We start from the raw sequence: 288,358 nt of genomic DNA on the forward strand, positions 1-288,358 counted from the left end.
CTGAGAGATCTCTGTCTTTTGGTGCTACACCTCTGAAGATGCCAGTCACAGCTGCTGGCAAAACATCAGGAACTACAATGCCAAGACCATGGCTATACCGCCCGGAAAATCCACAACAACCAAAGGGAAGATTCTTCCCTTCATACCCTGGCCGAGGGCTTTCTGAAAGCATTCAGCTGGCCTGTGATAGAGACAGAAAACTGACCTGGATGAACGCTTGGCCTGAGCCAGTGGGGCCGTCTGTGTGTTTTTTACAGTCCATTGTCGCCATGTTATCCACTCTCCACGCATACAAATCCCTTTGAAAAAGTAGATAAAACCTTGACGAAGGTGAATGAACTGGAAACAAACTGTCATGGTGGCATCCTGCCCTCTCCCTTCTCTTTGCAATCCTTGTGGCTCGAAGATGATTTCCATCTTCTGTCAGGAGTTACTTATTGCTTTGAAAAATGCCTTTTATCCCTTTACCTGCACCGGGGGAAAAAGGAGACATTTACCCATCTTTGCTGACTCCAAGCTTCCTTGTTGTGTGTATGTATGGGGGCAGAGAGGTGTTATTCTGTATTTTCTATATCTGGGAAAATACTAATAGTCTGTTTTCCATCTTTCAGCGGGTGTTTTAAAGGTGACCTGTAAAGTGAAAAGCATTTGTATTTCTTTTGGTCTCTTTTTAGTTGGAAAAAAGAAAGAACTTAAAAGGTTTTGCGAGGGTTTTTGTTAAAAGTTAGAAATGTCAGGTTTTGACTAGGAATAGAGTGTTATTGTTGTCAGTGCAAGAGAATGAAAGAACAGAGAAACAGAGAAGGCCATAAGTCGGCCCCTAAATTCCATTGTTAAATGTTCTTCTTGCATTTGAGCTTCACTCAGTACCCCAGCCAGGGAAACAAAATGTCCCCTGTTTTTTATCTCTTCCTCTGTAGGCCAAGACTTGGCCACTAATATGGAACATTGGAAGGTCGGAGACTCTGGAAATGGGTGTCCAACAATTAGGGACACCAACCTCCAAGTGGTGGCTGGAGATCTCCAGGAATTACAACTGATCTCCAGGCAACAGAGATCAGTTCCCCTGGAGAAAATGGCTGCCTTGGAAGGTATAATCCCATAGAGTCCATCTTCCAAGGCAGCCATTTTCTCCAGTGGCACCTTAGAGACCAACAAAATTTTCAGGGTATATGCTTTCAAGACTTAAAGCTCCCTTCTTCAGATACAGGTAGATACTATATCTGAAGAAGGGAGCTTTGACTCTCAAAAGCTTATATGCCGAAAGTCTTGTTGATCTCTAAGGTGCCACTGGACTCAAATCCTACTTATAAGCAATTTAATAGAACTACGAATACAGAAATCTGAACCAAAGCATAAGAATTAAACATGATGTTTTAAATAAGAAATTATCGTTCTGCTTATGTAATACTCTTTGGTGGTGTGGGAAACTACCAAGGAAGTCCTGTACATTACTAAAGAAGTCCAGGGTTAGTGACTCAAAGGCAGGTAATGGCAAACTACTTCTGTTTTGTTTCTTGCCTTGAAAAATCTACGGGAACTCCTTAAGTCAGTTGTAACTTGACAGCGCTTTCCACCACCAAATGGTATTACAAAATACAAAGTACTGAGAACAAGACAATGCATACAGCAACAGATAACACACTCCGTATGCAGTAGTAAAGTCCATGTCCCTACCCCCTTCCTTGAAACATCTCCTCCTGAACCCTTCTGTTATGAAAGGTGAGCAAGTATAGCGAGCGAACTCTCTCAGTCCCAAATACCTTCCAGACACGTTCTTAGAATTCATAGCAAGTCAGAGAGGAACCAGCAATAATTTTTTACTTGCTAGTCAAATATTGTACTGTCAGAAACGTGAACGGCATTCAGAAGCATGTGTGCAACCGGGAGGTGAGCTTTGAACCAAGTTTTCTGTGACCTCCCCCCCAAGCTTTCCCTGACAACTGGATGAAAACTGCCCGCCAGCAGAGTTCAGAGCCAAGCAAAGGACATTTTGTGGGCCTGTCGGGACTGAATTACCCTTAGACACGTTGAGTTGAAAGGAATTACCATTCATGTGTCTCCCTATGGAGGGTGACAGGCTAAGCACCGGCTAAGGTGGACGGAATGTTTTTTTTAACAAGTCTCCTTTTTTTTCCAAGAGGTTGTGACCTTTGCATTTTCATACAAGACTGGAGGATATCATCCGCAGACCTTGGGAATCATTGCCTATACATTAGCCTGAATATGTAAGGCAATGTTCTAGGAAATGTTAGCAAAGAGCAAGGAACTGTCAGGAATTCTGACGAGCGGTTTCCTGACAGCCAAGCCTTAACCTTTGTCATTTGATCATATGGAGGTAGCAACTCTTGATGTAGCTGGCAAGCAAGCTCCAAAAATAGTGGGGACTAGTTTGTGCTTCATAGCTAAAATGAAAATTACTAAGTGGCAGGTACCTAGGTCCCAGTACCCGAAGAAATAGTGGAATTTGATAGGGGTTCACTGGTGTTAGGAGAGGCAAACTGAATTAATATCTCAAAGAAAGATAGATGACAACAGCATCTATTTAAAGAAGTCTTGATATTGTTAGTTATGATTGCTCATGTCTATTTTAAAATGGATCTTTCTTCTTATTATTGTTGTGCCATTAAAATATCTGCGTGTGTGAATTCTATGGGGCTAAATCAGGAACAGAACTTGCAAGAGAACATGTTAAATATTTTTTTTTTCAAAATCCTCCAACATACAGAACAACAACAACAACAACAATAAGTCAAGATCTTGTGGGATTTCAGAATTCAAACTGATTGACACCTTGAACATAATACACCAGACAACAGTCATGGAAAATCGAAAAGTCTGGATAATCAACATTGCAATTCCTGGGGATGCCAGAGTCGAAGAAAAAGAACAAGAAAAAATGATTAAATATAGAGATCTGGCAATAGAAACCACCCGACTATGGAAGAAGAATGCAACAGTAGTCCCCATTGTCATCGAGGCACTGGGAACCATCTTGAAAACCTTTGCAATTCATATGGAAAAACTGCAGCTTTCTGACATAATACCTACAGAACTGCAAAAGACGGCGCTACTTGGAAAAGCGTACATATTACGCTGATATCTGGTTGATACTTAGGTCTCCGGTGGAAACTTGTATCAGCTTAGCAAGGCCAATCAGTAATAACAGGTGACCTCTGCTTATTGTTGATTGTTTCGGATAATTCGAACAACAACAACAACAACTGTGCTTTTGTGCCACTCTTCCAGACAGATGTGCCCCACTCAGAGTGGTGAATACAGTGTTATTGTTATCCCCACAATTATTATTGTTATCCCCACAATACAGCTGAAGAGCTGGGGCTGAGAGGAGTGGCTTCCCCAAGGCCATCTGCTGAGCTCATGGCAGAAGTGGGATTTGAACCAACAGAGTGCTGATTCACAACCCAACCACTTAACCACTATGCTAAACTCATAGAGGTAAGAGAGGCCAGGAGCTTGCAGCAACAGATAATATTTTTGAATTCAGGTAAGCAACTGATTATTTCTTGATATATCTTGTCGGTAAGCAAAGTCCAACTTTTCTGGTTTACCAAGCACGAGAGTCTTCTAGTGCAGTCTTCTTGAAAAAAGGAACAAACTGGACATTGCAGAAATCAGACTTCCATCCTCAGCTTGAAAAATACAGCCTTTATACAAGTTGATAAGAGGCCAGAATTTTATCCAGCTTCCCAGAAAACAGACTCTCCTTCTGCTGACACCCGCCATTTACTGGCCCCACCCTTACTGGGCTAAACCAATTCATTCCATGGCATGACACCATCAATATGCATGATGCTTTACAGAGAGACAAGGTCCCTGCCCATAAAGAGCTTACAATATGAAATTTGTCATAAGAGAGACACCAAAGGAGTGTAAAGATGGGCATGAAATGGAAGAACATGTGTTCATTCTATGTATGCTGAAGCTTGTTTTCAGAGAACCTGAGGGCCAAGTTACACATGACGAATGACACTTGAACAGCAAGTGTATTTCTCCCTGTTCACTTGCCCTCCACTCAATCCACTTGCCGTTCAAGTGTCATTCGTCATGTGTAGCTTGGCCCTGAGAGTGCTGAACTAGGTACTGGAAAAAGCAGAATAAAGTCCCCGCTCTGCCATGGAAGCTTGCTGGGTGACCTTAGGATGCTCCTCACTCGGTACAGCCTACTGCATAGGGTTGTTGTTAGGGTTGCCAGTCCTCTACTGGTGGTGGGGGATCCCCTGCTTCCACTCTCCACCCCCCGCCCCTGCTTACCTGGCCAGCCTCCCGGGCCACACTCCCGGGGCACACTCCCGGGGCACACTCTCAGGCAATGTGGTCTGATCTGGGCCCAAATTGGTCCATATCAGGCTGCTGAAGAGGGCAGAACGCTCCCGCATTCCACAGCATCCCAATTCAGGCACAAATCTACCCTGATTCGGGCTCGCTTCAGCCCTCCCATGGAGCACAGGAGCACTTTCAGGGACAGCCACGGCCCACACGATGTCACTTCCCGGAAGTGACGTCCAGAAAATGGGACAGGTCCATGCCAGGTCCCCCACCTCCCACTGGGAGGACAGGGAAACCTGGCAACCCTAGTTGTTGTTGTGATGATAAAATGGAGAATGAGTGAACAATGTTGTAAGCTTCTTGTCCCACCCCCAGGGAGAAAAGCAGAGCTGAAATACATAAGTGATCAATATGGAAGGGGGTTGTGCCCAAGGCATCACAAGAAAATGAGTTTTAAGGAGAGATTTGATGATGTAATAGGAGGCTGAACCGGGCAAGTGTCCTGGGAGGTAGTTCCAGGTATAAAAGATCTTAGATTAAGCACGTTTGAAAGACGAGTGGTAACCCTGACCAGATCCGATGCAATCCACTACTGAAAACATCCTACAGTGATGGAATGACTCATTGAGAACACTGTTGCTCCAGAATCCCTTTCTTTGGGAAGGCAGCATGGGATAGCCCAGTCTCTAAGCAGGGTCAACCCTGGTCAGAACTTGAATGGGAGACTGCAAGGGAAGAGCGGGGTTGCTCTGCAGAGGAAGCCAATGGCAAACCACCTCTGCTCCTCACTTGCCTTGAAAGCCCCTTGCTGGGATCACTATAAGTTGGTTGCGTCTTGACAGCACTTGCGTAGGCTGGTATACAAAGCCTCTGGAACTCTGTCCATGTGGTTGGATTAACTTTGCAAGTGGTTAAAGCATATTCAACTTTCTATAGAAAGCAACAGATTAAAAATATGGCAAAGAGCAAGGCATGGCCAGAACCCTTATTCATGATTTTTTTATTCCCCTTTTAGCCCCCCCCCCCCCAAAAAAACTGCTCGGAGTTATTGCCCAGAATTCGAACGAACTTTGCATTGAGCTCTGCCTCTTGGCATTAAAAGAAGAAAAATTTCCTTTCTCTTCTCTTGAGGTTTTAGTTCCCTGCTAATTGGAGTCAACATCAATCAGGATAAGGATACAAATACCTCTAGTTTCAAGGTGCTTTTGCCAGTACTCTTCTTACTCCTTTGAATTACTTGGTTGTGCTTTGGGACGGCTGCAAAGGGAAGGGTCAATAAATGTCCCTCCCATCCCAAACCACACAAATCTCAGGGAGAGATAGAGAGAGTATATATGAGAGAGAGAGAGAGTGTATAAATACAGTGGTCAACGTTAAAGCTGAAACGAGAAATGTCGTTCTTTGGAATATTTGCTACCGCAAAATAAATAATATTGTTCCCCGAGTGGTAAGAAGCAGAGACAATCACAGGATTGTTGACTTCTGAAATTTTCAGAATATGTATTGCTTTACAATGTCCATGTTGGACAAAGGGGAGAAGGCAGGCAACCAGACTGACAAAATTAGCTTATAAAGCAGCATCTGTTCCGTCAAAAGCACCCCAAATACACAATTAGCTCTATTTACGAGGGTTGCCAACTCCATGGTGGGAAATTGCTGTAGACTTCAGGGGTGGAGCCTGGTGAGGATGAGGATGGGGGAGAGAAGGTACTGGGGATATTTGTTGTTGTGGCAAATTTGCACTGTCAGGAAAGTGTGGAATTGCACGTGGTGAAACATTCTACAAACCAATATACTGCAACAGCTTACTTTTACTGAAGTTGATTCACATTCTCTTGCATTCTTGTAGTAGCAGAAAAAACATAGAAACCTAGTCTAGAAAATACGATTCCCTATTACATGCGGCCAGCTAATCTGGCTGCATGTCAATGAGAGTATGAGTGTGCCTCTTGTGACTTGCACAGGATAGCTCTGCAGAATCATCTTCTTGTAAGATCAGCAGGAGAGAAAGAACAAAGAGCACAGAAAAGAGGAGGAGGAATCAGATAGAAACTTCTAGCTCAGACAAAGAGAGGCCTCACGCATCTACACAATCTGCTTCTGTAGAAAGGGGAAAACAGCGCCCCCAGTATCCAGGCATGCTAGGACACCTATTTCAACTGAAGGGACCTCAGCAGGGTATGGGGCCCTAAATCCCATCCTCCAACATAGCCATTTTCTCCAGGGGAACTAATCCCTGCTACCTGGAATCAACTGTAATTCCAGGACATCTTCAGGCCTGGGGGTTGGAAACTCTACTGTTTACCCTCACCCTTCCCCACCCTCCTATACAATTCAGGTTTTTTGTCTCTCTGTAAACAGCCACAATTTTTCTCTAGCTACAAGCTGGTGAGACGTGGACAGTAGCTAGTAGCCATTTAAAGCAAACATCTTCGAAGACCTCAAAATCCTCTGAGGATATATCTTATCTATGAACTAAAGATTTGGCATTCACAATGCTGTTAAGAAATTTCCTAATACAAGGGGCACACTGATGATTCAGGACTGCTGTCATTCATCGGCAGTTTTTGATTCCCAGGGCACAGAAGTTGAAGTTGAATATTCTCCTCCTGCCATGGGGGTCAATATCAGGTAGGGTTGCTGTTTCCCTAGTGGGGACAGGGGATCACCTGCTCCACCCTCTGCTCCTGCCACCATTCATCTGGCTGGCAGGGGGGAAGGGGGGGAAAAGGCCTCCAGGGTGCATTCACAGGGCAGCATGATAACATCACTGTCAGGAGTGACATTGTTGCGCTACCCCGAGAGCGCTCCCGTGCTTCTCACAGGGCCAGTTTGGGCCCCTAATGGACCAAATCAGGCCCATTTCAGGCCAAAATTGGCCCAGTGCAAAGCATGCACATGTGCTCCCAGGCCTGCATGATGATATCACTTCCTGGAAGTGATGCCATCGTGTAGGCCCAGGAGTGCACATGCACAGAAAAATTAAAGTGAGTCTTAGGTTTTTCCCCTCCTGCAGGGATGCTGAGGGAACCGGGCAATCCTATTATCAGGCGAATTGTATTGGGTGATTTTCTATCCCGTTCTTCTTCAAAAGAGCTCAAGGTAATTCACATAGTTCTCCTTTCTCAATTTTATAGTCTCAATAGCTCTGTAAGTAGGTGAGAATAACAGGCCAACGGTCGTCCAGGAATCTTCATGGCAGTGTGGGAAATTGCACTTATACCGTAATCACCCTCCACATCTTCTGAATTACCTTCCTCCAAGCTATCCATTAATTCAGGAGGCCCCAACCTTTTTGAGCCTGCAGGCACATTTGGAATTCGGACACAGTGTGGTGGGCGCAGCAACAAAATGGCTGCTGCAGGAGGTGGAGCCACCCACAAAATGGCTGCTGCAGCTTTCCTTCAGTCACACAGTGAAGATTCTTGTGCTGTGGAAGTAGCTTTTACCAAAGATTTTAAAAACCTGCTGTCAATTAAATCTCTAATGGCCAATCAGGAGCCCTGCTTGACAAAGCCTCACTGTCCCCTCCCATTTTCTAAAAACCATGAAAGGTATCAGCAGGCATAAGGGTGACCACCACGTTGGCAACCTCTGCACTAATCCCACCCACTTCTTACTTATGGCATCCCAGTGCTTTTCTCATAAAAAGAGCTCACCAGAATCTACCATCATCATCCTGTCAAATTTTAGACCTACCAATTGCGAGAAATCCGAAGCTGTTCTAACTGAAAGGTGTTTATTTTAAAAAATGTATAACCTGTCTCATCTGGCTATCTAGAGAGAAAGTTGATCTGTGCTCCTTCCTCCCTCACGCTCGCCTGTGAAGAGCTAAGATTCATTTACCAGTTGGAAGGCAAGCACACCGAAGCTTGAGGCAAATTCACGAATCGTTCCGTTTACTGCTAACAAAGCTAAGCTAAGCATCTTTAACAAAGGGGGAAAAAAATCTGTCCCCTCCATCGCTACAGTTTTTAAAAGTGCAAAAGTCGCTAAAAGGGCTGGTTTGTTCTTTTCTCTGACAAAAGAGGAAGATCAAACGTGTCTTGCATGCTCTCCAACAAAACAAAACAAAACCATAGACTTTCCAGCAAGATTTGAGTCCAGTAACACCTTAGAAACCGACAAGATTTTCAAGGTATAAGCTTTCGAAAGCTTACACCCTTAAAATCTTGTTGATCTCTTAAGGTGCTACTGGACTCAAATCCTACTGTTCTACTGCAGACTAACATCGCGACCTACCTGAAACTATTTTCATAGAGTTTCCAGTGATTCCTAGAGCTACTACTATTGAGTCCAGTAATTCCTAGAGCTAATGCTGGGTGTTCCCATCATGTTCCTCATCATACTATTGACATAAGTGAGTTTATTTTCTTCTCACCATCAGTCACAGCATTGGGTAGTTCAGGGCAGGGAGTTCCACACCATCGCCTGAACCTGCAAACTACCCACCATAGTGTAATGGGGCTGACGGACAACCTCCCTAAGTACATTGTGGCATAAAAACAAGGAAGTTAGGAATGGATATATTACTGCTCCAGGCTTTGAACCACAAGGGTGATGCTCGAAAGCTGGTGAATTTATTTGATACCTGTGATGATGAAACAGCAGCAGCAGCAGCAACAACAACGTTAGATTTATATACCACCCTTCAGGACAACGTAACACCCACTCAGAGTGGTTTACAAAGTATGTTATTATTATCTCCACAACAATCACCCTGTGAGGTGGGTGGGGCTGAGAGAGCTCTGGGAGAGCTGTGACTGACCCAAGGTCACCCATCTGGCTTCAAGCAGAGGAGTGGAGAATAACCCCTTCACTCAAGTACCTTTGGAAGAATTTTCCATGTTGCTTTGTGAAAATTGGGTTTACGCTCCACAAATGCTCAGAGGTTGAGCCTTGATGGTTGGTGGGTATATGAAGTTCTCTCTGGTGGGAAGAAGAAATTCTTTCTTGAGGTAGAACAGCCATGTTTGAGATAGACAGAGACATGCTAGAGACTTCATGAGAACTCTGAAGGAGAGACTCACCCAGACACCTGGTCTGAACAGAACGGACTGGCCAGATGGAGAAGGTAAACCAAAGAGGACCAGAGTTTGAACTATAAGAATACCCGCCCCTCCCCGGAACGGTAAATTCATTACTGTCTATCTCTTTAACACTGAGCCAAGCTACAAGCGACTCCTTACACAGGTTGGACACTTGTCAGCTTCTCTCAAGTTTTGATGGGAAATGTAGGCGTCCTGGTTTTACAGCTTGGCTCTCCATTACAGCTGCAAGACCAGGATGCCTACATCTCCCATCAAAACTTGAGGGAAGCTGACAAGTGTCCAACCTGTGTCAGGCATCACTTGTAGCTTGGCTCATTGTCGAGACAGCTTGTAGACTGGATGTGTGTATACCTATATATTTTCCTCATGCTCAAACGCTTGTAGATGTTTGCTGTTCTACTGCATGCTTTTACTTGCTGTGTTCGTTTTTTTTTCTCTTTAAGATGAAATTTTTTGCTTCTGACATTAGAGTTATGTGGTCTTTGCAGCCTGTTTTGGCTCACGCTTATCAAGATATGAGACATGGGTGGGAAGAACCTGCCTAGTTGAGAATATCTCTAATAAGAAAGATTTCAAGAATTTCTCTCCTGCCTCCATTAGTGCTATATATTTGGATATCGGTAATCTTAAAAGTCCTCTCACTTAACCAGCATCAGATGGGGTGGGCTATATCCGAGGGTATCAAACACTCCCCCAAACAACTGCCTAATGCGTAACTGAAATAATTTTCAGGAATTTAACAGAGCCGGCCTCCCTCCCCCCTTTCATGTTTCTTCCATTCCCTGAGAAGATAGTTGCAAATATCTGACTTAGGGAGATTTGACTCTCAAAAGCTCATACCTTGGGAAATCTAGTTGATCTTTAAGGTGCTATTGGACCTGGATCTTGCTCTCCGTTCCCTAGGAAACAAAATTTCTCACAGCCAGTCATAGCCCTAGGACTAATCAGGCAAGCTGCCTTGGCAAATCATTCAGTCTTTCTTGGAGGAGGGGGAAATTTTAAATTGAAGCTGTCTGCTATGTTGGCCATTTTATGCTGTGTGTGTGTGTTGCGCTTCTCTTGTCCTGGGAGAAACATCTTTTTTGGATTATGTTGCCTGAGTGCACTCCCATGCTATGCAGCGGGCTTTTTGGGCCCCGAATGGCCCAAATTGGGACCATTTGGGGCTCAAATCAGCCCACTGTGAAGCGCGCATGTGGCCCTGCACCAGCACAGGAAGTGACATCATTGCGCTGGTGTGGGGCCACTGCGCAGCTGTCTGTTATGTTGGCCATTTTATGCTCTGTATGTGTTGCACGTCTCTTGTCCTGGGAGAAACACCTTTTTTGAATTATGGTAGGTATCGTTGTGTTGCCCGAGTGCACTCCCATGCTGTGCAGTGGGGTGTTTTGGGCCCCAAATGGGCCGAATTGGGAGCATTTGGGGCTCAAATCAGCCCACTGTGAGGTGCGCACATGGCCCCACACCAGTGCAATGATGTCACTTCCTGGTGACATCATCTCACAGGTGTGGGGCCGCGTGTGTGAGGAGTTTGATGGGACCAAAGTAAAGGTAAGCGCCAAGAATGGTAAGGGGACCTGGAACCCTACATTGTGCACTGCTAAACTTGACTGAATTCTGATTTTAACAGAAAATCTGTCTGAATGCCATTAGACAATTCTATTGGTGGTCTGCTGGGGGCAGTGGAGAGTAAACCGTATTTGAGAAACAGAATGAATGGAATAAAGCTCAAGGGGTGAACTCCTCATTGTGGCCTAGTGACTAGATGTGGCCGCTCCATAAATCCCTCATTCTCCACAGTAAAAATATAGCCTGAGGATTTATTTTACCACAGTTCCCTCTTAGGGAACCTGCACTAATGAGAAGGAAAGTTAATAAGCTGCAGTTCAATTATTTAATAACTTTAATTTAACCCACCTTGTAGCCTGGAGTCTTCATCTGGGGTGTGTGGAATCCGTTAAAAGCACACTTTAACGATTTTATCTTAGCAATATGACTTGGATTTTACCTTTGGCATTGAAAAGGGGCCTCGGCTTCTCCAGTCCTGATCTATTAAACAGACAAATGGGGTGATGCGGCTGGTATTCGGGCCAATTGCCGATTATCTAATCCTGTGTGAAACCTATTACTTAGTATGCTACTGTGAATCCAAGCACTTAGTCCCCAATGAAAAGCATCTGCCAAGACCTGACTCTGTTTCCCGTCTAACAAATATAAATAACCTCCACGAGGCAAAACTGAGCTTTGATGCAATACCACATCAATAAATGAAGGCATCTTCGCTTCATGACACGAATTACCTTGTCCAGGATGCCACATGGTAATCAGAAATGTGCATTGCCGGTGGCAAGACTGGGGCAAAATTGACCTTCAGGTGTGGAACTGTGACGTGTTTGGAAACTGATGAGACCGTCAGGAATGTCAGGAGCTACACCGAGCACCAACAATATGCTTGTCATCTATGTGACGCATTGCCTCAGGGTAGCATACCTGGACGCAAAGCAGACTGCTTACAAGGCCAAGAAACCCATTTAGAATTTGAGCTGCAGAATGGCTGTTTAGGGAACGTGAGGAAATTGTTTCCTCCAGCTGCCTCTACTTGCTATAGAATCTCCTAGCTTTTGTTTTGAACTTGAATCTACTTTTCTTTCATTTTTTAAAGAAGCACAGTCTATCTGAAAACTCCGTGCAAGGCTGATGTATTGACAGGGCAATAAACACACGACCATTCCTCAGAAGTTCCTCTGCTTCGGGTTGGCTTACGTCTGTAGGAACGAGGCAACTCATAACCTGAGGCCTTACCTTGTGTGTTCTCATCTTGTAAAGTAATATGGGTGGTGACCACAAGAAAGGTCTTTTCTGTAGTTGCACCTGAGAGCCGAACCACACGATACGAATTGCACGTGAATGACACGAAAACACACACGTGTTCCAACGTTGTTTTCAATTACACGCGCCAGGAATGCAGGACCTCCATCGAACCCATATTCATGGTGGCACGGGTTTTCTCCGCATTCCTCCAAGATGCGGGAAGGATATCCCATCATGCATCTGCACTCTTCACATAGAACTGAGTGCCATCTACACACAGTTCTGAGAGCATGGTGGAGTGAGCTGCAGATAGGAAGCAGAAGATCCAGGAAAAAAGGACACTGCATTTTCGACTTACTGGTTGCGACCATGAACATGCGCCGTTGCGGCCACACCAGAGCATAGCATTAAGAATCCATGCCTGGACCAGAACACGTGCTCATCGACTCCTGACACTCGCTCAGTCTCATGTAATTCGTATTGTGTGGTTTGGCTCTGAGTTACAGAAGTGAACATTGGCGTCTGTAGGAGATCATATCACAGAGAGAATCCTCAAAATGCCCCCCCCCCTCGACAGGCCTCACCTTAATGATCACCTAGGCTCATGTAGAACAGTTAATCCTTGGCAGTTGACTACGGGAGTCTAGGGCTCCCCAGAATAGTTGGCTGTTCCTTTGACTGCCCTGCCTTCACCATGCCTCAGCCAGCATCAAGTTGTTCTCCACCCTCAAAGCTGGAGAACCTGAGAGTAAAGAAAGTGGTTGCCCTACATGAAAGTTCCTAGATGATTTTCAGTTTGTGCTTCCTGGACATAATCCCCTTTGCCCAGTCCTCTCTGACAACAGAAACAATTCTGAACAGGTATACTCAGAAGTAAGTTCCATGTTATTCAATAGGAATTATATCCAGGAAAGCATCTGTCAGACTATGGAATCCCAGTTATCTAGAGTTCGTCTCCCCCCTTCTGCAAGAAGCACAAAGTTTCTTGATTCCAAAAGGTTTATTGAAAGACAATGCTCAGGATACAAGTAGCCATATTCCAAGGACTAGGAAAGCCTTGGCTGAATGAAAGCTTTGTTGAGAATGACACACAAAACGAAAGTAACAACACTTCAAACACCCATTCCCAGCCTCCCCCCTTAGTCCTGTCTAGAAGGCCTGGGAAGGCGAGGACATCAAGGTCGGACAGAACGGATTGATAAGAGAATTCTTCGTTCCCATGGACATATGTGGCCTGTTCAGCACCTGGGCCTGGAGAGAGAGAACTAAACAGCTACAGATTATAACATGAGAACATGGCGTAGCTATGGCTTGAGAACTGACACTCTGACAGCATCCTTCTGGTGGAAGTCACGGAGGTTGGCTGCATCCCAGTTGACCTGCAGTCCTACGCCTGTCTCTGCTGTATGGAATAGGGGTGTGCACTTTGGGTTTCCAATTTGGGAAAAATGCCCGAATTGGACCCGATTTGTAAAGATTTGTGATTTCTGAATCAGGGCCAGCCCCAATACAGAAATCCTGAATCAAAGCTTCCCGAAGCAATTTGGGTCATTTCGGGAAGCTTCAGAGCCCTTCCCGGGCTTCAACTGTCCCATGGGGAGGATTTTCCCCTGCAGGCCAGCTGAAGTTCCCACCACCCCACTTACCCAACCAAGTTCCCAACGCCCCACCAAGTTCCACCCCACTTACCTGAGCCTTCCTGCTGGCTGCTGCAGCGGTGGAAGCAGCAACACGGTGGGGAAGGTGGCTGTGGCCTTCCCCACTGCCCAGTGGGCTGCTGCAGAGGTGCTGCACGGCCATGGAGGTGGCGGCGCAGAGGTGGAGGCAGCAGCTCAGGCCTTCCCCACCTCCCCGCTGGCCGCTGGTAGGGTTTCAGCAAAGCTTCCCCCCTCACTTCAGTATGCTCCTAATCTTTACGGAGCATACCGAAGCAATTTAAATTACCGAATCTGAAGCGGCTTGCAGCTTCGAGTTTCAGGTAATACCGGAGCACACTCCTAATACAGAATGCCCCTCCTGGTTTCTAGGGTTGCCAGCCTCCAGGTGGAGGTTGGAGATCTCCCAGAATTACAGCTGATCACCAGGCCATAGAGATTAGTTCCCCTGGAAAATATGGGTGCTTTGGAGAGTTAACTCTCTGGCATTATACTCTGCTGAGATCCATCCCTTCCTCCAACTTCACCATCTCCCAACTCCATCTCCCAAATCTCCAAGAATTTCCCAACCTCCTGGCAACTCTTGAGCTAAAGAAAGACTTTAATTGTGGATGAAGCAATGTCGCATGACATAAGCCTGTGTGTGCACAGACACATTGGTCTTTTAACATCTTGTAGATTTTCACACCCGTCCACTAATTTTTTGTTTGGGGGAAGTTCCCCCACTCTGCTTCTTATAATATTTGAAGCTCTTGCTCACGCTCTATGTTTATTTTATTGACTCTCACTGGGTGCCTATTTTCTTACGATTGATATTTTTTAATAGGGCTTGATTGATGTTATCTTTCAATCAGCTACTGTAAGTCGCCTGGGAAAAATTTTTTTGTAGGTGGAGACGGGGGATATAAATCCTTCAGATAAATAAATCATAAAGACCTCAGAGTGACTCCAATTAGAAACCACAGGCGAAAGGGGGGAAAAACCTGTCGGGATGATGGATGAAAGAGAGAAGAGGAAGAGCCATATATTTGCAAGAGCAGTTGGTGGGATGTCATGCACTGGGATAGACATTAAGCCTCCTGCAGGATTCCTGATGGAAAGAGCTGGATTGAATCAGCCTAGAGGGTTCCTGCCACTGCCACTTTACCCAAGAAAGAAAGAATCAGTAGTCTGAATTGGGCCATCCCCAAGATTGGCATTGGCAGTTGCCCAAGGTTTGCCAGCTCTATCCCAGCACCTGCCAGGAGGTCGGGAAGTTGGGGGGCGTGGCCATTTAGCAGGCACGCAAAGCACACATGTGCTTCTATGTCCCGCACAATGACGCCACTTCCAGAAACATTTGGGGCAGATTCCTAAAGAATTGGCCCTCATGTGATGCCGTCACTTCTGCAGTATGGTGCACAGGAGCATGCAAGCAGACATTTGCCTGGGCAGCCTGCCGCCTCCTGTTGATTTCCAGTGATTGGCGGGCAGGGGGGCAAACTGCCATGAATTTCAAACCACTGGCAGGCACCAGGCAAGCCTACGAATAGCACTGACCCCAATGGCTCAGGCTGCGAGACTGAACAGTGAGCCCAGTTCAAATCTTAGATCCCAAAAGCACCAAACTTTTGATCTAACACAAAACAGTTGCCAAGACAAAACAGTAGTTAGATCGATACCAAGTTATTCACACATTCATTCATTCATGATAAATAAATCATAGGTTGGCCCCAGAAACCTAATTAAAGGAATCCATGTTTGGGCCATTAAGAGAGTTTATTGTGTAGCCGCGGAAGCGTGATTATAGGTGGTTGTGAGCTGGTTCTGCTGGCTGGTGTGTGTGTGTGCAGGAGAGAAAATAAAAAAGCATACACTTGTTTATATTTAGAAAGGAAATAAGAGTTCTTTATTGTAGGAACTCCATACTCTGATAGGAAAGGAGAAGAGTCTAAGGATGTGTCAGGTCTTGCCAGGTGCTTCCCCAGACCCTTCACTGCATCACTCCAGTGTATGAGTTAAAGATGTTTTATTAAGGAAAGATACCAGTATCAAGATGCTGTAACCATGGATTTGACTGGAATGCTTAAAAGTAGTAAAACAGGATCAATTACAGCTCAGCGTCTTCACCCCCACTCCAGTGGGAAGGAGAGGCATTTAGAAGTTTTGGCACGCATTGCCTGGGAAGAAGGGAGGGAGAGGAAAGAGCTCAGCTCAGTCTCTGTGTTAAGTCCAAGATCAGGTTCTCAGGCTTCAACAAGAACTTGTAACCAAAACACCTTGCCTGGAAGAGAAGCAGTTAGTAATAAGGCAACAGACTTCTGGTTCCACTCTGCACAGACTCAGAGGCACTACAGCACAGTACTACATCACAATACAACTGAAGCATGGCAGATACGCTGAAGGCATATCTGACAGGATGCACATGGATGCTAGGACAAGTCCTGCAGCCATAGTCCCAAGATGGAGGGAGGGAGAGGGTGCCAGGAAGAGAAGATGTAGAGGAGGAAATCCCGAGAATAGCAATCTGCATATCAAAGGGATAGACAGAGCAGTAAACAGAGCGCCCTGACCTCTCGGTCTTTCTGTTTGGTTTGTCCCCCTCTGAAAACTGAGGAAAGGGACAGCGCTGACTCCTCCTCTCCCAACCATTCATTCATTCATTCGGTCAGTCGGTTGGAAAGTCATACCTTGCCTTTCACTCCAAACTAGACCTACAGAGTCACACAGTACAACTCAAACGAACAGAAGATGGGATGAAGGCTTCCAAGTAAAAACCAGATCTTTCTCTTTCCCTCCAGTCTCTGCCAGCTCTCCTACCCAGCTGTAAATTATGACCCTTAGGCTAAAAGCTGAAAGACACGAGCCCTTTGATTCATGCCTCTGGGCTCACCCAGGTCTTAAGTACCTCTGAGCAGAGGGGAACAAACTCTGGCTGATCTTATTCAGCTGCTGCTAGCCAATTAGCAGACTCTTCCCTGATTCCTCCCCTGCCAGTATCTTGGTGAAAAACCCAGCAATACAGTGAAAATCTCGAAAGAGATACAGTCAAACCCGTCAGCGGAGAAGCAATATCCCATAATGCCAAAGAGACTGATCCCAGGCACACATTTCACCTCTGCCATGAGCTTGCACAAGCCACTTTCAGAGATGCCACCAAGACCAGATTTTAGGATGGACGTCCACAGACCCAGGTCACACGAGCTTAGCTGCATTGGAAGTATGCAGTAGTATCAAAAGCTTGTGCCCCAAGAGCAAAAGTTGAGTGTCCACAGCCTGAATATGTGCTGGTGAATTTGTTGGTTGTGTCAAGAATAAGTTCGGGGGAAACACTGAAACAGAATGCCTGTGTAAAGTTCTGCCAGGTAGATCTCAATATACTACTTGAGTCCAGAACTGCATGAGTTAAAGTTTTATTGATAATCTAACAGTTCAATAATCCACTACAGAGTCACTACAGAGAGGAATGAAATTTTACGCCGAGTCCCAAGCTTATATTGTAGCCTAAGTACAGCCCAGTTCCTACCTTCCAGCTAGCAGTTTTGTCTAGGTTCCCCCCTTCTCCTCCCACAATAGCTACTGTGTATATGTAAAGTCAAAGCAACTAAAAGCAACTACAATCAAAAGCAGGATGTTTTAGAAAGTTCAGGAGTTCCAAGGTTAGGTATCCATGACAACGGGTCTTTTTCGCAGGCTGAAAGTTGATATGAGAGGGGGGGGCTCCTCCTCTGCACGCTTCCACAGAGACAGGTTTCTAACATAAGAGCGCAATGTCCATTAGAGTCCAGTCCTTTGCCCAGGCTCAGGTCAGAGGTTGTCAAGCCCCTGAAGTATGGCATGGGATGCCATGTGCGACATCTGGATTGTTCTTGATATTTAGATGGAAAACTCTGAACAGGGTATGGTACTGAAGAGGGAGTGAGGGATTAAAATGAATAAATCCATTACTCTACCAGTCCACTAGTGAACCAATGTAATTTCAGGAGTTGTTTGCGAGCTTGGAACATAAATTGTACAATTGCATTTGTTGACACTTGATGGCTATGAGGTGGACTTTGAGACATTATTTGGATTTCTTTTGTCAGTGACTTTGTGACCGTCTTTCATAATTTGGTATAATTCTAACCATTGTTTGTCTCACTTCAGCCTTGTACATTGGATGGCCTTTAGTAAGTAGACTGGAAGAGGCAGAGATTTATGTAAGTGATATTTCATGATGTTGTGATGTCACTTCTGGCTGCATAACTGGAAGTTTTGTCATTGCACTGCAGGATGCTCTAGGATTTCCCCAAAACTCTATGGTGAAAACCATAGAGTTTTCAAGGAATCCTAAAGCATCCTACAATGCCATCATATCACTTCTGGCAATGTGGCAGGAAGTACTATTGTAGCATCATGGGACACCATTTCATCATTCTCATCGCCCTCTCCTGGGCCGAATCCACATTACCTCCGCGCGTCCCGGTGTTGCACTAAATGTCCGCGAAACACCCGGAAGTATAGCGTCTTTCAAGCGCGATTTCTGAATCGTGCTTGAAAGACGCTATACTTCCAGGTGTTTCGCGGACATTTAGTGCAACACCGGGACGCGCGGAGGTAATGTGGATTCGGCCCTGGCATCTATTGAGCTATATCAGGGGACCAAGGCTGAGTGTGAGAGACTGCCCGATTGGCCTCTCTCTGGGCAATCAATTCTCTTTTGGCCTCAGGTCCGTATTTGCAATATTGACTAATCAATATTGCAGGGCTGTTCTAAGAATGCTGGTGAAATGCTTTGAAAACTTAGGAAATATACTATATAACAAAGTCCTATGATGAGATGCTGTCTTGAGCACATTGGCTCAAGCCAGACAGTTTTACTTATTTGCTACATTTCCATACACTTCCTTTCCTCCTTACTCACAGTGCTTTGCAATAAAACGAGCAAACTGGAACCAGCCAGAACCTTGGAATTTTAAAAACATCAACACAATAAACACTATTAAAATCAAGTGAGAAAAAGGCCCTCTTAAACAGCACAGCTTCCCACTGCCACTACCTCTCCCTCCCACATGCATTCCCAACATTGGTCCCCATTGCTGAGTGAATGTTTTAGCCCCTCCTCCCAGGATGAGAGGTCTTCCACGTCCCAAGAGTCAAACAGAGAGGAGCTAGGTGCTGCTTTTCTGGTAGAATGGCAGCTACTTATACGGTGAGCTCTCTAGTATGCAGAAGAACATAATGACCTATACTGCTATGGTTTATGGTGTTTAGAGATTGCCCTCTAGCTTCATGACTGTGCTGTCCACAAATCTACAAAGTCTAAGACCAGCGTATACGATGGATCATTTTATCCTCTCCAATCCTGCCCACCAGTTAAAGTGATCATCAAACTTCCACCATGCTCAGCCCTTCAATGGGACAACCTGAGATGGTCCCTTGAGGTGGTAGATTGGAGGTGGACTCAGTAAAACCCTACCCATCTCCTCTTCCACCTCTCTCCATAATGTTATGAGAGAGATTGATATGTCTCCCCTAGAAGCCTTTTTACTGGACCAGTCAACCATCCCCATCTGCTTTCATCTTTCCGCACCCCATTCAGCTATCCTGGTAACAAACTCACCTTCTGTAAAATAGAAAAGAGTCCAGTAGCACCTTTAAGTTGGTTAGTCTTAAAGGAGCTACTGGACTCTTCTATTTTGCTACTACAGACTAACATGGCTAACTCCTCCGGATCTATCACCTTCTGTACCTTCCCCAGCTCTCTAAATGTAGGAAAATATAGCAGAGATTGTGCAAAGATTGTACATTGGAAGTAATGAGAATAGATTCACACACATACTCCAGTGTAGCTCTGTAAAAATACTTTACTAAAGGATAAAAAAAAATTAGGCTACATTTGGAGAAAATAATAAATTGCTAAGCTGACTACATCTTGCTAGATAAGTGACTTAGAGCAGAGACAAGAAGAAGTGAAGTAGTGGAAGAAGAAGTGAACAAAGAGCAATAAAACTTCCGTACAGAGCATCAATTAATTGCCCCCAATAAACTAACTGCCCAATAGAAAATCCTAATCCTACTTCATTATGCTTAGTGACTCCCCTTTCTATGGCGGGAATCTTATTCGAAGCTCTAATGGTTACATTCAAAGTATGTTTACTAATTAAGTAGGTAACACAAACAGTTTAACTCTTTCATGACTGAAATGAAAACACTTGCTAAATTCCCACACTAAAGCTAACAGCCAACCTGGTTTCCATATAACCTGATTAATTATAGGAAAGAATTCTGTTGGTTTTGGTAGCTCTGTAATTCTCACCTAAAGGATTCATGTTGGCTCGGCGGTAATATGAAACTATGAGAAACGCCAGGAGACTTACAGAGCAATCCTATGAAGAGTTACACCGGTCTAAGCCCATTGAAAACAAAGGACTTAGACCGGTGTAACTCTGCTTAGGATTGCACCGTAACTCCACGGGTCTTAAAATGATCCCTGAGTGTGACTTCAGCAGATAATAAATGCTGTAGTCCTTTGGGCAATGAGTTCTGGAGGGAACCTATTAACACGAAAAGTAATAGAGCTATTTTGGGTTGACTGGATGAGATTTGGGGCTGTCAAAAAGCCGATATCAAATACATAGTCAAAGGAATTCTGACAGCTGCCACACACAATGTACATACAAGGACAATGAAAAGAAATCCAGATTTATGGAGTTGTTTTTCACCCCTCAAGATGGGTTTGTGAAAACACCTCAGCTTTCTCTTCCTTGGGCCCATTGTGCAATTTTTTAAAAATCTGCATTTAGGGCCAAATTTATTCATTTATACATCACCTTTCTCCCCGAGTATGTCCAAAATGGCTTGCATCATTCTCCTTATCCCCACAGCAAACCTGTGTGGAAGGTTAGGTTGAAAGTGGCTCAGCGTCACCCACCAAGCTTCCAAGGCAGTGTGGGGATTCTAACCCGGATCTCCCAGAAACACAGAGCCGGAAGGGACTCCAAGGGTCATCTAGTCTAGCCCCCTGCACAATGCAGGAAATTCATCACTATCCCCCCCCACACACACACCTCCCTCAGTGACCCCTCCACTATGCCCGGAGGAAGGCAAAAGATCCTAGTCCAACGTGATGTAAGAACAGTCTTTGAATGTGCCTTTCATTTAGGGTTGTCCACTGAGCCTGGCAACTGGTGGAAAGGTTAGGGGCAGGCCCACGGTGGGGAAGGCATTATCATGAATATGATGATGTCACTTCCTGGAAATCCTAGAACCAACGGAGATAGCTCTAGGAATCGCCTATGATTTAACGATAGAGTTTCCAGTAATCTCACTGTTGCTTCCATGTTTTCTGGCATCATCACATTTGCTACACGGCTGGGTTTTTTAATCCCCCCCCCACCTCCACCCTTTGACAGCCCTACTTTCACCCCTGTATTTGCCCTCATGACGTGATTTCTGCAGAATTCAGAACCGTGAGCCCAAGTGAAAGAAAGTCGCATTGATCATGACATCTGAAATATCCCCTTCGGGAACAGGAATAGGACATTTGTGTACACTGCTAAGGAAGGCCAATGCTGAAAGAATCTCTCACAGAGAATTATGTTATGCATTTATGCGCTGGCCTGAGGGTAACCTTACCATTTGTATTATGGAACTGCTTATAAAACAGTCCAGATTTGCGCTGTCAGGTTTTGAAGTCCAGCTAAGCCGCTTTATCCCAGGCGAACAGTGAATACGAGACATCCTTTTAATAGAAACGCAGGCACAAGGGTACCATTTAGGCCTTTGTTCCAATGCACCAACCTAAGAAGAATGAACAAACAAAACAAAGGAAAAGTTTACTAGGAGATGAATAATTGAATGGTGTGTCTTTTTTTCCCCCTTAGAGAAACCTTTTAATGGAACTGTCCAAGGCCCTGTTAAGACTTCAAGGTTTGCTGTTAAGAACAAAATGGCACCAAGTAAAAATACATTAAGACGAGCAGGGAAGGGTAATCAAGATTCCTTTAAATGAACGCTTTTTGACAATTTCATCATGTCTCTATGTCTGGGGATTTCAGGCTTCTACTCATGCTGAAAAATCCCCTGGAATCAACTGGCTGATAGTGAGACGTTAGTGCATGTTGCAGGCCTGGGGGAGGCAAACAGGTGCCGGATCTTTGCATATAAAGAGGCAGGACAGCCTGAAAACCAGTGCTGGGAGGCTCCATCACAGGAAGGCCTTGGCCTTCATGCCCTTTGTTGGTGCTCTGGGGCAACTGGTTGGCTGCTGTTGTAGGTAGGGTCGCCAGGTCCCCCTACCCGCCCCCCCCAGGTGGAGATTGGAGGTCTGGCACTCACCCTTTGCTGCCTCCTCATGTGTGCACAGAGGGCGTGCGTTCGCTCCTGGCCCGTGCGATGATGTCACTTCCAGAAGTGATGTCATCGTGCAGGCTACGAGCCGCCCTGGGAGTGCTCCCGCGCTCCGCAGGGGGCCAAATCGAGCCCGATCCGGGCTGAATAAGGCCTGATTTGGCCCTGTTTGGTCCACCGCGGAGTGTGGGAGCACTGCTCTGTTCTGTAGTGGCTCGATTTGGGCCCGGTCTGGGCCAATTTGGCCCCAAATCAGGCCCGAATTGGGCTGTGGCACGATGGAGGACTCTGTGCCGCCCAAGAGCACCCCTTGGGAGTGTGTGTGTGGTGTGCATTCCTGGGGTGCCTGCGGGTGGTGGGTAACCTCCGGGAGCTTGCCACCTCCTGCTGTCCACTGGTGGGTCACGAGCAAGGTAGCAAAACCTCGGGAGTTTGCCCACTGCTGGCGGGAATCTGGGAACCCTAGTTGTAGGGTTGGCAAACTCCTACCACTGGTCCACAGCAGTAAGGTTGCCAACTCTGGGAGAAATATAATTCTTGGAGATCTCTATGCCCCACCTGGAGTTGTCATCCTTAGAGTTAAACTATTGGTATATCAATGTCAGCATTACTTTCAAATGATTGGGTTTGGGAAGAATGTTGTGAGGCTCCTCCCTCACTGGCGCCCCCACCTGACAGCCTGCCATCTTACCAGCTCTCCAGGCAGGTGTCCTCCGGCCTCAGATGGGCAGGGAAGGGGGTTGCACCACCTTGTTCCTTCTCCTGCCCTGGGAGTAGCAGCACGCTCCAGCTGCCTCTCCCTGCAAAATCCTCCTTGGCCTTCACGGGAACCTGAATTTAAAGGCCTCCCCTGGCTCCACCTCCCTGGCTCTGGCCCCAATCGTCACCCCGCCTCCCTGACTGGCCCTGCTCCCAGCCTATCTGATAGGAGGGCTGGGTTGACTCTGCAGTCTCCTGGCCCCACCCACTCCATCCCCACCTAGGGTGGGGCATTTGGTCTGCTCTCTGCCTGGCTCGCCCCTCCTGCTTCTGAACCCTCCCCAGTGGCTCCCTTGGCATCTTGGGGCCTGGGCCTGCCTGGCTTGTTCTGATGGCAACCTCCTGTGAGCCTGGATGAAGTGGAGCCATCTGGGCAACTGCAGGAGACAGGTGAGTCTGCCGAGTGGCTAAGTGAGGAGACCCTTCTCCTCACCCTGGGCTGTTCCCCAGCATTGTGCCTGGGCGTCGGCCTAAGGGTGAGGGAGGCCTGGGGGCCTGCAGAGGCTCCTGCAGCTGAGGTACTGCCAGAGGCTGCGCTGCAGGGACGGAAGATGGTGTCTGCTGCTGCAGGGCCAGTGGGGTGGGTGGACAGAAGGGCGGCATCGCTGGACAAATGTAAGGACACTGCTTCTCTGGATATTTTTGCCTCAGCTCCTGTTAAATTCTTAGCCAGCAGTTCTGAGTGGTTGCAGAGGTAAGCTAATGCATATTCAGTTCCAGAGGCTAATTGTGTGAACATGAGTTCTGTTCAAGGAGTAGCCCATGATGAAACTTGTCACACGGAAGGAAGGAAGGAAGGAAGGAAGGAAGGAAGGAAGGAAGGAAGGAAGGAAGGAAGGAAGGAAGGAAGGAAGGAAGGAGACTGCTGTTTAGTCTGGCCAATGCATAAACCATCTGCACATCTCGGTTGAAAATCCTTAACTACCTTATTATTCAAAAATAGAAAAGGTGAAAAGCAGAAGGAATATACTCATAGTGTCATCTGAGTTTGACAACTGTGAGAAAAAAAACCCCACACAGGTGCCGCAAGTGAGTCATCTTGCAATGACATTTCAAAGGTGGAGCCAGAGAAACTCATGTCTGAATATTCAGCATGTCACTTTTGACAAAAAAAAAAAATTCTTGTCAACTTTATTATGTAATCATTATCTCCGAGGGACAGATGGCTGGAAGACGGCGATTTTAATAGAGCGCGGACTGGAGCTTGCTGTTTCCTGTTCAGGGCCATGGATCCCATCTAAACCAAAACAGAATTGTGTCTTGAAGGATGTTCTAAACCTCAACCTATCTCACACTGGGACACTGTCATGCCAATGCATGCACCATACAGGTTTAGTAAATCTTCCAGGTAACTTGAAAGTATTAATTTGGAATGATCTTCAATGGGTATGTTTGATAATTTTGCTACTCATATCATTTACACAAGAAACTTCAAAGATCCTGCAACTCAGGTTGGGAGGTACACATTATGCAGTCCACACACCTGTCTTTCCCTTTGTTTCCTGGGTAGCACAAGCCGCTCTCCCAGGTTACAGAGAATTCTACTATATAAAAGGGTAAGTGTGTTCTGGATAACTGAGGGCCAAGCTACAGGTGATGAATGACACAGGTTGGACACTTGTCAGCTTCCCTCAAGTTTTGATGGGAAATGTAGGCATCCTGGTCTTGCAGCTTGGCTCTCCGACTGCTGTCCAATGGACTTTTCAACTGTCACTTGTCCAACATTCCGCCAAGCTGCCTACATTCCCCATCAAAACTGGAGGGAAGCTGACAAGTGTCCAACCTGTGTCACTTGTAGTTTGGCCCTCAGAACACCCTCTGTGCCTCCAGAGGGTGCTGCTGCAGTGGGAAACCCAGGCTGAGATCAGGAGCGGAGGAGGTGGTAATGCCCGCTCCTTCCCCTTCATCCAGCCAGGATCAGGCGTGGAGGAGGGGACAATGCCCTCCTCCCCACCTCCCCTTTCTAGAACCTGTTGCATTTCCCCCACAACTGGCTTTGTTGCTAGTACAAGTATAATCAGCGTACAGTGTATGCTTGATGTTTTTCTTAATATATGCACGGAGTAATTTTCATGTTACAATCAATGCGCGTACAGCTGAATGTGTGATTGAAGCCCCACATTTATACAGGTAATGGCACTGGTTTCATTTGTAAAATGATTGCATGCTGGCTCTTCCTTACAAACTGATGTATACTCATACATGTACAGTGCATGTGCGTTCACGGCAACTTATGAACAGCGAACCACTGAACTGTGCCCCCTACCCATGTACCGCTAGTGTTTCCCCCAGAAATCATAATGCCTACTGCTGTCTGAATATCCTTCAAACTTCAGTTCTGTGCCAACATATTTGTTGCGTTTGCTTCTATTTAAATGCAAATAGACACTCCTGCTCTCCCTTCCAGCCATTGTTTGTTTGAACTGCCATGACTTTAGTTGCTGTCTTTCAATGCGTTAGTTCCCATTTGGGAACCGAGTAGCTTTTTAAAGAACAATACAAAGCCGGGACCTCAGAAGTGAACCTTTGTAACAGAATTCCGTAGGTCTTAAAAATGAATTTCCTCGAGGCGGATAACTTTGTGGTGTGACACACAGCCGTGGGATCCTCGGTTTCAGATGGAGCTGTGAACACCATGTAGTGCGAATGTGACGACCTCCAGAATATTAAGCGCCTTTGCCCCTACAAAAGCCTTTCTCCAAAGTTTTGAATAAATGGTAAATATTAACAGTTCAACGGCGAACGCAGACGCCTCTATTCATTCCCATGAAGTCATTCTGTGCAAACATCCAGAACGCAATACAATTATGCTGACCTTTTCTAGGGTTCAGGCATAGCCTCTGTTGCACTAAAATTTATTGGCATTTTATGACTGCTCTTTAGAATATGTTTGATTTGCAAAGTGCCGGACGGTCTTCTGTGGGCTCATATCAACCCTGAGAAGTAGGTCACGATTATTGTGGTTTTGCAGGGGGGTGATTGAGGCTGAGGTGCAGCATATCTTGCAGAAGGACACAGAATGAATGCGAGGAAAAGGTGGGATCTGAACACGGATTCAGTGTCATGGTGTCAACAGTTGGGTCATACTGGCTTGGATATGGACTTTTGCCAGTGGGATGTGATTTCACTCCTTCCTTTCTTCTGCACCAGCCTGAAATATTCCGCCCCCCCCTCCCCGCCGCCACCAATCCTGATCTTAGGAACAGGATTGGGGGAGGCATTTGGGGACGGGTGAGGAAGACTAAACTAGAGATGGGCATGAACAGCAAAACGAACTTAAAAAAGCTATGAACAGCCCAGTCTGCTGTTCGCGAACAAGCTGTTCGTGAGGACCCATTCTAAACCTACAGGTGGTTGTCGCATGCCTCGTTCATGTCTGTTCGTCAAGCCATGCAGTCTGGCACCTGCAATCAATTCCCTTGGCAACTTAGGCAGGGATTGTCTGAACTCTGTCTCAACTCCTGCTGTTGCCCTGGAAACCCCAATCTAAACCCAATTTAGCTTGATAGGCAGGTCTTCCTTTCAAGTGTGGAGCTCCAAATTTGTTACAACGAGGGAGCAAAGAGCAGGGGCGAGGCGGGGCTCCCAGCTCTGACTTTGCAGACAGTGGAGAGGGAGGGAGAAAGTTGCTGTTGGCATTTTGATTGAGAGAGTGCATTGAAGCTTGAATTTCCTTTGTGTGTGGTGGGATAAGGATCTGCCCCTTCAAATTCCAGGGCTGCTGCCAGGCTTTGGGGCCAAGCTATTATTTATTATTGGTATTTTTCCTGCTGCCTGCTCAGGTAAGGTTTCTGGGAGTGGTGCGGTAGGGATCTACCCCTTCAAGTTCCAGGGCTGCTGCCAGGCTCTGGGCCAAGCTATTATTTATTATTGGTACCTTTCCTGCTGCCTGCTCAGGTAAGGTTTCTGGGAGTGATGTGGTAGGGATCTACCTCTTCAAGTTCCAGAGCTGCTGCCAGGCTCTGGAACCAAGCTATTATTTATTATTGGTACCTTTCCTGGTGCCTGCTCAGGTCAGGTTTCTGGGAGTGGTGCAGTAGGGATCTTGACTTGGATGATGGCTGGAGGAGAGCCTGCTGGTCCCCACGAACAGCCAACCACGAACATGGATGGCAATGAACAATGAACATCATGTTCGGGGTTTTTTCTGTTCATGCCCATCTCTAGACCATACTCTGGTGGCAGAAATGCTTGCAGCTGCAGAAATTCTGATCTTGATCTGAACCTTTCAGATTATTAAAGGAAGGGCTGTAACAGAGTATTATCTCTACTGTGGAAGGAAGATTACTTTTCAAATAGAAAAGAGCAAAACTCCAGTAGCACCTGTAAGACTAACAAAATTTGTGGTAAGGTAGGAGCTTTCGTGAGTCACAGCTCCCTTCTTCAGACAGTGACCTATTTGTTCTTCAAATTGTAAAGTTTTATTCTGGGCAACGATCCCACCATAGAAGCTTATTCGTTCAAGAATGCACAGCAAGAACTTAACTGAATAAACGACCTGCCTTGCAAATGTGAAAATGAAGCAACTGCCAAATCTGCTTCCCTTTTTGTTCAACCAATAATTTGAGCCAGCTCAGCATAGTGCTTAAGAGCAGCGGGACTCTTAATTTGGAGAACTGGGTTTCATTCCTCAGTCCTCCACTTGAATCCAGCTGGGTGACCTTGGGTCAGTCACAGCTTCACAGGTTGATTGTTGTGAGGATAATATAACACACTTTGTAAACCATCCTGAGTGGGTTTTAAGTTGTTCTGAAGGGAGATAGATAAATTGAATGTTGTTGTTGTTGCTAGACAAGAGTCTGCAACAGGGCTCTTCTGTCATTACAAATGGCCACAACAGGAGTGGATGTAGACAGGATGTGATCATATATGGGGATGGTGCAAGACTCTGCAGTTGTGTAAAACAGAACTTTAACATTTCTCTCCATTTATTTACTTCTTTTATATCCCATCTTTCTCCCCAATGGTGACCCAAAGTGGGTTAACATTGGCCTTTTCCACACGTCCTAAAAGGGACGGCCCACTCACCGAACACTGCTGGCTTTTCCCCTTGACTCCAGACATCTCTCTTTTCAAAACGGTTCCAGTCTGTTTGGCTTTAGTTTTTTTGGTGCCTTTTCTGGGGCTGCAAAAAAGTGCTGAAAGTATGGGACTGGCTCAAGATCAACGAGCAAGCTTCCACAAAAGTGTGAGGATTCAAACCTGGGTCTCCCCAGAGCCTCGTTGAACACTCTAACCAGTATACCACACAGGCCATCAGTGGTGAGATACACAAGCTTCCTAATATAGGGACAGCACACACATACATATCATAGCAGGCTTCCCACAGGGATCCCCAACATAGTGCCCATGGATGCCCTGGTGACTACCAACACCTTTCCTGGTGCCTATCGTGTTTTTAGACAATGGGTGGGGCTAGGTGGGGCTTTTGCTTAACAAGCTTTCTGATTGGCCACTGGAGATTTGATTGACTGCAGATTTTTATAAATATTGCTTTATTATTTATTTATTTATTTAATTCAATGTATACCCCGCCCTCCCCACAAATGGGCTCAGGGCCGCTTTGGTGGCAGTTGCCACCACAGCACAAGATTTTAATTTTTCTGATGGATTGGTTAGTATTATAAGTCCCCTTGAGCCTCTGTTGTATGATGAAAAGGGTGGGGTGAACAATATATAAATATTTTGGACATTGCTTTTATTTATATATTATAATACATTTATTGTCCACCTTTCTCACTGAGACTCAAGGCGGATTACAAAATTAGAGAACGCTATAATGAAGATCACTATAATATACAATAATTGATGCAGTAATTATTGCATTATATAAGTGGGGAACAATGAAATAAAAACAGTAAAACATTCTGTAAAGTGGATTGTAAAATGAACGAACAATGAAATAAAGACATTATAGCCGGCCGCCCCCTGTCCTGCAGGGCAGGCGAATGGTGCGGGTGGCCTCACTGCCTTTTGCCTGCCCTGCAGGGCAGGGGGTGCGCGGCAAGCCAGCTGCCCCCTATCCTGTGGGGCAGGCGAAAGGCAGCGTGGGGGGCTGTGAGGCCGCCTGCACCATTCGCCTGCGGGGAGGCGAATGGCGCGGGTGGCTTGCCAGCCCCGCACGCTGCCTCCACTGTTCCACCCTGCCTGATGACATCACCAAAGTGATGTCATCACGCAGCGTGGGCAACCCTAGATCCGCCGCTGCGTTGTACCTGCTTCACTAGGGGAAAACTGCAATTGGGAAAATGGAATAAGTAGGAGTTTCCCCTCATGGTTGGGGCCACAGTTGAGCCTTGCCCTGGTCTCATAGAGGCAGGAGGGACCCTCTTGAATTGGCTTGGTAAGTGCCGTCACATCACAGAGTTTTCAAGTGTTTTTTCTTGTTCTAATTCCATAGGTGGGTTGAATGAGAATTTTTTTGAAGGCACCCTTAATCCAACTTGAAAGATTTTGTCTCCTTTTTTCATGTTCCTCTTGGTCTTTCTTTTCTTTTTGTTTCTTAGCTCCTGATTTGTGAGAATACATTTCCAGTGGATGATTTATAATTTCTTCTTCTATATCTAAAAAGCGAACATTTAATTCCCAATCAGCTCTGATCATTGCCACGTTGCTTCAAAAAATCCTGAGCCCAAACGTACGAAGTTTTAAAATGAATAAATCAATTAAAATGTAACCTGGCCCTAATGTCATTACAGTAATTAAGGAAAAGAATTAGAACATACCTTCAACTTATCTATCCAGAGTTGCTCTTTAAAGATGGATTTAGAATGCCACCAACAGGCCCGCTACAACAAGGGCCACCAGCCTAAACTGTCTGTCTGTCTGCCTGGCTGGAGAGGGGAAGAGTCTTCTGATTGTCTAACTGGAATGTGCTGCCCCTAGTGGAAGATCTTGAGAACGCAATGTAACAACAATGTAAAGGATAAAACTATGGCAGTTTCCACACGGCTTACCTTTGCTCATAACGACCCGTAAGATCGTGCGAAAAGCGCGTAAGATCGTGCTTTCTCCCGCGAGATTTAAAGAGAAGCATAGTTAAACACACACACATATCATTTTATGAACCCTGAACTGCACATCAGGGAATCTGACCACAGCAAGCCCTATACGGGGAGGGGTCAGCAGGTGCATTGCACCAGGGCCCATGGGCCCAGAGGGGGCCCAAAGAGGCCCAAAGGGGGCCCAAGAGTTTCCTGCAGCCCCATAAAATGTTTGCATAAGAAATATCTTATGTTGTTGGCCTACATAGCATAGGCCGTTTCCACATGGCTTACCTTTGCTCGTAACGACCCGTAAGATCACGCAAAAAACGCAGAAGATCGCATTTTCTTGGGCGAGATTTGCGCGCCTCACCCAAATATCCTGTTGTCTGAAGGAAATAGCCATCTGTATATAACCAGGAAGACTGGCTCTGAGGGAAGGAGAGAGAGAAGATGAATGCTGGGAGTTATGGACATACTGATGTCTTCCTCTCCATTTCTGCACAATTGTAGTTTGAGCTGACATTTCAAGCGCTTGCGGTGCAAATGAGCGTGTACTTCACACAGATTCCTTAAGGAGATTAGCAATGAATAAAAGCTCTCAACTAAATTAGCTCTGTCCAGTTTACTGAATAGGTTTCTTAAATAAAAACAGGATGGCGAGAGAGAGAGAGAGAGAGAGAGAGAGCTGCCACATTAACCACAAGCTCCTATCTCTTTTCTACTAAGGAGCAGGCAATCTTCCAATTTGCTAATAAACTCCTTGCTTTGGCTTGGAGTGGCTGTGCTGAACGTTCTTTATACGTTTGTATCTCAAGCATTCTCTCTCTCTCTCTCTCTCCCCGACTCCTTGCCGGATTAGCAGAAATATCAGATACAGATCATTAATCATAGCGCCTGTACTGTCCTTGAATTATTTAATGCAATATTTGAGGAGCTGTGAATTATTTAAGGCTCTATGCGAAAGGTCCTCTCCGATAGACATGCAGCGATTATTAAGAGACGTTGCTAAATCTGATTTATTTTGCCACAACCCCATACCGGGGGTGGAATGCTTCATAAACAAGAATCTGCTCTTTTAAGTTCCTAAGCCAAAAGGAGAGGAGCTTGGGGGGTCAGGAGAGGGAAGCTCATGTTGGATATCATGGGGAGTTTGTACTTTTTGGATGTCAACCATACATTTTTCTCCACTGGATTGGTGACAAATATTCTCAGCAAGGTCGAGTTTATTTTGCAGCACCGGAAATGTTTGGGAGGCTAATGAATGGATTTGCATGCCTTCTCCTAGATACATTAAGAACAATTCATACAATGCATGTCAAAGGAGATCTGACCACAGCGTTATCCAAATAGGCAGTCTCCTAATTAGTTGGGGGAATTAGCTTAAAGGAGACAAAGCGAGAGGGGGTAACTGGGATTCTCCATCAATGTTTACAGGGGGTTTTCCCTTTAGAGAACTCTCAAAATAAATCAGCCAGATGTTCAACTGGAAAGGTTTTTTATTGAAAGAGAATTAAAAGTGCAAATATGCAAACATTCACAGCACACGTACAAGGCCAACTAAGACAAAATCAGGGAGGAAAAGGGGGAAAGCCATTTCAGGGAAGGCTATCATTACTAGTCTCGAAGATGGAAGTCAACAGCATTTCACAGAGAGAAGAAGAGAAGGCCCAAACGTATTTAGATGTGTATGTATGGATCCAAGACACACACTCCAGTGGCTAGGAATGCCAGATAAAAGGCAAAACTTTCCCTGGGGCAAGCTGACACATTTGCCCACAAAATTGCCCAACAACTCAATGTTTTTTCCAGAGGTGGATAATGAGTTAGGAGAGGCTTAATAGGTAATAATAATAATAATAACAACATTTGATTTATATACCGCCCTTCAGGACAACTTAATGTCCACTCAGAGCGGTTTACAAAGTATGTCATTATTATCCCCACAACAAAACACCCTGTGAGGTGGGTGGGGCTGAGAGAGCTCCAGAGAGCTGTGACTAGCCCAAGGTCACCTAGCTGGCTTCAAGGGGATGAGTGGGGAATCAAACCCGGGTCTCCAGATTAGAGTCCCGCGCTCTTAACCACTACACCAAACTGGCTCTCAGGTCCACCTGAGGTGGAATATAGGTGTAAATGGTGTTTGATAACTCTTTAAGTACCAGATGGGAGAGGCTACCAGGCATGGTGAACAGCTTAATTGGGATGGATGGGTGAGAGGAAGTGAGGTTGGGTGCAGACAAGATTAGCCAGGAGTTTATTGAGAGACCCATAGTCCTATAGTATGCTTCTCTCTGGGCCGTGGAGGGGTCCTTTCATCAGTCAGCCATTCTGACTCTCCTTCTAAAATATTATCCCAGTCTGTTGCCTGGCTGACAGCCATTTTGTTTCACTTTATGCCAGGCAATGCCTTGTGCTTCTGACATATGAGGAAGGCAGCTTATGATTTTATATTTATAAACTGCCCCTCAGTGAGAGGAGGTGTCTGACTGCTAACAGAAAGCTGAAACCCCGTCTTCATTCTTCAACCTTACCAAACAGCCCTAGAAACTTTCTGTGTCATGTCCAAAACAGACCTGATGCTGGGATTTTCTGAGAGACCCCCAAAGCAGCTTTTCTTTTAAGAAGTGGGAAGAAAGGGCGATGGGGTTTAAGCCGTCCCCCAAACAATTTTTCTGACCGGAAATGGCTGCTATTGGACCCACTGAGATAGCCATAAATGTCTTTATATAAGTCTTCATTAGGGTCTGACACACCTGCTTTTAAAACAACCAACGGCTTAGGGGCTCATTCATGGAACTCCCAACATCATGTCTGATTTGTATCTCAATTCGTCAGTAATGTGGTCTGAAGAGCCAGTGAGTTCTAGATTCTTCTTGGCTTTACCAGATCTGTTTGTGTTCTGTGCTGACCTCTAAGGCAAGCAGACGGTGCAAATTCTGTATCCCCAAAAGTGAAGTCTCTGGCTTTTTACTAAATTAGTCATGCCCCCAAAATGTTCTTTCTTTCTTATTGATTGATTTGATTTGATTTCTGACCCACCTTTAAGTCCAGAAGGATCCCAATGGCAGGTAATGCAGAAAGAAAAGTGAACAGCAGCCAATTAGTTACCGTTCCAGTTTATGATCCAAGGTGTTAATGTCCCAAAGATAAAGGTAACAAAAGAGCTGTCCCAAGGGCACCAAACAAGCAGAAAATACAAAGAGCCCTTAGGAAATTGCAATCAACTATTATCCCAAATTCATATATTTAAGGTGCTAAAAGTGCTCAGTGCGAATAAGTCCATCATATGAATTGTTCCATCATACAAATTGTCATATAACAAATATCAGCGATGGTATGAAATCACAAATTTCCTTTAGACATCAACAGTGGTATACAAGTCACAAAATTTCTACAAGCAGTACATGTAAACAATACATAAGGTGCTTGGAAGCCCTAATAGTCCAATATAAAGCCAGAATTTCCACAAGAATGTGGCATCCAGGTTATAGAAGTCTTCTCTTGAGTAATGTGTGCTGCCTCTTGAGTAATGTGCACTGCCTACGGGGTTCGCCGGCATGCCAAAAGTCCAGTCCCGTTTCTCCCCGAAGGTTTCTTCATAAGCAAGATATCAAGTACCAGTCAATCTCATTCCACCATTGCAATTCCTTCTAGATTGACTGGAGCACATATTTAAGACAACAGGTACTGGAATCTTCATTATGGGACATGAGAGAATCTCAAAAACACTTGTTTGGGTAGTCTGTCCATCTAGTTCTCAGTAAGCAAGGAGCCCTTCGCTGAGGAAGGGGTTAGCACCGAAAAACTTCAGCGAACAAGTGCTTTGTGCTCCATGCAAGTTCACAACAATCGACGAGAGTTTGATTGCGAATAAATGGATAACGTTAAAGAATGTCTGTGCACACGTCACTTACCTTCTCTGCTGGGCACAGAATTGTGATCAACATCGTGAGCCAGAGAACAAAATCTAGAGAAAACGGATCACTTCATAGAAAAGATCAAGAGTCCAGTAGCACCTATAAGACTTACAAAATGCTTTCTTGAATCACTCACGAAAGCTGATACCCTACCTACAACTTTTGTTAGTCTTATAGGTGCTACTGGACCTACTGCTACAGACAAACACGGCTACCTATCTTGATCTATCTCCATGGAAGGCACAACATTTAGCCGTACGGAATGGAAAACCATTGGTATTAGAAGAAGTGATCTGTGACATACGAAAACTCATACCCTACCCCAAATTTTGTTAGTCTTATAGGTGCCACCGGACTCTCGATCTTTTCTACTGCTACAGACAAACACAGCTACCCATCTTGATCTGCCCGATTCATAATACATCTAAGTGTTGCCAGCTTGCGCAAGGAACCAGGCATTTTCGAATTTCAGCAAAATTGCTGTCTTGCTGAACCTTGCAGAATGCTGTGCTGAACAAGCGGGGAACCCAGAGTGATGTTTGCACAAACAAACCTCAAAAGTGTAAAGCTGGCCTACAGCTGTGAACAATGGGATCTGAAGCTGCAATCCAAACTCTAGCGGCAGGAGCAAAGAGCTTCTGGCATGCACAGAATGCACAATTTGTAATGGGAGCGGAGATGGGTGTGTGCATTTTTTGAAGCATCTATTGAACAGTGCCTCTGAGTTTACGGAGAAAGTTTTCTTGTTGGTCAAAGGAGCCACGGCCTGTTTCCAAACAATACATCTAAGCTTAAAGATAGGCATAAAATAAAAAGTCTTGGCAGCTTCTCTATCCATGATATTGATTCCTCCCAGCTTTGCAGTTTGCATGAGAGAAATGGAGAAACAATCAACATTCAAAATAAACTAATCAAAAATACATATAAATTCCTGGACCCACAAGTCATTGAAAAGTAGGTGCACAATGAGCAATCAATCAAAAATTATAGGCAATGCCATAAATCAATATCTATTCCTCAGTTTTTGTAGTCCTTGCAAGTGGTGTGCTGAAGAAGGAAACACCCAGTGTACGAAGTCCTGACATTCAGGGCTGGCAAGGTTCCTGGTGTTTCGTGGAAACCTCCTCAGGTGGGGTGGAACATAAACCACAAATTTGCTCTACAAATTAACGCAGCACCAGATAATCAAAAGGTCCATAGTGGCGGCCGAGTGCTCGGCCGTTTCCTTCTTCAGCACACCACTTGCAAGGACTACAAGGACTGAGGACTAGATAGTGACTTATGGCATTGCCTATATTTTTTGATTGATTTACTTTCTGATGGACGGTTTCCTAATGTTGTCTTTTCCTGTATTCAGTGCTCCTACTTTTCAATGGCTTGTGAATCCAGGAATTTACATGTATTCTTGATTAGTTTATTTTGAATGTTGATTGTTTGCTCATTGTGACGATTATTGTAGTTTGCTTATACAGGAGACATAATATATTACATTTGACTTTATTGTTTGCCTTCGTTTGCGGTTTTCCACCCTTGCTTTAATCGAAGGTGCCTCTTTTGCTTTTGGATTTGAGAGTTGCCATTATCCATGGAGTTGCTGGGCGCCAAGCTGGCCTTCCAGCAGCCAGCACACGCTAGGCTTTTCGTCCCGGATCGCAGGAATGAATAACATCTAGTACGGAGAACCACTTTTAAGCCCCCGAGGAAGTACGCGTGACGAAATCTGTGTGCGTGATAGCCGGTCCCAATTTGGGCTCCATGTTCAGATCTTCACTGGTCCGTCGAGTCAACTGCAACAAGAAAAAAAAGAAGATACTTGTTAATGACAGAAATTGATCATGCTTACCTCTTGGATGTCGTCCCGGAGTTTTCTCCCTGCGGGGAGTTGTCTTTTATAGAACTGGGTATAAGAGGTTATTCACATGAATCGTTAATAAATGTATTGAATCCGCTTGTAATGATTTTGACTGTGTTTTGATTGTTGTGTGAGCATTTGTCTCTGGAGTATAAGCCATTTTGTTAAGTATACTAGTTCATGTGTTATTATTCCCGGGTGGGACTGCCCCACTTTGGAGTTGAGCTGGCGGCTCAAGCAGAGCTGGCTGCAGTGGTGTGGGCAGCTGTGGCAGAGGGGGGCGGCTGCACCCTGCATGATGATGTTACTTCCCGGAAGTGACATCATCATGTGGCCCAAGAAGAGCGCATGCATGAGAGAGAGCATGAAACATAGGTGCGATACTTGCCTTGCCCGGGGCGCTCTCAATACATGCTACACCATTGCGATGAAGGAAACTTTGACTCTCGAAAGCTAACACTCTGAAAGATTTGTTGGTCTTAAAGATGCCACTGGACTCAAATCCTGCTATAGAGAATCCGGATGACATTGCTGTTAAGCTGTTGCAGTTGTGTTCTCCATGCTTCTCTCCCATCATTTTTCAGAGATGGTTAGGGGTGGTTTTGAGGGTTGTATCCCTTGTCTGTCCTGGGCAGACTGTGAAAACATTGGTGATGTACCCAGCTGGCAGGAAGAATTAGTGATGCAATCTGCACTGCTAAAATGGGAATGGCTGCATTCCCATTTCAAAATATCTTGTAATGCAGCCCCTTCCCCCATTATTCTGTTAAAAGCTGTTATTCAAAAGAGAACATATCAGACAATGTTTAATTAAAAGGCCTATTAGAGTTTGGGGAGAGGGAAGGGAGAAGAAGAAGCCTGAATTTGTGAGTTTTCTTTTGTTTTTTTGTATTCAGTTTCACTAACGCACAACAATGACATATTGCTACTTTTTTTTTAAATAAAAGAGCAAATGATGGGATTGCATTGAGGAATCAGTTCTGGAAATGATTAATTAAAGCATAAAATTTACAAGGGGAAAGTGTGGGGGGGGAGATACTATCTTTGTGGAGCGGGGAGGCTGTAGAACTGGGAAGCTTCAGTTGCTTTTTGATGGGGAACTGAACAGAGCAAAGCCCAGACAGCTCCAGCCACAGAGAAGTAAACCTGTTGGGGTGGGGTGTGCCCAGCTGCATGCAGAGACAAGGGTCTGGAGCTTGCCCTGTTGCAAGGAGGGAGGGATCAAGGAAAGTAGGTGGGTGTGGGGGAAACTTTCTTTGAATCTGTGTGGGAGCAATAATAAAAGCGATCAATAGAAAAATGGTAACTAGCAAATATAATCAGGATATGGTTACTTAAAAGATACATTGCAATATTACCGGTGGCCAAGAGAAACTCATTCAGTCCCATTACACCACATCTGGATGAAAATAACAGCAGCCTGTACACGGGCTTTTTCCGTGGTGGCCCCTACCCTATGGAACTGCCTGCCTGAGGAGGTCAGGAGAGCCCCCACCCTCCTGGCTCTCTGCAAATGATGCAAAACTGAATTATTTAAAAAGGCCTTTTTCTCATCTAAAAGGGTGGTATTGTAGGAAAGGGATCCCAGACGTTTCACTAATGAGTTAGAGAGACCATAGATTTCACCATTATGTTACCTTGCATATTATCTGTTGCTTTAAATATGCCCTTCTGTATACTGCCTGTGCTTCATGTTGTTTAATGTCAGTCCTAGAATTGATTATGTTATATTTCAGCAATTCTTCAGCCTCATATTGGATCCTTGCTAATTCTATGTCTTTGTAAACTTGTATTCATTTACCCTATGACATTGTGTATGGAAATGTCGTAGACACTGTATGGAAATGCCTGCCCTTTTCCTTGCCACTGATTGTACTAATCTCACAATATGTAATCCGCCTTGAGTCTCAGTGAGAAGGATGGAATACAAACAAACAGACAGACAGACAGACAGACAGACAGACAGACAGACAGACAAACAAAATGCTTAGGATCTCACAGGACCCTGTGGGATTTTAATAGGATATAATGGCATAAGGGCCCTGACTTGGATAGTGCAGGCAAACTCAAGCTAAGCAGGGTTGGCCTTGGTTCATAATTAGATAGGAGACCTCCAGAGAAGACCAGGATAGCAGAAGCAGGCATTGGCAAATAACCTAGTCTTTTGCCATGAAAACCCTACCAGGGGTCACCGTAAGTCAGCTATGACTTGATGGCACTCTCCACCATCACCAATACCATAAAGCAAAATGAGAGCCATAATTCTGCTTGGAAGTAAGTGGTGTATCAGAAATATTAGAACAGTCAATGTATTAGAACATATGCATGCAATAAAATATGATGCATTGATATATACAAAATCATAGCACAACAGCACACATATCAAAGAACAATATATATTGTAGGACATGTGAACAAAATGTGACAGGAATTCAGTATTGCATTCTGGTTCAGAGTGTCTTCATTAAATGCGTACAAAACTGAAATGAAATTTCTGTGCTAAGTCACCAGTCTGTATGATCAGTTCAATTCATGAGGGTTTTAGCTCACTCCTTTCAAATGTAAACTCTCAACATTTGAAGACACTGTATCATTCTTAGAGCCAGTCTGGTGTAGTGGTTAAGAGCAACGGGGCTCCAATCTGGAGAACTGGGTTTTATTCCCCACTTCTCCACTTGAAGCCAGCTGAGTGACCTTGGGTTGGTCACACCTCTCTCAGAGCTCTCTCAGCCCCACCCACCTCACAGGGTGATTGTTGTGAGGATGATAATAACACATTTTGTAAACCGCTTTGAGTGGGCATTAAGTTGTTCAGAAGGGTGGTATATAAATTGAATGTTGTTGTTGTTGTTGTTGTTGTTGTTAATGCAACAGAAAGTCATTACTTGCTACAGTTGACTTGCATTTTGGATGGAAAATGCAAGCAGCCAGAACTGTGAAAGATCATGCAGTTCCTGAAAAACAGCCTGCTGCCGTGCAAATGCATGGAATCCTAAATTTTCCCAAGCTGGATTTTCTGGAGCCACATTGTCCATTGTCCCTCAGTCCAGAAATGATATGAGGGGTTTTGTGACACTTTTCCCAAAGTTCATTTTTTTAAACCTTTAATGTGCATCAAAGATTTGGCTGATACAGGCTTTAAAAACGTTAAATTACAAAGCAGTAGTACAGTCTAAAACAGCTAAAAAAACACAGTTCAGAGAGAGAGAAATCATCAAAAGAACGTGAAATTCCACTGGAAGAAAAACTTCTGAGCGACAGGAGCACCAGTGACAGAATTTCCCAAACTCTGTGCATTGAATTAGGCAATGAGATCCCAAGGTTCATTTTATTGCCCCTCTCCACCAGACAAAACCAGGAAACAGGACAATATAAGTGCCATCTGTAAAATGGGAAACAGACTGAGTAAGAGAATAGATCTTTCTCATATCCAAAGGAGTTAGCTGTGTTAGTCTGTAATGGCAAAATAGTAAAGAGTAGAGATGGGCATGAACCGGAAAAAACCTGAATCATGCGGTTTGTGGTTCGTCAAATTTCACAAGCCACGAACTTTCACGAATCTGCCCCTGGTTCGCGAACCGGCTCATTTGGTTCGTGAAAACATCACATCTGGGTCAGAAAATCATCACTTCCAGGTCAGCAGAAGGTCACTTCCGGGCCAGAAGAAGATCACTTCCGGGTCAGCAGAAGGTCTGCAGGAAGTCCGTCCCCTGTTGCCTAGGAAACTGATTGATTGGCACCAGGCTGTCTGCAGTCACAAACCAAAAAATGAACCAAATGAACCAGTCTAAAGTTCGTGGTGGTTTATCAGAAATGGGATCTGACGAACCACGGTTCGCAAAACATGAACCGGCTTGGTTCGTGCTTAATTCTGGTTTGTATTTCGCTTTGTGCCCATCTCTAGTAAAGAGTCCAGTAGTCTCTTAAAAGTAACTATATTGTTGCATAAGCTTTTGAGAACCACAGCTCTCTTCATCAGATGCATAAGGCAAAACATCTGACAAAGAGAGCTGTGGTTCTCAAAAGCTTATGCTACAATAAAGTTGGTCAGTCTTAAAGGTGCTACTGGACTCTTTGCTATTTTCTAAATCCATTGATTGATTCTGAGTTACTTTTTAAACTTATTTTATTTGCTTCATTTATACCCCACCTTTCTCTCCAAGGGAGGACCCAAAACTGGTTACATCATTTCCCTCTCCTCCATTTTCCCCTCACAACAGCCCAGTGAAGTAGGTTAGGCTGAGAGGGTGTGACATGCCCAAGGTTACACAGCAAGTTTTTAACAGCAGAGCAGCAATCCCAATCTGAGTCTCCCCAGAACCTAGTCTGATGTTCTAACCATTATGCAATGCTGTTTCAGCAGGGCCAGGATACACAAAGGGCTATAAGCAAATTTACCAAAAGCAAGTCAATGAACTGCCAAGAAATGTTCAGCAGTTAGTTCAATAATCACATAATAATGATAATAATGACATTCAATTTATATACTGCCCTTCAGGACAACTTAACACCCACTCAGAGCAGTTTACAAAGTGTGTTATAATTATCCTCACGACAATCATCCTGTGAGGTGAGTGGGGCTGGAAGAGCTCCGAGAGAGCTGTGACTGACCCAAGGTCACGCAGCTGGCTTCAAGCAGAGGAGTGGGGAATTAAACCCGGCTCTCCAGATTAGAGTCCTACCACTTTTAACCACTACTCCAAACTGGCTCCAAGGCAGATCACTGCAAGAAACTTGAAGCCATGGTCATTTTCAGAATATACCTAAAGATGGTAAATGACCACAGGTGAAATTGAGCCTGACCTAATTTGAAATGCAGAATGCGGGTCCAGTAACAACTCAAAGACCATCAAGATCAATAAGGTTTCCAGGGCATAAGCTTTTGAGAGTCAAAGCTCCCTTCCTCAGACATAGATATCTGACAAAGGGAGCTCTGACTCTTGAAAGCTTACACCCTGAGAATCTTGTAGGTCTCTAAGGTGCCACTGGACTCGAAGTTTGCTTTTCTATTGCAGACGAACATGGCTACTCTCCTGAAACTAATTTCAAATGAATCCATCTCACTTCCCCCCCCCCCCTGCCCACTTTGAGTAACAGCTATGCCTGGGTCAAAGAATTTCCCTTTGCTGTAGACCACCCTCCCCAAGTTGCCATTAGCTGACATCATCTCTGACTTTTACAATGAACTAAGCATGCTCAACTTTAATGTAAACATGCTCATTCAAGGTAGAAAGGCATATATGAGTTAGGGTGGGGGGCGAGAGAATGGCCACAAATGTTGAGCCTCTACAGGAGGCTCAACAGGGCTTCAGCATTTGTGCAGCTTCCTCCTCAAGGGCTCCAGCAAGTACATTTTTATCCTGCTCCACTTCCAAAGAGCTTAGGGCAGCGTACACAGTTCTCCCTTCCCAATTGCACCTTCACAACAGTCCTATAAGGTAGGTTAGGCTGGGTTAGCCTGACTGGCCTGCAAGGTTCGTGGCACAGTTGGGACTGGAACTCAGGTCTTCTGCACCTTTATCTGACACTGTAACCACTACACCACGCTGCCTCTACAGAAGTGGTGAAGAATGGATATCTTTGTGAAGAATGGATTGAAGGGGTTCCTTTCCAACAGCTCTAGTTGGTGAGCAGGGGACATTTCGTAGAAAAAGAGCTGGAGGAACTCATTAGTATAACTCATTAGCATAACTCATTAGTATATGCCATGCCCCTTGTCATCACCGGAAGTGTGTCATTAGCATAACTGATTTGCATATGCCATACCCCCTGACATCACCTATCCTGGCTGCTCTGGACTCAATCCTGGCCATTCAGGGCCGAAATTGGGCCCAAAATGGCAAAAAGGGGCTGAAAATGGCCGAAAAGTGGCCCAAAATGGTCAGGACCGGGCCACTGCTGAGTGGGCTGAAATGGGCCCAAAATAGCTGAGAGTCAGGTGGGCGGGGCCACCTGACATGTGACCTCTTTGGGGAACTGCCAGAACTGTGTTCCTGCGTGTCCCCCCTCGAAATGAGCCTTGTTGGTGAGAAATAACTGGTATGAGTTAGTGCGTATATGAGAGAGGAAGAGGAAACTAATTGACTCTTGTATCACACTGTTGTCTCCCCCCTCCCTCAACAAACCTCAGTAACTTGGAAGAGGGAAAGAGTTCATTTTCAATTTAATTTAAAACCAAACAACAGGTTAAAACCTTTTCTTAAGCTTATTTCTTCTGAATTCTGCTGAAAACATGCGATCCTTTGACATCTTTTCTCATCTTTGCATTTCTTTGAAACTGTTGATCAGGATTTTTAAGTTTAAGCCCAAAGCTTTCAAGTTCAGAAAATATATAAAAAGGGAATGGTTTCAATCAGTCATGTATATTAATCCAGAGTCTGCAATATCCACCGTAAAATTATCTTTTGGATGTTACAGACATTCAAAGCAAATCAAAGTGATGAGAATTTTCTTAATGAAAAAGCAAGGTTTTTTTTCTCCAGGTTCTAGCTAATTTTCTTGATTATATTATTTGAAGAAAGTGATTTATTTTTATAACTCATGTTTTTTGTTCCATTCTTCAACATCCTTTGAGGTACACAATATATTAAGATATGGGAATAACAATCTGAATTATCATTATGGCTTTTAAAAAAAACAATTGTGCATGGTGCTGAAAATATAATCTCTCTGTTCCTGCCATCTTTTCTGAAGCTGTCAGTTCAACAAACAAAATATCCACTTCCTGTTAGAGGGTCATGTCTTTCCTCACATCTCTGTGGCATTTTAGCCTTCCAGATTCTCCTGAAGGAGCAAAGCCAATAATAAACAAATAACCTAGTCCTGCAGCATAGTCAGACATGAGGATCCAGAATCCAGAAGGGCACCCTAAAAACTACTTGGAGATTGGATCCACATATTATTGGATATTGGTACTGTTGGTAATTCATTGACTGTCTGGATTTTCCTGTCCGAATAAGAAAATTCAAAAGATGAATGATTTCATTACCACAGTATCCAGCAACATGGACCAAATCAATGTGCTTAAAGCAACATGCCTCGAATATCACCCCCAAATTATGGGCTTCTGGCAAAAAGCTTCACCCGTACCTATTGCTGAGCTTGCAGTGAGGCTTATAATGTGCCGAGAGTTGCCGAAAAGACACAATCCTCTTTCATAGCTTGCGGCAATGTGATACTACAATGGTACGGTTGAGAGTCAAATTAAGGCAGGTGTTATGAGCCTGGGCTGTTATGTATTGGGCTAACTTCAGGTAAAGCAAGGCTCCTCAAGTCTGAAATCCTATTGGGTAGTAAATTAGCAGCAGCCAATCAATCCTCCAGAATGTGGGCCAATTGCTGCTTTGGTAAATGTGATGTGTTGTATTCAGTGCATGCAAATGAAGGATCCCAGTTGCCGTGTGATTATTGGTGGGTTACAGAAAGGGGGTGTATTTTGGGTGCATATATCTGGCTCCTTCGGGAGCGCGAGCTAGTTATTGTATTTGGCAATAAAGATGTTCTAATGAGCTGAAATCACTGGCTGAAATCACTATGGGCCAAGTCCCAGGACTTAATATGGGCCAAGTGAGGCCTAGTTGCTCTGGGGAAGCCTGTACTAAAGTGAGTACAGGGCCTACATATTCCCGGTTCCCTTTGGCCCCTGTGATTGGATAAGAGGGGATTCTGAGGGAAAATTGCACCAATAGGAAAGTAGGAGGATAGTGCCTGAGAGAAGGGATAAAAGGCCTCGCCACAGTGGGAGGGTGTTCACTCTTGGGGAGCAGAGCTGAGGAGAGGCTGTTGCAGACGGAGGGATCCCTCATCCAGAAGGGGTGAGACAGATGGAATCCAGTCACCAGGAGACAGTTAAGAACAGTCTAGTTAGACGCATTAGGGTGTAATAGTTTTGTTGGTTCACCAACCTTTACCATTCTCTTTACAAAGTTTTGAACCCCAGTTGCTAATAAACCTTTTCAATAAAAGTTCTTTATTATTCTGCTTGGGTCCTCACACCTCATTCGGCCACATAATAAATCAACCCTACTGGGAAAAAATAAACAGAAGGGGTCGGTTGGGTGCTCTGGGCCCTTCCGAGGAAACTGGTACCAGAGAGATGGCAGCCTATAGAGAGCTTCTCTGGGCCCCAGCAGCTGTGACAGCAGGTCATGGAGCCGGGGTGGGGGGCTGTGGCTCAGTGGTAAATCATTCAGAAAACCCAAAGTTCAGTCTCCTGTGTCTCCTCTTAAAAGGAACGGGTAAGAGGTGATGTGAAAGACCTTAAGCTAAGACCACGGAGAGCCGTTTCTAGATAATACTGAGCCTAATGGATCACGGTTCTGATTCGGTATATGGCAGCTTCATGTGTTCAATACTTAAAACTATGGAAGAATGGACCGTACAGTAAAGTAAATTGTTAGCAGAGCAAATAAAGCACGATGGAATAAACAACTAGCTTGTGCGTGTTTAGGTTCTAATAAAAAGTTTACTTCTAGAATAAAGGGAAAGGATTTCATGGAAAAGAAAACAACAGCAGCCTAACTAAACTCCATCTTGTATCTTTGTTCTCTTTGTCTCATTCTTTCATCTCTGTAACTGTAGAAAAAAGCAAGAGACCAGTAGCACCTGTAAGGCTAACAAAATTTATTGTAGAGTATGAGCTTTCATGAGAATGAAGAAGCGAGCTGTGTCTCACAAAAGCTCATATCCTACATTAAATTTTGTAAGTCTTATAGGTGCTACTGGTCTCTTGCTCTTTTCTACTGCTACAAACAGACTCACATGGCTACCCATCTTAATCTATCTCTGTAACTGAAACTGATCCTTTGCATACGTGCAGGATAGCTTAATTGTCCCCCAATATATTGATCAATCAATTTTAGGGTCACCTTATTGCGAATAAAACCTCCCCTTTTCTGGCGGAAAGACTCTACTCTACATCTAATTGGCCCTATGCAAAACTTGCTATCATTAGCTAACACAAGAATCAGCTTAACTTTCACTTGTAAAACCCAACAAGAAGTCTTATTGAAAATGAGAAAATTCAAATTCCATGCTGAACAATAAATGCTCCAGGGTGATGGCTGGATTGTCAGAGAATCCTAAACAGAATTACTCCTGTCTAAGCCCATTGATGTCAATGAGCTTAGACAGGAGTAACTCTTCTTAGGATTGCTCTATGGGCCAAGCTACAAGTGACGAATGACCCTTGAACGGCAAGTGAACAGATGTATTCCTCCCTGTTCACTTGTGCTCTACTTGCACTGATCGAGTGGAGTGCAAGTAGAGCGCAAGTGAACAGGGAGGAGTCTGTTCACTTGCCGTTCAATTTGTCACTTGTAGCTTGGCCCTGTGAGTCTTATTACATATGTACCATCGGCATTACAGCTTGCAATGTCTTTTGTGCTTGTGCAGTCAGCCAACTCACACTTCAGTCCTAAAAAGAGTTACTCCAGTCTAAGCCCATTGAAAGATTCTACTTGTAACCTTAGGACTGTACTTCTAACCTCCTCAGTTATCAGAGAAGAGGGACGTTTTCCTTGGGATTATGGTCGGACCATTCATGTGATCTACTTGCCGTGCCCAGAATCCTGTGCAGTCCCCCCTCCTTTGTGCCTGTACAGTCAGAGGCATTGCATAAGCCATCTACAATGTATTTACAGGGCTGGATCTAACTAGCTTTGCCACTTGTGTAAATTGGAGGAGGACCAAATTTGACCACCCAAAAAAGCTATGCTGGGGATCATGGGACCTGCATGGACAAAAGACATGTGAGTTGTGGGCTGTAGTAAGGAGGAGAATTAGGTAAGACTGAGTGAAAAGGTTTGCAGGATCCAACCTATTTTTTTTTTAATATCTGCCTATCTTATGATTGCAAGGTTCCTCACAAGATTCATGAGTGAGAAATGCAATTATGTTTAAAGTCTCAAGTTTGGCTCAAAATGCTAAGTTTTTTTTTCTTTACAAATGTGCCTTTTAGCTGGATGTAGCGGTGGCGGTTCCTGCATGCATTGCCATTGTTTCCACACCATTGTTCATGTACAAGTGTCTGGATACTGCCCAACTGTATTGAACATTCATCTCCTATGCCCGCTTCCTGTGTGCAGGACTTGAGTTGTTAATTGGCTATCCCTTCTCCTGGTCCATCAATGACCTATCACAAAACCTTAGCTTTTCCGTAAGCGTACTACAGACCACAAGTTTCTAGATCCAATCCAGCACCCTCATAGTCTATGACTCAAAACAGACGTGATGAAATACCTAGATTCAACTCGTGTTCTCTTATCTAAAGGTTTGTTTGGAAGTGCAGGTGTCCTTGCAGCTTAAAGTTTAGCATTTACAGTGCAGGCGTCCTCGCAGCTTAAAGTTTAGCATTTACAGAGCAGCAGGGAGGGAAGTGCAGGCGTGGGGCGCCTTTCCTCCCACTCTCAAGGTGCATCATGGCATTTTCCCTTCCCCTCACCCGGCCTGGCCCTGCAGAGCGATGCCTGGCTGCACCGGGAGACTTTAAGCTGCAAGGACCCCCACACTTCCCTCTCTGCTGCTCTGTAAATGCTAAACTTTAAGCTGCAAGGACACCTGCACTTCACTTCCTGCTGCTCTGTAAATGCTAAACTTTAAGCTGCAAGGACGCCTACACTTCCCGACAAACCTTGAGGTAAGAGAACACGAGTTGAATCTAGGTATTTCATTACGTTTGTTTCGGCTCTATAGCCCATCTTGTATAAACTGTGAACTAGAAGCTTTTCTGCTGCTAGCTCTATCCATAATTTCTTCAAAAAACAATTGAAAATAATTATACCCCACCATTCTTTTTGGCTCAAGTTTGAAATCTTTTTCCAGTCGCAGGTGCCTTACTCCATCTTAAGTGGATCTTCTGTTGGAAGAAAAGCCACTTAGGAGGAAGGCTGCTTCCATCACCAACAATCTCCGCCTACATTAAACTCTTAACAGTTCCTTGCTATTGCTGAGCATTTATGCTCGCGTGTCTGAATGCTGCTCCTTCAGCAGTTTTATATGGGAGATACCTTAATATACCTTACTCGGATTGACTTTGTCAATGTGACTCGGAAAAGGTCGACTATTTGTCTCATATGATATTAGAATGCCTTCATTGCAATTTTTATCATGAACTGTGGATTGCTCCTGTTTTAACTAAACTACTTCCGACTGCATCAAAAGACAATATAGTTCCTTATTTGCTGGTGGTTAGAGACCGAAGGATCACGCTGGCTTTGGCCAAGTAGCTCTCCACCATATTTTCATTAAAGAAATAAAGACTCCTTGTCCGTTGCTCAAGATCATTGGATCAAAGGAAAGGAAAGGAAAGCTTCTTGCAGGATATTTGGCCCATTGAATGCAGCCTGCCAAAGAAATTTGCCACAATGCTTGCTAACACCCATCCCTTATAGCTGGAGTCTCAGGTAAGCATCTCAAATAGGTTTTTCCTCACGTGGTACGGGGGCCACATTTCGTGAATCGCAGAACATGCAGGCCAGTGCTAAAATAAGTCCCGTATTTCACAGATAAAAATAATGACAGGCTCATTCTCCCGGAGAATCGCTGCCTGAGATCACACCTCCACTGTTGCATGCCAGTGAAGGCTCTGCTTTGCTCGCTGCACTTGTTTACTCCTCTTCAGCATGTCCTCCACCAACTGAAAAACCAATTAAAGACACACTTGAAAATGCATAATTGACCCACAATAGGTTATTAACAGTTCAAAAATATACCTCAGCATCTGTGATTCGCAAAGTGGCAGCCTGTGCTCCGCATGGTGTCTTGGTGTTCAAAAGCTTCTATTTAAATATACAGACTAGTTGCATCCACTCCCGATGCAGAAATTTAACCTCTTGGACCCCAGAAAAGGAATGTAAACCACAAAGCATGATAGGGTAGGGAAATATCTGGAGATTTTGTTGGCAGAGCCTGGAGAGGGTGGAGTTTGAGAGGACTCCACTCCTGAGGCCACTCCCCTCGCAAACCCACAGAGTCCATGGTCCAAAGCAGCCATTTTCTCCGGGGAACTGATCTCTGTCACCTGAATCAGGTGTAATTCCGGGAGATCCCCAGCCAACCCCTGGAGGTTGGCAGCCCTAAAGAATGACAATGCTAGCAACTCACATTAACAATACTTCAACCATAGGTAACCCAGAAGGTGTCAGGTTCGATCCCTAGCATCTCCAGATCAGGTTAACAGGTGAGAAGTGGAAGACCTCTATCTGAGACACTGGAGAGCTGCTTCCAGTCAGAATAAACCTGTCCTTGATAGAGCAAAGGTCAGATTCAATATAAGGCAGCTTTGTGTATTCAAAATTAGGGGTGATGATTTGCTAAAAAGGATGTGTAAATACGTCCTTTGGGGCAAAACACAGATAATGACTGGGAATGGTGAGAACTTTTATGCAGACATTTCCACCAGACAAACTTTGCTTCCCTTCAACATTTCTTGTGAAAGTTTGCTTCAAGCACAGCACTGTGCCAGGCAGATTTGCTAAATAGTGTTCCTTGCTACAAAACCAGGTTGTGCCAATGAATAATCCTACTATATAAAAGGCTAAGCATGTTCAAGACAACTCACTTCCTACCCTGGTGCACCACCAGAGGGCACAGCTGTGGAGGGAAGAACAGATGAGGCAGCCAGACCTGTAGAGAGTGTGCTGTGGCGGGAAGCCCTGGCCAAAATCAGGCATGAAGCAGGTGGCAATGCCTGCCCCCCGCCTTCACCCAGCTGGGATCAGGAGCAGAGAGGGGGCAATGCCCACCGCCGGCTTCACACAACTGGGAACAGGAGCAGAGCAGGTGGCAATGCCTGACCCCCGCCTTAACCCAGCTGGGATCAGGAACAAAGCAGGTGGCAATGCCTGCTCTTTGGTTTCACCCAGCTGTGATCAGGAGCAGAGAGAGGGCAATGCCCGCCCCCTGGCCTCACACAATTCAGAACAGGAGCAGAGCAGGTGACAATGCCCGACCCCTGCCTTAACACAGCTGGGATCAGAAGCAAAGCAGGTGGCAATGCCCATCCCCTGCCATTTTGTGGTGTTGCTCAACACCCTCTCTCAACATTCCAAGGGGGCATTCATGCCCAAAAGGTTTTGGGACCCATAGGGTAGAAGTTCATATCATCACCCATCATGTGATCGTAAGGATATGTGATCTTGGGCTTAAAGTATATAAAGTCATAGTTGTAAAGAAGAACGTGACCTTGCCCAAGATGCATACTTACGTGTCCCTTCCTTCAGCTCATGAAACTGTGAAAGTCTAACCCTTCTGACTCCCCAAACACTCTTCTCCTCACTGCCACTCTCTACTGCTGCCAAAAAAACAAACAAAAGCAAACTTCAAAATAAGAACAAATTGGGGGCAGGGGATGTGGAGAGAAAAAAGAAGAGGGAAGCAAAGAACCAAACTGTGAAACTGCTCTGATGGCATCACTAATTTGATTATCAACAATCTCTGAAATTCACAGGAGGCAATTATTTTGTTGAAAAGCAAGAATTAGAATTTATATTACAATAATTTCCAATCTGCCTTTCAAAATAAAACGTCAGAACCAGGGAGAAAGAGAGAAAGTATAGCTTTTATGTGTGTATCCATTAAAGGAGAAAAAAAACACACCACATCCAGGAAAATACATATAAGTCTACTGAGGAAGAGAGGAAAAAGCTCACCCCGCACTCTAAATCTGTCCTCCTTGAAATTTCTCTATGGGCAACTGGAAAAGGAAGCTTGACAACTCACCGGCAGGCTGGGCTGGCACCGGGTGCTAGATGCAGTAGAGGCGGGACTATCCTGGTGGAGGTGGAGCGTCCATCCCTGCTCTGGACCAGCCTCGTGGTCAGAACCATTTTACCTCAGCATCTGCAGGAGCAACAAGTCACCCTCCCACCCACTGCTGATTCTGGACTGAGGGGGGGCACTGTCACAGCTTTATGGGTTAGGCGGTTTTGTGGCATTGGGCCGGATCCCAACAGGGTGAGCAGGGCCTGCGGGACTGCTCACCCTGATGGATCTGGAAGCGAGAGTCGCCAGGCGGGTCTGGCGACAGAACAACGTGAGCCATGTGTGCCAGAGGGAGGCTGGCGGGAGATGCATCGGTTGGCAGTGGGGCCCCTGATGCCAGTGGGGATCCGTGCCCAGATGCCAGGCCAGTGCTCCATCTAGCGGTAATCAATAAAGTTGTGGCCATTTCTAACCCGAACGAGTGTATGGTGTGATTCTTCAACCGGAACGCAAGCTGACATTGCACATAGGTGACAACAGACTCTGCAGTGCTTTGCTTCTTTGGATCTGGGTCCCCTATGGACTTTACTCTTCAGCATGGTGGGCCCATGGCTCAGTGGTAGAACTTCAGCTTAACATGCAAAAGGCCCCAGGTTCAATCCCCAACAGCTCCACTAGGTGATATAAAAGACCATCTGAGACCCTGGAGAGCCGCTGCCAGTCTAAGTAGACAATACTGACCTTGATGGCCTGATGGGCTGATTCAGTAGGTAGCTTCATGAGTGTTCATGTATGTGCGATCATTGCACATGTGTCAAGGAGTGAGATGGCTGACGCTTCTTGCCTCAGAGTGTAGATTAGTCACAGAGAAGCAAATCAGGGGCCCTAAGCACACATCACACTGTTTCTGGATCCAGCTTGTATGCGTCTTGGATCCTCTCAAGCAGATGCGCTCTGGGAATTGAAACTTGGGTTCTCAAGGGTGTGGGGAACAGATTCGGAACAAGACCATAGGATGTGGAGACAGGAAGTGGACTGTTTCCCTGACCCGAAACAGCTCAGGGAAGCCACATTTTGCCATAGTGAGGAAGCTTGTGTGTACTGATGTGCTATGCATAAATACCACGCTTCCTGGACTGGTCACGTAGGTGTTTGTAGCCAACGGATAATGTTTTGCCTCTCCTCCATGCTAGAGAATAAGCTGCTGGAAGTGGGGTTGGGATTGTGTGGCAGGAGCAGTTCACTAACTCTGTTTCTTGGTGAGCACCTTCCTACCTTTACCTGTTGAGACTATTCAGGAAAGATGGGAGTTTTGCAGTGGGAGCAGCATTTGGTCATTTCTCTTTATAGCAATCCCCAATGGGAAAGAGAGAGCCCCTCTACCCAGGCTCCAAAAGGGGGACTTTTTTTTGCATGGGAGAAAATGTTCATGGAAGTACCCCTTTCAATTTCAGGTCATTCCTCTATGGAAAGTTCAGATACATCAACCGGTGCAAGTATTTGATAGCAGATAGCACACCTGATACCAAAAATGGATCTTGTTTGAAGCAGCTCTCAGACTTCTGGTTCTTTCAGCCTCCCTTTCCTTTTGATTCAGGTCATTTTTTTTTGTTCCAACTCATCCGCTCAATACACTGGAACCCTAAAGAGTGCTGCATGCAAGCAATGGACAATTGATTGTGGCAGGAATAACATGTCAGAAAATATGTGAGCACGGTGAGCTACAGGGCTGGTAGGTGGATTGGACCTCTAGTTTTAAACAAACATATTATTTTCCAGGTGATGTTATTTAGTTCCATGCCATGAAAAGCTTCATCTGCCCATTTCCATGCTTTAAACCTCTATTAAAGGGACAAGACATTTTTTCCCTCCAAGTTGTTGACCACCTAAGCAACAGACTAACACCTCCCTCTGGAATTATTGTCTGAATCAATAGTCTGACCCAACAGTCTGATTCAGTAATAACAACAACAACATTCGATTTATGTACCGCCCTTCAGGACAACTTAATGCCCACTCAGAGTGGTTTATAAAGTATGTTATGATTATCCTCACGACAATCACCCTGTGAGGTGGGTGGGGCTGAGAGAGCTCTGAGAGAGCTGTGACTTGCCCAAGGTCACCCAGCTGGCTTCAAGTGGAAGAGTGGGGAATCAAACCCGGCTCTAGATTAGAGTCCCACGCTCATATAACCACTACACCAAACTGGCTCTCATAAGGATTCTAGAGAAATTCTCAAATTCAAGCAAAAAAGTTTGCTTATCAAGAGAGCCAGTTTGGTGTAGTGGTTAAGAGCAGCAGAACTGTAATCTGGAGAGCCAGGTTTGATTCCCCACTTCTTTGTTTGAAGCCAGCTGGGTGATCTTGGGTCAGTCACAGCTCTCTCAGAGCTCTCTCAGCCCCACCCACCTCACAGGGTGATTGTCGTGAGGATAACAGCACACTTTGTATACAGCTCTGACTGTGGCATTAAGTTGTCCTGAATGGTGGTATATAGATTGAATGTTATTGTTATTATTATTATAAGTTGGAAAGCCTGGCTCTGTGATGAACACCTGTTTGGAAAGCAGAAGGTTCCAGCTTCTGTCCTTGGCACCTCCTATTAAAAGGTAAATTGGGAAAGATCTTGTTTTGCTTGATAAATGGGCCAGCGTAAGAGTCGATACTGATAGTAGTTTCATAAAGCAAGACAAAAAAAATCTTGCTGTGGCTATTTAACATTAAAAATACAATTTTAAAAATATAAACAGAACCAACAGCTACAATGCATTTTGGGAACGAAATTTTCAAACAGAAGCGATGAGAGATAAATGTTAAAATTCACCCCTAAGAATAGCAAGATATAATCATTCCTAGCTTTCCAAAAATATTTCCCGAAAACAATGCTCTCGCACTGAAATATCACCCAGCCCGCATAATTAAAAAAAGATTAATCAATACTCAGCTAAAGCGATTAAGCTCAGGAGAAACAATTAATTGAAGTTAAGTGAACTTTGACAACTTCCATATTAAACTAAAGCACTAATTAAAAAAAAGCACAACATGTTCTCGATTAAATGAGAATATGTCCAAGCCACAGCATATGGAGAGACTGGTTCTTCCCTATATGTGTATAGGTAGTAGAAAGCCACTGGGGAGGATTTTTATGTCATTAGAAGTGCTAGGTAGGAAGCAGGATTCTTGCTTAATTTCATTGACAATAGGTCTATCAGTGCCCTGACCTGGGTAGCCCAGGTGAGCCTGATCTCATCAGATCTGAGAAGTTAAGCAGGGTTGGTCTTGGTTAGTAATTGTAGGGGAGACCTCCAACGAAGACCAGGGTTGCAGAGGCAGGCAATGGCAAACCACTTCTGTTAGTTTCTTGACTTGAAAACCCTATGGGGGGGGGTCACATAAGTTGGCTGCTACGTGATGGCACTTGACACACATTCACAGACATAGAATTACTATCAAACAAGTTACTCTAAAAGGAAACTCAACATGTTAATGCCATTAGGACAAAACCCAGAAAGATTCTACCAATGACAAAAGGGATAACCCCCCCCCCCCCCACACACACACACAAAGTAACCATTCATATGCCCTGAGTTGGATAGCCAAGGCAAGCCCATCTCATCAGATCACAGAAGCTAAGCAGTATCGGATGGGAGATCTCTAGTGAAAACCAGGATTGCAGAGGCAGGCGATGGCAAACTTCCTTGGTTCATCTCTTGCCATGAAAACTCCACCTGGAGTTGCCGTAAGTCAGCTAGGACTTGAGGGCACTCTCCACCACCACCAGGTCTATCAGTGTCTATGAGCCACAGTGAATAAAGGGAACCTCCACAGTCAGTAGCAGTAATCTTTAGTGCTAGGAGGCAACTTCAGAGGAAAGCCTTAGCCTCTATGCCCTGTTATTGGCCCACCATAGTAACTGGCCAGTGTGTGAGACACAATATCGGAGCAGATAATAATAATAATATTTGATTTATATACCATCCTTCAGGGCAATTTAATGCCCACTCTGAGTGGTTTACAAAGAATGTTATTATTATCTCCACAACATCAAACACGCTGTGAGGTGGATGGGGCTGAGAGAGGTCCAAGAAGCTGTGACAGACCCAAGGTCATGCAGCTGACTTCAAGTGGGGGAGTGGGGAATCAAACCCATGTTCTCCAGATTAGAGTCCTGCCGCTCTTAACCACTACACCAAACTGCACCGCCGGTCTGATTCACAAGGCTCTTATGAGATCCTTGGAGGAAGACCTGGATAAAAATGGATAAATGAATAAGAAGAGAGACCATTTCAGAGTTTAGTTAGGGAAGAAGAAATATTCAAATTCAAATGGGGAGCGGGGAGGCTGTAGCACAGTGGTTAAGTGATTTCACTGTGAATCACCACTCTACTGGTTCGAATCCCACTCTTGCCATGAGCTCAGTAGGTGGCCTTGGGGAAGCCATTCCTTTCAGCCCCAGCTCCCCAGATGTATTGTGGGGGTAATAATAAAATTAACTTGTTCACCACTCTGGGTGAGGTAGTGGTATATAAGCACAGTTATTATTATTAATTATTATTATTTCAGGTTGTGAAATTGGATTGGTGAGGGGTGATAACTTGGTGGGACTGTGATCTTGTGTGGTCTGTTTTATTAAAAGAGCAAACTGGCCCCAGAAACCTATTTAAAGGAATCCATAGTTGGGCCTTAGCCGAGTAATATCGATTGCACAGAAAATGTGATGGGTGGTTGGAGCTTGCTGGCCGGCATGAGTGTGTGAGAGAAAATAACAAACCTACACTTGGCTTATATTTTGAAAAGAAATGAGTTCTTTATTATAGGAACTCCATACTCTAATCAGAAAGGAGAAGATAGAGATTCTATCTGTCTCGTCAAAGGATGGGCATGGATTGCAGGACATGTCCTGCATCCATAGTGCAAGATGGAGAGAGAAGGGAAAGAAGTGAGTCAAAGGGAGGAAGAAAAGGTTGTCACAAGAAGGAAGTCCTGGGATTAGCAATCTACACATCAAAGGATAGTTTGAAGCAGTAAAGAGGAAACAGATGCCCTGACCTCTCTTATCTTTCTAACTCTTTGGTTTGTCCCCTGAGGAAAGGGACAGCGCAAACTATTTACCTGCAGCAACTTCTAACATGTCTACTTGAAGCAGCAACCTCAGTCGCTTGTGTTGTTAGCTGCCATTGCTGTATGCCTTTTTATTCAAAATTGTTAAATCATTCCGATGTCATTTCCTGATAAATGACTAAATGACTTTTCTCCACTGCGGGATGTATTTGCGGCAAGCAGCAAGCCTTAAATTCCAGGATCTCATTTTTGGAATTCAGTACGAACAACACAATAATGATGCTCGGTCGTGGCATTTTGGGACCAGCTTATGCCTTTATCAGCCTAACAAAAGCGCCTCTCCTTTTCACTGCCCAATTGAAGGGATTTGTCCACCATGCATCTATTAAACAGTGAGGGGTGGTATGGAAAGCTGGTGTGAAGCAGAATATTAACCCACTTTCTAGAGTTGCCAAAAGGCCCGGGGGAAAATGTCCAGTCCCTTTAATGGAGGCTTAATGAGATGTTATTTACCAGATAATGTTCTTTATATCCATGCCCTGAAAAACGTCAGCTACCTGTTTCCACATATCAAGGCTCAACTAAAAGGACAGGGCATTGTTCTCATTCCCACCTTAAACTTGAATAGCAAATTATTATTTTTAATCACAGAAATGGCAGCAATTGAGATTTTCTAATTTTCCTTTTGGACCTCTGGACCTTTGGAGTTGCTTATTTCTCAGATTCTTCACACGTCCACTCCCAAATACCAGTTTACCAATAGTAGATAATCCTACTATATAAAAGGCTAAGCATATTCAAGACAACTCACTTCCTACCCTGGTGCACCTCCAGAGGGCGCTGCTATGAAGGAAACCCCAGATGAAGATGCCAGACCTCCAGAGAGCAGGCCACAGTGGGGAACCCAGACTGGGATCAGGCACAGAGCAGGTGGCAATGCCCGCCCCCTGCCTTCACCCAGCTGGGTTCTAGAGCAGAACAGGTGGCAATGCCCGCCCCCTGCCCTCACCCAGCTGGGAGCAGGAGCAGAGCAGGTGGCAATGCCCATCCCTACTTTACCCGGCCAGGATCAAGCACAGTGGAGGTGGCCATATCCACCCCACCCCCACCTTCATCCAGCTGGGATCAGTGGCAGTGGGATCAGAGGGAATGCCCGCCTGCCCGCCCTCCCCTTTCTAGAGCCCGTTGTATTTCCCCCCACAATGGGCTTTGTTGCTAGTACAACTATATTTAGACATGGGACTGTGAATCAGTGGGAAAGTGCTTGCTTGGTAAGTAGGGCTACGTATCAGCATCTTACATTGTCGAAGGCTTTCACGGCCGGAGAATGTTAGTTGTTGTAGATTTTCCGGGCTGTATGGCTGTGGTCTTGCCAAGACAACAGACATACAGCCCGGAAAATCTACAACTATCAGCATCTTCAGCTATTGTCTCTTTAAATATGACCTTCTGTATACTACCTGTGCTTCGTGTTGTTTAATGTCAGTCCTAGAATTTGATTATGTTCTGCTTCAGCAATTCTTCAAACCCTTATTGGATCCTTGCTAATGCTATGCCTTTGAAAACTTGTATTCATTTACCCTGTGACATTGTTTATGGAAATGTCCTTGACACTGTATGGAAATGCCTGCCCTTGTCCTTGCTACTGATTGTATTAATCTCACACTATGTAATCCGTCTTGAGTCTCAGTAAGAAAGGCAGACTATAAATGACATATATATATATATATATATATATATATATATATATATATATATATATATATATATATATATATATATATAAAATTAAAATAAATGGACTCCTCTGTTAAGTGTTGGCTAAAACCCTTCTCTTCCTGAGACCCTGGACAGCTAGGCAGAGGAGTAGTCTTGAGCTACTTGGAATTAATTATTGAAATCAATTATTTGATTGATACAAAACAGCTTCCTATGTTCAGTGGAGGATTTCAGCATTTATTGATGAGTTCAGAAAGAATTTAAAAAAACATTCTGGGGAAATCAGATCACTTGGAATTCAAAATATAAAAGGAACATTTTGAGATAAATGTTTTATGTCATAGGAGCCACATGCATCCAGGGCTGGTGCCAGAGTTTCTCATGCCTGAGGCCGGGGGGGGGGCAGATTCAGGACTGCTCCTGCCCCATCTCACGTGCGCACCTGGATTGCAGGGCGATGGGTGGCTGGGTGGGAGAGCTGAGAGGCTGCAGCCATGGCAGACATGGCGGGTGGCTGGGGAGGCACGCGTGCGTCCTCTCAGCCCTCCTGCTCCGTTGCTCCGTGCACTGCCCTGGACACCTGCTGCACCTGGCCCGCAGCTGCTGCTCCTGGCCAAGGGCCCATGTTGGCGGCAGCAGCAGCGTGGGAGAGCTGGGAGGCTGCAGCAGCTGCAGGCCAGGCGTGGTAGGTGGCCGGTGCGGTGCGCGGGCAGCTTCCCATCCCTCCCGGTCAGCCGCCTGCACACTGCCACCGCCAGCTCCGTGGCACACGCCCCTGCCCCCAGCTCTGGCACCCCTTCAGGCGCCTCAGTGCTGGAGGTGATCGCCGAGGTTGCCTCAATGGAGGTGCCGGCAGTGCACGCATCCTTGCTTGATTTAAAACCCCTAAAGTTAAAGCTGTATCCAGAACCTAGAAGGCTGATGCCTTCACTGCTCACTGCATGCTGTCACAGAGCAAAGAGACCACAAAGGGGCCGGGTATTACCAGCAGAACCTCTTATTAGCAGTACGTTCCTAAAGAGAGTTACACGTATAGAAGCCCATTGACTTTAATAATAATAAGAATAACATTTGATTTATATACTCCCCTTCAGGACAACGGCCGCACTCACTTAATGCCACACTCAGAGCTGTTTACAAAGTATATTATTATTATCCCCCCAACAATCACTCTGTGAGGTGGGTGGGACTGAGAGAGCTCTGAGAGAGCTGTGACTGACCCATGGTCACCCAGCTGACTTCAAGCAGAGGGGTGGGGAATCAAACACATTAACCCCATAATGACTGAATGTCAGACCTTGCAGCCTATATTCTAACATTGTGTTCATATGTCTCTATATTGGACTGTATTGTTAAATAACTTATATATACATATAAAATGCTGCTTTAATGTTTTCAATATTTAATATGTTCATGCTCACCACCTTTGGGTGGAAAGATAGCATAGAAATCTTTATTGTATCCTAAGCTTACGAGAACTACAGCTCTCTTCGTCAGATGCATCAATAGTAAAGAGTCCAGTAGCACCTTTAAGACTAACCAACTTTATTGTAGCATAAGCTTTTGAGAACCACTGCTCTCTTCATCAGATGCATCTGGTGAAGAGAGCTGTGGTTCTTGAAATTTTATGCTACAATAAAGTTGGTTAGACTTAAAGGTGCTACTGGACTCTTGACTGTTTTGCAGCTACAGACTAACACGGCTAACTCCTCTGGATCTATGACCCTGGAAAAAATGGCAGTGTCAGAAAGTGATGTCAATGGCATTGCATCCCTGTTGAGCTTTCTTCCCCAAATTTCTCCCCCCACCCCCCCAAAAAAACTCCAGGAATTTCCCAACTCAGAGTTGGCAACTCTATCCACTATCTTTCTTGCAAGATACCGGTTGGATTTCATTTTATTTTATTTACAGTGCACAACTAGATTTAAGCTTATAAAACAGAACTTTTCATTATTAGGTATACAATATACAGGTTAAAAGAATCTTCGGTTAAAAATATACAAATATCTGGATATCTGGTTAAAATTACATCATAGAATGAAAATAGAGTATACAATATTAAATAGCATCCTAGATAGCCATTTTAAAATTTGCATCTACAGACCTAAAAACAACAAGAATGAAGTAGCCACCTAATGTGGATCGGAGCTCAAGGGCCTCTTCCAGAATAATATGACATTGGAAAGTACTGAGGGAAGATGAAGAACTATCAGCATGCCTGATGCAAACTATTTTGCCTAATATTTCATCTTGTCAAGATTGCGATTGCTGTCCTCCTGCAGACCCAAGATACAGGAGCAATGGCAAAAAGGAAGAATAAGTTGTGGAGCAGGGGTCTCATGACCTGATTGAGCTCCTTGCACCATCAAACCTAGGGTCAAAAGAAATGTCTGGTTCACTCCCCTTCCCCCATTGCCTTTTGAAATTTTGTCCTGGAATGTGGCCAGGTGGTCTCACTGCCTGTCCTTGTATACGGATGTACCTTTTTACAGCGTAATTTTGATATTATTTTATTGCAGGAAACATGGACAACAGAGACTCTTGAACTAGATGGGTTTTATTCATATACTCAGGGCCTTTTTTCTGGGAAAAGAGGTGGTGGAACTCAGTGGTGGAACTCAGGACCACACAATGACGTCACTTTGGGTCAGCTGGAACAATGGGGGAGTTTTTAAAAATTTAAATCACCCTAGGTGAAAATGGTCACATGGGTGGTGGCCCCACCCCCTGATCTCCAGACAGAGGGGGGTTTAGATTGCCCTCCACGCCACTCCCCCCTGTCTGGAGATCAGGGGGCGGGGACACCGCCCATGTGACCATTTTCAAGAGGGGCCAGAACTCCATTCCACCACGTTCCAGCTGAAAAAAAAGCCCTGCATATACTATAGGGGTGGTTCCTGAAAAACGTCCAGGAAAACTGATGGGGGGGGGGTATTCTTATTTCTACTTCTTGGAGGTGCAATGTGTACTGAAAGAACTCTTATCTTGCTTAGCCATGACATTATTGTTGCATTGGAAAGAAGGTTGTCTTATAATTACCAATTGGATCTCGCTGCTTTGCCTCTTCCCAGGACTGTGCTTTGAGCACTGCGACTTGACAGTAGCCATGTCAAGCAGGCCAACGTTCACACAGCTGGTTATTTCCAAAGGTGTACAACATTCAGTCACAACTTCTCTTTCATGTTGTAGTTTGCAGTTCACATTTGTTTTGAAACTTATTCCAGCCCCAGATCAAGGCCCTGTGCAACATTTAAAAGCCGCAAGGAGTTACGTTGGCTTCAAGCTGTGAGCGGGACTTCGGCTGGTGCTCGGAACGCAGAGTCAAATTAGCTCTCGGCCTCCACCGAGAACACCGATCTTTCAGGAACAATCTTTCCAGCTCTGAAACAGAGCACAGTCTGCTTTTAAGTCTTCCTCCCTTTCTCGAAGTGGTTTTTTTATTTTCTCTGGATGACAAACCTCTTTCCTTTTGATCCCTGTTACTTTGGGACAGGGGTATCTTCACCATAGCAGGAGCTAATTAAATCAGCTTGCTCTAATTTGAACGATCTGCATTTTAAAGCGTTATGGCACGCGTCAGAGGGGAGAAATGCATTCGCTTAGGAAAAAAGATGTCTTGTTATCGGTATCAAAGCCCAGCTTATAAAACAGCAGAGGAGGAGAGGAACTCATGCTGACGTAACTCCTGGTTAGAGAAAAGAAAAATTAGAAACGAAGCCACAACAACTGTTTCCATAGTAGATGGAAGACGGCCTGGCCAGAATGTGATCTGTGAGATGTACATACATATGTCCATTTTTTATCTTGCCCTTGCTCGTAGGTGGCATACATGGCTCTCTTCCATTCTGTTCTGACAAACATTCACTGCAAGGCTGGCAACTGCAGTTGCCAACCTCTAGGTATAGCCTGGAGATCTCGAGAACCACCGTTCTCTTCATCCATGCATCTGACGAAGAGAGCTGTGTTTCTCACAAGCTTCTGCTACAGCAAAGTTGGTGAGTCTTAAAGGCATCTAGACGTTTCGTATCCCTTCAGATGCAATGCTTTTCAATGGAACCCATTCACACATTCCATTGCACATCACTGAATGATCTAGCAGCAAACATGTTGTGCTACAAGTTATAACATCCGTTTCTCAGAGATTTTGTTATATCAGATGATCAGACAACAGAAGGTCACTTTCATCGTTAAACCAAGTCTACAGGGAGAACAATCAAGATTGTAAGATTGCTGAATCGTACCACGGCTAGATGCATGTCGAAAAGGAGGAATCACATGTTTAAATGTCCCTCCCTCTTTTAACTTCATGTGCCAGGTTTGGTTGCCCTGACCTGGATAGCCCAGGTGAGCCTGATCTCCTCAGATCTCAGAAGCTAAGCAGGGTTGGCTTTGGTTGGTAATTGGATGGGAGACCTCCAACGAAGACCAGGGCTGCAGAGGCAGACAATGGCAAACCACCTCTGTAAGTCTCTTGCCATGAAAATCCCATCGGGGTCACCTTAAGTCAGCTATGACTTGAGGGCACTCCCCACAACCACCAGGTTGGGCCACGCCAGAAACTTGCTCCCATAAATCTAGCTCACTGTACATATGCACTTCTTTTTTTTTTTTTTGCACAGAGGAATATGTGATTCTCCTCCACATTCCCACAGTTTGAAGTTGCACCATCTAGGCATATGATCTACAGTCTTTTCAGTTTGTTTAGCCAAGTCTTCAGTACAAATTCAGAATACCATCAGAATAGCAGAGAAATAGATACTATAATAATAATAACATTCAATGTATATACCGCCCTTCAGGACAACTTAATCCCCACTCAGAGTGGTTTACAAAGTATGTTATTATTACCCCACAACAAAGCACCCTGTGAGGTGAGTGGGGCTGAGAGAGCTCCAGAGAGCTGTGACTAGCCCAAGGTTACCCAGCTGGCTTCAAGTGGAGGAGTGGGGAATCAAACCCAGTTCTCCAGATTAGAGTCTCGCGCTCTTAACCACTACACCAAACTGCACCTAGAGTAAGCAGCACTGCATGACATGGAACTGCCCCAAGCCCTTTTTAGGCTGTGAATCTATTTCCTGCATCTTGTAGTTTGGCACAAGGGGATAAGGATTGGACATCATTTTACACTTTCTTTTGTGTTTTAGAGAACTTTTCTTCTTCTTCTTTAGCAAAAAAACTTTGGGATTATTTGATAAAAGAGGAAAACAGTGTGGGACAAAGGGAGTGGGGCATCTTTAACTGATGCTATTTTTTCACTGGAAAAACCCCCCTTCCCAACCTGCAGGGGGAAACTTACCCAGAAGTGGTAAAAGCAACTCAGCAATAGTTTTTTCCAGTGAAAAAAAACAGCAGGGAAGAAATTATCTCCTCTTTTCTCACAATGTTCTCCTCCTTGATAAAGCAATCCAGGTGGCTGCATGTGCGAAAAGGTAGGGACAGAGGAATTATTTAAAATACAGAAGGTTTGTTAATTTCCTCTTTGCCTCCCAAAGACTCTGTCAGTTTCACCTCCCCTTCTAGGAGGCAAAAAGGAAATAAAGAAACCCTCTGAGCAGTGATCTCCCTGGCTCTGTAGGGAGGGGAAATTAACAAAGCCTCCTGATCTCTTTTAAAACTCAGCTTTCCAGCTAACATTGCGACTCCCTTCACGTGCTCCTCCTTGTGTAATTCATCTCTTGTAGTTTGGCTCTTAGAGATCAACAAGATTTTCCGAGTGCTGAGAGTCAAATCTCCTTTCTTTGGTATCTGAAAAAGGGAGGTTTGACTCTCAAAAGTGCATCCCCTGAAAATCTTGTTGGTCTCTAAAGTGCCACTGGACTTAAAAATTCAGATGTCTCTCCTTTGGATGAACAGTAAGCGATGAATGAGACGTGATTAACTCCTCTCCCAGCACATCCCCGAGGAAAATGTAACGTGTGATTAGGTTCTGAGAGAGGGTTAGCTGGAAGTAGGCTAACAGGCAACTGCTTCTAAACCTATTGCAGAGAAAATGTTTCCTTACAGTCTTTCTGGCTGTACCATGATTGATTTTGCACTACAAATCTGTAAGATGACATAGCTACAGCGAGGGGCTCTCCGGCATTTTCATTACCTCACATAAAATGGGCAAGGTTTCTTGACATATTTTTGTCTGCTTAGATAGCCATCTCTTATCTGGATGGGGTAGCTATTAAAGCATTTATTCACATGCCAATAAATCTATCGAGCAATAAATATTTAGTCACCTTTTGCTTTGGTCATAAAATACTAATTCAACATGACTGCACGTGGCTAATGCATAATTTGGAAATGTGTAATTATTCACTTTTGCTTATTCTATGACAACAGAATTGATTTCCTTTTTTCTGCCCCCAAATCTCCATTTCCATTTTGCAGGCGACCACATCAGTTGACGATGACTGCCTCCATTAAAGCTAAATGAAATGCTTATCTGCGATTCTTAATTTTTATGGGTTACCAGACAGGAGGTGGTTACACTGTAGCCCAAAGCGGTCCAGTGATGTCCTCAGAGACTCATTGCTAACGTTTCAATTTAAAGGCTTGCTGCCAGACTGCTTCTTTAGAAAGATGCTGGAAAGAAATGTTAGATGTTCCCTTTTAATGGCAAAAATAAGTCTTACTGCGAGGAAGTAGGTGGAACGAACATGGTTTATTTTGCAAAGAAGCATTTGAAATGGGCTTGCCAAGTTCACTTTTTCCTGGTTACGGTTGGTTTGGCACCTTTTCTCCTGACTCCCCGATAGACAGAAATAAAAAAAAGTGTAATAGAAGTAAAAAAAAACAAACAGGTTTCACTCCAGCTTGGAGGTGGAGAGACAGAAAGTAAAGCTTCTGTTCCCCTTTCTGTATGACCAGTGTTGTGTAGTGATTACAGTGTTGGACTAGCTGTCACTCTACATGTTACTTCTTTTGCGAGTTCGCAATGGAGCCAACTTGTGTTCCTTGCAGACACCTATCACCTCGGGGATTGGCTTCTATTAAAAAGAACAAGCATGTAAAAGGGCACAGAAAGCTCCTACCTTTCTCCCAAGCTCTTTTCCCCGTGCAAAAACATTGCAGAGGGGAAACATTTCCCCATTTCTGCTGCTCCACATGGAGGTATTTTGTGCATATGCAGCAGCAGAAAGGGGGAAACTCTCCTTCCCCCGCAGTGTTTTTTAACAGGGTAAAGATCTTGGGAGAAAGGCGGGAGCTCATCCTCACAAAGTGGCAGCTTTCCGAGCCTATTTGCACACTCATTTTTTTTTAAATAGAAGTCAGTTCCCAAGCTGACGAGTGTCTGCACAGAGCACAGGTTGGCTCTGTGGAGAACTCCTAAAGGAAGTAACGTGTAGAGTGACTGCAGGACTTGAAAGACCCGAGTTCAAATCTCCACTCTGCCATGGAAGCTTCTGAGGTGACCAAATCTCCCTCAGCCTATCTTACTTTGCATGGACAGGGCCAGTGCCACTGTTGAGGCAGTGAAGAGGGCGCTGCGGGTGCCACGGGACCGGAGGGGGTGCCAGAGGGGGTGCTGGGGACAGAGGCGCGTGCCATGGAGCTGGCGTGCTTGGCCCGCAGCTGCTGCTGCAGCTGGCCAGCCCCGCTCCGCTGCCACATGCCCCCGGCCGGGTACAGCAGCCATGGGCCAGGCACGGTAGGTGGCCAGGGCAGCGTGCGGAGCACGGGCAGCCTCCTCGCGCCACCCCAGCCACCCGCCGGCCAATGGGCCCAGCTTTGCTGCGTGGTGACATCATCATGTGATAACATCATCACGCAGTCCGGGTATGCGTGCATGCGCTGTGCGTGCACATACTGAGGGCTGCCACAGGCACCAGAAACCCTGGCTCCGGTGGTGTGCATGGATATAGTGATGTCTCAATGGAGGAAGGGAAACGCATGTATACAAGCTCCTTGGAAGATGGAAAATAAATGAAAATGTTTAGATAGTGAAAGAGAGAAGCCTAAAGTTACCCAGCGAGCTTCTTAGCTGAGGGAGGATCTCTCCTAGTCCAACCCTCTAACAGCACAAATGCTGATGGTCTGAAAATACCTGTGAGAGCAGTCTTATACATTCTAAGCCAGTCTGGATTAGGCCAGTGCCTACAAGGAGGATTTGCATGGAATTGTTTTGATTCCCCAGTGAAAGAAAGCTGGACAGTCAATATTCTTGAAACCTACTTTTTGTTTAGTTGTCACAGGGAACAAAAAAAAACCTTGTTTATTTCAGAAATATTCATAGAGTCATAGAATTAAAAGGTTGCAAGGCACCTCCAGGGTCATCTAGTCCACCCCCCTGGACAATGCAGGAAATTCACAGCGACCTCCCCCTCTACACAACCAGGGACCCCTGCTCCATGCCCAGAAGATTGACTATAAGAGAGGGCTACACGGGAACCAGACCTACCAAAAAGGAACCCCAAATCCCCTGCATCCATTTCCTGGGGCACGCGTGGATGCGTGGATGCGTGGATGCGGGAGCCATTGAAACTGCATGAATGACTACGTTATGGTTTAAATTATTCCATGAGAAAGTGTAAATGAAACAGGAATCAGCTAGCATCCTGTCAGAACGACCTATAATCAGAACGGCCCACAGTCAGTTTCATTGACCCACAAATTCTGGGTCTAGTGAATAGCATCTCCTGACATTCGTTGACCTGGAGAAAGGATTTCTTCTTCTTCTGAATTTCCTGTAAGGTGACAAGGAAAGATTTACAATCTTTTGGGAGAGTGCTAAGCACCTACTAGGACTTAAACGAGAGCTTGGACTTCTTTTTCGTTGAATAGAGACTTTAACAACTTCTGATAATATTTATTATGATATTTATGGAATGATGAATTGACTATTTATTGCTATTTATGACTATTCACTCGTGGTCTATGGTGTTCAGTGTATATTTATATGTGTGTGAATAGGAATTACTGGATCTTGGTAATCTATTTGGTATTAGTAGATTAGTTTTATATTGAGCACTTTGCGCTTTATTGGGTATATAAATATTTAAAAATTTAAAAATCTAAAATTCATAAGGTTTCATATTTGTGTACACGGGGGATTTTGGGTTCCTTTTTGGTAGGCCGTGCCCAGAAGATGGCAAAACACCATCAGGATCCCTAGTCAAACTGGCCTGGAGAAAATTGCTACCTGACCTCAAAGTGGCAATCAGCATTACCCTGGGCTTGTAAGAAGGAACCACGAGAGTGAAGCACTCTCCGGGCTAGCAGAAGGTCTGCAGGAAGTCCATCCCCTGTTGCCTAGGAAACTGATTGATTGGCACCAGGCTGTCTGCAGTCAAGAACCAAAAAAGTGGCAATCCCTCCCTCCCTCTCATGATCTGCCTAGGTTCACAGAATCAGGGGAAAAGGAGGCTGCTCCCGTACAAAACTGTATAGAAAGGAGAGAAAAAAACTCACAGGAACCACAGTATATGTAAGCAATATGAATATATAATCATAATCAGTTATTTTCAAGTGCTTATGCTACTTAATATTATAAATCATATAAGAACAGTTCAATAAAGAAGAAGCAGGAGAAGATACAACTGCCGCTGTCCAGGTGCTGTGAATATACGCGTATTTGCCTTTTGATATTGAAGTGTAGTGAATGGAACAGTTATAAACCACGCCCCTGAAGAAGGGGACGAAATCTGTGTTTAGCCGGCCCCAGATTGGGCGTGGCTATATATCAATACTTTTGTTGGGACCAGTACCTTGTCCGTTATTTTTTCACACAAGAAGTCTTTGCGAAGATTCTTCTGAACGCCGTGGCAAAAGAACACACACACACAGTTGAAGTCCTGGACTATCTTTATTGAACTGTTCTTATATGATTTATAATATTAAGTAGCATAAGCACTTGAAAATAACTGATTATGATTATATATTCATATTGCTTACATATACTGTGGCTCCTGTGAGTTTTTTCTCTCCTTTCTATATAGGTTCACAGAATCAGCATTATCGTCAGATAGCCATCTAGCCTCCCCTTAAGAACCTCCAAAGATGGAGAGCCCACCACCATTCATGGACAAGAAGAGATGTACCAAAACAGACACTTTAATACATTATAAAGGATGTTATGATTTGAGTCCAGTGGCACCTTAGAGACCAACAAGATTTTCAGAGCGTAAGTTTTCAAGAGTCAGAGCTCCCTTCTTTAGACAATGATGTATTAATGAGTAAATTGAATCTTCTGACCCATATAAGATGCTATTTTCTCATGTTGTCCCAATTTGTCCCCTATTTCAGAACTCTTCGGATGGCCGTCCTAGGTGGCATAACCCATGTCTTTTGGCGAACTCTGAAATCAGGAAAGGATTTCTGTCTGTTCTGGAACATAGAAACACTCTCAATAAAGCTAACTAGGGCCTGATCTCCACCTGCCAAACAATGGCAAGCCATAGACTTTTGCATAACACATAAGGTCGGATTCTCCTAGGTAGCATCCAATACAAGTCTTTCAGTACAGACAGATGTCCGCTTGCAAATTTCCCACTGAGAATTCAATTCCCAGATACGTAGGTTACGACGACATCAATGTGCGGAGAGATGACCTTTCCCCCTGTACCATTTTCCAAATTGATAATTCCCCAGGGGGCTGCTATTTGCCCTGCTGGACACTCAGTATATGATGACAGAGTATGTGATGGCTTCTCTGAGGGCGCAAGTGGCACCATTGGGGGCTGTTTCAGTTTAGGAAACTGACACAAGTCATAATCACTCTCTCCCCATGCTCTGTTATCCCACATGCCGGTAGGGAACTTGTGAGCATTCTTAGCTAAGCACGGAAGGGTCTTATATTGTTGTGCCATTCTGATTAATGCAATAAAAACATCATTTCTACCCTCTAGCAATCCAAATTCCAATCGCCAAGCTCAGTTTTTTTAGGCTACTTGGCACCTGGATTTCTACACTCGTGGTGGACGCAATTTTTTAAAAAGCAACCACAATGCAAGGGTCTGCCTCCAGGCTCCATCACAATGGCTGATAATATTCACAGCAAGAGGTTGATGTCGACTCCCAAGCCAAACAGGAAAGCGACAGTCTCTTCTCTTTTGTTGAGGAAGTTGTTGAAAGTGCTGCTTAAGCCTCCCCTCTGTTTACTAAAACGACTTCGGAAATCTCTAAATCCTTTCATCCTCAGGATTATCGCCTTCTGGTTTCCAGACAACATTCTCATTTCTCCCAGTGAGGGCTTCCCCCTCCCCCTTGATACCTTAGGCTATTAGCTGCAGCATTGATCTTGGCCTAATACGTGAGACTTCTAACGGCAAAGGCAGCAATGTTTAATTGGAATGGCTACAATAGCATTATGAGAGAGAGCACATGTGACATTTTGTGATTACCTGCTCCTTCTTGCTTATTTTCCCTAAGAAGCTTTGTAGCGGTGGGTGCAGTAGCTGCAGATCTCTTGGAATTACAACTGATCTCCAGACTACAGAGATAGGTTCCTCTGGAGGAAATGGCTGCTTTGGAGGGTGAACTCAATGGCATTATAACTAGAGATGGGCACGAACCGGAAAAAAACCGAACTATGCAGTTTGTGGTTCATCAAATTTCACAAACCATGAACCATGAACTTTCATGAACCTGGCCCTGGTTCATGAACCGGTACGTTTGGTTCGTGAAAACGTCACATCCAGGTCAGAAAACCATCACTTCTGGGCCAGCAGGAAGTCACTTCCGGGCTAGCAGAAGGTCTGCAGGAAGTCCATCCCCTGTTGCCTAGAAAACTGATTGATTGGCACCAGGCTGTCTACAGTCATGAACCAAATGAACCAGCCTAAAGTTCATGGCGGTTCATCAGAAATGGGATCTGACGAACTGCGGTTCGAGAACCATGAACCGGCCTTGTTCGTGCTTAATTTTAGTTCGTATTTCAGTTCATGCCCATCTCTAATTATAACCTATTGAGGTCCCCCCTTCCACAAACCACACCCTCTCCAGTCTCCCCCCCCCCAAAAAAAATCGCCAAGAATTTCCCAATCTGAAGCTGGCAACGCGATCTTCCGCGTTTTTTGCACGATGTTCTGGGTCGTTCCAAGCAAAAGTAAGCCATATGGAAACAGCCAAGGTGTGTGTTCTCATATGTTAGAGCGTACCTAAATTCCAACTGGAAGCTGTAACTAGTGAATAGACTTGGCCAGTCTACTCCTTGACTGAGTTAGAAAACCCATGCCTGCTGAAGTGTTCTTTTAAAAAACCTGTAACACAAACAAACTATCTTTGTGTCAGAGAGCTTAGTGTTCTACTATCACACAACAAAACTTACCTCTATTTTTCACAGGCTACCACCTTCTCCACACCTCTTCCCATCAGTTAAGAGATGGGGGGAAAGACATTAAAATAAGATTGATCCCCCAAAATCTTAGGAGGCTGTGTACCCTTCCCCCTTGTTTTTTTTATAACAGCCAAGGAACTTATTGGGTAACCTCAGGCCATTCAATGTGGTCTGCCTCATCTATTTGTTTCAAAAAATGGAGGAAACCATGTATGCCCCTTCTAGTTTCAAAGATGAAGGTTCGGATTAAAAACACAAGCAATATGAAATGGCAGAAGTGAGAGAATGCGACCGGAAATTAGTTCCACGTTCATCTTTGCAACACTTGCAAAGCACATGAAAAGATCTGTGTACTTGTGACCATAGTCTGTTTTTTTAAAAAAGGTGCCTCAGTATTTTTAGAAACCACCTAAATTCCAATATAAGAAAGATCAGTCTCTTCTGTTATTTTGAGCAAGCATGCTCAATGGAGATGGAGAAAGAGGTCTTCATCTTGCCGTCACAAAGCTGCACTCGAAAATTCTTTCAAAGGAGCGTTCTCAGGTCTCTGCATGGAACTTGGGTGAGTCACAGGGTCCCATTGGAGTCAATGGGTTGCATGAGCAAACGTCTGTCTATGAAGCCAAGCCTGTGACCTTCCACAGAGAGGCCGAACACATCCTGGGGACAATATGAATGTCACAATGCTTCTGAAAGGGCATTAAAGCAAGCTTCAGCCAGCGGTGCACATTGAAAGATTAATGGTGGGCCTATGGAATTCAGACCTGAGAATCAATCTGTGTGGTTTTTTTTAACTTTTGGATTTCAAAGAGCATTATTAAAAATATCCAGAAAGGACAGTGTTTAAGAGATCTTTATTTAGACACCACATTACAATTTATTTTGCCTTTTGCGTCTCCCCTCTTCCCCACCAAAAAAGAACAAACAAGCACATATTCAAACGTTTAAAATGCACGAGAGCCATAATGAATTGTATTGGGTTAGAGTCCAACCAGCTTTTCTGCTGTGAAGAAAAGGAAGGTTTTGAACACGCCAAAAGCTGTGCTGGGACTGTAGTAAGGAGGGGAATTAGGTGAGATTGAATGAAAATGTTGGCTGGATCCAACTCCTCAGGTTGCGCTCCCTCCTCAGGTTGTCACATATCCTGTTTTCTCCTGGACAGTCAGGGAGGTTTTTTTTACTGCCTAGTGAAAATGTAATTAAAAAAACACTTTGCCAATCCAACCCACCTGCCAGCATGCCTCCTGTGCACCAGTGTGTGCCACAGCCACTGGGAGAATTTGCAGCCAGCTCAGCTCAGCCTCCTGCGTGCCACCACCGTGAAGGGGGATGGGTGTGAGTGGCCAGCCAGCTTGCCCAGCCTCCTGCACACCGGCAGAGGAGCGATTGGCCAGCTCAGCCGCATGCAAAGAACATGAACAAGGTGAGTGCTGCCCATCCCTCTCCCCAGGGTCTGGTATTTTTTCAGACCCTGTCTGGCAGCTCTATCCCACCCAGATAGGCACAAGGTACCAAGCTGGGTGTGTGTGTGTCAAACTGGAAATAGTACCTTGAATACACTCTCAGCTCCAATATTTCAGGCATCAAGGCTGATGTTGCATGACAACAGCTTTTGCATTTCCTTCCTTAGTTCGAATAGCAAAAAGAAGACTGCCCCCACCTCCGGCTGCATACCTCTGGTTCATCTCACTGCTTCGCAAGTCTGATCTTTGGCCTGTTGGATGGCCACCATCCTCAGGCACTGGCCAATGGAATTGCTCTCTCCTGAATTCGAATACCTGGTTTGGTTAGTATGTGGGATGCTGACCTCCTCTCCAACATTCTAGGGCATGTGTTGTCAAAGTTCAGTAGCCTAATGCATGCAAAGCTGGGAAAGCAAGCCAAAATGCCTTTTCTTTCAGCCGTTTTGACTCTGTCCCCTGCCCACTATCAGCCTTTATTGTCACCACCAGGCAGAAGTCTCAAGCAACTCACAGCTACCAAATTCAGTGCAATGGCTTTAGATGTCATTTGGGAAACAAATGGTCACAGAAAATCCATCCAGCTACAGGTAACACAGCTGCCTACACTAGCCCAACCTTATCAGAACTTAGAAGCTAAGCAGGGTCAGCCACGGTTGGTTCTTGAATAAGGGACCACCAAGGAAACCCATGTTTGCTATGCAGAGGAAGAAAATAATAAACCACTTCTGCATATCTCTTGTCTTGAAAACCCTGGGATCCTGGCATCACCAAGAGATGGTTGTGACTTGAAGGCACACAATTATTATTATTAAACATAACAAGAGTGCCTCGTACCCCGGCAGGTTCTAAAACAATGTTATTTCCTTTAATGCACCCTTGATCATTTGGCAGGTCACCTTCTTGTCCCTCCCACAGCAGCCAAGTTGTCTGGCAAAGATTTATACCGTTGAGGCAATTTATTAACCCAGGAACCTGAAAACAGTGATCTGTGAAAGACTTCTTTATTTCACAGCAGGCGCAAGCTCAGAATAAACCAAATTCACAAAGAGACAGAGATACACAGAGTGATTCATTCACAGAATATACACATATCCAAGGTTTCACAGCTGTAGATCCACAACTCTGTCAGCCTAAGAAGCTGACAAGATGTCAAGCGGCATAGACATTTTCAGCACATATGAAATACCTTTTATAAACAAATGACATAAGGACAGTGATAACTCACACAGTTACTTGATCTCTTGAGCAGAGATCAAAACTATCTATTCACTGTTCCTGGTTTTACCTAACCACACTATTTGCTTGATTTGAATTCTGTGTCTCTTGTTTAGGACAGAACATGAAATCTGAAATCTCAGGGGTCATTTGTGACAAGCATTTCACAGGACAAAACAACATGATATAGAAATTAAGATATTACTCTAAGGCTGGCCACAGCAATACTTCACTCTTTTATTTGATGCCCTGAGTTGCCCTTATTTGAGCTTTTCATCTTCCTCACTATTTGATCAGTAGTCCCTCTTGTTTGTGTACCTTACCTGTGGTACTCCATCCCAGATCCATGACCATTCAGTGAGAATAGCAAGAAGTTTCAGTTCTCAAAAACTCTGAGTTTCATTGCTCCAGATCTTTTGGAATCCTCCCTTTTGATTTACATTTCTTAGGCTGACCTTTTGAACTGTCTGCCTGAAACTGATCAAAACACACACAACACAATCATTTAAAATGTTAAGCACAACACCAACCAAATACAAAATTGTGGAAAGTGCTCCATTCCTTCTATGGTTCCCAGGACAGCACCCACAAAGAGGAGAAGCTTTCCCTGGGCAGAAAAAACAGTGTCACGTGTGCCACAGCATCACCACCAGAGAAAACTCAGAAGTGACATCATCGCCACCCATGTTGCTCTAGGAATGCTCAGTGGAGTTCTCCCAATTAGAAAAAGGTGTATTTCGCTTGATATCAGAGTTAGTTAGACAGAAGCGTTTCCTCCAATGTGCAGTAATTAACCCTCACAAAATCAAAAGTATATTGAGGTAGATTCCCTTTATGGCAATATCTTGGAGTAGAAAGAAAGAGTCCTAGGCTAAAGAGTCACTTTCCCTATAAATACCACGGCCAGATAGTCTGGCAGCGAGGCTGCAGGTGGGTTTGTGGATGAAGCCTTCATGGCAGGAGCTCTGAGAAATACATCCTTCTCCTTTGGAAGGCCATGAGGCAAGAAGAAGTAATCGCCCAAGAGACACAGAGACAGAGGAGGAGTCCTGCCTCAGACAAAGAGAACCACCTTACTATCAAGAGAGTTACCACATACACAGCACGTCCCCCCCGCCATGTCCAAGGCATGCTGAGAGCCAAACTACAAGTGACGTCTTACACAGGTTGGACACTAGTCGGCTTCCCTCAAGTTTTGATGGGAAATGTAGGCATCCTGGTCTTGCAGCTGTAATGGAGAGCCAAGCTGTAAAACCAGGATGCCTACATTTCCCATCAAAACTTGAGGGAAGCTGACAAGTGTCCAACCTGTGTAAGGCGTCACCTGTAGTTTGGCTCTGAGTCACCTGTGCCATCATTCCCAAAATCACAAGTGATGTCCATACTACAGAGATCAGTTCCCCTGGAGAGAAAATGGCAGCTTTAGAGGGTGAACTCTATGGCATCATACCACTGCTGAGCTCCTCCCCTTTCCAAACTCTGCCCTCCCCAGGCACCGCCTCCAAATCTCAGGAATCTCCCAAGCTAATTGTAGTGAATGCTCCCCCCCTCCCCTTCAAGTTTCTGAACTGGGCTAAAAAGCCAAACTTTTAACTGCTTAGATGAGAAAGAAAAGAAATTTAAAAGCACAAACAGAGACACGCTACTTGGGGCTGCTCAGCCAAAGGAGGCAAACTTGGATTTTGGCGGGAAAATCTGCCTCAGAGTAGAGGAGTGAAGGAGGGGATCCATCATACCTGCCAACACCAAATAAGAGGGAAGCCTAATTCCTTCACAGAGGCCTCCAGATAAATATGCCTCGTTGGCATTTTCATTCCTACAGATGGTGCCAGAGTCACAGCAGTTGAGGAGGGTGGGGGATGAAGACGACATGCAAAATCCTGATCAGCCATATTGGGGACAGCCAAGACCAGTGAAGTGTCTAAATGCTTACCATTCTTCAGTTGTACAAAATATTGACAAACACATTTTACAAAAAAAATTCACTGCAAGGTATTGCAGAAAATGGTGATCTTTTTTAAAAAATCACAGGTTTATTTTATTTACATTATTTACACCACACCTTTCTCCCCATTGGTGACTCAAGGTGGCCAATATCATTCTCCTCTCTTCCCTTTTATCCCCACAACAACCCTGTGAGGAAAGGTTAGGCTGAGAGTGTTCGATGGGCCCGAGGTCACCCAGCAAGCATCCATGGCAGAGTAGGATTCGAACTTGGTTCTCCCAGATTCTAGTTGGACACTTTAACCACTACACCACACTGTGGGTCACACAAGAGAGAAGCAAATTCAAAACAGGGATTTGGGGGCTGAAGCAGGAATGAGACATTCAAAATCGTCCCTACTAATAGGGGATTGCCCTTGGGATAATGGATCTTAGCGCTGTAGGTCAGAGGGAAAGCCCCTACAAGTGGGACGGGGCCTTCAGTCTGCAGTTGCCTATCATAATTTATTTCCGACCAAGTCACAAATCTGGTTTAAGATGGCTGGCCAGATGGGCTATTTAGAAAGAGGTGCTTCCCCTCACACTCTTTGTTGCTATGAGAGATCTTCACAAGTAATTTGTATGCAGCTGAAATGATGGATTATCCCAAAAAACAAGATGTGGTGTAGGCGGAGGAGGGGTGCCGCACTGGCACCTCCTTTGGGAAGAGGGGGTGAGAAGTAAGGAAAAGGATGGGAAATTGGGACATTTTAAATGAGTCGCTGGTGTCTGGGAAAGTAGAACAAGACCCTAGACAGAAGAAAGTATGGAGAGAAATAGAGGAAATTGCTCTTCTCTGGAGAGCAGTGGGATCATATCTATCCATATGCAGCAGTGGATGAAAAATTGCTTGTGGGATTCATGTAGAGTAGACGAGCACGGCAGCTTTTTCTTTGTGTTGTTGTTTATTTTGATTTGTCTCTCACTGATCTTAATTTGTTTCCTGCTTTTTTGTTTTACTATTTGAGCTTTTATTAGGGGCACAAGGAGACAAGGCACTGGGCACAGGAAAAGGGGGCTTGGGTTTTGCAAATGGCAGATAAGGAGCTAAACCTTTGAACTGACTGTACCACTCCAGTCTGGGTGTAGGAGCTTACACAACTGAATGGCCTTCGGCATAAACAAAAGTCTTCGCTCTGGGAGGAGGATGGTCCCATCATGCGACCACCCCTTGGAAGCGTTATGCTTAGGGCTGCCAGTCCCCCGCGGGGTGGGGGGTGGGGGATCCCCCTCTCCCACCCTCCACCCCCTGCCCCCACTTACCTGGCCAGCAGGGGAAAAGGCGGGGTATGCGCCTCCTGTGGAGTGCTCCTGGGCGGTGTGGCGCTCTCCGCAGTGAATCAACTTGGGACCCAAATGGGCCAGATTCAGCCCCAAATGGGCTAAAATTGACCCATGGTGGAGGGCAGGAGCGCTCCCAGCGGCAGCACAAGGTCATGCATGATGACGTTACTTCCCAGAAGTAACGTCATCACGCCACTCGGGAGCACACGTGTGCTACCAAGGTGAGTGCCAGGTCTTGTCATGTATGTCTGCCTGCAGTACATGCCATGAGTATGTTATATGCAACCTATTGGTCCGCTGACACTATGCAGAGTTCGGAGTACCACTCAATGCCTGTTATTTGGAAGTTCAGTGTGTTATCTCTGCTTTGAAGTTAAACACTTTCATTTCTGCAGCCTACAGCCTTGAGACCAGATTCAGCCAGTCTGAAATGTATCTTCCCTGAGAACAAGGATGATTTCATTCCCAATTTGCTATGGTTGCTTAACATAGTCTAAACTCTGATACTTTTTGTCTCCAGTGTTCGCGCCAGAATTTCAACGGGCTTCTAACCTGGGGGTGGGACCTTAACCTATAACTAACCATGCTATCCCTCAATACGTCACTTCTGCCAATTCCACTGTCTGAGCACCTTGAACCTGATAGATCTCTAACAAAAGTTACTTCAACCAATGCACCTGTGTGATTGCTGTGGAAAACTGGGGGATTTACTTGCAAAGGACTGACAGGTCTCCTACCTCCTAACCCACAAGGTGAGGGGACCTGGTAATCCTATTTCTGCTAGATTTGCCAGGCCAAGGTTAGCAATCATCAGGGAAAGGAGGATAGCAGGAGAAAAATAAATAAAAATAAGGCTCTGGCCTAATCACTGGAACATCACTTCCGGGGTACAACCTCTAAGTGACAACGAGTAGTTCTAGGATTTGAAGAACTCTGTAGTAAAAGTAGTTCCTAGAACTGCAATTGTCACTTTTGGGTTGTAACCTGGCAATGACTAGGTAAAACCCTTATTTTTATTTATTTTTCTCCACTGCAGGACCTTCTGGCTTGCATGACAATATTGTTTATGAAGATGAGCCACTAAATAGGGAACATTTAGTGTGCCTGCTGATGGCGGACAAACCCCCCTCCACCCGCTGATCACTAGTGATTGGCAGGAGGAGGCAGGCCACCCAGTGGTCACCCGCCACAGGCAGGCATCTTGGGGAAATTGCTGCATGCACTCCTGGCTCCAAGCCCTATGATATCACCTCCAGAAGTGACGTTATCACACGGAGCATGGGAGCGCACTCATGCTTCATGCCATGCTATGTCTTGGTCTGATTCGGCCCTGATGCAAAACGTGCACACACGCCAACGCTCCACGCTGTAACTTCACTTCCGGAAGTGACATCATTGTCCTTGGGGTTGGAAGTGCATGCACGCAAAGTGCGCATGTGAGGGAAGTCCAGGTGAGGACCGCCTCCCACCTATTGCCAGAAGGACCTGGCAATCCTAGGAACATTGCACTTCCATGTTCCAGCCTATGTCATCTCAGTGCTACAACTGCCCACTGGGGCCTTCTTGGCCTCTCTATAAATGCTTCCAGGGGCCAAACTACAAGTGACGAATGACACAGGTTGGATATTTGTCAGCTTCCCTCAAGTTTTGATGGGAAATGTAGGCAGCTTGGCGGAATGTTGGACAAGTGACAGTTGAAAAGTCCATTGGACAGCAGTCGGAGAGCCAAGCTGCAAGACCAGGATGCCTACATCTCCCATCAAAACTTGAGGGAAGCTGACAAGTGTCCAACCTGTGTCATTCCTCACTTGTAGCTTGGCCCTAGGTCAGACTGGCTCTCTGCCTGAGTAGAGACAGGCTCTGGCTGCTTAGCTGTCTGCTTAATGACTGCCTAGCCCCCTCCTCCAGCCCTCCTCCCCTCTACTTCTGGCTTCTGCTTCCTTCTTGATCTTGTTCCATTCCCTCCAGTTAAACAGTTTGTCTCAAGCAATAGCCTACAAGTAGGATTACCAGACAGCCCCTGGCATAGGGTTGACAGATTCAGGTTGGGAAATTCCTGGAGATTTTGGGGGCAGACACTGGAGAGTGTGGGGTTTGGAGAAGGGAGGGACTTCAGCAGGGTATAATGCCATAGAGTTCACCCTCCAAAGCAAGCATTTTCTCCAGCAGAACTGATCTCTGGCTTAGAGATTGGTTGTAATTCCTGAAGATCTCCAGCTACCACCTGGAGGCAATATCGGATGCATGTGGGTCGTATTTTCTTCTGCACAAGGATTGAAGTCTGAAGACTGATATTGTGGAGAGAATATTTTCTGTATATTTTGCATTATTTTGGTTTGTGGTCATATATATGCCTGTACAACTACATTTATGTATTAGACATACAAGCACTGCTTCAAGTTAATTTGGTGTTGTGTTTCATAAATCCATAGCATGGTGTTTGTTTTCTACTTCTAACCACCTTGATGCTGGCAACCCTAGCCTGGCAAATGGTGAGAGGAGTGTGGGATTGGGCCACAATGAACCCACTGAGTTTCAGCAATAGAGTTTCCAGTGATGCCTAGAGCTTCACCAAACTGAGAGCCAGTTTGGTATATATTTTTTTTTATTATTAACTGCATTAACTAACAATACAAAGGAAAGAAAGGGGAACAAGGGAAGGAAAGAAAAAAAAACCCAACAACAACATATAACAACTACACTACACAGAATGCTTTCCCTTCATACTGCCATTATTAAAAAAAATTAAAGCTTTGTATAGTATTGATGGAGTGGTTGACCTTACAAAATGCAAATTACAATTCAAATTCAAATTAAGTTTTCCTCCCCCTCCTGGGTCCCGGACGCAGTTCTCTCTGAGCAACTGCAGCCGCAGTGCTCGTTTCCTCCCCCCCCACCTCAGACTTCTCCTTTTCTTCTTGCTTGGTGCGCTGAAATTCCGGATTTTTGTCCTCAAAATCCCTTAGTTGATCTTCTGATAATATCTTGTAAGCTTGATCTTTGTAACTGAACCAGATTCCTTCTGGAAATAGCCATTTGTACTTTATTCCACGTTCCCTCAGAAGAGCTGCGAGCTTTTTATACTTAAAACGTCTTTTCTGAACTAAAAATGGGACATCTTTCAGTATCTTAACTTTGTTACCCAAAAAGTCCAGATCCGCGTTATATGAATTGTATAGGATAGTGTCTCGGATCCTTTTAGATGAAAAATCGATGATGATCTCGCGAGGCAGCTGATGTTTCGTTGCATATTTTGAAGAAGCCCGGCGGACTTCCAAAATGGCGCTTTTGACCTCTTCTTTAGTTGCCTTCGCGGGTGTCGCCACTAGGGATGTGCGTTTCGGCATTCAGAATGCCGAAAGAATGCCGAAACAAAAGTGTTTCGGCTTCTTTCGGGGAATGCCGAAACGTTTCGGGGAATGCCGAAACGTTTCGGGTAGCTGAAAGAAAAAAGCCGAAACGTTTCGGGATTCTTTCGGCTTTCTTTCGGCTTTTCAATGGGAAAATGCCTCCGTCTTCCCGGACGTCTGGGGGAGGCATTTTCCCACCGAATAAGCCCAAAATTGGTGGGGACCTTCCCCTAACCCTTCTCTAACAACCACCCAAGTTTCAGACAGATTGGACTTTGGGGGGCCATGTTATGGCCCCCCAAAGCAGGTCCCCCCATCCTCCCATAAGAAAGCGAAGGAGCAGCATATTGTTAGCATGCTGCTACTCATCTTCTTCATTATTTCCTATGGGGAAAAAATGAAGAAGCAGGCTTCCTTTGCCAGGGGTGGCATTTTGCATGCAAAATGCCCCCTCACCCTCAGGGGCCCTTCTCCCACCCCTCCTCCCACCCCCCACCAAGGCTCAGCCTGCTCCCACTTGGGGGGGCCATTTCATGGCCTCCCCAAGTAGGTGCTCTAATCTCTACCACTGACAGCTGGGGGAGGCTTGTGTTGCCAGGGGTGGCATTTTGCATGCAAAATGCCCCCTAGCCCTCAGGGACCCTTCTCCCACCCTTCCCCCCACCCCCCACCCAGGCTCAGACTGCTCCCACTTGGGGGGGGGCATTTCATGGCCTCCCCAAGTAGGTGCTCTTTTCTCTACCACTGACAGCTGGGGAAGGCTTGTCTTGCCAGGGGTGGCATTTTGCATGCAAAATGCCCCCCAGCCCTCTGGGGCCCTTCTCCCACCCTTCCTCCCACCCCCCACCAAGGCTCAGACTGCTCCCACTTGGGGGGGGGCATTTCATGGCCTCCCCAAGTAGGTCCTCTCAGCCCCTAAAGTCCACCCCTTACAGCCCCACACAAACCCAATTCCCCCCCAGCTGCCACACACAGACCCAAATCCCCACATTAGCCCCTCACAGACCCAAATCCACCCCCACCTGCCCCACACCCATAACCCCAGGAACAGGCTGGCAAAGGCCAGCCCTCTCCCTTTGTTCCCTATGCTGGGAACTTCTAAACTCTCTTTCCCTGGGCAATTCTGCACAGCCCAGGGGTGCCACAATGGTGGGCACACTTCTGAGTGCCAGCTGGTCCCTGTGAAAGAGCACCTGAACCACAGACACCCTCCCTCAAATTCCCCCACCACCTACAGAGATGGCTGGCCAGCCAGCCCCATTGTTCCCTATGATGGGAACCAACTGCACAACAAAGAATAAAACAAGAACAACACAAAATAAAGTTTTAAAAAAATTATTTTCTCCCTTCCAAAGTACAAGTAGGCAAAGCATTATGACACATTACACCAGCAGTCCCCCACACAGAAAAATTAAAACAAAACTCACTTAACATCAGAGAATCACAAAGCATGATTCCTGTCAAAAACACTTTATTTCTTGAACAGCTTTAGGTTACACAGTAGGAGGGCACAACAGGGCATGATAGCAATGTACTACAAAAAATAATACAACCCACTTCACCGTTTTTGACAGCAATTGTGTTTGTGTGATTCTCTGATGTGAAGTGAGTTGTGTTATTTTTGTGTAGTACACTGCTTTCCTGCTCTGTGGTGCCTTCCTACTGTGTAACCTAAAGCAGTTACAGAAATAAAGTGCTTTTGACAGCAATTTTTGGGGTGATTCTTTAATGTGAAGTGAGTTGTGTTATTTTTGTGTAAGATACTGCTTCCATGCCCTTTGGTGTTCCCTCCCTGCTGTGTAGCCTAAAGCTGTTCAAGAAATAAAGTGTTTTTGACAGGAATTGTGCTTTGTGATTCTCTGATGTTAAGTGAGTTGTGTTAGTTTTGTGTAAGATAGTGCTGCCATGCCCTTTGGTGTTCCCCCCTGCTGTGTAACCTAAAGCTGTTCAAGGAATAAAGTGTTTTTGACAGGAACCATGCTTTGTGATTCTCTGATGTTAAGTGAGTTTTGTTTTAATTTTTCTGTGTGGGGGACTGCTGGTGTAATGTGTCATAATGCTTTGCCTACTTGTACTTTGGAAGGGAGAAGATAATTTTTTTAAAACTTTATTTTGTGTTGTTCTTGTTTTATTCTTTGTTGTGCAGTTGGTTCCCATCATAGGGAACAATGGGGCTGGCTGGCCAGCCATCTCTGTAGGTGGTGGGGGAATTTGAGGGAGGGTGTCTGTGGTTCAGGTGCTCTTTCACAGGGACCAGCTGGCACTCAGAAGTGTGCCCACCATTGTGGCACCCCTGGGCTGTGCAGAATTGCCCAGGGAAAGAGAGTTTAGAAGTTCCCAGCATAGGGAACAAAGGGAGAGGGCTGGCCTTTGCCAGCCTGTTCCTGGGGTTATGGGTGTGGGGCAGGTGGGGGTGGATTTGGGTCTGAGAGGGGCTAATGTGGGGATTTGGGTCTGTGTGTGGCAGCTGGGGGGGGATTGGGTTTGTGTGGGGCTGTAAGGGGTGGACTTTAGGGGCTGAGAGGACCTACTTGGGGAGGCCATGAAATGGCCCCCCCAAGTGGGAGCAGTCTGAGCCTTGGTGGGGGGTGGGAGGAAGGGTGGGAGAAGGGCCCCAGAGGGCTGGGGGGCATTTTGCATGCAAAATGCCACCCCTGGCAAGACAAGCCTCCCCCAGCTGTCAGTGGTAGAGATGAGAGCAGAGCACCTACTTGGGGAGGCCATGAAATGGCCCCCCCAAGTGGGAGCAGGCTGAGCCTGGGTGGGGGGTGGGAGGAGGGGTGGGAGAAGGGCCCCAGAGGGTTGGGGGGCATTTTGCATGCAAAATGCCACCCCTGGCAACACAAGCCTCCCCCAGCTGTCAGTGGTAGAGATTAGAGCACCTACTTGGGGAGGCCATGAAATGGCCCCCCCAAGTGGGAGCAGGCTGAGCCTTGGTGGGGGGTGGGAGGAGGGGTGGGAGAAGGGCCCCTGAGGGTAAGGGGGCATTTTGCATGCAAAATGCCACCCCTGGCAAAGGAAGCCTGCCTCTTCATTTTTTCCCCATAGGAAATAATGAAGAAAGATGAGCAGCAGCATGCTAACAATATGCTGCTCCTTCGCTTTCTTATGGGAGGATGGGGGACCTGCTTTGGGGGGCCATAACATGGCCCCCCAAAGTCCAATCTGTCTGAAACTTGGGTGGTTGTTAGAGAAGGGTTAGAGGAAGGTCCCCACCAATTTTGGGCTTATTCGGTGGAAAAATGTTTCCTCCAGGCGTCCTGGAAGACGGAGGCATTTTCCCATAGAAAAAAGCCGAAAGAATGCCGAAAGAATGCCGAAAGAATCCCGAAAGCCGAAAGCCGAAAGAGATTCTTGTTTCGGCTTTCGGCTTTAACGATAGAGAATCTTCTTTCGGCTTTCTACTTTCGGCTATAGCCGAAATTTTTGGCTTGCACACCCCTAGTCGCCACTAGTTCCGAGACCAGACCCCATAAACCCTCATTTTTCTCCTCTTTCAGGTTCTGGAGGCGCAAAATTGTCTGTGTTCGTTCCACTTGTAGCCCGATCAGCTGGTTCTCCACCAGCTTTAACTCTTTATTCGTAGCCTTCACGAGTGACGCACTTTCCCGAGCAGACTTCTCTGCCCCCCCCGCTGCTTCCTTAATGGTTTTCACTTCGCTCTCAATTAAGCCCACCCTTTGATCTGTTTCATTCAGCTTGTCAACAAAGGGTTTTATGGCTTCGATAACCGCCCTCCGCACCAATTCCTCGAGCGACTCTCCCTTCCCCTGCAGGGCAGCCGAGATTGACTTGCCCAGAGCGGGACTTTGTTTTTTCGCTGCCATTTTAGGGGGGGGGGGACCGCCAGCCAGATTCTGAGACTCAGCGAAGGGGAAGAACGAGCCTTCTTAGCTTCAGATCCCACCACTCCTTCATGTGCGCTTGTAATAACAGAAGGGATTTGCTTACTTACAGGCTTCCGCCTAGTTCTGCTCTTTGCCGTTTTCCATGGCCCGGCAGCACTCGAGGCGCCGCGCACATCTGCCGGCCTCCATAGGGACAAACGGGCAATTTACCCCCCGCATTGGTTTTTAGGGGGCTCTTCCCGCAGCGTTCCGGACCCTGCCTCCCTCACTGGGAGTCCTGGGGGCTAATCTTCGCAGATCAGCCGCCCGGTCAGGGTGCTCGGGTGCTTCCTCCCGGACCTGCGGAGAGAAGCATCCGACATGGCCGAGAAAATGAAACTGAATCTGAGAGCCAGTTTGGTATAATGGTTAAGAGCACAGGACTCTAATCTGGAGAGCCAGGTTTGATTCCCCACTTCTCCACTTGAAGCCAGCTGGGTGAGCTTGGGCTAGTCACAGTTCTCTGGAGCTCTCTCAGCCCCACCCACCTCACAGGGTGTTTTCTTGTGGGGATGTTAAGTCATCCTGAAGGGTGGTATATAAATTGAATGTTGTTGTTGTTGTTGTTGTTGTTGTTCCATTTTGGAAGTGATGTGACATTACATGCAACACTGCAGTGTTTTTTTCCCTCCCGCCATTACTCAGAGTGGCAGCAAGCATTGAGAGCAGGGGGCAAAGAATCTTCTACCTCCACTATGGGAATGAGATCTCTGCCTTCAAGTGACTCTGTATCCTCCGGTGTATATGCCAAGATGCTATACATCAGATTTACATCCAGACCTGCTAGGATCCTTGCATTCTGCTCTCTGTGTTCTTATGGCCGTAACATGAGAAGCGTCAGAGAACCAACAGACTTGTTCAAGATGTCACTTGGGATGTCCTGTTGGAAGTAAAAATTATTCCATTCCACACTAACAACAACAACATTTGATTTATATACCACCCTTCAGGACAACTTAACACCCACTCAGAGTGGTTTACAAAGTGTGTTATTATTATCCCCACAACAAAACACCCTGTGAGGTGGGTGGGGCTGAGAGAGCTCTGAGAGAGCTGTGACTGACCCAAGGTCACCCAGCTGGCTTCAAGTGGAGGAGTGGGGAATCAAACCCAGTTCTCCAGATTAGAGTCCTGCTGCTCTTAACCACTACGCCAAATGAGGCACTTCAGCTTGCCAGTTCAGTCTTAATGAGATTTAATTAGAAACCAGAAGGATTATTGTGGGAATCAAACCCAGTTCTCCAGTCCTGCTGCTCTTAACCACTACACCAAACTGGCCCTTCAAGAAGCAGCCAAAGGTTTCTTGGGTGCGTGTTTGAACATTAACTCTCAGCTAGAGTTCCCGGCACTGGCTCAACAAATGCCTGGAGGTTTCTAATGTTGTCAACATCTGGATTATTTATGTATGCTGTGAATATATTTCTACGGTGAGGTAAATGCATCCGCATCTGCGTCCGCATCTGCCCGCAACTGACGAAGAGAACTGTGATTCTTGAAAGCTTATGCTACAGTAAAGTTGGTTAGTCTCTTAAAGGTGCTACTGGACTCTTTTCGATTTTGTTCCTAGCAGTGTTTTTTTTTTTTATAGGAATAGAACTGTAAACGATAAGTGGCTGAACTTTTGGGAATAGATCAAGATGGGAAGCCATGTTAGTTTGTTGGTAGCAGTAGAAAAGAGCAAGAGTCCAGCAAAACCTATAAGACTAACAATTTTTGTGGTAGGGTTTGAGTTTTCATGAGTCACAGCTCACTTCTTCAGCTCTCTGTAGTTTTGGGGATAGCGTTTTCTGATGTTCAGGCCACAAAGTTCTAAAAGGATGTCTTAGAGCCATCTCTGCAGGCATTCTGCCCCCCCCCCCAAAAATAGCAACTGGGGTGGAAGTTTGCTTCCAATGTCAATATTAATTAAAGCCTTCCGTGTTAATGGCCATTACTGCAGCCACTGGCAGCAAATTCCACCATTTAATTGCTAATTGAGTGAAGTACTTCCTTTTGTCCATTCTGAATCCATTGTCCATCAAGTTCATCAGGTGTCTGTGAATGCTAATGTGGTTGGAGTGGGAGAAAAAGCTCTCTCTGTCCATTTTCTCCACTCCATCCAGAATTGTATAAACCTCTATTATGTTCCCCTTTATCGGCAGGAAGAAATTCTCTTGATGTCACAGCCTGGCGTGTCCTGGGGGTTAGCCAATTAAGAGTACTCTCAAGCCATTTTCTGTATTAGCAGGGTGAAAGGAGTAAGGCTTCAAAAGTATTATGGCTATTTAGTCATATTGTTTCAATCACCTTTTAATAAATACATAATTGGTGAATGGGTTATTCAGACCTAATGCTCATTATGTCCCTTATTATTCTACGTGACAAATTCTGAGTTTCAGAGTGTGAACGGCATGCAAAATAACAATATAGCTTCCCAAAACAAGGTACTTTAAAAAGAAGTCTGCCTGTTGTTCAAGAAGGCCTTCTATAAATGTATGTTAACACTGATGGTTTGTGTATACCAATTTGCCTTCACAAAAAACTATACAGCTAAACTCAGTATGGTGAAAGCTCCCTGAAATTGTATTAATTAATCCATAAACTTTATAGATAAGTTACTGTTCATTAACACTCTTCAACATCCCAAATGCCAGGGTCTATGCTCAACGCCAGAATGCCATAGTGCAAAACTACAATGATGCAGATTCTAACTTGCGGAAAAATTATAACAAGCTTATAATAAGTTATGAGTCCCAAGAGCCTGATCTCGTCAGATCTCAGAAGCTAAGCAGGGTCGGCCTTGGTTAGTAATTGGATGGGAGACCTCCAACAATGACCAGAGTTGCAAATCAGGCAGTGGTAAACCACCTCTGTTAGACTCTTACCATGAAAACCCCGCCAGCGGTCACCATAAGTCGGCTACTGCTTGAGGGCGCTCTCCACCACCACTATGATATTTAATAAAATGTTACAGATCAGAATGTATAATACATGCTCAGATCCATTCCTGACTACATCCTGGAACTTGTTTTTGGCAGCATAATTGCTATCTTCTGGGAGTGATGGTAAGAAATATTTTACCTAGGTGAATGTTCCCAAGCAATATTTAGTAAAATTAGCACTATTTATGTCTTGAGAAGAATCTCAGAAGCTAAGCATAGAATCATAGGGTTGGAAGGGATGTCCAGGTCATCTAGTCCAACCCCCTGAACAATGCAGGAAATTCACAGTGAATCCCTGCTCCATGCCCAGAAGGCAAAACACCATCAGGATCCCTAGCCAAACTGGCCGGGGAAAATTGCTTCCTGTTAGATAGGCTTTCAGCATATCTGCCATGCTTCATGCATCATATGTATTTTGGATGTCGGTATTACTTCAGTGCCTCTGCTTGCATGCAGAGTAGAGCCAAAGTTGTGTAGACCTGTTGCTAACTGCTTATCTTCCAGGCAAGGTGTTTTGGTTACGAGTTCCTGCCGGAGCCTGAGAATGTGACCTTGAAGTTACTACAGAGACTGAACTGAGCTTATCCTCTCCTCCCTTCCTTTTTCCCAGGCGATGCGCGCCAGAACTCCTAACTGTCTCTTCTTCCTACTGGGAGAGGGAGGAGGCATTGATCTATAACTGATCTGACCTTCTCACCTTTAGGTATTCCAGTCAATCCCCTTAGTACAGCATCTTGATACTGGTATTTACCTTAATAAAACATCTTTAACTCATACACTAGAGTGATGCAGTGAAGTGTTTGGGGTAGTACCTGGCAAGACCTGACACTTCCGGACTCCAAAGTAGTGATCGGCTTTACCCTCAGCATGTAAGAAGGGGCCATGTGAATTAAGCACTGATGTAATCCTCCCTGCCCTCCCTCTTATGATCTGCCTAAGTTCACAGAAGCAGCATTGCTGTAGGATGGCCATCCAGCCTCTGCTTAAAAACCTCCAAAGGAGACCCCACCCCCTCCTAAGGAAGTGACATCACATCCTCCCCAAACTCTGCCCTTCCCTGGCACTTCCCCCAAATATCCTGGGATTTGCTGAGGAACCCTAATTAGCATACTGATGCCTCCTGAGGAACTACACATTCCCTGCTTTTTTTTAAATCCACAATACAGAAAATATTCTGAGGCACCATGTCAGGCCTGCTACCCACAGTAACAGTATTGTTTTCAGATGCTTCTCATGCTGTAGTTTTCCAGTGTTTTCTGTCCACAGGTCCACAGCTGTGTTCCCAGGGAGGCAGGAAGGCCTTATCTACCGGGACTAGACATCGGCCTTGGAGGAGCATCCCTCGCCTTCCCAGGCATCGACTGTAGCCGGGCAATGGGGGGGACATAGAGGGAGGTTTTGATATATTGCTTTTTGTAACTAACATGTCATTCTCAACAAAGCTTCGCTGTCAGCCAGAAGCTTCCATGCCTTTGGATTACTTATGGACACCTGTACTTTGAATATAATCTTTCAATAAAAAACCTTTGAACCAAGAGACCTTGGATTTCTTGCAGCAAGGGGTGGGAGATGAAATCAGAGTAACTTGAATTCCATATACTGACACACCACCAACTTAAGCAGTAACCTCGACCCCGTGCAGAAAGCTTTGTACAAACACAGTGTCAGTTCCTGGCAGGTAGATCCCTCAGTCCCTCTCCAGTGAACACACCTTGGTTGCAATAGGAAAGGCTTTATTCAGAATTTTACAGTTCAGGTCTGATCTCCATCATAGAGCTTGGTAGAAGTGACAATTCAAAACAACAGGTCAATATTATACTTGAGTTTCGCCGCATTCCAGCAACGGTTACGTTTTGGCGCATAGGGTTACATTGGTTCTGTGAGGACACATTATAGTTACGGCTAAAGAGACAGTACACAATAATGAGTTCCCAGCATCTGGGCAAAGTAGCAAAGGCAAGCGTCTGGAATTTCCAAGGTCGTTCCTAGCTCGGAGATGCATAGTTCTGTAAGATAACATGAGGCCCATCCTGGCTAAAGAGATAACAGTTATAATATGAAAAGAACATGGCTACTGAGAATACAGCAGGTTAAACATCAGACATTCCATGTACTGTGGCATCAGTGACAGAACAAATAAACAAATATGGCATGGATATACAGAGACATGACACACAGGGAATGAAAAATGGAACATTGCAGGAGTCCTGGTGCATCTGTTGGAAACAAGGGTAGGCAATTTGGATAGCCCATCTTGGGAGAGAAATTCAGAGGAGGATTTTGTAAGCATTCCTACAGAAGACCTCTTATAGACCTATATGACATCAAACACACCAAGCTGAACCAGCTCAACAGCCATGTATTGTAGCCTGCCAGATGCTTGGCAATCCCCCAGTCACCCTTTTTCTGTTTTTTTGCACAATCATCTAGGCAGGACAGCCTGGAGGTTTATGAAACACCTGGTGGGTCACCATGCATGGTCAGTGGGCTGCGTCCAGCTTGGTGGGTCTCATCACATTCTTCTGGCTTGCCTATGAACAAGTACGAAGGACGTATTTAGAATAAAGTTGAGCTATTTTCTCTGCTGAAGGGCAGAGAGGGAAAAAAACCCCTTCCCTTCCTTTGGTGTTGAAGTAGAGTGGTGAGAGTTTAATTAAGGAAAGTTGGAGAAGATCCACCCACTCACTGTCTGTGCTTTGCAGATGGCTCAGTGGTGTTGATGGAGCCACATGCTGAGGAAGACAGAGGACACAGAAGAGACGACCAAGGCCTAGCTCAGCACCCTACAGAGAGCAGGTCTGCTTGCTCTTCTTGTAGAGTGTAAAAGGTTGTGTATTTAAAGCAGGGAAGTTTCCTCTACTAGTTGTTGCTGTTTACTACTAGACATGGGCACAATCCAAAAAAAAATACCAATCAAGCTAATTGTGGATCTGCACTGGTGACGACCCCAGATCTCCGATTCACTCCGATCAAGTCCCGTTTCCAATCTGGGGTCTGGGATCGAGGAGGCCAAAGCGGAGGGGTGCCCCCCCCACTTAGAGCAGAGGGGGGGGGAAAGTTTTTAACCCGGTGACGAGCCACCTCCCCTCAGGGAGGGCGTGTTTTCTCTCTCTCACACACACACATGCACTTAGAGCAGAAGGGGGGAAAGTTTTTAACCCGTCCCTGCCTCTCCAAATAGAGAGAGAGAGAGAGACACCCCGTCAACAAGTTTCAGCCAGCTTTTTTAAAAAAGCAGGGATAGAATCCTCCCCACCCAATTTTAAAAACAAGCAGCCAGTCTTCCAAAACGCACTGAATGAACTCAGTCAGGAGGAGAGATCTCTTCTCAGTGTTGTTAACTCTTTCAATGCACTGAATGAACTCAGGAGAGGAGCGCAAAACAGCTTCTGCTGATAGCTGCGCTCAAAGCGGCTCTCTTGTTTTCGCTCTCTCTTAAGTCTTAACCCCTTCCTCTCCAAATCACTTTGCTTATATTTTTCTCAGGAAGCCACCTTTTCACTCACAACTGTTTGCTTTTCCTCGCTAGGGGAAGTATTATCAAGTTTCAAACAGAGCTCAGGCATTCCCCTGCCTCCGTTGCCAGGGGAATAGATTGTTGGCGCCTGAATGTCTAGCTTCCCAATCCTATCACGATCACTCCGTCCAGCCCCCGTCCAGCCCCCTCCCGACCGCTGGATCGTTTGCCGTGGAAGACAAACGATCCACCAGGTCCCGATTGCGCGAACGCCATTATCGTGGTTTTTTTTTAATCGTAATGCAGATTGTGCCCATCTCTATTTACTACTCTTCTGTTGGCTGCTTGTCCTGCTTAATAACTGCTTAGTAATCAGGGCTGAGCAAAGTACTCCAGACAATTAAAATCCCTTTCTTTGAGAACTATGCCCTTTTTTAGTTGTAGATCCAGAGGAGTTAGCCGTGTTAGTCTGCAGTAGCAAAACAGAAAAGAGTCCAGTAGCACCTTTAAGACTAACCAAATTTACTGTAGCATAAGCTTTCAAGAATCATAGTTCTCTTCGTCAGATGCACCTGATGAAGAGAACTGTGATTCTCGAAAGCTTATGCTACAGTAAAGTTGGTTAGTCTTAAAGGTGCTACTGGACTCTTTCCTTTTTTTGGATGGTGTGTGTGTGTGGGGGGGCAGTAAACTCTTTGAAAATGAATGGGGGGGGGCGTTTACACTGCCAATGCTGTCCAATTTGTTGTCCATGGATGAAGGAGAGAAATCCCGTACCAGAATCTTCATAGCTAAAGATTGTTGAAACACAACAAAAACAACGGCAATGCATGGGCACTTAGAAGCTTACTCATTAAGTTCCAACATGAAAAACTCTGCCTTGACCTGGATAGCCCAGGTGAGCCTGATCTCATCAGATCTCACAAACTACCTGATCTTTTTAACTGGAGATGCTGGGATTGAACCTGGGTCCTTCCGCATGCCAAGCAGATGTTCTACCATTGAGCCCGTGGTCCCTAGAACTCAGTACACAGCAAATTCCCCAAACTGAGCCTCACCACCGGCTCCTTAATAGGAAAGCAAAATATTCAGCGTTTTTAAAGAAATCATCGATACAGTAGAACTGGGGGCTTAACAAACACTGGGAATGGCTGTCTATAGAAAGGAATCACAGTTACGCTTACTAATTAAAACATAAGACAAAGTTATTCATAAACAACAAAAAAATGCTCCCTGAAACAGATCAATTTTCCTGATAACCATCTCTGTTGCTCTGCTGTTGCCGTTCACCGTACCAAACGGGAGATCAAAGCATGCCATCTGAGCCCGGTGCAGAACCCTTTACTGCTTGCCGATAAACAAAATACAATTTGCAGATAACATCGTGGCATCGGTCAAAACAGCTGCCTTTCCAATTAGATTTAAAAGAATTCTTAATTGTTATAGATTTAATCTGGGCTTGAACAGACTCTCCCCCTCCTCCGTTTCCCAGCCTGGAGCCTGCTTTACAGGGCACTTATTTCCCCTGAGATTTTAAGACAGGGTTGAATACATAGGAACGGCAGCCTTCCTGACAAGTAGGTGCCAATAAAAGAGGGAATTGGTGTTTCAGGTAGGCTAAGGAAAATATCTGTGCAAGTTTAATTTAAAGCATTTACAGTCCCATCCTAAACCCTAGTCTGGAAAGGGTATACGATGCTGTTAAAGACTTGCACTGGCGTATCTTGGAGATTTGTTGATGTACCTAGGGTTACCAGTTCCCTGCTTGGGGTAGGGGATCTGACCCCCCTGAAGGCAGGTGCTCTCCAGGGCCAATCCAGCAGTATTCCCATGCTCTGTAGAGGGCTGACTCAGGCCTGTTTGGGGCTGAAATGGGCCCTCTGCGAAGCGTGGGAGCACTCCAGGGCTTGCACGATGATGTTGCTCTGCCCTGGCAGCACTCCCGTACTCCATAGTGGACTGATTTCAGCCCCTTTGTCCACATTTATACTTAACTGTACTTTACAGAAACTTACCTGTGGGACATTTTCCGGCTTGTTGCTTCTGTCCCTGTTGAACTGTGAAATTGGAATATTTTTTTAATATTGTTGTATTACAGTTGCGGCTGGAATTGTAGATATGTTTGCTTACTGTATTTATAACTCATATGAACCTATTTTGGCTTTGATATTTACGCTATTCAGAGGGTTTGCTAATTTCCTCTTTGCCTCTGGAAGGCTCTGTCAGTTTCACCTCCCCTTCTAGGAGGCAAAGAGGAAATAAACTCCCTGAGGAGCGATCTTCGCTGGCTCTGTAGAGAGGGGAAATTGACATATCCTTCCGATCTCTTTTAAAACTCAGCTTCCCGGCTAACGTTATGGCTCCCTTCACGTGCTCCTCCTCGTGTAATTCGTCTCTTGTAGCTTAGCTCTTATTCTGCAAGCAACAGGGGCAAATGTTGCCTTCTGTTGTACTTGAAAACAACCAAACCATAGTTCAATCGATAGATGAATTGACTAAAATATTGCTCAGCTTGCTCAGCGGTTTGCTGGAAGACTCCCAGCTTCTGCCACAGCACCATGCAGGTACATGCCTCTAGTGTGGGAAGCTTATGCTAGTTCTGGCTGCTGATACTGTAGAAAAGTAGCAGATCCCCTGTGTCTGGTCAGGGCATCAGCCGCTCTGTTCTAAGCAATGGAAAAAATGCAACTGTGAAAACTAGCTCGGCATACAATGACAATAAACAATAAAATAAGATTTCACTACAAGAATAATTTACAGAGACTTATTGTTTGGACTACTGTAATCTTTATATTGTCAAAGGCTTTCATGGCCGGAGAACGATGGTTGTTGTGGATTTTCCAGGCTGTATAGCCGTGGTCTTGGCATTGTGGTTCCTGACATTTCGCCAGCAGCTGTGGCTGGCATCTTCAGAGGTGTAGCACCAAAAGACAGAGATCTCTCAGTGTCACAATGTGGAAAAGATGTTGGCAGGTCATTTATATCTACTCAGGAGGGTGGGGTTGAGCTGAGTCATCCTGTAAGAGTTTCCCAGGGTGTGGAATGCTAATGGAGGGAGGCTTCACTGTATCCTGAGGAGGTTCTTTTGCATATGGATTGGTGCTTGATATGCTAATCTTCTCTGCAGGGCTATTGTCGGGTATAGAGTGTTTTGTTAGCCTGGTGTTTTTCAGGACTGGAAACCATGCTCTATTCATTCTTAAAATCTCTTCTTTCCTGTTGAAATTGTGCTTATGCTTATGAATTTCCATGGCTTCCCTGTACTATAATCTTGTTGTTATGAAGAGAATCCAGTTGGATCTACCGTTATATATGAATGTTTTCCCACTTTATTTATAGGTTTTTGATGTATAAATGATTCTTGTAACGAAATCCTGTTTTATTGTTTATTGTTTATTGCAGAGGTCCCCAACCTTTTTGGTACCAGGGACCGGTTTCGTGGAAGACAATTTTTCCACAGACCGGGGGGTGGGGGGAGGATGGCTTTGGGATGATACAATTGTGCACTTTATTTCTATTATTGTATTATAATATATAATGAAATAATTATACAACTCACCACAATGCAGAATCAGTGGAATCCTGAGCTTGTTTTCCTGCAACTAAACCGTCCCTACCTCGCCTGATCCCTGGAGCCGGCTCTGTGCTCTCCCGCCACTCACCTCCTGTGTGGCCCAGTTGCTAACAGGCCACGGACCGGTACTGGTCCATGGCCTGGGGGTTGGGGACACCTGGTTTATTATCATGGTATGCATAGTTAGTTTTCACGGTTGCGTTTTTTCCATTGCATTGGTCTTTCCCCGTGATTCTGTCTTTGTACATTGCTCTCTTCTAAGCAGCAGCGCTCTGTGGTGGAAGCTATTAGTCTGCTGACAAAACCCCACAGTAGCTGCCATTGTTTTTCGTCAATGGGGTCACTTGCAATTGATGGGGCTTACAGTCAAGGGCACTTAACATTTTAGAGGTTATTTTGGTCCTGATGGATTCCTCTTGGAAAAGGTGAAGAAGAAAGCATTCCTCTGTCAAGCTGGGACTGAATAGGGACTATGAATGGTTATCTCATTATCACAGGTAACTGATTTCCTTTACAGAGGCGGGGTCAGGGGGAGTCCAGTGGCACCTGGCGTGGGCTTTCGAGGACCACGGTTCTCTTTGTCAGATGCATCTGGCGGGGAGGACTGTGGTTATCGAGGGCTTGTGCTGCAGTGCTGCTGAACTCTTTTTGATTTTGCTACTACAGACCGACACGGCAAACTCCTTTGAACCTTTACACAAGCAAACTGATCCCCACACCAAAAGGAGCTGTCTGCATCTCCATATCAAAGGAGTTGTTAACATCCCCCCTCTCCTACTTCCCCCCTTCCCCCCTCTCCTCCTCTATATTTGCCCAGTTTCCTTCTGCCCTCCATGCATCTGACGAAGAGAACGTGATTCTCGAAAGCTTATGCTACAATAAAATTGGTTAGTCTTAAAGGTGCTACTGGACTCTTTTTGATTTTGCTACTACAGACTAACACGGCTAACTCCTCTGGATCTGGAACATGGATACTTCAGAAGAAATGTAACTACCATTAAGGGAGCAGGACAGGAGCATGTAGCCATGTGAGTAGCAGCTTTCATTCATGAGAGAGCATGATTCGGGTCCAGTAGCACCTTAAGGACCAACTAGATTTCCCAGTTATGAGCCTTTGACAGTCAGAGCTCTTTTCATCAGATGGATGGAAAGGTAAATTATCTGATACTCCTTTCAGTATGTCAGAAACATACACCAAGGATATGGACATTTATTTTACCTTGTTTAAAGATCAGGTGATTAAACCACTTACCAATGCTCTCTTTATATTTATCTTTCCCTCTCACCTTTGTGTTCAGTTTCTCTAAGCAAAGAAAAAAAAGTAAGGTATGGAAATTAAAAAAAAATAAAATCTTCTCCTTTGTCACTGTGGAAGTTTTGCAGAAAATTGGACTGCTAAGAAATGTGATGGCCTTTTAAAGTCAAGTCAACCAATACGTGAAAGAAAAATACAAAGACGCTTCCGGTCACAAGCAGATGACATTTTGGAAGGCAGTATCGGTGGATTGGTTCCTCCCGAAGGTGGCAGCCACAGGAGAAAGAACAAGGACACAGAAACACAAAGCATCCATTCAAGGGAAAGGAGTGAGGAAACATTTCTGCCTCTTCAGCAAGAGACAAGCTGGGCTGTTATCCTGTCAGGTGGCTGTGACAGTAAGAGGAAACTGCCTTCCAGGAAGATGCTAATTGGAAGCGGAGAATTCATCCGCTGCCCATTCCTAGAGCACTCTGTGATATTATTTCCTTGCATGGCTACCTGTCCATAGAGCACCTCTGACAGAGTAATATCCCGCCTTTTGTGCTGTGGGCTGCTTGAACCTATGATGCTGCTTTATACTGAAGCAGATTCTTGGTCCATTTCATTTAGCTCCGTCCCCTGTGACTGGCAGTGGCTCTTTAGGGTTTCAGAAAGATAACAACAACAACAACAACATTTGATTTATATACAGCCCTTCAGGACAATGTAACATCCAGTCAAAGCAGTTTATAAAGTGTGTTATTATTATACTCTCAATCACCCTGTGAGGTGGGTGGGTCACCGAGGTCACCGAGATGGCTTCAAGTAGAGGAGTGGGGAATCAAACCTGGCTCTCCATATTAGAGTCCTGCCACTCTTAACCACTACACCAAATTGGCTCCAGTGCAGATCACTTCAAGAAACTTGAAGCCATAGACATTTTCAGAATATCCCCTACCTGAGATCTTTTAAGTAGAGATGCAAGGGATCAAACACGAAACTTTCTGCAGATGCTCTACCACCGATGACCTCAAAGCAAGTGGACATATCATGACAGACCCTTGGCTCATCTAGCACCATCTACCTTGACCTGCAGTGGCTCTCCAGGGTCTTAGGTGAAGGTGTTTCATGTCACGTATTACACAATCCCTTTAACTGGAGATTCCGGGAATTAACCCTGGGCCTCTCTGCATGCCAAGTGGATGCTCTGCCAACTTGAGCCACAACCCCTCATCTGGCTGTCGTGATGCACAATTAGGCTACTAGAGCCAGAGGGGAAGCCTTTGTCAGCTGTATTAGTCACTCTTCTTTAGATGGAAATGAAATGTGCTCTTATCACCTTGAATAAGGTAATCAGAAATGCTGTATGTGAACAATAGTGACTTCAAGGGGTGCATGTGTATTGTGTTTGGATGGTTTTATTACTGGGATTATATTGTTCTTGTAGGGCTGTAATTCCCCAAGAAGAGGACAGAAGCCTGGGTTCCAGTTGCATCAGATTGGAAGGATTGTGGCAAAGGACTCTATCGCTGGGCGGAATCTGACAAGTTGAACTGTTTACCTTGAGTGGTTTTCAAAGACATTGTTGGCTGAAAGTTCCTGTATGAGTTTGTTTAAAAAATAGTTGTTGTCAGGTTCTGCCAAGGACACTGCCCGATGAGATGCCAGCCTGCCTGACCTCTGCCTTAAAGGACCTTCCGGGAATCTGTGGGATCCCACTCTCTGGAAGGTGGGGGGGTATATCTCACCCTCACACCCTCTCAGTCCACTCGCAGGTCCCCTCAACCTGACCTTGGCCCTGCTGCCTTCTATGACAGCTGCCCCCATCCAGCTGTCACTCCTCCTCGTCCTCGTCCTTGTCCTCGTCCTCTCTCCTCCACCTGCTCTCCACTGCTCACTCGTGCTCTCTCTCACTCTCTCTCTGGCTGATTCCTTCTAGCCTGCCTGCAGGCTGGGGCGTGGCCCTGTGCTGCCCTTCCTCTACTGCAGATAAGGCTGCTGACTGTCTTGCTGCTGGCTGGCTGTCTCTGCTTCCTGAACTTTCTCGCTCTGGTCTGATCCCCTCCTGGTTGCCCTCACTCTTCGTGCCTTGGCTCCCAGCCTCCCAGCGGAGGGTGGGGCTAGCCGGCTTCCACCCACTCCTTCTAGCCCTCTGAGGCTTGGGTGCTTCTTTACCTCCCTCTGATGCTGGCAAGTTTGGGACCTGGTCTGTCGGGGCAGCAGAGTAGCTGCCTCTTGGCTGTGCCCCACCTGTTCATCTTGGCAAGTCGGTGGGCTGAGCCTCAGACCCCGGACTGTTGTATTGTACTAATTGTTAAAAGGTTTGGATGGCATAGGGCTCAGAGTAATATACAGAGACAGAGAATACATACTATGTTGATAAAAAAAAAGATGGTTGTCTAGATTATTGTGCTGCTGTGTCTCTATATATATATATATATATATATGTATTTTAATCTAGGATATTTAAATGTTTTATGGTTTTAAATCGTATAAATTGTGACGTGATTTTAAATTCTGGTTGTGATCCGCCCTGAGCCTGCTGATGTGGGGAGGGTGGAATATCAATCAATCAATCAATCAATCAATCAATCAATCAATCAATCAATCAATCAATCAATCAATCAATCAATCAATCAATCAATCAATCAATCAATCAATCAATCAATCAATCAATCAATCAATCAATCAAGAGATACAAAATACCGTGTACAGTTGTTCTTGCTAGGTTCACATGGGAAATGCAGATACATTCCTTACCAGAAAAGAAATGACCAGTAAAATTCATTCCCACTGAAGCTAGTAACTTTATAGACTCTGCAGTTGGACTAAAGCAACAACGGCCCATACACAGGCCTTCTCTGTGGTGGCCCCCACCTTGTGGAATGGCCTGCCTGAGGAGGTCAGGAAAGCTCCCACTCTCCTGGCTTTCCACAAACGATGCAAGACTGAATTTTTCAGGAGGGTTTTCCTGAAGAGCTCAAATAGAAATAGCTCAAATAGATACCTTATTAAGGGACAGGAACTGGAGATGAGACTACTGGGTACTGTCTACTGTATTGATATTGAGTACTGTCTACTGATGTGCATATGCTCCTACTGGGTAATTTGATGTTGCTAAAGAAGTCATATATTGTATTCACTTGCGGTATATAATATGCCTTGGATCTCAGTGAGAAAGGCGAACTATAAATAAATAACAACAGCAACAATAACAACCACATATTATGGTTCCTTCCGTGGTGGAGAGTGCTCCCAAGTAATAGCTGACTTATGGCAACCCCTGGTGGGGTTTTCATGGCAGACTAACAGAGGTGGTTTGCCATTGCCTGCCTCTGCAACCCTGGTCTTCCTTGGAGGTCTCCCATCCAATTCCTAACCAAGGTTGGACTCTGCTTAGCTTCTCTAATGAGATCAGGCTCGCCTGGGCTACCCAAGTCAGGCCATATTTCTTTCCATGCTTATTTTAAATGACATTTTTGCATTGGTGAATTTAGCTGCCCCAAATACTTTATCAAGGACAGGAATGGGTGTGGGGAGGAGGGAAACTTTAACCCTTTCATCTGTTTTTAGGGAAAACACCAGAATGTTCTCATGGGCCCTTCTTACTTTCCCAGGGTAAGGCTGATTGCCACCTTGGGGTCAGGTAGCAATTTTCCCCAGGCCAGTTTGGCTAGGGATCCTGATGGTGTTTTGCCTTCTTCTGAGCATGGAGTCAGGGTCATTGGGTGTGTGGGTGTGGGGAAGTATTTGTGAATTTCCTGCATTGTGCAGGGGGGTGGACTAGATGACTCTAGAGATCCCTTCCAAAGATATGATTCTATGAGTCTATGTTTCCTCATCAGGAGTGAAAGTGACTCTGGGGTCATAATAAATAGTTGAACAAGCACAGCATTTGTTTTTATAAATCAGAAAAAACATTAATGGAAAAAGAGTAACTTTTTCCTCCACTCTGACCTAGTGCCACAGCCCTAGACTCCTCACCCCAGCATGGACATTTTGATCAAAAAGGGGGGGGGGTAACTGTGGGAGACCCGAATCACAGATCTTCTGCACTATGTTTAGCGTGGCTTGAGAGTAGGAGAAATCTCATCACAAGTTTTCACACTTGAAAAAAGTCTGACATGTAGAAAGTGTACAGAAATAGGACTAGGGTAAAGGAAGCCCAAGACCGTGATATTTCACAGAGGAAAATGATTGAGAACATTCTGATCCCAGAGAGAGAAAGGAACATCATTTAATTGGATTTGCTGGATGGATTTCTTAAAAAGTTGGATAATTCAAAGAAGACCTCGCACTTTGCAGGATTTATCCTCTTGCAGTCAATGTTCTTGGGAGATTTCCCCATCATCAGCCATGATCTTGCCAAAGGAACTCTTAATATTAGTCTGAAACTGATGGTGTCCCTGGTGACCTCCTTATGTTTGTTTGAAATCCAGATGTCCTTGGCAAGGAATTATCTTGTAAGGCCAAAAAGAAAAAAGCCCCCATATCTCTTAGAAATAAATCAATTGAGAGTTGTCAGAGAAGAGCTTTATTTTCGAGAGATGCAGGTCCATGGATCACTTTAAAAATCCCAGACTGACAGTGCAATCCTAAACAGAGTTACACACTTCTAAGTCTAGTGAACTCAGTGGGTTTAGATGGTTGTAACTTAGAGATGGGTACGAACTTGGAAAATGGCAGTTAATTGCTGTTCGTGATTCATCACGTTTCACGAACTGCAAACCACAAACTGGCATGAAATTGCCTGGTTCGCAAACCAGTTTGTTTTGTCGTGAATATGTCACTTCAGGGGCAGCAGAAGGTCTGCAGAAAGCTCGTCCCTCCCCATGCCTCAGAAATTGATTGATCGGTGCCAGGCTGTCTGGAGTGATGAACTGAAAAATGAACCAAACAAACCGACCTAAAAATTGTTGAGGTTCATCATGGTTCGTCAGAAACACCCTCTGACGAACTGTCAGTTTGTGAACCAAAAAATGGCCCGGTTGGTGACAAAATTTGGTTCGTATTTCGGTTTGTGCCCACCTCTTGTTGTAACTCTTGCCCTGTCTCTGATGGTCAACAAAAATGAACTTTCTGCATCCTTAATGTAGCTAAAAGACTTATACTACAACATTGGAGAGACAAATACCCATCTTCTGTAATTCATTGAATTGAGGACCTTAGAAGCTTATCAACTTTTGAATGTATGGCATATAGACAACATGTGTGTATGGACTCATTTTTAGATATTTGGAATCCTTCTATAGAGGCTTAGTGTAGGCCAACTACCTTTGTTTTCATATTTTTATCTATTCTATATGAGGCTTGTAAAAAAAATAGCAGAGTGTAACTCTGCTAAGCAATGCACCGTTAATATGTTGTGCAATCACATTATTGCAGGAGTCTTTGTCTTCTTGAGCCTGTGGAACTTTTGGAAGTGATAAATTAGGATTCATCAAGAGATTCAGCTCTATCTCTTTCTTAAGATTGGGATTTTCTTACTCACTTCAGGTGCTAATAGCTTAGCACAACACATGCTTTATGGGTGTTAATTAGTTCTGCTTATCACATCTCATTTTATGTTTATCACATTGTATTCATCTTTTAGTTAGGAGAGATCGTAGATCCAGAGAAGTTAGCCATGTTAGTCTGTAGTAGCAAAATAGTAAAGAGTCCAGTAGCTCCTTTAAGACTAACCAATTTTATTGTAGCATAAGCTTTCGAGAGCCACAGCTCTCTTCATCAGGTGCATGGAGGGTATGAAGAAACTGGCTAGAGATATAATGGTGATGAGGAGAGGGGGGAGAGGGTGCCTAGAGGAGTTATCCGTGTTAGTCTGTAGTAGCAAAATAGTAACGAGTCCAGGGCACCCTCCCTCCCCTCTGCTAACTACCTATATATCTCTGGGCAGTTTCTTCATATCCTCCATGCACCTGATGAAGAGAGCTGTGGCTCTTGAAAGCAATAAATGCAATAAATAAATAAATGCTACAATAAAGTTGGTAAGTCTTAAAGGTGTTACTGGACTCTTTACTGTTTTAGGAGAGGTCCACACCCACTGTGAATGGATTGAATTCTCTTTGACTGGTTATTGTTTGTAATGGCCTGTCTTTGTAACCTGTCCACATTTCCACTTTTCAGTGACTTGTAATAGGTCTAAATCATCATTATCAGACATGCATCTGAGGAAGTGAGCACAAATGCGTCTACTGATCCATTTTATGAGTCTTTTTTCACAGGAAGCGTGAAAAAATCCTCTCCATTACAAAACAAAGACAGGTTAAGAACATCCTCGATCTATCAGAGGCAGTGTGGTGTAGCAGTTAGAATGTCTGACTAAGATCGAGATTCAAATCTGCAATGGAAGCTCACCGGGTGACCTTACCTATGTCTTGACTTGCAAAGGAATGGATAGGACACTGGTTGGAGCCAACATTGCTGGTACTTTATCTCTTCAGTGAAAAAATATGGCCTCTGTTAAGAACTAGTTGACTACTAGGAGTTGGGCATATATGAGATGGTAACTGTGTGCTACTAAAAGTTACAAGAAATACTTGATGATTTCTGAAAACAGCCACTCTGTCTTCTGTCTTTCTGGGAGGAAGCACTGGGGAACACCGTGGCCTCTATGTCCAGTTTGTTGGCCCTCCAGGTTGGCTGCTGTATGAAACAGGATGCTGGACTAGATAGACCATTGGTTTGATCGAGCAGAGCCCTTCTTATGTTCTTAAGGAGGAGATGCAAGACTGTAGTTCCCAAGGTCCATTGGATCAAGCAGTATTTGCAGTAGATCTCTCACCACAATCTTCTTTAAGGCAGCAAGGACATGTCTTCCAACTGTGATTGTATTGCCGAAACCAGCCAAGAAGACTGGTTTGGGCAATACAATCAATAGAAACTCATCCGGACAACGGTAACTAGCAGAAGTGGAGGGTGCACTAGTTCAAAACTTGCAGTCAACATTGCACTCAGGTCATGGTGCAATTAACACAGGAAGCTGCCTTCTATGGAATCACTATGCAGGTCCAGCACAGTCAGTATTGTGCTGACCTGGATAGGCCAGGTGAGCCTGATCTCGTCAGATCTCAGAAGCTTAAGTGGGGTTAGTCTTGGTTAGTAATTGGATGGGAGACCTCCAACGAAGACCAGGGTTGCAGAGGCAGGCTATGGCAAACCATCTCTGTTAGCCTCTTGCCTTAAAAGCCCTAGCAAGCATGGCCTAAGTTAGCTATGACTTGAGGGCAGGAGTTCATAGTCACCCTGACTTGAGGGCAGAATTTCATATTTGCCCTGACCTGGATAGCCCAGGAGAGCCTGATCTCATCAGATCTCAGAAGCTAAGCAGGGTCAGCCTTGGTTAGTAATTGGATGGGAGACCTCCAATGAAGACCAAAGTTGCAGAGGCAGGCAATGGCAAACCACCTCTGTTAATCTTTTGCCATGAAAACCCCACCAGGGGTTGCCATAAATCCTCTATGACTTGAGGGCACTCTCCACCAGCAAAGTCAGCATTTTCTACTCAGACAGGTAGTTCTCAGACAGGCAGTTCTCCAGGGTCTGCGGTAGGGGTCTTTCACATCACTTCATCCTTTCAACTGGAGATGGTGGGGATTGAACCTGGGACCTTCTGTATGCCATGCAGATGCTCTAACACTGAGCCATGACCCCTACGCTCCCAAGTTCCCTCACTATTACTATAAAAACAAATAGGTTTTACAGCTACTTGTCTGTCCTGTCACATCTCATTTGGCCTGTAGAGCAGCAATTTAAACCTTTGAAACAAAGCAACTGTTTGTAGCGATGCATGCCTACAGTTATCATGGGATCTCCTCTGTCTACCTCATGCACGTGGCCTCCTGCTCCCTCTTTTAGAGAAATGTATCATAATTTCAGTAATGAAATGCTCGAAATAATACGGTCTCCCTTTTGTACTTCACCTGCCTTCCCTCTGAATGAAAGCCCTTGTCTGCTTTTGACAGCTGTATACTTTAAACAAATATATCTTTGCCTGAAGGACATCGGGAGTCGAAATAAATGGCCACTGCGTTCAAGAGATTCTTGCAGATTCTGTTGGCGGTAGAATGGGGCTTTAATGAGATTAACACTCCCATTTTGACTCCTGCTGTGCCATGGATTGGCTCTCCAGTGGGATATAAACCCTCCAGACTGCAAATGGACTTGCCTTCAGGGGCCTCCAGCATGTATCGATGGCCCCTCGAGGTTCATATCCGCTGACAACTCATTTCTTTGTAGGATTAGTGATTGAAATGAAAGATATGTGGAGATGGGAATTAAATGGCCCAGTTAATGTGCGTCCTCTTTAATTTTGCTTCGAATGTTTCTTTGACTCACTATGTAATGTTTCCCTTTCTTTGCTGATTAAGGGTGGGATTTTGTAGTCACAAAACAAACCTCGGTTTGTCCTAAACGATGAGGACATGCATTGCTACGTAGCGGGCTAGGTTTTTCATACATACTGAGCCCTGCAAGAATACAGGCAGTAGGGCATTATGAGCAGAAGATAAAATCTGGCACCCTCTGGAAGGCAGACAGCAGTAGTAGATGAGCAAAGATTGACATGAGGCACCAGAGCCACTGAAATAATAATGCCGGAGGAGTTAGCCGTGTTAGTCTATAGTAGCAAAATAGAAAAGAGACCAGTAGCACCTTTAAGACTAACCAACTTTATTGTAGCATAAGCTTTCGAGAACCACAGTTCTCTTCATCAGATGCATGGAGGGTATGAAGAAACTGGTCAGATATATATAGGTGGTGAGGGGAGGGGGGAGTCGATGCAATCAGTAGCTTCTGGTAATGAAATCAGTTACTTCTGATAATGAGATAACCACTCATAGTCCCTATTTAATCCAAGTCTGACTGAGTCAAATTTACATATGAATTCACCATAGTTCAACAGAAACCTTTCAAAAATAAAATCCAACGGGAAGCTGCTGAATTGGAATTTATTCTACTCTAGCCAAGTAAGCTGTTACTCCTTTGTCTAAGGTGGGAAGGCCGAGTCCTGACTCCTCCTCTGGTTTCTGTGCCTCTTGGGAGATTTCTCTCTCTGGACTCATGGTCTTCTAGGGGGAGGATATGATCCCTCTGTGCTCCCGCCATGAAGGCCTTACTCACTGACCCACACCTCAGCCTCGCTGCCTATCTCAGGCCGTGATTTCTTTATAGGGAAAGTGACTCTTTTAGATTAGGACTCTTTCTTTCTTCTCCAAGATATTGCTATGGATGGAATCTACCTCAATAAAACTATGTTATATCTTTCTATGATTTGTCTGAAGACTAATTAATGCACGTTTTGGGTTAAATGCTTCTGACTAAGTAACTCTGTTTTTACCATAAAAAAATCCTAATAATTTTTGCATTCATTGCACATAAATGATACTGGGAAAAAGATGAATAGGGAAAAATTGAATGCGGAGCACCAGACATGAAAATAAGCGGAACAAAAAAGTTCACAGGATGAGAAAAAGTAATGAAAATTGACAGAAAGAAACTTTTGTTCTTCACCCATGATACTAGAACTCAGGTTCAGCCTATGAAACTGATCAGAAAAAGATTCAAGACAGCCAAAAGGTAGCATTACTTCATATGATGTGTGCTGACCTATGGAATTCACTGCCACGTGATGTAATGATGGCTACTTAGATGAATCTAAAAGCAGTTGAACACATTTATAGAGTATAGGCCTGGAGGTGCCTTCAAGTCATAGCTGACTTACGGCGACCCCTGGTGGGGTTTTCATGGCAAGAGACTAAAAGAGGCGGTTTACCATTGCCTGCCTCTGCAACCTGGTCTTCGCTGGAAGTCTCCCATCCAATTACTAACCAAGGTCGACCTTCCTTAGCTTTGGAGATGTGAAGAAATCAGACCTCACCTGGAATAACTAGGTCAGAGAAGCGTATAAGCCTATTGCAGGCTATTAACCATTATAGACAAATGGGATCTCCAGGTTCAGAGGAAAAATGCCACTGGGTGTCAAACGCTGAGAAGCAGTCAATGGTAGTATTGCCAATTTTGACATGGGAAATCCCTGGAGATTTGGGGTTGGTGCTGTCAGGGCTTGCCGCCGCCGCTGCCGCTGGGCGTGGCACTGGGCGGTCTGCTCCTGATGTCATAGGGGGGCCAGGGATTCTGCAGGACCCTGCTCTGTGGAAGGAGGGGCGGTATACCTCACCCAGACTCCCTCTCAGTCCACTCACTGGCCTGCTCAACCTGGCCTGCTTACCCTCTGCGTCCTCTTTCACTTCTTCCTCCCAGAGCTCTCCTCCAAACCTCCACGCTTGCATCGCACCGCTCTCACTCCACATCATCACTCCCTACTCACACCCACCACCACAGGGATCTTCCCAGCCAGCTTTTATAGGGCTTCCTTCTACTGTCCCACCCCTCTTCCAGCCTGGTCTTGGGCTGCACCAAGCAGTTGCAGCTGGGGTAGCTGATCTGGCCCCACTGACCAGCACCAGCTGTGCCTTGTTCCCTGGCTGCCCAGCCTCCCTGCCTTGGCTGATTGCTGCAGGCCTGTCCAGCTGCAGTCCCCTGGCTAGCAGCCCGGCCTGCCTGGCTGAGCTGATGGCTGAAGGTGGGTCCAGCTGCGGCTCCTTGGCTGGTTGCCCAGGGCTTCCTGCAGAGTGTCTCCAATAGCCCCACCTGGAGTGGCTTGGCTTTTGGCAACTCCTGGGCCAGGCTACTATTTTCTAGCTGGGGCATGGCTTTGGGTTGTTGGGGCTGCTGCTGCTTCTCCTCCTCAGGTAAGGTCTTTGGGTGGGTGACTGCTGGGCCCCCAATCCCTCTGCCCTTGCCCCCTTCTGCCTTGCTTAGTCCCCTTTCCTTCCCCAGGGGAGTGGGACTCGCTGGCCTCCTTCTGTCTCCCCCTGACTCCTGAGGCCCTGGGCCTTTGCCCCTTGCCCCTGGCACAGGCAGGTTCTGGCTCCATTTGCCCATGGGAGGGGTTGACCTGCTGTCCCCCGGCTGCCCCCTCTGCTTGCCAGTCAGACCGGTTGACCTACTGTCTGCTGGCTGACCAGTTGACCTGCTGGCTGCTGGCTGCCCCCTCTGTTTGCCCGTCAGCCCGGCTGACCTGCTGTTCCCTTTTGTCAAGTCTGGGGGCTGGGGCTCAGACCCCGGACAGGTGCCTGGGAATTGCATGGTTTGAGTAGAGAGGGAGCTCAGCAAGGATGTCATGCCACTCTAGGACTTTCAGTTCTCCTAGGCTCTATGGCATACCATAGAATCCGCTCTCCAAAGCTGCCATTTCCTTTAGGGAAGCCAGTCTCTGAAGTCTGGAGATGTTGTAATTGCAGAACTTCAGCCTCCACCTGGATGTTAGCAACTCTAGTAAGAAGGGGAGGCCATGCCTGTGTGCTTCCCTGAGGCGTCCCTGGCCACTGAGTCTGGTCTCCCTGGGTCTGACCCAACATGGCTGCTCTTATGTTCTTGGGAGAAAGGACACTTTTGCACATGCCGGCATTGAACCGGGATCTCTCACAGGAAAAGCAAATTCCCTAACGTCTTTGCGCCCCAGAAGCGTGCCCTTGCATTCATTCGATGAATCCACCTCTACATCTAATTGCCCGCTCTCCGTCCTGGTTTGTGTCATCTTTAAGGCTCTCCCCGATGCTTGCTACAAGATTTCCCTTCTGCAGCTTAAAGCAAAATTATTCTTCTCTCCATCATTGCTGACTAATGGCAATAATCTCCTCTGTCCTCTGGTGCGGCATCCGTTTACATGCATGCAGACAGCTCTTGCGTCTCCCCTCAGAGTTCTCTCATCTTGGAGGCTGAAAGAGCCGAGACATCCATTCTGATCTTCGGCTCTCTGCATAGCAGGGGAGGCAAAGCCAGTGAGGGCTGGATGGCTCAGAGAAGAAGCACAACGGGCTGCATTTTGGCCGCAAAGTGTCAGAAAAGCTCAAATTCGACTGCAGTCTAGCTCTGGTCCACATGAAAAGTACTGCACTCATCACCAGCTAATAATCATTCTAAAGCATCCACAGCTTAGTCAATAGATTGCATTGATGTAAAGGATAAGCGAGGCCTTCCCCATAGGGTTAATATCTACATTAAAACACACACAAAAAGAAAAAGAGAAGATTAAAAACCCAAACAAAACAGTTCTCTTAGCTTTGTTCAGCAAGCGCAAAGACGGAACCAACTACGGATGGCAGTTGGATTTGATTATACTCCTCCTTTGCGTAAATCAAACCCATGGGGCGTTGTTTTTATATTTCTTGTTTCCTTGAGCCACATTTTTTGGTATAATGCACACATTTACCAACATGATTCAAATGTCATTCATTCTGTGTTGTATTTATTCTGACAAGAGAGCCAGTTTTGTATAGTGGTTAAGAGCAGTGGGACTCTAATCTGGAGAACCAGGTTTGATTCCCCACTCCTCCACTTGAGGTCAGCTGGGTGAGCTTGGGTCAGTCACAGCTGACCTCTCTCAGCCCCACCCACCTCACAGGGTGATTGTTGTGAGGATAATAATATACTTTGTAAACCACTCTGAGGGGGTGTTAAGTTGTCCTGAAGGGCGGTATATAAAATGAATGTTAGTATTATGTTATTGTTATTATGAGTTTAGCAGGTGGCCTTGGGTACCTCTCAGGCTTAGCTCCCCAGCTGTATTATGGAGATTAATAATAATACAGATTACATGGACTTTAATAATAACATTCAATTTATATACTGCCTTTCAGGACAACTTAATGCCTACTCGGAATGGTTTATAAAGTGTGTTATTATTATCCTTACAGCAATCATCCTGTGAGGTGGGTGGGGATGAGAAAGCTCTGAGAAGCTGTGACTGACCCAAGGTCACCCAGCTGGCTTCAAGCAGAGGAATGTGGAATCAAATCTGGTTCTCCAAATTAGAGTCCTGCCACTCTTAACCACTTCAGCATGTGTGGAGCACTAATCTGTCTAGAAGAGTGGTACATAAACAGTTATTATTGTTATTGTTATTATTAAAAGATAAAACAACAGAGTGGAAAACTTCTAAATGCTAAGCCAGTCTCCTCCTCTCCCGCCTCTTTCACTGATTGTCTTTCTGCCTCTCTATGCAAGCAGATTTTTCTGTCAGCTGTAGAGTAACTGCTACAGGCCAAGCCGTTTTTCTCTTGCACTTACCCACACCTAGGACTGAAGTACCTGTAGGTGGAGGAGACACAAAGTCAACCAGACCTTTCTTAGCCACTGCTAGCAAGCTATTAGAGTCTTGCCACTTCCTTCCCTTGCCAGCAGATCCTGTTTTCACATCTTCAAAGTCTTCTTCTCACTCATAAGGCAGGCCAGCCACCAAGAAGGAGAGTGGAAGGGACCCCATGGAAGTGGGTTAAAACATAATTTCCTTTCATATGATGCTTAAGTTGCACCGGGGTGGGGTGAGGGGAACCAGAGAAAATCTTTGGGAGCTCACGTGGGGTTAGTCCTGACAGGCCTCATCATAACAGGTTTAGAAATTCTTTTCAAAAATAAGTGCTGGGCTTCTCTGCCAATATCTGACAGTTCTCTTGCAAAATTCCATGCATGTGGGCGCACGTAACTGCTAACCTTGGCTTAGCCAGTCACAAAGGGGAAATGTGACAAAATGTGCCACTTTCCATGCTAGGGGATGTAAGGAAACAGCTGCTTATTCTGTGTAGCTAAACCTTCCCGTGTCACTTCTTTGGGGAGGGAAGAGTCTCTTTGGCAGGTGCTTTTTGTCAGGACAAAAGTAAGAAGTGGGGGGAAAATGCATAGCTTTAAAGTCCAGAGAGGCTGTGCTGAGTTAACAAAATGACATATTCAAGCCAAGGTGAAAAAAGGGAACTCTTTAGGGGAATGTCAAACAGAAAACTTCAACTCATCTTTCCCTCCTTTTAATAGCAAAAAAGTGACCTTGAAAAAGTCTGAGAGACTTTTGCTAAGGCGCTCAGTTTGCAAAGCAGCACAAATGTGATGTCCAGGTGTAAAAGAAGCAAGTAAAATACAAAATAGGGTAGGGATTGGCAGTGGGATCTGCCAAAGTTTTCGTTAACACCCCAAAACTTTCCTACGTAGCTAGTAGCAGAGCTGTCAATGCCGGAGTCACTCCCGTTGACCACATTTATTCATTTGAGTGGCCACGGAGAGAGTGGCTTATTCATTTCAGTGGCCATGGTTCAGAGGGAAACTACACGAGACGCCCGACACGTATTCTTCCCGTGTCAGTTTCCTGCAAGTTTCCGTGGGAAGTGTAGTTAGAAAGAACAGCCGCTCAATGCAATTCTCCACTGGGGAGAAGATGGAGAAAATCCCTCTCAGCACTCTGCTGGTACCATTGAAGCTGAGGACCATATTGAGGAGAGCAACCCAGAAAGCCAACAGCCAGCCCCCCGCATGCCCATCTCGCCATGCAGCGGTGGTGCCAAGCGATCCTTCCTCCTCCTGCCCCTTCCTGGAGCGTTTGTGGCAGCCCCAGCCACCAGCTCCCACTTGGGAGGGAGCGTGCCACTGGAGGCCAAAGGGTGCAGGGTTGTACCTGCAGAAGACCTTGTTTAGATGAGTAAAGCTGCTGTGGAGGAGCATAGGGAGGGAGGCGGTCCCGTAGGACCAAAGCCATGAAGAGCTTTGTATGGGATAACCAATGTGGGACAAATAGGTTGCTAAACTTCTCATCCACCAAATTTAAGGGTGAAAACCCACATGAACAGTGCAATCCAATCACAACTATGGAAATATCATATCGTTACAACTGCAAGGTTTGAGTCCAGTAGCACCTTAAATTCTGACCAGATTTCCAGGGCTATAAGCTTAAGAGTTGAAGCTTCCTTAGTCAAAAACTTACACCCTGGAAATCTTGGGAGCCAGTTTGGTATAGTGGTTAAGAGCGTGGGACTCTAATCTGGAGAGCCGGGTTTGATTCCCCACTCCTCCGCTTGAAGCCAGCGGGGTGACCTTGGGCTAGTCACAGCTCTCTCAAAGCTCTCAGCCCCACTCACCTCACAGGGTGTTTTGTTGTGGGGATAAAAATGACATACTTTGTAAACCACTCTAAGAGCCAAAACACACGTTAAAAAAAACCTAGGTTCAGCACGTGTTCTCTTACCTCAAGGTTTGCTGGGATCTGTAGGCGTCCTGGAAGCTTAAAGTTTAGCATTTACAGAGCAGCAAAAAGGGAAAGGGAAATACAGGCGCCTGTATTTTAAGCTTTAAGCTTCCAGGACGCCTTTAAGCTTCCAGGACGCTTACAGATCCTTTAAGCTTCCAGGACTTTAAGCTTCCAGGACCCCTACAGATCTTTAAGCTTCCAGGACGCCTACTTTAAGCTTCCAGGACTCCTACAGATCCCGGCAAACCTTGAGGTAAGAGAACACGTGCTGAACCTAGGTTTTTCTTAACGTGTGTTTTGGCTCTGAGTAGGCATTAAGTTGTCCTGGATATATAAAATGAATGCTATTATTATTATTATATTGTTGGTCTTTAAGGTACTGCTGGACTCAGATCTTGCTGTTCTACTGCAGACCAACATGACTACCTACCAGAAACTATATTGTTAAAACCAGTCACGAAGTCGTAGGTGATGTGACACCTTTGCCTGACCCCCTGGAGAGCTGCTGCTGTGGTAGAGTAGACAGCAACAACATCGCTAGACCACCTGTCCGGGTCAGTGTAAGGCAACTTTGTGTTCAGTTCCTTACCCATAAACTTTCAAAGATTGGCACGTTTCATCCTTGGCATCTCGTGACTGGCTTGGATGCCGTCGAACAGGTGGTTTCTCTCCAGTGACACCAGTTGGGGATTTTCAAATTAGAGTTCCTCTTTTAAAAAAAAAAACATTCAAGTTTTATCACCACCAAATGCAATCAGTTCATCCAGGCATGCACGGTCTGTAGCATTTCCTTGATGCTTTGAGAACGCTCCCATGGCGCCTTCCCAAAGGAAGCGTGTGATGTCATTTCAAATATTTTGTCAATGGCTTGCATTTAATGAGTCTAAGATTGCTTTCCCTCTTTTTTCAAGAGAAATTCCTTCCCAGCTGCTCAAGTGTTTCAAAAACACTCCGGCGCATGACTGCGAATGGAGCAAAGCTTGCTACGCATCTGGATGGTGGAGTACTCTTTTTGCTTGGATGATTGCTCTTATACTAAGAATGATTTCCAACATGTGACTTTAGCGATGCCAAATCTTTTGGTCAGCCCAAATGGCTGGAAAGAACACGTCCCCCGAAAACTCTGAATCAAAGATTCACAGCTCACCTTGTGCTACATATGGAAGCCAAGCCGATCCACCGGTACCGCCTGGCCTCTCCAGCTGTCATGCAAATTGTATGCAAATAATGTTAATGATGCATTCATAAAAATGCACACTTTTGCTCATTTCATCCGGCTTGTCTCCACAGTGGCCCTCTTGGTGATTGGAGTGTAATTGGATTCAATCCCATGCTATGTAAAGCAACGGCTGTAAAACCAGTGAATGGATGTGGAATCTTTGCCTTGTGCGGCGCTGATAAGCGATACTAAAAGTGGTGAGGGAGGCACATAACCTGATGAGGAGAACCCTGGGTGCCTTGCAAAGAACAACGATGCTCTTTTCAGCCATCTGTCACCACCCTGAGATTCCTGTCTGTTCTGCTCCTTGGAAGGGTAGATTTTGCAATTTTCTGAATGCCGGCACCGTGTGAGATTGCAGCCACTTCATGAGTTCTGAAGGTGCCCCTGATTTCATTCACTCCAATTTTTGGCGGGTATTGCATCTTTCACACACCATGTAGCCAACAGGAAATCCCTTCCAAAGATTCCATTAAGGGGACTTTAATGCCAGACTGAGCAGACGATGGCCGATTCCGCACGGCTTACCCAAAGCTGGGACGTTGCGGAACATGCCGGAAAAAACACGGAAGATCACATTTTCTCACGTGAGTTTTGCGTGACATCGCGCAAAACTCATGCGAGAAAACGCCATCTTCCGCATTTTTTCCAGCATGTTCTGCAACGTCCCAGCTTCGGGTAAGCCGTGCGGAATCGGCCAAAACTGACTTTGATGCAAGAATGACTTATTATAAGGCAGCTTTGTCGGTGATCTGTGATAGGTTTTCTAATGCTCTAGATTTTATTTTATTATTTATTTTGATTTGTAGTCCGCCCTCCCTGCAAGCGGGTTCAGAGCAGATAGACAACAAAATAAAATACATACAATAGAAAAACTTGGTAGCAATCAATAGATACATTATTTAAAACATCCTGATGCAGTGTACATATTGCATCCCATTTCTCAAAAACAAGGTCCAGCAGCAAGGTGGCCAATGGTCTAATAAATACAGAGGCAGGGAACATATCCCCCCACCTTTCTGTGAAAATATCCAGAAATTGTATTGTATTATATTTTAAATTTAATCTTGATGGACATTTAATTTTTCTTGTATTTTTGCTATGGCTTTTTGATAACGCAATGAATATTGATAATGATTCTATATCTATCTATCTATCTATCTATCTATCTATCTATCTATCTATCTATCTATCTATCTATCTATCTATCTATCTATCTATCTATCTATCTATCTATCTATCTATCTATCTATCTATCTATCTATCTATCTATCTATCTATCTATCTATCTATCTATCTATCTATCTATCTAATGTGTGTGTGTATAACAACAACAATAACATTTGATTTATATACCACCCTTCAGTACAGCTTAATGCCCACTCAGAGTGGTTTACGTAGAATGTTAGTATTATCCCCACAACAAACACCCTGTGAGGTGGGTGGAGCTGAGAGAGCTCTGGAAAAGCTGTGACTGATCCAAGGTCACCAAGCTGGCTTCAAGCAGAGGACTGGGGAATCACATCTGGTTCTCTAGATTAGAGTTCGAACACTCTTAACAACTACACTAAACTGGCTCTCTCTCTCTATGTGTGTGTGTGTGTAAACTGATCAAGATGGTTAGCCATGTAAGCCTGTCTGTAGCAGTAGAAAAGAGCAAGAGTCCAGTAGCACTTATAAGATGAACAGAAGTTGTGGTAGGGTATGAGCTTTCATGAGCCACAGCTTCAGAAGAAGTGAACTGTGGCTTATGAAAGCTCTTACTCTACCACAAATTTTGGTTTGTCTTATAGGTGCTACTGGACTCTTGCTCTTATCTATCACAATATATTTTATTTATTTTATTTAGTTATGTCATTTATAGTCTGCCTTTCTCTCTGAGACCCAAGAGGGTTTAGATAGTGTGAGATTCGTACAATGTAAACCCCTGTTATATTGTCCAGCACACTCTTGAGGAGTGTGCCCAGAGCATTAGAAAGCCTAACACATACATAGATATAGGTATGGAGGACAATATGACAGTGGTTTCCAATCAAAGCAATTTACATTGTGAGGGTGAAATAAGTTGCAGAAGTTTTACTGCTTCTGGAGCACCTAGGAATACCTCAAAAAGCAACATTTGGAGGGGCCCATCTATACAGATTTATTGGGTGGGGGAGAGATGTTACAAATGAATAAGATGCGGAAAAGAAATTACATAGCCAGTTCACTAATTTTTTTCAGGCCAGCAGAGGCCCAGCCTCAGCCATATGCTCCGGCAGAACAACTCTGTCTTGCAGGCCCTGTGACAGGATAGTAGGTCCTGCCGGGCCCTGATTTCAGCAGACAGAGCGTTCCACCAGGTGGGAGCCAGGACTGAAAGGGCCCTGGCTCTAGTTGAGGCTAGGTGGGCCTCCTTGGGGCCAGGGACCACCAACAGCTGTTTGTCCCCTGATCGGAGTGTCCTCTGGGGAATATATGGGGAGAGACGGTCCCATAGATTCGCTGGTCCCAGTCCGCACAGGGCCTTATAAGTCAATACCAGAACCTTGAATCTGATCCGGTACTCCACTGGCAACCAATGCAGCTCACGTAAGAACGGTATTAAATGCTTTCTTCATGGCAAAGGTGCTCTGACCTGTTTTTGTTTGCTCCTCTCCCTGCTTTTCCCAGCCAGATGATCTCCTCTTCGAGATGAGATCGAGAAAGATACAGGAATGAAAATGAAAACGAGGTCTCTGTCAGGAATGATACTGAATTGCACATGCTTGCTGGTTCAAGTCAAATATCTCCAGTGTCAATTTTGATGCTGCTGTGTGAAAACAGATCCTGGGAGCCCTCATTTTTGTGCCGTCTTTGCCTTCTCCAAATGGGTTGGAGCTCTGTCAATCTCACCTCTGCAGTCGAAAACTGCATGGGATCGCAACGAGAGGGCAGCGAGGAATGGAAATGGGCTGGAGCTGCCTTCCAGAGCTGGGCTTGAATCTAGAGAGGTTCTAATGGGCTGAAGTTTCCCTTCTGGCATTTCACAGCCCCTTCACACAGCTCCAGTGTATAGCAAAGCCTTTGCCCTGGTGCTGGCTCTGTCTTTTTAAACTACCCTTCCTGGCTACCAGGGCATCTCTCGACATGTGTTCTTCACATGTCAGATGGTAGAGAGACTCTTAGCTCTCTTCTTTTGTTCATCAGTAAAGTGCCACGAGAATTGAAGGAACAATATGAATAAGGACAGATGGGGCCTGGGTCACCGGCAAGCCAATGCCAGACCCCTTTGGAACAGAATGTGTTAAGCATTTCAGTAGCCAGCAGTCCACTCAGACTCACCACCATCAGGCTGTTTTCCAGTGTTAATAAATATTGCATTTTCTTCATCAAGTACTGTGACATTAATTGCAGTGTGTCACAAGGAGAAGCTGGTGTTAATTGGAAAGAGGCTGTAAATGCTTTGTCACTTCTGACTTGGAGAAAGAAGAGCAAAAAGCAAACTGCTCCCCAGCATCACACAAAAGAGCTTTCAGAATGGAAACATTAGTTAATGATATACAGGGCTTTTTTTCTGGGAAAAGAGGGGGTGGAACTCTCAAGCAGCAAGTGGTAAGCCGCTCTGGGATTCGAGAATTTAAACACTTCGGTATGCTCCTCAATGATTCAGAAATCTTTACGGAGCACACTGAAGCTCAAAGCAGCACTTTCCTTGCCATTTGCGAACAGAAACAAACGTGTTGCTTTAAAAAAAACAGCCACTTTTCAGCTGATGGGAGGGGAATCCCCCTCCCATCAGCTGGGGAAAAAGCTGCAGGCTTTGAAAGCAGCAACAGTTTTCTTCTTCGGCAAGAAAAATGTTGCTGCTTTCAAATGCCCCTACTTTTTTCAGCTGAAGGGAGGGGGGTCCCTCCCCCCTTTCTCCTCAGCTGAAAAAGCTGCTGGCAATTAAAACAGATTTTTTTCAGCTGAAGGGAGGGGAATACCCCTCCTGTCAGTGGAAAAAAACTGCTGTCTTTGTAAGCAGCAACAGTTTTCTTGCAAGAAAATATTGCTGCTTTCAAATGCCCCACTGCTTTTTTCAGCTGAGTGGAGGAGGAGGGGGTCCCTCCTTCCTCTTCCCTCTGCTGAAAAGCTGCTGGCATTTTAAAACAGCTTTTTTCAGCTGATGAAAGGGGAGTCTGCCTCCTGTCAGTGGGAAAAAACTGCCGGCTTTGAAAGCTGCACCTCTTGGGCTGATTGGGGAGGAAAAGGGTGGGGGCCACTGTACATGTGACTTTTTTCAAGAGGTCCTGGAATGCCGTTCCACAGCATTCCAGCTAGAAAAAAGCCCTGATGCTATGTGTAATAGCATTGCCCCACATCATGTGCTGTTAAGGAGGTGCAGAACATTCTTCCATCCCCAGTCTTGGAAAAAAAATATTTGCTTTTCTGGAAAGCGTTCCAGTATTTTGAGCCAACAGAAAGGTCTATGCCATTGAATCAACATTTCATTTTAAGTGTAACAGTGGCTTTTGTCTCCCATTGTGTCCATGGCTGCTACAATAGGGCTCTGTGAAGATACATGAAAAGAGCCTATATTTTTGTGCCTTCTTGCATCAAGCAATCTCTGCCCAGATATGGATCCAATGCATTTGGGGGTAGGAGCAACAATGAGGCTCTTCTCCTAGTGATTCAGAAATTCTGATGTCTTCTGTTGTGGGTCAGTCAGAACTTGGTGCTAGCAAGGACACCTTGGGAGAACAGGAGCCTAATGTAGCTCAGCAGGAGGAGAGCCTGGGGTAGATCTGGACTTCTCAGGAGGGGAGAAGCCTCAGGCAGCCAGCCCCAATGCACTAGGCCAGAAATCAGGAAAAACAGCTGCTGGCCGATCAGAGATCACAGCCAGCAGATGAGGCAGGAACACCAACACCCTCCAGCCCCAGCACCACAGGTGAAGTCCATCCAGGAACTTCTAACTGTCCAGATTCACCCTCTCTCAGTGAACACTGCCGGCAGAAGCACAGAATGGAGCTGCAGGAGAGGCAGTAAAGTGCTCACCTCCTGAGCCGATGCCAGCTGCTAGTGGATAGCGATGATGAGTAATGCCAGGACAGCTCCCCTGCAGTTGGCTGTAATCAACACATAGCTATAAAGACCAGCCCAGGAGAACTGTGGGGCATGGAAGCAACAAGTCAGCATCCCTGATGCCATGTCCGCTACCTTGAGCCTTGCCGACTTCTGGACCGTGTTGACCTTGCCTTCATCATATCTTTGGACTCACTAGTAACTGACATCTAGATCTCCTGACCTTGTTTTACAGACTTCCCTTGGACCACGTTACTGACTGTTTAGACTCTGTGCCTTGACCTCAGACTGGACCTTGTCTACTCTTCCATAGCTAAGCGTGTTTGCCCACCATGCCCCATGCCCAGCAGCACTACTGGTGCCGTCATCATCTTTGGAGACCAAGGAGGACTTATTTGCAGTGGCTCCTATATCACTAACTTAAAATTGTTGCTGTTGTTCTTTAATAATAATAATAATAATAATAATAATAATAATAATAATAATAATAATAATAATAATAATAATTATATTCTACCTTTCTCACTGAGATCCAAGGTGGATTGCACACTGCAAGTGAATACTCTATAATCAATAGCTAGGACATTCATTGAGCAAAATACAATATGACCAACACTTACGATATTCAATAAGTGTAATGGATAATCTCAAGAAATTTGACTTATCTTTTTTTTAAAAACCTGTTTCTTTTGAAATTGGTCAGATCTTTGTTCAAGTTGTCGAGGTGGCAAAACCCACATTTCAAGTGCAGAAAGGTGTACTGAAAATCTGGACCGTGAGAAATCAGAAAAAAATGCTTGAGAAGGCTAATTCCAGCAGCTGTTCTGGAGAATTAGTCCAAATAAACATACAGTAATAATACTAAATACAAGAGTCCACATTAAGAACAAAATATTCCAAGCATGGCCACACATTGTTCAACAAGTTCCATTCCAGAAGGAGAAGCAAGAGACCACAGAGGTAGGACAAGAGGCCGAAGCAGAACTGGCTACAGCTAGCTACCTGTTCATGCTTCCAAACACCCACCTCTGTGTTCTTGGAATAGCTGCTGGTAAGCAAGCATACTGGGACACGGCCATCACACTCCTGCCTTGAAAGATGCCAACACTGATCTTCCCATCTGGTGGGGGAAAGGATTGACACAGACTGGCAGCCAGAGGATGATTGGAGAGTTAAAAAGGCCCTGGAACTAAGCGGACATCTCTCATCGATGCCAATGATGGGGTGGTTTGCCTGTTGCCTTCTGGCAGGTCTGAGACAAGCGGCCTGCATCTCAGCCAGAATTTCTGTGGTGACAGCTCTACACAGCCCTGGGCAGAGCTTGTCAAGTGGTTTCCTTTCCACTTCTTGTCAAATGCCATCCATGCCTCTCATGTGAGCATATTTTGACTTCATGCTTGAATCTGCCTTATCCTGAATCAGATTATTGGTCTATCAGTAAGGTTTGCATGGACTACCCTGGCAGCAACTCTCCAGGTCTCAAGCTGAGGTTCTTCACATCACCTCCTACCTTTTTTTTTAAATATATTTTTTTTATTTTTTAATTACTAACCACAAAAACTACAAAAAAGGGAAAAAGGGAACAGGGGGAAAGGGAAGAAACAACTTATAAAAAACACACACTACATCTACAAATATTGCCTTCCCTTCATAATATAATTATTTAAAGTTAAACTTTCTAATATGCTATTAGATTGGTAGATCTTATAGAATACGAACTACAGTCAGGATCAGGTCTTCTCCCCCCCCCCCCCCCTGCATCTCGGTCGCAGCTCTCTCTGAACAGCTACAGTAGCTGCGCTCACTCCCTCACATCACCTCCTACCTGATGCTATAACCGGAGGATGCCAAGGATTGAACCTGGGGCCTCCTGTGTGCAAAACAAGCACTCTACAACTGCAGAAAACCCTTAACTAATGAACAGATGAAGCAGTCTTATCCTGGGTGAAACCATATGTTTATAAAGCTCATTTTTGTCTAATCTGCCTAGCAGTGGCTCTCCAGGGTCTCAAGCTAAGGTCTTTCACATCACCTCTTACATGAGCCTTTTAACTGGAAATGGTGGAGATTGAACCTGTGACTTCCTGCTCAGAAAGCAGGTGCACTACCACTGAGCCATGGCCTACAATGGAAAGCTGCTGTCTGTCCAAGTAGCTGACCTAGTAGCCTGAGTCACATTGGCTACTCACATGCCAATGAAAGTACTGAACCGAATGAACCTAAGTACCAACCGAATGAAATGGCAAGTGAAGGCAACTGATGTTATGGCCAGTGAAGGTAAAGATAGAAAATGGTGCTGAAAAGCCACAGCAGCGAGGTAGGTAGAGAAAAGGGAACAAAACAACATCCAAATAACAAGAAGGATCAGTGCAGGATATGACCATTTGTTCAGCTGCATCCAATGCCCTATTTCTGACAGCTTCAGAATGAGAGAATACTTGGAGCAGCCTGAAGGTAGGTTTACCTACTAATGAGATGCAGCACATACTTCTGCATTTTGCCTTGCTTCGGCTCCAGAGATCCATTGGCCAGCCAGAATCACAACAACATTGCTGGCCATTGTATAATCTCGCCCTGCATGTCCATTTGATCAGAGAAGCTCTAATTGGTATGTTTGCCCCTCGTCCACAGCCTGCATCTCTCGTGTCCTCTTGTTTTCCCATTGCTTCTACGCTGCTGTCTTTCGCCTCTGTATCTTATCATTCCACACTCCTGCTCGCCCACTGAATTATTAATATTGTTTTTATGCTAAATGTCTTTGGTTTGCACATAATTTGACCTTACTTACTGTGCAGTTAACTGTGCTGGCCCCTCAAGACATATTACCCACGCTGTTCCTGAGAAACGTACTTCTTTGTGTGACTTGGCTTAGCAGGCTGCCAGAAGTCTTTGAACAGCGTGGTGTGTACGCTTAGCGATTAGTTGGAAGCAATGATTTATTCCTCATTTATTAAGCTATAGGAAATTAAAAATGAAATACGAAGAGGAGCTTGAATTCTAATGGAGTAGAAGATGGGCACTGGAGGAGTTCACCTGTATTTTCCAACTGCCCTCTTTCCCCTCAAATTGATTTTGACATAACGTCTTCTTCCAAGGAAGTGCACGTCAAAAGTCCTCCAGTAACAGAGACCCCGTGGATAGCAATGCATTGTTGAAATTAGAACTGAAAATCTGCAATTTTTTTTTACCATGGCACAGTGGTGGTGGAGAGTGCCTTTAAGTCATAGCTGACTTATGGCGACCCCTGGTGGGGTTTTCATGGCAAGAGATTAACAGAGGTGGTTTGACATTGCCTGTCTCTTCAACCCTGACATTCGTTGGAGGTCTCCCATCCAATGAATAACCAAGTCCAACTCTATTTAGCTTCTGAGATGTGATGAGATCAGGCTCACCTGGGCTATCCAGGTCAAGGTACCATGACACATGGACGACGACATAGATCATGTCTGTGGATCTCTCTCTGTTTGAAAATTCCCAGCAGTTTTCAATCCCAGAGGAAATGTTATCCAAATTCTCTCTGTGGTCCAGTTCACGCACACTTGCACTAGTACGGCAGCTGCTTTTCCATTGCTCTGGCAGCACACATATGTGAAGGAACCATGTGGTGGATTGAACACTGCAGGGTAAATGCCCATGCCGATAATTCTTTAATAGGTATGACACAGAAGCAAATTCCGCACTACAGCAGATATGCAGGAATTAATCCTATATTCTCCTAATTAAAGTTGCCACCCAGGAGGGGCCAGCTAAGGTGAGGGCTTCTTTGGAAACCTTGTAAGACAAAGGCCATTTTCACATGTCCTTAAAGAGGACAGTTGGAAAATACAGGTGAACTCCTCCAGTGTCCACCTTCTCCTCCATTAGAATTCAAGCTCCTCTTCGTATTTCATTTTTAATTTCCTATAGCCTAATAAATGAGGAATAAATCATTACTTCCAACTAATCGCTAAGCGTACACACCATGGTTTACTTTCAAGAAAACATACTTGGGATTCAGCTACAAGAATGGCCAGATATACATATTGTCCCTTTTCACACTGCTTACCTTGACTCGCAATGATGCGGAACATCGCGCTAAAAACGCGGAACATCGCATTTTCTCGCTCGAGATTTGCGCAACGTCATGCAAATCTCGCGCGAGAAAACGCGATGTTCTGTGTTTTTAGCGCGATGTTCTGCGTCGTTGCGAGTCAAGGTAAGCAGTGTGAAAAGGGCCATAGTGTGAAGTAAGTATGATTGAGTCCAGCGGCACCTTAGAGATCAACAAGATTTTCAGGGTGTAAGCTTTTGAGAGTTACTGCTTCCTGCTTCAGATACAGGGAGTAGTGGAGATCCCTAGACCTTTATATCCCAGTTGGGAGGTTGATGGGGTGAAGCAAAGAAGGGAGTCAGGATGCAAAGGTACAATTCAGCTTGATTAGTGCAGAAATTAGCATCTGGAGGATGCTAATTTGTAATATGTAGATATAGGATCCTTATCATATCTTCTATATTGTTCTCTAGAACTACAGGTGAGGTCAAAGGGGAAAACAACCCCTCTTCTCAGCACTGGTATGGCATTGCAAAATGCGTTTTTGTGCAGATAAAAAGGATAGAACCTGATTTTTTAAAAAAACCCTCATTATCCCCCCAAAACTGGCACATTAATAGGAAAAATGCTCCCACCTCAACACCTTTACCTTAAAATCTCCAATTGAACCAAGAGTGTGGCAGATGGCTTTTCCTGCTGGAATATTTATTTAGCCGTATTACTTGCAGTAAAGAGATGGATTCCTAGTTGCTACAGAGCAAATTGTCGGGAGCCAGTTTGGTTAGGGTAGACAGTTTGGTATAGCAGTTAAGAACGGCAGGACTCTAATCTGGAGAGCCAGGTTTGATTCCCTACTTGTCCACTTGAAGACAGCTGGTGAACTTGGGTCAGTCACAGCTTCTCGGAGCTCTCTCAGCCCCCCCTCCTCACAGGATGATTGTTGTGGTGATAATAACACACTTTGTAAACCATTCAGGCATTAAGTTGTCCTGAAGGGTGGTATATAAATAGAACGTTGTTGTTGTTACTGATGCATCTAATGAAGAGAACTGTGGTTCTCGAAAGCTTATGCTACAGTAAAGTTTGTTTGTCTTAAAGGTGCTACTGGACTCTTTTCTATGTTGTTGTTGTTATAGGATGTGGGGATGAACAGGAGGCAAACCCCACAACTATCTCTATTATTATTGTTATTTATTTACAATCCACCTTTGCCACTGTGGTCCAAGGCAGATTACATACTGAAGGTGAATACAGTATAATCAATTGCTAGGACATTCACAGAGCAAAAATATGATATGATCAACAGATAGGACATTCAATGAAAACAGATACAAAAGGGTATGGTAGCTGCCAATTTGAAAATTAGCAGAAAGCCAAACACATAGATGAAACCAGGGGTCATTTTGTAGAAAAAGAGAGGGAGGAACTCATTAGCATAACTCATTAGCATAGCTCATCAGCATATGCCATGCCCCTTGCCATCACCAGAAGTGTGTCATTAGCATAACTGATTTGCATATGCCACACCCCCTGACATCACCTATCCTGGCTCTTTTGGACCCAATCCTGGCCATTCAGGGCCAAAATTGGACCCAAAATGGCAAAAAGGGGCTGAAAATGGCCGAAAAGGGGCCCAAAATGGTCAGGATCAGGCCGCAGCTGAGTGGGAGAGTGATCCACCACCCATCAGAGGCCTGATCCGGGCCGTTTCGGCCCCAATCCAGGCTGAAACGGGCCCCAAATGGCTGAGAGTCAGGTGGGCGGGGCCACCTGACATGTGACCTCTTTGGGGAACTGCCAGAACTGCGTTCCGGCTCGTTCCCCCTCGAAACAAGCCCTGGATGAAACCTTTCTGAATTAAGGCGTAAGTAATTAACATGCCATCTTTTGCAATGATAAACTACAGTACCCAGTAGGAAGCTGGCAACTATTTCTAGGAGGATTAAAAACCTCAGGAATTGGGCAGAGTTTTAGGTGTGGAGCCTGGAGAAATGAATGGCTTTGGCTTGTGAAAGATCCAGGGACAGAGAGCATGGCTCCCTTAACTGTAGTGGCAGGCACTGAGAGGGTCCTCCTGAGCCCACCATGAAATAGCCCAAAACAGACACTTGCGTAGGTTAGGTGCTGCTTTCCCTTGGCTTCCAATAACATGGAAGTCTACACATTGTTTTGCAAGTTCCCACTTGTACAGAACGAAACAGAATCTCTGTCCCCCGTCATCCACTTTAGACAACCTGAGCTAGACGTCTTTCCAGCCGCTTTCTAAAGCAATCAGAATTTGTTTAAGTGGCGTTATCTAGTCCCAGCACTCATTTTACACTGCTTTGACATGCGGACTGCATGCGGTGGTCTTATCAGAACCAATTCATTGCAGGGAACATAATAGACTTTTTCTTAATAGCCACCTTTGGAGCAGTTCTGAATGTCTTAAATCTCAGCAAATTAAATTACCCCTCCCTCCCAAACCACACACAGAGCTCACTCCAATGGCTTCGTCAAGGAGGAAAGCTAAGGTGAACGATTGCCATCACAAACCGGAAAAAAAAATCCAAACAAAGATATTCCACTCAATTAATTTTAAATATCAGCTATCTATCGACTAAGTACCAGACTAGACGTTTTGTTCCTCTCCAACCTTTCTCCCAAATGTCAAGTGTGTATATTTGAGTGAACATTTTTTTTAAAGAATCTGAACTTGCTGAAATGTTCCAAAACATTTTTTTACAACTTTATGCCAGTACTACTTCTCAAAATTCTGAGCAAATTACTTCTACACGACATACTTAAATAGCCATTTCTTCTCACTCTCCTTTTCAAGTACAGCTCTAGAAGAGGCAAGAGATGTCTTTAAACCCTCACCATCTCACCAAATCACATTTCCCAGAGTTTTCCAGTGGGGATATTACAGCTAAACAGGTAAAAGGAAGCTTGTCGAATCACCGGCAGGCTGGGTTGGCACCGAGTGCAAGATGCAGTGGAGGCGGGACCAACCTGGTGGAGGTGGAGCGTCCATCCCTGCTCTGGGCCAGCCTCGTGGTCAGAGCCATTTTACCTCAGCATCCGCAGGAGCAACAAGTTACTCTCCCACCCGCCACTGATTCTGGACTGAGGGGGGGCACTATCACAACTTTATGGGTTTGGCGGTTTTGTGGCATTGGGCCGGATCCCAACAGGGTGAGCGGGGCCTGCGGGACTGCTCACCTCGACGGATCTGAAGCAAGAGTTGCTAGGCAAAGCCGGCAATGGAACAATGTGTGCCAGCAGGAGGCTGGCGGGAGATGCATCGGTCGGCAGTGCACTTTCAATGCACTTTATCAGTCGTTTGAGGTGGATTTTTTGTTCCGCACACAAAAAATATCCGTTCCAAATGATCTATAAAGAGGATTGGAAGTGCATTATCCAATGCGTGCGGAATGGCCCAGAGTTGTTGTTGTTGTTGTTTTTAATGACCGGTGCTGAGTCCGGTGCAGCCTTTGCTCGACTCAGCACCGGATGTTATGTTACTGAAGGCTTAAGTGCAAGTCAAAAGTGGATGACGGATACATTGGAGTGCACATATACCATCTTTGAGAAAGAGATTCCAGAAATGGGACTCTGCACTGGTTTCCCGTCAGATGGATAATTCTACATGATTTATGACCTATAGTGCCTTCCTGGCCAGCTATATAGTTGCATTGAATTGCATTGGACTGAGTTATTCTGTTTATGGATTCATGTATTTAGCTATATAGCTGTGGTTATGGACTACTTATTATACCAGCACTGAGCACTTTGGGGTCTTGTCACAAAGACTGTATGTATTAATATAACTTTGCATTGTGAATGGATCTTGAATATTGTATGAATTGCATGTAATCTGGCAAATTGCAATTGCATTGAATATATGAGTGTTCACTTTTGAAGTGAGTGTCGTTAGGTGGTCCTGAATTCTTTTGTTAACAGACTCCAGGTGATATCTGGAGATCTCCCAGAATACAACTGATCTCCAGGCAACAGAGATTAGTTCCCCTGGAGAAAATGGCTGCTTTGAAGGGTGAACTCTATGGAATTATACCCAACTGAGGCCCCTCCCTTCCTCAAACCCTACCCTCTTCAGGTTCCACCCCCAAAATCTCCAGGAATTTCCCAACCTGGACTTGGCAACCCTATTCATTAGGCATCTCAGGAGTAGTCAGAAATGAGATCCCATCAACTCCCCCAAGTCCTCAGATTCACAAAGACTTCTGTAGGAGGGAGTCTTCTACAATGGGAACAAATTCAACGATGGATGGTGTGGAGAAACACCATCTTATGTGTGTAACTTTCTATGGGCTGGATGAGACGAGATGATCAAACTTTACGTAGGCCGTGGCCTAATCTCCTCCTCACCTCCCTCCTGTTCCTAACCAGTAATCTGAGGGCAATTTCCTAGAGAGGACAGGAAATCCATCAAGGTGATGAGGAAATCTGCCCCAGACGGCTGCAGGAGGGAGGGGCTGGTTCCAGAGGGGAAACTGATATATGAGAAAGAGAGGTTTTGTCGGTTGTGGGGAGTTGGTTGGAGCTTGAGAGGGGGAGACCATTTGGAAGGGATATGATGATTCAGCTTAACCCTGAGGAATGAAGTAATGTGCCTGCCCTACCACCTAGATAGGGCATGACTTTAGAGGAGGCAGAGAGACGAGGCGTTTTGTCAATGTTATTTTTATTTCTTCCATTCACTTCTGAGGTGCCTATATATAGCTGGGAGTTTTAAATAAATCCTTTTGATTGTTGAAGGAGTGAAGTCCCTCTACACCACAGAGTTCCCCAACTGCCTGGAAATACTAGGAGAGGAGAGGGGTCCGGGAATCCCTAGGAAGGGGGGAAGTGGTGAACCGGACAGTTGCCGTCTCTCTAGGGGAGCCCCAAATATTCCTGGGAAGCCCAGAGACAGGATCCTAGTGACACCAGAGGGAGGTTAGGAGGCTGTCCCACCTAATCAGAGCCCGAGACAAGGGCAGCGGTGGCAGCGATACTCTGAGGCAGTGGAGTGAGACAGCCCCTCCAGATGCCAGGGCAGGCAATGGAGGGGCAGGCAGAGTGAGATCCGCCGGTTGATGGAGGCCTGATCTGCCACAGATGGGCATATGAATAGGAAGAGGCCTGTTTCGAACAGATACATTGAAGAAAAATGCATGGTATTCCTATTCTGCAAGCGCTTCAGCTCTTTGAGTGGGGATGAAACATAGATGGCAGAAATATGCTTTCCAGATGGAGGGTCTTTGGTTCAATGCCGGGCATCTTGCAGTGTAGGGATGCTGTGTACGTTGCCACTACTGTGTTCGACAGTCGAACCTACCATGTTCAAAGGGCGAAAGAAGTCAATAATTCTATCTATTCAGTATTAGAAACAGATGTTTCAATTAGTCTAGTTTAGTTCAGCAGAGTTAGCTTGTTAGGGGAAATTTGAACCCTATGTACAGATATCAATCTTCAAGCAATTAAATTGTATAAAAAATAGACCTTACGTTTTATTGAGTTAGATTTTAGACTAGAACATTTTCTTCGTGGCAGAAAGAAGAAATAATCCTAGTCTAAAATGAACTTTTCCTATTTAACATGGCCAACTAATTCGGTATCATGCTTGCAGGCAGGTATGTGGATTAGGCCTCCATGTCAAGAGTGCTGGAAAACTTCATCCTCCTCCTTGGAAGACCATGAAGCAAGAGAGAGGGAGAGAGTCTGACAATGAACACAGGAAGAGAACAAGGAGTCCGGGAGGTGTTCCTACCTTGGTATCTTGCTAATCAGTAAATAACACCTATACACAGAGAGGCATGTAGAGTCCCCCAATACCCATGCAAGCTGAGTCATCTATTACAACATTCAGATTATGCCAAATATCCACAAACACCTGATAAAGTGGTCTGAATTGAGTTTTCACAGAACTGCACATGCATAAATATGTTGCCAATTCAAAGTGATCAGTGGCTATTAAGGACTATCAAGGATGACTTAAATGAATACTGACGGTTAGAATTTGATTGAAACACTGCACTTATTTATGACTGATCTATTTCATTTGTGAGTGATCTGAAATGAAATCATGCCCTCAAGTCACAGTTGACTTATAGTGACCTCTGGATAGTGGTGGTTTGCCATTGCCTGCCTCTGCAACCCTGGTCTTCCTTGGAGGTCTCCCATCCAATTACTAACCTAGCAATTTATTTAAACAATTACAGGCTGATCGGAGCAGTTATGCAGCAAGAATGGGGGGGACAATAGTATTTGATGAGGCTATGTGAGAACGCACATGCGCAAAAGGTCAATTCTGTTTGTTTGGCATGGTTAGGAAAGAATACAGTGAAGGAATACAACGAAGCAACCTGCTGGACAAAGATGAACAGACTGGTGAACTATTGAACTGATCGCTGAAAAATCAGATCCCTGTTTGTGATCAAAGCAACGGGGATTCAAACATCCCTGTTACAGAGTGGAGTTTGGAAAGAGTGCTGCCTTTGGAAACTTTGGAAAATTGCTGTCAATTGGTGCAGAGAGTACTGAATCCACTAGTTCCATGGCTTGGTTCTGATGGAATAGGTGACTCAGCTTGCCTTGGACACTGGGGGGCGGGCGGGTGCTGGATGTCTCTCTCTGTGTATGTGTTACTCTTTTGATAAGTAAGTTGCTTCTTTTTGTCTAAGGTGGGAATGCCTCCGGACTCCTTCTCTTCTCTGTTTCTGTTGGGAGATTCTTCCTTCTTGCCTCATGGCCTTCTAAAGGGGGAGGATATATTTTTCCAGAGGTCCTGCCATGAAGACATCCACACATTCCCAGCCAGCCTCGATGCCGCGCAAGGTGGCTGTGGTAATAGGGAAAGTGATTCTTTAGACTAGGATTCTTTCTTTCTACTGGAAGATATTGCTGTGAATAAAATCTACCTCAACAAACTGTAAATTCTATCTTTCTACAATTTGATTGTCTGAGGATTAATTACTGTATGTTGAGGAAAACACTTCTGACTGGCTAATTCTGATTCCAAATGAAATGTAACTATTTCTAATAGGTTTTTAGTGTGACAACTTCAACTCTTGGGGGCATAGACAGAGGTGGAATTCAGGGAGGGTCAGCAGACCCAGATCTAGGTCTTTCCTAGCTATTAATCGATCAAAAATGGGTTGCCGTGTTAGTCTGTCTGTAGCAGTGGCAAAGAGCAAGAGTCCAGTAGCGCCTATAAGACTAAAAAAAATGTGGTAGGGTATGAACTTTTTTGAGTCACAGCTCACTTCTTGTCAGACTATGGAATCCCAGTTATCTAGAGTTTGTCTCCCCCCTTCTTCAAGAAGCACACAGTTTCTTGATTCCAAAAGGTTTATTGAAAGACAATGCTCAGGATACAAGTATCCATATTCCAAGGATTAGGAAAGCCTTGGCTGAACGAAAGCTTTGTTGAGAATGACACACAAAATGAAAGTAACAACACTTCAAACACCCATTCCCAGCCTCCCCGCTTAGTCCTGTTTAGAAGGCCTAGGAAGGCGAGGACGTCAAGGTCGGCCGGAATGGGTTGATAAGAATTCTTCGCTCCCATGGATATATGCGGCCTGGGCAGCACCTGGGCCTGGAGGGAGAGAACTAAACAACTACAGATTGTAACACGAGAACATGGCGTAGCTTTGGCTTGAGAACTGACAAGCAAACTGACACTCGGACACTTCTTCAGATACAGCTAGGTAGACTCACATTCTAGCTGTATCTGAAGAAGTGAGCTGTGACTCACAGAAGCTCATACCCTACCACGAATTTTGTTAGTCTTCTAGGTGCTACTAGCTGTTATTATTATTAACCCTTTTTCTTGTGTCATGTTCACAGAAAACAACAGAAATATTTAGGGCATTAAATTTCATTTTGTTTTGGTAAGAATATCACACACACACATTTAAATATACAGGATATGGGGGCCTACCTTCCTTTTCAGTTAGAACTGCACTTTTTGACAGAAACTCCACTCTGAGACTATGTATCCTGACTGGTCTTAAATGGTTGACATGCCCAACGAAAAGGATATATGGTAGAAGGACAAGGGAAATATTCTTAGCATACATCTAGCACTTTGGAGTGCTCCAAGCCCTTAATCTTGCTGGAACCCTTTTCACAGGTATGTCTCTATTGTTATTCATCATATATTGGGCAGAACCGAGTGAAACTTACTTGCTTTAGGACTCCATGGTCAAGGTTTTTTCCACTGCTCTCGATCACAGGTTCCCCCCAGTAGCTTACCACCATCCCAAACCAAACAGGCTTGTCCTTTAGTCAGCTGTTGGTGGGAAGCTCATGAGCCTCTGAGCATGTACAGCGTACTAACAATGGCCCAAGCAGAAAGCCAGTGAGTGAGAACACATTGGTAGAACGCAGGGCTTTTTTTCTGGAAAAAGAGGTGGTGGAACTCAAGACCGCACAATGATGTCACTTTGGGTCAGCTGGAACAAGGGGGGAGTTTTTTAAAGTTTAAATTGCCCCCGGCAAAAATAGTCACATGGCCAGAGGCCCTGCCCCCTGATCTCCAGACAAAGGGGAGTTTAGATTGCCCTCCGCGCCGCTCAGCGGCACGGAGGGCAATCTCAACTCTCCTCTGTCTGGAGATCAGGGGGCGGGGCCACCGGCCATGTGACCATTTGTAAGAGGTGCCAGAACTCCGTTCCATCACGTTCCCACTGAAAAAAAGCCCTGGTAGAACATAACCAACGAAAAGTCTTCATTGAACTACAGAGAATATAAAATATACAGAGCACACAGTATATAGGAAGTTTCCTTGCAGTGGGTTTGCAGCTAAGTAAAAGAAAGGAAAGAACAGAAAGGTAAGAACAGAAAGTTTTTAATGTCTAACAACCACGTTGTGAGTTACCAAATGGTACTTGAGACATCCTCTGCTGGGATGGGCATTCTGTGCTTGCGGAAAGAGAAGGCAAGCCTGTCCTTTCGGACCCTCCATTCTCCGTTCCCTTCTGAGCCACAAAGGACTGTAAAGCCCCTTAATATTCTTCCCCTCCACGGCTAAACTGTCCCCTGGTCATGTAGGCACACAAAGTCAGTTTTATGATGGTACCGAAAGGCTAAAGCAATGTACCTTTATTCAGGGCTCATTTTGAGGGGCAACGTGCAGGAACGCAGTTCCGGCAGTTCCCCAAAGAGGTCATGTCAGGTGGCCTCGCCCACCTGACTCTCAGCCATTTTGGACTAGTTTCAGCCTGGATTGGGGCTGAAACGGCCCAGATCGGGCCTCTGATGGGTGGTGCATCACTCTCCCAATCAGCAGTGGCCTGATCCTGACCATTTTGGGCCCCCTTTCAGCCATTTTAAGCCCCTTTTTGCCATTTTGGGCCCAATTTCAGCCCTAAATGGCCAGGATTGGGTCCAAAGCAGCCAGGATAGGTGACGTCAGGGGGTGTGGCATATGCAAATCAGTTATGCTGACGACACATTTCCAGTGATGTCAAGGGCGTGGCATATGCTAATATGTTATGCTAATGAGTTCCTCCAGCACTTTTTCTAGAAAATGACCCCTGCCTTTATTTACCCCAAAGGATGTCAGTTTCCCAGACATCTCAAGGAGAGATGCAACGTTGAGGAAATGCCTGGCTCTGCCGCCTTCCTGCATTTCCCCAGGCTGGACGTGAAAAGGTGAGTCACAGGCCAGTTTGATATTTAAAAAGGCCTGTGTTCCAATCCTGACAGCAGGTATCTCCTAAGTCAAAGCACCAGGAGTTAGCCACTGCTACGGTAACACTGATCTTTGAAGTCACCACCAGTCAGAAAAGATACTCCGGGCTAAAGGATCTGAACAGGTATAAAGCAGCTTTGGCTGCAGCTCTAACAACATTTTGCTGGGAGTAAACCCCATTGAATAAAATTGGGCTTACTTTTGAAGTGTAGACCTGGTTAGGTTTGCTCTCTTTCTGTCTTCCAGAGAGTCAGGTAGTTATGAAAGTATTGGAGAAAGCCAGTGTGTGGTGGTGGTGGTAACAACAACAACATTTAATTTATATACTGCCCTTCAGGACAACTTAATGCCCACTGAGAGCGGTTTACAAAGTGTGTTATCCCCGCAACAAAACACCCTGTGAGGTGGGTGGGGTTGAGAGAGCTCCAGAGAGCTGTGACTAGCCCAAGGTCACCCAGCTGGCTTCAAGTGGAGGAGGGGGGAATCAAACCCGGCTCTTCGAGCCCTGCACTCTTAACCAATACTACCAAACTGGTAGTGGTGGTTAGAGTTTTGGACTAGGATTTTGGAGACCCAGGTTTGATCTGCCATGGAAGCTTTTTAGGTAACGTTGGGCCAGTCATGAACTCTCAGCCTACCCTACCTCACAAGGTTGTTGTGAGGATGAAATAGAGGAGGAGAACAATGTAAGTTGCTTTGGATCCCTACTGGGGAGAAAAGTGGGTATAAATAAATAGGAGAGGACGAAGCAATGTGATGCTGTCTGTGTTTATTGTTTGAATGAACAAAATCCTGCTGTCAGGTCATAGCTGACTTATGGCAGCCCCTGGTGGAGTTTTCATAGCAAGAGACTAACAGAGGTGGTTTGCCATTGCCTGCCTCTGCAACCCTGGTCTTCCTTGGAGGTCTCCTATCCAATTACTAACCAAGGATGACCCTGTTTAGTTTCTGAGATGTGCCGAGATAGGGCTCAATGGGGCTATCCAGGTCAGAGCATGTTTATTGTTTATTGTTAAACAAATACGAGACATTCTAATTTTAGTGCCTCCATTGGTTATCTAGATACAGAGGCAGAGTTTGAGAAACAGCTTGTTTGCTTTGTAAGTAAATGCTCTATCTGTCCCCTGATTCCCAAATTCAACATCCTGTGCTTATTAAGATGGGATTTAAACCATGATCTGATATAATCCATTATCAGCCACTACCACCACCCAAAATTCAATATCAGCCCGTTTTCTGGGTCCCCCGTCTTGCAATACTGACGGCACGAAAGGCACAGTCCAAGTGAAATATTAAGAATCCTCCAGACACCAAAATAGCTCCAGAGACTAGAGCCAAGTAATCCAATTTTAATTTCCCCAGTTTCTAATGTGTCATGCGACATTCTCGGTCAAATCAATGGTTCAGTAAATTCGGCCTTCTGCACCGTAATAAGAGGAAAATTCAAAGCAGCCCCTTTAATCTTGGAAAAAAAAGGGTAGAAGAAACCCATTTACTTGATTTAACTGAGAAGCGGTAAGCATGTCAGTGTGTGCAGGGAGACAACCAGTGGTTATGATTTAGTAATTCCCGTTTGAAATATTGTTGGAGGGGAAGCATAAATCTTCCCCCCCCCCACAACATTGTCTAAAATGGAGATTGATAGGCTGGAGGGAAAGAAAAGTAGACCTGTCATGTCGAAAAAGCATTTTGACGACTGAAGGATGGTGAGGTTGGTGGGGGGAAGTGTAGATGGAAATTAATAAATAATATTCTTCGCTCGAAAATGGTTCAAGGGTTTAGGTTTTCTTTTTGTGGTTTGTTTCTTTTTTTGAAAAATGAAGTTGCTCCAGTTTATGGGAAAGTTCTATAACATCAAAGTCTACATTCAGTAGATGGTTGGTTTGCTTTTTTGAAAAAAGAATTGCCTTACGCTGAGTTAGACCATGGATAAATCTGAGTATTGTCTGCTTACATTAGCGACAGTTTTGTAGAGTCTTAGTGAGCTGTTGTCAATCAGAGCAGACCACACTGATCTAGATGGACCAAAGTTCTGCCTTGGCATAAGGCAACTGGCAGTGGTCAACGTTTCCATTGTCACCTGCCTCTGGCCTCAGATGCTAAAGAATTTTTCTTAATCTGTGCAACTTCCTTTACTTTAGAACAAATAAATCAAGATGGGTAGCCGTGATAGTCTGCCTGTAGCCATAGAAAAACTAACAAAATTTGTGGTAGGGCATGAGCTTTCGTGAGTCACAGCTCACTTCTTCAAGTATCTGAAGCTTTTGTAAGTCCCAGGTATGAGCTTTCGTGAGTCACAGTGAGCTGTGACTTCAGATACCTGAAGAAGTGAGCTGTGACTCATGAAAGCTCATGTCCTACCACAAATTTTATGAGTCATAGCTTTTGTGAGTCATAGTTCACTTCTTCAGGTATCTGAAACTTTTGTAAGTCACAAGTATGAGCTTTCGTGAGTCACAGCTCACTTCTTCAGGTATCTGAAGTTTTCCCAAGTCATAAGCATGAGCTTTCGTGAGTCACAGCTCACTTCTTCAAGTATCTGAAGCTTTTGTAAGTCACAAGCATGAGCTTTCGTGAGTCACAGCTCACTTCTTCAGGTATCTGAAGAAGTGAGCTGTGACTTCAGATAGCTGAAGAAGTGAGCTATGACTCACGAAAGCTCACAAAAGAAGTGAGCTATGACTCACAAGAACTAGCAAAGACGTCAGAGTCTCGGAGGAAGGCAGTAGTGAGTCCATAGAGGCTAGCTGTTTCCTGATCTTTCCTTTGTCCCTTTGTTACCCAGAATGCTATACTTAGGGTTTATTAGAAGAGGAGGTTTTAGAGGGGAATAAACTAGAAAATTAGAAAGAGAGGTCAGGGCATCTGTTTACTCCTTACTGCCCTGAAATATCCTTTGATGTTTAGATAGCAATAATCTCAGGACTTCCTCCTCATGACATCCTTCTCTTCCTCTCTTAGTCACACAACTGTCTCTTGCACCATGGATGCAGGACTTGTCCTGCAATCCATGCCTATCCTTAGACTAGATAGATAGATAGGAATCTATCTCTCCTCTTTCCTATCAGAGTACGGAGTTCCTATAATAAAGAACTCTTATTTCTTTTCTAAACTTAAGCTAAGTATAAGTTTGTTATTTTTCTTCTCATTCTCACACAAAGCTCCAAACGCCCATCATGTTCTCTTTGTGACTGATATCAGGTAACGGTAGTCCCCTGTGCAAGTGCTGAGTCATTAATGGGAGGATGTTGCATCATGACATTTTCTTGGCAGACTTTTTGTTACGGGGTGGTTTGCCATTGCCTTCCCCAGTCATCTACACTTTACCTTCAGGAAACTGGGTACTCTTTTTACCAGCCTTGGAAGGATTGAAGGCTGAGTCAACCTTGAGCTGGCTACCTGAACCCGGCTTCTGCTGGGATCAGACTCAGGTCGTGAGCAGAGCTTGAGCTGCAATACGGCAACTTTTTAAATAGGGTTTTACTTCTAGTCATTTCCAGTCATTTCTGTTTCTTTTCAACATAACAACCCACCCACAGTGTGAACTTATTCGTCAAGCAACAAGGCTATAGAATTCTGCCATACAGAGACTCAGCTTTGTTTTCTCCAAAGCCCATCTTAACCTCCCAAAGAGGCTCAACAGATTGAAGAACACTCCCTGCGCTGACTTTGATTGATCTTTGAATTGTCACAGCCTGGTGTAGCAAGTCATCTTGATTCCCATTTTGCAGATGGGAGACTAAGACTGACAAAGTATGACATGCCCAAAGCTACCCAGCAAACATACTGCAGAGAGGATATACAAATCAAGGGTCGTAAGAAAATGCCAGCAGTATAGGGAGGAAAAACTCTGCAGAAAGTAATTTGACAACCTTAAGCAGTCCTGAGTCTTATACATAGCTTCCAGGGATAAAGAAAGGTCTCAGTCTTAATTGTCAGAGAAGTACATTTCCAATTAAGTTTTTTTTAATAATAATAAAAAAATCTCGATAAGGATGGTCAATTTATTATCCTGCAAGCTAAATATAACTAGGAGCCATTAACCCCATGTAATTCCTCTGCACCTAATTATAATTGCGACGAAATCCCCCTTAACTTTATTTCATGTGCTATCTGGATTTAACATCCTTTCTATAATTGGGAAAAGATACGAATGCCCTCAGAGCCTTTCATTAGAGAGAACTTTGGCGTGGTGTTTTATTACTCCCCAGGCTGAGCAGACAATACAGCAATGTTGTGCCAATACAGCTTCACGAAAAGGTGAAGAAAGACACTTGAAGCCAAAGCTGAATATTCTTTTAACGACTGGTACCTTTAACATTATTTTAAAAAGGGTCACCCCCTGCATTTTGTTTTGAGTCAATGGGGAAACACAGAGTCTCTCTACACAAGGCATCTTACACTAGGATGCTCAAGTGTAGGGAGACGTAATGTTAGCCGGGAAGCACAGTTTAAAAAGACGGAGCAGAAGACTCTGTCAATTTCACCTCTCTACGCACAGCTGGCAGAGATCACTCCTCAGAGGGTTTGTTAATTTCATCTTCGCCTCCCTGAAAGGTAGGTGAAATTCACAGAGACTTTGGGGAGGTGAAGATGAAATTAACAAACTCTCTGAGGAGTGATCGCCACTGTGTAGAGAGATGAAATTGATAGAGCCTTTGGCTCTGTCTTTTAAAACTACGCTTCCCTGCTAACATTGCATCTACCTACACTTGAGCATCCTTGTGTAAGATGCCTCATGTAGAAAGACTCACAGATAACCAGGTTAAAAGGGAAAGTGCTGCAGTACAAAGGAGTGTAGCTAGTATGTTTAAATTCCATGGTAGGTACTCTTTGAGCCCAGTTTTTCTGTGGTTATGTAATGAGGATATTAGTTCTACTCATTCTTCCCTGTCAGTGTGGTATTGCTACAGCATATTGCCTCTTCTTCTTGAATGTTTTGTTTGGAGGAAGAGAGTGCTGTCAAGTCATAGCTAACTTATGGCAACCCCTAGTGGGGTTTTCAAGGCAAGAGACTAACAGGGGTGGTTTGCCATTGCTTGGCTCTGCAACCCTGGTCTTCGTTGGAGGTCTCCCATCCAAATGCTAACCAAGGTCAACCCTGCTTAGCTTCTGAGATCTGATAAGATCAGGCTTGCCTGGGCTATCCAGGTGAGTGCAAGTGCTGTCTTTACAAAAGTAGATATTCTGATAGGAGGTTAACATCTGAGAGGAGAGATTACCCATCTGGGGTAATCAAACATGGCTCTCCAGATTGAAGTCCTGACACTCTTAACCACTACACCAAACTGGCTTCAAAGTACTCTTATTTCAGACAAAATTTCTCACCGCCCCCCAACTCTTCTCCTTCCCCCTAATGGATAACTTGCTTGAATGCAAAGAAAAGTGCCGCATTTCTTATGGTGCTGTTTTCTCTCCCCGTCCAACTTAGGAAGACAATGTCAATTACTGCCAAGTTCCAAAAAAGATGTCATATCCATTAGAGTGAAATTCAGACATGCTTGTCAGCCTCCAAACTCTTTGGACAGGTAAAGAAGAGTTCCAGTTCCCAATACATAATCGGTGATGATGGTGTTAAAAATCCTGATCCCTAGACTGCTAAAGTATAAATGACATAAATAAATAAAGAGACCATACAGAAATATAGCATCAAAGTGGCAGATCCAGTCAATTCCAGACAATCCCCAAATTGAAATTTGGTGTAAACTATCTGCTTCTTGCTCTAGTTCCAGATTGACCTTCTGTTCTTTTTGATCAAAAATGTCCAAGAGGAAAAAAATCTGTGCCAACTTGCCCCCAGTGCCTCCTAGTAACGATCGCCTAGGATTATTTTTTAAAGTGTGCCTATTAAAATCTTGGCTCTTTCATCCTCCCCTTCCTCTAGCTTCCCTCCACCTTTGTTTTGTTTTTCAGTGGCTGCATATTTGTGACTTATGAATTTTGTTTGGGAGAATTGCTTTCATAATTTAAGACTTCGACCCCAACAGCTGTGCTTCGGGGTAATTTCTTAGGATAATGAATCCTCTCCGTCATCGGTAGATATTCTTGAGTCAATCAAAGGGAAGTCATTACTGCTTTATTTTGTCAAATCGAAGAGGAAAAAATGGCCCGATGTGTGATGATAATAATAGCAATAATAACAGATACTGATGATCTCAGGGCTGAATGAAGGGATTGAATGAAATACATTCTTTCAAAGCTTGTTTATATTACCGCCTGATATATTGTATAGTTAATATGATCTCCTTCCGCAGCAGCTGCTGGCTTCAAGATGTGTAAGAGACTCCAAAGCTCCAGTAGTGCAACATTTTGTTGCATGTTCTTGGAGGCCTAAAGCTAACTAGCCTAGGCTACAAGACCAAGAACAAGAAATAGCCTATCTATATCATTTTAGAAATGAATCAGATATTTTTTCTTTCATAATAACATTTAATAACAACATTCGATTTCATAACATTCAATTTATATACCGCCCTGCAGGGCAACTTAATGCCCACTCCGAGCAATTTACAAAGTGTGTTGTTATTATCCTCGCAACAATCACCCTGTGTGGTGGGTGGGGCTGAGAGAGCTCTGAGAGAGCTGTGACTGACCCAAGGTCACCCAGCTGGCTTCAAGCAGAGGAGTAGGGAATCAAACCTGGCTCTCCAGATTAGAGTCCTGCTGCATCTTAACTACGATCCACGAGACAGCATGCCTAGGATGGGATCATGAGGGAGGGGGCTCTAACATGTTTGTATCTGTACTAGAGGAATGACGCTTAGGCTGTGTTTAGGGAGGCAACCTGAACATTGTTGGAAAGAGTCAAATAGTTTCTTCATTTAACCTTCAAACGGCAAGAGATAAACTTGATGGAATCACAGCTCTGACTTAAGAGGAATGCAAAAAACCCTGAATTATTAAGAGTGCTTTAGAGAGAAAATACACAAGTAACACTGCAGGCGTTAGACTATTCTTTGGAATGGTAGAGCCAAAACACACGAGAAGAAATACCCAGATTCAGCACGTGTTCTCTTACCTCAAGGTTTGCCGGGATCTGTAGGCGTCCTGGAAGCTTAAAGTTTAGCATTTACAGAGCAGCAGGGAGGGAAATACAGGCGCCTGTATTTCCCTTCCCCTTCCTGCTGCTCTGTAAATGCTAAACTTTAAGCTGCCAAGACACCTACACTTCCCAACAAACCTTGAGGTAAGAGAACAAGTTTAGCATTTACAGAGCAGCAGGAAGGGGAAGGGAAATTCAGGCACCTGTATTTCCCTTCCTGCTGCTCTGTAAATGCTAAACTTTAAGCTTCCAGGACGCCTACAGATCCCAGCAAACCTTGAGGTAAGAGAACACGTGCTGAACCTAGGTATTTCTTCTCATGTGTTTTGGCTCGTAGTGTTTCCAACTTCCAGGTGGTGGCTGGAGATCCCCCTGAATTACAACTGATTTCCAGACCAAAAGATCAGTTCCTTTAGAAAAAAATGGCTGTTTGGAGGGTGGACTCTTACAGCAATATACCCTAATAAGGTCCCTCCCCAGTCCAAACTCAACGTCTCCACCTCCAAAATCTCCAGGAACTGTCCAACCCAGAGATGGAAACCTTAAGAGTGTACACTGTAGAGTACAAAAGCTACCTCTTTCCACTGATCCACAATGCATGCCTGCTTCGGTGTTCACCACACTGAATGGAGCCTACCACCAGGCACTTTTATTTATATATTTTATTTTATTTATGTCATGTATAGTCGACCTTTCTCCCTGAGACTCAAGGCGGATTACACAGTGTGAGATTAGTACAGTCAATTTCAAGGACACTTCTGTAAAAAATGCCATAGGGCAAATAAACACAATTTTACAAACAAGTAAGAATCCAATACGGAGATGAAGAAATGCCGAAACAGAACATAAGCAATTTTAGGACTGAGATTAGACCACATGAAATACAGGTAGCTCATAGGAGCACATATTTAAGACAACAGGTAGAACGTAAGGCAACATAGTGGTGAAGACTATGGTCCTTGACTCATCATTAGCAAAGCATCTGAGAGCCCCTCCCTACAATACAAAAGCCTTTTTGAATAATTCGGTTTTGCATCATCTGCGGAAAGCCAGAAAAGCGGGGGCTCTCCTGACCTCCTCAGGCAAAATATTTATTTATTTATAATGTTTTAAAGTCACCTTTCTACCAGCCTTAGGGTACTCAAGGCATTGGGCAATAAAATATTAAACCAATATTAAAAACACATATAAATATATAAAAACAAAACACGTAAACCTCTGAGTGGGAGGAAGGGTCAATGAGAATCAGAATGGGAATGCAAGACAGAACAGGAAAATCTTTACTGGCTGGCTAGGACTAACAATGCTCCCATGAGGCCTGGAGCTCTCTCAGAATTACTACTGATAACCAGAATACAGAGATCAGTTCCCCTGGAAGAAATGGTAGCTTCAGAGGGTAGTTTGCATGACATTATATCCCATGAGATCCCTCCTCAAAGCCCACCCTCACCAGGCTCCACACACAAATCTCCAGGAATTTCCCAACCTAGGGTTGGCAACCCTACTGCTGGCAAAAGACAATGGCCATTTCCACACTACTATCCTGCTTTCGTAATGTTGCAAAACATCGCACAAAAAACGTGGAAGATAGCGTCTTCTCGTGAAGGTTTTGCACGACATCTGCATTTTTTGCACAACGTTACGAAAGCAGGTTAGTGTGTGAAAATGGCCAATGATAAATGGGGACAGATGAATCTCCCTTGGGAGATGATTCCCTAATTTTAAAATAATATCTTTGTGCCCATCATATCTACAAGCTTCTGACCTTCATTCCTTCCTTCCATTTCTCGTTTTCAACCTGAGTCCCCAAAACAGCTCGCAATGTAAAATGTAAAATGCATTATTCCATTTTTTTTTTAAAGAACACCGTTTAATTTGAAAATTCAAGCTGTAAAAGAACTGGACCCGCATATAAAGAGGACAAATGATGGCTTTCTTGAAACAATGTCTCATTCACTGAGTCTCTCTACACAAGACATCTTACAAAGGGATGCTCAAGTGAAAGATCTTACCCTTGTTCTCCCATTGTGGATATATGTGCACCACTAGAGAGTCAGAGTACACTTGAATATAAGACCACACCGAAAGTAAGTCACTTGATTGTCCCCATGTAAGATGTCTTGTGTAGAGAGACTCACTGTGACAGCCAAATGCAGGGGCATTGGCATGCTAAAGGACAGGGCTTTTGGAATGTGTAATCAGACACAAAAGGTGCCGATCCTCGGGGGGGGGGGGGGTACAGTTCAAAAAGATCATTTGTGCAGTTCAAAAATTCAAAGCATGTTAAAATTGTATTATGTTCGCACGCAGATAACAATGTAACAATTGAAGTGATTATTCCCGGCTCTTCTAGACCCCTCGACCCCGAGCCAACCTACCCATTTCCCCTCCCCTGTCTCCAGCACTACTCCGCAAAGAGGATAAAAGAGGATAAAAATTTCAAAGAGGATAAAAATGATTTGAGAACAAGGGGGAACAGATGATCTTACCGTGTTGTAATGGAAGTTCCATGTGTGGAACTCCCGGCATTTCAACCTTTCCTTATACCATTTTACCAATTTCGGAGCCTTGAAGATTTGCTGTTTGACTCACAGAGAAAACGTACATTTGCGGGTTAAACTCTGATGTAACTTGTGTATTAGGAAGGGTGTGTGCCACAATCTGCAAGCCTGCTGTACTGTGTTTATGTATCTTTTTTCCCCTCATGTGCTGGGATTATTTATATCTCTTCTTCCAAATAAAGTTTTGTTGGAGTTCCTGTAGCCTGTTGTGTGACGCTCGAATATAACACTCATCTGCGCTAGTAGTAGAAAAGAGAAAGAGTCCAGTCTTAGAGGTGCTTCTGGACAGACATGGCTACCCATCTTGATGTATCTGCACTACTGAAAATTTTCTCCCGCTGTTTTAGGCTTCTAAATGTGACTTGAACAATGAAGCGTGTGCACAGGTCAGCTGTGTTGCCAAGTGCACAAATAACAATCACATAAAACTGTGGGAGTCCAAATTTTCCTCTCAGAATTTTCTTCCTTCTTACAAACTGTATATCTAACACTCTCTCCACAATACTTTAGATGCATGTTCTTCATGTGTTGGAAGACACGATGTTAGCTGGGAAGTGTAGTTTTAAATGACAGAGTCAGCAGAGATCACTCTGGAGGGGACAGATTCTCTCACAGCCCTCTGCAGCCTCTGGCGTTTCCCCTTCTGTTGCCTTTGCCCTGCTGAAGTGTAGTTAATTCAAGGTTTCAAGCAGTGAGGGGGGCAGAGTAAACGCTCCAGAAGGGGAGACAGTCTGGCGTTCCAGAGGTAGCAGAGGGCTGTGAGAGAATTCATCCCCTCTGGAGTGATTTCCCCCTGCTCTGTGAGCAGAATCACAAGTGACAAAAGGCACAGGTTGGACACTTGTCTGCTTCCCTCAAGTTTTGATGGGAAATGTAGGCATCCTGGTCTCGCAGCTTCACTCTCTGACTGCTGTCCAATGGACTTTTCAGCTGTCTCTTGTCCAACATTCCGCCAAGCTGCCTACATTTCCCATCAAAACTTGAGGGAAGCTGACAAGTGTCCAATCTGCCTTTTGTCACTTGTGGTCCTGCTCTGTCTTTCTAAACTACACTTGCCAGCTAACATTGCGTCTTCTGACACTAGATGGTCACACGCCCCAGCGTTGCGTGTAGAGAGACTCTAAAATTCCAGTTTTAAGAACACTTTCCTTGGAGTAATACTCATTGAACATACCTGAGTAAAATGTGGAGTAGACCTGTTTAGGATGGCTCTCAAATTCTTGGTTTTATTCCAGTTTGTGGGAAGGACACAAATGTCCATTTGCTCGAGTGATTGCATACAAACATCATGACAAACTGGAGCTTGATTGACGGCTTCCCATACCACAAGGATTTCAATTGGGCACAGTACATGAAGGAACAGGAGAGAGAGAGAGCACATATGAGCTTAAGACCAAGTTCCACTGATGCCTGTGCAGAAAATGAGTTTGTTGTGATGTCTGGATGCAGCCTTTTGAAAGACCCAACTTCCATGTTTTGAGTGTTTGGACGAATGAATGGCAAAATTAAAATGCATTTCTTCAAGGGGAAAGGGAAGACACTGTTGATTCCATAAAGCGTCAATTGTCCCAATATTAATTTTGAACCCTGAGACATTCCTGGTACTTTCTATTATAAAAGAGATTAATATTGGGATTAAACTACAGGATATAATCAGACAAATTAATTTATTTCCCTTCCATCATTTTTATCTGATCTGCATTCCGAGTAGAAATTAATTTCCTATAATGCTGGCAGGACCATGTGGAAGAAAAAAAAACCCACACAGACATTTATATGAGTTATTGGTGACTTCATTCCCCTCCCTCCCACCCCCAGTCTAGCGATGTCAATTTTTATTTCCAAATACAGCAGTGATTGCATTTCTGGTGCTGCTGTCAATTAGGATTCGTAATAATCCTCAAAAACAGCTGGAAGTACAATTTGTCGTGATTGCTATTAAAAATAACAATCGGATGGCATTTCTTTCACATACAGCTTAATGTATACTCATTTGTAAGAAGATGGTAACCCAGGAAAATGACTGAGTTCAAAGGAGTAACAACACACACTGGTGTAAATCCCTAGTCTCAAGTACCTGACTCATTGTGATAGAGAGTGCCCTCAAGTGATAGCTGACTTATGGCAACCCCTGTTGGGGTTTCCATGGCAAGAGACTAACAGAGGTGGTTTGCCATTGCCTGCCTCTGCAACCCTGGTCTTCGTTGGAGGTCTTCCACCCAATTACTAACCAAGGCAGACCCTGCTTAGCTTCTGACTCAGTAGAAGGCAGGTCTTTGCCTTGCTGCCGGCTCTGTCCTTTTAAACTTCCCCTCCCGGCTAACAGAGCAAATCTCCCAACGTGTGTTCTTAGCGTATCAGATGTCTTGCGTAGAAAGACTCAGAGTGTAACTAGAGAGCACACTTTTTCCAGGTCTGCTGATGTCCTATCAAACCACATATTCTGAACATTCAGAAAAAAATTTAAACTTAATTTGCAGGCATATCGGGGTTCAATTTGGACTAGATGCTACAGAGGGCGAAGGGACTTGCTACTCTCCCCTTTCATGTTCCCATCTTGAAATGGCCTCATGGAACTGCTATTTGCTCCACTCGGGTAGAAGCAAGTGTTCTTATGTGTGACCTATACATTTCCCCACAGGGACAAATACAGTGACAATCTGTTTTCAGATTGGGGAGAAAAACTCTGGGGGACGGGGAGGCTTAAATCCCATCTCCCTGCATGTAATGATCCCAGTCTGAATTAACTCTCCGCATGCCTGAAAATTACCTTTCAGCATAGACCTCATTCGGAAGGCAATAGGAAAAAAGGAAAACCCAACAGGAGCTGGATTGGCCCCATAAAGGATGCCACGACATTCACTTTGCAAGACCTGCTCTGGAATGTGGTGGTTGTATTAAAATGCGTCCATTAGGTGTTCTGGACAGCCGGCACGTAGCTTCCATTCCAGGGCAGCTTCCAGCGATCTGCATAGCAGGGCGAGGCTGGGCTCCGTGGATGTGACAGGAGCCGAGTCTTGACATGGCAGCCTCAGAATACACTGACCATGTTGGTTCTTTGCTGCCTGGGAACATGGCTTCTCCCTTGGCATGCTTTGTGGGCAGGCTAGCAGGCTGCCCAGTGGCAAGGGCAGACCCAGTGACCGTCCTGCAAGGGGCTCCCTGCAGGAACTGACCCGGGGGTGCCTGGCCAGGCTCGTGGAGGGTCCCTCCGGCTGGCACTGTGCTGCTAACAGCATGGCTTTGGGCCCAGGTGAGGTAGGTGTCCAAGGAGGTTGGAAACAGGCATAGGTGACACCGTCTATAACAGCAGAGAGAGAATAGGAAACAGGCATGGGCACTGCTGCCATTAACAGAGTCTTTGGTGGAGTCTCAAATGGCAAAGCAAGAAATTGGCACAGTTCAGATTGGGTTCCATATTTGGGGAGGGGGTCGCTGGCAACAAGTAGAAGGCAGTTTCAGTGGCAGAGCTCCTGCTTGGCATGCAGGAGGTCTCGAGTTCAGTCCTCGGCATCTCCAATTAAAAGGATCAGGTAGCAGGTGATGTGAAAGACTTCCACCTGAGACCTTGGAGAGCTGCTGCCAGTCGGAGCAGGCAATACTGATCTTGATAGACCAAGAGTCCAAATCAATGGAAGCCTGTTCTGGAAAGAGCTCCTGCTTTGCAAGCAGAAAATCTTTGGTTCAGTCATCTGGAAGCCATTGAAATTCATAAGCATAAGCACAATTTCAACAGGAAAGAAGAGACTCTAAGAATGAATAGAGCATGGTTTCCGGTCCTGAAAAACACCAGGCTAACAAAACACTCTATACCTGACAATAGCCCTGCAGAGAAGATTAGCACATCAAGCACCAATCCATATGCAAAGAACCTCCTCAGGATACAGTGAAGCCTCCCGCCATTAGCATTCCACACCCTGGGAAACTCTTACAGGATGACTCAGCTCAACCCCACCCCTCCTGAGTAGATATAAATGACCTGCCAACATCTTCTCCACACTGTGACACTGAGAGATCTCTGTCTTTTGGTGCTACACCTCTGAAGATGCCAGCCACAGCTGCTGGCGAAACATCAGGAACTACAATGCCAAGACCACGGCAATACAGCCCGGAAAACCCACAACAACCATCATTCTCTGGCCGTGAAAGCCTTCGACAATAATAACACACTTTGTAAACCACTCCATTCAGAGTTTATTGTGTATAGCCATAGGCCGCCACAAAATTACAAAAAAACCATTCGGTTAGATGAAAATTAGGTAAAATCCAATTATATATACGATACAGATTTATCAAAACGTGGGGAAAGTTCCATTAAAACAGACATCAATTACAAGAAGAATTCAATGTTAACTGCAAGTTCAGGTAACACCCTCTTTCTTTGCTGCATTAGACCTTATCCTCATAGCAGCAAACCACAATGAGTGGGCGTTAAGTTATCCTGTAGGGCAGTATATAAATAGATTATTATTATTATTATTATTATTATTATTATTATTATTATTATTATTAAATCCTTGTGTTAATAATAGAATAGATCCAAAGTGAAAGGAACTAGGGTCGCCAACCTCAAGGTGGGGCCTGGAAATCCCCTGGAACTCCAGTGACTGCAGAGATTGCTTCCCCTGGAGCAAATGGCATCTTTACAGGCATCACATCTCAACTGAGCTCTTTCCCTGCCTTTTCCAGACACCACAGCATCAGTTCCTTTGTGAAAGAGAGTTTTCTTTCTTTCTTTCTTTCTTTCTTTCTTTCTTTCTTTCTTTCTTTCTTTCTTTCTTTCTTTCAATTTAATGCTCTCTTTTATCTCCAACTAATTGTTTACAGTTGTACACTTCAAGGAAGGGGTAGGCTTTCCCTCCATTAGGGTTCCCAGACCCGAGTGGGCAAATGCCAGGAATTTTTTTGAGGGGACAGTGGCTAGGAAGGGTGGAGATTCAGGAGGATATGAAATCAATTCTGGGTGACTCTCTAGGAATTTCAGCTAGTCTCTGGTAAAGACCACAGAGACTAGGGGAAATTCCTAGAGTGTCACCATTGACACACACACATCGGTTTGCTTTTCTTCCATTCCTCAAATTATCAAAAGTAGGTGATTGAGGGGGGGGGGGTAGGGAACTTCCCACTGCAAGCAGGTAAATGGTGAGGTTACTCTCTGTCCAAAGTATCATACAAAGCATGTATTAACAACATATATAAATTTGAAAAATACAGCTTAAAAACAGACTAATGGTATAATCCTAAACAGAGTTACTCTTGTCTAAGCCCACTGAAATCAATGAGTTTAGATGTGTTTAAGTCTGTTTAGGATTGCACTAACTATAAAAACTAACTGAGATGCTTAAGAAACCATTTTAAAAAATAAATAGGTGCCTGAACACATATCCATTTTTCACCTCTCCTCCTAAAGCCCTTTGAAATTAAGCGATCTTGAAAGACTTATTAAAAGGCAGGAGGAAGAAGATTTTCAGATCTCTTAAGAGGGACCTTTCCTAAAGAGCAGGGGTTCTTATTACTGAGTAGGACACAAATGGGCCAAGGCAGATCTTACAACTGTGAGATTAGTAAAAGATATTGGATAGAAATATGACTGATGTCTGAGTTGATACATGCACAGATGGAATCTGGAGTAATTCATTCTGAGTAGAGATGGGCATGAACCGGGAAAACGGTGGTTCGTGGCAGTTCATGGTTTGTGAAAAGTGATGAACCACGAACCATGAACCACCATGAATTTACCTACTACACAAACCGGTTCATTTGGTTCGTGGTTCATCAATTCCAGGGCTGGCAAAGGGGCAGCAGCCACAGCACGTTTCTAGCTGTTTGCACTTGCAAACAGCAAGAAAAGGGTCAAACTTCCCGCTCTGCTGCTTTTTTCACCCAATGAGAGGGGGAGGAGGGAACCCTCTCCTCCCCCTCCTATTGAGTAAATAAAGCAGGGTGGGAACTTTGAAAGCAACACTTTTCTTGCTGCTTGCAAGCGGCAAGAAAAGTATTGCTTTCAAATGCCCGCCGCTTTTCAGATGATGGGAGCGGATCCCTCATCAGCTGAAAAAAGTGGCCAGCATTTGAAAGCAGCTCCTATCAGCTGAAAAAATCTGCTTTCAAACGCCAGCAGCTTTTTTCAGCAGAGGGGAGGAGGATCCCCTCCCATCAGCTGAAAAAAGCTGCTTTCAAACGTTGGCAGCTTTTTCCATCTGAGGGGAGGGGGAGGAGCCTCCTCCCCTTTCCCTTAGTTGCAATGAGCTGCCGGCATTTGAAAGCAGCTCCCATCAGCTGAAAAAAGCTGCTTTCAAAAGTCAGCCACTTTTCCCCACTTATGGAGGATCCCCCTTCCATCAGCTGAAAAGCAGACAGCATTTGAAAACAACACTTTTCTTGCCGTTTGCAAGAGCTTCGGTGTGGGAAACCCGAGGGGGTGCACACTTCTAGTTACAAACTGAAAAATGAACCAAATGAACCGCCTGAAGTTTGTTGCAGTTCATTAGAAACAGGCTCTCATGAACCACCAGTTTGCAAACCATGAACCAGCTCAGTTTGTGACGAACTTTGGTTCGTATTTTGGTTTGTGCCCATCTCTAATCCTGAGCCATGCTCACACATCATTCACAGGGTTGCCAGTATTTCTTTGGCAAATACCAGGAGATTTTGAGGCAGTCTGGAAAGGGTGAGGTTTAGATAAGATGTAATATCAATTCTGGGTGATGCTCTAGGATTTTTCCCTATCTCTATGGTAAAGACCTTAACGATATAGAGAAATTTCTAAACCGTTACTATGGAGGTCATTTTCTGGCTATTTCCCCCCCTCACTTCTCAATTTCTTGAGGCCCAAGATTAGGGCCAAAGATGAGGAGTTGCCCACCACAAGTGGGCATATGGCAAGTTTAACCATTGGGTGCCCTGATCTGGACAGCCCAGGTGAGCCTGATCTCATCAGATCTCAGAAGCTAAGCAGTGTCGGCCTTAGTTAGTAGTTGGATGACACTGGCAGACCCACCTCTGTTAGTCTCTTGCCATGAAAACTCCACTGGGGTTGCCATAAGTTAGCTATGACTTGAGGGCAGGATTTCATTTCAACCATTGGGTATTGTGCTACTCTTCCATTATAGCAATCTTTTGTACCTGGATTTTCCTGAGTGGACAAGCCAATCCAATTGCAAAAGTATCCAAAAATTCACCCAAAGGGCATTCCCAACCCCATTATTAGCTGAAGCTCAAGAAATGTCACCTTCAAAGGTCATCTTCCAGTCTCCTGCCTCCTCAGTTCTGTCTACTGCCTCCCATCGGTCTACTCTACTGTCTCTGCCCAGGGCAGCTGCCAGGCCTTCTTTTCGAATTCCTCAGCTGTCTCTAAACAAACAGCAGCACACAAAGCATGCACAATTGTTATATTTTTATTTTAATGCATCTTTGAACTTGACCAGGCAAAGACAATTGACTCATCAAGTGGAAAGTGTGAGGAAGGTAGCTAGTTTCTTCAGTGGGCTGCAGTACAGATGACCGAAGTTGGTTTTGTAATATTCTATATAATTGGATAATATTCTATGGTCCACTTGCTACACCCATAGTTACTGAGTAGTTCGGTTGCTATGCAGCACAGTGAGTTGTTCTGTCTTTTCCGCCAAGAATTGCTGCAACGTTCCATCACTATTTTCCTAGTTTGTTATTTACAAACGTAGCAGGTTGGGATGAGGGCTTGAAATCAGCCCTTCAAGGCTGCTTCATATTTCTTTTGTTTCATGGATAAATGGGCCCATCAAAGATTCATGTGTTTAGAAAAATGCAAGTCGGAAGCATTTGGGGGAATTGTTACATCAGGTGGATAAGCAAAATTCACACAAGCTACAAAGTTGTCCAGATATTTATTTATGTATTTAGTATATTTTTTTCTCACTTCTCTCCCCGATGAGGACCCAAAGAGGCTTTCCTAAAAAACACTTTTAAACACATTTGCAAAAAACACAATAATAAAACAAAAGACAAAATCAAGGCAAAATATTCTGGGGTGATATCCTCCATGTTAACTCAGCCAAAACCACGGGTTGTAATTGATGGGCAAGAGCCAAGAGCCAGGATACTTTAGGTTCTTGGAGCTTGCCCTTCAGCTAACATCCTTGGTTACGCCATGCTATAAATATCTGCAACAGGTAGGGTTGCCAGTTCCTGGTTGGGAAATTCCTGGAGATTTGGGGGGTGGAGCCTGGAGAGGGTGGGAGGGACTTCAGTTGACTATAATGCCTTCCTAGGCAGCCATTTTCTCCAGGGGATCGGATCTCTGTCACCTGGAGATCCTTTGTCATTCTGGGAGATCTCCAGCCACCACCTGGAAGCTGGCAACCTAAGCCAACAGGGGAGAAAAACATTCAGCCTACACATTTCGAGCTGGCAGCCATCTGCCCACACTTCCCCTTGCTGCTCAGGTCTCATTTGTTTACTCTTTATTGATCACTCGCAAATTTATATTCTTTGTTATTAATAGGTTCAGTTCCAAGGCTTTCCTTTTTACCCTGTACAAAAATGTTTGTTATCGAATTCATTTGTTTAGCAAATTATGACTCTGGAGATGATTGTTAGATTTTTTCTTCCTTTATTGCTATTATTCATTATTATTGCTGTTGGTTCATTACATGAACTTTTGCCTTGTGTTTTGTATTGAGTTGCCACTGTTAAACTATGATAAAGTGTGTATGTGTACGGAAGGGGGGGCACCCAGGCAGCAATGTATATAATTTAAATTCAAACGTGTGTCTCCAGACACTCTTTACTCAAGCTGGCTGGCTGGTTCACATTCCTCTTCTGTGTGAACCAGCCAGCCAGGAGCCAGTTTGGTGTAGTGGTTAAGAGAGACAGGACTCTAATCTGGAGAGCCGGGTTTGATTCCCCACTCCTCTGATTGAAGCCAGTTGGGTGACCTTGGGTCAGTCACAGCTCTCTCAGAGATCTCTCAGCCCCACCCACCTCACAGGGTGATGATAATAACACACTTTTTAAACTGCTCTGAGTGGGCATTAAGTTGTCCTAAAGGGTAATATATAAATTAAATGTTGTTGTTGTTGTTGTTGTTGTTGTTATCATCCTCATTAGGGGCTGCTGCTGGCTGTGGGCAGGTGGGCAAAGTGGCAAGTTTTGCCAGCCTCCCCCATCCCCTGCCGCTAGTGCTAGAGGTGGGCGGATGAAGAGGAACGGGAGCTGCTGCCGCCACCCCTGTCACTGTGAGCAGAACCACAAGTGACAAAAGGCACAGATTGGACACTTGTCAGCTTCCCTCAAGTTTTGATGGGAAATGTAGGCCTCCTGGTCTTGCAGCTTGTCTCTCTGACTGCTGTCCAATGGACTTTTCAACTGTCACTTGTCCAACATTCCACCAAGCTGCCTACATTTCCCGCCAAAACTTGAGGGAAGCTGACAAGTGTCCAACCTGTGCCTTTTGTCACTTGTGGTTCTGCTCTGTTTGAGCCCTGTCAGTGGAGGTGGTGACATCACAAGTGGGCAGCAGCACTGCAGGCGGGTTGGCTGGCTGGCGAGTGAGTGGGGCGGGGGGAGGAGATCCAACCTGCAAATCTTGCTGGTCTCTGTTGTGTGTGTGTGTGTACATATTTATTATTTATTATTTCGATTTATAAACCGCTCATCCTCGGGCTCTGGGCGGTGAACAACAGTTAAAATCAATAATAACAAGAAAACAATAATTCTAAAATCAACATACAATAAGCAATAATAAAATAAATTAATCAAGTACATTAAAGTGCAATGGTGGGGAGAACCCCCCACCCCAAAGGTGGGAGGTCGACATGGCACCGCTCTTTTCAACCACCGAACGCCTGGCGGAACAGCTCTGTCTTACAGGCCCGGCGGAATAATAATATGTTCCGCTGGGCCCGGGTCTCCCTTGACAGAGCATTCCACCAGGCTGGGGCCAGGACTGAAAAGGCCCTAGCCTAGGTTGAAGTGAGGCGGGCTTCCTTAGGGCTGGGTACTACCAGTAAACATTTATCCGCTGATCGAAGCGGTCTCTGGGGAACATACAGGGAGAGGCGGACCCGAAGATATGCCGGTCCCAACCTGCTCAGGGTTGGGCATATGTACACTTACACAACTATGCAATGCACAAGCTTCTAGAAAGAGGCACAAAAACACCCCCCTGCCAGGGCAGCTGCAGCAAGATGTATAATGAGGTGAGAACAGTCCACACACCTCTTCCCCCGCTGCTTACTGCTGCGGCTAGCCCTGCCCTCTGTTCCTTCCCCATCTCTTCCCTCATGTCTATGCAAAAGCGCAAGGACAATGGCTATTATGCCAGGAAATGTCCCCATAGTCTGAAATTCCTTGGTGGCCCCTAAACACCTCACTTCCCCTTTCCCATCTGAGCTTTTTTGCCATAGACCATTTTGAAAGCAGAGCTTAGTTTATAATAATAATAAAATTCGATTTATATCCCGCCCTTCAGGACAACTTAACACCCACCCGGAGTGGTTTTCAAATGATGTTATTATTATCCCTACAATAACAATCACCTCATGCGGTGGGTGGTGCTGAGAGAACTCTGGTAGAGCTGTGACTGAACCAAGGTCACCAAGCTGGCTTCAAGCAGATGAGTGGGGAATCAAACCCGGTTCTCCAGATTATAGTCCTGCTGCTCTTAACCAATACACCAAACAACCCCTCAGGTTACCTAATGTGGCAGGAAGAAGCTTGGTTTAAAAACTTGTGATGTTGGATTCAAGTAAAGTTTTTTTTTTTTAATTGGGTACCTGATGGGAATTTTTGTTTGGTGGTTTCCGAAAGTGTCCTCGAATGACAGGAGAGTTAGGATATAAATATTTTAAATCCGTCACTCAGGAGTCGTTTATGGTACTGCATCTCTCATACAGCATGATCCTAAACTACTTGGAAATAAGTCCTCCTGCGGGAGTTCTCCCTAGCCACTTAGGAGTGGACTGCTGTCTCAATTTTCACAAGATATAAACCTGTATGCCAGGTATATATCTGTATGAGATTATGGCTCAGTGCTATAGCACATGCCTGGATTGAGGACAGTCCCAGTTCCAATCGCCCAGTTAAATGGATTGGGAAGCAGGTGATATGAAAGCCTTCGCCCTAAGATCTCTCCCTAAGATCTCCAATAGTCGGCAACCCTGACATAGTCGGTCTGAATAGTCGGTCTGTTTTATAGGATGGTACATTCATCCATTGCCATCTTTTCAAGCAATCACCCCAAGTTCTAGGGAGTGAGTTATCTCTAGCAAAAATGCTACGAGGTGGCATTACTTCAAAGAACATTTTGTTAAATATTATTCCATTCCATGATGGATTAAGGACAGTTTTTGTTTTCAGTTGGTTGGCGGATTAGGTTTAATAATGTAATAAGAACCCTGTGGGATCAGGTCAGAAGTCTACCTCGTCCAGCATCCTATCTCACACATCATGCATCTGATCATGACACACATCATGCATCTGATGAAGAGAGCTGTGGTTCTCGAAAGCTTATGCTACAATAAAGTCGGTTAGTCTTAAAGGTGCTACTGGACTCTACTATTTTGCTACTACAGACTAACACTGCCAACTCCTCTGGATCTATCTCACACAGCAGCCAACCAGTTGCCTGGAGAGCTAACAAACAGGGTATTGAGATCCAGGCCTTCCTATGATGTTGTATCCTAGCACCATGTTTGCTGCCTCTTGGGAAACATGGAGATTTCTTAATCATCCTGTCTACCATATATTGATGGGACTATTCTCCATGGATCTGTCTCACCTGCTTGTGAGCTGACCTGGATAGTACAGGTATGCCTGATCTCATCAGCTCTTGGAAGCTAAGCAGGGTTGGCCTTGGTGAATCGGATGGGAGACTTTCAACAAAGACACATGGCAGTTTTCGCTACCCTGCTCATGACGATCACTACCTCCACTGACCCGTATTCCACAATTTAATTACTTGTTGAGAAAAGCATAGGGATGTGCACTTCAGGTTCGGGATTCGGGTTTTTGACCAGAATCGGGCTCGATCTGGAAAGATCTGGCATTTCCAAATCAGCCTCAGCATTGCTGAAGTGATTCGGAAATGCCTAAGCAAAGCTTGCCTAAGTGCTTCGGAATGCTTCGGTAAGCTTCAGGTGGCACGGCAGCATTTTTTCGCTTGCTGACTGTTCCTGCAAACTTGCAGGAAGAAAGTGCTTCCTGCAAGTTCCTGCCTTTTTTTCACCGGATAGGAGGAGTGAGTGAGTGAGTGAGTGAGTGAGTGAGTGAGTGAGTGAGTGAGTGAGTGAGTGAGTGAGAGAGAAGCAGAAGAGGGAGGAGAGAGAGGGGTCAGGGAAGGAAGAGGGGATTCTGAGAGTGTCCAATCCCTGCAGCAGCTCTCCTTCCCTGAGGATTCTGTCTGGAAGGAGAGTGCCTTTTGGGAAATTCTGCAGGGATTTAAATTGGAAGCTTGCCTTTTAGCCAGCCTCCATTTTGCCCTGGCCCATGAGACTGGTGCCTGCTTCCTGCTGTCTAGTCTCTGTCTTTGTGGTCTGGGTTGTGACTTGGCTGGCCTGCCTGGGACTTCCTGCTGGACCTGCAGTGCTGACTTCTGGACCTGCACCTGGATACAGGTAGGAGAGTCACTAGGCTCACAGAGTTTTTTCTCTTTGGGGGAAGGTGGATAGGGGGAACTTCTTTGGGGGGCATAACATGGCCCTCTGAAGTCCATTCTTTCTGAAACTTGGGGGGTGGGGGTTGAGAGGACAGGTAGGAATAGATCCCTTGGAAAACTGGTGCATGTTGATTGCAAAATGTCACCCCCAGCTACCCTGAAAGCCCTCCCTAGTTTTCCCCATAGAGAATAATGGGGATTGGAGGAGGATGGGGCACTTTTTTGGGAGGGGTATAACATGGCTCCCCAAAGTCCACTCTTTCTGAAACTTGGGTGGTCATGAGAGGAGAGTTAGGAGAAGGTCTCCAGCAACTTTGGTATTGTTAGACAAGAAAATGGCTCCCAAGACCCCCAGATCTGAGGGGCATGTCCCATTGGAAGCAATGGCCAAATCTTACCTAATAATCCTGAAGCAGTTTAGATACCCGAAGCCAAAGCGGCAAGCCACTTTGGGATTCAGATTTTCTCGAAGTTTTTCCTGCTTCAGTAAACCTGAAGTGGGAAACCCTTTTTTTCAGTGCATATCCCTAGTAAAGCAGTATTTCCTTTTGTCAGCTTGAACCTCTTGAAGAGGAAGAAGAAAAAAACCATATCTTTATCTAACTTCTCCATCTCAAGTAAATTTTCATACACTTCTAACATTTTCCTCTTCATTTGGGGTTTTACACCATTGTTTTATATGTCGTTATAGTTTGCGTATACTATGAACCAATTTGAGCCCCGGTTTTTCAAGGAATGAGGAAGGAGATCAACATTTCAAATAAATAAATGGACCACATTTGTTCTACATTTGCTGTGGTGCCTGCTATCATTGCAGTTTCGTTTCTGAATTTTTGGAAATCAGCAGCTGAGCCTCTGCCATTTTCAAGAGGTATTGTGTTACTTGGGGACAGATGGAAGATGGAGGCTCCGATGATGCTATAAAAAACATATCGCTGAAGTCTCAAAGGCAGACACTGAACAAACTTTGTGACTTAATGCAGTTTACAGGATGGCATCGCTTATAATTTAGATCAACGAACCGATGACAGATGCCAGCTCAGGTCTGTAGAGACGGGCGTTATGTCAACCCCCGAACAAATTGTCAGAACAAATCCGAGAAGACGTCCTCACCGTATTAGCTGGAAACAACCTGACACCGATGCAAGTCTTCATAAAGAAACAACTTTAAGATGTCAAGAGAATGGCATATTGATGTCGGATCATGTCGGCGGAGAAAAGGTTATAGGAACATTGTGTTTGTCTGTGAGTGTGAGCATTTGTGTATGGAAAGCTCACTGCAGCATCTAGACCTCTGCAAAGAACAATTACTGTCAGGTGCTGTACTGAAATAACTTTTGTAGACCACAATATTACAGTTGGATACACTTTTAAGTAACTGTAATGTGCACACAGATTGTGGTTGAGAAAGGAAACTATAAAACGTACTTCCGTAAAATCACTAGTCACTTCTATAATGTATTAGCTGGTCAAGACTAGAGGTGGGCACGAACAGCAATACAAACAAAAAAAAAGCCACGAACAGCCCAATCTGCTGTTCGCAAACAGGTTGTTCGTGAGGCCCCATTCTAAACAAATAGGTGGTCATTGCAAGCCCTGTTCGTTGCTGTTCTTTACTGTTCATCAAGCCAGACAGTCTGGCACCTGCAATCAATTCCCTTGGCAACTTAGGCAGGAATTCTCTTAATTCCATCTGAACTCCTGCTGTTGCCCTGGAAATCCCAATTTAAGCCCAATTTAGCTTGATAGGCAGGTCTTTCTTTCAAGTGTGGAGCTCCAAATTTGTTACAAGGGAGCAAAGAGCAGAGGAGAGGGGGGCTTTCTAGTCACAACCCCACCAGGTAGCTCCAGGAACTGTGAATAGGGTTGCTAACTGTGGTTTGAGAAATTCCAGGAGATTTGGAGGCAGTGCCTGAGGACAGCAGAATTTGGGGAGAGGAGGAAGCTCAGTGTGGATTTGATGACCCTCCAGGCTTTCCATTTCACCTAAGCTTTATGGTATACCACCTGTCCTCCAGGGGAACCCATCTCTGTAACCTGGAGAGGAGTTGTAATTCCAAGAGAAGTCTGGGCCCCTCCTTGAGGCTGGTAACCTTAAGCATGAAAAGAGGCCTGGAATGATGGTCGCAGGGAAGTAAGGAGGTGGGTGTTCAGCTCCTCTCACCCATTTGCTATTAAAATCATAAAATCATGGTCACACCATTGTGGTGTACTAATCAGAGTGCTGGACTAGGATCTGGGAGAGTTGAGTTCAAATCCCTACAGAGCCATGAAAGCTCACTTGGGTGCCCTTAAGCCATTGTGACTCTCCTCTGCCTAACCTCCATTAGTGTTCCTGTGCTGTTATAATGGGGAAGGAGAATTGCATACGTCAAATCTTGCTTCTTGGAAGAAGGGTGAATTAAAATATGTACAAAATCAGAGATACCAACCCCACATGGTGCCTGCTGATGGGTTTACTGGAACTCATTTGCTTCTTTGACAAATCCCTTTTTCCCCCCAAGGCAAACATGTAAAGCCGTCTGCAGGAAGGACCTATTCAAAAGCAATTGTCTCCATCATAGGAAGACTCTCGGCTTGTATCTTCCCAGCATTCAGTGATTGGCCCCAACACCCCCTGGCAGTAGGGTGGCCAGCCCACAACGTCACACCCAGCATGAACCTGGAAGTGATGTCATCATCTCAGAGTGACACACTAGAATTCCCCTAAACTCTATGGTTTTACCACAAAGTTTTGATGGAATCCTAGAGCGTCATCCCAAATCAATGACTTCACTTCCAAGTGCGTGCCAGAAGTGATGCTGCAGTGTCAGAGTGATGCCGATTTCCTTCCATTTCCCTTCCACCAAGCTACTGAGTGATGCTGGGGGACTGAGGATGCCAGGAGGGAGGCTTGCTTATAAGGCAGCCATTTCCTGATGGCAACAGCTATTATGTGATGGCACCCTCTCCCCATTGTCAAAATTCCAAAGGTTAACAAGATAGATAGATAGATTCAGTCTGTCTGTCTGTCTGTCTATCTATCCAGGGCTCATTTTGAGAGGGAACGCACAGGAACACAGTTCTGGTACTTCTCCAAAGAGGTCACATGTCAGGTGGCCCTGCCCACCTGATTTTTGGCCATTTTGGGCCCATTTTGGCCTGGATTGGGCCCAAAATGGCCAGGATTGGGCCTAAAACAGGCAGGATTGGTCCCAAAATGGCCAGGATCAGGCCTCTTACAGGTAGTGGATCACTCTCCCGCTCAGCAGCAGCCCAATTCTGACCATTTTGGGCCTCCTTTCAGCCATTTTCAGCCCCTTTTAGCCATTTGGGGCCCAATTTGGGCCAGGATAGGTGAGGTCAGGGGGTGTGGCATATGCAAATCAGTTATGCTAATGACACACTTCCAGTGATGGCAAGGGGGCATGGCATATGCTAATGAGTTGTGCTAATGAGTTCCTGCAGTTCTTTTTCTGCGAAATGACCCCTGTATCCATCCATCCATCCATCCATCCATCCATCCATCCATCCATCCTTCCTTCCTTCCTTCCTTCCTTCTTGTCTGTCTGTCTGTCTGTCTGTCTGTCTGTCTGTCTCCTGACCTGGATAGCCCAGGTGAGCCTGATCTCATCAGATCTCAGAAGCTAAACAGGGTCAGCCTTGGTTAGTAATTGGATGGGAGACCTCCAAGGAAGGCCAGAGTTGCAGAGGCAGGCAATGGCAAACCACCTCTGTTACTCTCTTGACTTCAAAACCCCAGCAAGGAAACTGATTAAACAAATGAGGCTATGATCTTTCACATAAGAAGTGGTGTGAACCTGGACCTTTGGGGTAAAAGTGCATTTATGTAGACCCTCCACACTCTGTAAAAAGTAGGTCAGGAGCTAGTGTGCTGTTTTTTCCCCAGTTCATGAAATCAGCTCTCAGCCGTTAGCTATACTTTAGTGGGCAGGTGTCCAGCTCCATTCTTACATTTTTTGCTGTTCCTTGACTTTTTTTTTTGCCTGGTGTTTATTAAAGCTCTCTCATGAAAATCTTCTTTAATCACACAATGCATGTGCCCCCCCCCACACACATACCGCTCCCTTCCCCCAAACAAATAATTATTTTTGGCAGCATCGCACACATTCTTCTCATAAGCCTCTTTTTTATGTATGTATTCTTTCTAGCTTGGTCTACTTTCCCCCTCTAGGCAATCTCGAAATACCATTTTAATACTTCTAAAGATAAATAGAGTTCTGTCAATAAGCTGAAAATTGCTGACCTTGTCATGTTCATCAACCTAGGCAATTGGAAAGGAAAAAAAACGGGGGGGGGGGGGGAGGAACAGCTTTCTGGTCTCCTGGGATTCGGGGATGCTCTTTCATCTGAAGTGAAAAATGCTAAGCCTGCCATATTTAATGACAAGCCTGGGAGGGTTAATGAAAGAAACAGGAATGGCATGTTCACCTTGACTTGGATCTGCCCTAAAACAACACCTAAGGGCCTAGCTGAAGTGTCAGTTCTATCGAAAGCATCCAAGAGACAGGGAGGAAGTAGAGATGATACTGTCATCTTCTGAGGCTGTGCTCTTCTACAGTAGCCAAAGGCCTGCAAGGTTTGAGGGGCAGGGGAAGGAGTATATGGACCGTCACAGGTATTTCCACAACCTTCCTCTCCAACATTCTTCCCCACCAGGGGTCATTTCGTAGAAAAACAGTTGCAGGAACTCATTAGCATAACTCATTAGCATATGCCACACCCCCTTGCCATCACCAGAAGTGTGTCATTAGCATGACTGATTTATATATGCCACACCCCCTGACCTCACCTATCCTGGCTGTTTTGGACCCGATCTTGGCCATTCAGGGCCAAAATTGGGCCCAAAATGGCAAAAAGGGGCTGAAAATGGCCAAAAAGGGGCCCAAAATGGTCAGGATCAGGCCACAGCTGAGCGGGAGAGTGATCCACCACCCATAAGACGCCTGATCCTGGCCGTTTTGGGACCGATCCTGCCTGTTTTAGGCCCAATCCTGGCCATTTTGGGCCCAATCCAGGCCAAAATGGGCCCAAAATGGCCAAAAATCAGGTGGGCGGGGCCACCTGACCTGTGACCTCTTTGGAGAGCTACCGGAACTGCATTCCTGTGCGTTCCCCTTCAAAATGAGCCCTGTTCCCCACCCCCTTCCACTACCATCGCGGGCAGGGCTGGAAGTCAGTCAGGCTGTCCAAGTGGCTCCATTTCTCACAAGCAGCCCCTCTGTTCTGCGAAGCAGTCTCAGATCGCTGATTCAATCAGTCAATCAGTCTGATTGGAATCAGCACAGCATTCCTGCAAACACTTCTGCTTGTGGAAATGCTGTGGTAGATCCAATCCACTTTCAAGAAGATTTACTCCAAAGTAATTAGACTTATGAATGCAGTCGTCTTGACAGTCATCCTTATGCTGAACATTTCCCATAAAACGTATGTATGCATTTTCCAACATTGTATATTATCCTTTGTACATATATACATACTATTAATCTTCACCAGTGTCTCAAAGGACTGAGCAGATGTGGAAAAGCTGGGGGGGGGGTCATTTCCCAAGGCCACTAAAAATTAGAAGAGAACAGACAACGACTGATTTCAGCTGGATCTTTCAATTAGCCCTTGCTCCCGTATTGGGGAAAGGCCTTCCCTTGTATTGATAGCTGCCCTTTAATGAACTCCACATTACTGATTTCGTCTAGACCGGTAATTAGAAACTATCCCCTTACATGCAGCCTGGGATTAAAAGCTTTCTGTGGCTTGGTGAGATTTGGGTTTGTGCAAAATGTCAATTTGATCCTTTTAGCATGTTTGTACCTAGCTTTGAAAACCTCCTGGGATTTACAGGGAGGGCAGATACCAAACCGTGCTCCATTCTAGTTCTGCGCAATGGCTTTGGGCCCTTGCTGATATTATAAAGGGACTTTTAAAAAATGACATGTTCATTCCTTGTTAATGGAGGCTCAAAATGTCAAAAAGTTTTAATTTGTCACTTATAGAAGTCTCTCCCCTCCCCCCTCTTCTCCCCTTCAAGCCCAGTGTTCTACAGGGAGGAAGAAAAAAAATGGAAGAAAAAATGGAATCTTCATGCATAACTGTAGGAAAGAGCAAGAGTCCAGCAGCATCTATAAGACTAACAAAACTTGTGGTAGGGTACGAGCTTTCATGAGTCACAGCTCACTTCTTCAGATACAGCTAGAATGTGATTACCTCTGTCCTTATATCTTGGAGAGTGATTTCAGATGCTGCATAACAATAGCAGGTAAATGACAAAAGCTGGTGAATTATAATAGTGGACGTGATTGGATAGGGTGGAGTATGCAGAGAAATAGTGGGTGCAGAGAAATCAGCATGGGTAAAGAGACAGGAAGCCTCACCAATCCAGGTGGATGCATTGTCTTAAGCTTCATTATCAATTGCAGTTCAGCAGTCACTGGGGCCCACAGCAACAGGGGAAGTTGCCCCAGACTTAGAGTTCCCCAATTACTAGAGTTAGGCACGAACCAAAATACGAACCAAAGTTTGTCACAAACCGGGCCAGTTTGTGGTTCATGAACCGGCGGTTCATCAGAGCCCATTTCTGATGAACCGCCACGAACTTTAGGCTGGTTCGTTTGGTTTGTTTTTTGGTTCATCACTGCAGACAGCCTGGCACTGATCAAGCAGTTTCCTAGGCAATGGGGAGGATGGACTTTCTGCAGCCCTCCTGCTGCCCTGGAAGTGACGTTTTCATGAACCAAATAAACCAGTTTGCGAACCAGGGCAAGTTTGTGAAAGTTCGTGGTTCATGGTTCGTGAAACATGAAAAACCACGAACCACATAGTTCAGCATTTTCTCAATTCGTGCCCATCTCTACCAACTACTCATGATCCCACCTCCTGAAGGAAGTGGGGAAGAAGTAGAATGGGCTTCTACTGACACTTGCACCTCCCCGTCTGGTCCTCAGGAAGCTGGCTTCCAGTGGCTGCAATGACACCTGCCCACCTTACACTGGGTAACGGCCACCCAACCAGCAGTGTGGGTGACAGTGATTCTGAGGCCCCATCCTGGACTTTTGCCCAGGACCCCACACTAAGACCATCCCTGATACTAAAGCCTATAGGTTTGGAAGGAAGCAATGCCATTTTGTCCCACCCTCTTTCCAAGGAACTCAGAGAGGCATACCTAGTTCTCTCCCATTTTCTCTCACAACAACCAGGCGAGATAGGCTAAGGTGAGTGAGAATGAGCCTACATGGAAGGACTAAACAGGGGTGGTCTTAGCCAAGGGGCAACAGAGAAGCTTCTGCAGGCCCCACACTTGGAGTGCCCCAACTATCCATGGTGGAACCCCTTTGAAGCAGAAGGCAGAGCTTCAAGGCAAAGTAGTGATTAGATCTCAGATCTTCCACATCCTAATCCAACATGCTAAGCACTACATCTCACTGGCTGACTTGTATGAGGCCTATGGAAAAGCTCATAGAAGGAGCTGATAGAGATCTTGCCCCAGACTTGCTTTCCTGCTATAACCTGTTGCTTGTTTTCCAAATCCTCTCTGAGGGATGGATGACTCTTGTGAGCAAAACAAGTCACAGTTAAAGGGGTTGCAGTGTGTGTGTGTGTGGGGGGGGGGACTGGTTGCAATTGCTGCCTCCTCTGTGTTCCACCTGCATCAGCAGAAGGGGAAGGTGGCCATTTTGCAGGATTTCACCGAACCGCTGCAGTTCCTTGTCCTGTTGTCCATTTTGTTCATGAGGATGTTTGGGGACAAATAAGTGGTTGTTGGAGGAAGGGGTTGATGCATGATCTGCTCTAACAACTCATTCTGCAAACTTTCCCACTGGATCCAACTCTATGTGCTTGAGGGAGGGGGATATTTTTGTCCAAACTTATGGCAAGCAGCTGAGAGCCAGGGAGATGGAGACCCTCAAAGGCCCCATTGTGATCCTTGGGCTACTTACAGACAAAATCTGAAAGTCCTGCTCAATGAAGTTAGCCTTCTAATCACACTTCAGAGAGAAGAAATAGAACGGGACTATGACTCGGTGGTGGTAAAGCATGCGGGAAGTCCTAGAGTCAATCACTGCAACTTCCAATTAATAACAACAACATTTAATTTATGTAACGCCCTTCGGTACAACTTAATACCCACTCAGAGTGGTTTACAAAGTGTATTATTATTATTATTATTCCAAACAATCACCCTGTGAGGTGGGTGGGGCTGAGAGCGCTCCAAGAGAGCTGTGACTGACCCAAGGTCACCCAGCTGGCTTCAAGTGGAGGAGTGGGGAATCAAACCCGGCTCTCCAGATTAGAGTCCCACGCTCTTAACCACTATACCAAACTAGATGATATGAAAAGACTGTATTCATGGACAGTTGTTGCCGTACTAGAAATACCGACCTTGACTGGTGGGACTCAATGGACGGCAGCTTCTTGTATATATGAGCTGTGGGCTCTTCTCACTTCCCCTGAGCATGATGTTTGATTCTGATAGGAACCACATTGTATGTGGAGAAGGAATTCATCCCCTGTGCTGAAATGGTCCTGGGGCATTCTTTGGTCCACTGGCAGAACTTCTCATCTATCTTGGGAAACCATACCGAATTATGTTCCCAATGTATGCCAATGGGCAAAAGTATGCCCCCAGAACCATTTTAGATAGTGGGCCAAATAGCACACCCCCCCCGGGCTGTTTCCAGTTTGGAGGGCTGAAGCCCATTCTCGATGCATGCTATGGATCCGATCCAAATTTGGGCCCTAGGCATCTGGAAAGCATGGTGTATCGACCTCTTTGCTTTCTCTCAGTTAAATTTAGCCTTTAAATCTTCTCTTCTTTTACACTCTCTGAGTAGATTGCTGCTACCAGGAATTATATTCCAAAATAACTTAAATTTCCCCTTTAATAACGTGCCCAAGCGTCAGGTTCCTTCATGGTACTATGTGGCCCTGAGGATAGGAATGGGATATGTGAATAAAAGATACTCTGGGATACAAAAACAAAACAAACTTTTATTTTTACAAGAAGCGTATCGGTTTCACTATAGTATTTAAACTTGATGGTTTCAAAGAATATTATCTGTTCATAAAGTTTCTTTCCATAGTCACAGTCAGATCTTCTCTCAGACGCACACACAGTTTGCCTCTCTTGTCCTGACTGAATGTTCTTTCACAAACGTACAAAGTTCAGGCTTCCACATAGGTTAGATTTCTCTCAGAAATGCTTAAACACGCTCAGGCTGCACACAGCTTGCTTGTCAAAACCTTGACTGAATGTTCTTTCACAAACATACACAGATTGCCTAATTGAACTAGAATGAGAATCCTTTCAGGCTTCCAAACAGGTTACCTGCTTTGCCCAGTCTCAATATAACTCTCAGAAATGCTTAGACTTGCTCAGGATGCACACAGCTTGCCTGCTAAAACCAGAGTCAATATTACTCTCAGAAATGCTTAGACTTGCTCAGGCTGCACACAGCTTGCCTGCTAAAACCAGACTGACTCTTTTCCCTCCACTCAGTAACTAAAAACTGCAGTTCACTCCACCCACACTCTCAGTCGTCAGCAAGTCATCTCACTCACTCATCCCTCTCTTTCACGCCCACTCTTCATCTGTACCACACCAAGCATTTCAACACACACACACATTTAAAATCATTACACATGGGATTCCCAGTGCATATGTGATCAAAACTCCTTGGAGAGGCCATATGATGAAGTGGTTTTCACCACGTGAGTTTAGTGCTGGAGTTTAAACTTTACAGACCCACAGAGTAATTGTTGAGTTAGCACTCTGTGCAGGCACAGATGCTATAAGGTGCTCCTTGCAAGTTGGTGGTGAAGAGTGCCCTCAAGTCATAGTTGACTTGTGGTGACCCCTGATGGGGTTTTCAGGGTAAGAGACTAACAGAGGTGGTTTGCCATTGCCTGGCTCTGCAACCCTGGTCTTCATTGGAGGTCTCCCATCCAATTACTAACCAAGATGGACCCTGCTTAGCTTCTCATATCTGATATCAGGCTCACTTAGGCTATTCATGTCAGGGCCCTTCCAGGTTAGCAGAACAAAAATTACAAAACAAGGTGGTATGAGTCACCTCTCTGTTGCAGAGCCATTCGATGCCATAGAAATGCCATCCTCACTCTGTTAAATTGTAATGCACCTCCCATCTCCAGTGTCATATTCTTAAAAAAAAATGTTCTACAAGTTTGTAGTAGAAGCCACTGTGCACAGAGCTGATTGGCTGGCATTCTGTGATGTCACCATGTAACCTTCTCCACAATCTCCATACATTTTTACAATGTAAAAAAAATAATAATACCGTGATGAATGGATGAACAATCTGGATGCTTTAAAGAAATTTTAAAAGCTGTGAAGCTTAAATGGGGGAATGTCTGATTCAATCTTATGTGCATCTGTCAATCAAGCTGTGAAGGAAGGGTGAAGCCCAGCTCACAGGATGGTTGGCGAGCCCACACTGACTTCTCTTTCTTTACATTACATCTGTCATCCTGCAAGGATTGTCATTGCTAGTTGGGGCTACATTGATCCTAAATTGCTTAGGAAAGGCACCGTATTGTGCTGTATGTGTACAATGCCAAGGCAAAATTGCCTGTATTCACCGTTTTCTAAAGGCAAACAATGAATAGTAATAAGGCTTATCCCGCATGGAAGGTGGTGCAATCTAATTAACCAGCGAATAAGCAAAACCTATGAATGTTATAAAATACTTCAAGATTTCAGAGAGCGATTTCTCCTTTCTCTGGGGTGTGATTCAGAGGCTACTTGGCTGAGAATACTCCCTTGGAAAAATAATATCCTTCCCCAGATGATTAAATTTGCATCTAAGTAGCAGCTGTTTATCAAGCAGGGCTTCTTTAGGTTGGCAATAAGTGGCCCAAGAGCCACAACTGGACTCTTGAGGGGCCCCATCTGCTCTCCCTCAGCTGCCTCCAGCCAATAGCTTCCCCACAAACTGTGGAAGAGGGAAGGGAAGGAAGGAGCTGTAGACTAGACATGGGCACAAACAGGAAAAAAAACCCTCGAACGTGGTGTTTGCTGTTTGTTGCCATCCACGAACAATGAACATTGACAAACATGACCTGTTCATGAACATATTCGTTGTTCGTTGTTCGTGGGGGTCAGCAGGCTCTCCTCCAGCCATCAAGATCCCTACCACACCACTCTCAGAAACCCTATCTGAGCAGGCACCAGGAAAGGTACCAATAATAAATAATAGCTTGGCACCAGAGCCTGGCGGCAGCCCTGAAACCTAAAGGGGTAGATCCCTATCCCACCACTCCCAGAAACCTTACCTGAGCAGGCAGCAGGAAAGGTATCAGTAATAAATAATAGCTTGGCACCAGAGCCTGGCAGCAGCCCTGGAACTTGAAGAGGTAAATCCCCATCCCACCACACACAAAGAAAACTGAAGCTTCAATGCACTTTCCCTCTCTCTCAAAATGCCAACAACAACTGTCTCTCCCTCACTGTCTGCCCCCCTCCCCCCTGCTCTTTGCTTCCTTGTAACAAATTTGAAGCTCCACACTTGAAAGGAAGACCTGCCTATCAAGCTAAATTGGGCTTAGATTGGGGTTTCCAGGGCAACAGCAGGAGTTCAGATGGAATTAAGAGAATCCCTGCCTAAATTGTCAGGGGAATTGATTGCAGGCGCCAGACTGTCTGGCTTGACGAACAGCAAGACAAACAGCAATGAATGAGGCTTGCAACGACCACCTGTTCATTTAGAATGTGGCCTGACGAACAGCTTGCTCGCGAACAGCAGATTGGGCTGTTTGTGGCTTTTTAAAGTTCATATTGCTGTTTGTGCCCATCTCTCGAGGTTCTCTGGAGGTCTACAGTAAACTCTGCGCATTCTACATCTCACAGAGGGCATCCAGCCGGCGCAGAAGCAGAGTACAGGTCTGCCCCAATGGCTTCTTAATGTTTAGAGGCACCTCCAAATTCAGAGCTTAGCCACACCTCGCTGTTTCTGGGTCTGTTCCAGGCCTTGTTAAATCAGACATACTCTGTGTGCTCCATAGGGACTTTTGAAGCTTAATTCTCAGATGCACATGACTCCAGTTTGGACTGGGATCATTGCTCATGGGGAAAGGTACTGAAGCCTTCCCTTTTCCCCAACATGAAATTACCCTGAGGAGCTGGTATTCTACCTATTAGGAAAAGCTATATGTGTATTGCAAGGGGGCTGGGTCTCTTAAACTAGTAGAAGACATCCAGGCCTCGATCACTGTTCTAGGCCACAGCTCAACTGGGAAATTTGCCATGTCACCTCTGTCCTGAAACCAGAAGTGATGTTATCACATCAGTGTGACACTCAAGGATTCATCCCAAACTCTGTGGTATACCACAGAGTTGGGGGTGAATTCTAGTGTGTCACCCTGGTGCAGTGTCAGAACTTCAAGTTTTGTCCTGGAAGTAGGGTTGTTGAATGGGGTCCGGAGAAATGCTGGACCCCATAGAGAGAGGGGAGGTCGGCAATCACCTGTTTAAAAAAAAGCAGTGCATGCCTTTTGTGCGCATGCTTCCGCTCCATGTGATGATGTCACTTCTGGAGAGATGTCATAACTCCACCCCACTTCTGAGCAGCCAGCCAGCCACTTCTGTGCTGTGCAGGAACCAGGTGGCCAGCCAGCTGCTCCTGGTCCACACAGCTGCTTGGGCAGCTGGCTTGACACTCATGGTCTGCTGCATTGGTGCCTGGGTGGGCAAGTGGCCATTCCTAGGTAGCACTGCACAGACACTTGGATAGGTGGCCACTTCTGGGCTGCAGAGGTGCTGGGGTGCTGCCACACAGCTACAGGGGCCATCTTGGTGTCCAGGCTGAGTGTTTCTCTGGGCCTGCAGCAGCTCTACGCAGCCAGAGGAAGGGAGAAGGGAGGGGGGAACCTTTTTCCCAGACAGTCCCCCCAAATACTGGACTGTCTGGGTGAAAACTGAACACCTGGCAACCTTAGCAGGAAGTGATGTTGTGTGTTGGAGCAATACCCCACCTCCCTAACTGATTGGCTGCATGTAAAATTTGCAACAGTCACTCTAAACAGATATAATAATAATATAGGCAGCACTAAAAATCCTCACAACCTAGACCAAGTGGGACAGATCACATTCCTTTCCACCAGATGAAAGTCATTTTAGTGCCTGAAGGAAGGAAGGACCAGAGGCAGTGTTTGTTAATGCGTTTTAGTTACTGTGTTGTTTGCATTATTTAGGTTACTAAAAATAAGCTTTTAATGGAACACAAGCTAGGTATGGATCTAAGGAGTCATCTATAGTTACTGAGCAAGATTTGATTCCAATAGATGAGAGGATGATAACAACAACAACAGCTGATTTATATACCGCACTTCAGAACAACTTGATGCCCACTCAGAGCAGTTTACAAAGTATGTCGTTATTATCCCCACAACAAAACACCCTTTGAGGTGGGTAGGGCTGAGAGCGCTCCAGAGAGCTGTGACTAGCCCAAGGTCACCCAGCTGGCTTCAAGTGGAGGAGTGGGGGATCAAACCTGGCTCTCCAGATTAGAGTCCTGCCGCTCTTAACCACTACACCAAACTGGCTCTCACACCAAACTGGCTCTCTGAGATGGTATAGCTGGGGCTGTTAGATCCAGGGATTGTGTTGTTGTGGTTTATTGTGGTTTATTGCAGGCCCTGGTCCCAGAGTTTGTGCCCATGTTGGGAAGGGCATTGAAAGGAATTGAGTAAGGTTGTGGGGGGCTGTCTGTGGGCAAGAAAACGGTTTGTCTCCCAATACCTGGGAGACAGCAGCGTGATTGTTTGCCTCCTAATGATGCACTGTCCTGGTTCAATAATAATTTGCTGTCTGTGCTGTACAATGATACTGTTCCTCACAGGCATGCATTATAGCTAGCTTCCTGACACGTTAATTCACAATACCCCTCCCACCCTCTGCCTGGATTGTAGGGACTCCTTCCTTTTTCCACTCCTCCTGTCTGATGCAGGATGCTGGACTCTCGGAAGCTCACCCCCTGGAAATCTAGTTGGTCTTTAAGGTGCTACCGGACCCAAATCTTGCTCTTCTACTACAGATCAACATAGCTACGCTCCTGAAACTATCTATAGTTATTGTATCCTTGGCCTTCCTCTTGGAGCTCTGCTAGCCACTCCAGATGTTGTGTGTGCACTGGCGTTGCTCCCATAAACATCAGGGTTTTCATCCAGGAAGTCCATTCATACCACAATCCCTGTCTCTCTACACGAGACACCTAGGCACGTGTTCGTCAAGTGTAGGGAGACGCAATATTAGCTGTGAAGCGTATTTTAAAAAGACAGAGGCGGTGGAGACCGCTCCTAAGAGGGTTTGTTAATTTCATCTTCGCCTCTCTGAAGGCTCTGTCAATTTCACCTCTCCAGTCTGAAACTGTGTGGGATGGTAACTAGAAGGCAGCAAGGAATGGAAATGGGCTGGAACTGCCTTCCAGAGCCAGGCTTGGATCTGGAGAGGTTCTAATGGGCTGAAGTTTCCCTTCTGGCATTTCACAGCCCCTTCACACAGCTCCAGTGTATAGCAAAGCCTTTGTGCTACCACCAGCTCTGTCTTTTTAAACCACCCTTTCCAGCTAACATTGCATTTCCCGACACATGTTCTTCATATGTCAAATGTCTCGTGTAGACAGACTCTCAGTGCATCATTGATGGCTACCCACTGCACCCCCTCACTCCCTAGTTAGCTATGAATTTTGCATTCAGTAACTGCTTCGGATCAAGCTCTTCCTCCAAAACTCAGAGCATATTTGGACCAAGCTGGAGATGCAGGGAGAAATTGCTAGATTTGTGGAGCAACTTGTGAAATAAGACCAATAAACCCCTGGGTGGCTTTGCAGGAGGACGCAAGCGCTTTGCTTGGAGATGCTTCACACACACTTCTTCTCTTCTCCTTTTTCTCCCCTTCCCAGTAGGTAGGCAGACTTTTGAATCTTCAAAGACACAAGCTCCTTTCTTCCTTTTGTAGAGAAAGTTTCCACTATTTTTTTAAGCTAGGAAGAAGATGAGTTAGTTCCTATTAAGCAAGCAGGAGCCTTGAAAAAGCTCCAGGCATCTGCACTCCAAACCTTCTGAACCCCGCCCTCCCCTTATCTCCCAATAGTCTGCCTTTTAAAAACCTTTTTGCAAGCCTTCCTTCTGCCTGGAGATCTGTTTTCTGTTTCTTTCTTTTTCTGGAGAATGTTTAAATTTGATCATACTGTGTAACAAAAACCCTTGATGTCCGCTTGCAGGTTTAATTTTGTGTTTTTTTGAACCAACGCAATCTTGTGTTTCTTCAGCAAGGTGGACCATCCGATTTGCATAATAATGGAGAGAAGGAAATGTCTCTAGCCTGCAGCTGGAGGAAAGAGGAAAGAGCCTGCATGGGCGCCCTTGGGTTTTGATTCTCAGCTGTGCCATGACTTCCTTTCTGACCTGGGGTGTGCTAATTTGACAGGGATCCTTTGCAGACGAACCTCCTACAGGCATCAAAGAGAGAAGGAGATGGACTGAAGTGAGGAAGGACTGCTGTGTAAAAAGTATCTAAAAGCTTAAGAATGGTGGAGGAAAGTACCGTCAAGTCGCAGGCAATTGAGAATAGGGAAGGAGAAATGAAAGCAGCTTAAAGAAGAGAGGCAGATAATTCTTATTCAAGGGGAAGGAGGACTTAAGACTTGAGCCAGTTTAGTGTACTAGTTTAGAGCGGCAGGACTCTAATCAGGAGAGCCAGGTTTGATTCCCCACTGCTTCACTTGAAGCCAGCTGGGTGACCTTGGCCCCGTTATAGCTCTCTTAGAGCTCTCTCAGGCCCACCCACCTCACAGGGTGATTGTCATGAGGATAATAATAACACACTTTGTAAACTGCTCTGAGTGGGCGTTGTTGTCATGAAGGGTGGTATATAAATCAAATGTTGTTGTTGTTCAATCTAACAAGCATGTTTTTGTTCCACCCTTTCTCAGGAACTCAGTATACACGGTTCTTTCTTCCCCATTTGATCTTCACCACAATCCTGTGAGGTTAGGTAATGCTGAGACAGAATGACTAGCTCCACATTTTTGTCTGCTATGATCACTCGGTGAGCTGAGCCTTGGATTGGCTCATTTCTCCATCAACACCTGACTTGTTCATTTTGTGTTGTGGCTGCACAGTAGATGTGGTGGTGGTAGGGTCATCAGTTACCAGGTGGGCATTGGAGATTCCCTGGAATTACAATTGGTCTCCAGACTTCAGAGACTACGGGCCAAGCTACACATGACGAATGACACTTGAATAGCAAGTGTATTTCTCCCTGTTCACTTGCCCTCCACTCAATCCACTTGCCGTTCAAGTGTCATTCGTCATGTGTAGCTTGGCCCTGTATCCCCTGGAGAAAATGCCTGCTTTGGACTCTTTGGCATTATACCCCGCTGAGGTCCCTCCCTTCCCAAAACCATGCTTTCCCCAGGATCCACCCTAAAATTTCTAGGAACTTTCTAACACAGAGTTGGCAACCTTATGTTGAAGTTCATTTCCTTCTGTCTTGTAGCTGCTTTTGCATCTGTGTTGTAGACAAAATCAATTTTCCACCAGGGTCACAGTTGGGTCAAGTATGCAAATAATGCCAGAGGTGAGTTGGGAGGTTCCAGTTCCCATGTGGCTGTGCAAAACACACACCTGAAAATGTCTACATATACAGACAGACTGGCAGCCATTAACAACGGTCAGACAAACTAAACAGCTTCTGGATCCCCTATTAAAATCTCTCTGGATGGGTTTCCAGACCAACTGAAGTATAATACTACCATACTCTTATGTAAAACTATGTCTGTTATGCCCAGTGATGGCTGAAGTTTGGGGCAGGAGGGTTGGGCGCAGGGACATAGTAGGAGGGCTGATGTCACAAGAGTGATGATGCCACTTACAGGGAAAATCCAGAAGTTAAAGCTGGAGCTCTAGGAATTGTTGGAAACTCTGTGGTAAAACCTCTATTGTTTCCAACCATTCCTAGAGCTACTGCCATTGTTTCTGATTTCCCCTCCCCAGAAGTGATATCATTGTGTTTGTGATGACACTGAGTTGTTTTTTTTTAATTTCCCCTGCTGCCACTTGGATCAGCAACAGGAAATGGAAGTTTAAAGTGGTGAATCCCAGAGTCTGAAACTGGGCCTCTTTGAGGGAAAGCATCTTTTGTTATGGCATGTGTTGGGTGCTTAGAAACTCCACAGTCATGAGGACCTGCAAATATTCTGAAACCCCCTTCATCTTCTGGATGCAGGTAATCAGAGAAGTAGTCCTACTTGGCCCAGAAATTATAAGATTTGTAAAGGACATAATTGGGGCAGGGGCTGATGTCACTACTGTGATGATGTCACTTCCAGGTACAATCCAGACATTAAAGTGGTAGCTCTAGGAATTGTTGGAAACTCTGTGGTAAAACCTCTATTATTTCCAGGCATTCCTAGAACTACTGCCATTGATGAGAGGTGATCATTGCAGGTGATCAGAGATGTAGTCCTACTTGGACCAGATATTGCAAGCATTGTCAATGGAAAAGAACAAGAGCCAAGTAGCACATATAAGACTAATAAAATTTGTGGTGGGGTATGAGTCATAGCTCACTTCTTCAGATACCTCTGTCAAGGCAGAGGAGGTTTCATTGAAGAGGGCAATGACTAGTCTTTGGCTTGAGATGTTGGGGTTGGTGCCACAGATTTCTTATATGGTCTCTCTCTCTCTCTCTCTCTTTTCTCTTGATGAATTCTTCTGTACGGCAAGTCTTGTGGCCACTTCTCTTATTTATGTGTGAGTATCGCCAGCTCCCACAATATGTACCGCAGCGTTTCAGGGTTGGAAATAGTCCCAGCCAGACTTCTATCCATTTATTTATTTTTTAAAAAAGCATTTCAGCATATGTGCAATAAGAAAAAATATGTTTATCCTTAATTTGGATTTCAAAAAAACCCTCGGAAATACTTTGTTATTGTGTACTAAAGGCATACACAGTAATTAGGGGCTTAGTGTTTGGTGCCAGAACTCCATGCTTTAGCTGGCGCATGGTTGCTAGAGAAAGCAGAAGCTTACATTTCTTCCTCCTTTTTCTTTCCTCTCAACAATATCTTTAAAATGCAAAATGCACAGTGCGCCATTATTATATTCCGCATTCTCTTGACTCAGGTCTATTTCAGTAGATGCCATTTGTGGGAGCTCACAAAGCGAGGAAAGCAGTAGAAAAGAGCAAGAGTCCAGTAGCACTTATAAAACTAAAAACATTTGTGGTAGGGTATGAGCTTTCGTGAGCCACACCTCACTTCTTCAGATACCAAAGTGAGGAAAGATTTGCTCTTTTTCACCCAGCATAGCCACGGTGACTGAAAATGCTCAGAGCGTGAAGCAGCATCAAGCTCCTCCTTTTTGTCTTATTGAAATTCCCCGATTCATGCATGTGCAGGTTCCACATGATCAAGAACCCTGAAAAAGCACGGATTCTGATATGGGGAGAAAGCCCTAAATACTTTACCAGCATTCACATTGGGACTTGTGGCAACTCTTTGGGGCAAATGGCTATAATTTTGGGGAATCCAGCTTGTTATCTTATTTTATTTTGTTGTATTAGATTTATATCCCGCCCTCCCCATGAACAGGCTCAGGGAAGTTATCATCAACAAACATCAATAAATACAGTCTTAAAAACACATAAAGCTATACAAATTATCACCAATCACAGTAATTCAATTCCAGGCATCATTAAGTTACATAGGCCACTATAAAAGACATAAGCTCAAATTCTACAGGGTCATCATGGGACCCAAATGGGACATGGTGGTCAGGAAAAAAGATGGAAGAGGGGATGGGTGCCGGTTCTCAACCAAAGGCCTGGCAGAATAGCATTGTCTAACAGGTGCCAAATTTATATGTTCTATTTCAGCATTTCTTCAACTCTGTATTGGATTCTTGCTAATGCTATGTCTTTATAAACATAGTGTTTATTCACCCAATAGTCTTGTGTTTATTCACCCAATGGCATTGTTTATGGAAATGTCCTTGAAATTGACTGTACTAACCTCACACTGTGAAATCTGCCTTGAGTATCAGTCAGAAAGGTGGACAATAAACAAACAAACAAATAAATACAGGCCCTGCTGAACTGCAACAGATCTCGCAGGTCCTGAATCTCCAGTGGGAGAGCGTTCCACCAGTCCAGAGTCAGAGTAGGTTTGCCAGGTCCCTTGACTCCCCAGTGGGAGATTGGAAGCTTAGCACCTACCTTGCTGCGGCCCTTGGTCTTGGTTTTTGCAGCGTGCGCACTCCCAGCTTGTGTGATGATGTCACTTCCAGGAAGTGATGTCATCGCATGGGGTCAAAGGGCAGCTGGGAGTACCCCCGCAGGCTGGATCTCCCACTGCAAGGCATGATTTGGCCTGAAACAGGGCTGCTATGGGGATGCGCTTCAGCTAGAATCAGGCTGCTGTGGGCGCAGGAGTTCATCGCACCACCCGGAGGCATACTGCACCGCCTGGAGGCACCCTGAGGAGCACCCCCCCACACACAGGTCAAGTAAGTGGCCGGGGGGGAAGGGTGGGAGCAGGGAATCCCCCAGCCTGGGGGGAGGATGGTACCCCGAAGTCAGAGCCAAAAAAGCCTTGGCCCTGGTCAAGGACAAGCAAACATCCCTCTGGCTGAGGATCACCAGTAATCGCTTATCCGCAGAGTGCAAGGCCCTGCAAGGGACATAATGGGGTAAACTTTCTCCACACATCTCCTCCATAGTAAAAATATAGTACGTTTGTAAAAGCCTTCGTGGAGGTGGCTGTATAACACAGGGTTTGTTGTTGTGAGGTAATTTTATTTGAGTTACAGCAGGGCACCTCTGTAGTGGGAGTTTTAAAAAACCCTCAAAACAACAAAATGGTTTATTTAACTTAGGAAAGTTGTTTAACCACTTCACCATGCATAAGCTTCCACATACAGACAAAGAAAAGCCTGGCTAAAGCACTTATTTGCGTATCCTCTAATTACAGCTTTGGTAAGGTTTGAAGTACATGCTAACTTATTAGGATCACGGAGACCTTAAGCGCTAAATCGCCTCCAAATTACATATATTCAGCCTATCCCTCAGAAACTTTCCCTAGAAACTCCTCGATTTCTGTCATGCTTCCTGAGCCTCAACACAAAATTAAGCATCTCACACATAGGTGTTCTAATCTCACCAGCCTACCCTCTCCCCAGGAGTCAAATTTATACTTTCAAAGGTCTGCTCATAGCCAGAGACAGCCCTAAAACCATCCCTCTGCCCTCCTCCAATTCATGGCGGAAAGGGGGACAGATTTGGTTCTGCGCCAATATGACTTCGGAAGTGAAACTCCAAGTGATGTCATCACACCAGGGCGACACTCTAGGATTCACCAGCATTTGGAGTGAATCCTAGCGTATCATCTAGACCTAGGGTTGCCAGTTCCCTATACCCTCCTGCCATTAGGCACTTGCCTCAAGTCGGAAGTGAGGTCTCCTTTGGTGCCTGCGTAATGACGTCACCACCAGAAGTGACGTTGTTGCGCCAGACATGGGAGAGTTGCGCCAGACATGGGAGACATGGGAGACATGGGAGAGCTCCCACGCTTCATGTGGGGCCAATTCAACCTGTCTGGGGCCCAATTTGGCCCCAAAGCAAGCACAGGAATGCTCCCATGGCTGGCACGATGACATCAGTTCTGGTGGTGATGGCGTCGCACCTCTTGGGAACATGCACATGTCATGCATTTCTTGGGTGCCTGTCAGTGGTGGGCAACTTCCAGGAGCTTGCCACCTCTTGCTGACCACTGGTAGGTCAGCGGGCAAGGTGGCAAATCCCTGGGAGTTTGCTCGCCACTGGCGGGCACCTGGGAACTCTACCTTGATATCACTTCCAGTTTTTGAGCTGGAAGTTATGGTGCATATTGGTACAATGCTTGTCCCTGCACCCTGAATCCTCCTGTTGGGGTGCCAGATAGGATTGACAACCCTATCCAAGGCAGAGCTAAGCTTCCCTCTGCACTCCTACTGAAGCATAGCTAAACTCCAACCACATCTGCTTCCCTTCCTGTGACAGACCGGAAACTGTCAGCTGCTGCATCCTGCCCCCCACCATTCAATCTCCCTCTCAATATTAAAGCAGCATTCTAAACAGCTCAGGCCCTGACAGCTAATTGGCTGTTTCACATTTATGGGCCAGACAGCCTCCTCTCCATCACAGACCTTAACATGCCATTGAGGTAATGAACATATATAATAGTGGAATAGGGTTGCCAGGCAGAAGAACTGGGGGCCATTGGTGAAGGTGTGATATCACTTCTGGGGAAAACCTGGAAATGTGCTATCAAATCTGTCCAACCTCTATGGTTTTACCATAGGGTTTCCAGAAGTTCCTAGAGAGGCGTGACATCACTTCCTTGTTTTCCACACCATCAGCCTAATGGCTATTGTTTTTATTTTTCTCCTGCTGCTACTCTGAGTAGCAATGGGAAGTGGAAGCTGTGCGCATGGTATCCCCCACCCCCATTGAGGGGGCTGGCAACCCTGGGCTGTAGCGTGATCATGTGATGAAACCTGATGCTGCCTTATTTTAGCCCTGTACATACAATAGCCTCACATGTCCACTGAATGTGCGGGGAGGGAAAGTGGAGGAACTGGCAATGTGACCCCTCTTCTTTCCCATGAATAACGATGTATGGAAAGCAATATAGGTGAGCAGCGGGAGGCGGCCTACGCATGGCCACTTCCTCCACATGGTCACACTATGCAGATGACCAGGCAATTGCATGGAGGCAGGAGGCACGGCTGGCATGTGCATGTGCATGACCACTCCCCTTCTGTGTGCATTCAATGAACCAGCCTGGTCATCTGAACCAGCCTCCTAAATTCAGATTACTGATCTGTCCAGTTCAGAACCATCTTCTATGACTGTCAGCAACTCTCCACGGCCTCAGAGAGGAGGAAAAAAGGGTCTTTCAATTGCCTACTATTTGCCTCTTTTAAATAGGAACAGCCGGGGATTGAACCTTGTTATACGTTTTGTTTTGTTAGATGTTACTGGAGGAAAGAGAGGATAAGGAGATACTCGGCTTCGGTTTTTGGTGGCAGCAACGTATCAGCCGTAGTGAATATTGGCTTCAGGTAAACCAGACAGAGGTTTTCCCAGAGTAAAAGTCCCCCATAATCTTGAGGCTTCTCTTTCACAACCTTCCTGGCACATAAGCAAGGTGCTTTCTTTCTCTCTTTCTGAGAGTTGCTTTGGAGACATGTCTAGATCCTCGACATTTTTAGACATGAAGCCAAACTCGGCAGTTCCTGACCTTCCCCGGGAGACCACGTGCTAAAGTCACTCTCAAAGGCACCCTATCCATCAGCTAGACAGTGACAACAGGGAAGCAGCCAAGGTCACAGTGGTTGAAAGCCGCTGGCACGGACCCAAAAGGCTCATTGTGTTTGTGTGGGCCCAATGTTTGGCTTTTTATTTCCCTGTTTTCTGGTCTCTGCCAAAGTTTGATAGCACAAACACAAAAAGGCATTTGGCGCTCAGGCGTCAAGGCTGGCAGGATGACATTTCTGAGACGATAAGCTGGGAGTTAGCTACACACACACACACAAATGTAAACAACAGTTTTCTAAGTCTCCAGGGGATGTGCTAAATGTATGTTTCAGCCTCTGCAAACTCTCCCAGGAGGATTGACAGTATATATTGTGCACACACCTACTTGCTTCCGTACAAAGCTGAGGGACCTTTGCTAGAGGACAGGACGGAAACACTGCAATCTAAGCACAGCCAGCTAAACACTTATTCATCACAAATGAGATGAATCTTTTCCACAGCAGTATGCAAAACCCACCTGCACCAAGCCCAAAGTCATCACCTTTGAATTCTTGTGCTCATTTCAGGGCACGAATTAGGATGCTCCTTCCCCTTTGGAAAGTTCCATTTAAAACCTCCCAAAACATTTATCAGACTGATGCAAAACAGAGAGGTGACATGTCCTGTCCCAAGGACCTCTAGCCCATAGCAATAAAGCCGATTGCAGCTCAGTATGGAACCAAAGGCGGGTCTTTAAAAAATGAACATTAAACTTTAAGTTAAGGTCTATTGGAGAGGTAGGTGGGATGCTAGAATAAACAATACGTGAAGGGAATGGCAGGAAAATATTTTTACGGGACTAAAGAGCTTCTTAGATATGCTTTACACAAAGGGAAAAGTACAGGTGAGCAGTTGACAGGAATCCAAGAGCAAGGGTCCAATAGCACCTATAAGCAGGGCATTTTTCAGGGGGAACGTGGGGGAATGGAGTTCCGGAACCTCTTCAAAATGGTCACATGGGCTGGTGGCCCCACCCCCTGATCTCCAGACAGAGGGGAGTTGAGATTACCTTCCACACCATGGTGCGGAGGGCAATCTCAACTCCCCTCTGTCTGAAGATCAGGGGGCGGGGCCACCAGCCATGTGACTGTTTTGTCTGAGGGCAACCCACTGAGTTCCACCACCTCTTTTCTCAGAAAAAAAGCCCTGCCTATAAGACTAACAAAATTTGTAGTAGGGAATGAGCTTTCATGAGCCACAGCTCACTTCTTCAGAGATACCTAGAATGTGAGTCCATCTATCCCAGGGGTGGCTACACTGTGGCAAAGGAGCCACATGCGGCTCTTCTAGACGTATCGTGTGGCTCCTGGAGGTCTCTGAGTATTGCCGTGGCCATACATTTTATTTTAGTCTAGTTTATTTCCCTGCCTCCCTTTCCTCCCTTTCGTCCCTTCTTTCCATGTCTTTCCCTCCCTTTCCTTCTTTCTTTCCATGTCTTTCCTCCCTTTTCCTTTTTTCCTTCCTTCTTTCTTTCCACATCTTTCATATTTTCAATAAAAATGTTGGCGTTGCCAGGTCTGACTCAGAAAATATCTGGGGACCTTGGGGGAGAAGCCTAGCAAGGATGTGATGTCACTTTTGTGATGTCACTTACAAGTCAAAGGTCAGGTGATAGCTCTACCCCTTCCAATGATGTCATTTCCAGCATACTGCACCAAAACCCCACCCCTTCCTGTGATGTCACTTTCAGGACACTCCCCTAAACCCACCTCCTCATCTGAAGTCACTTCAATGCATCATGTCTTGTGGCTCTCAAACATCTGATATTCATTCTATGTTGCCCTTACATTAAGTGAGTTTGGCCACCCCTGATCTATCCTTATATCTTATATGCATCTGATGAAAAGAACTGTGGTTCTTGAAGGCTTATGCAGCAGTAAAGTTGGTTAGTCTTAAAGGTGCTACTGGACTCTTTACTATTTTGCTATTACAGACTAGCACAGCTGACTCCTCTGGATCTAATACTTAGTAGAAGACAATGTCTGTACCATATAAAAGACTTAGAGCAAACAATGTTTGAAATTTATGGATTATTAATCAGCCTATCTTTTTTCCATAATGTCGTTCCATAGTTGCTTTGTTAATGTTTTCCTCTGAATTTTGAAATAATTTGGCTCTTTGATTGTAAAAGGTTGCAGAGCTTGCTTATCTTGGCAACCAGTAGGGGTGGGAATGAGGGAAATGGCAGTGTGGGGGGCACCACATGACCCCTCAAAGTTGTGCTCAAATTCTATAGCATTTATCTGTTTGTGATGCAAGGTCACTTCCAGGTATTTGCCTGGACAACCCAGACACCCCAGAGGTCAAGAAGGGGCAGTACTCATGGGTCAATGGGACTGTTATACCACAAGCACTCTCTTCTGCTGCAAGTAAAAGATGGACGCTGCCCAATAGTGACTGGTCTGGGAACCTGCAGCAGTGGAAGAGTGGTAGTAGGGAGTAGACATGGGCACGATCCAAAAAATAATCCCGATTTAGCTGATCGTGATTCTGCGGCGGCGCCGAACCCAGGTACCCGAACCTCGCCGATCAAGTCCCGTTTCTGATATAGAATCAGGAATCGGGAATCGGGAAGGCCGACGCGGGAGGGCGCCCCACCACCAACACTCCCCCAGACCAGAGTGACCAGGCACTAGAGTATGTAATACTGTGTGAGCCCTCAGCCAAGGAGGTGCCCACTGAGCTTGGCCCCAGAGCTAGGTGGCAGCCCTGGAAGCAGAGAGAGAAAATAGGAATAGAACCCAACCCCAGTTTCAACACTCCCCCCCAGACCTGAGCCCTCAGCCGAGGTGCCCACTGGGCTTGGCCCCAGAGCTAAGCAGCAGCCCTGGAACCAGAGGAGATAGCTCCCTATTCCCTAATTCCCTATCCGCTGAAGCCCAAAGCTAAAGCTCCCCCTCTCTCTCTCTTGTGCTTTCTCTCTCCAAAAGCGGCAAGCGAGAGCTCGCCTCTGTCCCACTCCACCCGCAAGCGGAAAGTGAAACTTTGTTGCGCAGCACATGGCTATTTATAAAGCCTGGGTCTGCTATGCAGGAGGGATGTGTTTGGCCGTAAGAGCTGCCTCTCAGGCTTTGCAGGGATGAGATTCGAGTGCCCATGGCTACAGAAGAACACCCCCTTCCCCTGCCCTCCCCCTCTTCTCCCAAATGGATGAGACGGGCGCGTGCTTTTCTGGCTGCTCCGTGGTTGGAAGGAAGCCCTGCTGATCAAGGAAAGCTGGGCTTCCATTCGTGTTTCCAGGGCGACAGAAGGAGGGCAAACAGCTCCGGCCTTCCCCAGGCTCCGTTTCCATGGGGCTCCGTTCCCTTGGGAACAGATGGCTGGTGCCAGACTGTCTGCAGACTGCAATCCCGAACGTAAACCGTCGATCCGATCGAGACACGATATAGCGCCCCACCCGACCGCTGAACCGGGAGCCATGGACAGAACCAATCAGCCCGGTCCCAATGGCGCAAACGCCAACATCGGGGCAATTTTACCCAGCTAGGATCAGGCACGGAGCAGGAGGCAATGTCTAACCCCTCTTCACCTGGCCGGGATCAGTCACAGAGGAAGAAGCAATGCCCGCTTGCCCATGCTCCCCTTTCTAAAGCCGGTTGTATTTTTTTCTCCCAACGAGGTTTGTTACTAGTCTGTCAGAAGGGGTAGCTAATGCAGTCATTAGAAGGCTTCTAGTGCTGGACTTGGAAGGGAGGTCTCTAAAGCCATAGCATCTGTCAGAACTAATACAGCTAATACAGTCATTAGGAGACTTCTCACTACCTGGAGGCTTTATTTAGGGCTCCTGTGTGATCTAGTTCATCCATATACATCTGTTGGTTCCTTAACAAGGGTATCAATCCCCTCTCAAGGGCTGGGACATGTATCATTTGCAGTCACTGGAAAAAGCAAAGGGGGAATGAGATGGATGCTGTCCTGCTCCATTTTCAGCCAGGCCAAAAGCCCATACTCCTTTTCTGTTAAAAACAAAGTGTAAAGGAAGACGGCCAACTCCAATTTTCAAATGTGCCTTTCACTCTGGGGGGAAAAAAGTTGGAGGAGGAGGAGATGAAAACTATTTTAGAAATCGCCTTTTCCCACCATCTCTAGGGCCATGAAATGCTGACAGCTTTGATTCTCAGGTTTAAATTATACCTTGGCGCCTGGCTGAAAACGGCATGCTACAATGTCAGTGGTAGCAGACTACAGCAGAGCGGTAAAACTATTTCAGGATTTAGTACTGGGGCATTCTTTCGTTTTATTCAGCTTTCCATCAACAGGCTTGCGCTGTACCTCTCCGTGCTGCCATTTCCTGCCTTTCTGCCATCCAAAGGTACATTAATTGCCAGGCAACGGACTCAGAATGTACTTGGGGTTTTCTGCATGAACAGTTCCCAATAACAATACTCCCCCTTCCTAAAACAAAAGAATACAAGTTACAGCGGCATTGGTGTTTCTGGATTAAAATGTGTAGTCTACCCAAATTCAAGGCTTGCTGTTGGTAGGGATACTTTCAAATTCCCTTCGTTTGAATTCCTGGTTCAATTTTGGACCATTACCTAGTCTATTTTCCGTATTGGAGACAGGACATAACAACGACAACAAGAACAACATTTGATTTATATGCTACTTTTCAGGACAACTTAATGCCACTCTCAGAGCGGTTTACAAAGTGTGTTGTTATTATTCTCGCAACAATCTCTCTAATTCTCTCAATATTCTCCAATCTGGAGAGCCGGGTTTGATTCCCCACTCCTCCACTTGAAGCCAGCTGGATGACCTTGGGCTAGTCACAGCTCTTTGGAGCTCTCTCAGCCCCACCCACCTCACAGGGTGTTTTGTTGTGGGGATAATAATAACATACTTTGTAAACCGCTCTGAGTGGATGTTAAGTCACCCTGAAGGGCGGTATATAAATCAAATGTTGTTGTTTCTGCCATCCAAAGGTACTAGGTTGTTGTTGTTGTTGTTGTTGTTGTTGTTGTTGTTGTTGTTGTTGTTGTTGTTAACAATCACCCTGTGAGGTGGGTGGGGTTGAGAGAACTCTGAGAGAGCTGTCAGTGACCCAAGGTCACCCAGCTGGTTTCCAGCGAAGGAGTGGGGAATCAAACCTTGCTTTCCAGATTAGAGTCCTGCCGCTCTTAATCACTGCAATCAACTGGCATACATTAGGCATGTATTTCTTTATATTTATTCTTCATTTAAAGCACTTTCGTGCTACGTTTTCACCCAGTTCAGGGTCCCAAGGTGGTGAACAATAAAAAACATTTAAACAAGTTTTAAAATGAATATATGAATAAAACAAGACAAACATTAAAAAAAACAATCACATAGATAGATAGATAGATAGATAGATAGATAGATAGATAGATAGATAGATAGATAGATAGATAGATAGATAGATAGATAGATAGATAGATAGATAGATAGATAGATAGATAGATAGATAGATAGATAGATAGATAGATAGATAGATAGATAAAACACATAAATGGGAAGGAGGATTAGTGAGGGTCACAGAGGGAATTCCAGACAAAACAGAAAAGTCTTCATCTGCTGGTAGAAGACTAGGATAGAGGGGACAAATGAACCTCTCTTCAGAGAGAATTTCATAATTTTGGTGCCATCATCAAGAATGTCCTTTCTTAGGTTGGCACTTGTCTAATCTCAGAGAGCAGAGGCACCTCCAACGATGACCCTAGTGGATATGTTCATATGGAAGTAGACAGTCCTTACGGTATACTGGCTCAAAGCTGGATAGGTCTTTAAAAGCCAATACTAGCTATTGATTTGGGCTCAGAAACAAATTGGGAACCAACATAGGTAGTATATTCATAGTGACACCAACTGACTATGTATACGGAACAGCCTTACATTGGCGGACACCTTAGTTGATAAGGTTGCTATCCTTGAGGTTCAGCCTGGAGTTCTCCTGGAATTATAAGTGATCTCCAGATGTCAGAGCAATTCTCTTGGAGAAAATGGCTGCTTCGGCGGATGAACTGTATGGTAATATATACCAATGAGTTCCCTCTCCTCCTCAATCTCTACCCCCCCAAATCTCCAGGCTTTTCCCAACCGGGAACTGGCAACCCTATTAGTTGAGGGCCATCTCAGGTGATCGGCAGATCTCCTATGTCTTTCCCTACACATAGGGTTGCCAGGTACCTCTCACCTCCAGTTGAGAGGGCGGAGTACCTGGCACTTACCTTGTGCAGAGCTGGCATGATGACATCACTTCCGGAAGTGACGTCACAACGCCAGCCAAGAGAGTGCTCTCATGCTCCGCATAGGGCCGATTCAGCCCATTTGGGCCCAAATTGGCCTTGAATGAAGCTCAGAAATGATCCCACAGGTGGCGCGACAATGGCACTTCTGGAAGTGATGTCACTGCGCCGATTGGGAGTAAGCACAGCATGCACTCCTGAGGTGCCTGCTGGTGGCGGGCCACCTCCGGGAGCATGCCCCCTCCTGCTGATCACTTGGTGATTGGTGGACAAGGGGGCAAATGCCTGGGAGTTTGCCTGCCACCATCGGGCATCTGGGAAGCCTACAGGCTACACTTGTTAGGTGTATACCTGCAGGATTCGATGACCAAGCGGTGACATGATAGAGGTTTACAAGATTATGCATGGGACAGAGAAGGTAGAGAGAGAAGTATTTTTCTCCCTTTCTCACAATACAAGAACTTGTGGGCACTCAATGAAATTGCTGAGCAGTCAGGTTAGAATGGATAAAAGGCAGTACTTCTTCACCCAAAGAGGGATTAACACATGGAATTCACTGCCACGGGAGGTGGTGGCAGCTTCAAGCACAGACAGCTTCAAAAGCGGATTGGATAAACATATGGAGCAGAGGTCCATCAGTGGCTATTAGCTGCGAGGTGTAGATGGAACTGTCTGTCTAGGGCAGTGATGCTCTGTATTCTTGGTGTTTTTTAGGGGGGTAATCAGTGCGAGGGCTTCTAGTGTCCCTTCCCCACTGGCAGACCTCCTGATGACACCTGGTTTTTTGGCCACTGTGTGAACAGAGTGTTAGACTGGATGGGCCATTGGCCTGATCCAACATGGTTTCTCTTATATTCTTATGTTCTTATGTTAGCTGATCCTTCTGAACACAGACACAAGAAACTGAATGGGTCACAAACTACCTGCCTAACATTCATTAGGAGATGTCTGCAAAGCATGCTTTGAGTAGAGATAAAGAACAGCCTGCAGGATGACGCAGCCCAGAGGCCTCACATTCCTTTTGTTCTACTGTGCTGCTTTCGAGAAGGCCAGGAAACTACCACAAGGAGCGCCATTAGAGCTCATAGAGCAGAAGGTATAATGACACAGAGTCTATCCTCCAAAACAGTCATTTTCTCCAGAGGAACTGATCTCTACTGCCTGAAAATCAATTCTAATTCTGAGAGATCTTCAGGCCCCACCTGGTGCTTGGCCACACTAAACCTCAGAAGCCTTAGCATCGAGATGGTACAAACCCTGAACTGTGACACTGTGCTTCAGGTTTGCTCTGACTGTGCAAAGGGTGTGGTTTCTTCCAAATGATGAGCTTCTCAGCCCTCTCAAAAGCAACACAGCAGAACGAGCGAAGAGTGAGGTCTCTGGCCCACGTCATCCTACAGGCCGCTCTTTATATCCGTTCAAAGTGTGCTTTGCAAACGTCTCCTAATGAATGTCAGGCAGGTAGTTCGTGAAAAGCCATCTGGCCCGCCGTGGATGCTGCGCCTCACGCTGTTAAGCAGTCATAATATTTCAAAGTGAATCAAAGCATGCGGATATAATAAAGTCCACAGGGCTTCCGGTGCGGGCAGGAAAAAAATCAGAGCGGTTGCCATCTCAAGGGCAGATTGATACACCTCTGCCTTTATTTTGCATTTGCCATTAGAAAGGCCATCCAGTCGTCTCCTCCGGCTCTCATTTGTGTCGGCAATAGCAAACACAACCAGCTATTTCCACCAGCCAAGGAAAATAAAGAAGAGACTTACAACAGGCATGCTGAGAAGTATTCTTTGCCGGGCCCCTCCGTTCGGTGGCTGTGGCTTTATAAAGATATAGAATTTTTTGGCTGGCGTAATATAGCGGATCCATGTCGGGCCTTAATGCTGTTGTTTTTCTCCTTTATGACCTGTTGAGATGTAAGTGATTGAAAAAGGACTCCATTAAATTCCAGCGACTGCAACTCGGGGGGAGAAGGAGGAAAGAAAAGTGTAACCTACAGAGCCATAAATATTCCCTTTCAGTCTGGATCAAGGAAAGTCAGTTTATTGTTGCATCTCAGTATCCAAGGATTGTGGGGCTGGACCTGGAGTTCATCTAGTCTCATTCAATGAAAGAGACTCCTTGGTGTAGAGGCTAAATAGATAGATGCTCCACATGTATGGTGGAAGTGAGCTCTACAATGTAGTTAGGATCATATATGAACATATGAACTGCCTTATACTGAATCAGAACGTTGGTCCATAAAGGTCAGTATTGTCTGCTCAGACTGGCAGCTGCTCCTCAAAGTCTCAGCTGGAGGTCCTTCACATCTCCTACTACCTAATCTTATTAACTGGGGATTGAACTTGGGAGCTTCTGTATGCCAAGCAGTTGCTCTACCACTAAGCTTCCCCATAAATGTTCCTTGATTTTATTCTTGCTAGCTACAGCCTCCAATTGGGACCATGTATTAAGACTGCGAGCTAGGACCCCAGACTTCTGCCTATGGTTTCCTACCTCAGATGTGGCCTCAAGATCTCCCTAAATTGCAACTGGTCTCCTGAGATCAGTTCCCCTGGATAAAATGGCTGCTTTGGAGGGTGGACTTTGTGGCATTATACCGAGCTGAGGTTCCTCAGCTCTCCCCATAGGCTCCACCCCCAAATCTACAGGAATTTCCCAAGCCAGAGTTGGCAACCATATTTCTGCCCCAAAGTCCAGCCTGGAAGGTACCACTCTGTCTTTGGGAGCATGAATGGAGAGAGGTGTTGTAATCCTGCAAATAAAAAGGAATGCTGCATTTTTCTCCAAATAACATAGCTTTGACCTGGGGACCAGAGCAACTTTAGGTGAAGCAGTTGTCCAGGAAGCCCCCAAAGTTCACAATCTATAGGGAGAGTAAGAAGAAGCCTCACCATTGGGTGGAAGTAGGGTTGCTAGCCTCCAGATGGTAGCTGGAGATCTCCCAGAATTACAACTGATCTCCAGGCCATAGAGATCAGTTCCCCTGGAAAATATGGGTGCTTTGAAGGATGGACTCTGAGAGGCTCCTCCCTCACTGGCGCCCTCCTCTGGTGGCCTGCCATCCTGCCAACTCTCCCCAGCAGGTGTCCTCCAGCCTCAGATGGGCAGGGAAGGGGGTTGCACCACCCTGTTCCTTCTCCTGCCCTGGCAATCCCCTGTGGAAACAGCAGGAGAAGGGTGAGTCAGCTGGGTGGCCGCAGGCTGCTCCCCAGGGCTGTGCCTGGGCATCAGCTGCTGCTGGCCTGATGGTGACGGAGGTGGGACCCTGTAAAGGCATCTGCAGCTGAGATATTGCCGGAGGAGGTGCTGCAGGGCCTGACGATAGGGTCTGCTGCTGCAGAGAGGGTGGACAGGAGGATGGCATCGCCGGACAGACTCTATGACGTTATACCCTAACAAGGTTCACTTCCCAAACTCCATCTTCTCTAGGCTCCACCCCCTAAATCTCCAGTAATTTCTGGCAACCACAAGTGGAAGGGGGGAGAAGAATAGCCCAAGCAAGAAGCGCTAAATGAGGCAACTTCTTAATGGAAATGACTGGCTTGATGCTATTTTAGAAGCACTTGTAATTCCTTTAAAGTTGCCATGAGGCTCCAGTCTAGGGTTGCTCGTCCCCCGGTGGGGCAGGGGATCCCCCGCTCAAAGCCTCTGCCCCCTCCCCCACCACCACTCACCTGGCCGGCAGGGGGAAAGGTCCAGAACACGCCTCCCAGGGAGCGCTCACAGTGTGGCAGGATGACATCACTGCCCTGGGAGTGCTCCCAGGTTTCATGCTGGGCCAATTCTCAAAGAATCAGCCTATTTGGGGCCCAAATCACTCCTGCAAGTGACATTATCACTCCGTGCAGGGGCATTCATGTGCTTTACCAGTGTGTGTGAGAAGCTCCTAGAGGTGAGTGTAGGGTCCCGCCTCCCGCTGGGACGGTAAGGGGACCTGGCAACGGGACCTCAGTCTGAAGTAGAGATGGGCATGATCCGCATTACGATCGAAAAAAACCCACGATAATGGTGATCGTGCGATCGTGACCCGGCGGATCGTGATCGTCCACGGCCAACGATCCAGCGATCGGGAGAGGTCTGGATTGTTGCGTTTGGGCTCGGGTCGGGGATCCAGACACTCAGGCACCAGCTATCTATTCCCCTGGCAACGGAGCCAGGGGAAAGCCTGAGCTCTGTCTGCCCTCCTTCTGTTGCCCTGGAAACCCAAATGGAAGCCCAGCTTTCCTTGATCAGCAGGGATTCCTTCCAACCACGGAGCAGCAAAGCAGTCACAAGTTGGGAGAAGACACCCAGGGGAGGGAGGGGGAAGGGGGTGTTCTGTAGCCATGGGAACTCCAATCTCATCCCTGCAAACCCTGATAGGCAGCTCTGATGGCCAAACACAGACCTCCTGTGTTGCTGAATGGGACCTGAGGGGAGGCGGCTCGTTGCCGCCTCCCCGTGCCCGCCAGGCCCGGTGGCCACCGCCACCACCCACCTTCCCACATAGCTGGGAATAGCAGAGCGGCCCGCTTTGGCCTCCACAATCCACGATCCATGATCCACGGCTCAGGAATGGGAGATGATCAGTGTGGATTGTTAATTCGGTATTGTCGCTGGCGCCGATCCACGATCAGCAGGATCGTTAATTTTTTTTGGATCGTGCCCATCTCTAGTCTGAAGCACACATGCAATGCGATGGCTCCAAGACCTCTTGTTTCTGCCTCCCTCACTTTTTCAGGTGCCAAAATAGCAAAGGGGAGGGGGATGTTCAGCAATGGGGGGGGGGTTAGGGCACTTGAAAAAGGGGGGGCAAGAGCTCCTGTGGCTGTCACATTCATGCTCAGGATAGGGGCATTGCAGCAACTGTAAAAGAACTAGATATGCTTCAAAAGTGGCGATGGCGGCCATGTGATGAACCCAAGGTTGCTGTCGTTTGTAGGTTAGTCCTAACACCTTGTATGAAAGAGATTTCAGCTTCAACGCAGATGTCTCCTTGAGGGGGAGGAATTTCTCCTCAGCCTGCCTCCGCAGAATTCCATCACACCATCTTCTTTCAGTACGTCAGAAAATGGAAAAATAGGAGAATGCCGTTGATATTTTGCAGGTGACAAATCTCTTGGGCCTGAGGCCTCAGCAAAAACAAAGCTGCTTTTTCTCTGTCAGGTAGCAAACTGTCTTCGCCGGCAAATATCTCCTCCTGTTCTGTACTGTTACCTGTCCTGCTGCCTTCAGGAGTCAGGTGTTTCCATTTTGCTCTGTGAGGAAGAAACGTTCACATAAGGAACAGGGTTGCTAACTCCGGCTTGGAAAAATCCCGCCTGGAAAAATCCTGCTGGGGGAGGGCAGAGTTTGAGGAGGGAAGGAAACTCGGCAGGGATGTGAGGCCATGGAGCCCACCCTCCAAAGCAGCCATTTTCTCAGGGGAGAATTGATCTCTGGAGTCTGGAGATCAGTTGTAATTCTGGGAGAACTCCTGGCTACACCTTAAGGTTGGTAATCCTAGTAAGGAAAGGGGGGAGTTAGAGAAATAAACCCTCATTGAAGAGCTACGGTATTTTCTGTGGGACAGTCACACCTGAAGTCACAAATTAGGGTTGCCAGCCTCCAGGAGGGTTCTGGAGATCTCCCGGGGATTGCAGCCAATTCACAGTCAGAGATCAGTTCCCCTGGAGAAAATGGCTAATTTGGAAGGTGGGCTCTATGGCATTATACCCCACTGAGGTCCCTCCCCTCCCCAAATCCCACCTTCCCCAGATCCACGGTCAAAATATCCAGGAATTTCCCAACCCAAAGTTGGCAACCAAATGGGTTATCAGAGCCTGTGTGGCCCCATGGTTAGAATGTCGGACTAGAATCAAGGAGATCCCAATTCAAATCATCACTCTGCCACAGTGGCTGGCAGACCTCAGGCCGCTCAAGCATTCTCAGCCAGACCTACCTCACAAGGTTGTTGTGAGGATAAAATGATGGGGAAGAGAATTTAATTTAATTTAATTTAATTTATTGGATTTATACTCCGCCCTCCCCACATCAGTGGGCTCAGGGCAGATCATACCACAGCTTAAAACACATTTAACTATCATTAAAATTATAAAATCCTACATCTTGTCATTAAAATTACACAGAGAGAGAGAGAGAGAGAGAGCGCAAAGAAAAGCAAGGCAGCACATAATTTGATTTGGATGCTCCATACAGCAGTTTTTCCCAGAACAAAAGTATGACAAGGTAGACAACGACATTGCATGGGAGGGCACATGGTTTAACCCCCCCGCCTAGGGGAGGGGGCACCGCCTAGCATCAACCATATGCCTGGCGGAACACCTCCGTCTTACAGGCCCGGTGAAATGTTAAAAAGTCCTGCCGAGCCCTGGTCTCATGAGACAGAGAGCAGAACTGCAAGTGACAAAAGGCACAGGTTGGACCCTTGTCAGCTTCCCTCTAGTTTTGATGGGAAATGTCGCCGTCCTGGTCTTGCAGCTTGGCTCTCCGACTGCTGTCCAATGGACTTTTCAACTGTCACTTGTCCAACATTCCGCCAAGCTGTCTACATTTCCCGCCAAAACTTGAGGGAAGCTGACAAGTGTCCAACCTGTGCCTTTTGTCACTTGTAGTTCCGCTCAGAGTGTTCCACCAGGCTGGGGCCAGGACCAAAAAGGCCCTGGCCCTGGCCGACACCAGGCAGGCCTCCCTAGGACCAGGGACCTTTAATATATGTTTATCACATGAGCAAAGTGTCCTCTGAGGCTCATATGGGGAGAGACGGTCCCGCATATAATGGATGATGTAACCTGCTTTGGGTCCCACTGGGGAGGCAGCTGGGGTATGACATTTGTTATAAAGCTAATTTTGCCAAAAAAGGATGATCACTGCCGCTATTGCTTCATCCATTATGGCTACAACTCTTTCGGCAGGAGGCAAAATCGGGCATTCAGTATTCAAACAACTATTTAAAATCAGAAATGCTGGGAGTGGCGAGTGGAGTGTGTGGATACCCCTCTGGCAGTCAATATAGAACACTGTTTCACAGTGTGTCTACAATGAGCCTGTGAGTTGGGTTGTTTAGAGAGCATTGCACTGTTTTGTTGTTGTTGTGGCCGTTCTTTAACATCGATTGTTTTAATTGTGGGTTATTGATAATAATAATAACATTCGATTTATATACCACCCTTCAGGACAACTTAATGCCACACTTAGAGTGGTTTACAAAGTGTGTTATTATTATCCTTGTGACAATCACCCTGGGAGGTGGGTGGGGCTGAGAGAGCTCTGAGAGAGCTGTGACTGACCCAAGGTCACCCGGCTGGCTTCAAGCGGAGGAGGAATGGGGAATCAAAACTGGTTCTCCCGATTAGAGTCCTGCTCTTCTTAACCACTACACCAAACTTTGATATATTTTGTGTAAACCATCTTGGGCTCTTTGAGGGAAAGGGGGAATATAAATCTTTTAAAATTATGTGAAAAAATAAGTGATGAGGTTGCATTTTTATGATAAATTTTTATTTTTACTTTGAAAAACAAAATATTAATAAAAGGGATACAGAAAGGGAAAAGGGATTATATAACATAGTTGTGTAAATCAGAAAAAGTTATATATAACAATATATAGCCACAAAGTATTTCTCCCCCCATTTCATAAGAATTAGAATGTCCTTAGCAGAGGTATATCAAGTAACACCAACATGCTTTATCTCCAAAAATACATCAATTTGAAAGAGGGTTTTCTTGCCTAAAAGTTCTGCTTTTTAAAAACTTTGAAATTTTCAGAGCAAAGGCAAATACATACAAGCAGAATAAAGCCCCTATGTTCCTTCTTAAACGGCTTTCATAAAGTTTCTTTGGTTATCTGTTGCCCGATTATCACCAACCCAGATAAAAAGATGGTGGTTTTGCTTGTAGTGAAAATATATTATATATAACAAAACAAAATAAAGATCATTCTGAATGCAAAGGGAAAAGCAGGAGGGAGGAAGTAAATTTTGCCCTAAGGACTGGATTAGATAAAATAACCAGTTGCTGGCAAAACGTGTGTTCTTGTTCACAGAAGTCTTTCAAATAAACTTGCCATCAAAAATGTGGTTTTTCTATAGCTGTTTATTATTCCCCTTGTCTCTGGGCATGACATTCAAACTACAATTAAAGAAAATTATTTTGAGAGATGTTCGTGGGGAGGGTGGGCTAAAATTGAATTATTATTATTATTATTATTATTATTATTATTATTATTATTATTATTATTATTATTATTATTATTATTATTATTATAGAGGAACAGCATTCAGTTTCTTCTAAGAACCCTGCTGGATTCTGGTCAATGTAGCCCAGCATCTTTATTCACACAGCGGCCATCCAGTTACCCTGAAGGACCAACCAACGGGGCATAGAGGCTGAGGCCTTCCTCTGAAGTTGCCTCCTGAAACTGGTATTAAGAGGTTTACTACTTCTGAATATGAAAGTTTCCTTCACTCGCCATGGCTAGTAGCCGCTGATTGACCTATCATCCATGAATTTGTCTAATCTCTTTAAAAACTATCGCACATGAGCAAAATCAAGCCCGTGCACGGGCTTTCTCTGTGGTGGCCCCTTCCCTGTGGAACATCCTGCCTGAGGAGGTCAGGAGAGCCCCCACTCTCCTGGCATTCCACAAATAATGCAAAAATAAATTATTCAATTATTTACTCAGATAGGAGGGCTGTATTGTAGAGAGGAGGTCTCAGACGTTCGGCTGATGATAGCGACCATAGACTTCACCGCTATGTTATGTTGGATTCCTGCTAATGCGATGTCTTTGTGAACTTGTATCTATTGAATCTCACTCATCTCACACTGTGTAATCCGCCTTGAGTCTCAGTGAGAATGGAGGACTATAAATGACATAAATAAATAAATAAATAAATAAATAAATAAATAAATAAATAAATAAATAAATAAATAAATAAATATGCTTGTAGTCATAACTACACCCACTAGCCTCACTATCTCCTACCTCACTATCTACTAATTTCTCCCTAGGATCTCTGAACACACACTGAGGTGATAAAATTGGACTGTACTGAGCCTCTCAGTCTATACAATGGCACAGTTCTCAATCTATCCATTCCATAACAAGAACACTGTGATATATACTACCCATCAGGACAGATTAGTGTCTACTCAGAGCAGTGAACAATGTCAATTTTATTATTATCACCACAATCTAGCTGAGGAGTTGGGCCTGAGGGGAATGGCTAACCCAAGGCTACCTGCTGAGCTCATGGCAGAATTGGGAGTTGAACCAGCAGCATGCTGATTCATAACCCAACTACTTAACTACTTAAGCTGCAACAGCTCCCGTATAAAAATAACAGTGCTTATATACCGCTCTTCTAGATAGATCATGCTCCACTTAGAGAGGTGGACAAAGTCAATATTATCATTATCCTCATAATACATCTGAGGAGCTGGGCCTGAGAGGAGTGGCTTACCTAAGGCCACCTGCTGAGCTCACAGCAGGAGTGGAAGTCGGACCAGCAGAGCGCAGATTCGGAGGCCAGCCACATAACCACTATGCTACAACAACTCCAACACAACGAACACATTAAACTGCCTTATACTGAAGCAAACACTTGGTCTATAAAAGTCAGTATTGACTGCTGTGCCTGGACTTCACACTGAAATCTTTCACATCACCTACTGCTGTTACCCAAAGAGCAGGTCTCCTTGTGAGCAGGAGGAATTAGCAACAAGGAGAAGTTTGCGAGAGGGGGGTAACTGAGATCTTTTGTGCCAGTTTATACGAGAATCCCTTCCTCTAGAGAACCCTTTCAATAAGCAGGCAGATGTTCAATCAAAAAGGGGGTTTTATTTAAAATACTACAGATCAATTGTACACAGCACACACACAGAGCAAACTAGGAAAAAACAGGGAGGAAGGTTGGAGAGAGTTGCAGAGTTGGTTTTATAGTTACCAGGTCCAGAAGATTGGGGGTGTCTGAGGGAGAGCAGCTTCAGTGACCAGTACTTCATGGCCAGAGGGAGAAGGGCTCAGACATGCCATCGGAGGGCGTATGGAAGGTCCAGAACACACACACACACTGAGCACATGGCAGGACAGTCAGTTATACTGTGCAACATGCCCTGAGGCAGGACTGAGAGTTTCTGCCCTAAAACAATGCCTTAATGGTTCTTCCCAGGGTGGGACAAAAGATTGGGGAACTGTCTCCGGGGTGAGACAATAAGGCTGGTAAACTGTCTCCAAGGTGGGACAATGAACTAGGAAGGTTTGATTTGGTCTTCCTGAGAGGAACTATAGGTGTAAAATCATTTGATGACCCACGATGGCTGGATGGGTGAGGCTATAATAGGAGCGTGGGTAAAGGGTAGAATTGGCAGGGTGTGTGAATGGATTCATTCAAGTACTTCTGGAGACCTCCATTGTTCTATGGTTATACACAAACTCCGGGGTGTGAGGCTAAGTTAGTCCAGTACTTTCCCATCTCCTGCCTAGCCAGGTCATAGAGTTGCCAACTCCAGATTGGGAAATTCCTGGATATTTGAGGGGTGGAGTGTAGGAAGAGCGGTGTTTGGGGAGGGGAGAGACCACAATGAGGACATGTTGCCATAGAGTCTGCCCCTGCCCAAAGCTACCATTTTTTTCCTGGGAACTGATACCTGTACTGTGCAGATCTGTTGTAATTCCAGGATATCTCCAGGCCCCAGTTGAAGATTGGTAACCCTAACTAATGACAGTGACAGCTCTCTTCCGGAAGAAGGGTAAACAGGCAGAAATCTGCACAAAGGATGTTGGATCAAGAGGGAAACGGCATGTCACAGCGCTGACCCTTTTTGGTAGACTCAGCTCATGCATTCTTGTGCTTGTCAGGACTCAGCAGCTATTACCTGGAATTGCCATCTGATGTAGGGGGAAACACATCCATTTGCAGAAATGCTCTAGCTGATGCGCCGTAGCAATGCCAGACAAAGATTGTCCTGAGTTTTTCAACAACCGTCTTGTAAAATGTTTTACATTCATTTTGACTGTTAAAAAAAAAAAAACACTTGCAGAGGTCTATCAGAACACAAGTTATCCTAGAAGACATATTTGATGAAAACTATTTTCATGCCACTTACGGACTTGTATTATTTAAGTATTTCCTTCTGTTTTCCACAGTTGCCTTTCAAAGGCCCAGGTGGTATCGTAGACTGGGACTAGAGAGACCGAGCTTCAGAATTATTTGCTTTGTTTATATCCTGCCTTCGTTTTGCTTCGTTTATACCCTTTGTTTATACCTAGCGGGGACCCAAAGCGGCTTATACCCATCTTGTTAGGTTTCTTTTGCAAGTGTCCTGCGTTCCATGGACAGAAGGAAAAAGATTCAGTGGAAGTTCAGTTTGGTCTTTGGTCTTTGACCTGTCCCGCGCCTACCTTTTAGACTTTTACTTGGAGCACCATAGATCCACACACCTATAAGAGAACAGAACATACAACCCATGGTGTTGTTGGACTTTTGGTTATCTCTTGCCTGGGCGTTGCCAATAGTGGAACAGAGTACTATTCATAGCATGTATTTTTGTATAAAAGTATTTGTGTATGAATGTATTTTTGTATAGTAGTTGGAATAAGACATTAATATTGTTTATATTGATTCTGCACTTGTACACTATACACTAAAATACTTAATAGAAGGCATTAATTAATTTGTTAATTTTCAGTGAATATTCCATTCCCTGGATTGCGGTTTTCCACTTACTGTTTTAGCTGCTCCTTATTCTGGCTGGGTGAAGGGGAGAGCGGGCATTGTCCCCTGCTCTGCAGCTGATCCTGGCCAAGTTGGGGGGGGGGACGTATTGCCAGCTGCTCCAATCCTGATCCCAGCCAAGTGAAGGGGGAGTGGCCATTGCCTCCTGCTCTGTGCCTGATTCCAGCCGGGTGATGGGCAGGCAGGCTTTGCCACCTGCTCTGCTCCTGATCCCACGAAAAAGAGAGATCAAAAAACCTGCCACGGTAGAAACTAACTAGCCTTATACCTTTAAAGTGCACCGTGCAACAAATATTATGACTATAAGTGCTTACAACACCAAATTGTGGATGGACAGAGATTCTTTTAAAATAAAGGGCCATGAGGACTTACCATTTAGGTATGGATGGTTGCAATACCGACAAATTAACACTTATTCGAATTTGATAAAAGAAAAGTAGGTTTTAGAAGTAAAAACTTAGAACTGGAAGAGCTTTTATTTGGAGGGGGAATTAAAATGATTTCTAAGATGTACAAACTCCTACTGAAATGGTATACAGAGGATGAGATGGTTAAAACTCGAATGGTGAAATGGGCAGTTAACTTTAATAAAGAAATTACAATGGAGGAATGGGAATATTTGTGGGAAAATACACTGAAAATATCTACATGTGTAAATCTAAGAGAGAATGGGTATACGATGATGTATAGGTGGTATTTAACACCGAAAAAATTAGCAAATGTAAGTAATACCATGTCAAACAAATGCTGGAAATGTAAAAAACACAAAGGTTTTTACCATATGTAGTGGACGTGTGAAAAAGCCAAACTTTTTTGGTCTAGAATTTATGCAGAAATGTCATTAATTATGAAAAGTAAATTATTGAAGAGCCCTGAACTGCTACTGTTAGGACTGAATATGGAAAAGGTCAATGTAAAGGACAGGAAACTGCTATTTTCTATGACGGTGGCAGCAAGATTACTATATGCACAATATTGGAAGCAAGAAGAGATGCCAGAAATTGAAGATTGGATTCGAAAACTGTTGTACATGGCGGAGATGGATAAAATGACAAGGAAGTTGAAAGAGCAAAATCCAAGTGGGGAAAGTTTAAGGACTATTTGGAAAATAACTGGGACGTGAGAGGACAACTGTGGTCTTTGGATAACTACTAAAATTTATAGAGATATGTATGAACTTTACCTTTAATATTAGGGACAAATATTAGAATAGAGACAATGATAAGAAATAAAGAGGTTATAGTGCTGTTGGGGGTCTAAAAAGAAAGGGGAGGAAGGGGGGACATATATATTTATAAAGGGTTAATTACAGTTATATTATGTAGTATGGAATATGTATGTCAACCTACCCAATACAAATCTTATTTAAAACAAAAACAAATAAGAGACATAGGTTCTTAGGTAAGTCTTTCCTTAAACTTTTTTCACATGAAATTCTTATAATAGTCTAATTGTCTTGCTTGTGTCTGCAGTGTTGTGTCTGCCCTCTCGTCGGCTGGACTTGCACGTGGTGTTGTAGGCACTTATAGCCGGGGAGTAGAGGAGTCCTTCCTGGCTTCATGATCTGGTAAGTGATGTTGTAATTTATTATATTGTAATGTATTATGTGTAATTATTATTGGATGTGAACTGTTTGTATCATTAACTCTTGCCTATTTGTTGTTATTTACTGGTAACTGAGCACCCTGCCCTTTGTATATGTTTAGAAATATAAACTTTTGATAGTCATAGTATTTGTTGTATGGTGCACTTTAAAGGTATATGGCTAGTTAGTTTCTACCACAGCAGGTCTTTTGATCTCTCTTTTTCGCTGGTACACACCGTGGTGCCCCTCATTTGTTCTTACTGCTCCTGATTCCAGCTGGGTGAATGAGGGGGGCAGGCATTGCCACCTGCTCTGCGTCTGATTCCAGCAGGTTGCATTGCCACTTGCTCCACACTTGATCCTGGTTGGGTGAAGGGCGGGCATTGCCACCTGCTCCGTTCCTGATCCCAACTGGGTGATGGTGAGGGGGGGGGGTGGCCACATGCTCTGCTCCTGATCCCAGCTGCATGAAGGCAGGGGGCGGGCATTGCCACCTACTCCCCTTCTGATTCCTTCCTGGGCTTCTTGCTGTGGTGCGTTCTCTGGAGGGACAGGCTGCCTCACTGAGCTTCCTTCTGCAGCAGCGCCCTCTGGTGGCAAACCAGGGTAGGAAGTGAGTCGTCTGGAACACTCTTACTCTTTTATATAGTAGGATACCTTTCCAGTTATTTCTTGGTGGAATAGCAGGTACACAAAAAGATAGACTAAGCTGGTTCTTTTCTTCTCCGAATCCTAAATCTGCTAGTAAACAACAACTACAACAAAAGGTCTTTGTATAATACTGAATAGCTGCTAACAGTGAAATATTGGGACTCAGCTCAGAATTGATAAACTGCAGTAGAGCAAGACAGCCACTGCAAAGAAGTTATCATTTCTTTTCTTTCAGAATACAATCTGCCTTCTAGAATTTTGTGATGGCTAAATCATTCTTTTGCTGCGTCAAGGCAAAGGCAAGATGCATGATAAGGAAGGGATCAGGGACTGCTAAATTCTCAGTTCCTACTGTATTTTTGCAAGGAGATCAATTTCAATTATAGTTTTTCCCCTTCAGCTCCGAGAGAGTTAGTGATATTTTGCTTCCACATGCTCAGCTTGGTATTATCAATAAGTATGGAAAGAGCGATGAACAAGAAAAAAGATCTTTGACAGAGCATGCTCGTTGTAGATACTGTGTTTATTGATGTTTAATAATTTACACACCACTTTCCCATGTTCCAAGTAGCTTCCTAGTACAAGTCAAAAGCAAAGCTACTAAAAATTGCCTTCGGTGGGATTTAGAATAAGGTTATGAGGTTAGGGTTGCCAACCTCCAGGTGCAAAGTAGCAAAAGGAGAGAATCATGGAAAGTCATAAACAGGAAATTGCTCGAAGGAGCCCTGTGACCAACTAACTAATATCCGTAAATAATGCAAAAAAATCAGTGAATATCAAATATGATGCTATTGAATGCAATAATATATAACAATGCACGCTGCCTGGAGATTTCCCAGAATTCCAGTTGCTCTCTGGACAACAGAGATCAGTTACTCAGGAGACAATGGCTCCATTGAAGGGCGGACTCTATAGAATTATATTCTACTGAGCTCCCTCCCCTCCTCAAACCCTGCTCTCCACAGGCTCCACCCACAACATCTCCAGGAATGTACTAGCCCAGAGTTGGCAACCCTATTTGGGGTGGCCTTAGCCACTGGCCATACAGGATAGCTGCCCCCAGGTCACATGCTGAGCAGGCCTCTGACTGCCCATGGCACTACCTTTCTCCAACAAGGATTGCCAGACTTCAGGTGGAGATCTCCCAGAATTACAACTGATCTCCAGGCCACAGGAATCGGTTCCCCTGGAGCAAAGGAAGGGTTGCATCAGTGCTTAGTTCTCATGGCCCCATCTTACATGCCCAGGGGAATGCTGATTGCCACCTTGGTAGACATTTTCCCCAGGCCAGTTTGGCTAAGGATCCTGACGGTGTTTTGCCATCTTCTGGGCATGGAGCAGGGGGCACTGGGTGTGTGGGGGGAAGGGGATGTAGTTGTGAATTTCCTGCATTGTGCAGAGGGCTGGACTAGATGGCCCTTCCAGCCCTATGATTCTATGATTCTATAAAATGACTCTTTTAGAGGGTGAACTCTATGGCATTATACCTGTGGGAGTCCTTCCCCTTCCCAAACCCCGCCTTCTCTTGGCTCCACCCCCCAAATCTCCAGGAATTTTCCAACCTGAAGCTGGCTACCCTACCTCCAACAGAGGGGGAAAAATAGGAAAAGCCAGAAGGTCATGACCACCTGCTTCATCTGAGGTTTGGCTGAGCAGCTGGCCATCTTGGTAGTTGAGGTGAGTGCCCAGTCTCCTGTCCCCTTCTTGGTCGAGGTAATACTATATGTATTATATTCTGTGTGTCTGGTGCCCTCAAGTCGTAGTTGACGTATGGTGACCCCTGGTGGGGTTTGCATGGCAAGAGACTATCAGAGGTGGTTTGCCATTGCCTTCCTCCACAACCCTAGTCTTTGTCGGAGGTCCCCCATCCAATTACTAACCAAGGCCGACCCTGCTTAGCTTCTGAGATCTAACGAGATCAGGCTCACCTGAGTTATCCAGGTCACCGCAAGTATTCGCTTGATAATAACTTTGATCATGGTTATAATTGTGATCTGTTCCTTAAGAATGTGGTAGGTTCACACGCAGCCGCATGGAATTATGGGGGATAGTTTTTCTCAATAAGGATATGTTGCCAGTACGTTTAGAGAGAGTTGGGCCGGTTAACATTAGAGCGGTAGGTTTTGTGCCTGATGAAAGAGAGGCTATCGGACTGGCTTGCTTCCAATGAAAGTGTTGTGCTACAGATAAGAGGCAAGTTTCGAATAATGTGGCAGATACTTCTTTTGAATACTAAGACCCCATTCAGCTGTGTGCTGTCCCTTGTGTTACAATGATTTGGTTAATTGCAGGGGAGATAACTTCTGAGGAAGACCCATTAAGAATAACTTCTGAGGAAGGTTAATTATGAAACGGGCTTACATCTAGATGCTTGTGGAAGCTGTTCAACAGTATCACAAGAATGGGACTTTTCTAAATGTGTGATACAGGATCACATTATTCGTTGTGATACTTTTTCTGTCATCAATGTAGTATGGAAGGAGCTTATGTAATTTTATGAAGGATAAATATAGTAGCCATAAATCGCAGTGATTGTTTGTCTTTGGAGAGAGATCAAGACAAGTAGCCGTGTCTGTAACAGTCGAACAGAGCAAGAGTCCAGCAGCACCTATAAGATGAACAAAATTTGTGGTAGGGTATGAGCTTTCGTGAGTCACAGCTCACTTCTTCGGGTATTTCTATAGGTATGAGCTTTCGTGAGTCACAGCTCACTTCTTCGGGTATTTCTATAGGTATGAGCTTTCGTGAGTCACAGCTCACTTCTTCGGGTATTTCTATAGGTATGAGCTTTCGTGAGTCACAGCTCACTTCTTCAGGTATTTCTATAGGTATGAGCTTTCGTGAGTCACAACTTACTTCTTCAGGTATTTCTATAGGTATGAGCTTTCGTGAGTCACAGCTTACTTCTTCAGCTCTGAAGAAGTGAGCTGTGACTCACGAAAACTCATATCCTACTACAATTTTTGTTAGTCTCATAGGTGCTACTGGACTCTTGCTCTTTTCTTCTGTTTGTCTTTCAGTTGGCATGCTGTGATTCCTTCTTGGCTCAAGCGTCCACTGGCTCAGCTGTCACTGTACACACACACATACCTTGCTTGGGGCAAGGGCTGTCCCTTTATTAAGCTGGGGTGGTTCAGGTGGGGATGGGTGGGCCTGAAAGAAAGTGAAGAAATATACTCACTGATATATATGTCATGTCTGAGCCCCATCTATGCCAATTTTGATTCTGTTCTGCTGAACACAATATATCTTGCTATAGCTCAATATCACTTTGCTAGTGTCATAACTATTTCTTTCTCAGGCGTTCACAGGTGTTTATCTGTTGGACTGTAACAGATTCCAGTGTTTATGACCTTGTGCTCATTCCCAGACAGTGCTGTGCCTTGCTTCCTAGTAACTCAACATGATATCACAAATATGTGAAACGTTCTCACACCAAGAGAGCGCCAAAGTATTGTTTATGGTTGGGAGGGGGGAAAGGAGTAAACTAGAATGTTAAAAGAGAAGTTTCTCTCACATGATGTCATGCCTATCAACTTCTTCTCTTGCTGCTTAGATATCCACCTTGCTTCTAAGTAGTCCTATGGACCTGCATATGGAAATGATCTGATTTCTGAATAAAAGCCATTTAGACCAAGAACTTGTGTCTTGCTGCAATGGTCCAGAGATCTATCTGCTGTATTCATAACCTGACAATATAACTATATCAAGAAAATGTATGGATTTTCAACATTGGTTGTATATCAATGTCATATCCCCCCACTAATAAATTATTTCTTTTGCTTGGTTGGTGCAGCTCTATAATTTGGATCTAACCAGCTTTTCCACTCAATCTCACCCAGTTTGCCCCTCTTAATACAAAATCAAAAAGAGTCCAGTAGCACCTTTAAGACTAACCAACTTTATTGTAGCATAAGCTTTCGAGAATCACAGTTCTCTTCGTCAGATGCATCTGACGAAGAGAACTGTGATTCTCGAAAGCTTATGCTACAATAAAGTTGGTTAGTCTTAAAGGTGCTACTGGACTCTTTTTGATTTTGCTACTACAGACTAACACGGCTAACTCTTCTGGACCTCTTAATACAGTTCCTGTGCCATATGGTCCACTGCTGGGGACCCCAGGTGTAGACCCATCCCAGAAACTCTCCACAGCTGTGGAGATTTCCTTTATTCATTTAATTCCACACACTTCTCCCTGGCCGTACCTCCTGGATTTATTTTTAGCATTATTTGCATCTGCCCAAATGACATGGCAACCAGCAAGAAAGGTGATCGCCTTTCATACGAGGTTGACTGAAATGTGCAGTCAGCCAACTGGAGAAAACCAGCAGCCGGCAGTGACAGGCGTTCATTGCGTCAGCTTTTCAAACAATCGGAAGACAATGAGGGCTGAGCAATCAGTCAGGCAAGGAGACTGTACGGGAGTCCACGTGTAGAGACCTAAAATCCAACACTGACAAAGTTAAGCGGAGTCCAAAGCGACCTATTTGAGGGGTAGCTATTATCTAAATGACTGTTACAAAAAGAGAGGCAAGATCACCTCCTTCCTCCAAGTGTTTTGAAGCTCCAAATCTGGCTTTTTTAAATGCCTTGTAAACAGCCAGCTCAAGCTATCGATCTGCCCTAAGAACCTTCCTCCCAGCCTTCTTTCTCTCCCCTGGATCCAGGGTAGATACAAAGGAAGACCATGAAAGGAGATGCACGTGCTTGCCGTTGCCTCCGTTAGGGTCCCCTTACCCTCCCAGCAGGGGGTGGCACTTACCTGTATCTTCTTCTCTTGCATGTGTGCTCCTCGCCTGGAGTGATGATGACATCACTTCTGGTAGTGACATCATCACGCAAGCCCCGGAAGTGTTCCCGGGTTTCATGCTGAGCTAATTTGGGCCCCTAACTGAGCCAAATTGGCCAGGCATGAAACCTAGGAGCACTCCTTGGCCCTGTGTGATGACATCACTCCTGGGAATGACATCATCATGCCGCTCAGGGAAGTCCATTCCTGGGTCTTTCCCTCCGCCAGCCAGGTGAGTGGTGGCAGGACGAGGAGGCTGGGAACATGGGATTGCCTGCCCCCACCGGGGGAATGGCAACTCTAGCCTCCACTGATATTGCTGCTCCCCCACCAGTTTGATTTGATTGATTAAATTTGTAGTCTGCTCTCTCCACGAATGGGCTCAGAGCAGATGACATCAAAATTATATTTACATTAAAATTTGTTTGGCACCCCAAGTGGCTGCTGTAGGGTTGCCAGCTCCAAGTTGGGAAATTCCTGGAGATCTCGAGGGTGAAACCTGGAGAAACCTGGAGAAAGTGGGGTTTGGAGAGAGAAAGGACCTTGGCATGGCATAATTCCAAAGAGTGCACTGTCCAAAGTAGCCATTTTCTCCAGGTGAACTGATCTCTATGGCCTGGAGACCAGTTGTAATTCTGGGAGATCTCCAGCCACTACCTGGAGGCTGGCAACCCTAGGCTGCTGGGATTGCTCAGGGTGTGAACCGGCTCTCGCCTTGCACGAGAAGAATGCAGTCTTTGCATTCTTTGAAAATTTGTATTCCCTGTGTATCTGCAAATATATGCGTTGAGTGTATCAGAATCCAGTGGAATCCCATAAATGGGCTGCACATCCTCTAATCTTCCCTCTATCCTCTAATCTTTTCCTAAAGAGTAATACTTGTGGTTTGCCCCAGGGCTGTTTTGCCAAGCCCATTTTAAGCGCCCATCTTTCTGTCCACCTCTCAATGATCCTTAATTCAGATTCGTTTTGCTTCTCTGGATCCCAGCCTGCTCCATTTTTAATCCTGCTTTGTAGACATTCTGGCAGAGTCCCAGACCCTACTCTATAGGTACGCGGCCCATTAAGAAAGCATCTGCCAACCAACAGCTCCCAGTGGAACCATGTGCCAGTCATTCCTCGCCACAGCATGTAATCAGCTTCACAAAGCTCCTGTTGCTGTCTTTGAAGGAGCGGTTCTGGTCTATAGCTGTTTTCTTTTAATCTGATCCTAAATAGGCCTTTACCCCCAAGCAGGTCAGTGCTTGTGAGAAGGTTCACCCCAGCTCCCTGGAGACTTCTGGAGACCTCTTCTGACTCACCATCGTCTCTGCAGCTAAGGTTTCCTCCCCCCCAGCGACTTCTTTTTCTTCACGTAAACTGAGGACACACTATGGTATAACACATGCTTACCACGTGAGCCAATCCATTCACACCAAGAGTTGGTACGGCAGCCACAAACTCACTTATTTTCACAACCTCGGTTTGCCTTAAGTCTGATTCTAGCAGGCAGCCATCCACCAGCATCCCCTGTCCCCCGTGGGTGCTCAATGGAGTGGTGGTGGGGAAACAGGGAGGGGTGGAGTGGTGTCATGCAATATTGCAAAGTTACTTCTGACAAGAAATTCTGAATTGATGTTGCTGCATCACATGATACTCTAGGAATGTTCCTGACCTCTATTGTTTTTTACCATAGAGGTCAGGGGAAATCCTAGAGTGTCTTATTATACAGCTTTTGTTTTATATTTTTTAAGCCTTTTCTCAACTCCCATTTTGGGGAAGGGGTGGGAATATCTTTTTGAATACCTCTGGGTTTCTCTACGATCGGAGACTGTATTCATTTAGAGAAAGGAGTCTTCCATCTGTCAATTTCCAGGCTACAAAGGATCAAATTAATTGACTTTAGAAGAATGTAATGATACCAATGCTCCCTTCGACAGTGTTTTGTCTCTATTATGTCTAGTAAAGAAGCTTAACATGTCACAGTCTGTATGGTAGTGGCCACACTTGATGTATCAGTTGTGTGGGATCTCTCCTACCCCCTTTGTTTTTCTGTCCCTCTGCAGCATTAATATTGATTATTTGGAAGCAACCTCAGCCTATGGGATGTGAAGAGCTACACCTCATTGGTCCAACAATCCTTTTGTTTCCATTGGGACAGTGCCTGGGAAATTAATTGTGCCTTTCTCTGTGTGTAGACCCTAGATAATGTTCAGGGGCGCTCTACTGATACAGGGTGATAATCTGAGCAGTGCCAGTGTTCCTTAAAACAGAACATTAATTTTCCAAGGCTGCCTGGATTTACAAAACTAGCAGTCTGCTCGGACATTTGTATTCTGGGAGGCATGGTCATTTTTAACGGAATTTAAGAACTGGGAATTGAATCCGTTCCTTTATGATCCCACCTTTTTTGTATGCTTTTTAAACCATGTCCCTTCTGGATCAGAGCAGGAAGAAGCCTCAGCCATTGGATACAGTAGAATGGTTCCCCGGTGATCTTCGGTCTACGGTAAAAGGCCATTTGCGAATATGGAAATGGGTGTCTTTGGAAAAGTTGCAGAAGGTCAGATGGTTCAGCTCGAAGCAGGTGCAGAAGCCAAACGGGGATGTCACCTGCTTGGTTGCGCCTCTTGGGGTATTGCAGCAAGCAGCTGAAGCCCTGACCTATGCAGATTTGAATCTTGTCATATTATAGCTGGATCCTTCTGACCATTTGGCATTTTTTAAAAATAGAAAAGACCTGAAGTTGGCAGGCACACATTAACATACACATTATAGGTGGATTTTTCCCCCTTTTTAAAAAAATCAGGGTTAGCTAGACAATGTTTCACCCATTCGTCCCCATGAATGATTTACGTTCAGTGCCACCTTGAGTCCAGTGGCACCTTAGAGACCGAGAAGATTTTCAGGACATAATGGTATAAGTTTTCAAGAGTCAAAGCTCCCAAGAAGGGAGCTTTGACTTTCAAAATCTCATACCCTCAAAATCTTGTTGGTCTCTAAAGTACCACTGGACTCATATCCTACTGTTCTATTACAGACCAACATGGCTATCTACCAGAAACTTTCACCATGCATGTAGCATCAGGAGAAAATAGGTATTTTTTCAATGCATTTCTTTTTAATTTTTTAAAATCTATATATATAAAGATGAACCACGCAAATAGTGGTCTGGTCTGCCCCAACCCAATTCAGAAGCAGTCAGGCAGAGTCAGGTGATAAAGGAAAGCTTACTTTATTCGAACAAAGGGAAGATACTATAGATCCAACAACTCTTCAAAGGGCTGTGAACCCGTGCATGACAATTTATCATCACCTCTGGTTCATTAGTAAAAATTATACATTCAGAAATTGATTGGTTAGGTTACTTATGTAGACATATGACTTTGCAACATTCTTTTGGTCTGGCATTACTTGACATAATTTGGATCTGCCCCCTTACTCAATTAATATTCATGACAGTTGTCCATCACAATAAACATTCCTTTCCGGTATCTGATATCATGCCATAAGCCATCCTACAAGTACATGTTACTTTCAAGGTTGGTCTAGGCTGTTCTCAATGCTTAGTACAATAGGTTTAACAACTAGAGATGGGCACGATCCAAAAAATTAATGATCTAGCCGATCGTGGATCGGCACCGGCGACAATCCCGAATTATTGATCCACACCAATCATCGCCCATGTCCGATTCGTGGATCGTGGAGGCCAAAGCGGGGCACACTGCTATTCCCAGCTATGTGGGAAGGTGGGTGCTGGCGGTGGCGGCCGGGCCCGGCGGGCACGGGGAGACGGCAACGAGCTGCTCCGTGGTTGGAAGGAAGCCCTGCTGATCAAGGAAAGCTGGGCTTCCATTCGGGTTTCCAGGGCAGCAGAAGGAGGGCAAACAGAGCCCAGGCTTTCCCCTGGCTCTGTTGCCAGGGGAATAGATTGCTGGCGCTTGAGTGTCTGGATCCCCGATCCGAGCCCGAATGCAACAATCCAGGCCTCTCCCAGTCGCTGGATCATTGGCCGTGGACGATCACGATCCGCCGGGTCACGATCGCGTGATCGCCATTATTGTAGTTTTTTCCGATCGTAATGCGGATCGTGCCCATCTCTATTAACAACTACCCATTGTGAATCTGGCTTTCTGAAAGATACATGGGCTGGGACTGAGCTTTCTAACATTCCAAAAAGAAGCAAATCATCTATGCCAAGATGTTGGCCATCGAGTTTTGGCTTATAATGCCATTAGAACAATTGAGATTTGCAGGCCTGGATTTCTTGGAGGCCTGTCAATTTCTAATCTCTATGTTGTACACAGAGTTCAGAGCAGAAGCTTGCTTTTGTGGCTTCAGAGTTGCAGCTTAAATTGTAAAATCAGCATTTTACCAAACTTGCACTACTTAGAGAAATATAGGTAGAACCAGGCCTCGCTTGAAAAAGACAGAAATCATAAGGCATAATTACATTCACATTCATGTAATAGTTTTCTGTCTAATACATTAGTATATTATACCTAGTGTCGCATAAACTTCTCTCAAGATCTTTGAGGGCTTCTGCTTACTACTTAGAATTTAAGGGGAGGGGCTCAGGGGATGTCCCACAAAGACAAGTGTCCTGACTGACTTATCAACGCCCAGCCCAAAACCCTGGACCTAGAAGCGTGAAATTTGGGCAAGATGTTCCTTTTTTGATGCAGGGGCTCACTAAGGGGGTAAAAAGGGGCAAAATGTGTTTTCCCATAAGGATACAGCTTCCCTGTGTGGCTGGCAGGGTGCTCCTCCCCTTCCCCCCACCAACTGCCAACTCAGCCGCTCTGCCCTGAGGTCATTTGCAGATGCGGCCTTGATTGGTGGAACTCTGTTCTGAGGTAAAAATCAGCTCAATGAAACTGCAGACAGTTGAAGACAGACAGTACAAGACTCTTGAATAAGGGTTTTATATAAAAGTCAGTATGGCAACTGAGATTTTAAATGTTCCTGGGGAGATGCTGCACGACCTTTCTAGGGGCCATTTCAATGCGAACCTCTCACATGAACCTGCCGAAGTGCCCACCACACCACCCCTCCCTCAGTCCAACTCCACCTCACACCTCTTGCAGCCACCATCTCTTACTGCCCCCAAGAAGCCTCCTGGCAGACGTGCAAGGCACACCAATGCTAAATGGCGGAAGGGGTGTTTTGAGGCACTGAGCATAACCCTCGAAGATCTCAGGGGCAACGAGAGAGTGATGGGGGGGAGTCACCGTGCTGCTGGCTGGAGACTTCTGGCAGACTTTGCCAGTAGTCCTGAGGGGAGCTGACGAGGTTACTTTGTGTGCCGAGGTGTCGTATCTGTGGCCCCTCATCAGGAAACTCTCACTAAGAAAGAACATGAGGGTCCACTTGAGAAGCGAGGGGTCTGCTGGGGAATTCTCTGAACTCCTACTAAAAATAGGGGATAGAGAGCATCTTGAGTCCAAGGGAAAGGTGACCATCCCTGCAGACCTGGGCACAGTAGTGACAACCCTAGCAGACCTAACAGCCACGATATACCCTGATATCGTCACTATCATGAAGAAGTCCATGGACGGGCTGTGCAAGTGTGCCATTCTGACCTCCAAGAACGAAAAGGCTGCCATCATTAATGAAACACAACTCCCTCAAAGGGGCAGAAATGGAGTACAGATCTGTGGACTCAGTGGTGCAAATGGATGATGTGGTCCACTACCCTGTAGAGTTCCTCAACACGCTCAGCCCTCCTGGCTTCCCAGCCCACAAGCTTCTCAAAGTGGGGGCTCCAGTGATGCTGCCCCGGAACCTCAGCCCACCCAAACTCTGCAATGGCACCAGACCGTGAGTGAAAGCCCTCCACAGGAATATCATCGAGGCCACATTGTTCACTGGCAGGGCTCAGGGGGAGGGGGAGTCGGTGTTCATACCACTCATACCATCAGAGAACCCCTTCGAATTCAAGAGACTGGAGTTCCCCCTCAAGGCCTGCTTTGCTATGATGATCAACAAGTCCCAGGGGCAGACACTGAAGGTGGCAGAATTAACTTGAGGGAGGATTGCTTCTCACATGGGCAGTTCTAAGTGGCCTTCTTCAGAGTGAGCTCACCCAGCAGCCTGGTGATCCTAGCACCTGAGGGGGAAACCACCAATGTGGTCTACACAGATGTCCTTCAGTAGAAAAAAAAAGTTGTACGCATTTTTGACTTTATTTCTTGCACTACAATCTTTTCCTTCTAAAAATCTCTTAAATAACTGTTACATTTCGAATTTCACTTCATCAGTTTTTGGCATTAACACACTCTGCTTTATTCAAATACTTTTGTGAAGCCCGTGCACTATCCTATTATACTACAAAATCAACTCACTCCCCCCCAAACCAAAAAATGTTACATACTCATAAATATTATAACTGGATTTATAGTACTTAAATACCGTAGCGAAGCACGGGCATCAAGCTAGTTATTTTATATTTACACAAATAAGCAACAAGAAGATAAAACAAAACACAATGAGAAGACAAAAAAGAGGGAGGAAACAGCTTCCATCTATTTGGCTAAAATTTAACATGCGTTCATTAAATCCATTTCTAAATAATAATTTTCTATAAAATAACTATTCAATACCTTTGTCAAATTTCAGATATTTAAAGAACATTTTAAAAAGAGCTATATTCTGGAAATCCCATTTAAAAAGTTATGAAACCATTCCAGATTATCTTAAAATCATCATATTTTTCCCTCCATAGAGCTCAGGGCTGCATTCGTGATCCACTTTAGTTTCACAACAACCCTGCGAGGTAGGTCACCTTATAAGATTCATGGCATGCAGGAATTTGAAGCCTGGTCTCACTTGTTGTAATCCAACACAATAAACACTACCCCACCCTGACTGTTTCATCTCATACTGTCGATTCTGCGTAGTAATGCCCCTCCGAATCCACATAGGCAAGAAGTGTATGCCACCTCTAGAGGCAATTCAGTTTTCACACGTAAGATATTCAAAAATCAAATGCCCTTTTTTTTACAATGAGCTGAGCTATCTTGAGCTGAGTGAAGAATCACATTGATTGGCTCGCAAATTAAAACAACTAGAGGCATAAGTGCATTTAAGTCTATGGAGCTGTAATATTCAGTTTGGTGGCTGCCTATACGCCGCTGTTGGCACATAGTGACATAATTTGCTACCTTATGTGGATTCTGTATGGCCCAGAGCCATACTAAGCAAGTCATGCATCTGTTTAAGTCAGTTACATTTCAAGTGACGCACTACGTTTGCACCTGTACAGTTGGAAACCTTCCTCAGAAGGTGGCATTCATCCCATTGGTATTGGCTTAGAATTCACTGGCTCAAAGTACCAGTTCCGCAGGTGCAAAACTGCAGAAAATACTCGAGATCCCATTTAGAATACATGCTTAGCATAAACGTGTTCTGTTTTGAGTGTCAGGCATGCGAAATGGGCAAAGGCAGAACGTTACACAAGCCACAAAGGTCTGGCACCCCATCTCCATAGATTAGTTACAAACAGATGGGAAGGAGGGAAGGGACAGCTACAGCAAAGCAGTGTGAGACTACGCATACACAGTACATTTGCAATACAGTTCAGAACCAGTTTGAGTGTTGAATAAAAAGTAAAGCTTTTTTTTTTAACATTCAAGGATGCTGTTCACCATGTGTGATCTAAACAGAGGAGTGTATGCCCACCTCTAGGGATGATTAAGCACCACTTGGGTTCAAGTTCTTGCTGGTAGCGAGCAAGAAGTCAAGGTTTCTGTTGAGCAGTTTGACTGTTTTTGAGCAGCTCAAACCTGGTGGTGGAAAGTGCTGTCAAGTCATAGTCGATTGATAAATACCCTTCATGGGTTTTTCAAGGCAAAAGATGTACCAAGGTGGTTTGCCCTTGCCTGCCTCTGCATCTGACCTAAGCAAGTCTGTTAATGATAGGATGTTTTGGAGGTCCTTCATTTATAGGGTCACCATAGGATTGGAGGTGACTTGATGGCGCATAAAACACACACACACCTCTGCATAGCAACCCTGGACTTCCTCGATAGTCTTCCATCAGACCCTGCTTAGCTTCTGAGATCTGATGAGATCAGGCTAGCCTGGGCCCTCCATTTCTAACTCAAGCCTGCTCAGTGAGTTATTCAGACAGTGTAGTGCAGTGCAATCAGCATTTCATTCATGCATAAACCAGTTTAGTGTGGTGGTTAAAAGCAAGCAGGACTCTAATCCAGAGAACCGAGTTTGATTCCCCACTCCTCCACTTGAAGCCAGCTGGGTGACTTTGGGTCAGCCACAGCTTCTCGGAGCTCTGTCAGCTCCACCCACCTCACAGGGTGATTGCAGGGAGGATAATAATAACACACTTTGTTAACTGCTCTGAATGTGCCATTAAGTTGTCCTGATGGGTGGTATATAAATCAAATGTTGTTGCTGTTGTTCTTGTTATGATATCACACAGGTTGATGGGGATATTTATAATAATACAATAATAACATTTTATTTATATACCGCCCTTCAGGACAACTTATCGCCCACTCAGAGTGGTTTACAAAGTATGACATTATTATCCCCACAACAATCACCCTGTGAAGTGGGTGTGACTGAGAGAGCTCTGAAAGAGCTGTGATTCACCCAAGGTCACCCAGCTGGCTTCAAGCGGAGGAATGGGGAATCAAACCCGGCTCTCCAGATTAGAGTCCTGCCACTCTTAACCACTACACCAAACTGGCTCAATATTTGGGTCTCCCTCCCCCAAACTTTCATTGATGCTCACCACTCAGCAGCCAATCATTTATACGGAGTGAAGATTCCAATCAGTAACTCAGTTATTAATGAATCAACACTGTCTCTTGCTCTCTCTCTCTCTCTCTCTCTCTCTCTCTCTCTCTCTCTCTCTCTCTCTCTCTCTCTCTTTTAAAAAAAGGCTTACTATTCGGTATTCACCTAAGTTTGTGTTATGGTTATTTTGTGCTTATGTGTTTTTTGCATAGCCTTATGGGAGTTGTAGTTTGCCTCCTAAGGCTACCACTGAAATCTGTAACAAGTTTCAAAAGCATGTTTTTGTTTCTTTACTTTTGTTAATGTTACAATTATTGTTGCAATTATGATGCGATTATAAGGGTGTGAGCTGCCATTGTAGAGGTAAATGTTTCATATCTAATTCCTGCTACAAACTCACTAGTCGTCTTGGTCAAACGACTCTCAGTCTCTGTTCAATGTCAGGGCAACAGGAGCGGCCAACCTTACAGGGCTCGGGTAAAATCACTGTGATAATTCTCATGGTGTGCACTTAACACAGAAATTGCTATATGAATACAAAATAGGTTTCTTATTTTACATCTTTTAAAAATTATATTTGGGTTAGGCTGTTTCTTTAAAGAAGGGGTGTGGCCAAAGATGGGCTGCTGTGTTTCATGTGGGTGTGGCTAAAAGAGAAGATGTGGTATTACAAGACTGACTGTGATTTTGATCTTACTTTTGGCCCACGGTTCAGCCAGAAGTCGTTGCTGTCTGTCCTCAGAAAGTGTGCATGGTGTCCATGAGAGAGCTCTTCTACTCGTGCACAACTGAAGAATGCAAACCTAGAAGAGATCTGCCATTATCCAGCTCTTTTACCCTTCAGAGATGCCTGAAAGGTGTGGTTTTTAAAGAAGGCTATTCGGTAAAGTAAAGTTTTTCTTTGATACGTTGGTATGAGCAATTACACTGGAGCTGTGATCAGTTTGTAAGAGGCTTTTGGATATGAGAATTCTGCAGAACTTTTAACTATGAGCGGAACTACAAGTGACAAAAGGCACAGCTTGGACACTTGTCAGCTTCCCTCAAGTTTTGATGGGAAATGTAGGCAGCTTGGCGGAATGCTGGACAAGTGACAGTTGAAAAGCCCATTGGACAGCAGTCAGAGAGACAAGCTGCAAGACCAGGATGCCTCCATTTCCCATCAAAACTTGAGGGAAGCTGACAAGTGTCCAACCTGTGCCTTTTGTCACTTGTGGTTCTGCTCTCAGTTAGCATCTCTGAGTATTCTGCAGCAAGGGCGGGTGGGGAAAGCATGCATGTTGGTTTTACAATTTCTTCTAAAATTCCCATCTGCTAATTTTTCCCCCAATGGAGAAAAGCTTCCTGCATTGGAAATAGTCTTTCTGCAGCAAAGGAAGACTGAGCAGAAAGGAGATATAGGCGTCATCCAAATTACTGCAAGAGTCCCCCCCCCCATAATTGTCTTTTAAAGATCTCTGCCCCCCACCCAGAAGAATTTGGGTGGATCTATCTTCCAGGCAGCAAGCCGCTCATAACCGTTTATTAGTACTAGCACGCTTGCTCTACAGAGCCAAATAAACCACAGCCGCCTATAAAGAACCACTGGCAATTAATCTGTATTTAACTTTAACATGCGCTTATTGACCCTGTGTTGATTCAATTTATATGCTTTCTTCTGGGGTACCTTTCCAAGCAAGACAATCCGTATTCTACCCCTGCAGCATCTAATTTATGCATTCAGGTAGCTGATTAAGTGATTCCACCATCACCCCCCCCAAAAAAAAAGACATAAGGATAGAGGCAAGTGATGGTGACATACCGGTGTGTCCTGTTGTGTAAGAGGAGGGGGATTGGTGCATAGATGACTGTGAAACCAAAGCTGAAATTCACATTCAATTGGAATCAGCTGTTATATGAAAACTTCACTAGTTCTGCTCAGGAATTCCAAATTAAGCACTGGGGTGTGTGGGTGTGAAATTGCACCAGCTACATTGGGGGGTGTGGGTGTGAAATTGCGCCCGCTACCTCCACCCCTATGAACGTCTGCACTGCTGAATGTTTACTGCAGGCCCCATCCTATGTACACATTCCTCTGTATGCTCAGGAATTTTGCCATAGAATGCATAGAATGCAGCAGAATTCTTACTTGCATATTTATTTACATTATTTGTAGTCCGCCTTTCTCACTGAGATTCAAGGTGGATTACATAATGTAAGCCAGTACAATCAACAGCAGGGCCATTTGATAAACAATGCAATAGGGTACTGGATACTTCTCGTGAGAAAAGGGCTATTCAGGAAGAGGGTGTGATTGGGAAGCTTGGGGTAAAAGAGGATGGGGGAGACCAAGGAAGAACAAGCTCTTTGGTCAGAGATGGAGCCACGATTCCAAGAGAAGAAGGAACCAGGTCACCTCCGTTTCTTTCAGCTTGGGGGGGGGGGCAAAGAGGTCCGTGGCTTGGCCAGCCCCATCTTCCTGATCGTGAATTATTGAAAACATACAACTTTCTGCAAAACCATCGGAGTTGCCGCGAGTATTCTTTCCTTCCGTTCATAATATCCGTCTCTCTAGCCAAATGCCAAACATACATCAGTTTTCATTATATGTTTCCATTCTATCTGTGCCATCTTCTGTTCTAAAACTAATAAGAACACTTTCATTACCCATGGAAGGTGGGAGGAAGTGGAGAGAAAAAAACCCCCACAAGCTTTTGTCTGAAGTTAATAATTCCCGCTGATTAATCAAAGGTAATTACATTATGAGAAGTTATGTCTTGGCGTATCCTCAGCCATAAAACGAAATTCTCATTAAAATTATATTACATTCATTACCTGTGTATACCCAGATTCCCAGAGATATACATTATATAAGAATCTCCACTCCAATATTGTTCAGAAAAACTCATTACTGTTTCCAGACAAGCACCTTCTCCCCCAACACACACTGGGAGAGCTGTTGTTCAGAAACACAGGACCAGCCACTGTAGCTAAAGCAACCTCCTTAGGGTTGCCAATTCCAGATTGGGCAATTCCTGGAGATTTGGGGGAGGAGCCTGGGGAAGGTGGGAGAGGGGCAGGAGCTCAACAGGGATATGATGCCATACAGTCCACCCTCTCCAGCTGCCATTTTTGTCCAGGGCAACTGAACTCTGTAGTCCGGAAATCAACTGTAATTCTGGGAGAACTCCAGGCCATTCCTGGAGGTTGGCAATGTTATCCAATGGCCTCCCAGGCTCAATCTATGGGCTTCCCCCCCTCTACCAACCAGGTGAGTGGTGGTAGGGGTCAGAGGCTGGGAGTGGGGGATCCCCCACCCCAACTAGAGGAATGGGGGCAGCCCTATACCCACTTGAAACTATCTTAATTCCTCAAAATACCTTTGAGTAAAGTAGAGCATTTTTCACCTTAGTACTCTTTTATTTGCAGAATCAGAGCTCCTAAGAATCTGCAACATGCACTTTTAAAAGAAAACGGTTCAGTAGGATAAATAAAGTGTACATCCCCCTACCCCTACCCCTGTTTTTAAAAAAACAGAATATATATAGGGGCATTGCCTAGAGGGATAATTCACAGATGGCTCACACTTCCCTGGTAGTGATTTAATTTTCTCTCTTTAATTTCATTTTTATAGCTCTTTTCACTCAGGGCAGCATACATGAGGGTCTGATTACACATTACAAAAAAAGGAGTTCTACCATCTTCATAACTGCGTGACTCCTCTTTCTTGTCTCCTATTTTACTATTCCTAGCGTCTGACCGCTCTGACCACAGTTTTTCACAGGTATTTAAGAGAATGATTAGATAACTTCTGAGTCTGACAAATGTAAAGTGAAGTGTTATAAAGTGAAGTGTTTCCTTGTGTCAATGAGAAACTGCCGGCTGGATTTGAAAGCCTTGTGAGGAACAAAAAGCCTGTCCGTTTTTTAACCTATTTCTCCTTCTTAAAAAATTAAAGCTCAATTATTCTCGATTTCTCTTAATCTGCATCTTCATTAAAAGGTAACACTGGGTTTAAAAAAGAGAATTATGTGGCTATCGCTTTAACGTTATCATGAAAAATCAGCTGAAATTCATGGAAGCTCTGTTTGCCAAACGGAGAGAAATGGCTTTTTCTGAAGTGAAAATGAAAGGGATGCCTGATTTCCAAAGACAGAAGATTGTCGTTCATTTACAGGGTTGTGTGAATTCTCTTCCTCTTATATTACAGGGAAAGAAAGTAGACGCAAGATTGGGAAAAAATGTGCAGAAAACACGTTTGTTTTTTTAAGTGTCAAGTGGCCCTAATTCTCCTTTCCTTTTAAATAACAACCACCACCACCACGCTTTATACTGCTGTTCTAGACAAATTAGTGCCACACTCAGAGCAGTGAATGAAGCCTGTGTTGTTGTTATGCTCACAATGCATCTGGGGAGCTGGGCTGAGAGGAGTGGCTGATCCAAGGCCACCTACTTTGCTTGTGGGGGTAGTGGGATTTGAACCAGCAGAAGGCTGATTCACAGGTGGGTTAGGCTGAGAGGTAGGGTTGCCAGCTCCAAGTTGGGAAATTCCTGGAGATCTGGGGGGTGAAACCTGGAGAAAGTGGGGTTTGGGGAGGGAAAAGACCTTGACATGACATAATTCCAAAGAGTCCACCCCCCAAAGTAGCCATTTTCTCCAGGTAAACTGATCTCTGTGGCCTGGAGACCAGTTGTAATTCCAGGAGATCTCCAGCCACTACCTGGAGCCTGGCAACCCTACTGAGAGGGTACGCCTGGCACAAGGCCAACTAGTAACTGGAAATCTGAATTCTGCAGAAGCCCCTGTTTAAACCATTCTTCTCTCACCAAAATTTTTTTTTAATGTGCTTGTTTTATTTATCCCCAAGTGGAGAGCAAAGTTAATTTATCATGTTGGCCTCTCCTTCCCCACTCTGCCTTTACAACGACAATCCTATAAGGTAGGTGACTTTTCAGTTTAGCTAGATTTTGGTAGTACCAAGAGGGGCCAGCATTGGTGGCCAAATCTGGCCTATGGGATACAAGTTGCCCATCTCTAGTTTAAAAGATCTCCTTAGAATGTTTTTTCCTTCTTCATTTTGTAATAGACTGATTATGTGGGGGAATTTACATTTCCTTTAAGAACGTAAGCACTTCAGTACAGTGAGAAATGGAAAACGTCATTTTTGAGATGATACGCCTAATGAACGAGCGTATAAAGTAGATCTGAATATATAAAGTAAATGGACAGAGCTAGAACCATCTCAAGAGGAATCCACTAATTATACTTCACACAGAATTGCTAAACTGATTCCCCTTGGCTTATTTCAGCTAGAATCATATCACAAAATGATTGACAACGGAGTGGGCTGCTTGATGTCCCGCCCAAAATAAATGCAGCAGACTTTATAGTAGCTATAAATTCCATAATAAACTAGAAGCAAGAGCCAGAGGAGAGATGCCACAAATTCATTTTGCTTTCAGGTCCTACCCATCCAGTGAACTGGATTTAATAATAATAATGATAACAACAACAACAACATATACCGCCCTTCAGGACAACTTAACACCCACTCAGAGTGGTTTACAAAGTATGCCATTATTATCCCCACAACCACCACCCTGTGAGGTGGGTGGGGCTGAGAGAGCTCTGAGAGAGCTGTGACTGACCCAAGGTCACCCAGCTGGCTTCAAGTGGAGGAGTGGGGAATCAACCCCGGTTCTCCAGATTAGAGTCCCGCGTTCTTAACCACTACACCAAACAGGCTTGGAATTAAAATGGGAATTAAAGGATCTTGTTGGGGATCGATTTATGGAACTCCCTGCCTTGAGATACCTTCATGGCTGCTAGTTTTAGATGAATTTAACAGGATTGGAAAAATTCATGGAGGATAAGGCCATAGATTCATGGAGTCCTAAAAATGGATGGAGGTCTTCTAGGAAATCCAGTCCAAACCCCCGTTCAGAGCAGAATAAACAAAGCCGGAACATCCATGACAGATGGTTGTCCAGCCTCTACTTGAAGTTTTCTTTCATCTCATAACTTTTTGTGATGGCATCATTAACACTTTTTCAAAATGTTTGTAATGCATTGCTGTCAGCCCATCCGGGCCTGGTGCTTTGCCCTTTTTCAAATTTGTTATGGCTGGGAAATTTCTTGAATTATTGTTTGATGTAAAATTTTCAGTTTTCTGGAGTAAACTTTGTAATCGGAATGTCTTTTTAAATATTCTCGTATTCTATTTTTCTGAAACAGACTTCTTTTTATATAGTCCTGAAAAATCATTGATAAATTGTTCTTGTATTTATTTTTCTGCATATGTGAGTCTATCTCCTTTCTTTATACATATTATGACTGTTTTCTATCTCCTTCCAAAGACAATACACCAGTTATCTACCAGGTTTTATTTACATGTTCAAAATGCCTTTGTTTTAAAAAAAAATAATTTTTTTCTGCATCTCTTCCATTTCTAACATGTCTAATTGGTTTTTTAATTGTCTGATTTCTACTAACTTATTTTTATTAAGATTTTTTTTAATGCCCTTGCTCCAATCTCTTGATTTTTTCTACTAATGTCTTAATTTGCTTTGTTTTTTGTCTTCTTCGCAGCAACTGCTAATAAAGTTCCTCTAATAAAAGCTTTACTTGCTTCCCACATTTTACCTGAAGACATATTTACTGTATTATTTATTTTTTAAAAAAATCTTCCGGATTTTTTTCCTCACTTATAACACTGTACTGGCCTTGATGAAATAATGGTGTGATTCAGTATGAGGCAACTTTATGTGTTCAAGGTGTTCAAAGAGGAGGATTTAACACTGTCCCTTTCCTCCAGTTTAAGAGGAGGACAAACCAGAGAGTTAGAAAGATAGAGAGGTTAGGGCATCTGTTTACTTCTTACTTCCCTGAACTCTCCTTTGATATGTATACCACTAGTCTCAAGACTTCCTCCTCATGACATCCTTCTCTTCCTCTCATTGTCACACAACTATCTCTTCTCTCCTTCTTGCATTATGGATTCAGGACTTGTCCTGCAATCCATGCCCATCCTTAGACTAGATAGGTAGATAGGAATCTATCTCTCCTCTTTCCTATCAGAGTTCCTATAATAAAGAACTTATTTTTTTTCTAAAGCTAAGCTAAGAATAAGTTTATTATTTCTCTCACTCACTTGTGCCAAGTTCTAAACTCTCGTCACATACTTTCCTGCAATTGATATACTCTGTCCAGCCCACACTAATATACCTTTTTAATAGATTCCAGGCTCAGTTTTTAGTAGAAGAGTTCCTTGCAACTTTATGCAGTGTTTGGAGACTCATGGCTACAATGCAAAGATTCCTCAGCAGATGTGTCCGTGTGGAAAGAAGAGTTCTTTAGGTGTTATCACAGTGAAAGCCACTGAATTTCAGCATCAACAAGACTTATTTCCTGGTGGGTTAATGTTACTTGGACAAGTGCTCATAAATCTTTGCCTGTAGTTGGGCCTCAAACATTGGAGGTGTTCCCTGCCAAAAGAGACTGAGGCAGACCTCTGGGAGTCTTCTGTTTGTTGTTTGGCCAGAACTTCTATGACAACAAAGAGAGGTTTCCAGTCTCTGAGGTTGTTAATATGGAATCTTGGGACCAAGACTAGCATTTTTATTGTGTGCAGATTCTGTCTTTCTTTTTTTAAAAAATATCAAACTTGCTTGAGGATATTTTCATGAGCCCCTTGCCTATGACAGACCTAATGAGGGTGAGGTAACAAGACACAAACCGTCTTTTTATTGCTGTGAGTCGAAGCGAAGAGACTTGGTGCGTACTGCAAGTCGTACCTGCTGGAGATGTCAAGGGCTGGAACTCTCTTTCTACTCATTTAATGACTTGATCAAAATGAGTGAAATAGCCCATTTTAAGTTCTACCAGATCAGAAACAGAGGTTTACTTAACCAAGTGACTTTATTTATTAGCAGGTATATTAAAAACAAAATGTTGTAAAGAAACAAAATGTAAAACATCTCTTAACTTTTTTTTTGAAAATTTTTTTTATTGGGTTAGGATCAAATGTTTACACATTACAGTCAATATTCCCATTTCCCAATTTCTAACCCCCTCCCTTTCCCCCCCCCATTTTGTTGACTTCCAACAGTTTTCCAACCCTTTATCCCTTTTCCCTTACTCTTTATATATTCCTCTATCTAACAAATATATATTCTCCCTTTATTCTAAGCAATACTTCTTTAACTATTTTTAATACTCTGTACCCTGACTATGAGTCCCTTTTTCCATAATGGATAAACAATTTATCCCATTTTTCATTATTCCACTTTCAAATATTTCTATATATCATAAACTATGTAAACCATACATTCATATAAATCAACCAGTTTAACTTATACTCTATATGTTATTCATTCTATCTTCTTCTTTCTATTTTAGATATATTTGTTTACATTGGTATTTCTATTCCCCTTCAATCATAAGTCTATATATGATATCAATCAATTTGACTCATATACAGCTTCAAATAAACATATTCAATTTGGTACACTGTACGGAATCAAAAAGAAAATATTATTAGTTAATCAATCCTTATAGTTAACCCTTATGATTAATTGTTTTCTATCAATATTCTATTATTCTATATATATCAATCTAATATCATAACTGCTTAGAAATTCTCTTTTACCTCTTCTCCTCCCCGGTAAAGTCACCCCCCTCTACATTTTATTGTACTTCAGTAGTTCTCAAACTGCCACAGTTCTCCTCCCACCTCCCATTTCTTCTCCAAATATTGTTTCAGCTTCTCCCAGTCTGTGTTAAACTGTCCTGAGTCCAGGTTTCTCAATTTTCTTGTCATTTTGTCCATTTCTGCCATATACAGCAATTTGTGAATCCAATCTTCAATGGTTGGCACTTCTTGTATTTTCCATTTTTGCGCATACAAAAGTCTAGCTGCTGCCGTCATGTAAAATATCAACGTCCTATGATGGGCTGGAATTCCCTCCATTCCCAAGTTTAGTAGCAGGAGTTCTGGGTTCTTATTAATTTGAAATTGTAAAATCTCACTCATTTCTCTTATTATTTCCCCCCAGTACTGCCTAGCTACCTCACACGTCCACCACATATGGTAGAGGGAGCCCTCATGCTTCCTGCATTTCCAGCATTTATTAGAAGTGTTCAAATTCCCTAGCGCAATCTTCTTTGGTGTCATGTACCAACGGTAAATCATTTTGTAAATGTTCTCTTTAATACTAGTGCATGTCGTTGTCTTCATTGTAGTCTTCCACAAGTATTCCCATGCCTCCATTGTTATTTCTTTGTTGAAATTTATGGCCCATTTCACCATTTGTCCTTTAACTATTTCATCCTCAGTATACCATTTCAGCAGTGCTTGGTATACCTTAGATATTCTTTTCTTGTCCTCTTTAAGAAGGGTCTGCTCTAGTTCCGAGTTTTCTGTTCGTATACCTCCCTTTACAGAGTCCGAGTTATATAAATCTCTAATCTGTCTATACTGGAACCAATCATAATAAGGTGATAGTTCCTCCTGAGTCTTTATTCTGAGTTTAGATTCTTCAGTTCTAGTTATTTCTTTATAAGTTAAACATTGTTGCTCATTATCAACAGCTCTCGGATCTATCACCTCATATGGAACTACCCACAAAGGGGTTCCTTCTTCCAAATAGATTCTATACTTCCAGATTATATATAAACTTCTCCGTATATAGTGATGCAGGAACATCGAGTTCGCCTTTACTTTATCATGCCATAAATATGCGTGCCATCCAAATATTTTTTATATCCCTCTAGGGCTAGTAATTTCTTATTCTTTAGCGTCATCCACTCCTTCAACCACACCAAGCAAATTGCGTCATGGTAAAGTCTTAGATTGGGCAGTTGCATTCCGCCTCTTTCCTTTGCATCTTGTAAAACTTTCATTTTCACTCGAGGCTTCTTGCCTGCCCATACAAAGTCTGATATTTTCCTCTGCCATTTTTCAAATTGCTTAGAGTCACTGATGATTGGTATTGTCTGTAGCAAAAACATTACTCTTGGTAACACATTCATCTTAACTGCTGCAATCCTTCCCAACCATGACAGATTTAGTCTGTTCCATTTAATCAAATCTCTCTCTATCTGAGTCCATAGTTTTTCATAGTTGTTTTTAAATAAGTCTATATTCTTAGCAGTCAGTTCGATTCCCAAATATTTCACCTTGCTTGTTACTTCACAATCTGTTATTTCCGTTAACAATTGTTGTTTCTGCTTAGTCATATTTTTGCATAGTATCTTTGACTTCTTTTTATTGATATAAAAACCTGCCAAATCTCCAAACTCCTTAATCTTATCTATCACTTTTGGCATGTTCTCCAATGGGTCTTCTACAATTAACATTATGTCATCTGCAAATGCTCTGACCTTATATGAATAGTCCTTTATTTTAATTCCTCGAATTTCTTCATCTTGTCATATTTGTATCATCAGGATCTCCAATACCAAAATGAACAGCAGTGGAGACAACGGGCAACCTTGTCTTGTTCCTTTACTTATAATCAATTTCTTAGTTGCTTCATCATTCACCACAATTGCTGCAGTCTGGTCTCTGTAAATTTCCTTAATTGCTCTAATGAATCTTTCTCCCAATTGTAGCTTTTCCATAGTGGCAAACATAAAGTCCCAGTTTAAATTATCAAACGCCTTTTCAGCATCAACAAAGAAGAAACCAACCTCTTTGTCACAACGCTTGTCATAATATTCAATAGCATTAATCACTGTCCTTAAATTGTCTCTGATTTGTCTGTCTGGCAAAAAGCCTGCTTGTTCCTCCTCAATGACTTCCGAAAGCCACTCCTTCAGTCTCTCCGCCAGTATCTTCGCAAAGATTTTATAATCATTGTTAAGTAACGATATAGGTCTGTAGTTTTTCACATTAGTCAAGTCTTGGCCCTCTTTGGGGATCAATGATATATTCGCTTCATTCCAGGTATCTGGAATCCGCTGGTCCTTTAAAACTCCATTGATCACCTCTTTTAGGAATGGTGCCAGTTCGTTGGCCATTACCTTATAAAATTTCGCTGTAAGTCCATCTGGCCCTGGCGCCTTTCCTAGATTTGCGGATTGTATTGCCTTGTTTAGTTCCTCATCTGTTACTTCACTGTTCAGTTTATTTCTTCAAGCTTCCGAAATTACTGGAAGTTTCATTTTCTCCAAATATAACGCTATTGACTCTTTATTTACCTCTTTCTTATTATACAACTTAGCGTAGAATTTGTAAAAGGCTCTACTAATGGTAGTCTGTTCCAAATACGTTTTATTATCTTCGCAAATTCTATTTATTATTTTCTTTTCCCTTCTCTTCTTCAGTTGCCATGCCAAATACTTCCCAGGTTTATTTGCACCTTCAAACGCCTTCTGATTCAATCTTTTAAGATTCCACTCCAATTCCTTATTATTCATTGCTGTTAACTGTTCTTGAAGTATTTTAATTTCCTGATATAATTTCTTTTTCCCTGGTCTCTTTTTTAACTGTATTTCTTTGGCTTTTATTTTCTCCTCAATCTCTTGTCTTTTCTCCTCTTTCTTTTTTCTTGCTCTACCATTTAAGTCCATTAGTATGCCCCTTATAACCGCCTTATAAGCGTCCCAAACTTTGTCAGTTGGTACTTCTTTATTTACGTTGTATTGTATGAAGAACTTTGTCTCTCTTCTCAACATCTCCATATTCTCTCCTTCCTGTAGCAAGTCCTCATTTATTCTCCATGCTTTCCTTTTTCTCCTTTTCCCTAATTTCCACATAATTGGATTATGATCTGAGCCTACCATCGGCATTATTTCTACCTCCTTAGTCCATAACGCTAAGTCTTTTGAGGCCCAGATCATATCAATTCTTGATAGTGTACAGTGCCTTGCAGAGTAAAAAGTAAATTGTCTACTTTTAGGATATTCTCTTCTCCATACATCTTCTAAAGTCTCCTGTTGTATCAAGTCAAAAAAGAGCTTTAGTGATAGTCCTCTTTTCTTTTGTGCAGTTGTTGTCTTTTTATCTAATTCCAAGTTCGTCACTCCATTGAAGTCTCCGGCAAGAATTATCTGGTCATATGAAAGATCATCTAGTTGCTTCCTCAAATCCTCAAAGAAGCTTTCCTTTGCACCGTTAGGTGCATAAACTCCGACTACCAACACTCTCTTTAAGTCCCAAGTACATTCCACTGCAATAAATCTGGCTTCCACATCTTTCATTACAAATTTTGGCTGTAGCTCCTCTTTTATGTACAACACCACTCCTCTTTTTTTCTTGTTGGAGGCCGCTACAAATTCTTTGCCCAATTTTCCTGATTTTAAATATTTTACATCCTGCTTTCTGATATGGGTCTCTTGCAAACAAACAATGTCACATTTTTGTTTTAATAGCCAGTGGAAAATATTTTTTCTCTTATTCGGTGAGTTTAGTCCATTTACATTCCAAGATAAAACTTTACACTCCATACTCATAGTCTTGTTGGTAAGTCTTTTTCATTGTCCCTTATAAATCGCTCCATCTCTCACTCAGATCTGATGCGCTTTTTGGCCCCTCCAAACTCAAAGGACACACCTTCTGGTAATTCCCATCTGTACCTGATTTTCATGTCCTTCAAGATCTGAATTAGCACTTTGTATTTTTTCCGATCTGATAACACTGACCTGGGTAATTCCTTCATTATGATAATCGTCTTGCCATCAATCTCCAATGGATCTTGAAACTGTTTTGTCACAATCTTCTCTTTCATATTTCGTGTCGTAAACTGCACAATCACGTCTCTTGGCAATTTCCTCTGGGTTGCAATTCTCGAATTCACACGATATGCCACATCTAGGATAGCCACAATTTCCTCCTCCTCCTTCCCCAGGTATTCAGCTAACACCTCAGTCATCTGTTCTTGCGCTGACTTTCCTTCCACTTCTGGCAAGCCACGAAAACGTAACTGCTTCTCCATATGTTTAGTTTCTGCAATTGACATTCTCCCCCTCATCAATCTCATCTCTGTTTGTTGCGTGTCTGCTAAGTTCTCCATCGCGTCTTCTACTGTTTTAACTCTCTGCTGCATTCCTTGTAGTTCACTTTGTATTGTTTCCATACCTTTTTTCACTTCTGACAGCTCCGATTTTACTGTCTGTGTAACCTCTTTAACCTCTTTAATCAGCTCCAATTTCGTGTCCTTAAGTTCTTTAATCACATCTAAAAGTTTTTTATCCAGGTTTTCTATTGCCGATTGCCACTCTTTTTTTGACATCGTGGGGCTTGCTTTGGCTCGCTCCCACGAGTCCGCTCTCTTCCTTAACTCCGTGGCGTAAAATTTAATGTCCTTTTATTTCAAATGTCCCGGTCTTCTTGCAGAAATTAAATTTTAAAGAGTCCAAAATGTCAGGCGTCTTTTCTCTATGGTTTCTCTATGATTTTGCAATCCAAGATGGCCTACTTCCTTTTCCGCTGAGGCCGCGACCCTTCCCCTTTCAAAGATGGCGATTCCCTTCTTCCTGCCCTCCAGCAAGGGCCGCTTCTCTCCAGCAACTCTATTGTTGTTACGCACTTCCTGTCTCCCAACTTCCCACAGTAGGTCTCGCGATGGTGTCTTTTTCTCACAGCTCCATAACCGCAAGTATTCAAAACAATAGTCCAATTCCTTTAATAACTTATTTAAACTGAGTCTCTTTTCAAATACAACTCTTGCCGAGTCTTCCCCTCTTTATCGTTAGCCTGTTGCAGTTTGAAAATCTACTTTTATTCCTCTCTGCTTTAATCAATCTGTCCCGTAACAGAAGATAGTGATCTTTACCTTCTCATTCACTTTTCTCGGGTTGTAATCGCTGTTTCGATTATAGCTTCTCCTCTCCGTTTCTTCCCCCAATCGAAGCTTGGGTATGTAGGTCTTATGCCAGCCGAATTGGCCCCAGAACTGCCGCAGAGATTGTAGCCGACCTGTCGCAGGGTGGGACCTCAAGGATCGGGAGGGGACCCGTTGTGTAGAGCCCCCCCTCGTCCGAGATCTAGCACACCCTAGGGTCTTGAGCGTTCTTTGCCTGCTCTCCGCCTGAGAGCAGTCGGTCGCGGGCTATTTTTCCCCCGCCGGCCACTTAAAACGGCAGTCCGGTCAGCTCCGCAAATGGAGCTGCGTCAGACCTCCATGAATCCCAAACCGGAAGTCAAAACATCTCTTAACTTAATAGAACCATAGATGAGTGGTCTTCATCCTTTCGAGAAACTGAACCCACTAAGCATGGAACCCATGCAAGCACATGACAGGAAATCTCATGACATCACCATCATGTGACAGGAAGTGGGGGCAGTTTAGATTTATTGACATCTCACCTGTGTCAAGGGCCTTTTTCACACTGTCTATAAATCACGAGAGACTCACCGGAAGGCTGCCCGGCTTCCTCGTGCGATTTTTAACACCATCCGATTACAAAATGCCATAAATCACTGTTTGTGGCATTTTGTAAACAGATGGCATAAAAAATCGCACAGAGAAAGCCAGCAGCCTTCTGTGAGTCTCGCGTGATTTATAGACAGTGTGAAAACGGCCAGTGTGTGTGCATCAGATTAAATAACAACAACAACAACATTCAGTGTATATACCGCCCTTCAGGACAACTTAACACCCACTCAGAGTGTTTTATAAAGTATGTTGTTATTATCCACACAACAATCACCCTGTGAGGTGCGTGGAGCTGAGGGAGCTCAGGAGAGCTGTGACTGACCCAAGGTCACCCAGCTGACTTCAAGTGGAGGAGTCGGAAATCAAACCTGCTTCTCCAGATTACAGTCCTGCTGCTCTTAACCCCTACACCAAACTGGCTCTCTGGGGGCACCAGTAGGGGGTGTAATACACTGAGAAATAAAGCTGCAAAAGAATCCTCTTGGCTGGTGTGTGACTTTGTTGTCCTTCTCAGCATGTGTGCAAAAACAGAGGCAGGAAGTATATCATTCTTGCTTTCTGTGCTGTATGTCCTTTTAAATGGCAATAAAAATGGTCTTGCAGTCTAGCTGTTGGTGCTCCGCACTGCCTCCAAGGGTCAATGTTGCCTTAAATTAGGGGTTAGATCCTGCCACCTTTTCCACTCTCTTACCTAATCCCTCCCCATTACAACAGCCATCATTCCACATGTTTTTTTGTCAGTGCAGGTCCCATAATGAACAGCTTGGCCTTCGGGTGGTCAAAGAGGACTCTCTCCTCCCCTTTTCATCAGCAAAATAGCTGATTAGATCCAACCCGTTGGCATGGGGCATTACTAGAGATCTATAGCAAGGAGTATTTAACCTGAATCAGAGGTCAAAGTCCAGTGCTGGGCGCACTGAATCTTTGCCCATAATATAGACATCAAGGGTTCCCAGCCCTTGGCTGGCAACCCCTGAAAGGTTGGGGTGGGGGCAGAGACTCACTCATATGGTGTCCTGCAATGCTGCACAGATACAGCTGGGCTGTGCTTTCCTCACTCTGCTAGGAAAGATTCTGCTTGGTGAAGAAGTGAGCTGTGAGCTGTATCTGAAGAAGTGAGCTGTGACTCACAAAAGCTCATACCCTACCATAAATTTTGCTAGTCTTATAGGCGCTACTGGACTTTTGCTCTTTTTGACTGCTTGGTGAGTGTTAGCCAAGGCACGCGCTTAAGAGCCAGGGCTCTTGCCAGGCAGGAGGAGGAGCGAAGTGCTCCTCCAGGTGATCTTGAGAATGCTGTCCATCCATTTTGTTAGCATGTGTTTAAAAATAGGAATGGCCTGATAGATGGATCTGACATCCCAGTCTCATCCATCAACGGTCTGTTGACTTAGAAGGAAACAGAGCAGGGGCTGTCATTTATCACCGGAGAGGATCTGTGGCCGAAATCAAGGTCAAGGAATAGGAAAATGTGTTTATGGATCACTGTAAATAGGTCTTGATCGGTGCTGGAACTTTGCCAAACAACACTTAACATAGCTGCAGTTTCCTGTAGCCTTCTCTCCCAGGGACAGCCAGCCTGCTCCTTTGATTATCTCCTGGCTGTTACAGAATCATAGATCTGGAAGGGGCCTTACAGACCATCTAGTCCACCCCCGCCCAATGCAGGAACAGCCTAAAGCATCCCCTACCCATATTGGTCCAGCTGCTTCTTGAAGTCTGCCAATGATGGGGAACCCACCACATCCCTAGGCAGCCGATTCAACTGCTGAATTACTTTTAACATGAAGTTTTTCCGAATGTCCAACTGGTACCTTCCTTCATGTAGTTTAAACTCATTGTTTAGGGTTGCCAGATCCCTTAACTTCCTGGTGTGTGGGGGGGACGGGACCTGGCACTTACCTGGGTGGTCTTCTCCCAGCAGGCACAATTATGTCAGTTCCGGAAGTGACATCATCATACCCGGGGGTGTGCCCACTGTGCACTGGCTGGAGAGGTTTCTTTTCCCCTGGGCCTCTTCCCTGGGGGGCTTCCCCCCCCCTGCCAGCCAAATGAGTTGCAGTGGAGAGAAGACCCTGGGAACGGAGGATCTCCTGCCCCCACCAGGGAACTGGCAGCCCTATATTGTTTTGAGTGCTATCTTCTGCTGCCGACAGGAACAGCTCCCTTCCCTCCTCTAAGTGACAGCCTTTTAAATACTTAAAGAGAGCAATCGTGTCTCCTCTCAACCTCCTCTTCTCCAAACGGAACATTCCCAGGTCCCTCAGTCTTTCCTCATAGGACTTGGTCTCCAGGCCCCTAATCATACTGGTTGCCTCTCTCTGCACCTGTTCCGCTTGGTGACCCTTTCCCCTTAATGATACACATGGCAGATGTGAGCAAAGCCAAGGATGTCCATCTTTCCCTTTCCATGTGGCGAGTCAATGCACAGATGTCTCACCTGCACAGGACTCAAGGATGTGCTGTACATGAGTTGTATATTAATTCAATGTAACTCATGAACAGGGCTACTGTTTCTGGGCTACTGTTTTTGGGTCCTCTCTAGGATTTAAAATGGCTGGCATGGAAGGGATTCCTAGCCAGCTTGTTTGTTCAGAGACGCCCAGAAGAGGTGAGTCACAATGTCCTTTTGGGACAGGTAAAAGCAGGCTGCTTCACTAATGAGTTAAAGACCATAGACTTCACCACTATGTTGCCTTACGTACTACCTGTTGTCTTAAATATGTGCTCCTATGAGCTACTTGTGCTTCATGTGGTCTAATGTCCGCCCTAGAATTGCTCATGTTCTGTTTCGGTATTTCTTCAACACTGTACTGGATTCTTACTAATGCTACGTCTTTGTAAAATTGTGTTTATTCACCCTATGGCATTGGTTATGGAAATGTCCTTGAAATTGACTGTACTAATCTCACACTGTGTAATCCGCCTTGAGTCTCAGTGAGGAAGGCAGACTATAAATGACATTAACAAGGAGGAGGAGGAGGAGGACTGCAGGCAGGAGTGGCCTGAACTGATAAAATGGCCCAGGCGCACATGAACACATAAAGCTGCCTTACACTGAACCACTCTGTTAGTATTGTCTACTTGGACTGGCAGCATCTCTCCAGGGTCTCAAGACGAAGACTTTCCCATTACCTCCTGTCTTGTCTTTTTAACAGAAGATGCTGGGGATTGAACCTGGGACCTTCTGCATGCCAAGAAGTTGCTCTCTCACTGAGCCATGGCCCCTCCCCGAGGCAAGCATTGCCTCTGGCACTGCCTCACAAGGGCTGCTCAGCTCAGATCTGGCCTGCAGCAATGATCATGACAGATGTAGGTTCCACTGGTGCTTCTTTCCATGAGTCTCCTGGCAGGCTCTGAGGCAAACCTAGGGACAGCCTCTTAGGAACTCCTCAGCTCAGCCTGCACAGATGATAGCTACTGGGGTGGACTCACCCAATATCTTCTCCCACAGGGCTGCAGCCTAGGTCTGAGTTGGGCGAATCCTGAACAAAGCACCATAGTGACCACTAAACCTGGACACAGCTGACCCAGACATGTGAGAGGAAACAGTCAACAAGCTACTGATCAACTCAAGTGGCTCTTGGGGTGCAGCTGCCATCATTGGCATTTGGTTCCATTTCCTTTTGGTCCCCAGTGAGCCTCTAGATAGAGTTGCCAGCATGAGGATGAGGTGGGCATAGGGAACTCACAATTGACATAACCATAGAGTTTTGCCCAAATAATAGAGCGTCCTCCACAATGTGCTGACTTCCGGGTGCAGGGGAAGTGACATCAGCATGTCAGGACACTGTCTCCTCCACATTTTCCCACCATTTTTCTCTTGCTGCCCATTTGAGCAGCAGCAAGAAGCGCTTCTGGCAAGCCTTTCTATAAGATGGAAACCCCCATCAGGAACTTTCTTGATAACTTAAAGGGCCTATCTGCCTGGTTTTCCAGAGGAATACTATGGTTAGTTGCTCTTCTGGTGGCATTTCTTCCTTCCCTGGTGCTGACATCCCTTTCTTTTTACCGCTTAGAAGGCTTTGACTTCACCTTCTAGCTGTATAGTAACTAGAATAGACAAGATTTCTTGAAGTACTTTTAGCATTAGTATTGTTACCTTAGCTTGGAGTACAGATTCTTCAGCTATAGGGACTAGATGGTTATGGTTAAACCAGGGAAGGCTCTCAGATGTCAAGACCTTGAAAGGTGAGTTGTGTGCATTGTAAATTCCCTACCTGGAGAATGAAGATTCGGGGGACTGCCTCTCACCATATGTTGCCCAGAGGCTGCTCTGTTCGGCAGACAAACATCTACTGGTGGTCCCCGGCCTCAAAGATGTCCACCTTGACTCAACCAGGGCCACAGCTTTTTTGGGCCTGGCTCCAACCTGGTGGAACTCACTTTCTCTGTCGAAACCCAGGGTCAGTCAGATCATTTGGTTCGTGAAAACTTCACATCCAGGTCAACAAATCATCACTTCTGGGACAGCAGAAGGTCTGCAAGAAGTCCATCCTCTGTTGCCTAGGAAATTTTGTTGGCATGCAATTTCATTTGCTTACAGTTCTTTATTAGGATCCCTGCTTTTTGGAGGTCCGTATTATGGACCAAAGTGTCCGTAGGTTGGATCCAGCCAACATTTTAGCTCAATCCTCCTTACTGCAACTCCTGTCCCTGGTGGCTTTTCTCATTCACATTCCATGATTTCCAGTTCAGACTTTTTGCATGGTGAAAAGGGACTGCTCCTTCCTTTTTAACATTGGAAAAGCTGGTTGGATTCAGCCCTATCTATGAACACACAAACAGCCTCCAGATCTAATTGGGATGACCTCTTCCTGTTAGCCCCAGTGCTCTAAGTTAGAGATGGGCACGATCCCAAAAAAATTAACGATCCAGCTGATCGTGGATCGGCGCCGGTGATGATCCCGAATTAACGATCCATACCAAGCATCTCCCGTTCCCGATCTGTGGATTGTGGATCGTGGATTGTGGATCGTGGAGGCCAAAGTGGGCTGCGCTGCTGTTCCCAGCTATGTGGGAAGGTGGATGGTGGCGGTTGCCACTGGGCCTGGCGGGCATGGGGAGGCAGCAACGAGCCGCCTCCCCTCAGGTCCCATTCAGCAACACAGGAGGTCTGTGTTTGGCCATCAGAGTTGCCTATCAGGGTTTGCAGGGATGAGATTGGAGTGCCCATGGCTACAGAACACCCCCTTCCCCCTCCCTCCCCTGGGTGTCTTCTCCCAACCTGTGACTGCTTTGCTGCTCCGTGGTTGGAAGGAATCCCTGCTGATCAAGGAAAGCTGGGCTTCCATTTGGGTTTCCAGGGCAACAGAAGGAGGGCAGACAGAGCTCAGGCATTCCCCTGGCTCCATTGCCAGGGGAATAGTTTGCTGGCGCCTGAGCGTCTGGATCCCCGATCCGAGCCCGAACACAACGATCCAGGCCTCTCCTGATTGCTGGATTGTTTGCCGTGGACGATCACGATCCGCCGGGTCACAATCGCGCGATCGCCATTATCGTGGGTTTTTTTCGATCGTAAGGCGGATCGTGCCCATCTCTACTCTAAGTAATCACATTTATGTATTGGTTAGTGCATATTTATGAAAACATTTGGTGATTTTTCACTTGAAGCAAGCCATTCACCTTGGACATTTTCTTCTGTTTACCCATCCCTCCCTCCCTCCCTTCCATTTAATTGTTGTAATACTATTCCAGCAACCAGGGTGGTGATTTTATGTCGGCAAAGTTTAGCAGAGTGAATAAAAAGGCACAGTAGAAAATAAGATGCACAGACACATGTGTGTTTGGCTTCTAATTAAAAAAAATATTTACTACAAAATTAGGGTAAAGGGTACATGGAAAGAAAATAATAATAATAATAACATTCGATTTATATACCGCCCTTCAGGACAACTTAATGCTCATTCAGAGCAGTTTACAAAGTGTTATTATTGCCCCACAACAATCACCCTGTGAGGTGGGTGGGGCTGAGAGAGCTCCAGAGAGCCGTGACTAGCCCAAGGTCACCCAGCTGGCTTCGTGGAGGAGTGGGGAATCAAACCCGGCTCTCCAGATTAGAGTCCCGTGCTCTTAACCACTACACCAAACTGGCTCTCCAAACTGGCTACACCAAAATAATAAATTGCCTAACTTAACTCCATCTTGTTCCCTTTGTTCTCTCTCTAACTGTAACTGGATCCCTTGCATAAGTGCAGGTTAATTGTCCCCCTCCAATAAACTGATCAGCCAATAGGCATTCTTAGGGTCATTGAGAATAGTGGTGGGAGGAGTCTACGCTACACCTAATTGGCCCTATGCTAAATATACTACCATTAACACAAACATCAGCTTAACTCTTTCATGATACTTGCTAAAAATCCAACATTTTGTCATTGACACAAGGGCTAGCCAATCAGTGCTATGCAAATCTTGTTTCCGTGGCAAACCGGGGTTCCCTTGAGCTCAGTCTGGAGAGGAAAGTTATGCACCATTTGGTAGTGAGGGCCCTTTTGTAGTGGGCTTATTAGGGAGACCTTATTAGGGGGGACCCTGGGCCCCCAGTTCCCCACCACCACTTGGCAGGCTGGCAGGAGCTAAATGAGAGGGAGGGGGCTCATCGTCCTGCCTGCCTAGAACTAGAGAAATGGGGGGTGGAGAGCAGTTGGCACTAAACACAACTCCTATTTAGCTTGATGTATCCTGTAAGGACTAGGCCTTGTACCACTTAATACAGAATCCTGAGTTTGAAACTTTGGTTCAGGCCTCATGTCTTGCAAGAATTCTTACTAGGCCTGTTTGCTGGGGAAGTCCCAACAGCTCTGTTAATTAGCTGCACCTGGGTTGCTTTCTTCTCGTGAGAGAGTGACCCTGGAGAAGGCCAGAGCCTGGTGCTGATCTCAGCTACAGCCATACCCCATAAATTTTCACAGGGCTGAGATTTCCACTTAAGAAATCGAGTCCTGATTGGTTCCTCGAGTGGGCTGAAGCCCCTCCAGATTTCAAGAAGCCTCTTTGTCTCGAGGCAGTTTACCAGATCAGTTTTGCTACCTTGCCAACTACCTGCAATGTGTGTGAGAGAGAGAGCTCCTCAGCTCCGTGCCTCCACGATGCCTAGAATAAGCTGGCACGGACGGACTTTGGGAAGATCAACCAAGTTTGGAACTAACTCTGAGAATGCTTAATCAGTTAGCCAGTAGTATTTTAGCTAGTTAGAACATATTCAGATCAGCAAGCTGTTATTTGTTTTATGTCTTGCTTAAATGCTTTCTAAGAGCCGTTTCTGCCTTGCACACACTCCTTTGTACTTTCTTTAATAAACTCCAGTAATATATTGTCGAAGGCTTTCACGGCCGGAGAACGATGGTTGTTGTGGGTTTTCCGGGCTGTATTGCCGTGGTCTTGGCAAGACCACGGCAATACAGCCCGGAAAACCCACAACAACCATCGTTCTCCGGCCGTGAAAGCCTTCGACAATACATCGAACACCTCTACGGGGGGGAAACATTCCAACAGACCCGGAGATTGGAAACACTTTGGAACAAGAAAGCACATCTACTCTGTTCTTTAACCTTTCTCCTACGCTGCAGGGACACAACTACCATTCCAGCTTTTCTGCCAAGACCATGGAAATACCGCCCGGAAAACCCACAACATCCAGTAATATATTTGACCAGCCTGTGTCCAGTGTTGCCTGTCAAGGAGATAAAGGCAAAGGGTAACGGTAGTCCCCTGTGCAAGCACCGAGTCATTACAGACCGATGGGGGGACATCGCATCATGACATTTTCTTGGGAAATGGGGTGGTTTGCCATTGCCTTCCCCAGCCCATCTACACGTTACCCCCAGGAAACTGGGTACTCATTTTACCAACCTCGGAAGGATGGAAGGCTGAGTCAACCTTGAGCTGGCTACCTGAACCCAGCTTCCGCCAGGATCGAACTCAGGTTGTGAGCAGAGCTTGGGCTGCAGTACTGCAGCTTATCACTCTGCGCCACAGGGCCAAGAAGGTACACACTCACAAAAGAACCCTGGAAGCCGGTGTGCTTCAGAACAAACAACCAGAGCTCTTAGAGGGTCCTAAAGGTCCTGAGTGGCTAGGAAAGCCATCAGGGATGGGGGATGAGGAGATGAGTCTCTCTAGGTCGATACATATCCCAAGTTGTAGGAGTAACATGGAGGATGAAATTCCAGAACGCATCAGGAAACTGCATCTGCTACCATCTGGTCCCAGCCAATACAGAACTGGGGATAACAATCCCTGTTGTGTGGTTTCTGTGATCTGGGCTATGTTGCCGAAATGTCAGAAACAAAAACTCTGCGTGATGTTCTTGTCTTTTGAAATACAGACCTTATGAAAAATGCAGAAGGAATTTTTGTTTGTTTGCAGGAGAATCTAGTTTGCAGCTCAGGGAAGAAGAGACAATGACTCTGGAGCGGGGGAGAGATCCGAAATCTTTTCAAATGGCTATAGATTTGTCCTATTTGTTGTTGATGTACTGCCAGTTCTTCAAAAAATGGGATTTCTCTCCCCTATGTTTTATTCAGATTGTCACTTGTGATGAAATATAATTTCATTTTGTTTTCGTAAATGTGTTATGTTTTTCTCTGCTATACAGATACATGCAAGCACCCATATATATAAAGTTTTCGTAGGTTTTTTTTATCACTAATGCCATACACAGAGGTATTAAAAAAATAAATGTATGAGCAGAATTAATGCTTCCTTGAGAATTGGCTGTAATATATTATTTAGCTCGGTATCTCCCATGATGGCGGAAATATGCTTTTTATGAATATCACGGCACACTTAATTCTTGAAGACAATTTATACATTAAAAATAAATTGCAAAACCCCCAGTAGGTTCTAGAGTGTTGACACATTTTAAATTAAGGACAGTAATGGGAATGAGTGGTAACTTTTTAAATGAAAAATGAGCAATCATTAGCAAGAAACATTTTTGGTAAAGCAAGAAAACACATATTTGTAAGAGGACAAAAAAGCTATATTCACCTGTCAAGTTACTCCCTTGCTCCTTTTTCTTTTGAACTTGCTCGCTCTGTGCTGTCAACAAATTTCTCTTTTGTTTGCATTCCCCTTGCTAAGAATGTGCTGTGCTTTCCTTTGAGGGATACCCACTACCATTCATTCATGCCTGTTCCTTCCTCTCCAGAGCTTGGCCACCTATAATTAAGAATACAAGAACAATGTAATGATAAGGGATCAATGGGGCTACCCAACTGAGAATCCTTTCTTGGCAAAAATGTATAGGTTTAATTTGCTGCAAAAATGATCAGGGACTTCAGATTATTGGAGTTGGATCCTACCGTTACATCCCTGCAATAGTAGAGAGCCAGTTTGGTGTAGTGGATAAGAGCACAGAACTCTAATCTGGAGAGCCAGGTTTGATTCCCCGCTCCTCCGCTTGAAGCCAGCTGGGTGACCTTGGGACAGTCACAGCTTCTAAGAGTTCTCTCAGCGCCCCCCCTCCCCCACGGTATTTTGTTTTGGGGATAATAATAATGACATATTTTGTAAACCGCTCTGAGTGGGCGTTAAGTTGTCCTGAAGGGCGTTATATAAATCGAATGTTGTTGTTATTGTTATTATTAGAGCTATAAGAAGCCTTCTTGTTCTGGCAGAAGTCTCCTTACACCAGAGGAGAGCTTTGCAGTTCATAACATAGATCTAACTCAGAGTCACTCTACATGAGGTACCTGACACGTGAATATCACGTGTTGGGAGATGCAATGGTAGCTGGGTAGGGTAGTTTAAAAAGACAGAGACGGTGGTAGCACAAAGGCTTTGCTATACATTGGAGCTATGTGAAGGGGCTGTGAAATGCCAGAAGGGAAACTTCAGCCCATTAGAACCTCTCCCGGTCCAAGCCTGGCTCTGGAAGGCAGTTCCAGCCCATTTCCATTCCTTGCTGCCCTCTGGTTGCGATCCCACCCAGTTTTAGACTGGAGAGGTGAAATTGACAGAGCCTTCAGGGAGGTGAAGATAAAATTAACAAACCCTCTGTGGAGTGATCTCTGCAGGCTCTATCTTTTTAAACTACACTTCCATTGCATCTCCCTACATTTGACAAACATATGCTGAGGCATCTTGTGTAGAGACACTCTTATTCTAAAGTCAAAAAAGAATTCCCTATCCCTAATCCTTTCCTGAATAGCTTGGATCTAGCAAGTCTCCCACTGGGACTACACAGCAGCCGAGCCAATAGGAGTGAGAGAGGATGTGACATGTTCATGTCATCAGCTCTCAGTGACATCAGGATGTGGTTAGCTAATGGCAACAAGAGAAACAGTGCAGACAAGGAGGTCTCACGTTGACGGGATTGAGTTGTAAAGAAGGGAATGATAAAGGTCTTGGGGCTGGATCTGATGAATGCATTCCTCCAGTGGAGGCTCTTGCCTGTGGTTGAAGCTGTCAGACAGTTCCAAGCATCATGTATCAAGAGAGGGCACGTTCCGCTGGAGGACAGCATGTCTGCTGGCAGAACAGATGCACAAGACCCATCCCATGTTCGTCTTTGTCTTTGCTGCCTCTTACAATGCCATACCAGTGAGTCATTTTCCACATATGTATTCACTCTATCCAATTATTTTGCAGCATGCCAAATGCTTCCAACCAGCAGAGTATCTTAGATCCCTTGAAATCTCGAAATATCAGAAATCCTTTACTCTTGCACGCTTCAGTGCTTTACCTTCAGCCCTCCTGAAAGGCAGATGCCGCCATTTTCCATTCCCTCAGCGGTTCTGCCCGAGCCATACAGGGAAAGTAGAGTCCATTAAACATGGTATACTGCTCTGCTCATTCTACAATGACATCCAATCTCACTATATAGCTCCAATCTTGTCAACTTTACCAGGAAGATCTGAACAACATTATGTCTCCCTCCTTCCTGCAGACTCTTCCCAGGAGATAACAAAGTTCCCAAATTTTGTCTTTGGGTGCGTGGAATACGCAAGCAGTTTACTGAGAGCTAAACCACATGAGATGAATTACATGAGAACGCTCAAGTGAAGGGAGACGCAATGTTATCCGAGAAGCATAGTTTGAATTTCACCTCTGAGGAGCGGCTAGATCGCTTCTCAGATGGCTTGTTAATTTCCTCTTTGCTTCTTTGAAGGCTCTGTCAATTATTAACAAACCCTCTGAGAAGCGATCTTTGCCGGCTCTGTAGAGAGGTGAAATTCAAACTACACTTCCCGGCTAACATTGCATCTGCCTTCACTTGAGGGTCCTCATGTAATTTGTCTCGTGTGATTTAGCTCTGAGCCTCAATAATTTATTTCCTTGTTGGAAGAAAGTATCATCTCTCTCCCCCCCCCCAACAACCTGTGCCTACACTTCTGTGCTCATCACACTGTATGTGCCCTCCTATTTTTATTTTTAAAATGTTATTCTTCTTTTATTTCTTACTTTATTATTGCTGACTCTCTGGAGCTGATTCTGTATCGAAATAAATGGATGATTATGATGATGTATTCACCCTCCCTCCTAGTTTATGCCACGAAAAACAGAGATGATTTCAAGTTTCTGGTCTATGCCATTCCAACCCATTCCACGTTCAAGTGTGTTGCAAACCCAGGATTGTTTATTTACACACTACTTTTTCTTCCTTCCATTGCGTCTTCCCCAGAAAACATGCATAGTCAATACTATTTTCCATATCGGTAAATCAACATTTATATGTACATTCTGCATATAACAGCCATGCATTGGGCGTATAAATATTATATAAATTGCATATAAAAACTGTACGACAGGCATAAACAATATGAACAAATCTATAAAAGACTTACAAAAGAGAAGGGAAGGAAAACCATTGGCAAGAATATAAATGAATATAGGATATCGGGAACCATTGTTCATCCTTAACAATAAAGAACTCCCGAAGCCAAAGCATTGGTCCAGCTATGCTTTGGGATTTCTCAACTATGGGAATTCAGATTATGAAATCCTGTAGTTGAGAGGAACACGTGCTGATTCCACACACGTTGGATAATGCACTTCCAATCCTCTTTATAGATCATTTGGAACGGATTTTTTCGTGTGCGGAACAAAAAATCCACCTCAAACAATTGATAAAGTGCATTGAAAGTGTATTGTCGAAGGCTTTCACGGCTGGAGAACCATGGTGGTTGTGGGTTTTCCGGGCTGTATTGCCGTGGTCTTGTATTGCCAAGACCACAGCAATACAGCCCGGAAAACCCACAACCACCATGCATTAAAAGTGCATTATCCAACGTGTGCGGAATCAGCCAAAGTCTCAAAATGTTAATGGGTGGTGGCTTTCAGTTTGGTGGGAAAGCTTAGGCTTTACTAGGGTCTCCAGGCCTCTGCTGACAACCTCCAGGAGATTTCTGGGTCGAGGCTTGGGGATAGTTGCATCTAACCCAGAAGTGATATCACTTAAGGACAGTTTTAGGTGGGTAGCTGTTCTGCGGTAAAACAGAAGGATTTGAGTCCAGTGGCATCTTAGAGATGAACAAGAGATCCACAATCTTGGACTCTAACGTGCCACTCAATTGAAATCCTTTAAGAATAGGGTTACTGGTCCTCCCAATGGGAGCGGGGAATTCTGAGGAGTGATGTCATCACACACCCCTGTGAGCGCTCCCGCACTTCTCAGCGGGCCGTCATCACACAGGCACAGAAGCGCGTGTGTGAGGAGCACACCGGTCCTCCCTCCCACTGGAAGGGTAAGGAAACCTGGCAGCCCTAGGTAAATCTCTGCCCGTACGGCATTTCCCTGAGTCCAGTTTCCCCGTAGTCAAATGAGACAGACGTTATTAGGAACGTCTCTTTTTTTCCCCTGTACCAGGTCTAAAATCAATTTGGGGCATTTTTATTTGACAAAACAGAGCAGGGTGGGGAGTTAACTCCCTCTTTCCCAAGGGTTATGGCCCAATCTATATTTCCCCCCTAACTGCTTTTTGTAGCTAAATTATACATTATGGGATCTCATCAGAGATCCCCAGTACCAAATAGAGTTTGGTCATGCCAAAAGATATCACTGGAGTTCAGTCTTGTAAATTATCCTCATGTCTAAATTGACCTATTGAAACTAAGAACTACTACACACACACTGGGAAAGGAGCAGGGGGGTCATTGGGGGTCACTGTGTGTGGGGGGGGAAGGTAGTTGTGAATTTCCTGCACTGTGCAAGGGGTTGGACTGGATGACCCTGGAGATCCCTTCTAACTCTATGATTCTATGATTGCGCCTTATATTGAGTCAGATTCTTGGACCATCAAGGTCAGTTCTGTCTACTCTGACTGGCAGCGTTCCAGGGTCTCAGGTAAAGGTCTGAGACCCTGACATCACCTGCCACCTGGTCTTTGCAAAGTAGATGCTCAATCACTGAGCCACATCCTTTCCCCTTAAGCTCAGCTGTACCTAGCACTGACTTCTGCCATCTTCCTCATCACATGTGGGACTTGAAGCAGAAACCGTGCCTTCCCAGTTCAGGGATCCTTTCCCCTTTTTCCTGTATGGATTTCAACTACGGGGCTGTGTTCTCAAGGAGGGATTCAGCACAGGGAAAAAGAGGTTTCAGCTCCTTCCACTCAGCTTGTTTTGTCCCCCAAAAAACATTCCTGCCCAAGCTCTTTTTAACACCCCAAGGGAAAAAAAGTATAGATATCCACCAGTCTTCCCTCAATGAGAGTAAAAACAATTGGGGGACAATTTTAGGCAGAATAATAGCAGTTGGGGAGAGTTCAATATCCTTCTTCCTTTTTGCCAATTCTCTCTTGAAATTGTAGCTTCATGAATGCAATCTGTAGAAGGAATAAAAACCCTCTGCAATCACAACCAGGGCCACGGAACGATTCATAATGCGCCCTTCCTTTCTGTTATGTGGGTTTACATGATTTGTTTTCTATATCCAGTTGCCCATCTACAATCTGGAAAGCCGTGTCCTTAGGAAAGGGTCAGCGCTGCCATGTTTTGCAAAATAAATATGCTGCTCTTTTACTTGATGTCAAATATACATTTAAGGTAAAACCACACAGGGCTTTGTAGAATCGGAATGACAGTCTCGGGAGCCAAAGACAAGGAAACATTCCACTTCTCTTTTCAGCTGAATTTGACCCGGAGGAAAAATGCCTTGCAAATCATCCATATATATTCTCGACTGACTCTCCCCCGAGTGCTGTGAATGAGGTAATGAGAATGAAGTGAGGATGGTACATTAGCTGTGACCCTCAGCACATCCCCAAGACTTTGTAAGCATGTAGGATGTGGACAGATTTCTGGGAAAGACTAGATTACGTAAAGCCTGGAAGTACAAATGACCTCCAGATTAAAATGATCTCCCCTGGAGAAAATGGCTGCTTTGGAAAGTGGACTCAGGGCCAGATTGAGGGGGGGCAGGGAGGTAGTGTGCCCCCAGCACCGCCAAAGAGGGGGCGCCGGGTGCAGCTGCCAGCCGCCGGGAGCGCGCCGGCGGCAGTGTGGGTGGCTGAGCGGCTGCCCGCACCATTTGCCTGCCTAGGAGGACAGGGAGCTCGCAACAAGCTGGCCACCCCCTCACCTGGGCAGGGAAGTGGCACAGAGGGCTGGGAGGCTGCACGCGCCATTCGCCTGCCCCAAAGGACAGGGAGCGTGGCAAGCCGGCTGCCCCCTCAGCAGTGCAGGCGAGTGGCGTGGGCAGCCTCCCAGCTGCCGGGGCTGCCGCCGCTCTGCTGGTGGCATGCCTACCCTGCGTGATGATGTCACATTGTGACATCATCACGCAGCACTGGGAGTGCACGCTGTGCACACGAGGGTGCCCAGACTTGGGTTGTCCTGGCCGCCGGGCAACCTAGATCTGCCCCTGAGTAGACTCTATGGTACTATGCCCCGCTCAGGTCCCTCCTCTCTTCATATCCTGCCCTTGCAGGCTCCATCCCCAAACCCTCCAGGCATTTCTCAACCCAACCAACCCCAAATCTTCATAGGGTATGCTGAGATGGAAGCTCTGCTTTACTCTGACTTCCCCCCCACCAATGCACTCATCTCAATTTATTAAGCGGTGGTAACTAATGGATCTTACATGTGCAGAGGCAGTATATCTCTGCATCCTGGCTGAAAACAGAGTGAAGAACATATCGTCTTCATGCTTGTGAATTATCACACTGGCTTCTGACGGACCTGATGGGCCGTTGTTGTGTTAGCTTAGAGCTGGTTTACACTAAGCAAATGGGGAGGTTCCTTTAGGAATACAGTCCACACAAAGCTTGTCGTCTTAGAAAGGAAATGGGTGTCCTTTATTTTTAAGGAAGAGTAAGCATAGCTATCTACAGGGGTCATTTCGTAGAAAAAGAGCTGGAGGAACTCATTAGCATAACTCACCAGCATAACTCATTAGCATATACCACGCCCTTTGACATCACCTGAAGTGTGTCATTAGCATAACTGGTTGCATGTGCCACACCCCCTGACTTCACCTATCCTGGCTGTTTTGGACCCAATCCTGGCCATTCAGGGCCAAAATTGGGCCCAAAATGGCAAAAAGGGCCTGAAAAGGGGCCCAAAATGGTCAGGATCGGGCCGCTGCTGAGCGGGAGATCCGGGCCGTTTTGGCCCAAACTGGCCCAAACCGGCTGACAGTCAGGTGGGCAGGGCCACCTGTCATGCGACCTCTTTGGGGAACTGCTGGAACTGTGTTCCTGCGCATTCCCCTTCAAAATGAGCCCTGACTATCTATCTAAACTAGGATGGAGAAAGATGCTGAGGGCATATCTTACTCTCAAGAAGATTAGACAAAAAAGCAGGAAGAGGAGGAGGCAGCTTGAAGGAAGTTTGGAGGAGGTTGAGGGGAAACATCATTACACTCTTTAACTATTTTAAAGGCTGTCACTTAGAGGAGGGAAGTTGTTTTGTCAGGCTATGGCATTCCAGTTGGCTAGAGTCTGCCTTCCTCCCTTCTGCAAGAAGACAAGGTTTTTTGATTTCAAAAGGTTTTATTAGAAAGACAGCATTCAGGCCCAGATGTCCACATTCCAGGACCAAGCAGATCCTGGCTGAGCAAAGCTTTGTTAGGAATGAGTTACAAACTGAAAGTTGGTACACTTCAAAGCCTCAGATCCCAGCCTCCCCCCAAAGTTCACATAGCAGGCAGCTTCTCTGTGGGAACGCTGGTTCATCAAGGTTGTCTCAGAAGGAAACAGATAAGACCCAGCATCCTCTCCCATGGAAATGTACTCGAAGGGACCTAGAGGGGAGAGAGACTAAACAACTACAGAAATTAATATGGCGTTACACAGGCTACATGTCCCCAGTATGGCAGATCCTGACATGTTCCTGCTGGCCACAGAGGATAGGACTCAAAACAATGTGTTTAAACAGCAGGAGGGAAAGTACTAGCAAGACATTAGGAAAAACTTCTTCACATTAAGAGTAACCCAGCAGTGGAATCAGCTGCCTAGGAATGCGGTGGGTGCCCCCCTCACTGGCAGTCTTCAAGGGGCGGCTGGACGAATCCTTGTTGGGGATGCTTTAGGCTGTTCCTGCATTGGGCAGGAGGTTGGACTAGATGGTCTTTAAGGCTTCTTCCAACTCCATAATTTGACACTGTGTTGGTCAGGCCCCACGAGTATTGTGTGCAGTTCTGGAGGCCTCACTTCAAAAAAAGGAAGTGGGCAAATTGGAACGGCTGCAGTGGAGGGGCCTGTAGACCGAGCTCTACCAGGAAAGACCGAGGGACCCGGGGATGTTCAGTTTGGAGAAGAGGAGGTTGAGGGGAGACACGATTGCTCTCTTTAAGTATTTAAAAGGCTGTCACTTAGAGGAGGGAAGGGAGCTGTTTATGTTGGCAGCAGAGAATAGGACTTGAAACAATGGGTTTAAACGACAGGAGGGAAGGTACCCGTGGGACATTAGGAAAAACTTCTTCATGTTAAGAGTAATCCGGCAGTGGAATTGCCTGCCTCGGGAAGTGGTGGGTTCCCCCCTCATTGGCAGACTTCAAGGAGTAGCTGGATGAATACTTGTCAGGGATGCTTTAGGCGGTTCCTGCATTGGGCAGGGGACTAGACTAGATGTTTTCTAAGGCCATCTCCAACCCATGATTCAATGAAGTCCATGTCAGTAGTATTCTGGGTAAACAAAGAGACAGCAGCTGTCAGACAAGATGAAGGATACAGAGGAAATTGACCTATCCACCTTATTATCCCTTCTGCCCCCTCTGAAATACTGGTGTGCTTGGGACAAAGAAACCTTGCACAGCCCTTCACTTCCAACAGGTCGAACCTAGGAAAGCGATTCATATGTCCAGCATCTCAAACCATCCTTCTATCTATTGCTCCATCCTTCTGATTGTAACTGTGCAGTACCTCATTTCTATGTGACCAGTTCCTCTGGCTTGTAACCTGACACAGGCCATGCAAATTCACAGCCTGTTTATGTCCAAATACTTTGAAGCCTCCAGCCAGAGAATAATAAAATACGAGGCCATGATGTTCAGCAAATGTGAGGCTTTAATCACAGCACTGAAATCCCCGGGCTGTTGATGCAAACTCAATGGGCAGGAAAGCATTTCGGCACTATTTTAAACCTTATTTTCCCCCATTTTCATCTCAAACATGCTTTTAAGTAATCAGATTTCTATATGGGAAAAAAATCTGCCCAGGCTTTTATTTGTCAAATTGGATGTAAAATGTATTCCAGCAGGATTCCAGTCGAATAGCCATGTGAATGTCGAGGCCTGAAACTGGCACATGTCCATTTCGGTTATCAGATGGACTAATCTTGTCTTTCTACTTTAATTTGACAGGAACTTCTCCTGGGTTTAAGAGAAACCTTTTAGCACAAATGCAGTTCAGAACCACTCTGAGCAGAGTTATGCCTTTCTAAGCCCATTGGCCTCTATGGACTTAGAAGTGGGGAACTCTGCATAGGATGGTGGCGTAAGATGTGGTCAGAGACTTCCTTTTGTGGAGTCATTTTCTAAGAACTAGCTCCGGGCCTTTGCTATTCAAAGAGAAGTTGGATACTACTGCTTCTTCTTCTTCTCTTCCTTTTCCTCCTTCTCCTTCTTTCCTTCCTTTTCCTGCTCTCACAAACCCAAGAGATAGCATTGTTATCCCACATAACTGCCATTCCCTAAACTTAGCGGCATCAACTCTGTGTGCCGTCTCTCTCATCCACAGACAGGCTGCAAGAACTCCCAAATTCCAAGACCCATCATCTGCACAGTTCATAGCCATCATCCTTCATCAACCGCTGTGCCAAAGACCACGATGCTTCCCGTCACCCCATGATGCTGGGCTGCTTTTCTTCATTCCAGTAGCCCGTGGATTTAAGAATACTGACAAACAATACTTAACTCACTGGGTTGCTGAGTGAGTCATCGCAGTACCTGATTGACTGAATAACTTTTGGGTGGCCTCCTGCAGGGATTTCCCCTGTAAGAAAATGTGAATTCACCCCCCCACACACACACTATGGCACACTGCCAACAGTCTACATCCCAAGTAGATTTTGTTCTTGTTTTCTTTCTGAGGCATCCTAGCTAAAGATCAGGTCTGCAACTCCGATTTTTTGTCATTTGCAATTTTGGTATGAAAACATGCGCTTGCAAAAGGGTTGAACTTTTGAAGCATCTGTAGTTAACTTCTTGCTAGGGATTTTGTGGATGTAGATCAAGATGGGTAGCCGTATTAGCCTGTCTATAGCAGTAGAAAAGAACAAGAGTCCAGTAGCACCTGTAAGACTAACAAAATTTGTGGTAGGGTATGGACTTTAGTGAGTCACAGTTCACTTCTTCAGACACCGAAGAATATGCTGAAGAAGTGAGCTGTGGCTCTCCAAAGCTCATACCCTACTACAAATTTTGTTAGTCTTATAGGTGCTACTGGTCTGTTTTTTCCTAGAGATTTTGTGTTATTTATCATCTCTGTGGGTTCAGCACCCCAAACTCCCATTTTGATCTTCTTTGTGCAATTCCAGCCCATCTTTATTTTCCGTGCCCTTTTTTGTTTCTTTTTCTCACTTATTTTTTATTTTTATTGTGGAAAAGTTAAAAGATAGAGCAAAAGAAGGAAAGTAAAACATAACAAAAACACAACTACAAAGAGCCAACAGTGACCTACAAATCGATCTTCAAAGTAAAAAACCCCAGTAAAAATCATAATAAGCATATTGTTACTCCATTACATTTATCCTACAACACTTCCTCCTTTAATATCAGTCAGCTTGTGATCTAATTAATATCTTTTTTCTCTATCTGATCTTCTTGATATCCCAAATTCTTATTCTTGAAAATCAAAGCCACAAATCATTAATTCATTTTTCTTCAACTCTCACAGATAGTCCATGAAGGGTTTCCAATTCGCCATGAATATAGAGTGTTTTGTCTCTAATTAACATTGTAAGTTTGGCCACCTCAGCTAAGTCTATCATCTTTCCCACTTTTTTGTTTCCTCATGCCAAAATTTTGACATTCAAACTGAATGCACTTAACAATGCTATTTTTACATCAATATGAATGGTCTGTAAATGCCATATATAAGTTCCAAGTCTGTGTGGTGTAGTAGTTAGAATGTTGGACTAAGATTTGGGAGGTCCGGGTTCAAATTCACATGATGCTTGCTGGGTGACCTTGGGCCAAGTCGCCTTCTAACAGCCCGACCTACCTCATATAGTTATTATAAGGACAAGTTGAGGGTGTACCATGGACGCGCCCAGTGGCTCAGCATGACCTCCCTATGAGCTGCAGTTAAAACACTTAGTAACTGCTTATGTGAAAGACCACCACCAAAGACCCCTGAGATCCACTGCCAATCAAAGTAAATGATACTGCCTTTGATCGACCAATGGCCTGACACAGTATAAGGCTTCTTCATACGTTCATCCAGGCTCCCTTTCGGCTTACGAACCTCTCTCATTCCCTTGACAATCCACTAGATTTCACTTTTGCCCTTATGATCTGTGATCTGCATATATGGTCTGGGATTCCTGATTGTGTGCGAAACAGTTGCTGCAGTGGCCATGGAAATGCCAAGTCCGCATGCTAAAGCATGCCTGCGCAGTTTGGGACTCAACATAGGATTGCCAGCTATGGCTTGGGAAATTCCTGGAGATCTGGGGACAGTGCCTGGGTAGGGCAGAATCTGGGGAAGGGAGAGAGCTCAGCAGGGATATGATGTCAGTCTAGGACTTCCTTTTTCTAGACTCTATGATATACCATAGGGTATTAGGTACTTTGCTGTTCTGTCTAAGGGAATTATATGGAGATCAGGTATAATTCTGGGAGAACTTCAGGCCCCTCCAAACTCAGACCCAATTCGACATGCTATGCATGAGCCCCGGGGGGTTGGGGTGAGCAGTCAAGAAACTGTCTGGCCGACAGTGAGACTGAAAAAGGAAGGAAGGAAGGAAGGAAGGAAGGAAGGAAGGAAGGAAGGAAGGAACGAAGGAACGAAGGAACGAAGGAACGAAGGAACGAAGGAACGAAGGAACGAAGGAACGAAAATGTGGGCCATCAGATGCATGTAGTTTGGTAGAATAAAGGTGAGATAAAGAAATGCATTTGTGGACTCTTGTACTAGTTGTCCATCTGCATGGCTTTCTTTCAAATCTCTGTGTAGCCAGTTCTGTACAAGCTACATGCTTTGTAGTCATCTCTGCACACTTAGGGTAGCCAACTTTCAAACTCATCATCCCTCTAGCTGTCCCTTTAATATCAGTTAGCCGTGTTAGTCTGTGGTAGCAAAATCAAAAAGAGTCCAGTAGCACCTTTAAGACTAACCAATTTTATTGTAGCATAAGCTTTCGAGAACTTGATTCTCGAAAGCTTATGCTACAATAAAATTGGTTAGTCTTAAAGGTGCTACTGGACTCTTTTTGATTTTAATATCAGTTGATCTGCAGCGAAAGCCAGGCAATATTTACCTCCATGCCATGGAAAGTTTTAGCTGCCCGTTCCCACAATTTAAGCCTCTGTTAAAGGGACAGGGCATTTTACCAGTTGGCACCCTATACACAGCAGATGCCTCGGACAGGGAATTGTGCCCAGGAGTCATAGTCTACAATGGCAGTATGGTGAAGTGGTTAGTGTTGGACGAAAAGATCCAGATTTAAATCTCCATTTTGCCATGGAATCTGGTTGGGTGACTTTGGCCTAACCAGTGTCTCTCAGCCAGCCTACCTCTCAGGGTTGTTCTTGTGAAAATAGAATGGAAGTGGGGTGAACATCATTGTAAGCTACTCTGATTCCTCTTTGGGGAGAAAAATAAAGTCCCATAGATGGAAATAAATGCAATATACAATCTGTTCCGTGGAGGTTGCTAGTTTGCAATATTACCTTAAATACGTCTCCCTAGCATAGGAAGGAAAGCAGAAGCAATGTCAGTCCTGACCCAGATTTTGTTTAGTTGAGATGAAAACAAAATATGAATACAAAGTGGAGCCTCCATGTTTATAGCCCTGAGCTTCGCGGAGCCGCAAATGGAAGTCGTCACTTTGAATTTCCAAATCAAAGTTTCTCCTTAAAGAGAGTGGGGGGGGGGGGAAATAACAGGAGTCAGAAAACTTGTTTCTTACTTTATGGGGCCTTCCTGTCAGTAAAAGGCCGGGGAATCAGGCAATAGTCATTATCTCAGAGTTGGAGAAGAGAGAGGAAAATATTTCAGAGGCAGCTAAATGCCGGGGACACCAGTTCCCCACTCCTGACCTGTGTATTGGAAGAGAAAGGATATAACCCAGAGACAGAGCGAAGAGACAAATGAGAATAAATTTCATGCATTTATACTTAGTGCTAAGGTTGGGGGGGATATTAACTCTAGGAAAATATCAGACCCCCTTTTTAAAAAAAAATGTAGTTCCAAGACCATTTGGTACAGTCAAGGCTGAATTTAACCATTTTACAAGAGACACAGAACGAACATATCCATACCGATAATATTATTTCTTTGCTTTATTTATACCCCCAGTTTCTCCCGAATGGGAACCCAAAGTAGCTTATAACATTCTTTCGTTCTCCATTTTATCCTCACAACAACCCTAGAAGGTAGGTTAGGCTGAAAGCGTGAGATTGGCCTAACTTCACCCAGCATCCTTCCATGGCAAAGGGAGGAATTCCATTCTGGGACCCCCCAAATCCTATTCTGATACCCTGACAACTACCCAAAGCGGGTTCTCGTGCCAATTTTATTTATTTTATTTATGCCATTTATAGTCTGCCTTTCTCACTGAGACTCAAGGCAGATTACACAGTGTGAGACCATATAGTCAATGTCAAGGATATGTCCAATAAACAGTGCTATAAGGTAAATAAACACAAGTTTACAAAGACATTGCATTAGTAAGAATCCAATACAGAGTTGAAGAAATGCTGAAACAGAACACAAGCAATTCTAGGGTTGACATTAGACCACATGAAGCACAGGTAGCTCATAGGAGCACATATTTAAGACACGGTGAAGCCTAAGGTCCTTAACTCATTAGTGAAGCATCTGAGGGCTCCTCCCTACAACACAGCCGTCCGATCTGAGTAAAAAGCGTTTTTGAATCATTTGGTTTTGCATCGTTTGTGGAAAGCTAGGAGAGTGGGGGCTCTCCTGACCTCCTCAGGCAGGGTGTCGTGAGTCAGCCTTACCCTGTGCTCAATGAAGAGTCATCAGACAAAGAGCGACAGTTTAGCTCATTAAGAGCCAAACTACAAGTGACGAATTACACTTGCCTGGCAAGTGAACAGACTCACGTGTATTCCTCCCTGTTCACTTGCCATTTGATCAAGAGGAGAGCAAGTGAATGGCAAGTGAACAGAGAGGAATACGGGTGAGTCTGTTCACTTGCCAGACAATTGTAATTAGTCACTTGTAGTTTGGCTCTAAGACTTTGCTATAAAAACAGCTGGAAGGAGCAGCAGTTTGTGGAAGCAATTAGTATCCTTTATGGCTGCTCCACTGGCCTGGCTATTGCTCAAATGCTGGACCTCTGACCCTTGGACTCAACCTGACTTGTGGCTTCTCTGGAACACTGACCCTTGGACTGGACTCTGTTTATTCTTTGCTCCCTGGTCGTGACTGGCCCCTGCACTCTGGCCCCTGGGGGACTATGCCAATACACAGGCCGTTCCACAGGGTAGGGGCCACCACAGAGAGAGTCCGTGTACAGGCTGCTGATGATTTCGCCCATATGTAGGGTGGCTGGCACCTTCAGGAGACCGTGTTCAGATGGTCGAAGCTGCCATGGAGGAAAATAAGGAGAGAGGCTGTCCCATAGGACCAATGAAATCCCTACCCACCCACCCACACTTCAGAATTGATCAGATTTTCTTCAAGATTGTAATTGAGTTCCAGTTTTTGATATATTGAGTGCTGGTTATCTGCAATTTTTTTTGCATTGGTTTGATTTTTAAAAATCTATATTGACATTTACATGTCATCGATATTTTTTTTTGTCTTTGATGAAGACATACAAAAAAGTATCTACCACAGGTATTGCTATATTATGTTGTCAATTATATTTCTACCCAAACCAATGCATTCCAAGCCAGCTCAACCACAACAGAGGTGAAGTGAAGAAGTGAGCTGTGACTCACAAAAACTCATACCCTACCTCAATTTTTGTTAGTCTTCCAGGTGCTACTGGACTCTTGCTCTTTGCTGCTGCTACAGACAGACTAACACGGCTACCCATCTTGATCTACCAATCACAGCAAAGCTCAAGAAGACAAGGGCCTTGTTTCTGAAGGCCATGTAGAACGAATACATTCTTCTCAGTCTGTGACATAATGCACATGGCGGGGTCAAATGAATTTCCAGGCAACTAAGTATTCCTGATACCAGCCTATGCAAGCTACATGGACCTCAGCTTCATTTCATCTCAGCAAGAGGCCTGAAAAGTTACAGGTGATCAAAAGGTAAAATCAACTGAAAGTGGAGTTTCGCTGGCCAATAAACTAGCCCTCCAGGTTCATGCAAGATGAGAACTTGCGGTGTTGGAAGAAATGAAAAGGGATGCCGAGATGGGGAAAGGGAACGTCTTCTTCGATGAGACATTCTTATCTTTTCGTTCCCTCTGGAGGAGAGTTATGCAATCTGAGGCACTTCTCTTCTTTGGCCTTTGATTTCCGCAGCCGTCATGTTTCCCTGCTGTGCTTTGACGGCATGCCACTGTTGGCACGACTGAGCTCATGCTGGGACACGTTTCCTTAAAGCACCGTTCTGCTGTATCTTTGTGGAGGCCGACTTCCCCGAGGGAAGTTGCTTTCTGTCTCTCAGGATTCTGCTAACTTCAGATTCTCTGAGGAGCACCATTCTTGACTAGCCATATAAAAACCTTTGATTTTTTTTTTAAATTAACGGCAGGCAAGCTGCATAAAGGTTCAAAGTCTAGCCCCAAAGATGATTCATATATACACACCGAGTAACCAGGCTCTCTGGGGATGCTATGGGAAGGCCCCTTAGAGTCACACAGACTCAGTTCAGGGACTGGCAATGCAATCCAAAGCACAGTTACAAGGGTGTTACATGTTAGAAAGGTACAATCAGGATCGTGATTCTTTTCTTTATTTAAGTATTTTTATCCTGCTTTTCTCCCAAATGGAAAGAGCACGAGCCCCGTAGCACCTATAAGACTAAGAAAATTTGTGGTAGGGTATGAGCTTCTGTCACTGCTCACTTCTTCAGCTATCTGAAGAGTGAATGAAATTTGCATTAAGTTTTCCATTGTTCTTTTATTGAAATAAATGAGTACTTGAAAAAGGTTTCTAAAAATTAGATAACTTTCTAGGCTGCAGGTTTGCTCAGTCATATATTCAAAAACATAAACCTTGGTGGAAGCAAATATGGTCCTCTTCCAGAGAGAAGAATGTCATAGTAGTTACCTGAAGTGCATTTTCTCTTTCTTTCTTTCTTTCTTTCTTTCTTTCTTTCTTTCTTTCTTTCTTTCTTTCTTTCTTTCTTCCTTCCTTCCTTCCTTCCTTCCTTCCTTCCTTCCTTCCTTCCTTCCTTCCTTCCTTCCTTCCTTCCTTCCTTCCTTCCTTCCTTCCTTCCTTTCTTTCTTTCTTTCTTTCTTTCTTTCTTTCTTTCTTTCTTTCTTTCTTTCTTTCTTTCTTCCTTCCTTCCTTCCTTCCTTCCTTCCTTCCTTCCTTCCTTCCTTCCTTCCTTCCTTCCTTTTCTTTTACCATCAAAACAGTCTGAATTTCAACAAAAGTGAACCAATAGAGGGAATGGGGCAAAAATCCAGTAGCACCTGTAAGACTAACAAAATTTGTGGTAGGGTATGAGCTTTCATGAGTCACAGCTCACTTCTTCAGAAAGCTCATACCCTACCACAAATTTTGTTAGTCTTACAGCTACTACTGGACTCTTGCTGTTTTCTACTGCTACAGACAGGCTAATACGGCTACCCATCTTGATCTATCTCCACAAAATCCCTAGCAAGAAGTTAACTACAGATGCTTCAAAAGTTCAACCCTTTTGCAAGCACATATTTTCATACCAAAATTGCAAACGACAAAAAATCGGAGTTACAGACCTGATCTTTAGCTAGGATGCCTCAGAAAGAAAACAAGAATGAAATCTACTTTGGATGTAGATTGTTGGCAGTGTGCCATAGTAGGACACACTATGGCTACGGACAGACTAACACGGCTACCCATCTTGATCCTTCTCCCAAATGGATTCAGAGCAGCTGACAAGTTACAACAGGGGTAATGCTAAATAAATAAACCAGTCAACAACAAAACATGAAGCTGCCTTTTACTGAATCAAACTTTTGGTTCCTCAAGGTCACTATTGTCTACTCATACTGGCAGCTGCTCTCCAGGTTCTCAGGTTGAGGTTTTTCACATCACCTCCTAGCTGATCCTTTTAGTTAGCTGGAGATGCCAGGGATTATTATTATTATTATTATTATTATTATTATTACTACTACTACTACTACTACTACTACTACTACTACTACTTATTATATTTATATCCCACCTTCCCCGCAAGCGGGCTCAGGCTCAGGAATGAACTTGGGACCTTCTGCATGCAAACCAGATCCTCTACTGCTGAGCCACAGCCCCTTCCCAAGCAAATAAAGTAAAACAAACCTGTACATCATGGGCTGGTTGTGAATTTATTAGCTGTCTTGATTGGAAGTCTCAGGCTGCAAGCCACAGACTCACAGCTCAAAGGGTCAGAAGCACATTGGCTTTCGCTCTGGGGCATAAGCTTCATGCTTCTGGCCATGCTTTATCAGGTACCCAAGGCAGGAATGGGAAAAGCAAGCCTTCCTCAGCAAACATCTTATGTGACTGGCATGTGACCAAGGGATCCAACAATCCAAGTTCATGATGGCATGTGTCGTGGGCTGGGTCAAGGTGCCAGCCCAAGCCCAAGTCCATTCCAAGGTCAGAGCATGGAATCAAGAGCTGAGGGCTGGTCCAAATAGCAAGGTCTGGAGGTCTGAAGGTCAAGAACCGAGGGTTGGACCAAATAGCAAGGTATGGAGGTCCGAAGGTCAAGAACTGAGGGTTGGACTGAATAGCAAGGTATGGAGGTCCGAAGGTCAAGAGCTGAGGGTTGGACTGAACAGCAAGGTATGGAGGTCCGAAGGTCAAGAACCGAGGGTTGGACCGAATAGCAAGGTATGGAGGTCCGAAGGTCAAGAGCCAAGGGTTGGTCCAAACAGCAAAGTATGAAGGTCCAAAGGTCAAGAGCTGAGGATTAGTCCAAATAGCGGGGTCTGGAGATCCAAAGGTCAAGAGCTGAGGGTTGGACCAAATAGCAAGGTCTAGAGGTCCGAAGGTCAAGAGCTGAGGGTTGGACTGAATAGCAAGGTATGGAGGTCTGAAGGTCAAAAGCTGAAGATTGTACCAAATAGCAAAGTCTGGAGGTCCAAAGGTCAAGAGCCGAGGGTTGGTCCAAACAGCAAAGTATGGAGGTCCAAAGGTCAAGAGCTGAGGGTTGATCTAAATAGCAAGGTCTAGGGATCTGAAGGTCAAGAGTTGAGGGTTGGGTCAAATAGCAAGGTCTGGAGGTCAAGTGCCAATGGTTGGACTGAATAGCAAAGTCTGGAGGTCCAAAGGTCAGGAGCCAAGGGTTGGTCCAAATAGCAAGGTCTGGAGGTCCGAAGGTCAGTTACCGGTAGCTCTGACAGAATGATGTAGGCAAACTCCAGGCACAGTCCAGAGAGTCATGGGAAACCAGGCAGGGTCCGGCAAAGTGGCCGCAATAGCAGAGGAATTCCAACATGTTGCTTCCATGCCCAACAGTTCCCCCTTGGCTGGTTTTATAGGCCTGTGTGGAAGGGCCACATTTGCAAACAGCTGCTTGGGGTTTATCCTGCAGCTACTCACTGTTGCTATCAGCAAGCCTCTGGCATTGGGCCCGGAGGCATGCACTGTGGCATCTCTCCTGTAACTCTAATTTACTCCTCTGCAGTGCTCTAAGGGTGTGGGCAGTCCTGGGGGGCTGGAAACGACTGTTACGTAGGGGCTGTGAGGTGTTGGTAGCTCTGACCCAGCTGCTGGCTGTACACTTAGCTCAGCCTGCGGCTCCTCTCTCTGCTTGCTAGTTTCTGCTGAGTCAGAGCTGGCTGCTTGGGGCTCCTCTTTTCCTGAGGAGTCCTCGCTATCCCTGAGCCCCATGACAGCATCAGGAATTATCAGCATGTGGATGTAGCCCAAGAGATGACATAGATGAAGCTGTCAGGATCTGCCATGCTGGGAGAATGCAACCTATGTAACGCCATATTAATTTTGTAGTTGTTTAGTCTTTCTCTTCCTCCAGGTCCCTTCAAGTGCTATGTCCCTTCAAGTGCCAGGACTGCACCTTGCATGGGAGAGAATGCTGCATCTTATCTGTTTCTTCCTAGGCGACCTTGATGAGCCAGCGTTCCCACAGAGAAGCTTCCTGCTATGTGAACTCTGGGGGGGAGGCTGGGATCTGAGAGTTTGATCTGTAACAACTTTCGTTTTGTAACTCATTCCTAACAAAGCTTTGCTCAGCCAGGGTCTACTTGATTCTGGAATATGGGCATCTGGACCTGAATGCTGTCTTTCTAATGAAACCTTTTGAAATCAAAAGACCTTGCCTTCTTGCAGAAGGGAGGAAGGCAGACTCTAGCCAACTGAAATGCCATAGCTTGACAGAAGCCACTATTTTATCAGAGACAAAGCTGGTCTATCTAGATTAGTATTGTCTACTCTGACAAGCAGCAGCTCTCACGGATCTCACGCTGAGATGGTTTCCCCCGCCCCAACTCCTGCTGAGATCCTATAACAAGAGGCTGAGACTTTCAGCTGAGCCTTTTCCCATACTAAATATTTGCTCTACCACTGAACCACAGCTTGTGCCAAAACATACTTTGGGCATTCTCATGCTGCCACCTGGGAACCCTAGTTCAACCCAATAAGCTCTGAGCATAAGCCAACATGAGGCGTATTGTGTGTGTTATCTGCCGTCAAGTCGCCGCCGAACTATGGCGACCCTATGAAAGAAAGATCTCCAAAACATCCTATCATTAACAGACTTGCTCAGATCTTGCAAATTGGAGGATGTGGCTTCTTTTATTGAGTTAAGCCATCTCGTTTTAGGTCTTCCTCTTTTCCTACTGCCTTCCACTTTTCCTAGTATTATTAACTTTTCCAGAGAATCTTGTCTTCTTATGGCATGTGTGTGTGTGTGTGTGTGTGTGTTCTTTGCCATCAAGTCACCTCTGACCTATGGTGACTCTATGAATGAAAGACCTCCAAAATGTCCTATCAATAACAGACTTGCTCAGATCTTGCAAACTGGAGGACGTGGGTTCTCTTATTGAGTGTAGACATCTCGTTTTAGGTCTTCCTCTTTTCCTGCTGCCTTCCACTTTCCCCAGCATCATTGACTTTTCCAGAGAATCTTGTCTTCTCATGATGTGACCAAAGTGTGATAGCCTTAGTTTTGTCATTTTAGCTTCTAATGAGGCATATTACTAAAGGGCCAAACTACATGTTACGTTTTTTGGCAAGTCGGGTAAGACTTGCTTTCCCTGCAGTCACACAGCAGCTCTAGGAGGGGCACTTTAAAGGCCTCCAGCAGCCCAGTTCTGCTCAGAACTGCAGTGAGGGAAAAAGAGGGCTGCCAGCTTCCCATTCTTGCTATTTTCCCAAGCTGAAAAGGATGCTGCAGGGAGTTATGTGCATAATTTTAGAGTTGTGTGTGGAGTATCTGAGTGCATCTCCAAAATCATGCAAATCACTTCCTGTTGGGGCCATTTCAGTTCAGGAAAACCACATGGAGGGTAAGGCAGGACCCTTTCTCTCCCCATGCCACAGTTCTGAGCAGAATTGGGCTTCTGGGGACTTTAAAAACACCTTTCCCAATAGCTGCTGTGTGCCTGCTTGGACAGGGTGTCAGGTTCAGAGTATCACAAACCAGCTTGCCAAAAAATGCAATGAAGTTTGGCCCTTACTGCACATGTGCAAAAGCAGCATATACCTTTGCAATGTCATTGATTTAAAATGGTGCCAACCCTGCCCATGATAACCCTGAGCTGTAAATCAAACAGAGAGCCTGTACCAGCTGCCATACTGAATACCACCCACTGTGCAAGTGCAAAAAACCTCAAAGTTCTGTTCAGTTTAAATTGCAAACGAACTGTCATAATATGATGTGCCAGAGGTAACAGACATTGTTACCTGTGTGGTACAGAAGTGCGATTTTCAAACATTTACCAAAATCATTTCTATCTGTGATTTGCCTTGCCTCCTGTGCCTCTTTCTCAGCCTTAAGGTATTTGCCTTGCGAGGACTTTCCAAAGCCTGCTGAGCCTTTTTTATTAATAATAATAGCCATTTCCAAGCATTCAGAATGGTTTGCATTACTTCGGACTGTAATTCTTACCGCTACTCTGAAATCCAGGTCAGTGCTGTTATTCCTCTCTTGCAGTTGGGTGACTGCAGACGAGAGGTTGTTGGTTGCCTAAGGCAGAGGTGAGATCTGAACAAGGGATATCTAGGCTCCCAGCTCAGGCTTTTAGCCTCTAAGCTAGACAAGCTTCCTTCTGCAAGCACAAATCAAGAATAGCCCCACTGGAATCAAAGTTGAACTGATGTCAGGGAGGTCAGAATAAGAAGCGTATTTTATGCACTACAGCAGGCCATAATGAATTCCCCTCTGTGCTGTTCTTTCCCTTTAACTTGTATGTTCTTACCCAAGTGCATTGGAACGTAAGTTGGAAGCAGAATTACCAAGCGCCTCATTTTCACCACCATGTAAGTCAGCAAAACTTCCCCAAATGCCATCAAAATATCCCCTGCCGGGCTTCTGCCTGCAGCTGGCTGCTAAGGAAGATTTCAAGTAAATGTTTTGGCTAGTTCAGCTTGTAGCAATGAAGACTTTTTACTCAAGTCCTTAACAGATTCCAACCATTTCCACAGGGTGCTAAGAACTTGGGGAGGGTTAATGGCTTATTGGTAGGCAGAAGGTCTGAGGCCGAACTGTCACCTTCAGTTTCATCACCACAACAAGGAGAATCACAGAAATATACAAGAACAGTAAGCCAAAATCCACCGTGACTAACTACTGCAGAGTTGCAATAATGCAATATCCAAATGCAATAATTATGCTATTCAAGAATCATACCCTGAAACAGGTTACCGTTTAGTCACAGATAAAGGTTATCAAGTTCCCCACATGGGCTGTTTCCACATGGCTTACCTCTGCCCATAACGACCTGGTAGATTGCGCAAAAACCGCGGAAGATCTTGTTTTCTCGTGCGAGATTTGTGTGACGTCATGTGACATCGCACAAATCTCGCACGAGAAAACGCGATCTTCCGCGTTTTTTGTGTGATCTACCGGGTCGTTACGGGCAGAGGTAAGCCGTGTGGAAATGGCCATGCTCTAAAGCATACCATATAAAGTGCACAGTGTTAATAAATACATTAATAAATACAAAGTACAAAAATAAGTCAAATCAATCCATAACCAATTGTGCGTCCTGTGGTCTAATTGCTTATGTTCTGTAATACTAATACTATGTCTTTGTAAACTTGTGTTTTTACCCTATGACATTGTTTATGGAAATAGCCTCAAAATTGACTGTACTGGTGTAATCTGCCTTGAGCCTCAGTGAGAAAGGCAGATTATAAATGAGATAAATAAATAAAAATAAATAAATAAAATAACCCAGCAGTCTTGAGCATTGCGAGTAGAATTTTCCCCAAGGAATCCTCAGTAAACCGCATCATCCATAGCTTTTCATGACCCAAACAGTCAAAAGCTTTGCTGTAATCTATAAAACACAGGCTGATTTTCGTCTGAAATTCCCTGGTATGTTTCATTAGCCATTGTAAATTTGCAAGGTGATCTCAGGTGCCTCTTCCTTTTCTGAATCCAGCTTGAACATCTGGCATTTCTCATTCCATACATCATAGGAGACTTTGCTGTAGAATTTTGAGCATCACTTTGCTTGTATGGGAAATTAATGTGATAATCTGATAGTTGCTGCACTCTTTGGAACAATCTATAGGCAAGCAGAAATAAGGCAGAACATTTAGTAAAGAATGAAAAGATAAATTGCTAGCGAATCTTCATTTACAACTTCTACCTTTCTTTTCCTGGGAATGGGTCCAAGGTGGAGCATCTTGGCACAGCCTGACAGAGTCTGTCCTTGTTATAAGACTCTTGACTCCAGTCTTGACACGGAAGTGTTACCCAAACTAACGTACTTGAACTTCCTTGCAGTGCAGGAGTTTCTTCCCTGAGCCAATCAGACATTTGGGTGCAGATTCAAAGTTTACCTCTGAGCCAGCTATTGACCAATCACAGCAAAAGGCTATATTAAAGGTGTTTACCCACCAAAGGGAAAACTAGTAAGTAATATGTCAAAACCGGAGGGAATATCGCATGGTATAACCTGATTTCATCAGATCCCAGAAGCTAAGCAGGGCCAGTACTTGGATGGGGGATACAAAGGAAGACTGTACAGAGGAAAGCAATGATTTGATAGCACATATGTACACAGGGGTTATTTCGTAGAAAAAGAGCTGGAGGAACTCATTAGCATAACTCATTAGCACAACTCATTAGCATATGCCACACCCCTTGCTATCACTGGAAATGTGTCATTAGCATAACTGATTTGCATATGCCACACCCCCTGACATCACCTATCCTGCTGTTTTGGACCCAATCCTGGCCGTTCAGGGCTGAAATTGGGCTCAAAATGGCAAAAAGGGGCCCTAAATGACCGAAAGTGGCCATTTGGGGCCCCTTTGGGCCTGGTTTGGGGCTGAAACAGCCAAGATTGGGTCAGTTCTGGGCAGGGGAGGGTTCCCCCACCCGGGAGGGTTCCCCCACCCAGCACTGATCCAATCCAGGCTGTTTCGGCCCCAATCCAGGCCGAAATGGGCCCAAAATGGCTGAAAGTCAGGTGGGCGGGGCCACCTGACATGTGACCTCTTTGGAGAACTGCTGGAACTGAGTTCCTGCATGTTCCCCCTCGAAATGAGCCCTGTATGTACATATATAATCTGCTAAAGCACTTTGATTGGTTCACCAAATGGTTAAATTGAGTCTAGGATTCAGTTTCTTTTCCCAGCTCAATGGATCAACATATACCTGTCTTTCTCTTATTGGGATGTGACTTTACTGTTTACGTGCTCCCTTCCAGTGGATAAGCCTGTGATATGCTAAAAGCCCATTTATCCTTTCACAAGAGTAGGTAATATAAAAGACCTCTTCCTGAGACTCACCAGTCCTGTTAGATAAGGCTGACCCTGACTGTCCAGTGGATTGATACACCAGCATATTGCATATATATTTCCTAGCCTCATCCACTATACATATGTCTGCTGCATACATATACATCTCAAAGAAAAGAGATTTCAACTTGATTAATGAGCATGAATGTTTTGGAGGAGGAAGAGGGGTTTCAGCTTCTTGAGTGATCGTTTCAGCTGAATAGTTACTTACAAGAAATCCAGTGTGATGTAGAGAAGCAGTGTTGTGTCAGAGTGGGGAGCTGGGGCTGAGGAGAGTGGCTGACTCAAGGCCACCTGTTGAGCACATGGCAGGAGCAGAAGTCGAACCCTCAGAATGCTGATTGGCACTCCAACCACTTTACCGCTATGCAACAGCAGCTCTCATGAATAATAATAACAACTGTGTTCATAGAATCATAGAATCATAGAATCATAGAATCATAGAATCATAGAATCATAGAGTTGGAAGGGGCCATACAGACCATCTAGTCCAACCCCCTGCCCAGTGCAGGATCAGCCTAAAGCATCTCTGACAAGTATTCATCCAGCCTCTTCTTGAAAACTGCCAGTGAGGGGGAGCTCACCACCTCCCTAGGCAGCTGATTCCACTTTTGAACTATATTGCCCTTCTGGACAGATTAATGCCCCATTCAGAGCGGTGAACAAAGTCAGTGTCGTTATCATCCCACAATACAGCTGGGGAGCTGGACTGAGTGGAGTGGCTTCTAGGGGTGTGCGCTTCGGGTTTCCGATTCAGGTAAAATACCCAAATTGGACCCGATTTGTAAAGATTTGGGATTCTGATGTAGATACAGAACTGTGAAGTTGGTTGTTGTGGGTTTTCCGGGCTGTATTGCCGTGGTCTTGGCACTGTAGTTCCTGACGTTTTGCCAGCAGCTGTGGCTGGCATCTTCAGAGGTGTAGCACCAAAAGACAGAGATCTCTGAGAGACACTGAGAGATCTCTGTCTTTTGGTGCTACACCTCTGAAGATGCCAGCCACAGCTGCTGGCGAAACGTCAGGAACTACAATGCCAAGACCACGGCAATACAGCCCGGAAAACCCACAACAACCATCGTTCTCTGGCCGTGAAAGCCTTCGACAATACAACTGTGAAGTTGTTTGCCAAGAAACAAGGCTCCTCCCTCCTTCTATTATGTCATCCAATGAGGAAAGTCACAGGTCTGACTAATATGCTTGTGTATGTCCAGAAACAGGATATCTCAGGATATTGCAGGGCTGGATCCCAGAGAAGATTACTGTGTGTTTAACAAACCTCGTGCAAGCACTGCCTGCTTCCTCCCTACTACTTTTTCTATGTGTACAAGAAGCATAGTATAAGGCGTTTCTTGGGATACCATTTCAAAATGATAAAAATCATGCAAACCATCTATTGTATGTTCCTTTGCTCTGTGTGCACTGTGTTATTTCGTTAGGTGTGTGTGTGCCTTTGTGCCCTGCCTTGTACAATCTAAACAGAACTAAGCACATTTTCCTTTCCACTCATTCATCATTTGATCTCACCAATTTTGAGCACGGAAAAGGGTTCACTATTATTATCTTCCTGCCCTGTTTGTTGGCTTCCCATTAAGTGGACTAATGTGCAAAAAAACCCTGGAGGCACTTTTGATCTGATCCAGCGGGGCTCTCTTTGGGCAGCATCTTACCCAAACTATCCGTGCTGTTGCCCTGGAAGAAAGCAAATCCTGGCATGAACACATGGCCTGGTTAAAAATAAATGAAGCTTCCTTTGTTCCCCTTGCAGCACTTTGCGGGAGCTGCCCAGAGTAGACGCACTAAGCGACGGCTAAGTAGCGCAACAATAGACGTTCTTGATTTTCATAATTAGCAAACAATGTGTGTAATATGCAAAGTAGCCTGCCTGGAACTGGGGAGCAGGAAGGAATATGTTGGAGCAGAGAATGCCGGTCTAGATGGACCAATGATCCAACACAATAGAAGGCAGCTTGGTACATCATATGTAATTTAAGATGGGTGAGGGCAGTGGGGGAATTCTACATCTAATGAGAGTCACTAAAGTGGCTTGTTTCCCCCCTTAGAGGTTCTTGGGAATTATCAATAAGTCTCTCTTTGGGCCTAATGGGATGCCTGTGTGCTCTTCCCCCATTCCCGTTGCCTGGAAACGAGATCATTAAAGCTCCAGGAGGAGTTTGATGATGTACCGGAATGGGTAATGCCGTTTGTTGCTTGCACCATGCAAACCCTTAGCTAGTTACTGATTAGTGCGCATTAAATCACTTCGACGCGGGAAAGCAAGACAAAACAGAAATAAATATTGCTAACCTGACACAATGCCTCCCGGCTTATGTCCCTTATTTTGAGACAAGAATACTGGCTAACTCTGTCGGGCGAGACCTTCTGCACACAACCAAGCAGATCAAGAATGAACCACTTTTGGAGTTTAAAGAGGGTGTGATTTTGAACGGGGTTATCGTTGTGTTGGTGGCTCCCAACTCACAGGAAGAAATCAGCGGAAGGTTTGGAATGAAGTTAGTACATCTAAATAAGAATGGCTGGAGTAGCCCACTGACAGCCAGTTTGGTGTAGTGGTTAAGAGTGGCAGGACTCTAATCTGGAGAGCCAGGTTTGATTCCCCACTCCTCCACTTGAAGCCAGCTGGGTGACCTTGGGTCAGTCACTTTAGAGAGGCAGGACTCTAATCTGGAGAGCTGGGTTTGATTCCCCACTCCTCCACTTGAAGCCAGCTGGGTGACCTTGGGTCAGTCACTTTAGAGCGGCAGGACTCTAATCTGGAGAGCCAGGTTTGATTCCCCACTCCTCCACTTGAAGCCAGCTGGGTGACCTTGGGTCAGTCACTTTAGAGAGGCAGGACTCTAATCTGGAGAGATGGGTTTGATTCCCCACTCCTCCACTTGAAGCCAGCTGGGTGACCTTGGGTCAGTCACTTTAGAGCGGCAGGACTCTAATCTGGAGAGCCGGGTTTGATTCCCCACTCCTCCACTTGAAGCCAGCTGGGTGACCTTGGGTCAGTCACACCTTCTAGGAGCTCTCTCAGCCCCACCCACCTCACAGGGTGTTTGTTGTTGTGGGGATAATAATAACATACTTTGTAAACCGCTCTGAGTGGGAATTAAGTTGTCCTGAATGGCAGTATATAAATCTAATGTTGTTGTTGTTGTTGTTTAATTTAGTTATATTATAGCCCACCTTGCTCACTGAGACTCAAAGCAGAAGACAGAAGACAGAAAGAGGGGGAAAATGTAATTCTACAGTAAAGGACATTGACAGTGAAATTCTAAGCCCAGTTACTCCAGTCTAAGCCCACTGAAATCAATGGGCTTAGACTGGGGTAACTCCACTTAGGATTTCACTGTCAGTGAATCAATGCAATAGGATTGGGAAACCCAAGTTTGAAGAGCCATACTGCCAAGGAAGCTTGTTGGCTTGGGCCAGTCACACACTCACAGCCTAACCCACCTCACATGGTTATTGTTGTTGATTGTATGACACTAGCACCGTTGGGCTATTCAGGGTCATTTCCACACGTCTTACTGTCACACAAGACTCATGAAATGAAGGTGTCTTCATGGCGCAATTGCTGACGTCGTCAGAAATTGCACCATAAAGATGCCCTCCTTCCATGAGTCTTACACAACAGTAAAATGTGTGGAAAAGATCCAGGTCAGTATTATCTAGTCTAATTGGAAGCAGCTCTCCAGGGGTTCAGGATGAGGTCTTTCATATCACCTATGACCTTTTAACTGTTTCAGTGGGTAGTTGTGTTGGTCTGTAGTAGAAGAGAAACTAGAAAACAACTAGATTTCCAGAGTATGAACTTTTGAGAGTCAGAACTTGGTATCTCTTGAAGGGAGCTGACTCTCAAAAGCTCATACCCTGGAAATCTAGTTGGTCTTTAAGGTGCTATTGGACGTGAATCTTGCTCTACCTTTTAACAGGTGATGCCAAGGATTAAACCTGGTACCTTCTGCATGCCAAGCAGATGCTCTAGCCACTGAGCCTCACCCCATCCTTGCAGTGTGCATAAAATGGAGGAAGGGAGAACATCTAGTCCCCATTGGGAAGAAAACCAAGTTTTTAAAATAAAAATTGATAAAACTGGTAAAAAAAATAAAATCTTTAGTGGTGGTTTGGTTGGAAGTAGTTGCAACTCTCATCAAGATAAAGTGGGTGGGGGCGTCAAGAGCTCCAATTCCCATGGCAGATTGTGGTTAACTATGCAAGAGCTGGCCTAGTACAAATTAGGTGATGGTATCTTGAAACAGGTATAGAAGGGGGAAGCTCAAACACCCGCTGGTCCATCTCATGGTTTGCTCACCGGCTGCAAGTTCATTTTTCAGCAGGCAGTTGGGGTGTTCATGAGCAGCTCAGCACTGTTCATCAGGTTGCTTTCTGTTTATTAACGGTATGATACAGCACAATCAGTAGCATTTCCCACTTGTGAATTCTCACACAGCCCAACAGGAGTCCTAGTTCCCCCTGCCATCCATCTGTTATCACTGTACACTGGGCCTGCTTGCTGGCCCTGTGTCACCCAAGGAGCAACACCGCCTGGCATTATTCTTTGCTTCTGCTCCTCTCCATCTCCACTCCCAGAGCTTTTCCATTCTTTTTTCATTCCATTTGGCGAGCCAGTTTAGCGTAGTGGTTAAGAGCACAGGTCTCTAATCTGGAGAGCCGGGTTTGATTCCCCACTCCTCCACTTGAAGCCAGCTGGGTGACCTTGGGTCAGTCACAGCTCTCTCAGAGCTCTCTCAGCCCCACCCACCTCACAGGGTGATTGTTGTGGGAATAATAATAACATACTTTGTAAACTGCTCTGAGTGGACATTAAGTTGTCCTGAAGGGCAGTATATAAATAGAATGTTTATTATTATTATTATTATTATTATTATTATTATTATTATTATTATTATTATTATTATTATTAGAGACCCATGTCTGCTCCTCCCTTGAGCAAGCTACCTGTAAGTAAATCTTCTCTTTGCCCACGATTGACAGCCTCTTTTCCTAGTAATCCTACCTTTCTTTTCCCAGCTGGGCCCTCCTTTTTACCAGGTTCCACCTTGGGAAACAGGAAGCTGTCCCACCCCTTGCAGCCCTCCCCACCCCAGCTGCTTTTAAACTCAACCAGGGCAGTCGTGGTGCAGGGTTCATGTGCAGCTCTTGTGGCTCTCCTCCTTCATGTTGACTTTTTCTCCACCTAACATTGGTACCAAGCTGCATTTTGCATGAGTCCTAGTTGGAGACCCAGTTTGGTGTAGTGGTTAAGAGCGCGGGACTCTAATCTGGAGAGCCGGGTTTGATTCCTCACTCCTCCACTTGAAGCCAGCTGGGTGACCTTGAGCTAGTCACAGCTCTCTGGAGCTCTCTCAGCCCCACCCACCTCACAGGGTGTTTTTTTGTGGGTGTCACGGGCTGGGCCAGCCCAAGCAGGGTGGTTCAAGTCCAAGCACCAACACAAAGCCCAAGGGGAGTTCAAGGGTCAAAAGCCAAGTCCAAACTGTGGTCACAGCATGAACTAAACACCAAGAGTGAGTCCAGAGTCCAAGAACCAGGTCAGTTACAGTACAAGGTCAATTGCCAAATAGTGTCAGATTCAAAGGTGGGCACAAGCAAGGCACACCGCATAATTACAGGTAGTTTGACACTTTGCTTCCACACCTGGCAGTTCCCTCAGCTCAGCTTTTATAGCCAGACATGGGTTACAGCCAGCTGCTGGGGCTCCATCCTACTGCTACTCATCATCGCTCTCCAGCAGTTGGCGTCAGTTCAGGAGATGAGCACTGGGCCATCTCTCCTGCAGGTCCAGCCTCAGCCTTTGTCTGTGGTGTTCTTTAGGTGTAGGCGAACCTGGGAGGTGGAAGCCCCTGGCTGGGCTTCTCCTGTGGTGTTGGCAGTCCCTGACTGAGCTTCCCCTGTGGAAGTCCCTGGCTAAGCTTCCCCTGTGGCGCTGGGGCTAGAGAGTACTGGTGGCTCTGCCTCAGCTGCTGGCTTTAAGCTCCGATTAGCCAGCAGCTGCGGCTCCTGACTACCAGCCTCTGCTGAGTCAGGGCCGGCTACATGGAGCTCCCCTTCTCCTGAGGAGTCCTGGCTGGCTACACGAAGCCCCTCTCCTCCTGAGGAGGAGTCCTCGCTCTCACTGAGCCCAGACTGGGCCATGACAGTGGGAATGATAATAACATACTTTGTAAACCGCTCTAAGTGGGCATTAAAGTGCCCCGAAGGTCATATATAAATCAAGTGTTGTTGTTGTTGTTACAGATCTCCACCCCATAAAAAGTCTGCCAAGAAAACATCATGATGCAACATCCCTCCATGGGTCAGTATGACTCGGTGCTTGCACGGAGGACTACTTTTACCTTTACAACAAAAATATTGTTATCTTTCTGATGAGAATTGTGCTCCCCCTTCATTACACTACCAGACTTGATTATCCATGAACCTGGAGGGGCAGATTTATTTCAGCCTCCGTGCAAAGTAGTACGCGGCTACCAGTCCGAAGGATATGAAACTCCACCAGGTCAGGGACAGCACAACCACAAAACTGTTCAGCGTGTTGCTTGACTTGCACAGCTGCGGGGTGAAGATCAGAAGCTGGTCTCACTACACGGTTATTGAAAACAGTATATTCACCTACTGAATAGATTTAAGATTTGAGGAAAGAAGTGAGATGCTGGTTTTCACAATCTCTCTTCAGATCTTTCTATGAGGACTTATCGAAAACACTTCAGTAACTAACAGTCGGAGTAAACTGCTTTCTCTGCTTTTATTTCTTCTGCTCCCCCACCCCCAAACTTTATTTTGTAGTTTTCCTTCAGCGAAATGTTTTCTTCGGTCTTTAATAGCAGCAACACCGTGTTAGGATCACCTTTAGAGAAACTTCATAAATATTGAGAACAGGTTTCATCTGCAGCTTTTACACAAAGCAATGAATCATTCTCAAGAGTTTTCTCTGGATCACGAAAATAAACAGCCCTTCCGTATGACTGTAGCAGAAGATGTCTTCTTTTTAACTTGGCCCTGGCATTAGACATTCGAGACAAAAGTGAGCTGCATGGAAGGAAAAAGGCAACAGAATGAATTGGAAGCGGCCTGCAAGAGCGCCTTTTGTATTCATCGTATTTTCACATGATTTGGTTCTTTTGTCAAGTGTCTGAATAGATCGATGTCTCGTTGCTTCTGTAGAATTCTGGAATGCCATCAATGCAGAGAATAGATTAGAGTTTGGTTGTTTTTTTTAAAAGGCTACATGGAAAAGATTTACTTTCCAGGTAAATCTAAACACTTGAAATGATAAAGCATGTTTTTGATGTGCCATTTGAAGGATAATAATGAGCAAAACAAGTTCAGTAAAACATTAAAATGCAAGCCAGCTGCTAAGATGTGGATATATACAAACAGTTTTAAATGTTACAAATGTTTGCTTCTTTGGCATGCCATGTATGCTTGCTGCCCTGAGCTCCTTAGGAGGAGGACAAGGTTAAAATCTGCTAGATAGTTAGATGAACAAGCAGTGCCTACTCTTCCTAGTGATGGTTATTCATAGCTAAATTCTTTGCACAATCCGATCTAATGTTTATGTTTTCAACATCAAAAAGTGGTGTAACAGTAAAAAAAAAATGAATAATTGTTCTGCGTCATGATGATGTGAAGGAAGCTTAATTGTGCATTATGTTTTATCTTTTATCATTCTGTTCAGTTCAGTTCAGGATCACCTTTAAGCACTGCACATTTAACTGGATCTCGTCTTCTGCATTTGGTTGCTGCTTTCTCTCTCTACAGATCCATACAGGCCTGTGGCTTGTTCGGTATACTTATCTGCCACAGCAAAGACGTTGCTTTTTGCATCAGGACGGAGCAGAAAATCACAAATATTTTCCAGATCCCTAACCTACAAAGATGTGGTTTTTGCAGAATATTGTAAATATTCATTCCTAAATATTAGCAGTCATCGAGTGTGATTTCCTTCCACGCAAGGCAAGCCACAGCAAGGACAAGCTTAACTGGGGGGGGGGGGGGGAATTGAAATGCAGAAAATGAGAGACGACCGATGGAGACAGCTTTTGAAAACCTGCGTTTGTATTAGTCTACCCAGACAGGGCAGATAAAGTAGCTTTTTACTGGATCAACAAATACCGTAACAGACATTAAAGGTCAAAATGGATAAATATCAAGCTACACAAATCCCCTCCTTGGCAACAGGGGAAAACTGCTTTTTTTTTGACGACTCATCTTCTGATAGGCTGTGGCTGATGTTGAAAACCTATCATGGAGTTGGCGTAGGAATTATATATATTGAAGTATCATCCGCCAAACCTATTACTAAAAGACCACGATGAACCTATCATTGGTTTTTAAGCGTTCTCCATAAATGGGGAAGGGGGAGAGGGCTGGCTGAATTAAGCTTCTATTGATTGCCCCTTTAAATGTGGTCAGATCAAGGAATGAAATCATAGGCCATTTCCACACACAGCCATGCTTTTTCTCTAGAGTTGTTTGAAGGTGTTTTTTTATGGATTATCTTGCACGGGCCATGATCAATATTGATTAAAGCGGGGCTAGAGTCAGGTGAAGGCATAGTTGTACAGTTGCCAAGGGGCATTCATAGAATCATAGGGTGAAGGGATCTCCAGGGTCATTTAGTTTAACCCCCTGAACAATGCAGGAAATTCACAACTAACCCCCCCCCCCACACACACACACACTGTTAGTGACTCCTGCTTCATGCCCAGAAGATGGCAAAACGTCATCAAGATCCCTAGCCAAACTGGCCTGGAGAAAACTGCTACCTGACCCCAGAGTGGTGATTGGCATTACCCTGAGCATGGAAGAAGGGGCCACAAGAACTAAGCACTGATGTAACCCTTCCTGCCCTCCCTCTCATGATCTGCCCAAGTTCACAGAATCAGCATTGCTGTCAGATGGCCATCTAGGCTCTGCTTAAAAACCTCCAAAGAAGGAGAGCCCACCCCCTCCCAAGGAAGCCTATCCCACTGAGGGACTGCTCTAACTGTCAGGAAGTTCGTCCTAACATTTAGATAAAACCCTTTTTGATTTAATTTCAACCCATTGGTGTTGGTCCAACCTCCTGGGGCGACGGAAAATAACTGCACCATCCACTATATGACAGCCCTTCAAGTACTTGAAGATGGTTATCATATCACCTCTCAGCCATCTCCTCTCCAGGCTAAACATACCGAGCTCCTTCAACCTTTCCTCATAGGACTTGGTCTCCAGACCCTTCACCATTGGGAAGGCCCCTCACAGTGTGGAAATCTTAGCCTGCCCCATTTCTCTGGGTGGTGGCAGTTTATAGGATTGGGTTGTCATGTGTGCACACACTCATGCCATTTCTGTATTCACTGTAGAACTGTACTGATCTCTCTGTTCTAATGTATTGGTCTCATGCCATGAGCATATAGTTGTGCTTTGTAATGTAGCCACATAGTCATGCCATTCTTGCCTGCCTGAAAACAAAAGTTTTCGCAGAACAAGTAACCAGCCTGTTATCTCTAAAAGTATGCTGCACTGACCTTGCAGCTGGAACCAGAAAAGTAACCATTTCTCAGGGGAGAGAGAAAGACTTTGATTGCTTTGTGTCTTCTGCCGTTGCTATCCAGACTAAGCTATTGTGTTCTCATGCAACTTCTGAGGTTTTCGCGCCTAAATGCAATCTCCTCTAAGGGGGCGGGGGGGATAGTACTCACTATATCAATAGTGTCTTTGCCTGTATAATCATTCCTGCCAACTTTCCCATCTATGGATGTACCCATGAACTTAATGGATCTCTTAATAAAGACCTTTCAACCAATGCACTGGAATGCTTGCTGTGAGAGGTTTGGGGTCTATATGCCATGGACTGCCATCCCTAGAGCTGACATGCATCCTTCAGGAAGGACTGGGCATGCCACTTCTGCTCCCTCCCTTGACATGCATGCCACCTTCATAGACGGCGGTGGGGATTTCTCCTTTTTCTCCCCCAGTCTTTGCCAGGTAGTGAAGGGGCATTCAAGAGCAGAAACTGCATCTCATTTTCCAATGTTATTTTAGCTGACGGAGCCCTGAACTCTATGAAACACAAATTCAAAAGTTGGGTTGGGCTTCTCCTGACCCAGCTTACCTTCCCCACAGACCCACACTGTTTTCCTGATCATTATTTACATCCGGGGGGTGGGTGGGTGGGCGGAGAGCCACATGTCATCTGAACACTGACCGTGTAGCCCTGCAATGTGGCAAATGCTGCCCGGCAAATAGCACAGCCTCTTTCTCTTCCTGCACCATGATCCTAATCCAAATTGGTCCAGACAGCAGTTGGGGAAATAAATTCCCTAGCACTGCTTCTCTACGTACCTGATACGCTTATACACCAGCAAAGGACTCACTTCATGCATCCAATAAAGTGGATTCTTGTCTCTGAAACCTAATGTCCCAATAATTCTGTTAGTCTTTAAGGCAGCACAGGACTCCCTTTTTTCCACAGTCTGACTTAGTATGTATTGTATTCGTAATATATTGTTTCGTAATATAAAACTTTATCAAGGGCAAGATAACAATCCAAACCCCAAATCGCATCAGGGGATTTACAACACATTCAACCGGCGTAAGCCTTTCTGACACCATTATGTGTCCATATTGTAAAAAGATGAAAAAGGGCAGACCGAGCAACGGCCGTAGCCATTTAGTTCATCTCTGAGTGTTACTTTATATATTTTTTTCCTTCGTAGGGCTCCGCTCATAAATGTGCCTTGATTTTTGCAGATAAAAGTGGAATTCACATCATTTTAGGTGTCTTCCCTTTTGTCTGGGAACAGCTCTCAAGGGGCACAGAGGTTAGTTGAATTATAGAGACACATTAAAGTAAAAGGCTTCACTCAAGCTTGAATAGCACTGCAAATTGGTAACAGGGATGGCAACTCGGGTTTGGAGATCCAGACACATGAACCACCCTCTCCTCTAGTTCAGGTAGGTTGCCAGCCCTTTCCCTTGGCAGTGTGGTGGTGGAGGAAAGTGCCTTCAAGTCATAGCTGACTTAGGGCAACCCCTGGCAAGGTTTTCATGGCAAGGGACCAACAGAGGTGGTTTGCCATTGCCTGCCTCTGCAACCCTAGTCTTGGCTGGAGGTCTCCCATCCAGGGCCAGATCTACGGGGGGGCAGGGGGGGTAGTCTGCCCCCCGGCGCTGCCAGGGAGGGGGCGCTGGGAGCAGCTCCCAGCTGCTGGAGTGCGCAGCCGGCAGTGCAGGCCTCGCAGCCCCCATGCTGCCTCTTGCCTACCTTGGAGAGCAGGGGGTGCCCGGCAAGCCGGCCACCCCCTGTCCTGCGGGGAGGCGAATGCCGCGGGCAGGCTCACAGCCCCCCACGCTGCTTTTGCCTGCCCTGGAGGGCAGGGGTTGCACAGCAAGCCGGCTGCCCCCTGTCCTGCAGAGCAGGCGAAAGCAGCACAGGGGACTGCGAGGCTGCCCGCACCATTCGCCTGCGGGGAGGCGAATGGGGCAGGGGGCTTCTCAGCCCCACATGCTACCTCCGTCTGCCCTGCGTGATGACATCACCAAAGTGACGTCATCACGCAGCGCGGGGAGCGCGCGCGCGCACGCTGTGTGCACGCGCAAGACAGTAAGCTAAGGGGTGCCCCGGGCTTGGGCAACCCTGGATCCGGCGCTGCTCCCATCCAATTACTAACCAAGGCCGACCGTGCTTAGCTTCTGAGATCTGACACAATCAGGCTTGCCCTTGGCAGTAAAGCGATTATCTGAAATCACACACAAATATGCATCCTTGCAAAAGTACCGTAACAATCAGAGCAAAAACGCATAGAAGTGGGGGGAGCGTCCATTTTTAGCATCGATCTTCTTGCACTGCAAGAAGGTCCCCCGAGAGCTATCAGTGGCTTTTTGGAAACACAAAAGGATACTGAGGGAAGGCAGTAGGAATGTCTTCCATGAGTTTGAGCCATTCACAGAAATCTTGGATCCAGTCCAAACTCTGGAGTCCTGAGAGAGGCAGCGGAAACTTGACAACCACTTGTACATCTGTGTATATATTTTATAAGTTCCTAAAAGGCACTGCAAACATCTCTCCAAAATGCAAAACAGGGACAAAATGCAGACCGTGATTTACTAGATACAGGTGTCACAAAATAAGGTTGGTTTAAAAGGGACCATGGAGTGTCTGCTTGCCATCATTACAGAAAACCAGCCGTAGAAAGGCTTTGAACTATCTGATTTAAACCATCCCAGGGGTGATATTTCAAGGCAACTGCCCCACATCGGAAAGCAGAGCTCAAAATAAGCAACAAATTGGTTGGCTGGAGTCCCTTGAAGTCTGATCTCATGCATGTAACCTGATCAGAAAATCCTCTCGTTATTTTCTAGACTTTACTAAGCTTTGAATATGGATGAGTTCTGTCCATTCATACGCTTCTCTGAAGGGAATCAAAACTGTATTTTAGCTGGGCAACCACCAACACCCAAAGGTCAGCAACTTTGCACGGCACAGCCAAGACTCTTAATCTCCCTTCCTCTTTGCAATCTTCATTCCTGTGTTTTTAATAAAGCCCGTTTAAGTGAATTTTCTCCCCATCTTATAGCTCCATGACCTTTCTTGGCTCCTAACATTTCAACATTGCATATTTATGGAGAGAAGTAGTGGCTCGCAGTGTGCATGTCAGCCAATGAAATCCTTTGGAACATCCCTGTGCCTTTTGGATGGCAGCGACTAAACTTACTGTCAGCAAACAGAAAGGCCTACTGCTGATGTCATTGCAAGCACCACGGAAGAAGAAAAACGGATAATTGTACTCTGAAATCCCCCACATCTGAATTTCTTCCCAGATTTTAGGAGTTCCTAGTGGAATTGATGCACTAAGGCCGTTTCCACACACGTTGAATAATGCACTTTCAATGCACTTTAGTTATCCTTTAGAAGTGGATTTTTTGTTCCACACATGGAAAATCAGTTATAAATGTTCACTAAAGCGTTCTGAAAGTGGATTATCCAACGTGTGTGGAAGCAGCCTAACAATCCTTTATCTAAAAATAGCCAATACTTTTACAGTATACAGTTTTCTGTCACTTACCTTCCTTCTCTTGATTTGCATCAGTTTTCCCTTCTCCATTACAAATATGCATTCTTAACACTACAAATTAAAAGAAACTCGGTGTGATTATAGATATAGAGTAAAAAAAATTTTTTGTGTGTGTGGTGTTTGGTGTGTGGTGTTTTATCCATGCACAGGAATAGATAAGTGAAACACCACACAAAAAAAGAATTGTAATGCAGTCTTATGAATATAGATGCAGAGGAGTTAGCCATGTTAGTCTGTAGTAGCAAAATCAAAAAGAGTCCAGTAGCACTTTTAAGACTAATCAACTTTATTGTAGCATAAGCTTTCGAGAATCACAGTTCTCTTCATCTACAGCTCTCTTCAACTATAACTCTCTTCATCAGATGCATGGAGGGTATGAAGAAACTCCAGAGATATATAGGTGGTGAGAGGAGGGGCACCTCCACCTCTTTCATGACTTTTGCAACTGATTTGAGTTTACATGGCCTCATTCCCTGTACCCTCTCCCCTCTATGTAGTTCTGGAGCTTCTTTATACCCTCCATGCATCTGACGAAGAGGGCTGTGGTTCTTGAAAGCTTATGCTACAATAAATTTGGTTAGTCTTAAAGGTGCTAATGGACTCTTTTTGATTTTAAATCTATTTTAAATGGAAATGTAGCAGAAAAAGACTAACTAAAGTTGTCTATGGAGAACACAAGAAAAGATCATGAAGGAACCTCATAGCAGAGGCAGATTGAATATCCCCCCTTGATGTTTGATTATGTCAAACTAGAAACAAAGCCCGTTGTGGGAAAAAATACAATGGGCTCTAGAAAGGGGAGAGCAGGCAGGCAGGCATTCCCTCCTCCTCCGTCACTAATCCTGGACAATGAAGGAGTGGGGTGGGCATTGCCACCTGCTTCACACCTGATCTCAGCAACATGAAGGGGTGTTGGGCTTTGCTACCTGCTGCATGTCTGATACAAGCTGAGTAAAGGGGGGCAGGGATTGCCACCTGCTCTACTCCTGATCCCAGCCGGGTGAAGGGGAAACGGGCATTGCCTTCTGCTCTGCACCTGATTACGGCTAGGTGAAGCGGGTCAGGCATTGCTGCCAACTCCATGCCTGACCCCAGCTGGGTGAAGAGGGATGGGCATTGCCACCTGTTCCTTGCCGGGTGAAGGGAGCAGCAAACACTACCTTCTGCTCCTTGCCTGATCCTGACAGTTGAAGGCGGGCGATGGGCTCTGCTACGTGCCCGCTCCTGATCCCAACTGGGTGATGGGGGTGTGGGCATTGCCACTTTCTCTGCTGCTGATTCCAGCAGGTTGAAGGGGGGCTGAGATTGCTGCCTGCTGAGCTCCTGATTCTGACAGGGTGAAGATGAGGTGGGCATTGCTGCCTGCTCAGTGCCTTATTCCAGTAGCTTGAAGGGGGCGGGCATTGCCACCTACTCCACTTCTTGTCCCAGTTGTGTGAGTGGAAGAAGGGAATTGCCTCCTGCTCTGTGCCTGATCCCACCCAGGTGAAGGTACTGGGCGGGCATTGGCACCTGCTCCATTCCTGATCCCAGCTGGGTGAAGGAGGCAGGCGTTACTATCTGCTCTGCTCCTGATCCCACTTGGGTGAAGGAGGGTGGGCATTGCCACCTGCCCTGCAATGGCTGAACTCCTTTCTCCACAGTCAAGAACAGAGGGTGGCACCAGGGGAACAGTTGTCCACATGCCATCCTTTGGTGTGCAACGTCCCCCAGGGGTGATTCTTTCCCCAATGTTGTTTAACATCTATATGTGCTCCATTGCTCAAGTGATCTGTAGTTTTGGGCTGGGTTGTCACCAGTATGCAGATGACACCCAGCGATATCTGTTGACGGACGGCCAGCCGGACATTGCATCAGATTCCTTGGCCAAGATCTGAATGCCGTGGCAGTATGGTTGAGGCGGAGCCACCTGAAATTGAATCCTCTGAAGATGGAGATCCTGCATCTAAGCTGTGGGACAAGAGATTTGGGGATCCGGCTCCCATCCCTTGACAGAGTTCAACTACTGCCTTTGTCGACGGTGAAGAGCCTGGGCATGTACCTGGATGACATGCTTTCAGTGGAGGCCCAGGTCACATCCATTGCTCGGTCTGCCTTTTTTCATCTCCGGCAAGTCATGCAATTGGCACCCTACCGGGCTTTGGTGATCCATGCAACGGTCACCTCCAGGCTGGACTACTGTAACTCGCTCTATGCTGGGCTGCCCTTGAACTTCACCCAGAAGTTACAGCTGGTCCAGAATGCAGTGACACAGGGATTCAATTTAAGGCACATATGTATCCAGTACTTTGTCAGCTGCACTGGTTCTTAGTCAAATTCCAGATCCAGTATTGGTTTTAGTATTCAAAGCCCCTAAGGGACTGGGTCCAACATACCTATATGACCACCTCTCCCATTATGTGCCCTGTAGGGCCTTGCGCTCAGTTGATAAGAAATTACTGGGGATCCATGGCCCGAGGGATGTTCTCCTTGCCTTGACCAAGGCCAGGGCCTTTTCGGCTCTAGCTCTGGTCTGGTGGAACACTCTTCCATTGGAGACCTGGGCCCTGCAGAAGCTGTAGCAGTTCCACAGGGCCTGTAAGATGAAGCTGCTCCACTGGTCCTTTGGCTGAGGATCGGCAATCTGTCCCTTCTCTGACTGCCGCATCCCATTCCTGGCCACCTTGAGTGCTGTATCGTGGCTGGACCTGTAGCTTTTTATAGTAGTCTCTGTACTGTTGACTAATAGATTGTTGATTGACGTCTCTAATTTTATGATGTTTTGAACTCTGTAACTTATTGTTGTTAGCCACCCTGAGCCCATTCACGGGGAGGGCAGGATATAAATATAATATAGAACAGCCAGTTTGGTGTAGTGGTTAAGAGTGGCAGGACTCTAATGTGGAGAACCAGGTTTGATTCCCCACTCCTCCACTTGTAGCCAGCTGGGTCAGTCACAGCTTCTTGGAGCTCTCTCAGCCCCACCCACCTCACAGGGTGGTGGTTGTGGGATAATAATAACATACTTTGTCAACCACTCTGATTGGGCATTAAGTTGTCCTGAAGGGCCATATATAAATCGAATGTTGTTGTTGTTGTTATCAAAATATTTTTTCTAAAAAATACTCATACAGCCATTTCTAGGAGGGAGAAGCTTAGAACAGAAGAATATCTGAAAGCAGGGAAATAGCCTCTGCCACTTCCTCTATGGTACATTTTTAGGTATCTAAGGATTCTCTTCTTTGTGGAAGATGAATTATTGCTTTTCTGTACGCTGCAGTCCCCACTGAATTCTCCAAGATCTGGAAAGAGGGAATCTTCACAAAATATATGACCCTGGTGGTAGGAAGTACCTGTTACAGTCAAGAGTTTTATGACATTGATTCCAGTTAGGTGTAGGAGTAACAACTCGTTTTTAGCCAGAGAACCCGATCATGTTGAGCTGTGATCAATGCAGCCCCTTGGAAAGAAGGCATTTGTGCATTTCCCCTGCATTTTTATAACGCTGGCTAGCATTTAGCTTAGAAATTATTGGACTGAACCTAAAATGTTTACTACGTGCAAGCTAATTCCGGTTGCCTGCCGTAACCTACGCTAGGGGTGCAGCCGATTAAAATGGACAATTGACTTTTTGATTTGTGCCGTACTTCAAGGGACAATATAACAGCCCCCGACAGATGAGATGAAGCATATACAGCTTTGTGCATAGAAAAGAAAAAGATCCTCATGGTCAGACTGTCACTTAATATTATGGAGCTGAGCAAAGTACAGGGGAAACTGTCATTAAGAAGGCACCGGAGTCAAAAGGAAGAGAGGTAACATGCCTGCTCCTTGGGTGCTAGAATCTGACCTTGAAACATCTCCTATAAATGCCAAGCAATTGAGCTATATCTCTTGACTTATATGGCTGGCTGTATTCTCTACATTGTAAAATACAGCTCTTAAAATATCACGACTGTAAAACTATTTTAAAGAACTGGCAGGAAGGAAAGATCTGCACGCAAACACAGACAAATCCACTGCGGGCTGTGTTCTCAGCTGATTCCAGAGAATTTTCGAGGCCCACCGCTGGGGTTGAGAAATTTCTACACCACACCAGCAGTCAGCTTGTCACCTCTTCCTTATTTCAAGGGACTGTTGCTTGTTTGTTTCAGAAATACTCATGAAAAGGAAGAGACGTGCCAATAAAACAGATTTTGACACGATCTTTTATTGGGGTTTCAGTTTATATTATTGCTCACTTAACTTGCCAATTACTATACAAATCAGAAGCAGTGGTGATTTTTTTTCATACCCTTGATTGGATTCGCTCTCTGCATGCCTTTGTGATGTCAGTTGCTGGATCCATCCTACAGATGGAGAACGGAGGCAGAAAGAAAGTGACGTGAGTCACTGGCAAAGGTGGTACTTAGAGCCAAGCTACAAGTGACGCCTGACACAGGTTGGACACTTGTCAGCTTCCCTCAAGTTTTGATGGGAAATGTAGGTGTCCTGGTTTTACAGCTTGGCTCTCCATTACAGCTGCAAGACCAGGATGCCTACATTTCCCATCAAAACTTGAGGGAAGCTGACAAGTGTCCAACCTGTGTCAGGCGTCACTTGTAGCTTGGCTCTTAGTTTGCCTGATCAAAGACTAACTGTGGTCAGACTATTCATGATTATTAATGGAGTTGCCTTATGCTGAATCAGATGCTGGGCCCATCAGCATCAGTATTGTCTACTCAGGCAGGCAGCAGCTCTCCAAGGTCTCAGGTCAAGGTGTTTCACATCACCTACTGCTTAGTCTTTTTAACTGGAGGTGCCAAGGATTGAACTCGCATGCCAAGCAGAGGCTCTTCCTCTGAGCCATGCCCGCTCCCAACTCCTGAGCTTCCGTACCACTGTTATGTGCTTTAAAAGAAATAAAACATCAACACCTTGAGTAATAGTACTTTAAAACCAACCCCCTTTCAAAAGAAGATATACATCCACAGAGCTTCAGAATGGGATTAAAATATTTCCCAGTTGTGCAGCTTATGAAAGCAATGTTTATCCGCAGCACTGATTCATCAAGACGAGATACGAGAAATGGATTTGCCCCCCCCCCCCCGAAATCAGAACAAGGATAATTTCTTCATTCAAACTGATTTGTGGAATTCAGCCCCGGAGGATATTGAGATGCCTACCAGTTTTGTTGGATTTAATTTGGGGAGGAGAGATCCAACAATGGATATTAGCCAATGGCTATTAAATAGGAACTCTATATTCCGAGGCAGAAGCCCTCTAAAAAACCAGAGCTGGAGAGGCACATTTTTGGCCCAGCACAGAGGCCTCCTGGGAGCAACTGGCGGGCTGCTTTGTGAAACAGGATTTTTAATTATTTGCTTTATTTAGTTTGGGGTGGATGGCCATGTTGGTCTGCAGTAGAAAGCAAGATTCGAGTCCAGTAGCATCTTAAAAACCAACAAGATTCCCAGGGTAAAACCTTTTGAGAGTCAAAGCTCCCTTCAGAGAAGGTAACTTTGACTCTCAAAAGTTTATATACTGAAAACCTTATTGGTCCTTAGGTTGCTACTGGACTCAAATCTTATTTTATTTCGATATTTATGCCTGACTTTTCTCCCTAATGAATATTCAGAGCAGTTTACAATGTTATTCTCCCCTCCTCTATTTTATTTGCACAACCACCACCCTGTAAGGTAGTTTAGGCTGGTCCAAGGTTGCCTGTCATGTCTGTGTTCAGTCATACCATGATTGTCTGTATGTTGTAACCAGAATGCTCATTATTAACCTGATGTGTTCTCTCTCCTTAGTGCAAGTGTTTCTTTTGAGACCCAGAGTGGGCCTCTCCAGCAAGATCTGACACTGACCTTGGAGCATCCAGATTCCAGCTCTTGCTACTTTACCCAGATGCTGGGAATATATGATTGTATACTGAATGTCTAGCCATAACTAAAAAAGGTTCTCACAGGACCTGTATATACTGCGTGCCAAAACCGTAACAGTTATTTGAGCGCAGGAAAATCAAGTATAATATAGAACTGCTTGCCTTGCCTTATCACTTCTACCAAGCTCTGTGATGCAGTGCAGACTTGAACTGTACAATCCTGAATAAAGCTTTTCTACTGGAACCAACGTGTGTTCACTGGAGAGGGGCTGAGGGATCTACCTGCCAATCGCCTAGCAACCTTCCCTAAGACAGTGGGGATTCCAACCTGGGTTTCTCAGATCAAAGTCTCTCGCAGCAAGATCTGACACTCTTACAACTATATCATGTGGACTAGCAATGCTGGACGCTGATGTGGATGGACCATTGGTTTGATCCACCAAGACTGCTTATGTTCAAAAGTTGGGAGATGGACAGAAAATCTGTTGGGTTTAAAGCCATTCTGAATACATGCCATAAAGCTTCTAGGCCACATCTAGAAGAAGAGCTTTGAAGGGTTATGAGCTGCAAATGGATCCTCCGAATGCAGAGGCAGTTGCCATCAAACCAGCTGTTACTAGAACAACCTACAGGCAATGGCGATTTTCATTATGAGTTATGACTTTTGCCAAAGATGTTTGGATGCTGTAGCCACTGTTGATCAGATTGCTCTTTGCATGATCCAGCAAGGCAGGATTGTTGGTCTTTCTCGTGCTGTTTATTTATTTATTTAGGAGTTTCCATGCCATTCTTCTCCCAAAGGGACCCAAAGCAGCTTATAAAAATTTCCAAAAGAAATTATGTCATGTAAATAATCAAAACAAACCAAAAAAAACATGCATCTGACTTCACCAGGCACCCAGGTTGTGAGACAAGAGCTAATAGCTCATGTTCTTTTGCTCTCCGCTACAGGTGGGCACGAACTGGGAAAATACTGAACTGTGAGGTTCATGGTTCATCGCGTTTCACGAACCATGAACCATGAACTTTCACAAACTTGTCCCGGTTTGCGATCCGGCTCATTTGTGAAAATGTCACTTCTGGGGCAGCAGAAGGTCACTTCCGGGGCTGTAGAAAGCCCCCCCCCCCTCATTGCCTAGGAAACCGATTGCCAGACTGTCTGCAGTGATGAACCGAAAAACAAGACAAACGAACCGGCCTGAAGTTCATGGTGTTTCATCAGAAATGGGCTCTGACAAACCACCGTTCGTGACAAATTTTGGTTCATATTTCGGTTCATGCCCACCTCTACTCTCCACCAAAAGTTTGCCCCTGTGGCACATCTAGCCCTTATACCTGCTAGTGGGAAGGAGACAAGAACAAAACTGAGATATCGGGCAGCTGACAAGATGTTCCCCACCAAAAGTTCATCATTGCTCTATTTCAAAACAAAGTCTTGGTAGTATCATAGTATCCATGTTAGTGCTAGTTATCTGTCTTTGTCTTCAAATATTGATATGGCCTTTGGCTAGAGCAACGAATACATTATTTCTTTATGCTTTTCAAGGTTCTTTGCATCGAAAGAAGGAATTTTTCCTCCCTAAGGAAACCTGAACTATATTCTATCCAAGGGCATGAATATGACAGAGGCAAGGACAAGGAGCCACGGCTGCATTGCCAACGTTGCTGTTGCATTGGCACTGATTCTCAGTGGGAATGTAAGGAAATAACAAAAGGACTGTACCACTTTAGCTTGGAAATAACAAAAGGACTGTACCACTTTAGCTTGGATGTTTCAATGCTGCTCTCTGTTTTTAAAAAATAGCTCCCATGCATGTAAATCTATTGCATCAGGGAGAAGAGTGTTTGCTTCACCCTTCCCTGACATGCTAGTTTTCCAAATGTAGGGATTCAACCACGTGACCTTCTTGCTGCGGTCTGAAGTGGCATTATCCAGGAAGCCGTGGATGGAAATAGCTAGGGATGCTCAAGGCAACCTCATGCCATGTATGCCCTTTCCAACTTTCCATGCACTCGCTCGCAGTCACATTTCAATTTGCTCTGCATGAATACATTCATGCGTTCGATATCAGTTCCTCCTTAACTGCTAAAAGTATCCCAGTTTCCCTGATCTCCCACATCCATTCATTGAAAAGCGAGTCTGTCTACTTGCTTTTGACAAACAGAACTAAAATTAAAGTTCAAGATCTTGCCCGTTGGGAGTAATTCACAAGGGAGTCCAGCGGAGGCTTTGTTGCAACTGATTGCAATGTTTCTTGTTTCTCTTTTTCTTCTCTCATCTTCTTAGTTGCTGCGAATCAAAAGCCCAAAGGGTTTCTGTGGCTGGTCATTTATTCGTCAGAGTTTCTTAACATTCTTTTTTTTAAAAAAAATAATAATTCACAGCAGTCGGTTTCTTGCTGGACATGGAAGACCCAGGGCAAGGCCGATCACCACCTTGGAGTCAGGTAGCAATTTTCCCCAGGCTAGGGATCCTGATGGTGTTTTGCCATATTTTAGGCATGGAGCAGGGATCACTGGAGGTGTGGGGAGGGGAGGTGGTTGTGAATTTCCTGCCTTGCGCAGAGCGTTGGACTAGATGACCCTACAGGTCCCATCCAACCCTATGATTCTATCATTCCATGACCTATATTAGCAGCTCCAACAATCGGATCACAAAGCAGTTTGATTAGCCCATAAGGAGAGTTGATGGTAACCGATAAAAACTTCATGCCTACGTATGAAAAACAACACCATCTGGGAATGTACATCTTTCTACTCGCTGGAGGTTTTTTCCCTTCTTTCTAATTCCAAAAACAAGTCATTGCATTTGACGTGTGTGTGTGTGAGTGTGTGTGTGTGTGTGAGAGAGAGAATCTTTATGGAAACTCATCCGTTTTTTGGCTGACACCCAGAACCGTTCCTTTCTTCGAATGGGGAACCGTTAATTAGAGATACGATATGCGAACAAAACCAAAAAAAATCCATGGAAATTTCAAAGAAAGCTAATCATGATGACAGTCACAGCATTCCTCAAAGAACAGGGGAGTTCACAAATCTTTAAACTGCGCTGTGATTTCATCGAAAGGGAAATTCAATGCAAACTTGGATTGCATTTTTGTTCTACCTGTTGCTAAAGTCCAGGAGTTTAGGCAGGGTGCAGAAGTCAACAACACTATAGCCATCCGGCAAAAACAAATGGTGAACTGAAGCTGTAAGTATTCTTCGAGGAGAGAAAGATAAAGCCTCTCCCTTCCAGATGCAAGTTACCAGTACTTAAAGGGCTGATGTAGAGTTTTGTATTTCAAAGGGGGCTCCTAGAGTTGTCCAGGTATTTGAAGAGCTGTCACACAGAGGATGCCCTGACCTGGATAGCCCAGGTGAGCCTGATCTCGTCAGATCTCAGAAGCTAAGCAGGGTCGGCTGTGGTTAGTAATTGGATGGGAGACCTCCCACAAAGACCAGGGTTGCAGAGGCAGGCAATGGCAAACCACCTCTGTTAGTCTCTTGCCGTGAAAGTCCCACCAGGGGTCACCATCGGTCAGCTATAGCTTGAGGGCACTCTCTACCACCACCACCACCACATAAAGGATGGAGCAGAGTTGTTTTCTGTTGCCCCAGAGGGACAGAAGACAAACAACAGGTTCAAATTAAACTAAAAGCGTTTTCAGCTAAATATTAAGACACACTTTCTGACAGAGCAGTCCCTCAGCGGAACAGGCTTCCTCAGGAGGTGGCGGCTCTCCTTCCTTGGAAGTATTTAAGAAGCGGCTAGATGGCCCCGTCAGCAATGATGATTCTATGACTCAAATTGAATGTACACAGATTGGGAGAGGATGAACCGTCGCTAGGCCCTCGTGGCCCTTTCTTATATGCCCAGGGTAATGCTGATCACCATTTGGTGGCCAGGAAGGAATTTTCCTCCAGGCCAGATTGGCCAGGTATCCTGGAGGTTTCTTGCCTCCCTCTGGGCATAGAGTAAGGGTCATTCAGGAGATGAGGGAGGGAGAGACAGTTGTGTAATTCCGGCATCTTGCAGAGGGTTGGACTAGATGACCCTTGGTGACCATTCCAGCTCTATGTTTCTATCTCCCATCTGCCTCTTTCTGTGGCCATTTTAGATGCTCAGCTGCCCTCTCCTCTGAGACTTCAACCTCTTTGACTGATAAGGAATCCAGTCTCTGGTCCATGACAGCTTCTTCAACCTAAAATTTAGGTTGCTATTATTAAAAATAATAATAATGACTGTACTTATATACTGCTCTCCTAGACAGATTAGTGCCTCACCCAGAGTGGTAAACAAGTTAATATTATTATTATCCCCACAATATAGCTGGGGAGCTGGGGCGGAGAGGAGGGGCTTACCCAAGGCTGCTTGCTGAGCTTCTGGCAGCAATGCAATTCGAACCAGCAGGATGCTGATTTGCAACCGAACCACTTCACCACTGTGCTATTGGCCTTTGCACCTTTAACAACACCTTGCTTTGCAGATATTAAAGGATAATATTTATTTCCCCATCATGAAAAGCTCCACATACAAATTTCTAAAAGAGGATCTGTTAATGACACAGGAGTGGGCCCGGTTTTCTCCAGTCAGCCGGCAGTTTCGAAACAGCTGCCTTTTAAACTTTACCCTTCGGAGCTGCCTTGCCAACTTTAAAACTGGCCCCTTTAACACCACTTTGATCTCCAAACAATTATCAGGTGCTGTTATTTGACTTCAAGTCCATGCAAAGGTCCAGCTTCAGTTACTCCCTCTCTCAGGCAAACCTACCTCACCAGGGTGTTGTGAGGATAAAACGCCTAACTTCTCTACCATCCTGAGAGCCTTGGAAGAAGAAGAAAAATGAGAATCGCTAGATAAATACCCCAAAGAGAATGGGCTATCCAAAACAGACTTCCTCATGCTTTGACTTGGCACCTCAAATTGGTCCTGCAAAGATTTTCCTCTCTCCTTGGCTCAAGGAAGAGACTTGGCCAGTATCATGCAATTAATGTGACTGTAGGCACCATTTTCATAGTCTCTGTAAGCCCTTCTGGTTTCTAACTAGCTCACAGGGACAACAGCAGGTGCAAAAGCCCGATGCAATGAAGCTGCAGTTGAAATTCAAGTCGCCCTGGCTCACATTGCTGTCCTTCGATTCCAGCTGTCAGTCTGGGGTAGCCCCAGGAGTTCCATTTTCTCCAGCTCAGAATCAAACTGGTTGTTGTGGGTTTTCCAGGCTGTATTGCCGTGGTCTTGGCATTGTAGTTCCTGACGTTTCGCCAGCAGCTGTGGCTGGCATCTTCAGAGGTGTAGCACCAAAAGACAGAGATCTCTCAGTGTCACAGTGTGGAAAAGATGTTGGCAGGTCATTTATATCTACTCAGGAGGGGTGGGGTTGAGCTGAGTCATCCTGTAAGAGTTTCCCAGGGTGTGGAATGCTAATGGCAGGAGGGTTCACTGTATCCTGAGGAGGTTCTTTTGCATATGGATTGGTGCTTGATGTGCTAATCTTCTCTGCAGGGCTATTGTCGGGTATAGAGTGTTTTGTAAGCCTGGTGTTTTTCAGAACTGGAAACCATGCTCTGTTCCTTCTTAAGGTTTCTTCTTTCCGGTGGAAGTTTTGCTTATGCTTGTGAATTTCAATGGCTTCCCTGTGCAGTCTGACAAAGTAGTTGGAAGTGTTGTCCAGTATCTTGGTGTCCTGGAATAAGATACTGTGCCCTGTTTGAGTTAGGCTATGTTCAGCCACTGCTGATTTTTCAGGTTGTCCAAGTCTGCAGTGTCTTTCATGTTCTTTTATTCTTGTCTGGATGCTACGCTTTGTGGTCCCAATGTAAACTTGTCCACAGCTGCAGGGTATACAATACCCTGATGTATACAATACATCAGAATCAAGCTATCGTCCTGGCTAAACACACACACACACACACACACATCGTATCCACAGCTTGGATTCAATTTGGGAGACCATCCGAAATACTGTGTGTACCTCCAGACATATTGAATCACTAGAGGCTGGGAGGAAAAAATGGAAAGAGTTTAAACTCCAGCAAAAGTTTTGGAGGGAAGTCATACTATGCCAGGATCCGAAGACGGTTAGCAATTATGGTGTATCTTGACCTGCTTATAGTGCAATCCTAAGAAGAGTTACTCCAGTCGAAGCCCATTGATAGAGATGTCAAAGAGCGACCACAGAAACAAAAGATGCCAGGTCTCTTTCAACTCTAATGAGGACACGGAGGAGAGGGATTGGGCAGATTGGGCATGACTGGAAAGAGTTAGAAGTGTTGTTGCTGGAACATTAACAGAGGCTTAATGTGTAGAAATAGGAAGCTGAAACTTTTCATGACACAAGGGTCAGTAACGTTGCCTTGTAAATACATTCCAGTAAGGCTTTATTTAAAAGGTAGGACGTTTTTTTTCTCCAGGGTGTCGGCAACCTCAGTTGCTCAAGCTCCTTCAGCCCCCGACCCCACAAACAACAACCAAAAGTCTGGTAACACTTTAAACACTAACACTCTTGTTATAAGTAAAAGTTTCATAAGCAATGCACGCTTTGCCAGGTACAGGGGTGGCCAGGAAAGACTTAGTTGATTGGGAAGACTTGGGGAGACATTGTGTGTCTCTGAGCATCTACAGAGTGAAATTCTGAAATTTTGTAGAACCTCCTTTCCTGCCCCTCCTCTCTTTGAAATTCTCTTTGATCCATATGGAATTGATTAGAAAATGACTGAATTCTTAAAAAGAGAGAAATCAGGTAAAGAGGAATTAAGAGCTTCTCTTAACCCTATATGCAGAGGAGTTAGCCGTGAGAACACTTCAATCTACCAGGACATTCCATCGAAGACTTAAAGGTTGCTGTAGTTCAACAGAAACCTTTCAAAAACAGAATCCAACGGGAGGCTGCTGAATTGGAATTCATATGCAAATCTGACTCTGTCAAGCTGGGACTGAATAGGGACTATGAATGGTTATCACATTATATCACAGGTAACATATTTCCTTTACAGAGGCGGGGTCTGGGGGAGCCCAGTGGCACCTGGCGTGGGCTTCCGGGGACCACAGTTCTCTTTGTCAGATGCATCTGGCGGGGAGAGCTGTGGTTATCGAAGGCTTATGCTGCATTGGAATTGGATGGTCTGGTTGTTTTGCTGCCACAAACCAACACAGCAAACTCCTTTGAAGCCTCACACAAGCCAATTAATCTCCACTCCAAGAGGAGATGTTTACATTTACTAGCAAAGGAATGTTTTGGTTCCATCCCTCTCCCCCCCTAACTGCATCTTCTCTCTCCTCCCCTTCTCACCCCTCCTCTTCTATATTTGACCAGTCTCTGAACCATGCATCTAACGAAGAGAACTTGATTCTCGAAAGCTTATGCTACAATAAAATTGGTTAGTCTTAAAGGTGCTACTGGACTCTTTTTGATTTTTCTTAACCCTATAGGGGCAGAAAACTCAAAAGATCCACCAATGGTTTTGGCTTCAGCAGACAGGAGAGGCTGCGCCATTTCTTACGGAGTAAAACGCCATAGGAATTTAGGGAATCCAGAAGTGTGAAATACCTCTTGGGGGGACTTTATTTTCTTCTGCAAAAGAGTCCCCTCCTGAACCATGTAAAAAGTTGGCTTGAAAATCCATAACAGATAGAAATACGCATCAATCCTAATCGTCATTTTATTATTTCTGTAAATGAGGGAGGCTAAGACCAGCACGAGAAGCTGTACTTGCTGAAAGTCTGCCTGTTGTGCGTATATAGAGCAGCAACTCTGCCTTTCAAAGCATCTTGGCACCCTGTAAATTGGGGGCAGTGTGGTGTAGCGGTTAGAGTGACAAGCTAGGCCCTGGATTCAAGTCTGTACTCATCCTTATCCAGTGACCCCGTTCCAGATGCCCTCTCTCAGCATCACCTACCCTACCTGAGAGGATTGCCACGAGGGCAAAATATGATGGGAGAACTGTGGAAGTGGGTGTGATAAAAACTGATAGACGTTAATCATGACATCTTAATGAATGTATAAATTCCTGTGTAAGCATCAGAATGGAAAACACAAAGATAAATCCCCTTCTACGAAAATTTCACTTAAGCCCCTTCTGCATTGGGGACCTATTCCAGAAGCCAAGCTGAAAGGCACAAAATTGGCTTGTCTGGGCCCTTTCAAACCTCTCATGTTTGGTCACTGCCATTCTCTTTATTCTATACCGTGTCAAAATGTGTCAGGATTCTTTCTTTCATCAGTGACATCATAGCACTAGCCCTTTCCTTCCTTTCCTCCTTCCTTCCTTTCCTCCTTCCTTCCTTCCTTCCTTCCTTCCTTTTTTGCACACACGATGAACCAATGCATTGCAGGAATACTGGAGCAATCTATTTCCTGAATTTCTCCCTCTCAACCCATTGACGTATCAATCCTATGTTGGATTTTTAAAATTTAAAAAAATGAGTAGAAGAGGGAAAGGGGGAGAAATGGAAAGGAGGGGGAGGGAGTGGCTGGATAGACAGCAACAGCCAATCACAATGAAGTGGGCTGGCAGAGGGTGGGAGAGGGTTAGAAGAAGGTGGAATGCTAAAAGATGGAATAAAGTGTGAGCACAGGGAAACAACCAACTGGACAGTGGATTTTTTATTAAAAGTCAGGGGATGAGTGTTCCCTGGAAAGTTTCAGGAAATCCACATAGTGACCAGAGTGACTACTCATGGCAGCAAATTGGGTGCAGATGGTCACAAAAAAACCCCACTGCAGTATGGGAACTGAGCCAGCAAAACTGGCCCGTGCAGAATGGTTTTTACTCTCCTCTGAGTAATAAGAAGTTTACAGACAGAACTTTGGCACTCCAAAACTCTTTACATAACAATCAACTGATTAAATGAATAATCATATTTTCCATTCACTTCCACGCAATTATGAATAAATCAATTAATGAGCTCAGTTGAGCATCCCATTTACATGTTTATCATTTACCTGATTATATCCAGTTCTTATTTCTGGACGATTTAATAATGCCAATAATAAAAATAAATAAGGATGGGATGCGCTGATTTTTTAACAATGTAACGTCAAGTAAATTCTAAGCCAACTTTTCTTCCAAGGAGTACAGGGTAGCATAGAGAGAACCTTTCCCCATTCTACCCTCAAAGTGACCCAGTGATAAGGTTGCCAACTTCCAGGTAGGGCCTGGAGTTTTCCAGATTACAGAGATCAGATCCCCTTAAGAAAACTGCAGCTTCCGAGGGTGGACTCTGTGGTGACCCTATTGCGCTCCCCCTCTTCCATAAACTCTGCCCTCCCTCGGCACTGCCAGGATTTTCACAAGCTGGAGCCGGCAGCCCTACTCAGTGAAGTAGCTTTTAACATAATAACAACATTCGACTTATATACCACCTTTCTGGGCAACTTAACGCCCACTCAGAGCAGTTTACAAAGTGGGTTGTTATTATTCTCCTGACAATCACCCTGTGAGGTGGATGGAGCTGAGAGAGCTGCAAGAAGCTGTAACTAACTCAAGGTCACCCAGCTGGCTTCAAGCAGAGGAGTGGGGAATCAAACCCGGTTCTCCACATTAGAGTCCTGCTGCTCTTAACCACTACAAGAGCAAATACAAAGGGCAATGCTGTGTGGTAACAAGGTAAATAAATAACAACCCACAACAGTAAGGTCTACAAAACCAACACAATATGATGACACACAAATATGGCAAAAATACCAAATACTTTTATATAAAGCACTTCTGAATAAGGCTGATAATGTCAACTACTTTGGACTTTCAAAATAACACAAGGAATGGGCTTCCTGTTTGGGATCCATGGAGGTCTAACGCAGCTCCACTTGCGGAGCTGACCGGACTGCCGTTTTAACCGGCCGGCGGGGTGAAAATAGCCCGCGGCCGACTGCTCTCAGGCGGGGAGCAGGCAAAGAACGCTCAAGACCCTAGGGTGAGCTAGATCTCGGACGAGGGGGGGCTCTACACAACGAGTCTCCCCCCGATCCTTGAGGTCCCACCTTGCGACGGGTCGGCTATAATCTCTGCAGCAGTTTTGGGGCCAATTCGGCTGGCATAAGACCTACATACCCAAGCATCGATTGGGGGAAGAAGCTGAGAGGGGAACTTAAAATCGAAACAGCGATTACAACCCGAGAAAAGTGAAGAGAAGGTAAAGATCATTATCTTCTGAGACGGGACAGATTGATAAAAACAGAGAGGAAAAAAAGTAGATTTTTAAACTGCAACAGACTAGTGAAAAGGAGGGGAAGACTCGGCAGGAATCGAATTTAAAAAGAGACTAAGTTTAAAGAAGTTATTAAAGAAATGGGACTATTGTTTTGAATACCTGTGGCTTTGGAGCTGTGAGAAAAAGACACCATCGCGAGATCTGCTGTGGGAAGACGGGAGACAGGAAGTGCGTAATAACAATAGAGTGGCTGGAGAGAAGCGGCCCTTGCTGGAGGGCAGGAAGTAGGGAATCGCCATTTTTGAAAGGGGAAGGGTCGCGGCTTCAGCGGAAGAGGAAGTAGGTCATCTTGGATTACAAAATCATAGAGAAACCATAGAGAAAAGACGCCCGACATTTTGGACTCTTTAAAATTTAATTTCTATAAGAAGACCGGGACATTTAAAATAGAAAAACGTTAAATTTTACGCCACGGAGTTAAGGAAGAGAGCGGATTCGTGGGAGCGAGCTAAAGCAAGCCCCACGATGTCAAAAAAAGAGTGGCAATCGGCAATAGAAAACCTGGATAAAAACCTGGACAAAAAACTTTTAGATATGATTAAAGAACTTAAGGACACGAAATTGGAGCTGATAAAAGAGGTTAAAGAGGTTACACAGACAGTAAAATCGGAGCTGTCAGAAGTGAAAAAAGGTATGGAAACAATACGAAGTGAATTACAAGGAACGCAGCAGAGAGTTAAAACAGTAGAAGACGCGATGGAGAATTTAGCAGACACGCAACAAACAGAGATGAGATTGGTGAAGGGGAGAATGTCAGTTGCAGAAACTAAACATATGGAGAAGCAGCTACGTTTTCGTGGCTTGCCAGAAGTGGAAGGAAAGTCAGCGCAAGAACAGATGACTGAGGTGTTGGCTGAGTACCTGGGGAAGGAGGAGGAGGAAGTTGTGGCTATCCTAGATGTGGCATACCGTGTGAATTCGAGAATAGCAACCCAGAGGAAACTACCAAGAGATGTGATTGTGCAGTTTACAACACGAAATATGAAAGAGAGGATTGTGACAAAACAGTTTCAAGATCCATTGGAGATTGATGGCAAGACGATTATTATAATGAAGGAACTGCCCAGATCAGTGTTACTGGACCGGAAAAAATATAAAGTGCTAATTCAGATTTTGAAGGACATGAAAATCAGGTACAGATGGGAGTTACCGGAAGGAGTGTCCTTTGAGTTTGGAGGGGCCAAAAAACGCATCAGATCTGAGCGAGAGATGGAGCGATTTATTAAGGACAATGAAAAAGACTTACCAACAAGATCATGAGTATGGAGTGTAAAGTATTATCTTGGAATGTAAATGGACTAAACTCACCGAATAAGAGGAAAAATACTTTTCACTGGCTATTAAAACAAAAATGTGACATTGTTTGTTTGCAAGAGACCCATATCAGAAAGCAGGATGTAAAATATTTAAAATCTGGAAAATTGGGCAAAGAATATGTAGCGGCCTCCAACAAGAAAAAAAGAGGAGTGGTGTTGTACATAAAAGAGGAGCTACAGCCAAAATTTGTTATGAGAGATGTGGAAGCTAGATTTGTAGCAGTGGAATGTATTTGGAATTTAAAGAGAGTGTTGGTAGTCGGACTTTATGCACCTAACGGTGCAAAAGAAAGCTTCTTTGAGGATTTAAGGAAGCATTTAGACGATCTTGCATACGACCAGATAATTCTTGCTGGAGACTTCAATGGAGTGACAGACTTGGAACTAGACAAAAAGACTACAACGGCACAAAAGAAAAGAGGACTATTACCAAAGCTTTTTTTTGAGTTGATTCAACAAGAGACTCTTGAAGATGTATGGAGGAGAGAATATCCTAAAAGCAGACAGTTTACTTTTTATTCTGCAAGGCATTCTACATTATCAAGAATTGATATGATCTGGGCCTCAAAAGACTTAGCATTATGGACTAAGGAGGTAGAAATAATGCCTATGGTAGGCTCAGATCACAACCCAATTATGTGGAAATTTGGAAAAAAGAGAAAAAGGAAAGCATGGAGAATAAATGAGGACTTGTTACAGGAAAGAGAGAATATGGAAATACTGAGAAGAGAGACAAAGTTTTTTATACAATACAACGTGAATAAAGAAGTACCAACCAATAAAGTTTGGGATGCTTACAAGGCGGTTGTAAGGGGCATACTAATGGACTTAAATGGTAGAGCAAGAAAGAAGAAAGAGGAGAAAAGACAAGAGATTGAGGAGAAAATAAAAGCCAAAGAAATACAGCTAAAAAAGAGACCAGGGAAAAAGAAGGTATACCAGGAAATTAAAATACTTCAAGAACAGCTAACAGCAATGAGCAATAAAGAATTGGAGTGGAATCTCAAAAGACTGAATCAAAAAGCGTTTGAGGGTGCTAATAAACCTGGGAAGTACCTGGCATGGCAATTGAAGAAGAAAAGGGAAAAGAAGATAATAAATAAAATTTGCGAAGATAACAAAACGTATTTGGAGCAGGCTACCATTAGTAGAGCCTTTTATAAATTTTACGCTAAGCTGTATAATAAAAAAGAAGTAAACAAAGAATCAATAGCGTCATATTTGGAGAAAACCAAACTTCCAGAAATCTCGGAAGCTTGGAGAAATAAGTTGAATAGTGAAGTAACTGACGAGGAAATAAGTAAGGCAATACAATCTGCAAATCTAGGAAAGGCGCCAGGGCCAGATGGACTTACGGCTAAATTCTATAAGACAATGGCTAATGAACTGGCACCATTCCTAAAAGAGGTGATGAATGGGGTTTTAAGGGATCAAAGGATTCCAGAAACTTGGAGTGAAGCGAATATATCATTGATCCCAAAAGAGGGCCAAGACCTGACTAATGTGAAAAATTATAGACCTATATCGCTACTCAACAATGACTATAAAATTTTTGCGAAGATATTGGCGGAGAGATTGAAGGGGTGGCTCTCGGAAGTCATAGAGGAGGAACAAGCAGGCTTTTTGCCAGACAGACAAATAAGAGACAACTTAAGGACAGTGATCAATGCTATTGAATATTATGACAAGCGTTGTGACAAAGAGGTTGGTTTCTTCTTTGTTGACGCTGAAAAAGCGTTTGACAATTTAAACTGGGACTTTATGTTTGCCACTATGGAAAAGCTACAATTGGGAGAAAGATTCATCAGAGCAATTAAGGAAATTTATAGAGACCAGACTGCAGCAATTGTGGTGAATGATGAATTGACCAAGAAATTGACGATAAGTAAAGGAACAAGACAAGGTTGCCCGTTATCTCCATTGTTGTTCATTTTAGTATTGGAGATTCTGATGATACAAATATGTCAAGATGATGAAATTCGTGGAATAAAAATAAAGGACTATTCATACAAGGTCAGAGCATTTGCGGATGACATAATGTTAATTGTAGAGGACCCATTGGAGAACATGCCAAGAGTGATAGATAAGATCAAGGAGTTTGGAGACTTGGCAGGTTTCTTCATTAACAAAAAGAAGTCAAAGATATTATGCAAAAATATGACTAAGCAGAAACAACAATTGTTAATGGAAACAACGGATTGTGAAGTAACAAGTAAAGTGAAATATTTGGGAGTCGAATTAACTGCAAAGAACATAGATCTATTCAAAAACAATTATGAAAAACTATGGACTCAGATAGAGAGAGACTTGATTAAATGGAATAGATTGAATTTGTCATGGTTGGGCAGGATTGCAGCAGTTAAGATGAATGTGTTACCAAGAGTAATGTTTTTGCTACAGACAATACCAATCATCAGAGACTCCAAACAATTTGAAAAATGGCAGAGGAAAATATCAGATTTTGTTTGGGCAGGCAAGAAGCCTCGAGTGAAAGTGAAAGTTTTACAAGATGTAAAGGAAAGAGGCGGAATGCAACTGCCCAATCTGAGACTTTATCATGATGCAATCTGCCTAGTTTGGTTGAAAGAATGGATGACATTAAAGAACAAGAAACTATTAGCCCTAGAGGGATATAAAAAAATATTTGGATGGCACGCATATTTATGGCATGACAAAGTAAAGGTCAACTCGATGTTCCTGCATCACTTTGTTCGGAGAAGTCTATACATAATCTGGAAGAAGTACAGAATTTATCTACAAGAAGGAACCCCTTTGTGGGTGGTTCCATATGAGGTGATAGACCCGAGAGCTGTTGATAATGAACAACAATGTTTAACGTATAAAGAAATAACTAAAACTGAAGCAGCCAAACTTAGAATAAAGACACAAGAGGAACTATCACCTAACTACGATTGGTTCCAGTATAGACAGATCAGAGACTTATATAATTCGGACTCTGTAAAGGGAGGTATACGAATAGAGAATTCGGAACTAGAGCAGACCCTTCTTAAAGAAGATAAGAAAAGAATATCCAAGGTATACCAAGTACTGTTGAAGTGGTATACCGAGGATGAGATAGTTAAAACACAAATGGTGAAATGGGCTATAAACTTTAATAAAGAAATAACAATGGAGGCATGGGAATACTTGTGGAAAACTACAATGAAGACAACGACATGTATTAATATCAAAGAGAACATTTATAAAATGATCTATCGTTGGTACATGACACCAAAGAAGATTGCGCTAGGGAATTTGAATACTTCTAATAAATGCTGGAAATGTAAGAAGCATGAGGGCTCCCTCTATCATATGTGGTGGTCGTGTGAGGTAGCCAGGCAGTACTGGGGGGAAATAATAAGAGAAATGAGTGAAATTTTACAATTTCAAATTAATAAGAACCCAGAACTCCTGCTACTGAACTTGGGAATGGAGGGAATTCCAGCCCAACACAGGACGTTGATATTTTATATGACAGCAGCAGCTAGACTTTTGTATGCGCAAAAATGGAAAGTACAAGAAGTGCCAACTATTGAAGATTGGACTTACAAATTGCTGTATATGGCTGAAATGGACAAGATGACAAGAAAATTGAGAGATCTGGACTCAGGGCAGTTCAACATAGACTGGGAGAAGCTGAAACAATACCTGGAGAAGAAATGGGAGGTGGGAGGAAAACTGTGGCAGTTTGAGAACTACTGAAGTATTGAAGTAGAGGGGGGAGACTTTACCGGGGGGAGAAGAGATAAATGTGAATTAATAAGCAGTCAGATTAATAGATTGACATATATATAGATATATATAGGTTAACAAACAGAACATAGAGAAAATAATTAATTATAAGGACTAAATATAAGGAGCGATTAACTAACAATATTTTCTTTTTTTTCTGACAAGTTTTGTACCAAACTGAATGTCTGAAGATATAGATGGGTCAAATTGATTGACTACGTGAGGAGAGATATATAGAACTATTATAAAAAGATAGAATGAGTAATATATATAGAGAATAAGTCAAATTGTTTGATATAAACGAATGTATGATCTATATGGTTTATGATATATAGAAATACCTGAAATTGAAAAATTGGGATAAATTGTTTATCTAAGATGGAAACAAAGGCTTACAGTTTGGGCATATAATGTTAAAAATAGTTAAGGATGTACTGCTTAGAATAATGGAGAATATATATTTGTTTTAGATAGAGGAAGCTAATAAAAGTAAGGGAAAGGGGACAAAGGGTTGGAAAGCTGTTGGAAGTCAACAAAAAGGGGGGGGAAAGGGAGGGGGTTAGAGATGAAAAAATTGGGGAAAATTGAATGTAAATGTGGAAATAATGGATTCTAACCCAATAAAAAATTTTCAAAAAAAAAAAAAATAACACAAGGAATGCACAACCCAAAAAGCCAATTCTCCTCCAGAGCGTAATGTCCCAATATAGTCTCTTGAAAGTTATCATATATATTCTTTTTTTCTTAACTGCAGTGGTCTTCCGACAAACATGTTCCGATGACCAACTCCCAGCCGGGAGAATCCGCAGCTGGGACGCCAAGCCCACGGGGAGGAAGGAGGGCCACCACGCTCTTAACCACTACACCAATCGGATTAAGAAAGAATTACTGGGTTAAGTTCAACAAATGTGCTCATTGTCTGAGCAGGCAGTTGAAATGGAGTGCCTCAAAGACTACTCCAACACCCTAACCACCCTCTTCTGGCCGTGGTGGCAGAGAGAAAAAGCCATTTGGTCCAGCCATAAGTGTCCCTGGTTTGAGACCCCTGATACTTTGCAGTGACCTTTCCTGGGGCGTTAGCAGGGAGTGGCTGGTGCACAGGGGACCTGACAGCTTCTGCCAGCA

The sequence above is a fragment of the Eublepharis macularius genome, chromosome 7 (genome assembly GCF_028583425.1).
Source record: "Eublepharis macularius isolate TG4126 chromosome 7, MPM_Emac_v1.0, whole genome shotgun sequence".
NCBI classification, from domain to species: domain Eukaryota; kingdom Metazoa; phylum Chordata; class Lepidosauria; order Squamata; family Eublepharidae; genus Eublepharis; species Eublepharis macularius.